Raw genomic sequence first — 288,358 nt, 5'->3', positions numbered from 1 at the left:
TCTCGATGAGCAGCAGCAGCTGGTCAGTGGTCATGGCCACCGGAGCAGAACCAGCGACAGCTTGCGCGTTCTCCATTTGTGCAGGAGCAGCGCCGCGCGGATGAGAGTCCGGCGCAGGCGCGAGCGGCGGCGCCAAGTCCTCAGACTGGGCGGCGGCCGAAGCCGGGCTCGCTGCACGCGATCTCGTTAGAACCATTATTCGGAGCTAACGCGTACACACGTCGAATAAACAATAGTCCACGTTGGTACCGCACCGATAAACACGACGCGAAACAAGTACCAACGACGTACACAAAAGTCTCGTAGGTACCCTAGGTCACCGACAGAACCTGGGTTTTTCCAATGCGAAAAAGTTCACGTTGATACCGCACTAACATACAGCAGTACGAAACAAGTACCAACAAAGTTCCACAAGTACAAACAGTTAGGTACCCTAGGTCACCGGCACTATCTAGGCTTTAAAACGTATTAAAGTTCGCGTCGGCACCGCACTACACACCGCAGTACGAAACAAGTAGGTACCGGAAAAAATACACAAACGTCACTTAGATATCCTAGGTCACCGCACTACCTAGGTCCTAGAATGTACTAAAGTTCGCGTCGGCACCGCACTATACAACGCAGTACGAAGCAAGTACCGGAAAAAAATACACGAACGTTACTTAGATATCCTAGGTCACCGCACTACCTAGGTTCCAGAATGTTCTAAAGTTCACGTCGGCACCGCACTACACATCGCAGTACGAAACAAGTACCGAAAAAGATTGAGTTGAGTCCGCGGAACACACTAACCCGTGTTAACAGTTCGTCACGCAACTTAGCACTCTCTAGTGTTCTCTCGTAAATAATATTGATGCGTCGCGTCGCGTCGATCGAACGCCCAAATCCGTAACCATATATGGTAATGTTTCGAACGCGAAGCACGCTTGGCTCCGCCTAGCCTCCCCCCGCCTCTTCAGCCTCCCCGGCGCACGGCGGTGGTAGCGAATATACCGGACGAACCAAGCCTAGCGAGCGCGTAGAGTACCTACGCGATATTATTTACGACAACTAAAGTTCTTGTTTTTAAACACTGATTTTACCGAATTACACAATATACACATTTAATGTTCCAAAACTGTTATGTAATGCAAAAGTTAACACAAATTAATACTGATTCACTGCGTCACGTTGGGCTGCCAGTTATAGCTCGGGGTACGCGAACTAATGAATAAAACGTTGGAAATGTGTAAAAAGGACGTATAATGAGTAAAATATATAAGTGTAAACAACAATGGGAGGACAAGACAAAACTTAAACATGGAAAACTAGAGCTAAACACGACTTATAGGGTCGGCGCGGCAGCGCGCGCGTGTTGCTGACGGAGCGGGTCGCGGACTAACTAGACTTTTGGACTGGCGGGCGGCGGGGGCGCAGCACCCGCCGCGCACCGGTTTGAAGCGGATCGTGCGCGTCTCTTGCGCGCCGGGCGTCGACGGTTCGATTGGAGCGCGGGGCGAAACCTATGTTTCGAATTTTGACGCGCTATAATTTATCATTTTTTTGACAAAACAATCATAATACCCAATAGCATTTATAAAGATGAGTAAAATGAAGAGAGTAAAACCTCTGCCATCCATGTTAGCCCGTTAAGCAAGCCAGGTGTGTGTAGCGCGTCTCGCGAGAGGCGACGTTTTGTTGCTACGGCGCTACGCTGCTACGGTGCTACGCCGCTACACAGCTACGCCGCTACGCCAGAGGTCGCGATCCGACCGGAGCCGGGCCATTTGTTGCTATTGTGTGCATATTTAAAAATACGCTTCAATGATATACGTTTGTATGTTCTTACAGAGTGTTATAGTGCCGAGGGGAATAGAAATAACTGATGGCGAGACATCTTCGAAAATAGTTCTACACAACATTTTTGTACAGTGAGGCGTTTCAGATACTTTAAACCTACGTTTACGTACGTAAACAACATTAGTTGTTTATTTATAACAAACATGAAATACGCTCCATTATTTAAAGAAATTGTAAAATAATATTGTTTACAATTATACTAATTCATGTTGGTTCCGTAGAAAATCTTGCAATTGTTTATAAGAATAAAGAAAGAAAAAAAAAAAATAAAGTCGTGGTATCCTAGTGGGTAAAGGGCCAACCTCTCAAGTATGAGGGCGCGGGTTCGATCCCAGGTCAGGCAAGTACCAATGCAACTTTTCTAAGTTTGTATGTACTTTCTAAGTATGTCTTAGACACCATTGGCTGTGTTTCGGATGGCACGTTAAACTGTAGGTCCCGGCTGTCATTGAACATCCTTAGCAGTCGTTACGGATAGTCAGAAGCCCGTAAGTCTGACACCAGTCTAACCAAGGGGTATCGGGTTACCCGGGTAACTGGGTTGAGGAGGTCAGATAGGCAGTCGCTCCTTGTAAAACATTGTTACTCAGCTGAATCCGGTTAGACTGGAAGCCGACCCCAACATGATTGGGAACAAGGCTCGGAGGATGGATGTTTATAAGAATAAAATTCGGCTTGCCTTATGATTTTTTTTGCATGAGTTATACATAGCCTCTCGTTGTGGCACCAACTAGTGTCAGTATGTTTTCACTTAAGTCCCGAGTGTCGCTGGCATCATCTACTGATGATGACAGTATTTACATACAAGAAAGAACATCGCTGTTATACTGGTTTTTGTCGGACAGTTTTTTTATGTAAATTATTATTATACTATTAGATATTTCTTAAGTTAGAAGTAGGGTAGGACAATAAATTGCTATATAAGCAGCCAATTACCGCCTCGCCCATTCGTTGATCGTCCGCCGTGCGTGTAAGACGTATTTTGAGGTTATTTACCTATAGAGAGATTGTTATTTTATGTTATCATATTTATTGTTGTAAATTGTGATTTATTTTAACAATTGGTTTAAGAAATTGTAATGTTAGTTTTTCTATACTAATAATATAAAGGGAAAACTTTGTTTGTTTGGTTGTAATAAATAGGCTCAAAAACTACTGGACCGTTTTTTTTTAAACACCATTCGAAAGCTACATTATCCACGAGTAACATAGGCTATATTTTATCCCGGTACGGGCAGTAGTTACGGGACGCGGGTAAAACCGCGGAAAAACGGCTAGTAGGTTATAAAGTTGTATTTTTTTTATTAAATCCGCTTCTGAATTCTAAAAATATAATATTACCTTTCCTTTATGGAAAACTAGTAGAAGTACGATTCTTTTTGTGTAAATCGTAACAAAAATAATATCCTTCCTTTTAACTGCTTCGGCTTGTATCCAATACATCCTATGATAATTAAACTGACATTTCACATTTGAACATCTTACAATAGTTTGACCATAGAATCTGTAGCACATCTTTCTATATCCTTGACCAGCTACACTGATCAGCACTACCCGCCGACATCAATTACACCGCTAAGCCGCTGCAGCGCTGCAGCCGCCGCCCGACAGAGACGGACGCCGCGCTGCAGCGCTGCACCGACACACACCACCTGCACTTCATTACGTGTTGGACTGGGATCCTTAGTCCTTAGTGTTAGATACTACATCACGCGGACCGGAGAACACTTGTATACCTACGCACTCGCTACATTATTTAAAGGTTGTACTTTGGGTAATACTGTGGTCAGGAGATATATATGAGATATACTGTGGTCAAAAATTAATTTTAACTATTTGTTTGTAGAAACACAAATATATTTATTTCTCCTATGCTACCACAAAGATCTGACGTAAAGTGAGTGGAGTCCTGCCGTACTCATAAATAACCATCAGCGACGCTAACATTACAGTTGTTTCATACAAAAAAACAAACCAACTCCAGTGCGTCGCTTGCAACTAGTTCTCGCACAAAATGTTTAATTAGCCGAGCAATAAATAACTGCTTTACATCCAACCTGTTAATGTACATTCATTGCTAGCGTATATTTGCGCTCGAGGTGCGCTTTTAAATGCTAAACGAAATAAACTAGCTCCGAAACTGAGTTTTTGTAAAAACATTTGTTCGAAGTGTTACTGAAACATTTTATCAGAAGGTCAATTATGACAAAACTATAAAATTCTGAATTATTTTAGTAGTGTTAGCTTTACTTTCAGATTATAATAGATTATCTCTAGCACATATAGGAATCTTTTAGCAAGTAACTTTAATTCCTACCTTCTGGTACTCGTATAGAATGTGTGTACAAGTTCTAACTAGTGACAGCAGAGCAACGTCTTTATCTTAGTTCTGTTTAAATCCGCACCGTCATCACACGTAGTGGATTTTCTGTGACAACGTGGAGAGTGAAACACTTAACCCTACGTGTGCCGGCGTGCCTCCCGGTCGCCGCCGTCCCGCCGCCGTCCCGCCGCCGCCGCCGGTCGCGCAACACTCCCGGCTAATGTTTCCGCATCTAGTCGAGCGCCGAACACGACGCGACAAACAAACGAATACTCTAATTACTAACACTACAAATAAAACGGCTTGATGCCTGCATTGTTATAATTGGCTTTGTATGTTTAAAGTTAGCGCCAGTTCGAAACTGCTACATTTTGCCAGCCTTTGAGTTTCTAATTACAATTTTATGTACTAATCAAATATTTATGCACGTTTTGTGATTTTTTACATGATATAACAGAGATCTGACTTGCACTAGCGTAAACTAAAGTAAAGTTTATTTTTCCATGACATTTTTATACCTACTTTAGTAATAGTATTTTACAATGCCCAAATTGACCCTCTGGTTGTAGTCACAGAAGCGCGGAGTAGTGAGGACAAAGTGCACGTAATTTATGGGCCACGCGGGAAATTAGCGGCGCGCGCGCCCCGTTCCGCCCCGCCCGCGCCCCGTCCCGCCCCGTCCCGCCCCGCCCGAGCCGTGCCGCGCCGCGGTCGCACGGAGCGCGCCGGGCCACAATTAGTGACGATCGACGTTGAGGGTTATTAAATTCTTCCGGCGAGGAACGTCTGGATGAGTCGCTGTTCTAATGCCTCATGCTTCCTTGTGTGAGCGCACACAGCAGAGCTTGCTGCGCTGCTGGTTACGTTACAAAACTGATTACAGCGGGAGGTGACGTTAATGGGTTAACAACGTTACATTTATGCTCACCGAGGAATTTATCATTGCTCTCCTTAGCTAATGAATGACTCGCGTGTGCCCGGGCTGAGGTCCGGCACGCGACCTACACAGAATCGAATTAATTTGAACACTAATTTATTATTAATTTATATTATTATAAATAAAGCTCGCAGCTAGAAGGAACGTTGTTTAAGTTCAGTTTAAAATGATTTATAGTGGAGTTCCATTACTGAACAGGCGACATCATAAAACAGGTCACTGTTACCCAGTAAACTCCTTCTTTATCTACAAAACGTTACCGTACTTTATTTAGTTTTATATTTTCTGTTTTAAAACTTTAATAAAAGTACTATTACTTATTATATACTATTTATTGCGATATTCTTAAAAGTTAAATAAGAACTAAAAAAATATTTTGACAAGTAGGTAAAGAAGTAAAAAGTATAGTACTAGCACTTAAATGTGACTTTAAACTGTAGCAGAGAGTGCAGGATTAGTTTTGCGGGAGATTGCCGACTGAAGCTCTTTGAACAAAGAGCTCCTAAATTTTAAAAAGTAAACATCTTTCAGGGAAACAATTGTACGTAGTGTACGGCGCAAGTCAAAACCCGCGGCCGCGCGCTTCGGATTCCACAATAGCAAACGCGCCGGGAAAATACATCGGGATCCCGGCACAATCCCGGCCAGCCCGGGATTCCGGGCGAGCTTCACCCGACGTTGCAATACACCCAATGAATAGCTGATTGTGCTCTTACTGTATTTAGTGGTTTATTAAGCAGTAACTGTCAATACTGCTCTCCGCGCCTTCGTCAAGCGTCGGGAACTTGTGACCGGCTAGTTGTTGCAAGACTGTCAATGTTAAATAAGAACTTATTTATAGAATTACAAAACAAAAAAAGGGGATTTTTTAAATACGGGTTGCTTTTAATTTGAAACTAACGTTAAGCAGCAATGCGCTTACGCTTCGTAACAATTTACGAAGGAATTACAGTAACAAGATATTCATAATGTGGTTCGAGTAAACTTATATTCGATAATAAAACAAAAAAGAAGCGTTAAAAATAAATTGAGCAATTTATTCAGCAATCCAAAACCACGCGATTCGATACGGGTCCTGATCGTTTTATTTCGTTCATTTTTTGTAATGTGTATGTGGCCGGCCGGCGATATATTACGCTGCGTTTGTTAAGGCAAGCAGGTCGGACAGGGGCGCCGGGAAAACATATTAGTTTTCAATATTTAATATGGCGGCGATCCCGCGTCCCGAGTCCCGGCGCGCTGACGCGGCCTGTCGCAGCACTAACCTGTATTGTTTACCGCAGGTGTTGTTATGTAAACTTCTCACCGACTTTATTGTATTCGAATAACATATTTGTTCAGTGTTGCATGCCATTTGTGATGTTTTAACTTATTTTTTTTAAATGAACCGTCATAGTCATGCGTGATTTTTTATAAATTTTTAATTGACTTGTGAGCCTCCTGGCAAAGCATAGCGTCCTATTTATTAAATACGTAAATGACTATGGTTGTCACTTGCTAGTAGCGGAAGATGTTGCAACTCATAACCTGAAAAGTGGCGGTTCTTTGGTACAATATGTGAAAACAATTCTACACATATGTATAAATACACAACTTTTTTGATGGCCTATGTTTTTATCTATTGCATTTATTATATGCAATACTTATCACTTGAAGACCGAAATATTCACAAGAGTCGCATAGATATCGACAGGGTATACAGAATATTGTGAAAGTCATGTAATGCAAACAAACAAATAATCCTCAACTTTAGTTAAGCCACGTAATGAGTTGGATACAGTTTGCAACAAGCATGTATCATAGGTTAGCGCTAGTGCTCACTGCGCACAATATATCGGCTGCTCCCCAGCAGTCGCGCGCAGACGCAATATGTGCAGCCACCGTGTCAGGTACAAAAGTGCATACATTTGACTCCTTACTGCTCCACCATGTTTTAACATTCCGATCCCGTCACACAACTCCAACTTAACTCCGCGAATGTGTAATGCACTCTAAATACTGCACAACATTTGGAATGTACCTCCTTCACTCGATTTAAATCCTTATTGCAACGCATTAAGGACTGTGGGAGCAGTATTGATAGTTTAGCAGATGGCATTCGTAAGGTGAATGCCAGTTTTTCTCAGCGAGCGTACGTACGTGAATGTTTCAGGCGTTTAGGTGGTAGTTTTATATTGTTGTCTATGCCGCGACGTGAAATACAGGTACGTAGCTGTACTTAGCTGAGTGCGCGCACTCCAACAACGTTTGAATCATTTTGGAATTATGTTGCTGAACCCAAAATTAATTGTAGCATTATTTGTGAATACAACGACAATTTTATTGATGACTAGATGACTACTACCAATTGTTACGACAAAACTTTTGCTACAGGACGTTATATAATAAAAAGAATAATGTTTTAACAACCTCTCAACCATTTGGAACATCTTTTGTACAACGTGATTTAATTAAAGGATTTTTCCTCAAAGTGAGTACTCGGTCGCCAAACTTCGGCCTCCCCTATATAAATAACAGTGAAGGGTAGCGACCAATCATTTTAAGAGCAGTTTCCTGTCCCCGTTCGAGTCGCGAGATAAAACAGAGTAATGAACACAAAAATACGTAAAAATAGCGGGAAGTTAATAGAGCAGCGTGTGGTTACAAATGTGTCGGCGCCGTGCCGCAGTCGCTCCGCTGTCGCGCCGCGCGGCCCGCGACGCTTCATTGCTTAACATATCTCGCGCCCTCTGCTAGCATCAGCACACGCGGGGACATATCACGAATAGAAACGCTGCGGTTCATGACATCAACTGTTAGTCTGTTCTAGCCGCTAAAGGGCTGAAGTAAGAGGTTTGAATAGCAATTAATAAAGAAGGTATCCTTTTTAGCCAGTTACAAACACTTGTAGAAGCTGAGCTCATAATGATGCCGAAAGGTTTTTTGTTATGTGAGCGTGTAATTAGTTCAAGCGTTGCCGGTTGTATTGTTTGTCCGTATGTGGTGCGCAGCGTCGTCGCTAAATATTATGACATTTGTCTGTGTCGCGGCGAGGGAAATATCTCGCGATGTTTACTTACACTTATTAGGCATGTTTTCTTATTCCTCGAATACTTTCAGACAATAAACTAATGGCTGTAGCAATGTTTTTAAAACAATAGATAAAAGAGAAAACCTGAAGGAGTTATTGTTGCTGAATGTACTTATCTAAATATATAAAACTCAAAGGTGACTGACTGACTGACTGACATAGTGATCTATCAACGCACAGCTGAAACCACTGGACGGATCGGGCTGAAATTTGGCATGCAGGTAGATGTTATGACGTAGGCATCCGCTAAGAAAGGATTTTGATCAATTCTACCCCCTAGGGGATAAAATAGGGGATGAAAGTTTGTATGAAACTTTGTCAATTTTAAACCGATCGGACTGAGACTTTGCATGCATAAAGCTACTATGGCGTAGGCAACCCTTAAGAAAGGATTTTGATAAATTCCATCCCTAAGGGGATAAAATAGGGGATGAAAGTTTGTATACATCTTCTTAGATTTTATGACGAAGTCCTGATGACGAATCAGAATTTTATGATGACGTTCGCTTAAATACGATATTGATTAATTCAACCCCCATTCAACCCCCTCGGGTGATAAAATAAGGGATGATGAAGGATGTAAAATGTATTAGTTTGAACCTATCAGTACGTAATGCGACTGCTAAGTGCTAATCCTAATTATACTGTCACGTGAAAGAATGCTCCTACGGGATAAGTAGTATTTTGACATTGCCCACGCAGACGAAGTTGCGGGCAACAGCTAGTCTTGTATAAAACAAAATCATTAATTAGCATCTTCTTCGTCGTATCGAGTAAGCTGCAAGTTTAATCATCTAACAAGCTAGATCTGAGAATTGTCGGTGAGTTAATTAGATGTCGATAAATAACATCTGAGCATTTATTCTGTTTTTAAGTATTATATTCTACGTCATATTATCATAAAATCGCATGAATTATGTACTGTAAAAGAAAACAAAGCCAACAATATTATTGTTAACACAAAGCTGGCAAGACATAGCGCAGTGTGGCAACAATTCCGTGTAACGTATGTACCGGCGTCCGGGCGGGTACCGGACAGCCGGCCCCGGACAGCCGGCCCGGACAGCCGCCTCATCCGCGGACAAATGGCGGCGCATTTGACTCCGGCACATGATTAGCCGGACAACGAGCTAATAAAATAACGCTCTTTCTGTCCGTGTTACTGTACACATACTACTTTATAAACTGCCTTCAAATTGGCTTTTGTGTTGTTCTTACGGGAATTACGCACGCTACACAATGTTGTGGAAAATTTTAAAGCTTTTATTTGGTTGTTGTTTAGACTGCGTGCGCATTTGTGTTATTGGAAACGATTAAATAATATGCAGATGTACCTCTACGTAGAATGTTTGTATGTCCATAGATTAAAACATATTAGAGTGAAGTTCCAAAACATACTTTATACTACTTTGCACCGCCTGCTTTTGCCAGCTAAACTCGTGAAAAGTAATAAGATGCACACCGTGTCTCTATAATATATGTAATGTACGCCTTTTTACTAAGAAGCTACTATATAGAAGTGGCAATATTTTGTGCAGTTTTATTTTAGAGAGTTCACATTCCCAGTGTGTACGGATTCAGGGATAATTAAAACGTTACACTCGATATAGTCGGACACAGAGCAGTGTATTGCACGCAGCAGAACATTAATTGTGTCCATTCATCGGTTAGTGCCTAAAGCGGCGACGCCTCACAGAGGATCGGTCTCGCCTCCTCGACGCAACAACTCACCCTTAATGTGCGAGATAGCTAAGACTGGACTTAATCTATGACGGCTTCGCGCTGACAAATAAAATGGCTGCTGACCATTCATTCTCAACAACTATAAATGGATAGTAAGTCTAATATTGTGTTTAAATTGTGGCTTTTGTATTAATATTAAGTGTGACCATGTATTCTTAAAATGTAATAGTGGTGCTAATATGTAAAACTTTTCAACAGTATTCAAGTACACAGACACAGTTGTGAAGTTTATTTGATGAAGTGAATCGTAATGTCGGTACTTGGTCTTATCATCTTGGAGTCGAATCTAATTGGGTTCTAATTACGATCTAATTGAGTCGATCTCGAATCAAACTCGATTAGTTTGTACTCGCAGATATCTCGAGGCTCTAAATGATGGACGCTCCTGATTATACAAATAAACTGACAACAGATCTGCAAGTGTGGGCAGGGTAATTCAGTTCAAATTGGTTTATTGTCAATAATGGGTACCAAGATGAACGAATTATATAGACTGGTTTCATTAAAGAAGTAAGAACAATTCTGTTGCAGTTGTAGGCATATGTAGACAGTCCACAATAAATCACAAAAACAAAATTAAATAACGCGACCGCACGACGCAAAATATAATTAATGGAGTTAAACAAAATATCGGCAACAGTTATTGCATTCATTCTTTGTCCTTCATTTACTTGGATCATTAATTTCCTCTCGTTAATTTGGACTGACCTGGAATCGAATCTCATTTCGCATCGGATATGATGTACGTATATTGCATTAAAGTGCACATTGCTCGTGTGCATGTTGCAACGAAGAAGGACCACTGGTATCAAGAACAGATACATTTTGTTGAGACAATGGCTACAGGAACCAACTTCATTCTGTATCCGAGGTAGGTCTGAGTTATAGCAAGTAAAATATTGAACATGTAGAAGTGGCTACCGATACGCTTGCACGAAACGACCACAGGCTTAGAATAAAATATGATGACATAACTTTGCTCTTGGTCAGTGTCTGACCTCGGCTCGTAGATGATCGGTCTATATCAGTTTCATCCAAAATATGTAGTTTTACTGATGCTTCTGATGATGTGGGCCGGTGGTCTGTGCATTACCCGGTGACGTCACACGTTCGCGTAATGATTAATGAGTGGCATCAGCGCCATCTCTGCGCGGCGCGGCGCAACTCGCGGCGCACTGGCGCACGACTGCGGCCGGGCATTTATCTCACAAATGCACCGTTTAATTCACTACTGGACCGCTAACCGTGTTTAAACCCGATACACGCTTCGGTTAGCCCTCTCCCTCTAATTCCCTACGACAGAGAGGGACACAGTGATTGATAGGATTTAATGAGGTGCGGTGGAGTAACGAGGTGCTATGAATGATTGATTAGAGTATTGAGCAAGTTATACTGTTTTACGTGGAAGGTAATTACGTGGCCACGAGCGATGCATTGTGGAGCCGCTTCTCTAATTAAAGGGCTGAAATAGAACGATTTTGGCACATTTTGAGTTGCGAGTACTCTTTAGTGACTGGAAGAATACATCAGTTGCTCAATCAATAAAGAAACCATTCAATTGCTATTCAGGTTATAAAGATAAACGCTATGATGTAGTGGTATAATGCTGGCCACTTATCTGCGTCAGGTAAAAGAAAGACCACTTCTGACAACTAATGGCGGCGGTCGGTAATCCGCTGCACTATAATGTAGTTAGCGTTTTGTTTTTATTAACTAGAGCTGCTGGCTAGTTGCTAGTACTTATCTCTTAAACTGTTATTATAGGAAAAGTATGTAATATTACATTGATTTATGATAATGTGTTACAGATTTATAAAATAGCTAACCATTAAATTATCTTCAAAATAAAAACAGAATCCTCGTCCTGACTTATTTTGGTAAAAAAAATAAAGAGACTACTCTGCTCCGTTCACTCAGAGAGCCTGGTACTCGCTCTGTTTGACCCTCTCCAACACTACTACTGACCTTTTAGTCTAGATTTTAATAAAGCGAATAGGAAGCAAAACTGAGAGTTAAGACGTATTCAACAATGGCAGCAATACTTAGTGCGGGAACAAATAATATTGATTTATAGAAACGTTGGCGAATGCTTACGGAATGCATCGGGAGCGGTATCGAGGCATTACCAGCTTAGCGGCGGCTCCGAGCGCAATATGACGGAGAAGCACAATAGCCGGCCGAGAGGCCCAGTGCAAACCAAGCGGTTCTCACATACACAGGTACAGGTGAATTTTAGTGCTTTTAATTTAGGTTTAACAACATAACATATCTATATGTATGACCTACATACATATAGATATGTTATGTATTGAAGGTATACGTAACAGCTATATTTCTATTTTGGAATATCGAAAATGTTTGTATAAAAAATAAACCAACTCACCTAAAGTCGTTACCCACGATGTAAATACAAAAGAAAATTCCTCCTCACCACCTCGAAGCAAAACTCAAACCGGCGTGAAAGCCTTCCACTTGAGCGCGAGTAATACTCGGCCATGCTAAGGAGTACAAAAAGTAGCTAATAATCCCGCGCTCCACATAATTGGGTGGCGTGAGGGTATGATGGCGGCGATTTATAAACGGCGTAAATAAAGTGTAGTGCAAATCCAGGCTCCGGTGTAAGTAGATGCAGATTTTACACCGGCTGCCGCTGGCGGGTGATCTATCACTAGCGGCCCGCCTGAACCGAGCGGCAAGGAAACACGCGGGATACACTTGCATTGCTGTACATAGCTAGTCTGCATTCGTTCCTTGATTACAGTTGCTGTTGGCGGATTACCAGGTGAATACTTCTAGTTACACAAAATAACCTCTAATTGGCTACCGAATACAAGCTATAATCATGATGAACATTTTTCTAACGCCACTTTTGTATGTTAAACTTTAGCGATGTTTTGGCGCCCGCCGGTCTCGTGGCCTGCCACTACACGGGAGCTTACCGGGGTTTAATAAATGCCCTGTCTTTGCTTTGCTTTATAATTTCTCTGTGAAAATAAGGTGTCTATAAGACTGAGACACCGGAAATGAAACGGAACGGCCCAATGAAACGGAACTTTTTATTTTACTCATTTTATTTGTTACGTTTAAATAGCTCTGTTATATGAAACTCGAGGTAAATGATACGACGCGTTTAGGGTTCCGCTCGAGAGAAACCTTGTGAACTGCACGCGTCTCATTGAGAACAGGAATATAATACCGTGGAATATTGTTTCACAATTCTCCGTATTAAGAAGTGTATGAAAGGTTGAAAAGGTTCATATTTAAGTTCTTTTTCAAGTTATGAATTTAAAGGTTTATGAGAATAGTCGAATAATAATTTTAATATTTTGATTTATGTTTGCAGAGATTGTAAGATATTATAGCTATTCATAAATATTTAAAATATCATTTTGCAAGACATCATAGATAGGTCGCAATTTATTGATACTTTATCGAGAGCTATAACTAGTAGTAATGAACTGGATGGAATAGTTGTCGAATCAGTCGTCGGTAGTAAAACCTCCATTAGTTAGTAATGTTGATGGAGCATGCGAGTGCTGAATGTTTGAGCGTGTCGCGACCTCGCACCGCCTAATATGATTGTTGTCTTCTCGGAAATAAAATCTCTAGAGATGTATTAAAAATGTAGCCACATTAAAAATTCCTTGTCTTTGGGCTGCGGGTGTGAAGCGGGGTGAGGCGAGGAGGGAGGGGTGAGGGGGGTGCACCTTAAAAAACCGGTTAAATATGAACGCTCTCGCACGCCGGGAAAACATTCAGTGACTTTTCAGCCGACTGAGAAGACAATTGAAGTTTCTTTGAAATTGTGTAGGATGCCGTCGTTTTGTTTACTCTAATTTATTTAGGTTCAAAGCTTCATTTTTGTTTTATGTTTTTTCACTCCGGTAATATTGAAATATTTTTTATTCTATACCTTAAAAAAAATTGCTACCTTTTCATGAAAATTTATGTGTGGCAGTAAGGCATATTAATTTTCATATGTAAATCTACATCAGTATTAGTTAAACATTAAATATATTCACAGATAAATAAAAGAACAAACAAGAAATCATATTGAAGTATTTTTCAATCTACGAAACAATCCATTTCCATAGACTATAACGGGATCGCTATAAAGCAATTGGTATTTAGTGTTGTTGTGTCTGCGTTAGCCGCACTCCCGCAGACGAGTCCGCGGCGCGCGCCACTGCCACCACTGCCGAGCGGCAAGTGAGAGGAAAAAGCTAATTTCCCTTCGCATTATAAATTCATGGACTCTTTGTGTTCCCCAAAATAACTTGTTTGTTTCGACATTCAAGTTTTTTCCGGCGCCCAAAGTCCGACATGTAATTGCTAGGTGGCTGATCCCCGGCCGAATGTACCGGCCGCTCGGATTTATGCGAATATTTAATGAATAGCAGGTTATTAGGTGGCCATCGTGTACTCAGACGACATGTGAAGGGTTATATGATAAAAAGTGCTACGGAAAGTTTTTTAATGGATTCTTGTACAAGTCTTGTTTATTTTAATGTCTGTAATGAAAATCTGTACCCATTGAACAAAAAGTGTTGTACCCCTCATAACCGGCACTTGCGGAGCAGAGCGCACATCGCAACACGAGTAGGCAGTAAGTTATACCGCGGCTCCTCCCGCCGCGACAAGACAATGCTTTTAGCCGGCGCCGCCCACTTGTAGCCGACTTGTCCTCCAATCCACGCCAACAGCTGCTAAGTGGAAAACTGCTTCAACACAGAGTGGCTTACTCGTGTACAATGAGGTCACATCGACGTTTTTATCTCGAGCGACGTAACACGCGACTCACTTTCACTTTAAGTTTTTAAGAACAATGCGCAATAAGGGCAAACTTGGACACAGATAGTTGGAACAGCGGTTAAACTTAAACATCGCTTTTGTCGCAGCTGCAACGCTTTTTATGAGTTTAATGCTTACTCAGTTGTGCAATTACGACGGTTCTTTAGAAAGTTAAAATTATCATGCTAAAAATAATCGCTGTAATGAAAACTCGACGTCGACCAACGACTTACTACGGCGTAGCTCAGGCCTACGCCGTAGCAGAATGGCGTAGCACTAAAAAAGAGCAGTGAGAATCTACCTATTTTCTTTCTCCACACCACCTTAGTACCACTTTTCCTTTGAAAAGCAAACAGAAGTAAAATACAAGTCTCATTAGGTCTCGTCCGGTCCAAATCCTCCATAACGCGGGCTAACTGCCGTGAAATTTGTATAAATTATATAAACTATCTCGCCGGACGCTGTGTCACGCTGTATATCACGACCTTATTCCTTCTGATTTAAGAACTTACTTTAATAGTTGTCGTGACCTTTTGGTTCCAATTGATGTATTGGTTATATTTTTATGTTATTTCGAATTGTGGATAAAAAGGCTTGTTCGGGGAATTTGTTGAAGTGTATATATTATTCACACAGTCTATTATAGGATTAGGATAGGAATCTTACATAAACGAAAGTTATTTGACCTTGAACCAACCCAAAATCACACTTACTTACCACCATTTCTTCCAAAAGACTGTCAAACTAATATTCATTTAAACTTACATAAATATTAATAACAACAAATTGAACATCGCAGTTCGTCTCGCTACTGCATATAAAAGTACACTCCTCTGTTTAGCAGCATCCCACATGCAGATGCGTTGTCTCATCTCGAAGGGATTGCGATTGAGTTACCCGCGTGTGAGCTCCTTCTGCGCCTCTTTGTGCCTCAAACTTGTACCATTTGTAACCAGCAAATGAGATTTAGCTGTGCAATTTATTTTGCTTTAATTAAAAATATCCATTCGACTTTATACTAATATATTATGAATTCGAATGGTAATAATAGGTTCACTAAGTATAATTTCTGAGCATAGAAGTTAAAAAAAAAAAACAGTTACAAAGGTTAGTTACCCGTAGAAGACATGGCTCTTCACTACTGTGCAGCGTGATTGTAGGATTATAATAATTGTTTTGATTGATCCACATACCTCTACATTCGACCGTACATAATTGAGTGTTTAGCTCACCTCGGTAACAAGCTCCATTTCCTGACACCGAGTGCTCCTCATATAAATCAGACAGATATCTGTGCATGTGTGTGTAGCGACACGTGTGTGTGTGTGTGTGTGCGGCTGCGGTATGCAAACCTGTCGTATAACTCCGAAGGACTTTAGAATCACTTGAAATTCTGAAAAGAAAATCGTCAAAGCTTTATATTGCCTCGCTCGATTTGTGGCTCCGACTGCGGAGGGAAATAACTAAGAAATAGCTCTATTGTGGCTTAAATAAATCCGCGTACAATAGTTTTGCTAAAATACTATCTTTCTTAAGATTTATAGTTACGGGTAGAGCGCTTTTGTTTTGGGCGTAACTTCACTTATTTCGGAATCGTACTACCTCATCATTGTAACGTTTATGGATCTACTAAGTGAGTGTGGCACCTTTTGCAGATTAGTGCCTTCTATACTTTAAATCTTCAAATGTCCTTTTAAATGCAAAAAAAAAATGTTAATGTTGTAAGTATGACATTCTTCACAAAATTTTTAGAAGAATTTACATACATATTTTTAACTAGATTCTAATCTCGAGAGATGTTTTCACATACCTAGGGGTACTTATATTTCTCATCTTATATTTCAATAGTTCCAGCCTAACCTATCCCCGCTGCATTCGTGGCTCCATCAAAAAGGCTAGAGCGACGTATGAGTAAGAAATGTTTTATTCATTACGAGTACAGTCGGCGTCTAAACAGCGGCCAAAATATTTCAAATTAAATTTGGCTTGCAAACAAACTGTCGGCCGCTTACCTGCCGCGTGTGATCGCGATCCGGATTAGCTATCACACTGTGATAGTTCAATGAACTATTGTAGAAGCTGATAGACCATAATATAGATCGAGGTCTGGCATTTGCTGAAAATATCTAATCATTATTAATACAGTATTATTTATAGCTCAAGGAAATTCATTAGAAGGTAAAGATGAAGCCTGCTATTTTTGATAACTAATTCGTCATCATTAATTGGACAGTTAGTGAATTTTATATCTCTCAGGGAAGAATACGTTTGTAATTATTTTATTTATTTATTTATTTAAAATACTTCTTGCACAAATAGTACAATGGCGGACTTAACGCCTTAGGCGTTCTCTACCAGTCTACCTTTGGGTGGCGGAGAGAAAGCGTTGGTAGGTGCAAACAAATCCGAAAAACTAGTGTGAAACATATACCTACATATATTACAATACACAAATAAATTAATAATAATATATATGTATATATATAACTATATAAATATGTACACTACAAACAATACTAATAACATATTAAGAAAGTTAATTTGAAACTGACTATTTATGTTTCTGCCAATTTCCCAAGATAGTGGTGACGAACTTTGAGTTTGAAGGTGTGACGGGTATTTACCATCCTGATCTCCAGAGGTAACTCATTCCAGAGAAGAATAGATTTTACAAAGAAGGAAGAGTGTATGATATCAGAACGATGTGTAGGACATTGTAGAAGGCGATTGTTGAAAGAGCGTACATTTTTGTCATGATGTGAGCCAAGATATTTGAAAAGAGAAGTTAAATAAGAAGGTGAAGTAGGAGTGTGAAGAATAGAGAAAAGAGTAGTCAATGCCCTCACCTCACGACGCTGCCTAATAGGTAGCCATCTGAGCTGCGTTCGATACACTGATACATGATCGTACTTGCGAAGATTAAAAACGAATCGAATGCAATTATTGAGAAGCCGGTCAAGTTTGTTGAGCAGATCTGCATTCAGGTCATAGTAGCACACATCACCATAGTCGATTATGGGGAAGATTAAGGTTCGCATAAGCATCGCTTTCACACTGGGCGGGAGCAAATTTTTCAGGCGGTAGAGGAACCGTAGTATGTTAGTGACTTTTTGGCTGACAGCTGCGACTTGTGGTTGCCAATTCAGTGTGGTGTCCATTTGTAAGCCAAGGTTCTTGACGTTGCCACTATAAGGTACTGTCATACCATTGAATATTACTGGCGGCAAGCTGGAAGTATCCACCCTGATAATATTCCTCGAGCCACCAATAATGATGGCTTGGCATTTCCCAGGGTTGACTGCCACTCCAAACCTGTCCGCCCAATTTTTCACAACCGCCAAGTCTGCGTTAACCTTATCGATATCGTTAATTAAATACCGACATCAGAATTCAGAACAAATGCAATAAGTCCCAAAGTAGTAAAATAGAATAAACATAAGTAGTTCACATGTACTGATGTTGTTAGTGGTAAATCTCAGTTCTCGGAGCGAGTTGTGAGTCAGCCGTCATTTCAGGCGAAGCACCGATTTAAGATGCAAGCTGCACACAATGCCTTAAGACGGTTTAATTCTGCTGACGGAATATTTACTTCAATATACAACTATCTTGTTAAATTTACAATTTTACAGGTAGCGCATCGTTTGCTTCGACTGTACAAAGACATCTGGATATATTTTTCATAAACAATAAAGTTATCTTTTTAGTTTTCAGCCGATGCTTTAGATACCGATATTTTTCAACAAAAAGTGTTTGTGCATCGGCATCGTTCGGGTACAAAAATATGTAAAACTCGTACCATCCTCCTGTTCGTCACTCGCGTATCACTTGACTCACGTATTTGTCTCCGCTGTCGCCGATGTTTTATGATGTAGAAACTGATGCACGTGTCAACGAATGTATATTATATAGTCGCTCATAAAACTGTGTGTATGTGTGCGGCGACGAGACATCACTGAAGTAGTGTGCGTGTGTTTTGTGACAAAAACAAACTCGTGTCGTATAAAACATGGAGCGAACTTCATCAAAACGATATCGCTCCGAAAATATTTGGTTTTCCACACACAATATCTATTTATAGAGTCGGATTTCGTGTTTGCGTTAGAGTTGGGGTGCGAGTTGAGTGTGCAAGAGGAAGCGAGTATTTTTCCAATAAGTATTTTAATATGTAAGTAGCATTAGTTTACATAGGGTTCCGATAAAATATTCAGGCTTATTATTTTGCGAGGCTGAAACGCAAGTCAAGTTAGTTCTTGTTATTATAGTAAAAAAAATTGTCTTTTGCGAGATTAAACATTTTTCTACCTTAGCTCAGAAAATTTAAACTATATTCTGTATCTTATACATGACAGAACCCCTTGACCGCCCAAAAAGACGACTATTACGAAGCATAATTCTACATAAAACTTTTTCATATTACCTATTAAAATTCACCCGCTCCGCTCATGGCCAAGCCCGCAGCCCGCCAGCATAGGGTTGGCAATCGTCAAAATTCGGGCAACAACGATCAGGCGAAACGTTTTCTCTTACAACAGGGCGCGTCGCACATGAATCATTTATAAATGCAAATGCCCATTGTTCCCAACTACCCGCGATTATTCACGTTCGGTTATCTTTGACGTATTGAAGCTGGCTTTGTCGCAGCCCTGATTTATTTATACACACACTTTTATTGATGTGTCTATAAATTTTAACAGCTTTATTAATGATTTTATTTATTATTATATTTATGTGTGCGCACGTTTATTTCGCACAAATAGCTCCGGGTGATGTTAATAAATACGTTTTTCGTATGAAAATTATTATTGTTATATTTTGTTGATTATTATATACAGTAGGTCACAGTTTATGTGTTCATAATATTTGCGGGTTTTATGACCAAATACGGCTTAATAACTACTTACATATACATATATTCGTACATTCAACACCGCAGTCTTCTCATTATTTCGTCAAACATTTTTATTAATTGTATGCGATTTATTAGTTTAGGAATATACAAAATAATTACTTTAGAATTCCTATCCAACTATGTAATTTATTTCAAAGGATGACAAAAATCTTACGCAACTAACAAACCTTAAGACCTTGAAGAAACTCACTCTAACCATTATTTATTTATTATGTTATCACTATAATCAGCGGCCAATATACCAGCAGAGCAAACAATTGTTTTGGTTAGACATATATTTTTAGGAGGGCGAGTAAACACATTCTGTCTGTGTGTGAATATGATAATGACGAACAAACAACAACGCGAGCCGCTCATGTATTTACTTATCAATATATATTGTAAACTAGCACCAATTGAGCATTGGAAATCATCCCTTTTGATGGGTTTATTTCGTCATTTTGTAAATACATGGTCACATATTTTAGATTTAATGATAAAGGTTTATTGAAGACATGTAGGTAGCATTATAATAATACTTTCACTACATCAATCTCTACAGACCTACTTTCTTAAGTTACGATACTTTTCAGTTCTATTTTCAGTCTCCAATATTTAATTATAAGCCTAACATCGAAAATAATAACAAGCTCATTATATTACATATCGTGTTCATTATGATTTTCGTATATGAGAAGTTTTTGTCGAGACATTTTCACGTAATTAAATTACAAAAATAAACGTTTCGCGATTTGGCTCATCATTACGGAGGCGCCCACTCTAAGGACTCACTCGACGTATATTAAAAAACTTCTACTTAACTAAACGAAGTCTTATAATTGTAGTCAATAAGCGTCGCTTACTTCATTCACGTTTATTACCGGCGTGAAGTTTGTGCGAATTACTTTCTGTACTGAAATAGCGCATGAATTTATTTTAGAATAGCTCTGCTGGGGATGAAACTAAACGGAGACGTTGCTCATCATTCCCCGAAGTAAGAGTTAACTGGGGAACTGTTGTTTATTATATCGCCCGGCGTTGTTACTCGAATAATTTAGACCAACAGTTTACCTAAAGTTGAAACAGCTCATTTTTAACAGACGCCTTTACTGTCGTTAGTAAGCAGTAGGTTAATAAATAGATCAATGATAATTTCTTGAAAACGTACTACTCGTTTTCTATAGAAACTATTAATAATAACTTAAAACGACTTTACAAACCAGGTTATGAGAAAGACAAATGAGAAAAACACCAACAAAGTTAATTCCTGTTGCTAGAGTTGCGCACTACAATAAAATTGAAGAAAACAAGTTAAATAAGGAGCATTGAGCATCTGAACAATACGCGGCCGACACAATGCATAATATCGTAACTAATTAGCTGCGAGTTGTAACGCCGCGCTCTCGACGCTCTGAGCAAACTTTTCAACAGACAATGCCTAATTTAAAGTGCTATGAACTCAGATAATAACGTTAAGTATAGCTGATACTTTTGTAAGGACGGGGTCTCACGCGGATATTGTCTAGCTTTATTCGGGGATCATTTTCAATATGATTTTCGTGTCATTCTATTCAATTTTGGCTAGACTGAATTTTTTACAAGGTATTAGTTTTTATTGCAGTATTTCATGCCACTTACTCAGTATTTTATAATGCTGAATAAAAAATAATGAATATACACACAGGTAAGGCAAATTTTGTGCTCACTTTTTGTGTTTTAGGAAATGATAATGTATTACAGAACTAGCAAACAAATAAGTAGCCAAAAAGCATTTCGAAACAATATCCGCAAACAAACATCCGCAGCGGTAAATACTCGGATATATCCGACGGGTACAACACTACAGCAGGAAGTTACGTGTGTGCTTAACGAGCTTAAACAAGTTGTTTTGATAATTTTGATCCGCGGGGAGTTGCGCGCGAGGCACGCACGCGAGAAGCGAGAGGACTAGGCTTACTGGCGTGGTATTATGACATTGCTGGTTGATGACACCCTAAGTATCAGCAGTTATTTTACATGATTGTTCAAGTTTTACCTATTTAAAAAAAAAGTTCACTGTTACCGTCTAAAACAAAATATTTTCTAAATTAAACACAATTCAAAACTGTACGTTTTACCATGACAGCAATGTGCAGTTTCTTAGAATATTCTAGACGCTGTGCATTGTCCGGCAGTGTTTACATACCTGAGGTCATTGCACTCCAGTCCGAGGGATGCACTATTTTATGAGATACCGCCACATATTTTATATCGTAACTGATCGTAACCATACGCTACTGTCAATGTTTAGCATATTGGCTTACAACTGCGGCCGTAAACATGTAAACGTGGATACTTTACTACTACTATGAAATTGCTTCTCGACGGATCAAACGGAATAACAAGACCAGTCTAGAAAACAGTAGCTAAATATTTCAGCGAGCCAACCATGCGGGTGAACTGACAAATAACCCTTTTACTGAGGAAAATTGACTGCATAATGTGGGAGTAAGGTATTGATGTAGAGGCGCGTGTTTACAGCAATTCACTAAAACACGTGCACTCAGCCGCCGCGGGATCCGCGCGGGTGATTTACGGCGCGTCGTTCGCTCGGCGCCGCAGAGCGCGGGGCGGAGGCCTGCCCGCGCCCGCACCCGCACATCCTGCCGAGATGTCAACCTTCATAAATATAAACACAATAAGGGCCGGTGTTCTGCTGCGTGTTATTGGTCAGCTATTTTTATAGGTTAGGAGTATTGGTATTTGTGCGGCATATTTTAGTAAAGTAAGGATAAGTTTTTCCGGGCAAGTTGTCTTCAGTCGATGACTTTTGAGACTGGTTGATGGTGTTATAAAATTCAACCATGAGATCTATTTCACCAACAATCACGGGGAAGCATGCTGCCTTTATGTGGATAACCTAAGTGCTGAAAAAGACAATCCAGTTACTTTCCTTAGAGATTATATCGAAACTGAATCACACTTGATCCAATAGACTTGATCTTCAAAACTTTATAATCGGAAGTTCAAAAGGCGAAGTCTTGCGTACTCCCCACACATGATCTGTTAGGCAAAGTTTGCGGGGCACAGGTATTAATTTCCCGGCGGACGCGGGTTCGAACCCCGGCCCGCAAGGAGCAAACAGCCTGTTAACATACGAGCCATGCCTCATTACACGGTTAAATTGAATCTGTCAGCTGATTAGGTTCGCGCGGGGGGAAGGGCGAAGGGCGTGAGTAATGCGTGATGCGGAGTCAAGGACCAGGTGAGGACTTGTTGACTTTATGACCATGAAACAATATCACTATAAGTTATTGTAGCAATTGTGTTATTAAATAGGAATGGAACATAAATATTTTGACAAAGATGCAGTTTTTTTTCAGCAATACAATTATTTATTAGCTATTCCATATAATTAATAAGTGGCTTTGAAAGCGTGTGCTTTAATATTGGAGCACGTTAAGGAACTTCAAGAAAGAGCAGCAAAAAACTGTTGATGCTCTTCAGGCCAAGTTTCATGCTTTAGTAATAGTTTAGTACTTAGGAGTTTGTTAATAGTTACTTGGGTAGTTACAACTTGAAACAAATACTCATGAAAAAAATTAGTTATGCTTTCACCGAGTTTTATGAACGAAATCCTCATATTTAGTGTGCAGTAAAAATGACATTTTGATTTTAAATAGTGCGGCGCAATACGAAGCGTACGTTTTGGTCAATTACCGGCGGCGGACATTTTAATGGTGCTCTACAAAATAACCGGTGACGTCACAGGGGACCCGACAATTGATTGCGCCTGATTGCTGTTGATTTACGTACACGCGCTTAACTTATTATTATTGATAATGAGATTTACTTATTATGTCATTCAATAAGAAAACTGCAACTGTACAAACATATAAATAGCGTTTCTTGCAATGCGTAGTACAGCTTACAATTTACTACTCGATTTCAGTTGGTTTAACGCGTTTGACTTTTATAATATAGACATTACTTGGGTGAATTTCTCAGCAGAAAAACGTCATACCGTGTACAGCAATATATACACGGGGCCTTTTTCTTTGAAGAGAGTGCATAGTATGTGTGTATTGTAATGACCGTGCGTCTCCCCGACAACAAGTTGCTAAGAACAAGTGCAGTTGGCGATGTCGTTAATAGTAATTGCACGGACTGCGCTGCAAGTCGGCTTAGCATACATTACTAGCAGTAGGGAGCTTGTGACGTCACCGTTAAGGGTTTTACACTGCTACGGTAATGGACTGGTAAAATGCAATGTACAAGGAAAGGACCTTAAACACTACAGACATTTGAATAAGGATATTGTAGAATATTATAAGGTTGCCTTACTTTAGATGACATATAGGATATTCCATCTTTTCGGATGCAACATGCAGAAATATACCGAACAAAAACTTCTTACAAAGATTAATTCTCGTAAATGTTTTATATGTATCTTTTTCTATGCACTTACAATGTTAATTATTCCAGTCCAAATCAATCTGATAAATGCAATAAGAGAACTAGTAAGTCATCGCAATGCGTTTAATTTCCAAAAAAAATACCTGTATTAAATTCTTGACCGTTATTTGAAGCTTACTAGTTTGAGATAGGCACCTACGTGTTTTCCGCTTTTATCTCCGTCCTTTTCTACCCCATATCTTGCATCTCTCTCGCACATCGACCAGTTTCACTCCCCACCAGGCAGGAGGCGACGAGTGTTCTCGGCGGCCACAGTTCGTCATTGGCGTCTTGTTTTCCGCCCGAGAAGGTTGGTCTAACCAACCGCTGTAGTATTTCGTTGAAAAATAAACTCAGTGCTCTCGCAGAACACAGGTGAGTTTATAATATTTTATACAATTTGTTAACGGTTTTACCGTTCGATATTCGATTTTGCGAAATCAAGTGTTAATATTTTGTACATCTACCCCTTTTTTGTCACGAGTTTCTTCCGTGTACTTTTTTTTTTTCAGTAATTTGTTTTCAGAATAAGTGACTTATAAAGCAAATACAGATGCGGTAAATAATAAAGCTACCACAGCCCGTGCACGTAGGGCACGCCACCGGACTCACCGGACACGGTTGTTTCGGGAGGTACCTGCACCGCATCGGTCGTGAGGAGGCGCCCGGGTGTCACCATTGTGCGGACAGCCCCGAGGACACGGTGGACCACACAGTCCAGGTGTGCCCCGCATGGGAAGGGCACCGCCGGGTCCTCGTCGAGGCTCTGGGCGGCGGCGACCTCTCGCGTCCGGCCCTGGTTCAGGCCATGGTCCGGGGCGAGAGGGAATGGGATGCCGTCGCCTCCTTCTGCGAAGCGGTCATGCTCGAGAAGGAGGAGGCGGAACGCCAGAGAGTCCGCACCTCTCATCCCGGCCGCCGCGCTGGACCAGGTAGACACCATGGGCGCCGGGTGTCGCGAGATGACTCCCGGCCACCGTAGGCGTGGGTCTGTGGGCGGTGAGTTCGGGTGGCTCATCGTCCCTCTGTCTTCCTAGACGACAGACCCGTGTCGACGGCGCGCGTTGTTCCACGCGCTCCTCAAAGACGTCAGCAACCCCAGCGGGGCCAGCAGGGCCAAGGCCTGCCGGGGCTGCGGGTTGTTCGAAAGAGATACCGCGGCCCTGGTACATAAAAGGCCTATGACGGAACACGACGATTTTAGTCAGTAAGAGTCTGACACTCCCTCACCGCTGCTAACCCACAGCGGGAGGGGTCATTTGATGATTTTACGTCGATAAAAAAAGCCCGTGCACGTGACTATGGAAAAGAAAGCAAGCCCGAAGTTCCTAAGGCACCTGTGGCCCTAGTTCAATCCTGCAAGGCGTTCAACGGTTTGACAAAAAAGAATGGTGTGAGGTGCGGTCCAACCAGCATCTCCTTAGTTCGGACTGATCACTACCGCACTTGAAGAGGGCTGATGGTGTCAAGAAAGCTTTTCGGCCTTGAAAGACTTGGTACGCTCCCCTCGGACTACCAGTAAGTCTGTTAGCCACCCCCCATGGGGGTCGGCTCATTATCACGGCGTGTGATGGTTTTCGGCCTTGAAAGACTTGGTACGCTCCCTTCGGACTGCCAGTAAGTCTGTTAGCCACCCCCCGTAGGGGTCGGCTCATTATCTCGGCGTGTGATGCTTTTCGGCCTTGAAAGACTTGGTACGCTCCGCCTAGGACTGCCAGTAAGTATGTTAGCCACCCCCCGTAGGGGTCGGCTCATTATCTCGGCGTGTGATGCTTTTCGGCCTTGAAAGACTTGGTACGCTCCCCTCGGACTGCCAGTAAGTCTGTTAGCCACCCCCCGTAGGGGTCGGCTCATTATCTCGGCGTGTGATGCTTTTCGGCCTTGAAAGACTTGGTACGCTCCGCCTAGGACTGCCAGTAAGTATGTTAGCCACCCCCCGCAGGGGTTGGCTCATTTTCACGGACCCGCGCAGGGTACCAATCTTGCATGTTGCGAGACGCAGCATCATTACAAAGTGGGGACCAGTAAGTATACTAGCCACCCCCCACAGGGGTCGTTTCATTATCACGGACCCGCGCAGGGTACCAATCTTGCATTTTGCGAGTCGCAGCATCATTACAAAGCAGGGACCAGTAAGTATACTAGCCACCCCCCGCAGGGGTCGGCTCATTATCACGGACCCTCGCAGGGTACCAATCATGCATGTTGCGGGTCGTACCATCATTGCAATCTACCCTCGCAGGGTGGCTATTTGGATCGACTTTCGAAGAGTCGCCATTATAACCTTCCCTCGAAGGGAAATGGTAATCACACTCACGCTGAATGGCGTGTGACGCAAAACTCTAAAGGCTCCTTGGGACATCACGAGTAAATTACAATAAGAACCATGTCCAACAGACGAAACAAAGCGTCCAGGACCGCAGGCGGACTTTGATGCGTCCAACAAGGCACGTAAGTTATGACTTTCGAGGCAGGTTGCCTAACATTATATCAAGACCAATGGAAAGAAATGGGAGCTCCGCCTTTCTTGTCAAAAATAATAACTGGGTATCGGATACCATTGGCCAAAAGCCACCTTTGATAGATAATGCCAGATTTGACCAGAGAGTCCAAAGAGATGGATGTCGTCATATCCCAAATGATAAAACAAAAAATTCTATTGACAGCTGCAAATTCTGCCAGCTTTCTTTCCAATATGTTTCTTGTGCCCGAAAGGCGACGGAAAGAACCGTCCAATACTCAATCTCAAGGTTCTCAACAAGTTCATAATTACGGAACCCTTCAGTTTAATAAATGTTTTCGCGTGCTAAAGTTTCTTCAGAAAGACGAATGACTGTGCAAGTGGATCTCGCCCAGGCTTACTTCTACCTTCCGTTAGCCGAAGGTCACAGACATGTTCTTCGACTAGTATACAGAAGAAGACTGCTTCAGATTACGTGCCTACCATTTGGCTTAAGCACGGCACCCAAGACCTTCGCCACAGTGACCAATTGGGTGGCTCAAACTTTGAAAACTCAAGGGTTACTTATAATTGTGTACCTCGATTTTCTGGTGGCTCACCAAGATATATTCGCCTACTTTGGGATCATTTGCACCACGTTTTGGATGGCAAGTGAATAAATCGCAAGCATTATCAACAAGATAATGACAAAACGCACTACGTGACAAACAGCACGACAAACTTAAAAGACCTGCATAGCTTGATAGGACTTTTAAACTTCGCAAGTTTTTGTTGTCCCATACGGCAGACTGCATTACCGGGCTCTCCTCATTTTCCTCAATGCAGTGTTGAACAGCAATCTATAACTACCCTATTCATGGAACCGTGAGCCAAACGGTGAACAAACCATAAAAAGGGTTCTTATAAGTCACGATTGAAGTAATGATCATATTTTATAAAAATAACTACGAAAGTAATATACTGAGAACATTAGAAATTATATTTTAGAACGATGTCTAATCTTGCAATGCAATCTTTTCAAACTTATTTGAAATCAAATATAATAAATGCCGTAAATTGTTTTCTTAATTTTAATTAAATATGTAGTAAATCGTTTACATGTAAAAGGAACCTAGAAGTCTTGACTGTCATACATAGAACCCTACTTAATTGAAGACCACAGATACTAAGAACATTTTACATAAAAATGTGACGTTTTTGTCATCGGTCGGGTTATACCCACCATTTTGAAAAGTGTCATTCTTTGGTTACATTGTGGGCTCACGGCTCGGTGAATGGAGTATAGCAATGTTGAACCTACCAGCAGATGCCTTAGCAGATCTAAAGTGGTGGCTGGTCAGCTGCCACCAAACCTTGGATATTCATACGCCACTTCCCTGTCACCTTATAACCATGGACGCCTCCGATGTAGGATGGGGGCACAACTGAACGGAACGCCCGTAATGGGTTCATGGAACAAGAGAGAAAAAGGCTTTCACTGCGATCTGAAAGAGATGCTTGCAGTATTAACTGGATAATCACGGCGAGTTGCTAAGGAGATCAACAGCCATTTTTCAATGCAAAAATGGGACTGTAGTGTCATATTTAAGAAATCAAGGTGGCACCCGATCAAGGAGCCTACCGAACTTGACGTACAAAGTATTCAGTTATCTCGAGCTGTATCAAATCTATCACGTCGTGAATCATATACCAGCCCTATTCAACAGTCATGCAGACCATCTCTCCCGACACAAACCTCCACCGGAGGGGCATCTTGTATCAGCAGTGGACCTATTTGCCTCGAAGCGAGCCCAGGGATACATAGTTGTGTACTACGTGCCCCTAGATCTGAAGGACCCGAAAGCGGGGTTCCACGATGCCCTTTTTCTCAAGTTTGGACTTACCCGCTAGCATGGGTATTACCGCCACCTTACCTTATACCGTAGGTCCTCAGTCATCTCAATTCAGGAACGGGAGTTAATCTCATAGTAGTTCCTTCGGTGGCACCAGGTATTTTGGCGAGCAGATTTGAAGTCCCGATCATTAGCAGTACCCTACACACCGATGAACCTCGAGCAGAAACCGATAGACACAGCAACGGGGATACCCCCTGCCAAGGTCAAGGAAATGGGGAGGGGGGGGAGGGACAAGGAGTCTCTCCGACTGAAGTCTTCTTCAATCCACACGCAAGACTTATCAATCAGCTTGGAGTCGATGGTTAAATTGGGGCGAAAAGTATGAAATTGGATCCTATGAATCCTTGAATCCCTATTTGGACCTATACTTACCCAATTTTTTTGCGGACTTACACATAGTAAATAAACTAGCATACAATACTATTTTATTACACAAGTCAGTTATAGCTACACTATGCAATGCAGAAACCACTGGAGAGCTAGGTTCACACGTTCTAGTCGGACACATTTTAAAATCAATAGCGCTGAGCAAACCTGTTCCCCGGGAAGCCGTCCATCTGGAATATTGACCAATTGGTAACCTACTTAAGTGCAGTAAACGTAGACAAGAATAATCCTTTTGCAACTTCCAGGCACACTGCTGCTCTTTCTTTTGCTAGCTTGTTTCGGAAAGGCGAGTCCATGATCTTTCCTTGCTTGCAATAGACCCAGAACATTTCAAAAACAACAAAGATAATTTAATCTTATGGCCAGTCTTTGGCTCTAAGACCGACAGTTCTAGTCATGGGCAGTCGGGTTGTTGTTTGATGGATAATCAGGAAAATATAAATCTAAGTCCAGTGTATTGGGTCAGAAAGACTAAAGCCTTGTTAGAAGATAGACGGACATCGGCTAATTCCTTAAATTTATTTATATCCGTTAGAGGCCAACCAAAGGCAGGCACCCGAACGATGATTGCGGATTATATTATTTGGATTAAGACATTGTTAAAAGAGGCAGGAATAACTACAACCCCAGGAAGCTTCCACTCGGCGGTAGCGTCAAAATCTGTGTTGACAATATACCTTTGGACGATATATTAGCCAAGGGTAATTGGCGATCAGGCAATACATTTGCCCATTTTTACAGAAGAGAAAGATACCCACTAAATAGAAGTAGCAAGTTATCTCGATTATTTAATTAATCCAGCTGATTAATGTCTATATTTTTGTTACTATTGTTATTAAGAAGTATCGCAATATTTTTGTTAATTACTATTAGAAAATGAAATCAATTTTGCTTTTGTTCTTGCATCTCTCTTTTAATTTTTATTACTCATCCTCCGAGCCCCTTTCCCAACTATGTTGGGGTCGGCTTCCAGTCTAACAGGATGTAGCTGAGTACCAGTACCAGTTAACTTTTATTACATTAGTATTCCAGGACGCAATACACATACTTACTGATGTGATTACTCGTGTACCTAAGTACCTATTTACATACACAATTTCATTGTGCTTTTGCTCACATTGGCGTCCACTTCCACCAGGCGATAACAAACACGTCTCAAACTAGTAAGCTTCAAATAACGGTCAAGAATTTAATAGCAGCGTTTTACCTGAAATAAAACGCATATTAAATACTTACCTTATTTGAAGCTTACACTAATTCTGCCTGGTGTTTTCGACTCAATGACGAACTGTGGCCGCCGAGAACACTCGTCGCCTCCTGCCTGGTGGGGTGAAACTGGTCGATGTGCGAGAGATGCAAGATATGGGGTAGAAAAGGACGGAGATAAAAGCGGAAAACACGTAGGTGCCTATCTCAAACTAGTAAGCTTCAAATAAGGTAAGTATTTAATATGCGTTTTATTTCAGGTAAAACGCTGCTATTTTACGCATGTATTTTACTTGCATGCAAATGAATGCATGGTTGTTGTTTATAATATGTTTTAGCAAAAACACGAGTTCTGTGTCCGCTCACATGTTGGGAGTCCCACAGTGTACATTTAGAAGTGGCTCCAAAATGTTTTATTGCGCCCAGTGGGCTCCGGCCGCGCTGACTGCATCGTCTCAAAGCGCGGTTATGCTCATATAACAACTTCTTCAATGAAAATTATTAAGTTCGGCATTTTCTTGTACAATTTTAGGCAGTTGATAAAGTAGGTTAAGCTATAAAACAGTCATGTGAAAATACAAACTGATTTTTTGTGAGTTAATATAGGTATATGCATAATTATATTGTAGTGAAGCGTATTCTGATGTGTGAGTTCTACAAATTGAAAGCCTTGTATGATATGCCGCAACATATAGAAGTACAAAAGTCTAAGTAAACGTCCCAAGTAAGATAAACGTTCATTAAAATACCCCTAACGCTTTACATAGAAGACGTACAATATATGACCGGCGATGTGTTGCGAGAGCTCTGTATTATGCAGCGCAGTGCATAAGATATGAGGACAGCTCGGGAGATGCAAGTCGATGCAAATGTAAGAAAGATCAAACGTCTTGAAGTATTGACGACATAAATAAGACTAGGTGATATGAAAATAGAATATGATATCGAATCTTTTTACATTAAAAAAAACAAGGTAAAGTCACCACTAAATTAAGTGACTGAGATACATATGTACTATGTGGTCCTGAGTATTTAATAACAAAATAATTCATTCAAATGTTAAACCGTTGCGCGTTGCTTCTTGCCTTTGGGTTTCGATCAGGGAGGAAATCGCAATGTTTTTTTTTTGTGTAAACACCCTAAAATTGACAGGTGACGGTTTCAGTATTATTCGATTGGTGTATATGTAGTAAAACTGTATAAACCGATGGCACGCACACAACGACGGTACGCGTATACGTACACAGTATGTATGTGTGTTGGCGTGCACTTCACCCGCGTCACTTCTGATCAGCGCCGATTAGCTTTTATATTGTTTTTTATTTTTTTATTCGGTACAAGTTATACGCCGATCAATTAGCGTTTTTTGGATAAATTCTTGCGTTACATAATTATCCTCCGTCCATTACATATACGTCAATAGAGCATCATTTAGTCTGTGAGTATTATTACAATTGTGTAGGATTAATCAGAAGAAATGAGAAGTAATAAACAAAAGTCCTCTTAATATTGTCCCTAAAAGTTCAGCACAAGTTAAAATAAGCAGTTTTACAGCCAATATGCTTGTGCCTAATAGGAATGACGCTGCATTTGAAAAGAACCTCTTAAAATAGTAGTGCATAGAAGTGCCTAAATTGTAATTATCTAATTAACATAGACACGATTCAGTATAAGAAAAAAAAATGTTACATGAAAGCAACCCGCTCCCGCTGCCGCTCGTGACTCAGTCCCCGCGCGCAGTGGAGGGCGAATGTCTCGCGGCGAGCGGCTGAAGTGGGTCTCAAATTGACGTCCATCTCTCTATTAAACGCGAAGCCTCGCTTTTAATATTTCACAAACGCCCCTTTATATTACTCGCGTGCTAATATTTACACCCGCCACTAGCCTGCACTTTGTTTTTATTCCATCTTTGGGAGTTCACTGTTTAGTTATTCGCCCTGAAGTGTTTGTTGTGGACGTTGTATCTTTTTTATGGACGGATATTTTGGTAACTTGCGTTGAATTACAAATAAAGTGAGCGTTATATATTTTTTTAAGAATGTAACTAGATAAACGAGATCTTAGTAAAATTTGGTTCAAATATACTAATTAACAATTAATTATTTCAGTAAAAATCACTGAATCAATGAAGAAAACAAATGTCTTGGAACTCACAACTACGAAGAAACTATAAATATGTAAGCGCAGTTCCATAAACCAATACAAAGCTACTGTTAACTGCCAACGCAAACAACATTACTGCCAGTCCTCAATAAATAAATTCCATATAACCGATATCCACATCGAATATAAAATAACCCTCGAAGCACTATTACAATAGAAATTCATTCGCATTTTACAGTGCCTAACAAATATTGACGGCGCCCTATAATTATATAGAACAGACGACCCGTTGTTTCCTTTCATAACCACTGAAATACTATGCCAACCTGAGCGTAACATAATCATCGCACAGCTTCGATCGGATCTCTATACATTGCTGTGATTATTCAAGCGTGAATATTACTGCAGAACATTTAGCGCGCAATGTATTAAGCTAGATGATTTCCATCGGCGTGGCGACGCTGTTAGCAGTTCCCTATTACTGGAGTACCGATTGAGACGTACAAATGTTTGGAGTGGGATTACTTTTGAATTGGAACGTGCCTACGAAGACAGCCGCGGATCCAGTTATTTGAGTTTCAATTATCAGCGGACTCAAAGCAAATACTAACCGGATGAGTTACGATATGGATATTAGCGGGCACTGATCTCTTTCGCGATTTGTTCTATAACAAATATTAAGGCGATTTAATTCGGGTCAGGAGAGCGTTCCGACCGACGCGACCGTGTGCAGTAGATCACGCGAGGTGACGGCGATCGACGCGAGCGATGCGACTGAACGTGTGTCATCTGTCTTTTGTTTACTAGTTCGTTGCCGTGTATTTTTTTAGCTTCAGTCAGTAAATAAGTCATAATGATTTTGTTTATCACCACAATTACCTACAAATACAGTCTTCAATTGCAACCATAATATTCCAAGATAAAGTACCTACTTAAGCCAACAAAATGAAAAGCATGATTAATATCTATAGTGGTTAAGCCTTCCTAATAGGTTGCTTAGGTGTTCATTCCCAAGAATGCTTGTCTTGCTGTAAAACAATGCTTCTGCAATGCATATAAAGTAATCAAAATGAATTGAAATACGTCGATATGCGTGAAATGTACGTAATTAAATTGGAGGCATTTTTAATGAGTGATGGAACGATAAATATACCGATGCTCCGGGATTTCGCAGAAGACATCACTCATCGAAATAAACTATTTTTTCTCGTTATTTTCACCGCTTACTAAAATAATTAACATTGTCGTAAATAAAATGAAAATGATGTAATCAGGTTATTCGCACAAACATAATTCTGTTGTCTATATCTCGTAGCTCGTAGCTGCAGCTGACTGCATCAATACTCGTTACAAGATTTGTTCTCCTTTAGCTGAAATTCCTACAAAGCAATTCGCCTAGTCTACCAGCTGACGTAAATGCCAATACTGCAAGCAAACAAACAGTCATCCATGTTCCAACAATACGCGTTATTTTATACTCACCTGTTGTTTACCTGTAGGTATAAGTCAATCGCCTGCTGTCCTACAAACGATAATGTACTCTAAGTGAAGGGGTTAAGGTTGTGAATGCTCTGGGTGTGTGTAACCCTGCGGCTGCCACTACAGTTGCAATAAATAAGTCCATCTGTCGGGGTGCTTAGGGCGGAACGATAGCGCGACTCCTTAAGGCGCGCGTCACATGCAGTGTATCTGAGGCATTCTGTCAGTGCGCGACATTACTGCGCTCCCTGCGGAATGCTCTGTACTTCACAATGTACATTCACGTCACTATTTATATTTGGATGACGTTGTGAAGTATTCTTGGATAGTAGATGTAGGTGTTTTTGGCCTTACTTGAAATAATGCGTCCAAAAATAAAACGCTAGGAAAACATGTATCAATCAATCAATCTTGGACTTGGTTAAAACTATTGTGGAAGAAATATGATTTTCAGTTTTTTATTTTATTATTTACACTCTTCTAAATTCAAATATTTTGAGTACTATTAAATCACAATACCATAGAGTAATATAGAGTGTTATTGCCCAAACGACAGCGATGCGCGTGCTACACGGGAGTATATTTTTATCGCGTCGTTAAAAGCCTGCGCTGACGGCTGTCGACGGCTTTTTGCAGTTCTTCCTTCAGCAGATCGATTTAGAACTACTCTCAATTGATTAAATAGATACCAACTGTCAAACTGTTCCACTGACTTAAATAGAATTGAATTGTCTTTCGCGAGATTTGTGTTGTTCGAAGCTAAAAGAAAAATGCAGAGGCATTTTTAAAGCGAAGCTATTTCTTTTAAAGTTTCTTGAAAACTGGTGGTGCAGTGACAATATACGACCCACTCTTAAATATTTCAGCCGTATATACTCAAAACAGAATCCACACTAATGCTGAAATATTCCACAAATCAACATCGTTGATTGACTTGCTGCAAACCCAATTATTGAAACAAAAATAATAACTTAATTAACAAGACCCCAACGTGTTAAAACGAAACTCACAGACGTCTTACTGCTTACAAATGATACTGAGCCCACGTTAACCCTTAAATATTCGTGTGTCAGAATAAAACCTCGTGTGTATAGGAGGCGGAACGTTGAAACAACAGCCGATCACAAAGGAGCGCGAGCTTGTTCGAACGGGTTTAAAACAACAGCCGTCAGACACTTGATTAAACAACACTCCATTATTATAGGGTTAATTAAACACTTGTCGGATTTCTCGCACATTATTTTTATCGAAGTTGCGAGAACCGGGGAAGCCTTCGTGGAATCATTGTTTTACAAGCATTATAATGTATCAAATGTACAATCTCATACAGGTTATGGTATTTTTCCATTTATTTGGGCTTATTGTGAATTGCTGGGTAATAATATAAAAAAAATATGATCACGATACATGATATGTTGAATGAATTTCAAAGATCGTCTAATCTCAGCCAATAACAACAACAATCTAAGATATTTTTCACAATCTCTTTAAATGATCGAATTAAATAAATGGATAACGTATCAACTCATCCAATAAACATTCCTACTGAGTGCAATTATGCATCTGTATGACTACACTAGTGTCAGTACAAGTGCAGTGTGCAGTAAACTGCTCAACTGCGCTGGTCAGTTTGTTCGCATCGCGGCCACAGGAGCCCCTGACGTGTGGCAGATGCACTGGATTGTTATCTCGTAATACTGCTCGTTTCAATACTCCCATTGAATACCATGACCAAATGATTCCAGGAATTCGTATAAGGTTTTTTGATCGTCAATTTGTAATTGACAAACCTGATAGTTGCCGGAAATGCAATAAAGCAACTGTTTGTGAGTCCAAAGCAGTGTAAGCTTGGTGTATGAGAGGAAGGTAAACATTTCGAGACCTGAGAAAATTTCGTGGAAATGGTTGTTTCATCAATAAATGGCTTACTATTGTTGCTCATATACATAATATAATTTCATCCAATATCGCAAATCCGCACATTCGAAATGACGTTCTTACCAAAAGCTTCCCAAACATCGAGGATATACTTTACTACTAGATGGTGCATCGAGCGCAGTTGATGGAAACACAGCAATTAGTCGCGGCTAAGTCTCGATAGACGCGCGACAGGCACAGATGTCCGTTCATTCTATATTCCAGGACTTAGCGCTGTTGGACGGACAACTTCGTCCTCAGCTTTATGCGCCAGTAGCCGCTTCCAGCGTTAGACTGTTATTAAGCAGTTTATGTAGTAGGTACATGGACATTGAAGGTAGTTGTGTGAAACAGTTCGCTTGAAGATTATCGTACTTCTCTGTTGCTAAATAATAGTGTGTTGCAGTTGGATGTCTACTTATGTATCTCCTTAATAGATGTAATGTAAATAACGGGTGGTGAGACAGATAATATAATTTACACCATTACAATGTAAAGCTGTCGATGACACGTGAGTATGACGAAAAGGGAAGATTGTGTTGTGTTATAAACATTTTATTCTCTCAATTAGTCAATATAACTTTAGATCTATCTGAATTAGAGTACTAGAGTCGTCAGTTATGTATGGCAGCTGGCGGGACACGGCGCGGCGCGTGTCGGCGGCTCGCCGCGGGCCCACACTTGCTGCCGACATACCCCACTGGTACAGTCATTCTCAATACTTATGCCTGTATGTAGCTTCCTACAAATAAAATATGATTTTTTGCACAGTACACATAGCTCTCTTACTAAAAAAAGTTTATTTTAAATACAGAAAAATGTGGAAGTTGTCATGTCTCCTAAATGAAGGTAGGTTATGGGGTGATGTAGCGCTTTTATGAATCAAGCGTACTTATTTCATATATCCGTACCTCTTACGCTCGGAGCGATATAAATCTTACTACGGTAAAAAAGCTTCTCATAAATACATATAACAACCTCTTTATTTATGTCAAACTTATCCAATACTTTCACACAATATCTTTATAATATTTAAAGTCCGCAATCCCTCTTGTCCCGACGTAAGGTCAAACTGATACATTCCTTACGTAAAGGGTACACCCACCAGCGAACATTTTCAGGTCTCAGCGAATACTTCACAATACCTGATCTTACAATATACTCAAAAGGAAAGTTTATCCCAAGAATACGCATTTTTCCAAGAACACGTTATATGTTACGGCGCTGTTGGGTATTAGAAATATCTGAAGCAAGGATTTTTATAACTTAATTTCAGTTGGGCTTACCTTAGACCTACATTATTCAATACTTCAGTAGATAAAAGGTATTGTTTCAGTTGGAACAGGTAGATATCCCTTATCGGGGGTCGCTGGAAGGATGTTGGCTCAGGGATTTGAAAAATACCCTAATGTGCAGTTTTGACCCCGCGTGCCTCGGGACTAAGGATTTGTACTTATCCTGCGCTTTATTGATGTGACTAGCTGGTATGTAAACAAATACTATTAGTAATATATGAAGAGTTTCCATGTCGGTAGACTTCCTTTACCGAGCGTGTTTGTTTGCTATGTGCACACAACGTCCAGGGGAACGTTTTGACTACATTACTCGACGTACATACTGAAAGCTCGCTTCTACATGAACGTGGTTATAACAAAAACTATTGTCATCAAAAATATCTATACCATTTAAATCTTCACATAAACATTAGTGAAACAACCAAAATACACGACAGTTGTGATAATCAAACACCAAATTAATTCCATTCACGCTTTACATTACAAAATTGGTCCAAAAATGATTGTGGACCTGTGTCGGCCCGCGGCCCCGCCCGGGCCCCGTGTTTGTGCCGGCCCTGTATCGGACTGTTGTGACAGCCGCTACCGAACGTTTATTTTACATCTAAACCCATTGTGCCGGAGGACCATCAAATTAAATATAAGCCGCCATGATGAATCGATTGAATACTTAATTTGTTTTGATTTTGATCCGTCACTCCTGGTCCAGTGGTCGAGTGGTCGTGCTGGGCCAAATATTATGATGAAATGGTAGGAAGCCTCAGGTTCATAGGTTATTGTCACGCACGGATAAGATAGGAGCTTGGGGTTTTCTGGCTAGTTTAGTATTTGAATATTTTTCCTAATTTGAGCTTGAGCCTAATTTGAGCTTGAGCCTAATTTGAGCTTGAGCCCGGTAAATTAACTTTACTAATTTAGAAATTCCCTATGTATGGACTTGAGACTTAAAAATAGGTAAGTTAATAGCAAAATGTGACCTGTCACTGTAATGGTTGTTGTTTTAATCTAAATAGTAATATCTATAACTAGATAACTCGTGGAAAGTTGTTATTGTATTTGATAAATAAAAGATATGTTCATAAAATAAAAATATATGTTTGTGTTTTTTGATGAAATCAATGTCTGAAAATTATTTCAAGAAAGAACAACGAGAATAGAAATGGGATAATGTATTCTAAATAATAAATAGCAACCCAATAACTTTAATACGCTCAGTGGGGTACGTCTAACAAAAAGGCTTCGACCGCTAACCGAAATGTCAGACACAAGTGGCACAGACATCCAGGGCTTACGAACTTAATGCGTAAATCTTATTGAACATCATTGTGGAATGTGTAAACAAAAAGTGTCGCGCGCTGACCGCGACCGCAGCGCGGTGTCGACACCGGTGTCAGATGGTAACGACACCGATGACATCGACCGACACCGCACGTGCAATCAGACACACTCGTTTGTTGGCGATCAGCGCGTTAATATGATAACTATTAGGCCATTTTAGGTCTTCATTCTCCTTTATCTAGGACTGTTGAAATAATAATGTATGCCTAACGAAAACCGCATACATTTTATTCTGTTAAGCACTAAGTATAGTATACTATTCTGATAAGTTGAAGAAGATTGTGGGCAGTTCAAGACTGGTATGGTTGGAGGCGTACTGTTGGCATCAATGAGGGCAATTTACTGATGTGATGACGATGACGAAAAAAACTGCAGGAAAACTGCTAAGAGATTGTTAATATGGTTGCTATTGCTGATTCTTCATTTAGGTATATTTAGGTAAACATATTAATGATAAAAGAGTACGTCTTAGGTTGAAAAAGTTTGTGTCACACTAGGTCATATGTTACTTCGTTGCATCGCTCTGTTTGTAGTCCACCGTCGCCGATAGACAATTGCGACTCCTTCGAGCGAAAGTTGTAACTTCTCCTGAGTATAATAACTTTCTGTTACTATACTTGTGGTTATCGTTAAGTATTGTTTTATAATAGTACTATCATACAAAACAAACAAGATGCCAGTCTACCTACACGGGTTCTTTGCAATAGTGCAATCTTCACAAACAGCTGCTTAGATATACGTGGTATCCAAAGGAATAGGTACTTAGAGTAAAAAATGACATTCAAACATTTATGTAATTATTCATTTATATTCTTTTTTCACGATTTATTTTGTTTAAGAACTATATATAATATTTATTTAACATTCAACCCTTGATCCATTCAACAAGAGTGTCTAAGATCATCATTATAGTTATAATTATTAGTTCAACTGCTCGTAATAACTGTACTTATATTAAGCTCCTTAGCTTCATATCTAAACGTGTAATAACCCTTGGAATAAGTTCACAAATATAATTAAAACTCTCAATTGTTCTTCTACTACTTAGAAGAATCAATTATTATTATTTTTGAGTAATTTTCATAACCGACTTGTTTCAAGATTAGCTGCTCCGATAAAACCCTTCGGAGCGACACATGTCTGACGTTAGATAACACGTCTATAGAGGTTCCTAATACTCAAAAAATATCCTCGAAATGTTTATTTGTTGGTGTATCCCTCACAATATTATAACGTAGCGAGCTCCGGTGGATTACAGACATGTCACACCATGACGGGGGCAAAGCTGCGTGAATTCCGTTTTGTGTAATCCCACAAAATTGAAAATACGACATTGTCCTGCTTACGGGTAAAGCGTGCTTACAATGTGTTTTTTCTAAATCATAATTGTTGGCAATTTGTGTGGTTGTTGTGATCCGAGCGTGGTTGTGGGCGCCAGATTATCTCGTAGGTGTGTTTGTGTACTTACGTGTTATCTCGCTGAACAACTTGGCTCCTAGGTTTAATGTTCTGCTATTTTCTTTACGTGTTTCGGTTTGAGCACTAAACTTATACAGTATAAACCACATTATTGTAGAACACACTTGAATAACAATACGAAGATCGAGTATATATGTATCGAGTATATGTGTATTGTGTATATATACAGTTTTGATGTGGAATTATTTCAGAAACAATTTTAATGTACGTGACACAAAAAATAAAACTATATGACAATCCATTGCAGGCGTAATATACCGTAGTAAAAAGTTTAAGTCCGAATATGAAGGACGTTGAAAAATTGCAAAAATATATGATTTCTCAGCTCATTAAAATACAAAAGGCGCGCGTCTGCGACTCAATGAATGACACAAAAAGTGTGTCATGTTTTATGCAACAGGCTCAGGTGTCTAAATTAAATTCGGGCGTGTCGGTGTCAGTCAGCAGTGAGGAGTTACTCTGAGGGCTACCTACACATTATTACAAGCCTTTATCATTGATATAACTCACTCACACTTCATCTTTGAGTATCGCCGTCCTCTTTAAGCAGATTTAAAAATAGTTAAAGTTTGTATCAAAATGAAATATTTATCGCATTTTTATGTAATTAGTCTAAACTATCTATTTGTTTATGACATAAAATTTTTATAGATGTGTAATTACTAATTCGTTAAATGCTAATGGGCATTGCATTTAATTTGCGCAAAAGTTGTTCGGTCACAACTGTCACATCACTGTGAAAGGGATTTATAAGGCTTTTTATATTGACTTTACGTTACAGTAATTATGCCAGGCTTTTATTATTTAGTGTAATTCACATTTAAGTACCTATCTTGAAATGGAACAAAACACTTCTAATTACTACAAGAAGAAGCGCGGCAACCCTGCACGCGACCGCTCAATCTCCGCGTTTTTCATTCCATCTGGAATTTATATATAAACGTTATCGCGAAATTATACCCGCACTTTATTATGTCCCAACAAACGGCTTTCTTTGTGATCAAGCGCACGAATGTAAGGCGCTGATAACGCCTCTGTCTTTACCGCTGACTACTGATAACGATTGTACATCGTTCAGGGGAAATATCATAATGTGCTCAACTGTGTAGGGAGATATTCTGTACATTGTACACGCAACCTTATGTGAAATACACGTTAGGTGTAACATTTAATAAATGTTTTTCATATAGGAAAGTGACACTAGAAACTTTCATTTAGGATTTATTCAGTGGATGCATGTTTGGCGTTTTGCCATTGTAGAGGTACTCGTTGAACATTTCGTTATAAACATTTTAAAAAATCGAATTAATTTTAAACGAGAATATTTAAATGTAAATGAAGGAAGTTTCTAAGAATGTTCCAAAACGAGTGTTAGGGTGCTTGGCAACCTCATAAGAAAATAGACATTCACTAAGTCTATTTTTATGTTTACATACATTCTTTTGTCGTACCAAGATAAAAATAGCAAATATCGAGATTGACGTAATAAAAGGTGCGAAACACACAGATTTAAGTATTATTACTATACAGTGTGATGCTTTTAGAAAGCTAAACATTTTGACATACATTTTGACGAAATTTTAACTACCATTTTGTGGGATGGCAGCATTAGGGAGTGTCAGATTTCTACTGACTAAAATCCTCATGTTCCTTCTGGAGCCTGAAGATTCTATTGATTAATTTCAATCACAAATCTCAAAGTATTTTACCTGGTGTATTGACCATGCAGCGCTGAAGCGGTTACTTTGGCTACATTATCAAGTGCATGTCAACACAGCGCATTACTGGTTGATTAAATTCCCATAGCGGTGCCATCGCTCATGTTCGGAGCTTCGTTTGTGTTATATGAACGTTATTGCTAGTCTAGCAGGTAAGCCTGAAACTATATGTCCATAAAAAACCTCCGTATTTAATATAGTAGTATTTCAAGCCACGTGCATCTCTAATAGAATGTGAAAGGTATTCAATCCTAACACTTAACAATGAGTTTAAAGTATGTACAATTGTACATTTTTTTCTAAGTGTGCCTGAATCATCGGAAATTCGACGTAACTTAAAATATCTTAAATCATTGAATCACATGGTGATTAATGGTAACAACAAAAAGGCCGACAATTGTATGAATTATACAGGTTTCTAAATTGGAGATTAAACTTGTCACAATGTACTCGTATGTTAACTACCCTCATTACTAATGATCCGCTTCAAGTTTATTAATTTAACTTAATGCACATTTTTCGAAAATCTAATTATGTCCAGTATATAAGCACAGGTTGTCGAGGGAAATGGCATCAGTTTGCAACTTGAGCAATACACACCGTGTCTCCACATCGCTTACTTCAATATCACTTATTCAACATGAAATTCGTAAGTTTTTATACAACCGTTATTTGGGTATATTTGCCTATATTGTATCTAATGTGTACTATAAAAATATTCAAACTTATGTTAATCTATACAGCTATTCCAGTATTTTTATAAATGCCTAAAAACACACTTTTGGTTACAGTTTGTGGTAGCGGTATCCCTGTTCGCCGTGGCACTGTCCGCACCGTCCAGTCCTGACGCAGCCCTGGAGGCGCGTCGGAGACTACCAGCTCTGGAACACGAGGAGGTTCACGACGAGTTCGGTCAGTTCGCGCTGCGGTACGTCACGGCCGAGGGTACAGTCGTGTCCGAGAGGGGCCGGCTCGTGCCTGACCACGAGGGCACCGGCTACGTCATGATCATTGAGGGCGAGACCACCTACATCGGCGATGATGGCAAGACCTACGTCACTAAGTACACCGCTGGCCTCGACGGTACCCACGTCGAAGGCAACCACCTCCCAGTGCCCGTCACCCCTGAGCCTGTTCCTGCTGTGGAGCCCATCGTGGCTCCTGAAGCCCAAGTCGTTGCCAAACCAGTAGAGTATGTAATTGAGCCTTTCAACAACGTTGTTACCAAGTTGCATTAAAATAATAAATTTTGTCATAAACTTTACATTTAGTTTTTATTATTTTCCCGTGATATTATAAATAGGGTTTGTAGTCGATGTGATGTAATGCGATCTGAATAACTTAATTCACCTCGAATGGTCTACTTCTATAAATGTTCACAAAGGTACTGGAATTGTAATTCGACTGTGTTGGCGTCTGGATTCACCGCCCACTTGCTGTTCCTAAGGTTTAACACTCATTCAGTCGGGATCACGTTAAACTGTAATATTATTAGTGTCCAGCTAGAACGACGTGGCATATACCTGCCAAATATTGTTCTCATCAATAAAAACAGGCAGATTGATCAAAATTATTAGCACTGTCTTCTTCAGTATGTAAAATATCCATGATTAAAGTGAGAAAAAAATCCTTTTTTGTAACTCGTTTTTTGTATATTCACTAAAACTGTATTTATTTGAGTACTAAAAGCAAAATGCTGATGATTTTTTAACCGAATTCCAAAAAAGGAGGAGGTTCTCAATTCATCGAGATCTTTTTTTTGTTTGCTCTTTTTAGACCATAAAAATTTTTGCTTTTAGTACTCAAATAAATTCTATTTTAGGGAATGTTCAAAAATTGTGTTAAAAACAAGATTTTTGAAATCAATTTAATCAAGGATAATTTACATACTTTGGAAGATAGTGGTAATCATTTTGATCGATCTGCCTATTTTTAACCGACTTCCCAAACGGAAGGAAGTTTTCAATTCGACCGTATTTTTTATGTTTGTTACGCGATCACTGCGCCATTTATTAATCAATTTTGATACTTTCCAAGTGGTGCCATAGTCATCAGGTCAGAATTGGATGATGGAAACCCTGAGAAATCGAGGGCAACATTCAAAAGTCGTAGGCATGCAATGCAAAAACTTTACACTCAGGTGAATGCCTGATAGCATTATACAACATTGAAGGCTTGGAGCTGACCTGATGATGGAGACCAGAGAAGGTTGACTGAACTCGACAACTAAATAATATGTTAATTCCATCGTGTTTGGGCTTTTATTATTCTATGCGTATCAATGAAAAGCTAAAATTATAAATCGTTTCTACAAGAAAAAAGACTAAAATTATATTCCTACTCCTTAAACGGTCATGCTGTTCGATTATGGAATTCCCTTCCCCATGAGATTAGAAAAGCAAAAGAACACTATCTGTCCATTGCATCATAGCTGTTTAATTTATTTATATATGTATCTAGGAATATATTTATTTTTATCTAGGTATATAGTATTAATTTATGGACGTATAATTAATATACAGTACATAGCTGTTTTTTTTCAGTTTATTCTTTTTACACACTGTCTACATCTCTTTTATTCTCATTTTCCTTACTTTGGTAAGCTGGATGAGATTTCTTTAGAAATAAGCATTTACCTATGTAAATTATTTATTTATATTATAAATATGTGTGCGTGAAAATTCGTAAATAAATAAAAAGCAAAAAAATACAATTCTGAGGTGCATTGGCCTAGAAGTCGGTTACAAAATTAACTTAGGGACATCCATTAGACACCGATTTCTACACAACGACTGCCACCTAGAATTAAATTTTTTTTTTGGCTTTTTAGTGTTTTTGGATGTCGAATTTTAATGATGAGAACAATATTTAGCAGGTATATTGGCCACGTCGTTCTAGCTGGACACTAATAATATTACAGTTTAAGGTGATCCCGACTGAATGAGTGTTAAACCTTAGGAACAGCAAGTGGGCGGTGAATCCAGACGCCAACACAGTCGGATTACAATTCCAGTACCTTTGTGAACATTTATAGAAGTAGACCATTCGAGGTGAATTAAGTTATTCAGATCGCATTACATCACATCGACTACAAACCCTATTTATAATATCACGGGAAAATAATAAAAACTAAATGTAAAGTTTATGACAAAATTTATTATTTTAATGCAACTTGGTAACAACGTTGTTGAAAGGCTCAATTACATACTCTACTGGTTTGGCAACGACTTGGGCTTCAGGAGCCACGATGGGCTCCACAGCAGGAACAGGCTCAGGGGTGACGGGCACTGGGAGGTGGTTGCCTTCGACGTGGGTACCGTCGAGGCCAGCGGTGTACTTAGTGACGTAGGTCTTGCCATCATCGCCGATGTAGGTGGTCTCGCCCTCAATGATCATGACGTAGCCGGTGCCCTCGTGGTCAGGCACGAGCCGGCCCCTCTCGGACACGACTGTACCCTCGGCCGTGACGTACCGGAGCGCGAACTGACCGAACTCGTCGTGAACCTCCTCGTGCTCCAGAGCTGGTAGTCTCCGACGCGCCTCGAGCGCTGCGTCAGGACTGGACGGTGCGGACAGTGCCACGGCGAACAGGGATACCGCTACCACAAACTGTAACCAAAAGCAAGTTGTTTTTAGGCATTTATAAAAATGCTGGAATAGCTGTATAGATTAACATAAGTTTGAATATTTTTATAGTACACATTGGATACAATATAGGCAAATATACCCAAATAACGGTTGTATAAAAACTTACGAATTTCATGTTGAATAAGTGATATTGAAGTAAGCGATGAGGAGACACGGTGTGTATTGCTCAAGTTGCAAACTGATGCCATTTCCCTCGACAACCTGTGCTTATATACTGGACGTAATTAGATTTTCGAAAAATGTGCATTAAGTAAAATTAATAAAATTGAACAGCGGATCATTAGTAATGAGGGTAGTTAACATACGAGTACATTGTGACAAGTTTAATCTCCAATTTAGAAACTTGTATAATGAATACCATTGTCGGCCTTTGTGTTGTTATTCATTACCATTTATCACCATGCCTGGTTTAGGTAATGCAACAATTTTAGGTATTTTAGGTTATGTCTTATTTCCGATTATTTAGGCACACTTTGTAAGTATATATGTTTTTAAGTATATATGTACTTAAAACTCAAAAAAATATATACGTGCTGGGATTGAATTCCTTTTGGCGTTCTATTAGAGATGCACATAAGGCTTGAAACACGACTTTATTACATTCATACATCAATATTAAATTATCCGGACACGAAATATGAACCTTTCAGTAATTTATAACTTTAATCTTTACTGGAGTAATACACTACACTCAGATACATTTTCCCCAGAAGTCAATAATACTTTAATGGAAGCCTACCGAGTCCGGCATGTTTCAGCCGAGTCACTCTCTATAGCTTTATAGTACTTAACATTATTAATTCTTTATCCTATCAAGCATAACAGTCCCTTTCAGAATAGTATCTTTGAGATTAATGTCTGACCAGAAAGTATTGAAGAGAAATCTTTATAAAAGTATCCGATGATTAAATTGATAACGTGGTGTTTTTTGTGAAGAGATTGGCCCAAACAAGTCTTATCTGACAAAGCCCTTTTTGGCTCCTATGGGCGGCTTAGACGAACCCTTTCAGAACAGAGATCAATGCGCACACGGCGGCGGCGCGAGTTGTAAGAGATCAGCGGTTTATAGTGATAACTGGGATTTCCGGATATTTTAATCTTTAGTTTATCACTTTATCTAATTTGTGATCATCCTGTTTGTTACAAGTTCACTCTTTGACATAATTATGTAGGTCTAATTTGAGGGTCTACATATCGTACGGTTTTATTTGGTGGAGTTGAAATTCACATGAGCCTTTAGCAAGTTCATTTGTGAGTTCTGTACTAATCTAGTGCCTGTATGTATGTATATTGAGCTATTCCATCATCTCAAATACAACGCAATATAAGACTGTGTATAGTTGAACCCTCCATGCCCGCTACGCTCTCTTACGTGAGGCACGCGACAAGCATCAGATACGACAGTCTCAAATAAAAGTCTGACAAAGTGAAAATCCGCGGCGAGCGCCAACTTTTAATGTTGTGCTCCAACCGCACTCGTTTCATTTGTGACAAGTGTGTCAACTCACTTTGTTCGTATTGTCACAAGTGTTGATGTGTGTCAGTCAAAGACATCTAAATATATAAAACTCAAAGGTGACTGACTGACTGACATAGTGATCTATCAACGCACAGCTGAAACCACTGGACGGATCGGGCTGAAATTTGGCATGCAGGTAGATGTTATGACGTAGGCATCCGCTAAGAAAGGATTTTGATCAATTCTACCCCCAAGGGGATAAAATAGGGGATGAAAGTTTGTATGAAACTTGCCCACGCAGACGAAGTTGCGGGCAACAGCTAGTTTAATATATACTAGTAACGTACACCTTGGTGTGAGGGTTTGTTAAGTCCTATGTACAGCTTGGTTGAGTATGTGTAAGTTATAAGGGTTGGTCTTCAGTCATTCCTAAAAGTAGCCAATTCTGTGAATGGCAGTGACACATAACATCAACCCGTTAGTGACATACAGGTCTACTGCGAAGTAATTTATACGTCGGTTGTTAATCAAAATCCTGAAAACGGTAAGGTTTTCATTTTATCATAACCGGTTATTTATCTTCAGAATGATTTATATCCTCGCGGCGTTTGATTTGTTTACTCTTTTGCTCACTTTACAAACGAGAATATTAACTACCATAAACGAGAACATACCGTATAAATCGCAACACCAAATAAAATCTATCCCAGTTGGTTGTTCCACCGTGTTCTGTTCGAACAAAAACGTCGGTACGTCAACAAACAGAAACGCTACCACAAATAAAACTACACAGCGGAAGTTTTTTTAGCAAGTAAAATAACGATACAACACTCGAAAGTGAATAATCAAAAATATGAACGAACAGTGGCAACTAAAAACGTTACGCTCGGAATTGTAAGCGCAACTAATTTGTTCGCAAACTTTGTTCCCAACTGTTCCTCCGAATGAATATATTTCTGAGTTTCCTTTATTTATATAAAAACTGTTATGTTGTCTGGTAGTACAATGGCTAATAGCATGGTTTCGAATGTGACATAATATTTGTCATATTTACGGTGCGTTTTTTTGTCTCACTGAGGGTTGTTATCCTATTTTTGGATCAAAATAAGAAAGTATGTCACAATATTTTTAGGGCACTCCAAAAAAATTGTAAGTGGCGCTGACCCTTATCCTTCATCCAGAATTCAGTGTAACAAACAAAAATTTACGACATGATCGTAGTTTCCATATGATCTGCGAGAGAGAGGTACGGGCCGCCATCACATTCCAGCGGCGCGCGCGGGTAAATATCCGTGAAACTCATCGTCCCGAGCCGGCCGGTAAATCGCTTTAAATATCCATTACTCACGGACATGCATTTTATAACGGCACGGCATAAAAAATGTTATTGACGTCATAAAGCGATAGTCAATATTGAGTCCAGTGTGGGGCGGCCGGCCCCCGATGTGACAATTTATCGGTGCCTCTCGTCAATCCGTGTTCAACTTTATTTGGTATAAAATCGAGCTTTTCCTTTATGGCTTTGCAGTCCACTGCTGTTTGTTGAGTAGGATACCCGGCGCAGTGCAACGCCGTGTAATGTTGACACAGTCTCATACTGTTTTCATGCAAATATAAAGGCATAAAGTTGTTCGTGAATGCATCTAGCCAAATTTTAATATACAAGGATCGAACGTTTTATCCTAAGTGGCGTTATTTGAGCACAAATTGAGTTTATTTCGTCGGAGGCATAAAGCGAGGAGTGTGTGCCGTAGTTAGCATAATGTAGTAGATAGTCTGCAGTACTGGAGCACAGCTCGCAGTGGAGCGCCGGGAGCGGAGCGGAGTGATGTTACGTATAGTTCTTTAGCTACGGGACACTAATAGACTCTCCATTTGGGTACTCTCCACATAAAAGCTAACAATTTAGTGTGTTTACAAATTGTTTTTGTGTAGCACTAAATCACTAAACCTTTATTCCAAACCCAAGTACTTATGTACAGGCCATATTTTACTCAAATATTTAAAAAAATCGCTATTCGCTCGTATACCCGCCCTTCTGTGCTTAGAACTATAAAAACATCGAGGCTTCGTAGAAAACGACAAGCACTCTAAATGGGCGGTAACGTAACGTAGAAGTGTTATATCTAATGCACTATTGTTGTCGCAATTGGTTATGAAACCACTGGTTAAGCTGCAATCCTGTTGTCACTTCCAATGTTAAATGATTCGTGAATGACTACAGACAAAGGAATTCATACTAAATGTAGGTAGTTAAACCTCGTTGTTAAATTAATAGAAGATCTAAATATAGATGAAAATTAATCAACGCACAAACCATGCCGACTTGCCCTTTGTATATATGATTGCCTTCAATTCAGTATCTAGGCGGAGCGAGCTGTCGGCTATCAGCCTCAGTTTGTAATTACCTGGAAGTCAGTCGGACATTCATCGTGAAATGTACTCAAGTGAACTGACCTGCACACCAGCCTGCTGATGATTACCTTCTCAATAACCCACGCTGTTTTGTTTCATTAATCAAGTACTGCCTACTTTTATTGCTGATTCAATATCAATTCAAACCAAATAGGCAATAAACCTTTACCGCAGCTAATTAAAACAAAAAAATCAATTCCAATAAAATATAACAATGAAAATTGTTCCAAATGAAGCAAAAACACGCTCGTAATAATGAGCTGCCGATCCATTTCCAATTACGGCTGGATCAACAGCGGGCACATTTCAATATGTGCACAAATATCTGGCGGAGAAAGCGTTTCAATTACCTATCACAACTGAGCGCCTGGTACCTTCAACCGCGAATCTTTCTAATTACGAACATCGTCGTTTCGTTAGAAAACCATGTGAAATGTTCATAGATCGTGGATTGGATACTTTTGACACAATTTGTTGAAAGGTCTTCTTAACTTAGGTTTAGAAAATGATCAAGGATTAACTTGAGTTAGGAATCTGTATCAAATCTTATACATTAAGTCATGCAACTGGCAAAGAAATAAAACTGGCTTATTTGGCATCCTTCACAGTATTGAAATAAGATGCATATTAAGTTAATTGCATTTTCGCCATCGACAAAGATGAATGAGTAAAAAAAGTGGACACATTCAATTAGATTCTGTTCATCAAGTATTATCTAACTAGGTGTATTTAATTAAACTGTGTCGCTATACTTAAAGCAGAACGTGTTCCACGAGTAATACATTTTTGACTTAGTACTAAATCGCACTGTCTGAATACTAACAACGTATGAAGGAACAATAAAAAACGCCGTTCTACGTTTGTGCGGCGCATGAATGACTGTAATTTCATTTGGAAGCGGCACAACTTAAATTGAACTCTGTTGCTTTGTATTAACGGTGTTACTGGGTGTATTAGATTATTTTTTGTAACCGTCTCGCCAGTTAAGTAATATAATATCCGAGTGACGTTTTCCATTTGTATGCAAATGCAGCGAGCGAGGAGGCGACGAGCGCGCGACGTCGCCGCGACATCGCCGCGAAATGGATACGTCTTAAGTAATGGCTTTATTAAAATTGTTCTTATTCATGTTTGTTTGTTTTGAACATCCGAGGCTTAACTTACACACTATTATAATATTGTTATTAGTTTCAACTTCACCTTTGGCTTGGATGCTTTTTGGTTGTACACTTAATTTTAGGAGTATGTTTCTGGTTTTAAGACGTCCTCTTATTGTTTTTCGATAAAATGTGTGTCGAAGTTTCTTACTTACTTCAACTTTCAATATCAGTTACTTATCTTTATGACAAAATATTAACGTAAGTACACAACATAAAGTACACAAATATGATAGTAGATAACGGTGCAGCGTGAATTGAATCCCGCGCCCCGGGAGTAAACAAGAATTGATCGCATCATTTATAACGCGCGATTTAGATAGCCGGGAGACGCGCCACCATTACTCAATGCGCTGTGCACACTCACAACAGTAGGACAACAAAGCAAAAACAATATCAGTAACATTTCTGTACGAAGGTTATGACGGTCCGTTTGTTGAAATTTTGAGCCTTCGGGTGCAGTATTTACTGCCGTATTTTTTGATTATGTGGATTAGAGCAGGTAATAAATACAACACAATCAAGAATTATTTATTTATTTATTGGGCTTAGATATTGTCTGAACACATCGTGAATTTATATTTAACTATTTATTTGTGCATTCTACCAAAGCTGTCTTGTAATAGTGTACTTAGACTACTGTGCAAAATCCTTCCTTGTGTCTTTTCCCCCCCGTCAAACGTCTTCCCTCAATTGTTTTTTTTTGATCGTCCTATGTTAGTAGGTGTCTTGATGTGCTGTGATCATAGCCCAATCACTAGTGACGTCACTTTTTGTTTGACGATCACGGACCGCGCTTTTTCAGCTGGACTCTGAAATAAATGATGTGATTTCAAGTTTTGCGGCGTCACGATAAATGGAACAATGTTCAGTAGAACTAGGTTTAGTACCTACATTTTGAATTACATAATTGTAGGTGAGTGCTTTAAGACTGCAATTTCCTACTTTAATAAGGACTGGCTAATTGCCAAGAATACACAAGGAAGCTAAGTATTCCGAATAAATGTCAGGCTAAAGTTACTTCTTCTAATTTAAAGTGACCATCTAAAATGTGGTCACTCGACTTCTGCATTCTAAGTTCGATATTTATACTTTAATAGAAACAGTTACTGATCCACAATAGCTGACGGGTGGAGCGATCTGAAATATCAAAACCCTGATTCGGGAAACTGAAACTATTTTGGGATACTCCGATTATAGAAAACTAAACTGCGCCTCAAACACAATCGATTCAAGTCATACCTTGACCAGAGCACTTCGAATGCCAGTATGATCCAGGACAGCAGGACACAGAGGAGCAGCATCAGGAAGGCCGGAGCTGCCTGGCCGAGGGCGAGCGCTCGAGGTCTGGCTCCTGAACAGGCAGGCATGGTGCCGGCGAAGCGAGCGCGTATGGCCTTCACGTGACCACGTTCTAGGAGACGTAGAAGACTGCAACATGAAACAAAAATCAAATTTAAGTGCAAAGTTTCGATTTTCTTATCGACGTAGTCTACAGATAATAGCTGATATCAGCGTACTGCAGACTGTTATATTTTTAAATAATTCAAAGATTTATAATGAAAGGACAAATCGTGTTTCATTGAAACATACAAGTAAGAACATATTCCCGTTATCTTAGCGGGTGCTTCCCGAGAGGTTTGCCCGAATGTATTGTTATTTACCCCTCATTTTGTGAAGATATTGTCGCACGAGAGAGATCGACCTCGTAACCATTGATCAGAAACAATTTTAGTTACATTGGGATCAGTTTTTTTGTTCCTAATTAAGTCTAATGTTCTCCTGTTGCAATTATGATGAAAGGGGCAGACTCTAGACCCAAGAAACCGGCATAGAAATCAGTGAGAAGTGGTGATGTTTCCTTTTATATAGTCAAAACTCCCTGACCTCCAATCAAAGAACTCCTTGTAAGGGCTTCGCTTCTGTGCCATGATGTAGACATGAGCTGGCAGCATCATCTGCAGTGCTCCAAGGTTGCACAGCTCCTCATCCTCGTACGTCTTGGAGATCACCTGAGCTGCCGTGTACGGCTCCGTGTGGAATGCGTATTCTAGAACATTCCAATAGAAATGTGAACTTGTTATTTTAAATTATAGTTCTTTAAGTAACTGAGATAGTGGTACGTACTGCCAGTTCGCAGTAGTTCGACGCCTGTGTTCACAGTTTGCAGTACTGGGACAGTTCTTTTAGCTTTTGTCACCTTTTTGTCTCTCAGTTCATCTTCTTTCACGTTCTTGAATCCACTGTAGTAAAAGAATCCGGGATTCTGCAAAAGTACAATCAATAAAAAGTTTGAGATCTGTCCAAGCAAAAAGCAACTACATACATCATATGAATACGTACGTCAAGCCAACCCCTTGTGTACCCAATATCCTCAAATATCAATTCGAAGTCGCTATTGATGAGTCCGTCGAGGTTGCCGATGGATGGCGCCGCAGCGTTCAGGAGCCAGGAGACCACGCTACTGGTGTAGTAGTTGTACAGCAACATGCTCGTCAACCCGATCACCAGTAGGGTTAATCTGCGACCTAAACATAATCGTTTGAAGTAGTATTTCTTATGTGATTTTAGCATGTTCTTTCAGAAAAATACCCTTTGGTCCTTTGTCGAAATTCAAACTGTCTCGATACCAGATTGAATAATCATTTTTCGGATGTTGTAGATGGGAAAAAGTAACATGAGTAATAACGCTATTTTGTAACGCACCTTGACTCGAATACGATTCCAACAATTGTACTCCGTCTTCATAACCTGAGTACATAATAAATTATCATTAAAATACGTCGTTAGAATAAATTGCCAAATCCTACTTCAAAGCTCTACCAAAATTATAAATTGTGTTACATGTTTCCAAACGTAGGCTTTATTAGAATCACAACAACATGTTGTTATGTGAACTGAAGGTCGTTGCCATGGAGATTAAGACATACATAGATGAAAGTATTTTATTTTCAAGACTTTTTTGAACTTATCCAAGCCTTGTAGTTTTTCTTTATTTGCCTGCTAATCATCTCTATTATCAAACCTTGTTGACAAACAGCAGCAAATACGCTGAAGAAGGCGTATAGCCCGGGTTTGGGTCTACTCTCCATCCACGCTGCTCCTGTGAGGACCAAGGTACATGCGATGCCAGCGATGAATGCGCAGCCCCACACGCCGTGGGACATGGGCGTGAGGAACCGGTTCTCGTACTGACCCACACCTGTCTCCGGTATCAGGTAGTAGAACTTGGTCCTGGCGGGTAATATAATAAATAATACCCTTACTATCAGACCCCGCTTTGGTTATTTCAAAACGATAATTTTACTCTCTGTTCTTTGCTTGCATATAATTTTGTATTAATACTTACTGAAGGTTGGTGGTAGGAGGGTGGATTATGTCAACCCAGTCCAGCCATTTTGGGAATATTCTAGCACAAGTGCTTGATAGATCCTGCTCTTCCCAAAACAATGCATTGGTCACGGCCTGCAACACATCAATTAAATTGTAAATAAATGACCAACCAAGTGTAATTACTAGTTACTAAATTACCAGTGTAGAATTCCTCTTTGGAGAACCAATCCAACGACCTGCAATGCTATAGTTGAATCTGGAAAAAATAACTTTTTAGGACCAAGGAGGCTTTAAATCGGATATCCCGTTACGCCTGATATGCTAAGACGTGTCGTTACCTGAAGTTGTGTTGTTCCTTGAGGGTGTTGAGCATCTGGGATGTGATCTTCGTCATGGCAGCCACTCCCGCCGTGTACGTCATCTCTGATAGCATCTCTGGGTAGAACATCTCCGGCTGATCCACTATCTGAACATGACGTAAAATTGCTTACCTAGTTATGTCATTGCCAGGAAAATACTCACAGAAATATTAGGAAGTATCAATTTACAAACCACAGATATAGCCCGCAGAGTTAAATTCTGGAAATTCCATCGGTTATAATATTTGTAACCTTTCAATTTTATATCTAAGCCTGCAAGAATCAAACACCAATGCTGTGAGAACATAATTCACCGTGAATCCAAAAGATCTTTTTCTTAGAATTTTATGAACACCATGATTGTGTAATTTTAGAAAAAAGCTGCTGTGTTCTATTTTGTCGGGAAGGAAAGGAAATATGTAGTCAGATAAGCTGATGGTATTAGTTACGCTATGGTACTGTGAATAAAGAGGCAAAGGTTTCTTCCAAAAATAATATTTCAGCACCTCAATATTTTGTTTGTCTAAAAATTCTCCATTCAAGAATAAATTGAGAATAAATAATTCAAATTACGAGTTTTTATACCGAAAAAATAATACTTCACCTGTTTCAGGTCGCCAGCTACCAAGATGATTGACCTCTAAATTATTTCCTTGTATTTTACCAAAATTGTACACGTCTGTCAATGTGTAATTATCACCTATAAAGTCACAAGGAAGCATAAGTAAATTAAAGTGACTCCTTACAATAAATTAATATCTATGCTCAAAGATTTACCGCCATTGTAAGAGGCCACAGCAATATCAGCGTCAACACTTAAGTTTAACTGTTGAAATGATTGTTGAATGTAATCAGTGCAGTTGTCAGCATCTTCAATGTTAGTCAGGATGAGCCAGGGGTGCATTGCATCAAACAGCTTATTTTTAGAAGCCTGCGAAATATAAAATTATTCTCTAAGCACTTCATAATGGTAACTAATCTAAAGTATATTACTTAATGAGTAATGCTTGGAATTCAGTAATCCCAGATATTAATCATTCACTAAGTATGAGGCGCATTTGTATTCTTCTGATCGTTTGGGCTACAAGTTTCCTTAAATTCATATTTGACATTAAAAAGCCTCATTGTCCTTAAAATGATATATCCTTATAATGCTTAGTACCACATTAGGTACATTTCATAATTTAAAAAAGCTTTTACAACTCCAATAGATTCATTGAAGACAGCCGGCACATGTATCCACGCTATGGGTATCACAGCCGAATGGATCCTTTGTGCAACACATCGTATTTCGTATCTGTATGTATAGGACGCCATAAGCTCGGAACAATGTTACCTCGAGCAGCACTAGTGGTGTCCCGCGGCAGTGCGCGTCGAGCAGCAAGCCCACAGCCCCGGTACTCCGGTACGCGGCTCGCACCACGTCTCTGTTCACGCTCTCATCAATGCGCCGGACGGACACACGGACGCTCTGCTTCGTTAATTTGTGTACCAGTATAGTGTTGTCTGGGGGCATTCCAATAGGTTAGGGGTAACGTCCCAAATGTTAGGCTTGAATATTGATTCGGATCGCATGTGAATTCAGTGCTAGAGAATAAATGATGTCCCAAGGCATCATACATACATATTGAAGGTACTATAATAAGTCGCAACTAATTATGAATTTAAAAATACATTTGATTTTTTTTTTCATGAAATGTAGTAATGTTCTGTAATCTAAACAAAGTATACTAGGCTGTGTACATATTAATCAATATACTTACAATATCGACTATGACACGTAAAATAGCAGACGTGTCTCAAATCTTTGTGCTTCACATAATCAGCTGCCAAGTTGGCCACATCCAGGTTGAAGCCGCTTACAGCTTGCATCAAGCCGAACAGAGTGGCTATTAATATCATTTTGCGCAGTCTTGCCTGATGCATCGGCGAATGCGATGTGAACAATTGCCGTTTGAAGGGTATCGCGTTACTATAATGGCCAGCGTTTAGCTGTCCGTCAAAATCAACGTCACTCAAAGCTGATGTAATAGGGCTTTACAAATGTTTAGGTACAGTGTTTTGCAAATGGATTTATGAGCAATAAGATTTTTGGATTAGTGGTCCTTTAATATGGTTAACATGTTATAAAATAATTATTATCTACTACACGTTTGTATAATATTATTGAAAAGATTTATCTTTATTCAATATAACTCTGTTTATTTGAACAAATATTTATATTTATATTAAAGTTATTTACATAGACTTTAGAAACGATATATCGTATTTTATTTGCTCTCAGCAAAACCGTCAGATCTTGTTTCAATATGACAAGCTTGAGGTAAAAGTATTTTATGAGCACCATTTGCAGACAGAATTAAATTGCAGATAATATATAATTTTAAATCCAGCACAAAGAAAACCACGTGAAACAACAAAACCGCAAGCTTCACAACAACCGATGTAATATTAATGTACAGTCAACAGAGCACTCTTGTATTCTGCTGACGTTACCAGATCGACGGTTAAAATCATCGCGGAACAAAAGGCCAATTTGTCTACAAAAGATTTTAACTGTAATTTATTTCAAAACTAGCTTTCGCCGATGATTTCACTCACTTTCCCATATCGTTTACCAATAAATGGCCTATTTGTATGGCACCGAAACAATTATTTTAATCGGTCTAGTGGTTCCTGAGATCCTGAGAAACAAGCATACTATTAAATGTTGTCAATACAGCACAATTAGGCTACAGTATTTTTATAAGCTGTACTTTAAAAGACTCTCATTAACTCGGGAGGCATTTACGTTGGAGTCTGTCGTTTATTATGAGGGTTATCTTAAGCTTTCACAAAGCAGCCCTTAGTTTGGAAGTTGGTGATTGATTCACCTGTGCATCGGAGAGCACGTAAATGTCGGTCCTGCGCCTGATCTCTTTCCGGTCGTATCGGATTGCCGTCCCATCGGGTTATGAGAGTGAAGGAATAGGTAGTGCACCTGTGTCTGCGCAAATGATCGTGCACTATAATATGTCCTGCGCAGCTGGCTGATCTCCTTACATGAGAACAGCCGCCGTGGCCGAAATCGGCCGTGGACGCCATTATTACACGTTACCAATTATAGTTATAGGGTCTCTTAATGGCCGAGATTTAAAAAAAAAAACTGTCGGAAAATTTAATAGATTTTCTCATCTAGTCGCTCTCAGAGCTAAATAAGTCTCCTAACTTTGGTCCTATAATCCGGCCAAAGTGAACCTTAAAATAAATATCTGTTGGGAAGCCTGGATCCGCTCAATGAATTATCTTTATGACAAAATATTAACGTAACTTCACAATTATGATATTGGTGCAGCGTGAATTGAATCCCGCGCCCTGGGAGTAAACAAGAATTTAGATAGCCGGGAGACACGCCACCATTACTCAATGCGCTGTGCACACTCACAACAGTAGGATCATCATCATCATCCTCCTGGCCTTATCCCAATTTTATTTAGGGTCGACGCAGCATGTTTTCTCCTTCCATACTCTTATATCTGCCGTCATCTCACAAGCAACATTCTTTCTTACCATATCTACTTTCACACAATCCATCCATCGTTCCTCTTCCACTATATCCGTCCACATTCATACTCATCATCTTCCTCACAACATGATTCTCATTCCTCCGCATCACATGCCTATACCATGACAGCCGGTTTCCACACAGTTTTTCTGATACCGGCGCTACTTTCAAACTTCCTCTTATATTCTCATTCCTCACTCTATCCATTCGTGTAACGCCACACATACCTCTTAACATTTCCGGTATCTCGGGTCGCTTATTCAGAGCGATGGCGAAATAGATCGGACAGTTACGCACAGAATTAACGCAGGATGGATGAAATGGCTGCAGGTAACGGGAACAGCTTGTGACCCTCGTATTCCCCTTAAACTTAACTGAAAAATTTACAAGAGTATGGTCAGGCCTGTCTTGTATGGATCAGAGTGCTGGCCCACAAAAGCGACGAATGAAAGACAATTGCATGCGGCAAAGATGAGAATAAAAACAGTAGGATAACACGACAAAAACAGTGTCACCACAGTTCCTATAATAGTCACTACTCACTACCATTTCTGTACAAAGGTTCTTTTGGTCCTTTGTACAAATTTTTGGTCCTTCGGGACGCAGTACATTATTGTCGAATTTTTGGATGGCATGGATAGAAGAGGTAATAAACACAACACATAAGCAAGATAATATATTTATTAATTGGGCTTAATCACATTGTGAATTTAAACTACATTTATTTATGCCATCTATCAGAGCTGCTTTGTATTAGTGTCTTAATCTTTCCACGTGGCTCTCCCTAACGCCCCGTTAAACGTCTTCCCTCAATTGTTTTTTTTGATCGTCCTATGTTAGTAGGTGTCCTGATGTGCTGTGATCATAGCCCAATCACTAGTGACGTCACTTTTTGTTTGACGTTCACGGACCGCACTTTTTCAGCTGGACTCTGAAATAAATGATGTGATTTCAAGTTTTGCGGCGTCACGATAAATGGAACAACGTTCAGTAGAACTGGGTTTAGTACCTACATTTTGAATTACATAATTATAGGTGAGTGTTTTAAGACTGCAATTTTCTACTTTAATAAGGACTGGCTAATTGCCAAGAATACACAAGGAAGCTAAGTATTCCGAATAAATGTCAGACTAAAGTTACTTCTTCTAATTTAAAGTGACCATCTAAAATGTGGTCACTCGGCTTCTGCATTCGATAGTTATACATTAATAGAAACAGTTACTGATCCAATATAGCTGACGGGTGGAGCGATCTGAAATATCAAAACCCTGATTCGGGAAACTGAAACTATTTTGGGATAGGTACTCCGATTATAGGAAACTAAACTGCGCTTTAAACACAATCGATTGAAGCCGTACCTTGACCAGAGTACTTCGAATGCCAGTATGATCCAGGACAGCAGGACACAGAGGAGCAGCATCAGGAAGGCCGGAGCTGCCTGGCCGAGGGCGAGCGCTCGAGGTCTGGCTCCTGAACAGGCAGGCATGGTGCCGGCGAAGCGAGCGCGTATGGCCTTCACGTGACCACGTTCTAGGAGACGTAGAAGACTGCAAAATGAAACAAAAATCGTATTTAAGTGCAAAATTTCGATTTTCTTATCGGCATAGTCTACAGATGATAATATCAGATTGCAGACTGTCGAATACTACGTCTACTTATATGTTTAAATAATCAAAAGATTTATAATGAAAGGACAAATCGTGTTTCATTGAAACATACAAGTAAGAACATATTCCCGTTATCTTAGCGGGTGCTTCCCGAGAGGTTTGCCCGAATGTATTGTTATTTACTTCTCATTTTGCGAAGGTATTGTCGCACGAGAGGGATCGACCTCGTAACCATTGATCAGACACAGTTTTAGTTACAGTGCGATCAGTTTTTTGTTCCTAGTTTAGTCTAGTGTTCTCCTGCTGCAATTATGATGAAAAGGGCAGTCTCTAGACCCAAAAAACCGGCATAAAAATCAGTGAAAAGTGGTGATATTTCCTTTTATATGGTCAAAACTCTTTGACCTCCAATCAAAGAACTCCTTGTAAGGGCTTCGCTTCTGCGCCATGATGTAGACGTGAGCTGGCAGCATCATCTGCAGTGCTCCAAGGTTGCACAGCTCTTCATCCTCGTACGTCTTGGAGATCACCTGAGCTGCCGTGTACGGCTCCGTGTGGAATGCGTATTCTAGAATATTCCGATAGATATATGGAACTTTATTAAATTGTACTTTTTAAGTAAGTAAAATAGTGGTACGTACTGCCAGTTCGCAGTAGATCGACACCCGTGTTCACAGTTTGCAGTACTGGGACAGTTCTTTTAGCTTTTGTCACCTTCTTGTCCCTCAGCTCATCTTCTTTCGCGTTGTTGAACCCGCTGTAGTAGTAGAATCCGGGATTCTACAGAATACAGCCCGAAAGGACTATATAAGTGAATGTTTGTTTGGAAATAAATCTATTAAAGCAAAATGAAACTTTAATAAGCACATACGGCAAGCCAACCCCTTGTGTAACCAATATCCTCAAATATCAATTCGAAGTCGCTATTGATGAGTCCGTCGAGGTTGCCGATGGATGGCGCCGCAGCGTTCAGGAGCCAGGAGACCACGCTACTGGTGTAGTAGTTGTACAGTAACATACTCGTCAACCCAATCACCAGTAGAGTTAGTCTGCGTCCTAAAGATAATCAATTGAAGAACTTTGATCAAACGTCGAAACTGAAGCTGTCTCAATACCAGATTAAATAGGTTTTCTGCTGATGTAGATGTGAAAATGTAGTATAAGTAATACCGCTATTACATAACGCACCTTGACTCGAATACGATTCCAACAATTGTACTCCGTCTTCATAACCTGAGTACATAATAAATTATCATTAAAATACGTCGTTAGAATAAATTGCCAAATCCTACTTCAAAGCTCAACCAAAATTATAAATTGTGTTACATGTTTCCAAACGTAGAACGGCTTTATTAGAATCACAACAACATGTTGTTATGTGAACTGAAGGTCGTTGCCATGGAGATTAAGACATACATAGATGAAAGTGTTTTATTTTCAAGACTTCTTTGAACGTATCTAAGTCTTGTAGTTTTTCTTTATTAGCCTGCTAATCATCTCTATTATCAAACCTTGTTGACAAACAGCAGCAAACACGCTGAAGAAGGCGTATAGCCCAGGTTTGGGTCTACTCTCCATCCACGCTGCTCCTGTGAGGACCAAGGTACATGCGATGCCAGCGATGAATGCGCAGCCCCACACGCCGTGGGACATGGGCGTGAGGAACCGGTTCTCGTACTGGCCCACACCTGTCTCCGGTATCAGGTAGTAGAACTTGGTCCTGGTGGATAATATAATAAATAATATACCTACATATCAAACCCTGCTTTGTTTTTTCAAAACGGTAATTTTATTATCTGTTCTTTGCTTGCATGTAGTATTGTATGGATACTTACTGAAGGTTGGTGGTAGGAGGGTGGATTATGTCAACCCAGTCCAGCCATTTTGGGAATATTCTAGCACAAGTGCTGGATAGATCCTGCTCTTCCCAAAACAATGCATTGGTCACAGCCTGCAACATATCAACTAAATTGTTAATAAATGACCAAACTATTGTAATTACTAGTTACTAAATTACCAGGGTAGAATTCCTCTTTGGAGAACCAATCCAACGACCGGCAATACTATAGTTGAATCTGGAAAAAAGTAACTTTTTAGGACCAAGGAGGCTAATCGGACATCACATTGCGCCTGATATGCTAAGACGTGTTGTTACCTGAAGTTGTGTTGTTCCTTGAGGGTGTTGAGCATCTGGGATGTGATCTTCGTCATGGCGGCCACTCCCGCCGTGTACGTCATCTCTGATAGCATCTCCGGGTAGAACATCTCCGGCCGATCCACTATCTGAACATGACGTAAATTGCTTACCTAGTTATGTCATTGCCAGGAAAATACTCACAGAAATATTAGGAAGTATCAATTTACAAACCACAGATATAGCCCGTAGTGTTAAATTCTGGAAATTCCATCGGTTATAATATTTGTAACCTTTCAATTTTATATCTAAGCCTGCAAGAATCAAACAACGCTGTTGAAAAAGAATGCATAGAATTTTTTGGATCATCAAACCGCGATTGTGAAATAATACTTTACCTGTTTCAGGTCGCCAGATACCAAGCTGATTCACCTCTAAATTATTTCCTTGTATTTTGCCGAAATTATACAAGTCTGTCAATGTGTAATTATCACCTATAAATTCATAAATAAGCATGAGTAAACGTGACTGACAACCATTTATAAATTCTTTTTTTTTGTTTTCGTCCGAAGATTTACCGCCATTGTAAGAGGCCACAGCAATATCAGCGTCAACACTTAAGTTTAACTGTTGAAATGATTGTTGAATGTAATCAGTGCAGTTGTCAGCATCTTCAATGTTAGTCAGGATGAGCCAGGGGTGCACTGCATCAAACAGCTTGTTTTCGGAAGCCTGCAAAACATACAATTAATCTCTAAGGGTTACTTATCAATATTACTCAATGAGTAATTCTTGGAAGACAGTAATTCCAGACATTAATAATTCTAGGTAACTGTGGGCTGCAAGTTTTCTTAAATTTGGCTCTGAACATAAAAAGCCTCATAATCCTTAAAATGATGTTATACTTATTATACTTAGCTCAATATTAGGTATATTACATAATTAACAAGAGCTTTTACAACTCCAATTCATTCATTGAAGACAGCCGGCACATGTATCCACGCTATGGGTATCACAGCCGAATGGATCCTTTGTGCAACACATCGTATTTCGTATCTGTATGTATAGGACGCCATAAGCTCGGAACAATGTTACCTCGAGCAGCACTAGTGGTGTCCCGCGGCAGTGCGCGTCGAGCAGCAAGCCCACAGCCCCGGTACTCCGGTACGCGGCACGCACCACGTCTCTGTTCACGCTCTCATCAATGCGCCGGACGGACACACGGACGCTCTGCTTCGTTAATTTGTGTACCAGTATAGTGTTGTCTGGGGGCATTCCAATAGGTTAGGGGTAACGTCCCAAATGTTAGGCTTGAATATTGATTCGGATCGCATGTGAATTCAGTGCTAGAGAATAAATGATGTCCCAAGGCATCATACATACTCGTACATATTGAAGGTACTATAATAAGTCGCGACAAATAAATAATTAAAAATGTATTTTTCAAGAAAAAAATAATGTTCTATAATCTAAACAGAGTATACTATGTATTAAGCAATATACTTACAATATCGACTATGACACGTAAAATAGCAGACGTGTCGCAAATCTTTGTGCTTCACATAATCAGCTGCCAAGTTGGCCACATCCAGGTTGAAACCCTCTATAACTTGCATTAAGCCAAACAGTGCTGTTATTAAAATCATTTTGCATTGCCGATGCATCGGCGAATGTGAGCAATTGCCGTTTGAAGGGTATCGCGTTACTATAATGGCCGGCGTTTAGCTGTCCGTCAAAATCAACGTCACTCACAACTGATGTGATAGGGCTTTGCATATGGGAGTGTTTTGCAAATGGATTTATAAGCGATAAGATTTTTTGATTAGTAGTCCCATAATATGGTTAACATGTTATAAAATAATTTTTGCTCTGTACTCGTATAATATTATTGAAAAGATTTATCTTTATTCAATACAACTCTGTTTATTTGAACAAAATATTTATATTTATATTAAAGTTATTTACATAGACTTTAGAAACGATATTAATACGTAATATCGTATTTTATTTGCTCTCAGCAAAACCTTCAGATCTTGTTTCAATATAACAAGCTTGAGGTAAAAGTATTTTATGAGCACCATTTGCAGACAGAATTAAATTGCAGATAATATATAATTTTAAATCCAGCACAAAGAAAACCACGTGAAACAACAAAACCGCAAGCTTCACAACAACCGATGTAATATTAATGTACAGTCAACAGAGCACTCTTGTATTCTGCTGACGTTACCAGATCGACGGTTAAAATCATCGCGGAACAAAAGGCCAATTTGTCTACCAAAGATTTTAACTGCAATTTATTTCAAAACTTACCCCCACCAGTAGATTCACTCGCTGACTGGTTCACACACTGACAATGGGCTATCTTAGTCTTAAAGAGTTTTTCAAATCGGTCTAGTCTTTCCTAGTATATGTACCTACATAGTATTTAGTAATAGAAGAGAATTATAACTTCAATACGATACAATTAAGCTGGAGTAAGTTTTATAAGCTCTACTCGTGACACGTTCATGAAAAGACTCTCATTAACTCGGAAGGCATTTACGCTGGAGTCTGTCGTTTATTATGAGGGCATGTATTGTCAGTGCTTATCTCACAATTATTACTAACATCTGACCTTCATAGTCAGGTAGCGTGAGTGTTGCGAGTAATCTACTAAATCCTGGATCTGCGGAGATATGGACCACACTTTATATTACCTACAGTAATTCGAGGGTTAAGAACTAGAGTAGCGTAAGGGCAAAAATACAAAAAAATTTTTTTTTCACCATTCGTTTTTTTAATCCCCATATTTTTATGTGCCAAAAAACTGGAACGATGTAGTGAGTTAATTGCTTAGTACAACAATAACGTATAACAAAAAAAGGTATTTGTTTATTGCCAAAATGAAGTGTTTCTACTTACAATAATCTTGACATTATTTTCTCAAAAAAAATTACGAGCTCAACGATCGTAACTCGATTTACAGAGCGAATAAGACACCAAAATATGCCTTCAATGTAATCGCTTAAATAACGTATCTTGTTATACGTTATTAACGCAGAAAGTTTGATTATGTAGGCTTAGTTTGTTTCGTGCCAAATAAACGTAAAGTACCGTTACTGGTTATGGGTCCTTGTTTCGTAAGCTTCCGTAATTTTTCTTCCTGCCAAAAAAACGTAAGGGTGGGATACGCTACTATGGCACTAATTTATGTAACAGCCAAAATGTCGTATGTCAACCAGTTTTTGAAAAATAAATTTTATTAAAATGAAACCGTATTTTGATTGACCAAAAAGTTACATTATTCTGTAGCCGATAAATAAAGTTTTATTATAAGTAAAAATCAGATATCTAACTACTATAGATATGCCACAAAAAGGGCTATAAGATAACAGTAGGTGAATTTGAGTTGTTTTCGGGCTCTCCTGAGAAGTTGTCATTTTGGCCTTACGCTACTCTAGTTCTTAACCCACGAATTTATGTTGATGATATCCTCGTCAATATTCTGTCATTACGCTTATACACGTTACAAATTGTAGTTTAAGGGTCTCTTAATGGCCGAGATTAAAAAAAAAACTGTAGATAATCTATTTATAGATTTTCTCATCTAGTCGCTCTCAGAGCTAAATAATTCTCCTTAATTTAGGTCCTATAATCCGGCCAAAATGAACCTTAAAATAAATATCTGTTGGAAGCCTGGAGCCTCTTAGTATGGCGTACATTGTGCAAACGGCCGTACCCCTGATGTTATTATAGAATTCAGTTTGCGGAACAGTTGCGATTATACAAATTGCCTCAATTACGGCATCGTATGAATATTTAACCCTTTGACCTTTTAACCCTCCCCAGGTAATGGTATGTTTGGTGCTTTAATCTTTTTATATGTTTATTGATAGCCGAATAAAATAATTCTTTATGTAGCACTTTCCCGTAATGGAGTAGCGGATGGTTTCACTCACAATTTGATTCGTATCGAGTAATAATGTTATTCAAGAACTCAGTCTGCTTTTTACATGTTTCAGTAATAAAAGTAATGCAGTAACGCCTTTTATGGAAAACTAGCTTTTGCCCGCAACTTCGTTCGCGTGGAATAGTGACTACCAGCAGATTTTTGATTTGACCAATAGATGGCGCTATATGTCCGGAATAATTTTATTTTTATTTATTTTTGTAATAAAAACTATCCTATGTCCTTTCTCAAGTTTTAAACTATGTCTGTATTAAATTTCACACAAATCGGTTCAGTAGTTTAGGCGTGAAGAAAAGACAGACAGACAGACAGAAAGACAGACAGACAGACAGACAGAGTTACTTTCGCATTTATAATATTAGTTTGGATGTAAAATATTTTCACTGACCGGTATTATTAAATTGATATTAAAATTATGTACAGCAACCGTTGCTTATTAGAAGCATCAAAATTAAATCTTAACGGTACTTAGTAGTAACTATGATGCGGCACCTCAGACAATGGCCACAAACTCTAGGAAGTGTTGGTCGTTTGCGAATTATTCAATAAAAGTTCAAATTGTATTCATTTTTGTTGGAGTGAGCCTCTAAGAGTGTCTTGTTAACTGGCTTAGTTAGGCCATTACCAGGGAATTATTGAAAGAAATTGTTCCCCCCGGGACACGACGCGCTCGCATAGAAAAACCGCTCCGAACGTTCACAAACTTAATACAAATAATGGTGCTTTTCCCTTGACGGTATACTGTGACTTTGGAGAAAAATGATCTGACTTTTTTATGGTTTCAGCCCTTATAATGTACCTCGTGTTGCTCCATTAGCTACTAATTAGGAGCGAACGTATCTTTTGAGTTGCCGCTCGGAAATTCATATTCGGTTTAAATATTTTATACTTAATTCAGATTTATAAGAAGGAAGATGAGCGCTTGTTAACAAGTGATGAAGACTTGTGTGCAAATTGTTTCTTTTTGGTTAACAGCTTGACTTGTAGCTTTGGGTGACGGTCACATTGGATTATGTCTATTGAGTTATATTTTTACATTTAAATGATTAGAGCTAATAATACTTAATTCCATAACGTTATTCAGGTCATGATTAAATACCCAATTCTTTTAGTACTCAAAACACAATGCATGCACATTTCCCTTCTGTGATGTACAAACGAAGTAGTGTCAGTTGTCCAGTGTACAAAAAGACCAATAAAGTCTACACTCGGTGTTTACGCTGCTAACACCGCCGCCGGTAGCCGTAACCCTATTGCTGAAACTGTCGGCCGCAGTCACACCGACGCGTAACCGATGTGTATAGTACACATGTATGTTACAGTGTATATTACAATAGGACAACTAGGTATGCAATAGACAGCTGCAACTCTGAGGTATTCCTTGTACTCAAAAATAATTTAAGGAGTAATTGTGAAAATATATTACATTCTTTTCGAGTTACTTAATATGAAAAAGGTGGGTAAATAATATTAGACAACCTTCTTTTCAGATTTATCCAAACAAAGGTATATAACGTGAATCTAAAAAAGAAACATTTATTTATTCATAGCTTGTAATTACAAAAACGAAACTAATAGTTGACTATTAATTACTTAGACGCTGGTAGATTAAGAAAATATCGAGTTAATTAAATTCAGACAAAGAGCTGCGGAGCGAACGTTTACAATTGGGAATATTAAAATTCATAGAACAATTTATAACACTTAGATATTAAAACAGTAGAAACACATTAAGATGTTGTATGAACGCAATAACGGATAATTGCTGGTTTTTAATTAATATGGTTTGCTTTCGAATTTATTTTTATTACTTGCGCTATGGCTAACGTAGATATTATTATTTCGTGAATAGTTTGTCATTTTGTTTACTCGCAGGAGTTCATGCATCCCGCACCTGTTCTAAGTATTTTGTCTTTTGATTTATTTAATAACTTTCTTTGAATTTGCAGGATTTCATTACTAAGAATTTCAGTCTCTCTCTGACCTTTGATGTCAATGGCAGAAATTGTATACAAGTTCGTCATTCGGTGTGACAGGCGGCCCACATAACAGGTGAAAGCAAAAGGCTTGTTGCGCGCGCGCTTTGCAAGAAGACAATATAAATGCTAATTCGAGGCGCGAGAGACCGCGGCCGGGGCCAGCGAGGGGGACGGCGGGGAGGGAAGGGATGGGGGAGGGGAATACAGGGCCTAGTCGACTAACGAGGTTTTTTAATGAATTTGTTTGTGTATTAATAAGCATTACATCTAAACAAATTGTCAGTATGCGAGTTTGCGTAGATTGCGTCCTTAGATTAGTACTAAATGCCACGTTCTTTGAATTCGTCAGGTTGATCAGTGAAGTGTGTCAGTTGAACCGAGGGCGTGTTACCGGCGGTTTCTTAGGATTAGTCTAGCGCTCGCTCGACTGTATTTCCACCGAGCTCCAGTTATTTGCAGTGTAAAGTTAGACGGCGGTTTGCGTTCTAAAATTAACAGCTAAGTGTGAGTTAGAAATTAGCTTTGCTAACCACATCGGTAGCGAAAATAAACAATACTTTATTACCTACTCCTGAGGATCTTAACACAGATTTTTATATGAAAATTATGAATGAAGTGAAGAACTTTTATGATATTCCACAAAAAACAGTTCGAAGATAGTACTTTGTAAGTTTAAAGAGTGTTATAATTTTATTTAGTTTACTTTTATAACTTCCACTCGTTTCCATTAAAGTCGGAGTAAAATAAGAGTTGCTTAAAGTGTTCTAAGTAGAGGCTTGAAGTTCTGACAAGTGCTTCATTTATTCTAGTTAGCAGTAATTTGTAGGTCGGTTATAAAGACCCGCTTTATTATTCATTATTATCGGAGTTGCGGCTGTCTGCTCTAACTTGATGAGAAACACTATTTTCCTGCTGCATTTGAAGTCAAAAGAATAGCAAAGTACTTCATACTTTTACACAAATTGAGAAAGATCTTCTGCAGTTTTACTTGTAAAGGATTTCAATTTACGATGACTTTTTAAGTTCACGTTTTTACTGTGAATGTTAACCATTTTCTAAATTTTCATATGAAATTCAAAAAATTAATACAGCTTTATATAAAGATATACATCAGAACATTATCAATGCCCAATAACTATTGTTATTGCACTGTTGATATACTACCAATCATAACTCAGCGACCAAATCATCGACGTCACGATAAATCAAACGAGGATCGTCATACAGTGCTGCAAACAGGTTGTACAACATTATACTCGCGTCGTCAAAGCATGGCAAATTGCATTCGCGGACGTCCGTACGTCTCCGCACGCATTGTGCAGGAGCCCCGCAGAGCTAGTAAATAGGGGGTGCAGTATTAAGGGTACGTCCGTAAATAGACCCCCTTTGATAAAAATGTACCGAATGGACTCTGCCTTTTGCAGGCGCTTCATCTCAAATGCATACAAGATGGCACTTTGAATGGCGCACAGTCTTTTTGGTTCACGCTGAGAGGTATCATCGCGTACGACATTTTTGCGCAACTATATTTTTTTAGTGATACTTTTTTATACAGCATTACTGGGTTTTCCTAGATCTTAATAGCCGGAGTTTACTTAAACTACTTATGTTTACACAGAGAAACAACATATGTAACGAAATGTGGGTGTATTTTAAAAGACAAAATTATGCGTAACATATTTTTTTAGCACACACTGAGCTCCTATGTTTTCTAATTATTCTGTGACCTTTACATAGTCTAGAGACTACTATTATTATCTTCATGATGGGTGTTATGAATATGAATAGACCGCTGCGTGGGAGCAGTCGTATTGTTGACGGTGTCAGCACGTTTGAGCAGCATGAGGATTATGGCCAACAACAATAGCAGACCATGCTGATACATGGAATGTCTGCTTTCTATTTTAAGATACATACCTACACATTATATTTTTAACATAACATACTTACACATCATATAAACTTTATTTTTCTATAGAGTATTATTATTTGGATTTTAGTTATCTGGATTATAAATATTTAACATAATTTATATTATATGATCGACCAAATGTGTCTTCTCAATAGCTATTACAAGAGGCTTCGCTTCTAATCACTAGAATACTACACAGCTGGCATTGTTGATTATATTTGTCCCTGGAAATGGTGTACAATTAGAGTAGGTATGTATAAACAGTTGCGTACTTCAGTGGACTACAAAGCAGTTAGTAGTGATTTGCCGCACTTACGTTCGTTTGATGCACGCCGCACGCAATAAATTGACCAACTAAGTGTTAGTCGGCTGGATGCCGCCGTTGCGTTACCGCATGTACAATGCAGTGACGATTCAGCTGGAAATTGTGTGGAGTAGTTTACATTTATAATGCTAGGATTAAAAGTAAAAATGTCATTCAAATCGATTAAAAAAGATTGAAACAATTGACTTCTATCCCATCATCGTCGATTAGTCCTGAATGTAGGCCTCCCTAAATGAACGCCAACGCGGTCTTGACCATTGTATTCCTACAGTATGAAAATGCTCCGGTTCTCTGTCTGTTATTTTGACAGCAAGAACAAATATACCTAGAAGTGAGTCTAAATAATTCCTACAAAGAGTTACGGGAAGCCAGTATTAATTGTGTTATCCTTACATGCGCGAATCAATAGAGAGCTATGCAGGATTCCCGGAATATTTGAGTGCACATACATTATTTTGTGGAACAAAAACAAGAGAACTATGTTATGAACTCGGAACTGCTCGCCAAACTTCACAAAACCAGTTCATATAAAAACATAGTTTATGTTCATCTGTACGAAAATTAAATTGTGAACTCGGTCCTCAGATTTTAATAAAAAATCATGTTCCAAAGCCAGTACACGCGGTTTGGTTCCGGGTTAGAGGCAACTCTTTCATGTTTTTATTTTATTCGCATTTTAAATCATGTTTCTGCCATAGTTAGGTTTTAGAGAAAATATGATTTGTAAAAAATGCACTTCATAATTTCTCGTTTAAATCAGTTTTAAAATTCATTAATTTGCATTAGTAGTCCGTAGCGCGAGTTAATTTAGTGCCTATATTTGAAAGCGAACTCATGAAACAAGAGCTATTCAGATGATCATAAGTTTTGTACGCACAACAGTAGTCGACCCGAACTCGCCGATGATCTTACAATTACCTTTATGGGGATTTACGAGCGTATTACTGAGGGGATTCACCTGGATTATCTGTTAAACTTGCAAACAACCAGAATACGAATGAAGGTCATCGGATTATGTAGTTATCTTTAATCGCATTAACCTAAAAGAAAATGTTTGTAGCCAAAATTCGACTGGAATTGTAAACGAATAGGGAAAGAACACGGGAAATGAATGTGACGAAAAATGAGCACAAAATAAACAAATTGAGAGGCAATACGTGCACCCCACACAAAGTAATGTGCTTACGAAAAACAGCGGATAACATAATTGCTTAACACACTGAATAAAAACGAATTTTCGCGCCATCAATGTAAGAGACGGCACTAAATCAAATAATGTTCAGCTGACAGGGAGTGCTCACACGGAATCCCACGATAATACGCTCAACCTCTGAGAAAATATTATTCGATAATTCGCCGCGAATGGAAGAAAAAGTGTGCTACAATAAACAGCGTGTATTCAAATGAGGAGCCGCGGGGCGGGCGCGGGGTGTGCCTGCCGGGGGAGGGGAAACAGTGATAATATTACAAACTTATTTAGATTGGGGCCACGAGGTGTGACTGACAGCGGATTGGGTGCACTCCAGACTGCAGTTCATTTGAGAAGGGCAGCCATTCCCTTGAAAGTGAAAAACTGTATAGTAACTACTGAATATTTACCTCAGTTACTAATATGTCATAGCACGGAATATCAATACACATATTTGTGAGAATATTATAATCGAATGATAAATAACTTTTTATTTTGCTCAATTGCCGGATAAAAAGTAAAAAAACGTAGACCTTCTTTTGTTTGAGTTCCAAGCAAGCGTAAAGAAAACGCAAAATAAACATGTTTTCCGCGGTATTCCCTCCACATACACACGTATATATTTAAGTCGGATCGCTTACGTGGAAGCGAGCCCTGCGTAACGCGGCCCCAGTGTTTTAGGGACAAGTAAATTCAGAAAAAATTGTGAGCACGACTCTAACCTTGAATATTTACGAGAAGCGAGTCCCGAAAGGGTTGGCTCGAGCGCCGTAGGATAGGTGAAGCTTTATGAAATTTCGTCTTTGTGTCAAAATGTACCGGGAAAATAGGGTCTACCGGCCGCGCGTGAACTTATTACTACGAATTCGTTAAGCCCAGTGCAAAATAATGAGCGTCTCAAAATAATTAATAATTAACCTTTCAGTGTTCCAATAGCCCTGCGCTATGAAACAAGAAATAAAGTTAAAACTTCCATCGTTCAGAAACATGAAACATTTTTCACGCTTCCAGAATTTCGCAATATTCTTGTCGGTATTTAAGCGAACTTTAAGAAAAATAATTTTACAACCGAGACGGATCCCTCTTTTAAACTGGCTGTATACGGAAAGTGTGTAAAAAGTATGAAAGTGAGTTAGTATGACACATTTGGGAGTAATAAAATTATAAGTTGATGTAAAGAGCGGCTATTACTCAATATTGCGTGGAGTAGAGTTGTCAGAAGAGTGAAGACAATCATCACTGGGAGATTACACACGTAACTGAGGAAAAATAGCTGGAAATAATGGAGGAATTTGTTCCGCCGGTCACGTGCCTGACACATTGATCTAGGAATATTGTATGCTCGAGCCGCTCCCACCAGCTTTGTTACCACTCGATATGGAATTCTGTTGAGAAATAGGCTTCGAGATCCCAATATGATTGTATTATCATTGTTTGTACAACAGGCCTTGTTACAATAGTTTCGATTAACCGCCTAGAAGCACAAACTTAGCTGCCTTTATGAAATAATACCATTGTATAATTTATTGTACCACTGAAATAAATAGACTTTTTAGTAAGTTTAACTATACTTAACTCATTAAAGTAATGACAAGCTTCACGTAGTAGAGGTGCGAAGGAAGTTGTCGGTGACCGCACAGTGTGTCGCGCGTCTCGATCTCAGGACAAAATTATACGTCCGCTGGGAAATTAATATCAGGTGTTAGTAGCTGAGCGACCGGTGTTCTGTGTAACGGCTCTGGTATCGCCTTGACGACCGCTCAACTCCTATATGTAATTAGATAAGTGCCGCTTTAAACTTATATACCAGAGAGTATTTTGTTTAACTAATATAAAATGTTAGATGTTGGAATTAACTTTATGCTGACAAATTACCTCCATTTAAAAGATCTATTCGTTTTCTTCTTTCCATTCAATGCAATCGCAGACTTTTAATAATTGAAAATTAAACGTTATTCTTCAGTCATTTCAATGTATATTTCTAATTTTATTTCACAGTCTCTATTTATAATTTCCCTCGAGAAATGTTTTGCAACAAAAATATAGCTTGAAATATAAATTTTAAAGTGGCTGAGAAAATTAAAATTCAGCCGAAGGTTTTGTTAAGCCGTGTCTACGTACTTGTAGTTACAAGGCGTAGGATTGCCCTGTGAGCGGCGCACGTGAAATTGAGGCGAAAGCTTATAAAAGCAGGTGTAAGTAACATTTGGCACACGCGGTATGAATACTTAATTGTAATTCGAGTTACGCGGCAATGTTTGCGTGATAACAAAGTGGATTAAGCTTTCGAAATTCCGTTAACGATATAAAATGTTTTCCAGCAATCTCCGGGTACAATGAACACGCTGTTATAAATATTTAAACTTTGAATTATTTATCGGGGTTTACTCGAATTTACGATGTTTAAATTAACTAAGTGGGTATTTTATGAAGTTGTGTATAAATTGAGTAGAACTATTATTTTGTTTTCGAGTATTCCAATTTAATTTAGAAAATGAATTCTTTTTTGGTTATACTTTTTAAAGGCACGCAGTAATAAGGTTTCCACATAATATAACCGCCAGATTGCATTACAATTATCGTAGCATGACAATGTGAGCGACAAATTATATTTGTGTTGGTTGGGCTGAGGCGGGCCCGCCGCGACGCGCGCCGCCCGGCGGGATTACGCGCCTACACCGAAACAAAGTGACAGCTGCGCCTTTATTCCCGCAAATGATCTGTAATTCAGTTTTGAAATTCGTAAGCAAACAAATCTTCACGCCTCATCCCACGAGAGGGTACAGCTTCAGATAAAGCGGCAAAAATGTTGTTTTAATACAAATTCAATTTTTCTGTTATTGTCCCCTGTGTTGGTGTGAATTATACACTGTGCGGTGATATTCACCTGTATTGATGTTAATTTATGCCTTGAAATTATTGGTTTATTTTTCGGTTGTAAAGCTTGACGCTAGTTTATAAAGATAACACCTATTTCGCTGAGCTAAGTGTAAGAGGAATGCAAAGTGTGTTTAGTGTGTGTTTTCTCGGCTGGTGGGAAGAGTAGCGCAACTGTAGTTAGCAACCTATCGCTACTTTGTACATCATTACAAAGTTTAAACGCGTCTTTGCTAAACGTATCATCTACGATGTAGGTTAAATGCTTTCAGTTAGTTTATCAGGTAATTTCAACTCCTATTAAAAGTTCGTCAGATGGTATTAAAATGTTATAGTTTCTAGAATTTTCTTCAGTTATTTTTGGCTTAAAAAATGAATAGGCCTTAATTTAAAAATATATCTTAGTTAAGAGAGTCCCGGTTACAATTTTATTCTTCCATTTATTAAATTCACCATAAACAAACGACATTCTCACAACCTGAAAATCTATAAAAAAATAAACAATGCTCTGAAGATAACAAACACAAGACAAACTAGCTATCAGTGCAGTAAATCAGCAGAAGCAGTTTAACCTGGAAACTTCGCAATCAGCTAATACCAGGAGATAATAAGTGGCGAGGAGGCAACCAAGTTAAATAATTAGTCGGCGCAAGGCAGCTGCATGATTGACAAAGCGAGCAGCAGACGTAATTAGTTCAATGAATACACTTGATGCGCGGGAACAACTCACACCGACGCGTAACAAACAACAAGTTTATTTTAAAGTCAGTTTGCAAGTTTGAGTTGGTAACAAAATTGCGAAGTCTAATATAAGATGCCATAATAATGTCTGCATAAGATGTTAAAAATAATAATCATGTTTGGTAGTTGATGTTTCTAGTTAGAAACAAGGCATTTTTTACTTTCTGCTCCCATTCATCTCCCCCCATCGTCATTGCTATATTAGTTTCTTGTATGTCTGATGTTAATAATGCAATAAAAGGAAACTAAAAAACAATAGTGTCACTTAGGAAACTTTGATTACTATATTTTTTTGATTTTTGCAAATAATATCGATACAAACGAATAATTTTCATTCACATAACTACTCGGTGTAATCGGGCCCCGTTTACTAGTGTTCGTATTCAACGAGCGCATTACATATACATGTGCTGCGGCATAAATCGCTCGCTTTGCATACATTGCGCGCTCAATGCGGCGCCGTGCTCCCGCCGGCGGGGCGCGCCCTTTAATGCACGCGGTATATGTAGCGCGACTGTATACTTCATTAGTTGGCGAGTAACTTGTGAAGAAGTTACTCAGTGCTTTGTTCACTTGTGACTCTGTAGATAGTAGGGAATGAAGATGGGATTTCATATATTGAGATTTTTTACAACCCCTCCCTATGTTCCTATTCACGCTTTGAAATGCATACAAAGGAGGCCTGTCAATGCTCCATCAACGACTTCTGCATTTCACCTACCTTAAAACAGTGATAAAAATATAGTCGCCCTTAATCAAACAAGATAACCATCATAATTATTAATTAGTTGTATAAAAGCCAAAGCTTCAGAGCACACGTAAGCCACTCATCAAACTTCGACATAATCTAAGTAGTACAATTTGTCAAACTTCATTTTCATTTGCGCACGAGTCTAGTTAGTTATTTTATTTGTGTTCGTAACGAGGAAGTTGCGAGTTCGTCACGAGATGATTAATCAACGTGTGAGGCACAAAGGACCTCCTGAGGTGTTCCGCTCAGGTAATTATTCTATATTAGTTCATTTGAAGATTGTGTGTCATGTGAGTTACGTTATTATATTAGCGTCTGTTTGGATTACGGTCTTGTGCGAATGGGTTGGTATTATGTAATTGGAGCGAGTTTTGTGAGGTTTGTAACTTTGATTACTTGGTTTACCAATGCTATATTTTTACCTACCATAAAATATCCCTAAACATACATAGATATACTATACTTCCCAAAGCAATCTTAAACTGGACCCTTAAAAGGCAAGTTGTCAGTTAGTTGCGGGCACAATCAAAGAACAAGTATCGTCGATACATCAAGCGCGGCTCTCAATGGCCGCACATAAGTGGAGGGGGCTAATGTCTGCCGCCGGATACTTCGCACATCCAAACTGCGAAACGCAACTATTCCCATGTGAGACCCGCTTGGCGGCGGCCACAGTGACAGGCGGCAGCGGGGACACTGACAAGCGGTAGCGGAGATACCACAAGCGGCAGCGGTGCAACTTTGAATATCCTTTTGCTTTAAATTAGCGATGAAGAACGAGTTAGACATTAATAAAACTACTCCGAGTTATATTATTTCATGCTCGTTAGAACTTCATCAATTTACAATTGACTAGCGGCCCAAGATGTGCTTCACTACGTATAATGTGATAAATGAAAAACCGCTGGACCGATTTTGTGCAAACTTCACGTAAAACCATCTACTTAATAGACCGATCAAAGCCTAAACATCATGTTTGGATGGGTCATCCTGTTCTTGAGTTATAAAATTACAACGAAAGGTGACATTAATTTTTACCCACGACGGAACGGAGCAGGTATATGCGTTTAGGGTGAGAGATGTGAGATTAGTGCCAAACAATGTTGCAATATAATCAAAACGTCTGATTACAATTCTGTTTTCATCAGCAATGTGTACGTGCTTAATTATATAGGTACTAAGAAGAAGAAAGTAATTTTTTTTTGCTTGTCTGGAAAAAAATTAAAAACTAAATGTTACTTTAAATAAACCATGCCCCACAAAAAAATTCCCTTAAACCTTACTTTCTCCGCCGCATCTCAGCACTCAAATCCCGCCCTAACCCTAGACAATAAATGAATGGCAATCGCGAAGAGATTATAGCAATTGAGAAGGGCCGAAGTTGTGCGGGCCGCAGCCGACGCGACGGATCGCTCCGTACTCGCTCGCATCGGTCGGACGGTCGGATTACTGACGAGAGAGAGTACCTTGTACAGATGGGCCATGGGAAATATGGTGTTGCTTGTCGAATTCTGATGAAGAGTTTTGTTGGAGTATTTATGGATATCGTTAATTAAGTATTAGCTTTTTAGGTAAGAAAGTATAGGAAAATAAATCTTTTTACTTCAATATAATGAGTAACAATCTTAATTATGACTCGGCAGAAAGTGTACCGTATTTTCATATTTCTTGAAATCCAAGTAGGTGCCACATCTACAAGTTAAGCGCTATTATTAGACATAAATGTAAATGTTAACCGCTGATCATTATGCATAGCAGCACATTGCACCGCGAAGTAAACGCAAGCTTTCCGCAGAAACATCATGCAAATGTGAACGCATCCCTCACCGTAATAACTTCCAAACTTATAAAGCAAAAACTTAAAATGCAATTTCCTTTTATACAATTCGTTCTGCTTGTAACCCAAGAAAATAGTGAGACAATTTCTGAAATTGCGTAATCAGAGTTGTCGGGCGAAAGGACGGTCAGAATGGCCGCTTTTACATAAATACTTATATACTAGTCGTTCTCATCGTTTTGGAGATAACGCAATAACAGACACGCGAAAATAAGGCTTTGGAATGTTCGCATATTGTGGCCCAGCTATATTTTATACGAGATATATCGTCTAGCAATATTGTATTATTTGATACCGTATTAATATGGTGTACTAAAAATAAAATATGAATAGATCTTTTTCAGCGCGTGTTCGTTTAACGTTTTCATTTTATTTACAGCGGAGTAGAGCGTGATTCTGTATGCTTATTTGCTTAATAAGATTCCTGTGCATATTTTGCTAAATATAAGCGTATTTATTTACAGATAAATAGAATAATAAAGAGGAATCATTTTTTTGTTTGTTTGTTTGTATTCTAAAGATTCCGAAACTACAGAACCGATACGAAAACTTCTTTCACTGTTGGGAAGCCACAGTACTCCTGAGTAACATCGGCTATATTTTATCAGGGTACGGGCTGAAATTCCCATAGGACGAGGGTGGGACCGCTTGAAAACCCCAGTATAAAAAATTAAGTTTCAAATATAAAATACTACTAAGTACTACATAAATACAAATATAGGTAAGCAAGTGCATGCAGTTAAACATCAAACCTTCACACATACCCTGACGATTGAGCCCACACGCTCCCCCACTAGCTTCCGAATATAATGTAAATAATAACACCAGCTTAACTAAATAGAGACGACCAAGAAATACTGTCGCCGCAAAAAATACATATCATAGTGTATCCTGGGGATCGTACCCATGTTACTGAGACGGACAGACGGACAGATTAACGTACAGTCGCCGACAATGAGACTCGCGGATGTTTGCCGAGCCAACTCTTTGACCATTACACTTAGTACAGACAGGTGACTTTATGTTTGTGGTTTCTTTGAACTATTTACAACGTGAATAAAATTATGATGTAGTGTACCTAAATTAAAAATATTCGGGTAACAAAAAAAAATTCTTTTTAATTGTATACTTGTCGATTTAATTTGTAATATTAAATATAATACCAATGAAGAAGGAAATAGTACATGGTTGAGTGTTAAAGAAGATAAATAATGTTCCATATAAAACCTTTCATTAATAAAGACCATTACACAACGGTTCGCTAAAGTTTCTTTTATTTAACGCCAACAACTTGTTCGATCGTATTTACTTTTCTAATAGTTTAACACGAAAGAAGTAATTTGTGACGAAAGTACCTGTAGCTTGCCTTTTTATTACTTTAACATTTTTATAATTTTGATTCCTACTTTGATCTAGTGAGGTCCATTCTATTATGTTATAAAGAGTTAAGATTTTGTTTGTTTGTAATGAACAAAATCAAAAACTACTTTACCGATTCTTTAAAAATCTTTCACCATTAGAAAGATACATTATCTGCGAGTAACATAAGTTACATATTTTTATCCCGGTACGGGCGGTAGTTCCTTAGGGACGCGGATGAAACCGCGGGAAAGTGGCTAGTTGACACAATAAAATGTAGCATGGAATCACAGCAGTTGTGGTAGTGTGAGTGCGTCGCCACTCCGTCCCCACGGGAGCGGGCGACGCCGCGATACTCGAGAGCAACCTTATAAATTCATCAAGTATTCCAAATTAAAATAATAACTTCTTCGGAAGTTTATTCTAGAAGAGGTGACCTCACTGACATTGTTTGCTCTCAGTTTCGTCTATGAAAATATTTTTTTGTTATGTTTGGTTCACGTGGTGCAGTATTATACGTATTACGATATTTTTATTAAAATAAGATACTTATAAACATGATTTTGTTTTTTATTTTTTATAATGAAATTATATAATAATATGAACTGAGAAAATAGTCATTTAAAAATGTTACGTGACTTACCTTAGAGGTAAAACTGTGCCATTCGTAGCAAGGAGCAAGGTGAACATAAAAAACCTTATAACAAGTACACATAATATGGTAACCAAAGTACAAGAGTTCAACAAAACAACACAGCAACGGCAGTGTATCGAGTTTATTTATGTAATGTGGTAGTATTAATGAGTAGCACCGCGGGCTCGCGACGTATGCGTTACACTATGTGCAGAGCGCAGTTGACTTGCTCGCAACTTGCAATAAAACTTGCCTCTGGGGAAGGAGCTCTGAGAGACTGTGGTGCAAGTCACGCCTGGAAGCGGGGACTTGTATTGTATGTTCTTTGCAATGCGGATCTAGAGGAAAATTTATTTGGCTATGGTGAACTTTGTCGCTTTTTATGGCTGTGCCACCAAAAATTATAACAATGGTAATCGTCTTTTTGGATAAATCCTAATATCTCTTTACATCCTCCAGGGATGACAATATGATCGAAGCAAATAGATTGCGTTTTAAATACACCCGATCTAATTACGACGGTTACGACATTATCTGTGGCTGTGTAATTCCATCAGGTGGGAACCATTCAATTCAATTCAATAATCCAAAAAAAGTTCAAATGCTTAATGAATCTTTAGGCCTATCTACGCAAGAACAGTCGCGCGCGCCGTTGACTCAGCGCTCACAGGACACATGAACTCAAAAGCGCTGTGTGCTGCACGCCTAACTTCGTGCGGGAAACTTCGCAGTCGCAAGGCACACCTCCCTAATTGGGTAAATATAGCAGCCGAGCAAAGTGCCCAATTCATAGACAACTTGCCGCCTGATCATGCACCTCGTTATAGTGCCCTAAACAATATCATGTACAGATGAAAAAATACATATAATATTCATTTCAAACCAACAACAACAACTAAACAACAACTGAAGGTTGTCTAGCAAATAATAAGAGGTGCTTTATTTATTTTAAACATCGAGTCCATGAAAATTGGGTTGTCAATGAAATATTTTATCTACACAAATCTAAATAGAAATCCGAACTAATACATATGTTTATTTGTAAAGATGACCAATAAATTCCACACCGCAAAAGCCTATTGTATATTAAACAAGTATTTCAGCGTCACAGGTAAACGCCGGAGTCGGGCCCACACTTAAAATTCAAACTCTTGGCTCCGAAACAAATCCTTTGACAACGTTAACTTGCTTAAATTGCATTCGAAACTAGTTCTTAATGCTAAAGTGTTAGAGTTGGCTGCGGTAGTAAAGTGGGCATTTTAAAGTTTTACAAGCGTTTTTAATAATGTGCGGGACATGTAAATTCGGCTGAAGTTTTCCAATAAAAGTTGCAACGCTGTTGGAGTGCGCCGCTCGCGCCGTAGCACATCTGTGTGTAGCTTTCCGCTACGTGTGGCGTAGCAAGCGCTACGATACGTAGCAACTACCATGATTTTAATAAAATTGTAGCTGTGTTGTTATGTGTGACTAATTTGTTCTACAAGCGATATTTTTACTTTCTAATATTGGAGCATAACAGTTATTTTGTGTTATTTAATGAGGTGTCTAATCAAAACGTGTAAACAAATGAGTCGCGAGGCAAAGTGTTCGCTCGCTCAAGTAATGGGTGTTCGCGACGTAAACTTATTTGCATGTTAGAGCCTGTTAGTGCTGCACCTACGTACTCGTCTTTTTGTACTCGTTGTATAGTTTACGAGTTTTCTACTATACTAACACTGTCTTATAATATTATAAAAAGTATAAGATTCAGAACAAAAGTTAACTCTCGTTTTCCCTTTATTAACTGTAATAATATGTTGATTAATCCGAAGATGAGAATTAAAAGTGCAAATTTTTTTTTTCAAAAATTCTTTTCTTTCAATAACAATACTTCCAAAATATTTCGCCTAACGATTTTTTCATCCGCCAATACATACACGGAAGGTTTTCAACAATGAAAATAAAATTTCATTCTGTGTAAGACACATTGCAGTCGGTAAAGAAGTAAGTTCCGCGTTTGCAATGCACGTGCCTACTGCACCGTGCTGCCTTCACACTCACTAGCATTACGAATGTGATAGTAAAAATTATTTTAATAAAAGCTTATGAGTAGCCGTAGTGAGCCGTTAGACAGAGCTTGCTACCAAATATTTGTTACGTACTTTATCAGTTTTTTTTTTCCAGTTTACCATCACCCTTAACTCTTGACATCAGAAACCTGCCTTTATGCCGTATATTAATGTAAAAATAGATTGTTCTACTTTCTTCTCAGAGTAATAACAGTGAGTGACTCACCGTAATTTGATAAATTATTAATCGCTTTATAATTTGAGGAAATTAAAAGTAATGAATTACTTTTTCCTCATTCGTGAGGACCATCATCATTCATTATAACTGACAAATGATTGCCACCATAATTGTTTCTTGCAAAATTTAATCATTACTTTGTTCTCTTGTTATTGTTTGACTAAATTGATTTAATATAAAGTATTAAATATTCGATGCAGTTCCTAACGATGCCTTCGGAGAAAGATGTGGTTTTTAAAATGATGTTAGTCAATGGCTTTATTTGTTAGCGTCGTTTTCGCTGCATATGATGCGAGTGTATCACTCTAGTGTTCTAAGCAAGTGCGTGTGAAGGCAGCACGGCGAGGCGGGCGGGAGCGCGCGGCGGCTGCGTGACCGGAGCCCGTAAGTATTGCTTTGACATAATAGACGTAGATAAAGTGCCTACGTACTTAAATAAACTTGCTCACCACTCATAACTAACCAGAATTGCAGATCTAAGGTAATGCTCCCACAGCCAGGTATCACGTAGCGAACAGAGACTGTCGAATGCGAACATCGGAATATAAACCAGCCACTTAAAATAACAAAAAACCAATATCATGAAAACAAACGTGCAGACGAGATAAGCTCTGTTATAGAACACAAACGTCACTTAACCTCGCGCGGCTCCAATTATGTAGATGAAGCCGAAGCGCACACAGGACGAGGTCGCGCCACTCAATCGGCGATTCCACAAAAACTTGGAAAGTAATCATCATACAAACAGGGCGCGTTATCTCGTCTCGCGGCGACGAGTAATATGGACCGAGACGATACAATTATCCGCCTGGAATTGTCTTTAGTTAGAGCGAATTACTCCGCCCGCCATAAAGATTTAGTATAACGGTGAAAGCAACCGTTTACTTATCTTGCTCAAAAAACAAGATGGATACCGTGTTATGAGAGAACGAATCTTCTAGAAATATATAGATATGTTGTAAGCGAATGCTGTTAAATGAAAACAGGTATATTTCATTTATTGTAAATAGCGGATAAACTTTCAATTTACTTTTATTTCCATACATATTTAAACCTAAGCCAGATTTTAAAACGTCTCCTAGTTGTCTCGTCTACAGTTTTGTGAAAATGTGGGAAATTCCTAGTTCCCGTAGACTGAATAATATATTATATTTTTATTTTTTATCAAACGCTTAAGATAAACCATTTTCTGAGTGTAGACTTGATACTTAAATCCAGTAACGAAATCATTCTGAGGAAACATTCAAAATCTACTACCAATTTATAATGGGATCTTTTTTTACGAAACTCTTGACATTTTTTCTTAATTCCGGCAATTAGTCAAGTGCGAATCTTATGCAAATGAGTTGTTAGCTGTCGAGTTGTACTGTTCATTTAAAGGGTGCTTTAGAAGCTTGTCGCGATGAAAGCTGTCTCCATGACACTAATACTGCTTGCCTATTTATCTTGACGTTTATTAATTGGTAGCTAAGATTTACTTTATATATTTGCTACATAAAGAACTTGTTACATAAATAACTAGTTCAAAGGAACAGCATATTTTCATAATTTATTTTAAGGAAGACTGACTGTCTGCATCAAGGTAGGTCTTGTAAAAATATCTTGGGTCCAGACTCAAAGTAAGCGACGGTTTTTACGATTCCCAGTATAAACAGAGATCCAGGGGCAGCTGAGGCGGGTGTTATTATAATCCGTCCGTCCGTCTGTCGTCCGTGACATGGGTTAAGCTCTGAACAGCTGATGTTTACACCCTAGCGTTTCTTTACTATCATTTATTTTTATTTTCTTCGCTACAATGTAGTTTTTTTTTATTACGACCTCCTTAAGTATTATTATTTAAATATTTTTTTATAGTCAAACTATTTGTTAATATTCTTTGTTGTTATTGTTGCAATATCACGTTGTGTTTATGTATGTACAGAATCAGGCGACTCGGTATAAGTGAATCGATATGAAGGTATCGACACACACCACTAGAGCGTTACAAGCAACACTCTGATAAGAAGCTCGAGCTGATGACGTCACTGCTCAGTTCACTCCAGTAAATAATGTGGCCGCTCACGCACACACTCACCAAACTATATAAACAATCACGATAATGCAGACAAATCTAGTGTTAGTTATTATATTATACACGCATAGTGTTGTCCCTGCACACATTAGCACAAGAGCATATTTCGCCCCGGGCCACTCACCAACACCCAAGAAAACAAACGGTGATCAACAAGACAGTGTAAAAAACAGAAAGTTTTCATACAGCGTTAAACTAATATGTGGAATAGATTCACTCGAAGATGACTACTACGGTTGTCAAGAAGTCCCTGAAATAAGAATTAGTGGTGGCAGTCCAGTTATCAGGGAAATTTTGGCTTTACGGAATCTAGAACCTAAACTAGACAGTAGTGGGTTAACAGTGAGTGAGGCAACGACAGCTGAGAAGCCGACATCTACAACGAAATCGAACACAGTGGTGCTTCAAAGAAAATTCTCTAATACGGTACGTCTTGGCAATAGTGCAACCATAAAAATAAATAAGACAATCAAACCGAGCACGTCACCGATATGGAGCACTTCGACAAAAACCAGCAGGCAAGCCAGGTCCCTCACGACGACAACACGCAGACCTAGCACCTATACAAGCAATACAACTAGCAAACCTTTACCACGCACAACCACGACGACGACAAGGACGACGGCGACAACAAAGACGACAACGACAAAGACGACAAAGATGACAACAACGACAAAGACGACAACAACGACAAAGACGACAACAACGACGACGACGCCGACGCCCAAAACAAAAAGCACTACCACTCCTAGCTATTTCGAAAAAGAAACCCCATCGGATGGAAATCAAACCGCGAGCACTAATATCATATGGATGGATAACACTCGGCCTACTATAAAACGTATGTTTCAATTACAAATGTAGTTTTACATGCGGGCTATTCCAAAATGTATAAAACTCTTTATACTTATATCTAAAAAATAAAAAAACTACAGCTAATTTATAAATAAATAAAATAATTAACAACGATTAATACATAATATAGAATATTTATAATATAAATTATTAATATATAAATAAACGAATATAAATTTAATAAATAATAAATAAGTAAAATGTAAATAAATCTACACAGAAATAATACCTACTCAAATATCTAAATATAAGATTTTCTACATTTAATTCAATATTATTATGTTTAAAAAGCGCTCTTCGTCCTCTCCTCTAAAAACTAACTTTGCTGTGCAAGACAGGGTCCATAATTGTTTCTTTTAATTTTACCCACCAGCCTGTACACATTATGGAATGCAATAAAGTTATTGACTATTGAGTATGTTTTCTGTTGCTTTTGACTTTACCGACATGTAATTCTTTGTCGTAAAGGCAAGATCGAACTAATTTGTCATACATGTTATAAAGTGTGTAATGTTAATTTTATTGTATGGCTTTCGTTTTTCGTTAAAGGGTTTACTTTTAGAGTTAGATTTTAACAATATCATGATTGCAGTTGTGCAGATCTTTGATCTTATTCATGACGTAATCATAAATGGTTTAGGGGCTTTTAAACTAAAGTTGCCTTATGTTGATCATCCTTTAACATAAATGACCAGTGTATTTGATTCGAATGTGTTTGCAATAACAGTGCGCTACGAAACAATATTCATTACTAAATCAAAACAAACTTGATTGCAAGTTAGATTGCTGGCATAGTTCATGTGTGAATTACTTTCATAAAATATGATGTTTTGATAGTGCCTCACATGCTATGTACTGTAGTAATCTTTTTTAATATCATAAATAGCCTGAAGTGATTGTAAATATGCAGGGGAAAATCATACCAGTAATAGAATTGTAACCAAGTAAATAAAGAAGACGTATTAAAGAGTTGAACTGTACCTACATATAACCTCACGACAACGGGTATCAATGAATACTATTCAAGTCTTTACATACGACCCACAAACGTTGTTATATGCCTCCTGCTGAATACAACTCAGAGTACCTAGAACAGCTACAATTCTAAGAGGCTCATCAAAGAAGGTTGAGTTGAGGCAGTATCAAAGTATCCGGCTACATCCATCGTCATTTGTTACTCTGTGGTACGAAGGAGGTCATCTTACGCCCGAGTTCTAGAAGCTGGTTCGAAATTGTGTCACTAATCACAAACCGAATACAGCTAAAGCTTCACATTGCATTTTAAATAAGGAATAAAATACCGAGTAACGCACTGTTTTGATACCAAAAACATAACGTAACTGATGATTTATCGTCAATTGAAGAAAATATAGCGTTTAATAGTAATTTAAATCGAGATAATTGTTGCTCGTGTAAAGGTTCTGTTAGTGGTGTCTAGATGAATTAGTCTTCATGTCAAGGTAAACATCAAGTTTAAACATAAGAAAAAGGATTTGACATCAAAAACATTTCTTATTCTGGATTAAAATCCTCCTTAAAATTATAAATATAAATTGCCAGCCTTCCATAAATATGTAATGTATGTATTATATTTTCAGTGGTTTTCAAAGTTCAAAGCAAAAAAGTATTTTATCAGTGTTATTATGCAAGATTAAAAAATAATATTTCCTGCTGTATTTTATTGTAGTACCTTTATTAGGAGTTAGTTAATTACCTCCACCATACAAGACCGCGATTTGATTATAAAAGAAAATTGACAAATATAAAGTGCACCTTTGCAGAATTAGTATTCTGCATAGGTGCACTTTATATTGTATAGTTACTTAGAATGACGAAATACGAGTATTTTATGTGACATAAAGTTGGCTGGATAATAGAAAATGCCTTGTTAAAACATTGAACTGTACCCTCTATGGTATTTATAAAGCCTATGTATTTTTATAATCCTCTAATGTAAATTTTGGTGTTTAGATTACATCGTTGTTATATTTTCGAACATCATAACGATTTGTGTCACAATAGTAACCCACAGGCCCCTGAAATAAAATAATTTAGAAGAATCTTCTCTAACTCCACATCTGTCAGCAACATGGAACATAGTATGGTAACAAACTCCTGTAATATGCGCGTGTACTACTGTGGTTCTTATCAAATATACTAAAAATGTTTGCACCAAAACACAACATTTAATCAATTTTCGTTCGTCCGTATTATCCGTTTTATTAGTTTTCCTGTAATGTGAAAATATGTTGAGTGCTAGTTACTTGATACGGAATGCGGTACATTCTAGTGCAGTCTGCAGTTCTGCTGGACATATTGTACTGTGTGACGTCACAAGATTTACACTTCCGCCCTGTCCTAATGATGGAAGATCTACACAGGAAGAAGATAACGCGGGGCCACGTGACAACGCGCGCGCCGGCGCGGGCGGGGCTCGACTCATACGCCTTCAGTAACAACGAGCTGGATGACATCGCACGGATAGTCGGCCTCTCGAAGCCAGCTTACTCCCCAGTGTCGACACCCAAGTACCGACCAGTTCAAACAGCAGTCGACTCACAGGACTTGGTGTGGTTGGAAGCTCTAGAACAGCAAAATGAATTGCAAGGGCAGGAAACATCAAGTACGATGGTGCCGATGCATGTTACGACAGTGGAAGAGCAAATGAATTGTGTCCAATGGGCAAACTGCAAGAAGAAAGTATGGAGGGGTGGCTTGAGGCAAGGCTATACAAACCACCATCTATTTAAACGAAGATAAAATTGTATCATGGGAGCGCATATATGTACATTATAAAATTAGGATCATGTAGAATCAGTAGAATAAACTTCTTTTGAAAGATATTGTTTCAAGGGCAGTCTTAACATAAGGACTCGCTCGCTAGTTATAAATATTTAGTTAAATAATCAATATTTAGTTCATCGTTCATCGTGATTAACAGCAACTGATAATAATTAATATTTGTTTATAATTAACGTAAAATATGGGTATTTTAATTCTTCTGTACGTGTGTTTGTCCCCAGTCTTGTCATATCCTGATAAATGGCGCTGCTTTTTTCTGTCATAGGCTATATTTTGTCCGGGTACGGGAAGTTTGTAAAATAATATTCTAAGTAGAAACAAAAGAATTGCAATGAAAGGAATACTGCGTTTTTAAATAACTTGAAACCCTGACACAGTCACGTCGCGGCGTCGGAGAAATTAACAATACAATTTTTTTTTATGTTAGTAAGAAACTACGCTCTGTTTCTTAGTATATATATTGAACAACAATGACTGATAAAGGCGCTGACAACAGCCAAAACAAATTATGTAAGAAAGAGAAGCCTGATAACATTAAAATAAGTTGAATTCAACTAAGTTCTGTATTCACATATGGATAAGTTAGTTATAAATTTTATCAATGTACCTAGATAAGTAATAAATATATTTTTGTTGAAAGATCATTTTAAGAAGTTAGTTTATAATTACACATTTTGTAACGAGAAAACTGTTCAAAAACGTGTTTTGGATTTTACAAGGTTTTTGGAAATATTTTGAATACATATAAATATTTTTGAGACAAGCCAATTTGGTTGTTGTCAGCGTCTTATAGATGAAGGAAACCTCGAACATAAAGTCTGCAATCATCAACCCGCAGTTAGCCAGCTTGGCGGTCCATTCTTCTCAGTGTTAGAGAAGGCCTGTGCCCAGCAGTGGGACGATAAAGCTCATGCTGACGAGACTCTGTTTTGAACAAGTATACCATCGTCTTGAAGCAAAGTCAACCATCTCACAAGTAACACTCTTTGCAATAATATCGTGTTCCACCAACGTATCGTGTGTACCAAGCCATCCATTGCTTCTTTGCTCGAATTCTTTCTTCGAGCACTATTTCTCTGTCCCAGTGATAAAACATCAGTAAAATTGAACCAATACTGGAAAACTTAAAAAAGTAAAAACAGATGATAAATCGGCATAACAGTTAACTCAATAGCTATATATTGGCTTAATATTAAAAATCCAGTACGTCTTTACAAGATATCCTAGGCTCCATAAATTACTATTTACTGCAGCTACTTGGACATAATTCAGCGATTATGGTATCTATGCCATGTAATTTCAGTATCGCCGTCTTCAAATGTATTTTCCATATCATCAATATTTATCGTTATGAATACAACTGGAGATTGAAAAGGTTGTGCTATAGTTTTGAAACAATTTCATAGCAAAACACAACAATTTTACACAAAGTTCAAAATAAAATTTAATTTATTAGATATTCTTCAACATGTGCTCTGGAAGTGAATTCTGAAGTGATGTTGTACGCAACATTCTACTATTGTTTAATCGTTAGGCACTTAGTGACATCAAATGGGCCTCAGTTCCCTGCTAAGATTAAAATTTCAGACCTGTATAAAGCAATGATGTTTAAAAGTAATTTATTTCAATCACAGGTTGAAAATCAAGAGCCTTTTGTTCCGTACCCACCTGAAACGAAGCCCACATGTGGTTTTGGAGCGCCTTCAGACTTCAACTGTGAAAAGCAAACCACTTGTTCGATCCAAAAAGGCCAATATTTCATATCCGGAAAATTGAGAGAAAATCGAATTGTGTGTGGAGTTGAGGAACCACAACATCTGACATCAACCACGTACGTCAAGTACCGCGACTTACATCCAACAACCCAGACAACAACAAGGGAACGATATCCCAGACTTAATCAACAGCAGAATCTGCCGCCGATGCCGATTATTTCGAATAACAGAAACACACCAGTAAAACCGTTGCTACAGTCCTACCAATCGTTATGGACACTGCCATCGTGGCCGAAATATGAACAGGATTTGAAATATCGACAGGATTCTAAATATCAACAGTATTCAAAATATGAACAAGATGCAAAATATCAACAGGATGCAAAATATCGACAGGATGAAAAATATCAACAGGATGCAAAATATCAACAGGATGCAAAATATCAACAGGATGCAAAATATCGACAGGATGAAAAATATCAACAGGATGCAAAATATCAACAGGATGCAAAATATCAACAGGATGCAAAATATCGACAGGATGAAAAATATCAACAGGATGCAAAATATCAACAGGATGCAAAATATCAACAGGATGCAAAATATCAAGAGCATTCGAAATATGAACAGGATTCGAAATTTTTGACAGGGACGACTAAAGGAAGACCTACTAAAGTTGTTATGCAGAGAGTATCTTCCAGCACCCGACCACCCTACCCTGACGGCATCATTCCAGAAACTGAATCGGTTTCTGGTGACTATGAGATGTGTGATGGACTTGCTATGTGCCATAAGTACGTTTGGACTCCTAGGACTACAAGGAAACCCAAGAGAAGACATATCGTAATTTTAAAATCTATTCTAATATGAATTCTTGTACTGCTGTTAACCAGCTGTTCCTCGCAGCCGGATAAAAGTAACCTATCCTTTCTCAGGATGTAGACTATCTGCGTACCCGTTTAAATCGGTTCAGAATCTTTGAAGTGAAAGCGTGGATGAGGGACAGAAGTATTATAATATGTATATGTAAGGATGTATAAATGTAACGTCTAATATTAAATTGTACTTTATGGTTCATTTTTGTGATAAATTTTTACTATCACGTTATAACTGCATCGATGGTCTAGCTGTCGCAAGTATGGCTACTGAGCGCGAGGTCTCGGGTTCGAATCCCGAGTCGGGCCGAAATTGCTTTGTGGGTTTTAGAAGACTTTCACAAAGCAGCCCGGGGCCTGGAAGTTGGTGATTGATACACCCGTGCATCGTGGAGCACGTAAATGTCAGTCCTGCGCCTGATATCTCTCCGGTCGTGTCGGATTGCGGTCCCATCGGGCTATGAGAGTGAAGGAATAGTGAGTGCACCTGTGTCTGCGTAAATGTTTGTGCACTATAATATCTCCTACGTAGTTGGCTAATCTCCTTGCAAGAGAACAGCCGCCGTAGCCGATAATCGGCTAGGAGGACATCAAATTATTACTACTGCTTTTAAAAATTAACAACAGTTTTCTTTTTAACCATTGACACCTGGACAGCTTGCTATTGTATGATGTATTCAGCAGCCTTTTCACATTGGCGGATTTTCCACTTGGTTGTGCGTTTTTTATCGGCAGTTGACCGACGTTACGCGCGATGCCGCCATCGAGCGTAGAGTACCTGTACAATGCAGACAGAAAAAAAAACTTCTACTACTGTCTAGTAGTACTACCAGGTAGTACTACCAGGTAGTTCTTTTTTTGTAAGAAAATCGTTATTTTTTTAGTTGTTCTGATACCGTCGTAATGCCGGATAGTGGTTCATACCGACCAATCTGTCGGCCAACTAAATCTATAATATAATATATAATCTGCAGTGTGCGGGTACTCTATGTGTTTTCATACGTGTCTATAAATCTGTATGCAGCATTATAGATGACTCACGAATTCACAGTCAAGTGTGTTCTTATCTATATATCCTTACTATTTTTTACTTTTGAAATGTTCGCTTTAGTTTTTTGTGGACTTTTTAATGCCATACCTGTATTAGTAATGAATAATGTAAATTATTTGGATATGGACATTAATCAACACATACGGCCAATGGCCAGTATTTTTTTGTTTAGATTTAAAAGCATTCACACGTTTTATAAACTTATATACTTGAAAAGCAGAGTATATCTACAGTATGTACATACATCAAGAGTGTTTAGGGGCAAGCACTTTTTTGGGTGTTCTAGAGATTGGGATTTGGGTTTGTAATAAATCTAATTTATATACTTATCCCTTTTGAAAATTAAATTAACTTATAATTGAAAACAGGAAGAAATCAATAAAAGTAAATCAATCAGAAAAAAAAAACATTAAAGATTATTTATTAGCGCTACTATTTTCCTACTTCTGATTAAAACCAATTCAAGTGAACGTTGAAGACATGATCAGAAAGTGGGAATGATAGAAGCTGGTTCCCGGCAACGCTCTGTGGCTGTAGCTCTGAATACAACTCATAGTGCTGTTAGTCGACGTTACCAAAGCTGTGGTAGGATACCTATCTATATTTTTATAAGAAAAATAAATACATTTATGCTTTTTACACACATTTAGGTATAATACACTCTTTAGCAAAAAAAGCGGGCACCTATGCGAAATCTTAGTTTTAAGGAGTTAACGTGTATTTCAAAGGGTTTTAATGATTGTAGTATATTTCTAGCATCAAAAGGGCTAGCCAAGCATGCGTGAGAGTGTATTCTAAATTTTAATTTTGTACAATTGCCAAGAAATTGGGTAAACCTAGTTTTGGACTAATTGCTGGCAGAAAGTTCGTCGGTGTTTTGCCGACCCTTTAAAATACAGGTAAAGTCCTTAAAACTGAGATTTAGCATAGGTGCCCGCTTTTTTTGTACAAGAGTTTATATACGAAAAGCTTAGTTGGAACGATGATGAGATTGATATTATTGATTACTCTAAGTTACTGAAAAAATGTTGAACCTTTCCAATGTCACGTGGCTCAGTTTTAAATTCATGTGATGATGTACTTAACGATGTTTTGAAATTAATTTCATACCAAATCACAACTGTTCGTAAAGCAAGCCTCAGTTCTATAGTTACAACGGAGGTGCCATCGTCCGTTTGATTGTTGGATATGAGCTCTGGAAGCTAATTATTTATTTGTAAGTGATGCGGTACGCGACACTCTACTACTGTATAATCATCAGGCATTTCGTGATTTTAAACAGACCTCAATTACGCCCCGTGATACAAATTTCGGACTTGAATAGGATAATGATGATGAGAAATCAGTTTAAATCACAAATGTCTGAAAGAAAACAATTGAGTAACCTTTCAACGAGGTCAAAGCCTATTCATGGTTTTGGTACCCCCCTGCCTCCAGTATTCAGCTATGATCAATCAACCACTCATTCAGCTAAAGAACATTTTTTCAGTCCAGGACCATCATATCAAAGTAAAATTGTGGACAGTGAGATAGAACTTCAGCGTTCCCTTCCAATAGTTTCAACCTTTCAGCCAAAACCAATTTTACGTCAGGCCGAAGACATGGAAGTGTATCAACAGATGTATTCGATAAACAATCGAAGACCAATAAAAGAGCTACCTGACATTCTCAAAACCAACAACAACAACCCCAGCGGGCTACCACAAGACATTGTCAATGAACCCAACAACCCCAACGAGCAACCAAAAGATATTGTCAATGAACCCAACAACCCCAACGAGCAACCAAAAGATATTGTCAATGAACCCAGCAACCCCAACGAGCAACCAAAAGATATTGTCAATGAACCCAACAACCCCAACGAGCAACCACAAGATATTGTCACTGAACCCACCGACCCCACCATGCAACCACAAGGCATTGTCAATGAACCCACCGACCCCACCACGCAACCACAAGAAAACTCGACTAGCCCAGGGGAGACAAAACCAACGAAAAAGATGGCAATGACTGTTGATGTTACTTCGAGTACCCATCCGCCGTACCCTGACGGCATAAAACCTGACTCTATAGAATATTCTGGTGACTACCCAATGTGCGATGAACGCGCAATCTGTCACAAGTATGTTTGGACATCCAAGCAGCCCAAGACTTTGAGACGACATTTCAAAACGGTGAAATCTTTTATAGTGTGATGTAACTATGTTTAATTGTATAAGTTGAGCCGGTTTATATAGGGTTAAGTCATTGTTAAGGTCTAATTTAATAAAGTAGTGACACAATATGAATAAAATATGTTCCAACATGAGGTAGCTGCTATCAATATTTAATTGCTATGCCTAAAGTTGCAGTCGTAATATAATTTTACAGCCAAACGATCCCGCTCCCTCGTAGTCAGTTAGCCAGTTACATATATCTCTATCTGTGTATAATAAAATAAATAAATCAAACCCTCAATTTATTTTTTTTTGTTCGCAATTTCATTTCATCACCAGTTCCTGATTAATTGTAAATGATATATGTATATACCACCTCAGTAGCATACCTTCTCACATAAAAAAAACGTCCAGGCATTGATTGCTGTCGCCAAAATTTTCTAAAATGTATAAAATGAACTTAAGTATATTATATTTAATGTAATTAAAATGAAATTATTTGCAATGACTTGATTAAAAGTTTTTATGTCGATGAGAACGAACATTCACAACGTGCATTATTATATCTGGATTCGTCTTGCATCGGCACCAAAAGAAAGGAGTTTTAATAAATAACACAATTATTAATTTCAAAGCCAAAACAAAACATTCTGACGAAAGACTAGTTTCTTTTGTAGTTATCGTCAGTTGTAACGGTTATTTGCAGATATGGACATTTAGTTTATTAGTGATGTGGTACGCAATTTTTTATTATTTTATTATTATCAAGCACCTGGTTATTTCTGGTGCGCCTCAGTTCCGGCCAGTAATACGAATGTCAGAGCTTCAGAAACCCAAAGTTATAAACAGTCCAATTCAACAACCTGCCGCACCAGCTTATCCACCTTTTCAGGCGAAAGCCTTTATACCACGGTCGCCATATATGCAACCGTTAAACCGGCCACCGTTTCCTTCAATGAACAACGGACCTCCGATGCAGATGCCGATGCCAGGCCGCTATGCGCGACCACCAGTGCAAACCCCGATGCCGCTGCAAGGCGACTCGGTGTCTCCGGCACATAGCACTAAAAGAAAACGGAGATCAAAGCCGCCTCGTACTACGTCTGCTATTCTCGGAGGAAAAAATAAAATTGTCATGATCAGAATATCTTCGAGTACCCGACCACCTTACCCCGGCGGCATAAGGCCTGAAACTGAAGAAATTTCGGGAGATTACAGAATGTGTGATGGAAATGCTATTTGTCACAAGTATGTGTGGCAAACCAAAAAATCTTTAAGGAGGAGTCTAATAACTAGGAAATCTTTGATCGTGTGATGACACATATCGGCTGCTACAACTTCTAAGAAGGTAGCAAAGACTCGCTACATAAAGCATGCAACTTAATTTACACAAATCCTGAAAATGTGTAGTTTGTTTTGAATGGTTTACTGAATTGATTTATATAATTTTTAATATAGGTAATTTTTTATCCCAAAATAATTAAAACTAGTGAAATTATTGTCATAATTATTAACCCAATACAGTCAAAACAAATGAAAAAATGGACCGTAAGTTCCATAAAGGCAAGATAACTGCTTGTGCGACTGCGTGCGTCGCGTGCCTAGTTGCATGGCCACGAAGTTCTCCAGGAATTAGTATAACTAATTTAATAAATAATGCATACACATGTTTAGTAAAACAATCAGTCAGTATATTATGATATGATATTACATAATATTCTAATTGGGGTGTTTGCGGGTTGATTACGTTACACGTTTGTACATTGTTAAAACAGAGTCCATCTTAGATCCAATAAGTAAACTTCGAGGGCTATAAAGTATCGATTATGTAATTTCTCACAATTAAATAATCAATTTAATATTTTAATTTTATTAGATGTATTTGCAATTAATCAATCAATTTATTTAACAGTTTATGTACACTTAAAAACAAAGACAACAATATATAATAGAAAAAATGTGTATTTTTGTGTACAAATAAAATAAATGCACTAGAAAAGGAATAATAAGAATAAATATGCAGTGAAAAACATATTAAAGATCGCTGTCAGCGGTGATCGTGCATAAAAGGTTGGATTGGCTGAATTGCCATCACGGTGGTGCTCATGTCTAACAGGTAAGGTTGCTGATCTCGTATCTATCAATTATTATAATATATGTTACAGTTATAGTGATTAAATAGATATATAATGACTGGTCATTATAATAATACCCCAATTGAATAGACAATGTGATAAATTAATCACTTTATACTTGAAATTATTCATAATAGCTAGTCAAAGTTAGCCAAAGTAATAAACATGGTTTAACCAACTTACTACTGACTAATTCTTAAAAACGACTCAAGTTATTACCGACTTTTTTATGATAAATCACGAATGACTCCTCCCGCTGTGGGTTAGCAGCACGAGGAAGTATCAGACTGTTAGCGGCTTAAACGGCTTAAACCCACTGGGGTTTGCTGAATATCTTCGATTAGCGCGTGGAACAACGCGCGCTGCCGAGACGGGCCAGAAACTAACCGCTCCCAGACTCACGCCTACGGTGGCTGGGAGTTGTCTCTCGACACCCATGGTTGGTGTCTTCCACGTCTATGGCAGCTGCTGGGATGAAAGGTGTGAACTTCTCTAGCATGTTTGCTTCGCAAAAGGAGACAGTGGCCCGAGCCACTCTTCAACGAGGGAACTTTTCGCCATTATTGTGTGTAATTAGCCCTATTCGAATTATGTTAAGGTCGGCTACCAGACACTTTAGTTTATGTTTGTTTTATTTATTACATTGCCCTTATCTTATTTATTATATTATATATAGCATTAGTCTTTGAAGATATTATATAAAATTGCTAGTTAATGTGATTAATAAATTCTGTATCAATTTTCACTATCTAAATTGAGTAGAAATTATAAATAATGGCTAGATAATACATATAATATCCAGATTTACTACTTGGACTGTAACATATTTACATATAAAAACAAACCCACTAAAAAAGAAACTAAAAAGCGTCAAAATACTCATCCCCATCGCTGTCGACTGGGAGCGTACCCAAGAGGTTGGCAACATTACCTCGTTGGATAGCTATGCTGATCCTTTGTCCGAGGTAATAGCCAGCCCTTTGGTCACGAGAAGCGTCAACCAGCCGCCTAGAAAGATCTTTAAATAGGGTGTGGGCATTCGGACCCCATGACCCGAGAGTTTCAAACCCAAACGGTTCGAAAATATAGTTTCCGACAAGGTCACTATACTTTCGCCCCTTGAGGTTCTCCGCAGCCGCAGCGGCAGCAGCAGCACAGCACGCAGAACTTGCAAGGTGTGATGGCGCAAGAGTATCGACACAGGTTGCGTCCCATACTAAAGGCATACCCATCTTTCAAGGGAATAACGACATGCCATCTGGTCTCTTACCGTCGTCGCGTGCCAAGTCATTTGGTTCTAGTACACACCGACGGCAACGAGAGCTCGTCGTATAATGTCGTTGATGTTTGCGTGTCGCGCAATACGCCCCGCACTACGGCTGCACGACAGGCCGTGGTGTCCGAGGCTGGTGACAGCCTCTCCACGGTGGCAGCGATGCGGAGAACACCACGGTGCTCCTAAACGTAAGCAGTTAGCGAGGCAGAAAGTAGCCAAAGTCCGGAGTCCCATCGATCCACAGCCAGTAGGTGAGCTTGCTCCGCAGCAGTACTTGCAGTTTCAAGTAAGTTATTCCGCGTTACGTTGTAAAGTGGCTCATCCCACATACTCTGGGAAGATGGGTTGCCGGGTAAATCTAAATTCGGACAAGTAATCTTCCAAGCATCTATAGCCTCGGCTATATACGGTACCTCCTGCCTAGCCAGTGTAGGAGCAAGAATATTACTGACTAACTTCTCGGTAGATACCGTAAATCGAACCGAGAACAGCCACCGTAGCCGATAATCAGCTGGGAGGACATAATGATCATCATATTATCAAGTATTTATTGATATCGTTACATTATCAGCTTATAGAAACTATTTACTAGTTTGAAGAAATTCCTTTGAACTGAAAGATTTCTCAATTAGTTAACCTTTGAAGCTATTATTCGGGATGTAGTAATTGACGCGTGTGGCATCATACCTACTGAACGAACAAAATGCCGTCAGCTCTACATATTTCGCTTCATATGTGCTGGCTGTTATTTTTTTGAAGATGAACCAGTACCAATACCGCAAAACTATGTAAAAAGTTGCCTGGATAAAATTGAAATAATAATAAAATGCAATCGAAATCACAACATTTTAATTAAAATTTTTATTACTCGATTGCTAAACACTCGCGAGTTCTGTCTTCTGATTTTAGTTAATATGGTAATCCGATCCTAATATTACGTAATGAATTTTTATATCGTGGTTCTTAGCATGTTGTACTTAGCGGATTCGGCACCGTTTGGCTTTGAGTCAGATTTTGGACCATTGTCGCTCAAGGGCAGCGTGGGAAGTCATGTAAATGAAAGAAGAGCTTCACCAATTACACGAACGAAACCTACTTGTGGTCCAGTTTTATTTCCGGAATATAGTTGCGAAGAGCCCACTATCCCCAATCAGAAATTCGTTAAAAAGTCAACTCCTTTTAATTTATTTTCAAATTCTGTTGTTAAACAAGATATGACATCACTTAACATTGAATCTACAACATGGAAACCCGAAGAGGGCATATTTATGCATCCTACAGCTCGAAAGCTTATGAAGACATTTGAAAGAGACACGACAACCTGGAAGTCTAAATTATTTGGTCACCCCGCTAGAGGAAAACTTATAGGGTCTTTATTTGACTTAAAATCAAACAGTGAAGATACAGCATTTGAAGTGGAATCTCAAAATAATCAACAAACAACACATCAACCCATGTACTCTGTTAGAAAAAAAACTCAAATACAACAAAATACTTTTAAGAATAAACGGATTTCACAACTAACGCAACCAAGAGCTGAAATATCTCTGAACATGATGCTTCACAATAAGACCGAAAGAAAACCCGTTCTTGGAATATCACAATATAGAACGAGGGGAAGAATGGCTCCACAAAAAATAAAGTCTCAAAGTGTTAGTGTTCAAAATGTGATTTCAAATTCCAGACTGGCAGGAAATACTCCTGGTAATGTGGCATTTGGACGTATGCTGTCACAGAATTTGCACCCACAAGTTGAGCCATTGCAAATGATGAAAGAGTCTCAGGCATCCCAAGATGTTGTTTCTCTAAGTAAGATACTTGACTATAATTTTACGCAAGCTGAGTCTATTACATTACCGCGTTCACACGATTTTTTGACCCAGGATCTATCGGCGGCATTTCCAAAAAGTGGTGTGAAGAGTCAGAGTGAAACTACTGGATTTAACACATTGCAAGATGAATTGATCAAAAAAGAGCAAAACTTTCAAATTATTACAACAGAAAAAACAATTGTTAACTTACGCAATCAAGGAACAAACAAAACGTTAATGTCGACACAAAGTTCACTTCACAATGTTAACCTAGATAAAATGGTTGAAAAGTCAATGTCAGATTTGACTGCTCATGACGTTAGTTCCTCTTCTCATTATACAGCAACGGAGACTACATCACCCCAAGGTGAGACTTTGAAACAACTGATTTTTCGCAGTAAACTAGTTGAAGATCCGAACATCGACGTGTCTCCAGGTGCGGCTGTAGACAGATTGCCATCACAAGGTTACACAAAATACAAAGCAAATTTTAGAACAGGTAAGGTGGACCATCAGGAGATATCTGTCAATAGATCAACTGAACGTCTGCCGGAACAAATAGGAATGCTTAAAAAAATAATCTTTGTTGGTGAGACAATGAATAAAACAATGGACGTACCTCGTTACGAAACTATTGATCAATTTTTAGCAGAGAATATTAATAATCAACTAAAGGCTCTACATATACTAAATGATACAAGAAGTGAGAAAACTCAACACATCGTAACAGAAGAAATTCCGACACAAGCTTATTTTCATAGTGAGATAAAAGAAAAACTATTGAATAATAATAGTATACCGCAAATTCAAACTGGAGAAACGGCAACATCACGTATTGAGGTGTACAAAAACGTTAATTTGAAAATTAGACCAACAATAGCGTCGGGTGGCAAAATTGATCACACTAACAGGCCCCCTACAAAATATGTAACTGATAATTCTCAAAGAGATATGGCTTACAGTAGTCCAGTGGAAATAGCTCAAAATAAATTCTTATCCAATGATAAAGTTACTGAAACTATATCGACACGCAGTACTATGCAGCAAAGAATTTATTTTCGTGGTTTAACAGAAGGTATGAAACAAAAAATAGTGACTCCAGCAGTAATGCCTAAAATAATTTTAACTCGAAAACCAGGGTATTACGATGGTAAATTACGAACGGTGACAGAGGTTCAATCACACGGTTTTATGCCGCAGGGCTTAGAATTTCAGAATCTTATGTCTGGACTTGCGAGATATGTTATTCCCCACAATGTGGCGTCTGGATATGAAATGCCATCTTTTCAAGGCTCGACTTCTCCACCTGAGCCCGGAAGTATGACATCATGACGGATGTATTTAAATTTGAAGTGATTGTATAATATTGTGATTTAATTTATGCATTGGACCATTGAAATATACTTTTGTGAATAATTTGTTTGTAGTCGTAGAATAAAATAATTTTGAATATAATTCCAAAATAAATCGTTTGTTTCATTAGGGAAGGTATTTTGAAAACATTAATAACAATATACACTCTTTTGCAAAAAAAACGGGCATCTATGCGAAATCTTAGTTTTAAGGACTTTACGTGTATTTCAAAGGGTTTTAATGATTGTAGTATGTTTCTAGCATCAAAAGAGTTAGCCGAGCATGCGTGAGAGTGTATTCTAAATTTCAATTTTGTACAATTGCTAAGAAATTGGTTAAACCTTTTTTTGGACTAATTGCTGGCAGAAAGTTCGTCAGTGTTTTGAAAAGTTTTTGAAGTGATTTTCAGAAAAATGATAATGCGGTTTTAATTAATGATTAATGTACTTTTTTGTTAGATTAAAACATTTTTGAAAAGCTATGCGTATTTGATAAAATTTTCACCTGCACTAAATGGGCTATACTGATGATTGATGGCAATGTTAAGAGTTTCGGTATTTTAGTGTAAAGCGTTCTATTGTTTAGATATTGTACCCACGTGTTTTAAAATATCGCTTTTTCATAAATAAACACAATTTAGAAGAGTATCAGTACCTTTGGCTGCGATAAAACCGATTTAAAGTAAGCAGTGCCCATCACAACTCGTCTCCTATAGGACTTTGACAGCATATTGTTATCAGACGTACACCTCATTGTCAAGTTTTTAACCTATGCATGCCTACAACTTTCGAAAGTTGCCTTCGATTTCTCAAGGTTATCACCAAACAGAAAAAGAATTTTGCAAATCGGTCCAGGCGTCTTAAAAAAAAAGATCCCGACAAATTGAGAACCTCCTCCTTTTTGGGAAGTCGGTTAATCAAAAAGACTTTCATTTTATTTAATGTTGGCGTAGGTACAATGTATGTATATGTATTTTCATATTACGATTGGAGGCAGTCAGTCTCTTGTCATCAGCCTTCCTTTCTTAGGTTTCCTTAGTAAACTAGGACCTAGACCCCTTACAGGTCTGCCATGTCTGTCTGACCTTGTAAAATATCGTTGATAATTTCGGAAATGTGGCAATTAATGACCTATAACTTAAAAGAATATGAAAGAAAAAACCGGCCAAGTGCGAGTCGGACTCGCGCACGAAGGGTTCCGTACCATCCAATATATAAAAATGAAACCCGCTTTCCGGTGTCACAACATAACATGAAAACGGCTTGACCGATTTGGCTGAAAATTAGAGGGGAGGTAACTTAGACCCGGGAGGAGGTTTTAGGATAGTTTTTGTCACCATCCGGCAACGGGACGCGGGTGAAACCGCGGGCGAAAGCTAGTATTCTATATATATTTATGGATATCGAGCAAAAATGAGCAAAAAATCACGTTTGTTGTATGGGAGCCCCCAACTATTATTTTTTTCTAGTTTTACAACAGAAATACATCATCTGTGAAAATTTCAACTCTCTAGCTATCAAGATTCATGAGATACAGTCTGGTGACAGACGGACGGTCGGACGGACAGAGGAGCGAAAACAGTAGGGTCACGTTTTACCCTTTGGGTACGGAACCCTAAACAGATCATATTTAGAACATTACAAAGACTTTTCAGAAAAAAAGAACTTTACAAAGGACTTTCTTGTGAACTTGATTGGATGAACAGTTTTAAAAAATTAATATTCGGAACCAAGTTTCAAACATAACCATAGTTGAAGTCATTTTTTAAAACAATGTTTACATATTTTACAACCCAGAATGTAACTTCTTCTTCGTAAAACACAACCGTTGCTTTCGTAAAACGGAGGAAATCATTAGACAAGATCTGCACTCATCCACGGACGGTCTGTAGCTACGAGGCACGGTCGGCGGCTTTTTCTCTACTAAGAATTAAAATAATTTAGCGTCGTATTTAATAATACGCTTCAGATGTTATCAGAACCAAAACAAAGCAGTGTGTAGGTTTTAACTAGAAATAATTTAATTTAAAAAATATCTCATCGTCTCTTCTTGTACGTGTGATCAATGAGTTTTATCCAGTACGTAATGAGCTTTGATTTTAATTTGATTCTCTTTTGCATCATATTTTTGAGTCCATTGCATTTGGTGTATTTGGCCACGCTGAAGACGCAATCTGTTTCAAATCTGACGCCTAGAAACTCACCAATTGCTTCTACACAGGCGAAAGTGTATAGAAAAATGAAGCCTGTGTGCGGTTCCGTAAAATTTCCTGATTATAGCTGCCAAGAATTACATGCATTACAAACAAAGCAGACGTCATTCGAAGACACTTCTTTGCTGGAACTTGAAGAATCCACCTTGCGCCCAATATATGGGCTATCTGAACATGTATCTCAAAGCTCGCTTTTATCTTCGGATGGTCCTCCACATGTACTTCAGGACGTTACTGATGTTCCTCCAGCATATGGGAAAAAAACTGTTTCGGCGGCAGTTCCACATGAATCATCTTGGTCTTTTGAAGCATTCGTAACAGAAAGTTTGCCTAGTTCATTTGATAAAATATCGAAAGTTGCATCCGTTCAAAATACTGGATCAAAAACTCAAGCCCTAGGACGTGTTACAACTCAAAATATAGTGCATGAAACAAAAGATCCTTCATATTATAGTTCGACATGGAAACCTGTTCATGGTCGAAGTGCATTAAGAGAAAACAAAGTTGTTATTCTTCAAAAAGTGATAGTAACCAAAAGCACCTACCCATTCTATCCAGATGGCACTACTCCAGAAAAAGTCCCTGAGGGTGTAAAAGTTGACATTTGTCATTTAGCCAAATGCATGAAAATGGACTGGAAGGATCCTACAGAAAAAAAAACTGATCAAAAACCTAATAATCCTGTTAGACCGGGGCGCCCTAGTAAAGAGAAACTTCAACTGATCCAGTTTCGAGGAGTTTCAACAGGCACGACAAAGAAGACAGAGACAGGAGTGGAAAGTCCTCCATTACAATACGCAGATGATGCATATTACTTCGAGGAAGGTCTGTTGTAAATTGTGTTACAGCGTATTTAGAAGAAAATCAATGTTATTGCAGCTGTATATTAATTGATTAATTAACCCGCCAAATGTATAGCCTAGGTAGAGCTGCAAAGAGTAGTGAGGATAAGGCTCACAACTACACTCGAATAAGATTTTATACTTAAGTGTCAAATATTAGATAATAAATATATGTAGATTATAATATATTATTCGTTTTATTACAATAAAGTTTTACAGGTGTATAAAAAAACAGAAAAAAAAATAGTTACTTACCTATCAATCTACGTAAGTGGTCACGGTCATATTAGGCTAAAATAAAAACACACTTGGTCGTTTTCAGATTTTTACTTTATTTTGACTAAATAGAAACCTTTGTAACGAATTTCAGATCGGTACGACCATGCGAAGATATATTATATAAATATAGAAAAATTTAGTTCGTTTTAGTTCCTTAGGGGTGTAAATTTACATCTTCATTATTTTGAAACTGACTCACATTTGGCCATTTTCAGATTTTTCCCTTTACCTTGTCATAAAGACCTACCTCCATGCCAAATTTCAAGTCAATACGACTATTGGAAGTGGTTTAGGTTTTTGATGAGTGAGTCAGTCAGTGAGTGTATAGTAAAAATAGCGATTTTCTGACGTCAATATCTCAAAACCTACAATAGGTATATTAATGAAATTTTATATTTTAGATAAGTGGGGGAGTTTCAACAGATACTATAAATTTGATATGCGTAAATAAAATAGATTTTGAGTTTTAGGGGGGTCTAATTTGGCCCGAAGTGGTTCGTATACTATAACCCACGGCCGGTGTGTCGCTTTTTTTTGCTCGAACTTGGCGGACACACTGCCGTGTGTCTAGAATTAATTGAATACTTGAAAACCGTTACAATTATTTTCCCCACTTTGTGCAATGGTGTACAAAGAGTAGGCTGGGGCTCCATACATTTTGAATCTTTCAGATCAATCTGACAACAGGAAGGTACTTAAATAGCAATTTCTAATTTTGACCAAAACAAATAAATACCGTACGGGTCAAGCTAAATAAAACGTCCGTCTATGTGTCAGACGGATAAACAGAAGACTGTCGCGAGCTGAAGTTGTGTGTTTTTACTAAACGGTTTTTTAATAAACTGGTTATTGTTATTTTAATACCTGAACTATGTCAAACATTTACATTTTATTGTAGGTTATTTATTATTACTTTAGTTATTTATTTTCCCTGTGCTTTAAGAAATATATTTGATAGACAGACATTCTTCATGAATATAAAATATGTATTTCTTCCTGGTGGCTGTATTTCTAAGCTTCAAGTACACCCTGACGAAACTATATTTTTTTGATGGACCAAACTATATCTTGCATAGTTTCAGTTTCAAAATTTCCAAAAAAAAACAATATGAACAAAAAAAATTACTAAAAATGTTGAAAGATCGTTTCATTGTGAAAAAGACGTATGAGTAGTATACACAAACAATTTGAACGAAAATGCAACACGAAGATCAATATGCGATGCGAGCTTATTGTTAAGGTTTCTTGCTCAGAAAGGAAAGATGAAAGATGTGCATTTATCTATAACTCCCTTATTTTTAGAAACGTCTACAAAAATTAAGTGAGTGTTGGATTTGTACCTACACGGAGGAAAGCAAGATAGCCGAGTTGCCGTAAGGAAGATAGGTCACATTTTGTTCTCCATGTACATTGTACACATTCAAAGATTAAACCTTTATTCGGCTACACCGTCAAATTATATGGGCGTTTATGACATAGTTCTCACGCATAGAAATACAGAAGAATATCTTTTGTTTGATCTGTTTGGAAAATATCAAATTTCAAATTATTAAGGTAAACCTTCTGAATTATGTTCTCCGTTTACTACTTATTTTTTTCGAGTAATTTAAAACCATCAAATGATCAGTCTTTATGGGTGGGGTGGAAAAAAGTGTCAGACTCTTACTGACCAATTAATACATTCTACTCGTCTCCTGCTATCTCTTTGAGTTCAAGAAATAACACTTTTGAACCATGTACCTTTGACCTGTTAAAGCCAACGCATTATTCCATTTTTACTACAGTTAGATTGAAAACACATAAAAATGCTGATAAAGTTTATGCTATCAATAGCTCTGAAATAAAAACCGGACCAAATCAAAATAGTACAAATTAAAATTCTATTACATACTCAATCCTTGTTAGTTAAACTTCTTTATTGTTATAAACATGGTCAACGACTATAAACTGATACGTGATGTGCATAATATTTTACTTTTACATTGTCATAATATTCGTAGAACTGCAGTTAGTGAACTCAGCTCCTTTTCATAATCAATCAAATAATTCCGTGTCGAATATTGGCGACTTAAAACCATTGTGGTTGCAACTGTCTGAGTCGACACATACAGACAGTATAAACAGTACAAACAAGATAAAACAAATCAATTCTAAAGGATCTTCCACAAACAGTAGTTGTGAGGAACACGACTATGAAAAGAATTTATCCAAAGAAGTAACTTTGAAAAATTTGGACGAAGACCTAACAGATCCCCCGTCTAATTTAAAATCTAAAACCATACGGGGTTCCGTAAAAGATAAAACCAAAGAAATAATCATTGATGCTGTGCACGCATTAGTTTTAATGCAAACGACAGGATACGAGACAAATGAGTCTCAAATCAGTGCTCCAATTCACAGTACTGATTCTTCTACGCGATCTAATGTAATAATGGAAAGTGTACAATTGAGTAATTTGAGTTTTGTAAATCATTTGTCTCATAAGCTCACTCAAAATGTAATGAAACAAGAAAATGCCTCATTTGTGGTTTTGTCGTCTTCAACCAAAGAACCTACGATTAAAAATAACCAATCGTCAAGTTCAATGATATCGCCTACTTATAAAACAACGATGTCAAAACAACAGGAGAATGTGAAAATTGTGAGTAAGAATGTGCGTCGGACCGATCCATTACAGAGTTCGCGAAAGGCGGCACATGGCCAGGCCGCTCGTCGTCCCAATATTCATGTACTGCAGAGAATAATTCACACCATAAGCACTCGTCCATTCTATCCAGGAGGAATCACACCAAAGGGGCCTAAAGTACCCGTAGTAATCCTCAAGTGCGGTAAAGCAAGGTGCTTAGAATTAGAGTGGTCGGATCACGAAGAAACTGTAGTCAAGCCACCAAAGGAGGATAAAAATGATAAAAACAAGATAGACCCAAAAGACAAGGTGCAGTTTAGGGTATCGCACGCAACGGGGTATACAATCAGTCCAAATGAACTCTTGACAGACGATGTGCTAGAATCAAAAAGTTTAATACTTGACATGTAAGATAACAGTGCTGTTTGCACTGGCTGTTTGTGATTTCACAGACTGATATTAGATAATGAAAAGATTGATTCTTATTTTTCATTTATGATAGCGGTCTCCGAACCGATATAGTGCAGAGTATAGGCCAATTTAAGGAGAACGGTCTAAGAGATCGCCGTTGTAGATATTTAGACTATTCTTAAAAACCAGAAGCAGGTTTGTTTAACGAGAAAATAACAAGAAGTAGTTTTAACATGAAAATCAACGACGATTCATCAAAAACGCGGCAAAATCGTATTCCTGTCAAACTATAAATGTCTTGTCACAATGACGTTCGAAAAAAGAATCCTCCAAGCAGAGATACACGGCTGAATGGCGAGGTGTCTATGGTCGCTCGTCTCTGCTGCCCTCTATGTAACCACTGGCAGCTAACACGGCCTCTCCTGACACCCTGACGTCCTCGGCAGGATTTGGATGAGCCTGGTTGAGTCTCGGAACACCTGCACAAACTGCACAACAATAAGCGAGTTGGATCTGGCTCAATTTCGTCGTATTTAAATTGGGTATCGTGGACGTCATCGTTTTTTCTGGACACACGGTTCTTTCAGAAAAAAACATTATTCGAGGTTTTACAAACCTCGGACAACGTACCTACTAATCCATTTATTTTTTTATTTTATTTTTATTTATTTGTTTACATCAGGCAACTAGGGCCCATAGAAAGTACAATACATACATAATTATTCATATTGCAATACTTATAAACTAATACATATAAAATAACATTAATACCAAAACAATTTCTATTTATTAACACGAATAGGCGGTGTCGTGTTGCACTGCGTGGTGTCGCGTAGCCTCCCGCGGAATCGCCGGAAAACGACACCTTTCGGCCAAAACGGTTCTTGGAACATGTCGAGATGCTGAGTTGGCACACGTACCACAAACGATTTGAAATTTGTGTTGTGTCTCGGCTCCAACTTCTCGACTCTTAAGGTCCAGTTCGTCTTGATTCTTATATACTCCATGATCTCCTCGAACTTCGTGGAGTGATGAAGGCGCGACACATACAGCTGCGTCGTAGGTATTGCGGGACGCAGCAGCATGTTTGGACCAGTCAACGCAGTTCCGCATTGATTTCGACTAGATGGCTTCTTCTTCCTTCTCTCCACCTTGACGAAACCATCTGCATCAGCTGTCCCTTTACATGGTACAGATTCGGGCTGTTTTTGTATTGCCACAGTAGCTTTAGGTGGCTGTTGGATGGGATCTCGCTTTACGGCATCCGAGTAAACATGTCCAAGCCTAGACGTGCTTATATTCGTCGGCGTCCCGAAGGCAGGGACGCCGCAGGCGGGGAGGGCGGGGCACGGTGACGCATCACTAGTAGTGGCGACGGCAGGCGACGAGTGCAATTTTGCTGTCTCGGCGCACTGCGGCGATGCGTTGACCTGTCCGTGGCGTGTGTTGTCGCTGTTGGTATGCGCGTGTGACCTACATACAGAGTTTCGCAATTCTGCTACCTCACTACGTAGATCACAGATGGTGGATTGCGATGCCTCCAGCTTCAATTGCAGCTCGACCAGGCTGGACCTCATACTCGTGATGTCCTTTAACAGCCTGGTGACGTCGACGTGATCGAAAGGGACCGGGGGCAGCTTCCGCAAGTCCTTTGCCACGAACGTTGGCACGTCGTCCGGGTCGGTCTCCTTTAACAGCCTTATGGTGTCTTGAAGACTTCTCTCTCCCTTTTCATCTCGCCTGCGGGTCGGCATTCGGTCTGCCATTTGCAGCGACTCGTACAACAGCTTCTTTTCGCTGCGTATCTCCTCCTCGGTAAAGTTCGAGGTGCATATTTGGGTCACACTGACCTCATCCATGACGTCCAGCTGGTACTGCAGGAACGCCAGGACCTCGTTCGCCACGAGTTCTTCCGAACGCATGGTATCAAAATAAGCGGCGGCTGACGCCGCGCTCGGCACGAAATTAAAATAATTTCTGCGAACAGTGCAAACGCGTCCGATGTCAACGAATTAAAAATATTAAAAAATTAAAAACATCAACTTTAAATCAAATAACAGGAATTCTATTTAAAGATCTCTCTAGGCGGCTGGTTGACGCTTCTCGTGACCAGAAGGCTGGCTATTACCTCGGACAAAGAATCAGCATGGCGATCCAACGAGGTAATGCTGCCAGCCTCTTGGGCACGCTCCCAGTTGACAGCGATGGGGACGAATTTTTTGACGCTTTTTAGTTGTTTGTTTTACTAGGATAGTTTTTGATATTTATTGTAAATATCTATGTAAATAAAAAATCCTTTGCATATAGTGATAGAGTCAAAAAAAAAAAATAACAGGAACAAAATAAATAACAAAACACTGTTGTACCACCCAGCGTCTCGCATAGCAGGCATAGAATCAAAATTTTGCATATTGCACAACAAGCACTGACGACATACATTTCGTTCGGCCACTTCTGTCCATCAAAATGTGGAAAGCTTTACACTCTCAAAGAAACAAATTCAAGGCATAACTTTGACAAATAAATTCAACTTTGAAACTATGTCTCAGAAATATCATTATTACTAATCATGTGTCAGCAATGCTCAAAACACAACTACCATTACGGTTTGATAAGTTACGTGTAGTTAACTTCACTTCAGCTTTTGCTACACAGAATACCCATAGGTGACAATACCAATGGTTGGTACATTATTACACATTTTTCCACTTAATATAGCTAAGAGCAAAATTACTTCTGATGTGTAATAAAAAAAAATAGAACAGATCACCTGACCTCAATGCATGATATACTAGGTCTAGTATCCACTGGCTTTCATTACCAGAGTACGCCAAACGAGATACTGGCCGTCAGCACTCCGTACAGCATGCAAAGCTTGTGTAGCAGCACAGTGCCTGAGGAGCATGAAGTGTCACAGCGCTCGTAGTATGTACAAGTGGCACAGCAGCTGGGGCGCTTACACCATCACAAAAGCAGTAAACTTTTATTTCTGTGTACTTGTTGAAACTCTCTGATAAGCAGAAAGATTAGAAATAAACATTATTGAGCTCATTTACATAGTAAGCCTGTTAGTTATCCAATTTCATGGGACAAAAACATTTCAAATGCAACCAAAAGATGCACATTATTGTTCCAGCTTGTATAATACTTTGTTCAAGCTTTAAAACATTTATCTAACCTTTTGTATAAAAAGTACCCGTTGGTCATTCAGAAATTGACAGAAAGATTATCAGAATCCTATGACAACACATTATATCAAATCAAATATTTTTATTTTCAGGCAAAATCAAAAAAATATTTTATGCTGCAAAACAGCACTTTTCGAACGTCAAAAACAAAAGACAGCCCCCAAAACGACCACCCTTCACCACTTCCTACATGTTCCTACTGGGAAGAAGAAGTGGCGCAACAAACTCCCCAGCAACAAAGAGATCCGATAGACACAGGCCCATAGATATGTACCTTAAAGACTAAAATACATATTATTCTATACGAAAATTGTTGGTATATAAAAAACTTAAATCTATGTTAGTAACACTTCAGTATGCACTATGTCACTGTGCGGTCCTGTGGCACTTGTCCGCAGAACCGCCGAAACACCACGTCCTGTGGCCAGAAGTTGTCGTCCAACACGAAGTGCAGGAAACACGTCGGCACGCGCACCACGAACGCCTTAAGAGGGCTATCACAAATTTTCGCGAATTTAAACGTTTTATACGAGTTTTGATGCTTTGGATATAGTCACAATAAAAAAACAAAAATAAGATTCAGAAAGTTTGATCATTTATCTTGAAAGTGTATTAAATAAATATTTTAATTTGTCCACGTACATCAGTAAAATCTTTGTCTCTGCAAAGGATGTTTCATAAAATGTTGCTTTTGGGTATCTTTTGATGCTTCGGTACTCCGAGGATATAGCAATTTAACCATTTATAAAAATGTTCAAGATACGACTATATCTTGTACTTGGAAGTGCTTAAATCAATTTATTACAATTCATACAGTATTACACCAAAAATAATTCTGTAAAACTGAGAGTTACTGACAATTTTCCGTACGAAACTATATTTTTTATCTATGAAAGTATAATCCAAATTCAAATAAAAAACATTTAATAATTAAGGTGGTATTGTTATAAAGCTTGAAAAAAAAAATTGGTCTATTTAAAAGTAAAACAATATTTTAAAATAATTTTTGTTTGCAATGCAAAAATCAATATAAATCTTGTGACGCGCGGTGTTCAACTTTAGTCAGCGCCAGGCGCTTACCGAGGAGGGACGTATCGCTCGCTGTTGCGCCGCGTAAACTCGCCGGAGTTCGAAAAATATAGCGCAATCTACGCATCTAACACGTTTTGATACTAGTGAGTTTTATTTTATTTATTAGTTATAATGATCTGATTGAAATGTAATATACATAAGTATTAGGCCATGATATTCTAATTCGAAAATGTTATAGATTGGGTTCTCTTTTTTTGATGTTGGTTATAAAGAAATATGTACGTAAATGTCATCGTCGTTAGTTTCGCTGTTGCATAATAATGTAATTGGACTTCTTTGATTCTTGCAGGATAATGAAAGCATATTTAATTCAGACTATCAGACTCAATTGAATACCAGTACAAATAATATGGTAAGTATTTTTTGTCACCCGCAAAAGTTATACGTGACATATTTGTTTTAATAAACTATCTACATTCCTAGTTTTCATTGTTGCAGGAAAATGAAGATACAATACATGGAAGACGAATTATAGATTTTAGTTTTTTTATAAATCAATTACTTATAATTGATAAACATGGTGAAAAGTTTGGTTGTCGATTAAATAATTTAAAAATTGTAAACGATTACTTGTTTATTGTAACTCAATCGAGCTATTCTAGGTTATAAAATTCATCGGTACAAATAATATTTCATAAACTATAAAAACAATAAATAGTTTCGGAAAAAAGTGGCAAAGTCTCAAGTTTGTTTGTGCCGCGTGGCGGTCCGCAGGTGTGCGTTGCGTATTTCACTAGACGCACACATGCGCAAGTGCTGCCGGCTATCGTCTAATTTACCTACAACTGAGCAATTCGATTTTGTAATAGCGCTCTTAACGTTGGCGTTATGGCGCGACTACAGCAGCTGCACTCTCGGGGCGTACTTCAGCTTCTGACGCACGTACTCCACGATGTCCTCCGCCTTAGTGGTGTAGTGTAGGCGGGAGATGTACACCGGGGTGTTCAGCTTGGCGGTACGGATTTTTGTGTTTGACTTCACAGCGGTTTGTTGGTTCGCTGACGGCGCTTCCTCCTTTGCACCACGAACCCATCATCATCAGCCCTTAAAGGGCACGGGCTTCATTTTAACACCAGTTAAAATTAGTATAAACAGATTTTTATTCTTTGTAATTTGTAAAGTTGTATAGTCTCCTTGATGCGACGCTTGCATATTCTCGACGAACACCGTCAGGTTTCGAGCTTAGTTAGGTCCTTCGCCACAACGTCGTAAGTAGCGTGATGATGCCTTGTATTATCTTCTCCCGTCACACCGGCGGGACACCATCTGGTCGCTCTTGTTGAATTATAACCCCCCGCCGCCACAACGGCCACAGAATAATATCATTCTGACTCTTTCTGCAAAGAATTGGAAATCCGCGAATGAAATAATATTTAGTCTAGGATATTTTGCACTTGGCGGAAAACGTTGGGGGAGTTTTAATAATCAACCAACTGGGTATAATGAAATATAGACAGATGGTAACAAATACATGCCCATTTCATATTTTTTGAACCCACGTGACTCGTTCTTTACAATTTTTTACATGCAAAACACTTTTCTGACGAAAATTGTCGAAAGTTTTGAAAACGTTTTGAACTAATTTAGTTCAAAATAATCTTACAGCAATTGGTTCCACACCGAATCATAACAAATGATTACAAGATTATACACATGCTCACCAATCCTTATCCAATATGGTTGGGCGTTGAATACGTGATGCTGAGCGTGATCCTGTTGTCTGCGGTAATCGTCAACTGCCTGCCATCGGTGACACCGGCATCGCTGCGACGCCGGCCTCAGATACCTCTCGCAATCTACCAACAGAGTGCCGAAGCCAAGGCAGCCAGCGAACCCATTCAAACAGAGTTTCAAAAAGAAAAGCCTATATGTGGTCCAGTGCCATTTGCGGATTTGAGTTGCGAGATGCCGACTAGTTGTTCAACGAAGTTTTATCCTCCATACCTACAGATATTGCATAAAAGTCAGATTCCTGAGGTGTTGTGCAACACTATGACGTTACCAACTCGTGTTGGGTCTGGAGTCCAGAGGGCTGGTCGAGAGTCCAGGTTCGAGCAGAACAATCTACACCCTACGCGTACGCCGAGTGCAAGTGCTGCTGTGCAGGATGCAAAGCATTTTATCTAGTTTTCCTGATACTGATGGGTGGCAGCACTACGAGTATATTTGATTATTTGAATGAATGATAGATTCTTAAGCCTAACTGTAATGATCTTGTAATTTAAGTTGTATTTTGATTATTTCAATATTATCTGAATAAATTAAATGCATTAAAAGTACCCTTTATATACTTTAGTTCAGTTATCAATACATAAACGTTTTATCTTTTCTGCTTTTATACAAGTTCTAACTAATATAATATACAGAGGGTTTACTATCATAAATCCTCTCAATGTTAAAACCAACTGTCCTTAGTCCAACAAGATGCAGTCCAGATGTACAGTCAACTTCAGGTCAGTGGTAACAGTTTTGTAGGAAAATCGTACTTATTACTATTGAGTTAACGTGTATGACAGTTACCACTGATGTGCAGTCTACTGTACACGTAGCAATTGCCTCTCTGACCACCTCAAGGTTACTATATGTACAGTCAAACATGTTCAAATCAATGTGCTTATTAGGGTAGTTATTATAATAATATAGATAAATGTTAATAATATCAGTTACGCAGACGACATGGTTCTGCTGAGTGGGTCAATCTGTGGCCTGAGGAAACTTGTGTCTTTTTGTGAGGAGTACGCCAAATCCCATGGGTTGGTGTATAATTGTAAAAAGTCTGAGATCATGGTTTTTGAGACTAGGGGTAGGACACATGATAATATACCACCTCTAATACTCAATGGAACAGCATTGAGAAGAGTATTCAAATTTAAATATCTTGGTCATGTGTTAACGCCTAGTCTCAAGGACGATGAAGACATTGAGCGAGAGCGGAGAGCGTTGTCAGTTCGAGCAAACATGATAGCTCGCAGGTTTGCACGGTGCTCACTTAAGGTCAAGCTCACTCTCTTTAGAGCTTACTGCACCAATTTCTACACATGTAGCCTGTGGGCAGGATATACGCAAAGAACATACAACGCTCTCCGTGTCCAGTATAATAATGCGTTTAGAGTAATGGTGGGGCTGCCTCGCTTTTGTAGCGCGTCGGGGATGTTTGCAGATGCACAAATAGATTGTTTTTATGCAACAATGCGTAAGAGGTGCGCATCCCTGGTGAACAGAGTGCGGGCCAGCAGGCAGCGGGCCAGCAAGCAGGCTTGACTGTGTGTACTTGGGTCGCTGCTGTGCCATTTCTTACGGGCTGTCATGGCATACACAGATCTAAGCCCAAAATGTAACTACTAACATAGGTGTAAGTGTTACTAACAAGTTTTTGTGTTTTATGTTTTTGTGTTTACTGGTATTTTTTGTATATTATGAGTCAAAGTTACTTGAAATAAATAAATTATTATATTATTATTATTACAACCGTTATACAAAGTCTTTAAAATGTAAGTATTAATTCAAATGAAACTATTTGAATATTTGTTAAATTATCAGCTAAGCTACGCAAGCCTTTGAAATGGGAAGTACTCTCCTTCCTGGCTCAAGTATCAAATATTTAACGGGACATAAGATAAAATAAAAAGCAGGCAGTTGAGTCATGGCCAAATTAGCCAATTAGCCCTATTCAAGACGCTTGAGTTGTTATTTCTATTTAAAACTTGTAAACATTGTCCAAATTCGACATGCACAGTGGTATATTATATTTATTGTAACGGACAGACATAAAAACCGTCAGGCGTACGAAACGTGCGCGGGAATATGAAGAAAGGGGATTTACCCTTGTCAGCCGTGAGACGGGATCCGTAATAACCGTGAGCAACCCAGATAAAAGGAACTCAATAACAACGTCTTGATACAATGCTGATGCTGTGGGAGCCTCTTCTAGCCTTCTTACCTTCAAGATGCAATCATCTTAATGAAAACATTATGTTTAGCGGCCATTTCCAACAAGAATAAAGAAACAGAAAAAAGTGGTATATTTACAAAGTATTTGATTTCTAACATAATCGACTATATCTAAAATTGCGAGTTTTTATAGAGGTATAAGTTCAAGAAGTAAATTACACCATTGGAACCTAACTGCGTCTATCTGCGGTTTGTATAAACGAGATTACCTACATTTGTTTTCCTGACGAATGGCGGATATCTGGCGTATATGTTATTAGGCTTATATTTAAAAAATTAGAATATAAAGACAGCATCTCTTTAAAATATTAACTCTTTGATTAATGCATATTCGGCCAATGGAATCTCTTGTATTTTGTTCTACTTCAAAAGAAACAATAAAATTGTACCAGAATTTGGTTAAAACAATAACACTATGATTATTTCCATACCAAAACACAACATGCACCAATCTGATTATAATCTGAAATGTTTACATAGTAACCGCTAGGTGGTCGTGTACCGCAGGTTTTTAAAATAATTATGGTAATTGAGAGTTACTGATAAGTGATGTGGTACATTATACTCTACTATATAGTCATTTTGAAGCTCCCAGTGTCTGCAAATAAAATTTCTTACCGTTCACTGGTAGATATGTCAAATATTTATAGAACAAACATGATGCGACCTGTGGCCATGCGATACCCTTCTCAGCCAGGACTGGTGCCTCGTCAGCAGAATCGCAAACCCCTGTGTGGTCCTGTGCCCGTCCCCGGAGTCAGCTGCGAACAACCAACCACTTGCGTTAACAATAATGGACAAGGCGCATTGCACGGGAATCAACAAAGAGTATGCTACACGATTCCAAGGTGGCCGGATCCAAGATACCAGATTACCCAAGCCTCGCAAATACAACGATACCCCCAAACGATAGCTAATCCTAAACTGCGACAAATGATGCCAGGTGGTATGGTGTCGCCTGGCAGACCAGCCGCTGCTATGGTGACGATTCGAACAGGGACTCCGCAACCCCCTAGGGGGCCACTGATGAGGACTCCGCAAGGATGGACACCACAAAGGATGGTACAGAAACAGCATCGCAATCAGCCTCCTCAGAATGCGACCATGAAGGCACACCTGATAATGAACCAACAGCCACCGCTAAGAGTAGATCAGTTCGTGACCGGATACAATGGTGCACAATCATCTTATTACTACCCTCGAGTTGATTACCCATATTTCCAGAACCAGCAGTTTATCCAGTTCCAACAGGGAGGAGCAGGAGGGCCGGCGGGAGAGTCGACGAGCACGGCGCCGCCGTCCACGCCGCCGCCCGAGACCACGACCAGCACCATGCCGCCGTACCCGGGCGGCGTGAAGCCCGACTCCGATGAGAACTCCGGCTCGTTCCTGCTGTGCGGCAACAAAGCTAAATGCAACAAATACGTCTGGACCACCAAAAAGAAAAGTCCTACCAAGAAAAAAAAGGAAGAAGAATTAGTGTTGTGGTAAACTTGAAGATCAGCTGTTACGGGATCATCATGTGTCATGTTGACGATTTTTTTTTCTATTATTGAGGCAATGTGAACTTTGAAAACGATATATTGTTGAAATACCTTAATATTTAAACTTTATGTTTATGTTGAAATACCTACTTAGATATAAGCCTTATAAAGCTTGGTACATTGAGCGTTATCAAAACTAAATAGTTTACTTGTATTATTACAAACATGTTCCTAACTCTGTCCCTACCTTCTACAAATGTTTAGAACGTTTTTCCGTGGTCTCTAGTTTGCAGATGATTCATACACACCACCGCGTACCACGGCGGACAGCAATGGTGGTCAAGTGACGGAGCACTACTCGACCGCGCGGTCCGGCGGACTTCGTATAATGTGTCAGCACATTACACAGACGCCAATACAACAGGAGATTCACTATACCATCAGCTGTAGTGTAGAAGCATAAGTGCTGAAATATAATATACCTTTAGCATTTACTTAATTTATCACTGAAACAAATTATGTGTACCAACCCGCTACAGGAGCGGGCAATATTCGTCTACCAGTACAATAGAAGACTCTATTGGACTTCAATACAGATATATGTATAACGTGCGCTACAACACTAAACAAAAAGACATACTCGTAAAAGTAACAAGCCGCCCGAAGGGAAAAATATGATATTGCTTTTAAATATGAAATATTACGCCCAAAGTGTTCTTGTATTATGAAGAAAAAGGGTTGGGAACGTGACGGCTAGGCCGCGGAGGGCTGCCGCTATGCCTCTATTGTACAAACAATGAATTGATATAGCCCGCATCGTTATTTTATTGTGCCTACTTGCCACTCTTATCTTTTATGGCAGTATGTATGAAAATAAATGGATTCACTGGCCATTTTTTGGTATCTAATTTTCGGTACAGCCCATGTTATATCTATAAAAGACTATTTACCAGAAATTAACTTTTTATAAACTGGAATAGGAATACCTTAATTATGATTTTGAAAAAAGAAACATATATTCTTTTTACTTGCACTGTTGTTACTTTTTGACTGGTCAAACTAAGCTGAAGAATTTTCTATTTATTTTTCATTGATTTAGTAGACCCACAAGAAACAATAGGACGGTGTTAAGTAAACCAGATCACAAAGATCTACAAATCAATGACAAATGAACAGCAACGGGTAACCGCGGCCGTGCGACATCTACGACTAGTTACATCTCAAATCGTCGCTGTATTTACTCGATGCGATCACGATACGACACCGGTACCATGCCAGTCTACAAAAACTTCTATGAAATGGCTGACAACATATAATATACGAATAAAAGTCAGTTATGTTCAAAATAAATACCGAATAGGTACTTTTGTTTAATAGAAATATATGTCTGTATTTTCAAAACAAGTAAAAAGTGCCGACTTGGAAAAACGAGTGGGTACATTAGAAATGATTTTGTATTTGCCATGCGATCTCGCCTAAAAGGCCAAAAATTATGGCAGGGCACTGTATTGTTCGAAATATATTACTTAGAAGAAAAGGAAATCTTCTAGACTTAACAATTGCAAATCGTGAAGGATAAATATCCCAGCCTGCGGTTTCGAATCTGTGAGTACTTCTGAGTAAATCAATCTGAGCAAGCAGTCGACACTATTCCGTCTTGACGTAGTTCAATAATACCTACTAATGATTTATTTTCCAAACACATTGTTGCTTTATTGTAGTGTATAATACAAATACAATACAAAGTACGGACCACAAAAATGTGTTTAATCCTACAATCATGAAATCACACAAGACACGTAGGTATTAATATTAAAACTCTAAACAGTAATTTCATTCGTGATGCCAGATATCAGACGTGCGGCCCACCAACCACACCACTTACATTACATTTAAGTTCATTCGCACGAAAAATAGTATTTCATAAAAATATGTATTTTACTAGAATTGTAAGTTATACCCCGTTTATCCCAAGGCGAGATAAGGCGACCAACGAAGCGCGAAATTTTACAAGTGTCGACGGACCCAGCCGAGCCAAACCTTACCGCCCGTGCATTATACGGGATGGGACACACTTAGATAATTTTAGCTTCGAGCTTGCCTTGTCTCTGGATTGGATATTTGTTTCAATCTTCTGTTTTGCGATAAGTTATCCTTCATCCAATTTAATAAGATGTTCAGTAAACCTTTTCAATGTAACAATTAAGCCGCACGTGAAACACGAAGAGCGACCCAACTTAGTATGTGATGTAACTAAGTGATAAATTCCAGTTACAACGTCAGCTGATAACTTGGGTTCCGCAGTAAATTTGGCGTTGCTCGGGCCGCCGGCAAAACCGCGCGGCAAGGCACAACTTTAATTGACACAAGGAACCGCAGCCTCGCTTCGCCTATACTTTGAATATCGACTATTGTTTCAGTTTGTGAACTAATTTTGATGACCAGACTCTTGTTTATTGAGATTTTAGTAAAACTGTGTTTCTGTTTTGTTTTGATGATGGAGATTTTATGTAGGTAGAAGAATATTTTTGAAGTAAGTAATTAAAACCACAGTTCATAGTCCAGAACTTAGCAAAAATAATGATACCAAGATCTGATGGAACCTAATTCTGTGCACAACGACCATTATTATCATATTATATTAAACATTTAAATTGTATCCCCCACAGTATCACAAAGGGCTAAACAAAACAACACATAAGAACCGCTTGCCGATACACGCAGTACTTCTATCAACATTAGCGATATATTTGTATCGTTAGCTCCGCCAACTCCGAATCCTCGAGCCATTAAGGCGTCTATTTTAACGCCACTTGTTTTTCCAACTGCCACGAGCCACTTTAACAAACAGTATTTATTTTCTGCTTCCCATCGGCGCGATTTTTCAAGAAAAATTCGTTAGCTCCCTCCTACTTCGGCTGAATTTCGATTAGAAAAAGACAAAGAGCCGATTGTAGAGCTATTGGGCGTGGGGAATCAATTAAAGCGAGCCATAGATCCGGCCGGCGATAACGTCTGTCAGTGAGTGAGGGCGCCGATAAGATTGTCTGCGCGCGACCCGCCCCAGCACTTTTAATTATTTCAAACGTTTATCGCTATCACGTGTCGCCGTGTAATGGCCGCTGCAGCCGTCGCCGCTTTTTGCTTCACTTTTTAAATAGAAATTGATACGATCGCAATGAAGCTGCTCTCTCTGCGAGTAGTCTTTGCGGCTTCCTACACTAAAGCTGTGTGAATGGACAGAAATTGTTGAATAATAAATACATATCGACATAATTTTATACTAATTTATTATAATGTATTTATTTACATTTTCAAAATCACACAATCTGTACAATAAAAGTATGCATTTAACCTAGTGATATATTATCTCTTATTTTCAATAAAAGATATATAATTTAGGCGATTATCACACTGCCCCGCATGATGCAGCGTAGTGCGTGGATGCGTTTTTTTCCGTTGTATGGAAATATCTCCGTTTGTATGGAAAACACGCATAGTCCAACACACTGAAAATGCATCCACGCGCGTTCATGCGGATCACGCACATACATGCGGAGAAACACGCACCCCCGCGCGTAGGTGCGGGGCGAAACGCAAGGTATGGCACACTGATCCCGCAGTGACGCGCGTGATTTTGAATGGGCGTGACGTGTATATTTGAAAATGGAACTCGATGAGAGCCGCTGTGCGTGAATTTACAAAACGCACCTACGCGCGTGAGTGCGCGAAAAACCCGCACGATGATGCAGATCTGCACTCCCGCAGGAACGCGCGTAGGTGCGTCGACACGCAAGATGCAGCGTGATGCGGGGCAGTGTGAAGATCACCTTATACATTAACATATATCTATATTAGGTCGAATTAACAAATAATATTCAGATACGAAGATAATATTACGTTTAAAATTTTATTTTATTATTTACTGTGCATTAATTTTTATATTTACATTTTGACAAGCGTGAGTAGCAAGCTTGGTTATACTATTACTTAGACAAACAATATCTATAACGTTGACCATAAAATTGTTAATGACACAACAAAATGAACAGGTAAAGTCTACGTTCTATGTAAAATGAATAATATAAGTTATATAAATAACTGTGGAGATGCTTATCTTTGGCACAATTCATTAGGATTATTCTAGGCGAAGCACTGAATCACAAATATTCGTATGACGCTAGAGTAGTCGCCTGCGGAAGGACAATGCACGTATAATACGTAATGTATAATTTAAAATGGAAATGGGAGTAGGAAATACCGAGTAGGTTAACGAGGTTCATGAATAATTACTTGGAACTATTGTGAACATCCACGTGCCACCTGATGACGAATCTCAAATACTCTATTATTTGATGAGAAACGTTTCTGAGGAGAACTTTCATTCTGAATGTTCCGCAAATTCGGAATTCCTCACACCAGCGACTGGAAAGATTGAAAGAATGCTTGTTGTTACAAATATTTTGAGTATCAAATTTTAACAATAGTTTGCACATTTTTAATGATTGACGCTGCATATTAAATGCTGCCCATTTAAAAATCATCAGGATTCTTAAAGCTACACCTTAAAATTGGGACTTGAACTGAATATCACTCGTACAATAATTATAAAATTCATTCACACACATTCGTCGCTCGGGATATGAGATCACAATTTAGTGATGATATGTTTCAACGTTACATATAATTTAATTTAAAAATAAAAATCACATTTATAGGAAGACGAATCTAAATAAATATTTTGGTCACAATAATTTCTGTGTGTTGAGGAGTAAAACAGGTGAACTGATAAATGTAGGTCTGTAAATAAAGCTAGTTATACAATGAGGTCCACTTGTACTAGAACAATGATAGCCAGGAACGATTGCCGCCAACAATGGATCCGTTTTGTTCCTGAAACAAATGAAATTAATCACTTTAACGTGTTGTTCTACTGAAGAATATTTTGGTTATAAAACTAAACTGGATTTAGCTTAATGAGTAATTTAGCTGTAATGTAGGTTGATACGGTTATCCATGAGGTTTAGAATAATTTGCTAGCACGTATCTAGTTATTAAACAATTTAAATGATACCTCCTTAGGTTAATTTATGTAGCAAGTCATTTAGATTCTAATAAAAACACATCCAGTACCTTGAGGTACTTTTTTATAAAGAGAACAATAAAGATGTCAAGCATTTAAAACCAATCTATGTATATGTATAGGTGTACTTTATTATTCGAACCATTAGCTACAAAAATCCGAGTATTCACAGGTAGCTTGGCGCTTTATTTATTTGTCAGGTATATTCACTGGTTGTCGCATTGTCGGTATTTTTGTTCGTCGCGACAGCCGTGTCTCCACAGCTTAGGGTGTGCCTCCAAGCTTCGCAAACAATGGGATTTGTCTTGTTTACAAGTCTGATGTGTTTCAATTCATGCGTTATTTATTTTACATTGATATCACATATGTAAATGGTATAATGTTTGTTACACACAATTATGCGCTAAAATAAGCGTTCCGATTAAGACGTTAATTAATTGAAGTAAAATTAGAATGGTATTGTTAGCAGTGGATATCCTAAAACCTGATGCAATATTAAGTCCTCGTTCAAAGATCGCAGGGCTTCGTCCGTATATATCGGCATATGTATCGGCAATATTCTCACACAACAAAGCGTACAAGAGGTAACATTAAATAAACCCAATTCAAGATAAAGATATTCAAGTTTCATATTCCCAATATTTATTCAAACGTTAGGCGTCTCTATTTGATATCATATTATTCGGCTGTTCAAACACTTTTTCGTAGAGGGCGAGAGCTGCAAGAATTGATTGTACGCGGTCTGCACTGAATATTTATGAGGGTTAAGTGTGTATGCGAACTCGTTGAATGTTTAATCTCTATTTGGGTGTACGGGAAAGCGACCCGGGTGGATCTCAACCGCAATAGTCAAGACTGCGCGTTAGGGCGGCGACACACCGACAGCGCTGCGGCGTGCACACACACGCGCGCGTTATATACGATGCGCACTTATTTATTGCAGCTGTGTGTGTTAACCGCAGCGCCCGGCTCGGACTGCGATTGTTACAATAATAATGTGCCCTGAAATGTTGCTGGCACACTATCCCTATGTAAACTCCACGCGGAATTTAAAACTATTTCTTTGTGATCGACCCAAAACTTTGTCGTCTACTGAGAAAATCGACGAGCTGTCAGTTACATTTGTTTGTGCTATTACAGAACTTGGATGTTGTAGTTTTTAGAGAAATCGCCTTTCTTTAGATTTTTTGGAAGTAGGTATTTGAAATTGTTTCTTTTTCACGGAACTTAAGAAACATATTTTTACGCTTAGCCGTGAATCGAATCGAAACTATTTACAACAGCATATTTATAGGTAAGATGACACTTCGTAACCAAGAACATAAGTTTCCAATATAGCTGTAGCAGTAAACAAATAAAGACGTACGCCAGTCGGGTAATACCTCTGACTCCAGAATATTCAGCAAAGATAAAAGCCCGAAATGCTCTTAGCATTTGGAGTCATTCAAACAATTGCGACGTTCAGGCCTCGTAACGTATTCCTCAACCCGCCGCGACGTCTCCGGCCACATTTATTTTTTACCATGAGACGGAAAAGAGACGTTTTTAATAATGCAGTATATTGTAACAAAGAATACAAAGAGGTAAGTAAAGCCTCCTGTGGCTCGACTCGCTTTGAACACGCTATTATATTAAAGGCTTTACGTATTAAGTTTTGGTTGTTTGATGGTTGTATTAGTCAGCGGAATAGTAGAAACGTATCAAAAAGAAAATGTTTATATAGGAGTCTATCGATACACATAGAAAACTGTAAGTAGTAGCATACTACATAAGCTGGGAGACATAAAATAAAAATTATTACAAGAATTCGATCCAGTTCAAAGTCAATCTGATCACCGCCATAACAAATCTGTGCACGAACACCATGCGACATGTATCCGAAATCCGTGTAAGTAATATGATTTTCCTGTTCGGAGTTTGCGATAAAATAAACATAACAATGTACGATGATGCGTAAAATGGTGCGTACGGTGCGACATAAGTTGCGGACTCAACAATGCGTAAAGTTGGGGTTTGATCGTTAGCGGGCCGAGAGGTTAATAAACAGGCCTCGTGAGTCACGGAGCCTCGTATGGGGGTCTCGCTTTCAATATCTTAACGTTGCGTAAAATCGCTGAGTTTTCCCTGTGACTTGACTGTGGTGATATGTGTGATTTCGTTAACTCTCAATGAGATGGGAGTGATTTGAAGCTACCCTTGTCTATGATCTGATAGTATTTAATAAAATTCTCATAATAATATTATCTTAGGTACATCTGAAGCAATCAAAGCAAAAAGGCAGAGAATCAAACAAAAATATGAAAACTTCAATGGTCAATTTGCAGCATATTAATCATTAAACAAGCGATTATCATACGGCACCGTACACCACAGCGGAGTACTCTGGTGCCAAACTAAAGCAAACTGCTTGATCATGCGGTGCCATTTGTCACTAACCAATCAAAGTAAACAAACAATGAACGCAACAAAAGCGACAGCATCACATGAACAGCATCCACTGCAAGTTGACATAGCATTACCTGAGACGTGCTGCGTGTGAGGCGGGCGATAGACGTGGTGCGCGGCGTCGCGGTCGGGCGCGCGGTCGAGTTGGGCGCGCACCACGCTGGGCCGCTCCGTGCCCGGGTCGGCGCGGGACACCGACCGACTCACGTTCACGCGCCTCACGCCTGCAATACGCCTCGGATTAACATGCAGCTACGATGAAATGATCAACAAATATACTAAATAACTTATTTCATTGAAATCGTTTTGAAAGTCATGAAAATATAAAAATCTCGTCAAGATTCATAATAGTCTCAATTTTAAGACCTTTTGAAGAGAATTAAAAACTAAAAATAAATGCATCACATTAAGAAAACTTGTATAAGGCCCTTTCAAATTTTTAAGCAATAAACTCCCTTTTTTACAACCCTTGCAAGCAATGAAAGTAGCATGAAATGGTCTGAGACTCTTAATGCATGATTCATTACACGTATCAATTATGGTAACAACTCGTGAGAAAATGAAGGTAAATCTAACTTAGTTAACCATTGGAATCAAAAATGTGAGCACAGATTAACAAAAATGAATCTCAAAAGAAATCTGCCTGTTGCTAAATCAATCCTTCCGCAAATTTTTATCGGCTTGTAAACGTCACAGTTGTGTCCGATATTGTCGCGTGCATTTTTCCGCAACATGTCCCAGAAAAAAAGTCGTGGTGGCCTAGTGGGCAAAGAACCAACCTCTCGAGTATGAGGGCGCGGGTTCGAATCCAGGCCAGGCAAGTACCAATGCAACTTTTCTAAGTTTGTATGTACTTTCTAAGTATATCTTAGACACCAATGGCTGATAAAAAGGTGAAGGAAAACATCTTGAGGAAACCTGGACTATATAGTCTGAAATCACCAACCCGCATTGAGCAAGCGTGGTGATTAATGCTCAATCCTTCTCCGTGTGTGAGGAGGCCTGTGCCCAGCAGTGGGACAATAAATAGGCTGTAACTATGTCCCAGCCCTATCATAGTGGGTATGTGTGCGCCGAGCATTAAGCTGCGTTGAGCTGCTCCCCGTTGGGAATCCAAGTTTAATGTTTTCATGCTGCTTCTTTTTTCAGTTCGCGTGTGTATATTAATCTTGAAAAACTTAAAGCTGTATTTTTAGTGAGGTCGTATTGAAAAATGAACGTGAAAAAAATAAAGTGAAAAAGTTTACGAGAATTTTACATGAAGTAAGTCTAATAATAAATGACTTGGTTTTCGTCTAAAATAAAAGTACATGTTGCATGTAAGTGTTTACTTTGTACAAGCAATTGCAATGAAATGATCACGAAATAGTTGATCTTAAGTACGAATTATTTCTGAGAAATAATAATAATTGAAAGATTTATATTAAACTAATTTAATAACATTTTAGAGGTACTTCTTTGAACAGTTTGATTATATAGACTACTTCTAAATAAAGTTCTTAGTAAATATAAAACTAAATTTCAATAATATTTTTTGGCAAAAATCTGTAGATTTTATTTAGTGAAGATAATATTCCACATTGATGTACGTAATTACGGGACCTATCGTAAAACAAGTCATTAAAATGTTAATTAGAGCGATAGTTTACCGAGCGCCGATGAACGTATTAAAATGACCCACAATGATTAAACCTTTGCAATTTGGCGATAATACCGACTGCGAACGTGGCGCACGTTGTTACACATTCATTTTTGTAATTAGCTTGGTGACGTAAGCTAAATTATTAGCTTATTAAATAACGCACCATAGCCACGAATATTTAGATTATTATTATACTGCAGCTGATACTGCTGAACAGACAACGCAATATAAATTTCAATATTCTGAGGAATAAAAATATTTGAGACGTAATATTTTTCTTCTGACTGTAATATGTTTTATTTCGGAGATTGTGCGAGTAAAGAAATTCACGATTCACATTAAAGTAATGTCGATATTATTCAATGATAAGTACTTTCACTTGAACTTCATACTTTATGAGGATCGTGTTTTTTATGAGACGGCTTTGCTGCGAGAATTTCTGCTCGAATTTTATTTCCATGAATAAATAAACAAAAGTAAACGCTCTAGCTTAGTGTGAAAATAATATTAATTTAAGTATACACACGTGTTTAGGTTCGCACCTTTAGTTTTAAACTTAATTGTTTTCAGAAGATTCTAGAAGCGACTTGTCACCTGCCGCCTAAACGTAACGTAACGTAACGAGTTGAATACACATAAATAGCTTTTACTATGTTTAATAATTTATAATATGCATCTTTTTCGCATATGACTCAGTAACGATGGCTTTTTAACATACATTCTTAAATTCGATGAAAGCATCCTTGAAAATGTTTTAAAGCTTTTGTATGGGAATGATTTTAACTAACTAAAGCTTGAATTTTTCTGGATTTGGTGGCTAAAGTTTCTCCAGCTTATTATCACGCTAGCAATCTTACAAGGCAACATTTAGGTGACGCTTGTACTATGGGTTTGCCTTGTAGAACCAACATTATCTTACACTTTAAACACAAGAATAAGATACCTACTAGGTACATAGATATATTCAAAGCCAACACATTTGCCGTGGCGTATGAATGCAAGTATACAAGACAGGAGTCAACACAGAACTTAAATGAGTCATTACTACATGTTTACAGTGGCGAAGTCGCGGCTCGGAAACTTTGTAAATCAGACTGTTGTATGCAGTGGTGGTAACCAACAAATTATACCGGCTTATGTATTTACATTTATTTATATATTGTTACGAAGTTTTACGAGCGAAGAGCATAGCTGTAGTACTTTTTTTGCTTTCTCTTTTGTATTCTTTTTTATTATTTTCGTGTAACCAGATAATATTAGATTGTATTCAATGACACAGAGGACGTTTATTTTTATTAGTCACAAACAAATCGGTAACTCACTGAAATATTGTTTAGTCTAGTTTCGAAATTTTGTGTTTGACAGCGTGTGTTGTAACTTATTCAGTTTATAGTATGAACTTACTCTCTTTGTTGGCATTGCTTTTCATTTCCGTGGCCTTTGGCGACGTCGACGGCATCGGGATTTCTACGAAATAAATGGTTCTGAATTAAATAACCGTCATTTCGTTAGATTAAGTTGAATGTAAAACAGAATATGTGTTTCATGACTAGTGCACTAAATGAAATCGTATAAAACATAAAGCTTTGCTACCAATTACACAGAATTAAATAAGTACATCTAATTATAACTCTCAGTCACATCAAAATAAACTTCGTCTGACATTTGAAAGTCACAAAGTGTCTCAAATTGGCAGCAAAAGTACACATGTAAGGTATCTTGTGACGGCCAAAGCGTAATTACAATGAGAATACGTAATGCCTTGAGTTTCACTTACCGTACAGTCGGATAGAGCCCTCCGTCTCCCCGAGGGAATTTTTCGAGATGCACCTGTAGTTGCCGAAATCTCCCGTCTGTAGGTTCCGAACTGTTAGCTTCATGTGCGCTCTGTCAAACAAATAACCTTGTTAGCTAAACTTGTGTGTGTTTGTAGATAGGTAAATATGACGAATATAATTTTGCTATTAGTCAACTATGTATGTGTTGAACATGTTATGCTAGTAGGGGTTGACAATTCGAACACAAAATCTAATATCTAGCTAGAATAACAATATGTGCGCCCTAATTTTCCCATAACCTACACTTAATGATAGCTTCGAAAAATCCTAAATACAAAACATAAATACCTACGCTGTTTATCAAAAATCCAGCTCATTCTCCCCAATGCCGTAAGCTTAAACAAGATTATAATAACAAGCAATAATGGATATGTAATATTCAAATTTATTACCGTGGGGCTTCGAGAACAAGGGACCTCTGCAAATGGGCCGGGTAATTTCCTTGTTTGTGCTACACTACGCTAGCCCGCGGCTCCGGCTAGTTCGCCCGGATCAACTTGTTCCTTTAATATTTAATACGGCTTCATTCCGTTGTGAGATTTGTTAAGAGCTATGGTACATGTTACGTCTTTATTTGTTGTCAGGGTTACAGTTTATGTTTGAATACGAAAATCTGTATGGTTTAACTAGCTTACTCAACTCACTGAAGATTGATTTGGTCATAATATAGACATGGATGATGAAGCAATTGCCAGTAACAATTTATTAATCGCTACGATAAAGATTATTATAACAGAGTAAGCACACAGTTTCGCAGTTTTTCGGGCACATCGCCAAGTGAATTATTCACAAGAAGAGCTGACTGGATATTAATATGACGTGACGGGCTCAGTAAATCCCGCGCGTCGATAAATACATTTTCGCGCATATCTCCCGGCAATTTAATTTTAATTTTAAAATTCACAAAAGGTCTCAATGAAAAATCATTTACACCTACGTTAATTAATATTTATTTAATATATGTATTTATGCGTGCTGGAATGTTTGATTGAAAAACAACGATATTTTTTTTAACTGGCCGTTTTGATTAACTCGATGGTATCCCGCAAGTGTGGAGTGGTTCTATATTTTTTAGGAAAAAGGAAATGCTGGATTTATTATAATGCATACAAGTGAAGTTATTTTATAGAATAAGAGCTAGCCTAAACATTTTTTTGCTTAGCCATAATTATGTATTTTGTTTACCTTTTTTATAACTTTGCTAAAGACTTGTAAAAAATTGAATATACTTAAATCTGCAGTTAGCATAAAGTGGCTATACAGGTACATATTACGACAGATGATGATAGAATATGACAATCTGTTTTTCAATTTCGCTAATTCTTATGTTATCACCCGAGGCTCAAGTTCAGCGATGCATATTCGTACGACAATCTTGACTAGAATAATTATAAATGTGAATGCCTGTGTGTGACAAATTAAACCAGGGAAGCGATATTAATGAGATTTCCGATGAAAATAATTCTACGAAAGATATTGGATTCCTTTCATCGGGATATTTGAAGTATTTCTCTAAGATGCAAGTGAAATCGATGATATATAGGATGCAATTCCGTATTATTAAATGGGAGCGATTGCTTGCGGCTTTGCGCAATATAAAGTATACAAATAATATCGTTGCTGAAGCAGATCCTCTTCAATATGAACTTTCAATATACATATAATCATCATTACTAGCTACAATGATACGGCACATAAACAATCTCAACTTCTTAAATATTTCTGTACTTAATAGATAGCACCTGTGCTGTAGAAGAGTATAAACTAATATGTACTAATATCAACCCTTGACACACATATTATATCCCTCTATTAATGAATCGCATGAACATTCGTTCAGTGTTTTTAGACATAAAGATTTTGTATAAAACCAAGTATAAAAGGGTAAATAAACACAGCAGCAACCTACTTAGATACCAACTCCTAGAGATAAGTCTCAACGATTTTTTTTTTGCGTTTTTGAAAGTAAGTTTTATTTATAAAAAAAAAACAATATAATAATAAAACCCTCACCTATAGGAGTTCTCCTCAGTATTGATGGCATACTTCTTAGTAGGCAGCACCATGACGTTGTCGTACACCCAGTAGGAGATGGCGCGAGGATGTGCCTCCGTGTGGCAGTCCACCGTCACGTCCGTCCCGGCTGGTGCACCCACCAGCTGGTTCGGTACCCAGATCATCGGCGAGACTGGAACAAAGACAGTTATGCTTGAAATCAGTTCTGGAGCTGGTGGTTTTAATGTAACATAGGTAGGGTTTGTTGGGGTCCGGCAGGAGATAGGCGCCATTTTCTGATATACCAAGGATTTTCAGTGTTTGACTTAGATTATTTTCGTAAATGATACCATTCAATAATAATAAATCCATTTGCTTAGAAGATAGTGCAAAAATGTAGACCCATTGAGCTATATTTATTAATCCTACTCATCAAACACATTGAGCTTGCAATGGAAATATCTATATCATCAGCTGTCTGCGGCTTAGAATAGATCAGAGTATCTGCACCAAAACCTCACTTGCAGCGTTTCCGCAAGAATTATTCAGAATCTTATTAATAGGCATAATCTCAAACTTACGAGTAAATCCCAAGAGAATACTTAGATAACTTAACCAATAACAATCGGTTTAACAATTAGAAAAAGAATGAACCAAGTTCCGTTCTATCTCAAATCCCAATAGGTTATTTGTACGAGTAGTTGGTATGTGCTTTATTTGAAACTTCGTCCTTTTAATAAATCTAAAGTTGGATAATACTTTAGGTTTTAACTGCAGGTCGGTCTTTATTTATCGACCTTACGATAATGTTAATGATATTTTAGCACTATAAACGACAAAAATATTGCGTTCGTATAAATACTTGCTGTTGTGTTTTAAATAATATCGTTAAACTAAATTTGACAGTTAAAGTCCACAAAGTTTTCTATCAAGTTTATGCAAAATATCATCTTCATTTCTGCAAGATATTCCTAAGCTTTCTTTTAAATATTGTATCATCCGAGCACTCTAAAAGTGATTTATCTAAAAGAAAATCAAAGTGAAGAGTTAAAATGACAAGAATAATACGGTGAACATTAAAATTCCTAGTATAAAGTTTTATTGCGGCGCCCCTCGCCCCTCGCCCCTCGCCGCGAGATCACTCGTGCCGTCATAGTTCTAGTGTTTTGTGCAAACAGATCTAATCTAAGTGTTGTTTTAACTTATGCTTGTCTGCTCTATGCGTTTTGTGATTGTTACTCGAATGCTATAATAAAACGAATCGTATTTTTTATTAGTGGAACTTTTGGTGTTCAGTAACAGAACACACAATGAACATTTATATTTCTTCAAGATCTTTGAAAAGACATTTCAAAATTGTAGTGACAAATCTTCACAATTAACACTCGCATTGATCTATTTTTGAACAGGACGTATACCACTGTTCACTAAACGCAACTAAACTGAATTTCGATTACTTTACTTACATAAACCCACATACATATATAACGTGACATTTTGAACACAATCTATCGGCGATAAGGTCCGTCGTGTCTCCGACACAGTGTGAACGTGCATGCTTTGATTCTGATGGATACATACATGATACACTCTGCAGACTACAGGTTAGGCGATACCGGTGTGTGAACTAGGGAGGCACGTTAGTATACTGCTTATATGTGTGTAAAATTAAGGGATTTATATGTTAGAGAGTCTACTTATTCTTCTAGATTGTAATGTGTATGTTTATAGTGGTGGCTTGGCCGAATGACATATGTATTTGGAAATAGTTTTAGATATCATAACAGTGAGGAATCTTAATGCAAGTTTAAATTACATCGTCATAAACGAATTATTCATAACATAGTAATCATGATTATAACTCTCAAGCCAAGTCAAAACATTAATAAATCTAAAGCTTAACAGAAAAATAATCACGAAAAATATAAAGCTATCTACTAGTATTTCACAAAGTGTATTTCACAGAGACGCTGCCAGGCGAAGGCTGTGCTAAGATAATTTGACTTAAAACGCTTTCGGAACGGACGAATGGCATCCGTGAAGCAGATTACACAAATATGAATTTCGTATCAAAATCTTCCACCAAGTTGTAAGTTTTAATCCAGCTAAAATGTTGCTAAGTTGTATCGAGCGCGAACTATGTTAATAAACTTATTGGAAGCAATGTTGAAAATGAGCACAGTGTTACAATTAAATTACGTCTTCGAAGATTAATTGTCTAGAAGTATAAGGTTTACGCTTAACACTTTTTTAAGAAAGTAGACGTGGTAAGACTTCTTACTGTATTTTCGACTCAAATTCATCAGATAGTAAACTGAACACATATATCAGTACTAACCACATAATTTCAGATAATTTCCAAACCATTTTAGCGTATAAATTCCACTAGCATTGAAGCGTATACAAACACTGATAACATCATAGATTATCAGACAACAATGCAGTAAGATTGCCTGCAGGGCCGCATTGATAGGCCGTCAGCAACAAAAGGCCTGCAACGTAGGCAGCATGAAGATATTACCTGCCTATGATGTTCGGCTCGTGTAAACAGGCTCCAGTGATTAGTAGCTGCTGGCAGATGAACTCAATTGCGAGAAACGGACTAATGCGTACCCGGGACATGGTGTAATTTACTCGTATGCCTGTAGCTTAGGAGACTCACTACTGGAAGATGTTCATTTGAAGTGAGTGATGGTGACAGAAGTTTTGGATTGAGACTAGGAGGAGGTGTTGGTGTGTGATAAAATAGGGATAAAGTAAGCTACTGTCCTGGAAGCTGTGTACTGTAGTGCAATGCATGTTTGAAATAATAATAAATGAAAATGGCACAGAATGAAATGCTAACGCGAAACAGATTCCTAGTTACACAAGTTGTTTCCTCGAAACAAACAAGCCTGTAATATACCCTATAAGTTATCAATTGAAGCAGCACTACTGGCGCTGCAAGTACATACAAACTTGAAGGAAGCAATTTATAAACTTTCAATAATGATGGATCGGCCCGAAGTTTGCCGAGCGCGCCCGAACACCGCCCGACGATTTTTCACATAACGCCCAGATAATAAAATCCACACTTTGAAAACGTAATTCACTACGCTCGAGTTTATGGTGGCAATTTTCGCGAAGTATAATACTCGCTTCAGTAATACACTTTAATATTCTACGACGTTTTAAAATATTTATAAAGTTTGCGTTTTTTTATGTTCCAACGACTTCATTATCACGTTGTGTGTTGACTGGCTGTGACAATAAATTAACACTGAATTTATGTAGATGTTACTTTCCATAAATTTTACATCAAGTAAATGTATTTCATAAAATTACGACTAAAGAGTTTCCTATACTGTTAAACTTTATTTATTTCTCACTAGAACGTTTTATGGAAATATAGATATTCATTCATGCTATGTATGTATCGCTCATGTTTTATGCGAAGTGAGCGGAATTTTAAACGATATCAACTTGAGAAGGTATTTCCAAGTTGTGAAGAGCGTTAGATATTCTGTCTGGAAATTGTCATACTGTAACAAAATTTCTTCAAGAGAAATATTGTATTTTTCGAAATTCAATTTATTTTACAGCATATTTTATTTTGCTGTTTCATGCATATTGACGATTCACTTATTCCTCTGACCGTTAAAATTTTTCACAGAAATTAACTGTCACACGTTACCGTCCTTTCATAACCAGATACGTGAAAAAACTTGCCCCATTACACGTACATCGGACTAAATATTTAAACAAAAATCTTTTCTGCTGCTTTTAAAATCATTGAAAAATAACTCTTTTTTCTCCGAACTCTGCCGAAGAAATCTTGAGTACGTTTTAGCGTTTCAAAAGCGATTAATCGCAAACTACATTTCATTTTGCAAACATTTCAAAGGCTTTTCTTGAGCAGAAATGATCTGCAGGCACAATCATGTCAGAGCGTGCACCGCGAAAAAATATTATCTTTCAATTATTGCGGAACATCGTCGTCTATTTAGTCAGCCGCAATTTGTTATAAGAATTGAAAATAAAGGGGAACCACGCTCCGAATTCCCATTGAATCTTAAGATTTCTCTCTTTTATTCATTTTGAACATCGAATGAAGGATTTTTTATTCTTAAAATATTTTTCAGCTTAAAGAAAATGCCGTAGACGATGAAAAACGTGGAATAACATAGTGAATGCGAGACATAAAACTAGTGATAAAATATGCAGTGATATAAGGAAATAGGTCATGTGTGCATCAGGAGGCGTGCGGCCATTCTTACCCGGTCACCCGGAAGACGTCCCTTTTGAGCGTAGGCTCACCTTGGAAGCTCATGCATTATTACTGAGCGAAACTACTGCACATTGTTCTACCTATAATAATATTTTGCTTAAATTGAATAACGTGAATTATATTACTTATATTGTTGAAATTCTATGCATAATTAGTTAATGATTGATTACTACACGCAACTGCATTTATTTAAGATTTTATTACTATAACCATAAAGGAATGATGATACCATAAAATCGGTATTCAACAGCTCAAACGAATATAGCTTTTGTTAGTTTGTCTGTCTGTGGAATAAATTCAGACAGATGGTTTCCTGGAATATCAAGCTTAGAAAAAGTCTACAGTTCAAAAACCCTGCCGTAGTTTTTCTCTGTGTTTCATAGTCGAATATTGACTTTTGATACAAAAGTGCATTACTGGGTATCTGTCTCAGGGGATATTAAAACAATGAATACCGGAGTTCCGCGAAGATTGATGGTAAAACTTTGTTGTGTAGTCGTAAGAAACGTTCATACATTTCTTTGTAACTAACTTCAGAATAACAATAATCAACTTTTACATAATATTTATTTTATGGGAAGAAGATACTTAAATGGATTCTGGGAGAAGCATATAAAAGAATAAGATTTTAATCCTTGGAAAAAATCTTAAGTGCAATACTTTTACTTTGTGTCTTGTTTATTAATGTAACAAGTTATTTGATTCAAAAATAATTGCCCAAAAATTTTTAAACGATCTGTCAGTAGACTAAAACTAAAGCTACTACTTATTTTTATGTAGTACAACCAAGTAGATCAAAGCTAGTCTAGGCTGTCGTGAAGAGTGCAAGGCAGTGATGTCGCCTGACAGAACCTGAACTGCAGCCAAGAGTTTAAACAGGTTTATGTAGATTGAGGGAAATGAATCAATAATAGAAAACATGACTTTACGGACTGATTGATAGGAACAGAAATAAAGATGTTTTTTTTTGTTTTGTAAGCGTTGGGTCGATTTGATGCTCATTAATCAAGGAAGGCAACTAGATATTTTTTTATCTGGATATGCGATATAGTTCCCATGGAATGCGGATGAAACGACAAGAAATGGTGACCCACAATATATTCATTTATTTATTTATTTAACAGTTTATGTACACACACAGAATACAGAGAAGAAGAAAAATAGAACAGATAGTACAAAGGCACAGCTTATTTCATTAGAAATCTCTTCCAGCTGGCCCGTTATGAGAGAGTTAGAATAGAAAGAGATGCAGATAGAGTGCGTAAAAAGAAAAGAAGCTATAACTAACATAAAATAATCACTAACTTAACCTAAATAAGTATATATAAAATATATATCAATATATATATATATATGTATAAAAATATATAAATACACTAAATACTATAAGCATCTATGATGACAAGGAAAGATAGTGTTCCTTCAACTTGCGTTTAAATACTAGACAGATTTCATCATAGCAAGTGCATAAATTACAGGTTCCTACATATCTGCATCAATATCGTCCAAATCAAGACAGTTTGTGTTCGCTCAAACAGGTCAGGTTCGTAACGATAATGCATTGAAATCTTCGCAATTGGGAGCCATCTCAGCCCTGCTGCCGGCTGGTCGAAATCAATAATGACATAACAATACAGTGAGTGTGTAATGCGCCTATAGTACGTGGGTTTATAAAGGATTAAACAAACATTTCTTACATATAGTCATTTGTTTTTGTACCTATATTTCTGAATTATTGAATAAGTGGTTACCTCAAGTATGATTCCCGGACAAATAAGTGCCAATGTTACTTTTATTAGTCATCAACATGATTGCATTTTCTAAGTGCATCTTGAATACTGACTGACTAAAGGTGAGGAAAACATATTGAGAAAAACAGGACTTTAAAGTCTGAAGTCGCAAATCCGCCTTGAGCAAGGCATGGTGATTAACGTTCATTCCTGTTCTGTAAGAGGTCAATAACCTACGGTGGGAAGCATATATACCTTGTTTCTACCAAGCAAATATACCTTATTTCTACCTAATAAAATTGGTTAAGTGTAGCAACAGTGACGTCATAACCAGCAATCCAGTCCACATTGTCACCGCTGCAAATTCGCTCAGTCCATAATGGAAAACGAGCAAGAAGCTGTAATCTAGTAATACGCCAGTGTACGTGAGACAATTGTGGATTACGGCGAATCCCCAGTGATTTTACACGCAATTGCTCCGATTGAATCCGACTGAGCAATATCTTGTGCTGGACAATCAACCAGAACTGGCCATGTTATGGTCTAATTCTTCCAGTTACTGTAGATATTGATAGCTATTGCTAATCTGCTGTAACCTACTCGACCACTGGGTAGCTATTTTTCCAAAAGAATGTATCTGGATAAAACTAAAAGTGAAATTATTTTAATTTTTGACACCCATTTTTTTGGGTAATTTCTTAAAATGGCAACATCAAATAAAATATAGCCACGCTGTTCTGAATAAATTACTCCGTGGGTCTATTCTGAGGTCTGTACTGATAACCGTAGCTGATTTTCGAAATTAAACAGATGTGAGAATAACGGCTTAAACTGTTTTGAGAACAATACCCGGTTCACGTGGTTTATGTCTGACAACGACGTGGTTCACGGACCGCAGAAAGCTTAACTTTGTCATGATTTACATACTCCGCCTTGCAGCTGTTACCGAGTAGTCGAGTCAACATAACATCACTCGGAGAAAACACTTTAGTCATAGTAATCCATATTTCCATAGTTGAAGATTACTTACTTAATACTCTCGCATAGAATTAAGCAGAATTTCTTTTACAGCTAAAAAAATAAATCTATTCGAGATTTTTACTCATTATATCGGGCGACGAAAAACCGAACGCACGTTTTCACGTGTCATCGTTTGAACCGGCTGCAATTTTCAATTATTGGCTGTTCGAGCTGAAAATCCGCTAGTGTAAAAAAAGTAATCAATACTCACATTCAACATCAACAATGATTCTCTTGGAAACGGAAGGCGGCACCGCGTTAGTGGCGATGCACAGGTACGCCCCCATCTCCGTGCGGCTGATGCGTTGTAGGCTCAGAGTGTCGCCTTCATACACCGTCACTAGAACAAACAGTACTGTTAGATGAGGTAGTAAGAGACACAGGGTGCGCTGTTGGAAAACGTGTTAGAGTGCTCGTGTTAAATGAAAAATTTGTGATTTTTTTTACTCCCTATTTTGATGTTACCAAGGTGAAAGACATTTCTGAATAAGGATACTTAATATTTTTTCGTTATATTTTTATTGTAATTGAATAATATTTGTTAATTCGTTAATCGCTTGGATCAAAATGAAAACATTACTATTTATACAATATAGAAGCTTCATTATATAAAACATTAAAATATAGTCTATCCGTTATGCAACTTTTTCAAGTTGCACATATAATTCCAGACCAATTTGCTGTAAAAGTTGTGTCCTAAAGCGAAAAGTTCAGCGATTTCTATAATTAAGTCTCATTGAAGTTACCTAACAGATATATAAAATGCAACGCTGTATATACACATAGCAGAATTGAAATAAAGAAATCGCTTTATTATATACTGATGACTAATAGACAATCATTTTCCAGGTCATGACTAAAACCTTCCTCATCCGTGCTCCCAAACTAGCAAAATTGAGGTCATTTAAAACTATCTAGAGGTGGAGGTATAAAAATTAAAAATTCGTGGCTCGTAGCGGCCGGGTCGGCGGCCATCAAGTGGCCAAATGAGTTTGCCTCTATTTACAATTACGTACCGTGCACCTCGCAATGAATGTAATGAGAGAACGCTCTCGCTCGCTACTTGAATACATTAAGCAATTAGTGCTTCACCCTGCACCCTCTACTTGTTTTTAATGTTTATTTTATTGTTTACATTGTTTATTATACAGCCGGTTAGGTTTGGCAATCGGCTGGCGCGCTATTTAGTTCCAACTGTTCAGACTCGTGTTAATGGCCACAATAAAAATGCGATATTGAATAATCTGCTCTGTTTGTGATTAGTTTATTTGTCGATGATATTGTTGCTGGAAAGTGATTGGAATATCCAATTGAATCATATTATTATTGTTGAATTTGTATATAAATCAGGCCGTACATAATCAATTTGAAATACTAATTATGCTAAAGTGCCATTCAAAATGTACAAGTCCCTAACACAAAGCGCTCCTAAAGCGGAGCGTTTAGCACATAAATAATTGAGTAACAATGTCACAGCTCCACAAAATTAAAATTGAGCTCGTCTAGTCACCCTTTCATTATACAACGAGCTAGCTAGAGTAGTTAACTAAGTGAGACGATTACAGCTTGCTCAGCCAGATGACAGCTGTTCCCTCCTTTTACTTTTATATTCCAATCTAGGAGGCAAAAATGAACTTACATTTTCTTAAATTGCAATGCATTTTAGAATTTTAAAAAGATTCTGGAGCTAAAAATGTTGTTTCTTCTTTCCCATTTGCTACATTATTGAGGCAAGGAATAAAGTACAGCCGCCGCCGAGTTCCGCGCTTCACTCTTCAGCGTCAAATCTAAATGTTTTCAGAAAAAACTTGGCATAACAAGTTTTATTCATCAGCGCGGGGTACTCGAGTCCTCCCATTCAGCGCGAGCAGAAAGGGTACACCGCGACCGTATTAATTCAAACAAAAGATTAACACGTATAGAATCGAATACGGGAGTTTTTCGATGGCGGCCGTAATTAAAACATCCGTCGGCACAAACATACATGGGAATGACAGCAGGGGAGAGGGTCACACACAATTAGCGACGAGCACCTCTCCACACCACACGTTAATTTTACTCTGTACAAGGAAATCGCTCTTGAAATTAAACTCAATTTTTGGACGCCTTTGTCGGCGCGCGTCGGGTACTCTCAACCGGTTTAATTTGGTGGCACAACTCAGCTTTTCCGTGCCTTAATTATCTATAAAGAGGTTTTTTCTTTCTCGAAATTAGGCTTAATCCTGGTGCTGAAGTGGGGGCCATGTTGGACGCGGGGTAAAGATGGCGCGAAGTGGTTTTGTTATCATAACTGCAGCGTGGTAGCACGGGTGTACTCAAGTGCACGTAATTGGGTGTTGTGTTTATGGCACAGCAAGAGAAGAGCTCGTGTTCTGTTTTTTTTTTAATTAAACTCGTTGTAAAGTGCAATGAGCTGTCGAGTAAGTACCTATTTGTGTTAAATTACGACGTACCTAGTATTCAATTATTAGTAATACCTATTCCTGATCAATTCCAAAGAATATCGTGTGGGTCAACAACCATATAACAAAATTTTTGAAGCATGTTTTACTAATGTAATTTCATAACCTACTTCATAACTCCTAATACACGACAAAGTTCCAAAATATAAAAATAAAAGACTATCCGTAGATAGTAATAAAAGCCAGCAAGGTCCACGGATGCTGGCTCCACTTTATTCTCTATTAGTTAATGGTTCGGGAACGTTGCAATAGTATTAGCTACACGGCCATCGCCGGCCATTACAGCCGCATTAGGAAATGCAAACAAAACCAACTTTATGGGAAAAGGGGAGGAAACAATTGCATAAGTAGCGATAAAACGCCAAATGTTGGTGCGGTATGGCCGTAATGATTTCCTTAGTGGAATCAGAATTCTGATCGGATTCCGCGAAGGGAAACTAACATGGCTTGGGGTACTAATAGGCGGCATTAGCATACATAATACTCCTATACAATAAGGGGTTAAGCTGCACTCAAAAATCTTGCTGAAGTTATTTCTCAAAGGAAATATCCTACTTCATAGTTTTAACTAGCGGTTTCACGCGTATCCCATGGGAACTACTCTACGTTCCCTATTGAAAAGGTGCTGAAGAATTGACTATCTAAAACGATCTATAGGTGTGTTGAGTAGTCCAGGAGATTATAGCGTTTAAACTAAGGGTTCAACCTTTTAATATTAGTTTAGACAGATGAATTTACAAAAAGCAACACTTTTGTAAATTCGTCCGTGTCAAGACCTATATCAGCCAATAGGAAACCAAACCCATTTTCTATTTAAGCTTACAACATTTTTATTCCGACTTTAATTAAGTTTAATTTAGTGTTTCAGCAGTAGCAGCCCTAAGATCTGTAGTTGGCAGCAACAGCTGCGCTCTGCGGGTTGTACAAATATATTATATCGCGCAGCAAACATGCTCCCACGTAGTGCACCGAGCAATGTTCACTGCGACTCGTGGATGTTTAGTACAGACAATGTTGGTAAGGAGAGGGTTAAGAGTCAATTGAGGAAGAGTAGTTGAAAGTAAGAAAAAAATCTTAATACATATATGTGGGTATTGTTCTTATGGAAAAGTGCTTACTATAATGACAAAGAATCTGGACCTCACAAGCTCAAACAATCCATTTTACCTTCAGTTTCCTACATCCAATGTAACATTGTATCACTTATAAAAAAATCAAACTAATAAACTGCTATTCAGGTATATTTTACAGTACCGGCGAGAGAATTGTACAAAATTGTACCAACTTAACTCCCGAAGACTTTGTATCGAAAAATGAGGATAAAGATATTGTAGAGACAGTTCGTTTTTATGACAAAATTAAAACTAACTGGGTATTATTTCACGTTTATTGCGAGCGCCGTGCAGAAGTCGCGACGGCACAATCAGAAGAAATGTGCCCAATAAAAACTAAATGAACCGTTTTCATAGTTTTATTGATATCTATACTTATACAAAATAGTATTTACCTGTCCTAGTAATTACTTTACTACCTCTTTGTTGATGCACTCTCTAAGGATTCTCCAATTACTGACAATGCTCATTTAATACCATTTGTAGGTACAGTAGTAGGTATGCAAGTGAAGGTTCTTAGAAACTTTACTATCAAACAAAGGCATATTCTAGAAAACCTAGAGCTATCTGTTTTGGGGGAAAACTTTTGTTGTTTCAATATTGTAATTGTTAGTGTTCTTGAGGAGGATCAACTATAATAAAATATGATGAAGTTGTTCCAAATAAGATAAATTCTATAAAGTCGTAGATATAGCTAAATTATATCAAAGTTATGACGTTAAAACAGTGTTAAATAATTATAAATACCTAACAAAATACCTCAAAACAAAGTTTGGCTCATTACAACATTCAACAAAAAATAAATATTCACAACCCTAAAAATTCTCTTGAAAATAACGAGAAGATGAATTGCATTTTAACAGCAATTGGCAGTGGGCTATCAGTACGGTGTGCAGTGTAGATAAATCGAGTGGCGCATTCGCTACTAATTGACACGCAATTAAACAACTTTGCTGACGCTACTGAACTTTGGTTGCTTGCCTTCAAATGCGCTTTTACTTTGTGTCTTGTGGGAGCCGAGTTTTGTAAGTTTTCGCAATTATGACCTAAGTTTTTTAGGTAACTGGAGCAATCGTCAACTAATGTGTCACACTTCACTATTAGTTGAGTTGGTATTGAAAATCATTTCTTTGATGAGAAGGCTTTCCACGCTCAAAAACTTTTGTAGGTTATTGCTATATTATCTGTAGATTTAATCAATTTAATAGCTTCCTGGCATCTTAGAATATTAGTGCAAGGATTTTATATTAAGCGTTAATTTTAAAAGTTCATGAAATAAGTGCACCATCCATTTTATTCCTCGTTGCTTACCTTTCTTCCTCCTATCCACAGAGATGGGTTGTCCGTCCTCCCGTCGCCACATGATCTTGGGCGTGGGGAAGCCATCAGCCTTGCACACCAGACTGATGTTCTGGTTCTCACGCACGGCTACTGCTGACTGTGTGCTCTCCTCATCCAGGATGTTGGGGGGCACTGGTGAGGAAGACAGTGTTATTAAGTAAATTAAAGGCTTCATCTATTCAATGACACAAAAATAATAGCTGAGTAAGTAAATAACAAAATCCTCTGGTACCAACTGTAAATAAAATTTTTATTGCTGAAAAGCTCACAACAATGTGAAACATTTTCCGTTCTTTCGTTTGATAAACCATCCCTAAAAATAAAAGATGTAGATTTAGAACACGTAAGCGGCCACAAGTTGTGCCCTAAAGCAATAAAAACAAGATAAAAACTACGTGGCACGTTTAAAATGCAAACACGAGAAAAAACCACCGCTTTATTTCCACTTAAAAGTTTGTAGGAAACGGCCATATAAAAGACTAAGTGTTACCCGTATCGGTGATTTGGGAGCGAACCACGCCTACGCCATTTTATATATCTAACATTTCCACTGGGCACCAGATAGGAATGTTATCTCCACTGAATTGTAACTGAGACTTTGGCTACGTTCCATATTTGCTGATTTTCGGCTGGGAGCGCTAAAATTATTTGTTAATAACGACAAATTTAGTTGTGCAGCACTGGAGTAAATACATGCTGGGACGTAAACAATGGCAGCTGTACAAGCAGGGAATGCCAAGAACAGGTAAATTATTGATAGTGCAGATTAGTAAGATGACAGTTATATTGCTCTCGTAAACAACAATTTATGCTTAGATGATATGGTATCGCCGACGTACAATTATGTTCTATCATCCACACGTCCGCTCCTCTCCCAAAATTGTAATTGAGTACGCAATAATGATGTCGAAGTCTTGTTACGCGTGCTTCCACACCAAACAAAAGGCGAGCGTAATCATTTTCGCTACATCACTGGATAATTTACATAGACAGTATGAAACAACAATTAAATTTCGCCAAAGAGTTTATTTCACAAAGCGATAAGAACCAAAAGAAGAAGCTATTACCCCTTTCAAAATGCTAAAGGAAAGTAATTAAAAGTTTCTTCGCTGAGCAGGATCAGCGGTAAACAGGGCCCGTCGATATTTTCCCATTCCTGATTAATAAGTTTCTATTATATTTCCAAAATAGCTTCAGTTGTGAATGAGAACATATAATTACGTGCTAATGGATTCTGCGAAAATGTTCTATAAGTATCGGAATTCAAAAAAATAATTTTCTTGTAAAACATTATATGGGGCTTGATTTTTGAGAACAAATTGGTCGTTAAAAATGGATCGTACTTTTACACCCATGAATATAATATTTTTTGTCAAAAATACTTTACAATCTATTTTTGGTTTACCAACCAAATAACCGTTCACAGGTCACAAACATTTGTAGTAGATCGTAACCAGTTATAGAGCGAGGCATCCATCGCAGTTAATCGTGCGCGTTGCCGTATATCGACGAACTCTAAACTCTAGCTGGCGCGTCCCCCAGGACTCAGCGTTTGATCACGACAGGCGAAAAGTTCAACGCTCCGTGCTATCACGGACAGTTGGATTCACTGACTAATGTTGGGAGGACACTAGTCTATAGAAAGTTGTTATTTTTTTGACCATGTACCTGAGGATGTACCCATCTTTTGGGTATGGTACAAGTTCACTGAGTCTGGATACTTATTAGACTGTTATTTTTTTTTTGTGTGCAAAGAATAACTAAAAGATTGTGCCTCCCCTTTTTCTTTAAGGAGTCTATGAAACTTTTTAGACTGTTCCAATTTTTTTAAGTTATGAAGAATAGTTGAAAGACTGGAACTTCTTTTCTGAAGAAAACAAAGACTTTGCTACTCATTGAAGACACCATCATCATCATCCTCCGAGCCTTTTCCCAATCATGTTGGGGTCGGCTTCCAGTCTAACCGGATTCAGCTGAGTACCAGTGCTTTACAAGAAGCGACTGCCTATCTGACCTCCTCAACCCAGTTACCCGGGCAACCCGATACCCCTTGGTTAGACTGGTGTCAGACTTACTGGCTTCTGACTACCCGTAACGACTGCCAAGGATGTTCAATGACACCCGGGACCTACAGTTTAACGTGCCATCCGAAACACAGCCAATGGTGTCTAAGATATACTTAGAAAGTACATACAAACTTAGAAAAGTTGCATTGGTACTTTCCTGACTTGGGATCGAACCCGCGCCCTCACACTCGAGAGGTTGGTCCTTTACCCACAAGGCCACCACGATTGAAGACACCATCAGTGATACACAAAAAAACACACTCACCAACAACCTGCAGATATCCCACTTGGCTGATCATGGGGTTGGTGTTGACCTGACACATGTAGTAGCCGCGGTCCTCCTGCTGGACTTGGCTGACGTGCAGCAGCCACGTCATGGCATTGTCGTGCGAGACGCTGAACCGCGCCAGCCGGGTGATCACGTGCCGGTGGATCGTGAGGATCATCTGACGGTCGATGTGGATCCACGCCACCTGGGGATAAAGAGAACGGTTTGTCTATAAAGGTATGTAGAGTATATCTGAAATGAAGAAGATAGGTGGTGTCATATTGACATGCCATGATCACAGGGTTATAAACTAAAGAATTCTTGGAGTTGAATTTTCCTCAAGATGCAAGATGACATGGGAAAAATACATTCTCTCACTTTTACTAAGTATATAGGAAGTAAGACCACCTCATTCATAAAGGTAGACCAGGCACATAGCTTCAATGAATTTGAGTAGGATTTAAAATACAACCATACTTCACTATATTCTACAATTGTGTTTTAATCCAAAATGTCTCCATTCGAAATTCTGAATTCAACCAAAAAGTAGAAAGGAGTCCAAAAAGCTCTAATCCATGAACTGAGAACACTAAATATCCCACAAAAGTTGTGCCATCAAAGGAACGAGTTATCATTTGTCCGTCGGACCAGTTGATATATCGAGGCAAGCCACTCGTACTACAAATTCGCTACCTGAGTAATAAAACTAAAATAGAAAGTTTATTGCGGCTGCTTTTACTATATCCTCGTGAAATTTATGCCGCTCTGAAGTCACGTTATTGGTCGGGAATGGATTGAACTGTAGTATAAATTCACTTCTAACTCGATCGGAAATTGAATTCAAACATACCGCCGTCCTATTATGTAGTATCTAAACTGATTGTTCTCTTTGTGCATTATATTTTCATTTTAGTGGGTACATTCGTTTAAGTTCATTTGTTTTGGTTATTGCGTTTTTGTTATTTAATTTTCAAAGTTAGCAGCAAACTAGGCACTTATTACTCCCACGTACCTAATTCTATTTTAATAATACAATTTGTATACTTTTGAATTTGAAAGCATTCGCAGAAATATTTGTATGTATATCAAGACCTATTTATATATCTTACCCCAAAACCACCCCAAGTAATTTTAGGAAGTGGTGTAAAACATACACCTTCCACTAGTAGTTGAGTGGTGAGGAAGAAGGCGCTCCTTATGTTTTATAGCCGTTTTAAACTTCCCAGTTTACGGCCACACGTGACTAGAGTGACACTGACGAACTACTGACATACGGATATACATACATAGCCAAATATCTGGGATAGTGCAAAATTATTGCTAAAGTTTCTACTTCAAAATAATATGTCACAAGATGAACAAAACTTACTTTTAAAAACATACAAATGCTATTTTTAAAAGCTTATCGTATTATAAGATTTTATAAACACCCTTTGTATTGAACTATAGACTATTGAGAAATATAATCCATAAAGCAAAGATCCAAAACACCCAAACAAAAGATAAATAAAAGCCGCCTCAGATCGGAACTCCTAAAGCTCCAAATCTGTTTCTATAATTCTATCTTCGGCGAGATAGACAAACAGATAAGACCACCAACAATCCTAAAACCAAACGACAAACTGCGAAACTGGCTTACCCACGCGGCGTTGTTTACTTTCCCGAAGTGTGGCGGCCGGCGGGACTCACAGCTGCCGCACTGCGCAACACTCGATACAGTGCATATTTCACGAGACCTGACTCGGATACCCCAGACTCGCGATACAATCGGAATTTTAGTTCCTTCACTTACTTATTTATCCTAATTATCAGACCGGGAACGTTTGTGAGGCGACGATTGCGGAGAACACTGCTGCAATAGCGTACTGAATTATATATCTCTATTCATGAGATCGGAGATTTTCTACCCTTTTGTTCCTGATCCCGTAGCAAGAAGTTTAAATTCTGAATTTAATGGCTTGAATTATTCCTGATTTTTACGGTATGATAAACAAATCATGCATTATAAATAATGGTTGATTACTCCCAGAGAGCGCGGAGCATTTGAGGGCAGACAAAAAAATGTACTTTTTCAGTTCCCCTTCAGACAAAGAGTGATGATACATTATTTATTCAACAGCGAGACTTTCGATAAAACCCATCTTGTTTTGTTTATCTGACTCCAGAAAGACTTCAATGTCTGTAAGAATAAAAAGTACAGTAGTATTTACTTAAGCCATACATGATACATAATAGGCTTGGTAGGAAGATTATATACATATGCAAAAGTACCTACTGTTTTGTTCACCACAAACCAAAATAAGTTTAAAACTCTTTTAATTTTCCAGACGAAAAGCCCGTTTAATAACAGACACAATTTCAATATTTTATTTGTCGTGGTCCCGATCTGCGCCCCCGATTCTAAGCTCATGAACAATTTAACGAACCCACTCTTTGCTCATTGATAATACAGAAGACTCAATTTGGAAACTTAACGGTTGAATTTCGATCACAAAGCGCCACACTGGGATAATTCTCGGTCGAATTAGTCGTTATTATAAATCAATGCTTTTCGACCTCTGCTGCTATTAAGAGCAATGGCGGATTTGTGATTAAGTGACGTCATAATTTATCTGGCAGAGTTCCTGGTATTAATAAAGTGGCGCCGGCTGCGAGTCCTACTCACCTTCACTCTATTAGCTTTCAACGAGATGAGTTATAGTCTATTGAATATCAGTTACAATGTTCTGGTTTTGTGCGCTAGTTCAAAGTTTGTTCGTAAGTAGGTGCTCCCACTTCACTACGGTATAAATTAAACTTGTTCTAAGAAAAGGTTGGGATGGTTATTAAGTTTGCTTAGAAATTAACAGCTTTTGACGTATTAATCGGTTATGATAGTTTAAATATAGAAAGCTTGGGATCAGTCAGAATTTTTTAATTTAAAATAGTCAGAAGTTAAGTTTCGTTAATATTGGCGCCCACCGTGGGACTGGTGACAGTATGCATCTTGAAGAGAGTAACGTGCTACATTGTCACCGTAACGTGTGCCATGTAATTGCATTACGCCAGAGTTTGCGCTGCATGCAAAATATTGAAATTGTCGGCTAATATTCCTTTGAGCATAAAGTGTTGAAAGATATTTTAATGAGTTTCTTGTTAAATAAACTCTTGGCATTTTAAGTTTAGGTGAGAAACTTGTACCAGCGCCGAACAAATTGCGTTAAAATAACCTTTTGTAGATTACCTATGTTAAAAATATATTTACATTTATTTTGGTGGAGTAATTTTATTTACTTGTTTTGTTTATACCACAAATAAAACAATAAACCTCAATCATAATCAAAAAATGTAATGAAATACAAATATCGGTAGGACATGAATATCCGATATTTTATTTGGGACTTCAGTAAATCATACATTTTACTACCTACCTTGCTATATGTATACCTTTTCAGTTCAAATACAAACTGAACAACTATTACAAAGACAATAACATAAAAACCTAAACAGACGAACACAACAACGAAAAAACAAGAAAGTATATAGGAGCACAATTAAGCTGTCATATTACAGAGACCACGTCGTTTCTTCTGAAACTTTATCACACAAAATCCACCACTTAATCACATAGGAAATGGCACGTGAACAAACAAGCTGTAAGGGCATAACTCCGTGAAAACTTGGCACTCGCGAGCCGCGCAAAGCCCTTTAAGCCTCTTTGCCCCCTTTTTATATCCCCACCACATACTTAACGGCAATTTCAAGCGTGCCTTCATCCAATGGTACTTTGGCCCGTTTGAGCTCCGCGCTCCAATGTTTTGAATTCCGAATTCGAAACTATTGACTTTTGAAATATTAGTTTTGTTTTGTTCGGTGACGGCGCTAAAAGTTTTCGATCCGGTGTCAATGTATTGTATATTGTTTTCTTTATCAATACTTTTTGTGATAGAAGTTTTTGATACAATATTTTGAGCGTTTTTGGAATTACGGAAAGTTTTTTTTAAGTTTTTGTAACTTTCGATTAAAAGTAGTTTTCATGTAACAACAAGACATTAGGTACCTTTATCAGAGATCATGAGATTCATTTACTTCACCACAGTGTAAGTCTAAGCTTAGTAAAGTTTAAATATTTTACACATTTTTAAGACATAATAAAATGATTACCTTTAAAATAAATGAACAAAAAAACCCTCACAAAACGCCTAATATAATCCAAATGATCGTATTTTCCCTACACCCACATAGCGTCGGTCCATTTATTAGGTGCAGTCCACACGAGTGAGCAAACATGTTTGCTCGACAAGTATTTGTTCGGCCCCGTGTTTGTGTTGTGTTATCTGTGACGCCACAACTGCCATCCTTGTTCCAGACTTATGTACGGGATTAACTGAACTTAGTCTCCAGATTATTTTAAGTCAAGACTGGGATCAGCTGCGTTGTAAGGTTAAGATTTTGGTACAATTTCAAGTTTTTTTTTCTTTGTAAATATGAAATAGGAGGTGGTCCTAAAATTGTAAAGCAAAGGTACTCAGCTACATCCGGTTAGACTGGAAGCCGACTCCAACATAGTTGGAAAAAAGGCTTGGAGAATGATGAGGATGAGGTTGTTCTAAAATTGTAATGACGAATGCAATAATAAGTCGAGTAGTTAGTTATGTAGCCTTCAGTTAATTTTAATATTAAGCCTACAAAAAAGTATCATGAAATTTTATAAGTGAACGACTCAGAATAGAATCTCCGTTATTATAAGACCACTACCTACAACTACTTTAATAAGCAAAATAATAATATTTTCCAGTAGATAGGTACTCGCTTTGCACATAAAATCGTTTATGACACCTTGAACAAGTGTACGGAGAGAAAACGTTATAAAAATGACTATTTTTATTACCGAACACCAACGCTGACTTTATTTTGATATTTTCGTAGTAGCAACCTCGCAAAAAAGGTCTCTCTATAAATATAAAACTATATATATTTTTCCATGGAAGCTATCATTACATCGATATAGTTCTGGAGTTTGGAACATGAAATTGGTCGCAGGTGCGATCAAGGAGAAGAATAAAAGTATTTCCAAAAATCACTTAAGGTCCCAACATAATCCGTGCAGGTTATAAACTTGGGTTCGCAGTCGGCCCCGCCTAAGGTATATTTGATTAGGGTCCCTTGGGCTCTCTGCTCATACTGCTATTTTTATTTGGTTCGTATTAAATTGTTTTCAAACGATACCTTTTGTTCAATTTATTCGAATCCTACATAATAATATTATGAGAGCTTATTTGGTTTTAATTTGGATGTCGTAATGATAATATTTTGGTTTACATTCTGTGGGTTTGTGCATTTAATGTGAAGGACCTTTTTTTGGCTCAAAATAAACATGGAAAATCACACACTCATACTGAAACGCCATTCAATTTTAAAGACGGCTCAAATCATTCTTTTACTTTCCCACTTACGTTAATTACTTCGACAGAAATACTTTTGAGTAAGATTTAAAGTGGCATACAGTATGACTACATCGAGGTAATTTTTATTTTCTGACCTTGACTCGACCTTACTAATTTCAAAAAATATCCATCTTTCAAATACTACACCGAGTACATTTGCACGTCTGTTATAAAATGAAGTGTTTGTTTAACTTCGATATGAAAACCAATAATCGTGGCGAATGTCCGGCTAATTGGATAGTATTCAGTGTTAGCACACCTCGCTGTTTTATAAACACACCGACAATCAAATTAACAAAATTGATGTTTGCTCTGAGCCGCCAGTCATTGATATTCATGGAACTATTAACGAATTATGAACTAATTGATATTGCATCATTGTTAGACTGACGTTGCCTATATTTTTCAACTAATTATATTTCATGTGGTAAGCCCATAATATTTATTGTTAGCCCGTATTTTACGTCTTAAAGATAACTTAGGGTAGGCAAGTACATCGTATAAAAGACTATATTAATAGCGTATTTAAAAACAATTTCAGCATAAATCCACAAAAGATGAACCATTAAACAAAACAGCAGAAGATTAAACAAATAAACTTGAGCTAAACGACTCGAAAGCCAACATACATCAAGTCATCTACATCTACTGATATTCGAAATAAACCTTCTTTGAAATTGCCTCAAAATTCAAAATTGCCTTCTACCAAGTATTTACGAGGAGAACGTTACAGGATAATAGGGATCGTAAAATAAAATAAATAATTAGGACTGAAGCACATTCATGAATAAGTTAATTGTTGCAAGGGCTCCTTCACTTAATTACTGTTGGGGAAATATGACAGTGGCAAGTTATTGGCTGAAGGATTGTGAGCTAAACTTGTTTGTAGAGGACGCTAAACGTACAGGGTTGTGGTGTCGTGGATTTAATGAGAGGTGACACCTTTACCTAAACGATTAGGGTGATTTTTTATTAATAACTCGGAATTTTAAGATAAAAAAATTGAACGATGTTGTCTGTGTTTGACTATGAAAGGATTAAATTGAAATGATTCCAAAAAATATTTTATTGTTCGGAAGCGTCACTATTCCCAGGTACCATAGGCTATTCATTTATTAGTTTTATCAGCGAAAAAAAGCTGGTCTGTAGTAAATAACTTTAAATATATCGGGGGCTATGTATGTATAACTACTACTATGCATAATTTAATACAAACAGACACTAACACAAATTATAATTACAATTATCACCATACCTACCTCTATATACCAACCAACTGACCTACAATATACCTACCTATATATAAGTACAGGCAGGTGTCCCGAGCACATAATTGTCGCCGAGCAGTTAGCTTGCACATCCATTGTGGCGAACAAGACAATGTACTTAATGAGAGACGCCAAACCAAATTAAATTGATATACTGACGTGATAATGTGCACATTATTGTGTTTTAGATTAGATAAAATATTAAGGACTTATTAACCTAAGTAATCACTAAGGTGCAAGTTTACTGGCTGGCGGCTATGCTTTCAGTTTCAGCTAAACTGATTCTGATGTTGAAAACTAAACTTCAGTAAAACTACGTAACTTTTTGTTATCTACATGTGTGAAAGAGGTTTTCTTAGGATATGTGTGAAACCGTAACAAATAAAGTGTAAGTAACTTCGTCTGTCTGTCGCGCTTTCATACCAAAACTACTGGCTCGATTTAAATGAAATTTGGTAAACAGGAAGTCTAGAGTTTGAAAAAAGATATAGACAAGACACGACAAGACAAGAAGTAGTTCCTTTGGGAAACAAAATTGATAGACCCTATCAATTTTGTTTAACTTTATCAATTTTGTTTGCCTTTTACCAGGTAGCGACAAAAGGAAGGTTATGGTTTTTCGTTAAGCAATCCACAGATAATACATTCTATTATTTTCCTCTTACATTCCTTAAATCCCATCGACATACGTATAAAGATTTACCCTAATCCGTTACAGACACGTGAGAAAATATTCCCTAAGTCGTGAGCCATAAGCCCCTTGAGGAGACGCGTCGCAACGTGCAGTTCGGATGCAATGTGGCAGAAATGCATTACTTGTGACGAGGGTAAGTGGTTAACTAAGACTAGCTGGATGCTTATGTGTTTTATGTCAGTCTGCACTTGAGTCAAACTTACTGTCTGTGTGTACTAAAAGGTAAAATAAATGTGAAAATTTTTGTATATATCTGATTTCATTTTCAGTATAAATGCTGAATTTGCATCCGAATATTATTTTTGTGTTCCATAACAAGACACATAAAGCTACGTATCAAATGGCAATGTATATAACCCGCTGACAGTCATCATCATAATGTAGGTACAATTAAACTTCGTAAGTAACGTCGCAAGTTATCAAACAGAATCCACGTAAAACTGTTGACGAACTTACAGCACCAAGTTCTTTGTTCAAACGGAGTTGTAAAGGCGAGTGTACACGGCACAGCTCGCGCGATAATTAGTGAAATGGTCTGGGCGTACATTATATCTAAATGTTGCGCTCATATGCGCCGTTCATGAATAAGTTAATTGGTTCACTGCAACTGTTAGCGTTAGGCGGGGTGCACACGAGGTGACGTCATAAAAATTGTGTAGCATCTGCCTTTTTTGAGAGTAAATATGTCAAGCGGTTTGCAAAAAAAGAAAGTGAGATGTTGTGGAATTTTTATGTTTGTCAATTTTATGTAGTCATTTAGTGAAATCGTCTTTTTATCTTGTTGTAAACTTGATGTAGGTACATAAATGTACAAAAGCGATTTGGTAATGGTACATAAAATTAAACCCAAGATATTCTCAAAAAAAATTTTGAACAATATAAAATAGAGCAACCTTTGACTGGCTAATCACGGAATGTTTAGGAATATTATGAATGCAAAAGTACCTATATCAGACCATATGTTCAGCGTTCACGCCAAAACGTCTAAAACCTGAAATAGGCTACTTTTATGTGGCTACGTAAAGCAGGGGAACACCTAGTTTACAATATTCTCTTTAATCATTAAACGTAGCATTAACCCGGCAGTTGGTAATCGCACTTTATGTAAGTACATACATTGTATAGTTTCACAGTATAACTGCGACTCATCTAAAAAAGGATTACGTAGTGCGATATACACAAAGGTTAACGTGGATCTAACCGCGCGTTTGGCCGTGTTAGTTACACATACCGCACGCCGTTAACCGCGGCATAACCGCAACATAACGTTTAGTCTTACTCGGTAACTGTCTATCCCTATCCCACTAACAATGAACTTTATTCTGTTTGTACTTTCAAAAATATGAATATAAAATAAGCTCGCCAAACCCAATAAAAAATACAAAACCCTTTTTGCAGATTATGAAACAAAATTTATTATATCAATATTTGATAAATCTTTAATGCGTGCCTCATAAAATATTTGATTCGAAAAATAGAGATGAATATAGAATCGGATTTGAAAGCTAAATCCAGTATTTGTCTTAGATCTGCAGCGAGCCTAACGGCATTGTACGGCGGTACACTTAGCTACCTTTGTACCCGCTATGACGTTGAACTTAATGAATAACCGTGGCGCGACTGAAATACAGCCTGAAATTACTGCATTAATTCCTTCAGCGATATTTATTATAGCGTAATAATTAGTGGAGGAGACAGGGGCTCCGGAACAAAGGGGCGTGTCGCGGAACCCTAGACCTATCTTTTTATTAAAATGTGTAAAGACGTTAAATTATACAATTAATTAGGATGATTAATGCTTCTAAGGAGGGAAGATGAGAAAAACAGTGTAAGAAAAGGTGGATAAGATACTCTTGTTTTAATTAAGTTATTATTCTCACGGCGCTTGATTTTGCAAACTAGACCCTATAAAGCTTACGTAAGGAAAGTTAGATATTGATGCTGTAACATCATTTAAAATTAAATGAACAGATTAAAAAATTACATTGCTTTTAGTATCTATCAATCAAAATGACGATGACGTATCTACCATTAGGTGAAATGACACAAAAAATAGTGACATTTACCCAATACCTATTACAAAATCGTTTTAATTCAACTACTTACAAATTATAATTCACCCCAACACTTATAATTTAAAGACAGCATTAAACTACATTATAAATACTTAAGCATAAAACTTGGCAGAATTAATTCTAGGAATTACGAAATTGGCTTAATAATGGTTGGTACAGCCGCGTATAATATAGCTGGAACGAGTCCTGACGAGATAATTACGTTATATTTCATTGAGTCGAAGGCCGAATGCCGGCGGATCTGTACTGAGCCCATTAACATTTTAAAATATTATAAGTTCACTAGCAGATAGGGTTACAAAGCTCTTATTGTTCCGTTTTACGGAGGGTTATTGAAAATTATGTTCAAAATTTTTTGTGCCCAATTTGGGAAGGAATTTGGAGCTCGGGTGTAGCTAGTTACGTAATGATGTGATTATATTTTATTAAAATTTGTATTTTTGGACGGTGTTTGTCTCGTGTGTGGCTTAACTTTGACAGGTTTTGAATTTTTCAGAATTTAAATAGCTTTTACATTACGTGTATTATTTTCAATAGTTTCCATTTGATTAAGGTGAAATGGATACTGGTTCTTTAATTAAAATTGTATAGTATATTTTAGTTGTAACAGTCATCGGTTTGATCAGTTAACACTGCTTTCCCTAACACAGAAAATATTTGCCGGTTGGTTGCTGAAATTTCTGCTGGTTGGTTGCAGCTGAAATTCTTTCGAAAACGTACTTTTCTCAAATTTCCTTTACTACTACATTCTTCAAATACCTGCAGCAATTTGCCAGCAATGTTGTAATGAAGTCTTACCTTATAAGTGCCAAGGTGTTCGACGACGCAGGGCAGGCTGGCGTCCCTGCCGAGCGCCACCGTCACGTTGGGGATCGGCTCCGCGAATCGAGGCTCCTCCGTCAGAACTGAACAATGGAAAAACATTCTTAGAAAATAAAATTATGAATTTAATTTTATTCACGGAATAGATAATATTATATGCCTAACCGCTATAAAAACCGTAAAAGTAGTTGGTTGCACGGTAATTTTCATACTCATAATTTGTTATATTGGTAATTTCACTGGTGCTTGCAATCCTATTCCCTTCCCTTTCCCGCACATACCTCAACGCATTCGTTGGAGCGAGAGGCGACACTAGCGCCCTTGAGTAGTGTGTGCAACATAACAAACAAAAAAATGGCTGACAACGCGCGCGAGAGCTCACGTCTCTCTCCGATACAAAAATCGATATTGAGTGGAAAATTGGTGTGATTTGTGTTGAACTTTATTTGTGGCAGTGCTCCTCGTACAAGAAATCGCCGTAGAAGACAACAGGTACTGTGCTCCTTTCCTTTAAGCATACTTTCTTGTTTTGTGTCGCCCGCAGTATGCCGATTTTCCCGTCGCATTTGCAATCACCAGGTTTTCAAATTTTTCGCATCTTTACGAACCATATTGCGTTTCCCGCGTAACCAGCAGTTGTATTTAAATGGCTTAGGCGTGCGTAAGTGTCAGAAATCAATATAAATTATGAACTTTGTATGAAGATTTGTTGTATGGTGTTTAAGGCACAATCCTTCTCTTTCTCCGAGAGAAGACCTGTGCCCAGCGGGACGATAAAAAAGCTGTAACTGTATGAAGATTTGAAAAATAATGGGTTGATTATATGGCCATTGTCGGTTATATAAAAATATTTAATCGAATCATAATTTGAAATATTATGCTTAACAACGAGTTCCGTATAGCACAAGATAGAAACTGGAAAATAATGAATATTTTTTTACAAAACTATCATCAGCTAAATGCCTTTTCTTTCGTTTATTGAATATAATTCATAGCAAAAGTTCATCTGAAAAATGAAACGTTAAAACGAAATATTCATTCATATCGAACAAAATAGAATTTAAGCACTATTCATTTGTTTAACAATGGCTATTCAAATAATGTTGCGATCAAATCCAATAAATGGATGCATCGGCTGACGTTTACAACATCGCACGGTACATTTACTTCATAATATCCTTTCCATAAACTACGCAAATGAACATTTTCCATTTTGCACAATTTCATGTGATTCCGAAATGTATTCGCTCTTAATGTCCTTTTGGTTAATTGAGTAGACAGTGTCTCGTTCGTAATTAGTTTTTAAAAGCGAAGGTTTGAAGCCACCTCTGGAGTATATCGCGCAGTATAAAGTAGCTCATTATCCTCTATGAAATTTGTATTCGGTTCGCGTCTCGGGACAGTCTCCCGTTAATAACTGGAGGTTTAATTACAGCAAACATCCTCAAAATATCAGACGTTCGCAACATCATAAATCCAACAAAATTATCTTTTAAAGCAGTTTGTAAAACCAAAGATATCAACCCTCGCATAAATCACGACAAACGACATATTTTTACAACCGAACGAGTAATATTTGAGATTAAAATTACGAACAAGCACTTGAGGGACAAGTAATATTTTAGAGCGATTCGCAAAGTTCATAGTAACGAGCTATGAATATAACCTTCAGACTTACGACCTTTTTAATGTGGCACGAAAGTGTAACTTTGATAAAATAACGAACAGGCATTTGCCTGGAGTAGAATGTAAAAGCGCTTAGATTGATATTTTTAATCAACCGCGAAGTTAGGAAGGCGGGAGTTGTCGGCTCGTTATGACAAGCAAAATATTGTTTATTACGGAACTTTGGCAAATTTCTCCCCATTCCGGATCGCGGCGGTGATAACGATGAGCTTGTAAAGGGTACGAACAACTTCGCCTGTGAACACACTCACGGACCACGACCAATTTTAGACTTTTTACCTTCTAGGCATTCTATTAAACTGCAGATGTTCATATTTTTACTGAAAGTTCAGAGTGCCTTCATATATTTTATTTTAATTCACTGCTGAAGCCATTTATATGACTTTAGGCCATCAATTACTTGTCTGGCAGTTTTATAGGTATTCGTGGTATTTTTCAAATGTAAGTCAGTGCACCTTTTAACTTAAGTTTTAATAAGCTCTCTATAAAAGTTTTGTGACCAATTATGTGTTGAACAAAATATTTTTTAATAAATTCTATTGTGTGTTGTACATCTTCAAAACTTTCAAGTTAGTTAGTTAAATGAATATAAAATAGATGTTACAAAGTTGTACTGCTTTTTAAATTAAGATGATATAAATGAAGAAATTACATAAATGTTAACATAATACGAGATCGTTATCTATTGTAGATTAAAACATTAACCATGCATGAAAGGCCTAAATCTCATCTAACGTTTATAACCGGATAATACCGGTTCGATAAGGATTAACGTTAACTTTATTACAACATTCAATACCTTAACGGCCCTGTAAACTCTGATCTAATATTTACTTTGAAACCGTTAACATTTACTCTGTACCGTCATTATACGGAAGACAAAATACAGCAAACGAGGAATTACTGCACGTCTTTATAAAAGGGAAAGCAAAACTAAGCGGAATTTGTTCGCCACTCATCGCTGGAAATCGCGACGTTGTGCACACAGCCTAATGATTCATACTTCGCCGAGTATGGTAATTAAAAGTAGCTTGTAAACTCCAGATGTATACATTTCCAAGCAAAAAAGCGACTTTATATACACAAGTACATCGCTAGTAAATGTTCTACCATTTTCCTTTTAGAGAACGACGATAATTTTTTATCAATAGATATTTTTGTGTATCAATGGCACGATATTATTTTGCTCTCGGTCGCAATGATTACTTTCTCAGAATTCAGATTTTTATTTGCGTATTAATATTACAAAGACATCTCGATGAAAAACATGATTTCCTTGTCAGCGTTTATGTTCTATTTTAAAATCTTCTTTATAATTTTTCAATCGGTATTTTTAAGAAAAAAATATCTTTTAATATAAGTACTTGGGACAGATTATTTTGAAGAGACTGATTATAATTTGGCATACCTGAGCAACATCATTATAATAACTTATGCCTTTACGAGTGTGCGGGTATTATGAATTTCAGCACATCGCCATAATATTCCGGTGTAACGTACTATCGTAACATTATGTAGGATCCATCACAAAGGATATAAAACACAGTTTTGCTCTCTCCTCGTCAGCCGTTAATTAACTTACTTGTTCATGAGGCACATTCTTCGACGCACAAGTCTTACTTTAAAATTACTCTTACATTTCGCGTTACTTTAAGCATGGATAAAATATTAATTTTCTAACGCTGGTGTTATGAACTCATTAAATGATTGCACGATATTGTGAAATACCAGCACATTTCATACAATAGGTTATCATAACGATAGCTGAACATATCAAACATTGGAATGCTAGACTAACTCGCCGCAATATTTACCGAGTCTATCGCTTTACCAAAATTCACCGCTGTCCGACACCCCGATAGCTTTCTCTTTGAATAATTTGCAAGTCGAAATGGCAATAAATTTTATATTTTAGACGGAGTTCGTTTCAAAGAAAAAGTAATATTGTTTCTTGACTGTGACATTTTTCAACTTGTTTACCGTAGCGAAACCAACATCTGCGTATCTTGGCATTTATAAAACACCGCTAAATTGAGTGTGCGCTTCACGCGTTCTATAAACGTATTTCGTGAAAGCCTTTTCGAATTTGGTGTGTATATCTTCTAGCAAATTAGGTAGTTTAGTCGCTTCAGGGTTTGGTTTTTATACGAACACGTTTGTTTTAGAGGCACTGGTTTATCGGGGTTTATACTCCGCTTTGTGCTGCCTTCCTAACGCTTTTGTTTTGACTTCTTTATTCTACATTCAACACAATCGGTCTTTTACGTCATCACACAGCATTCATGTGTTCACGCTGTACGTTATTTTTCATAGTTTTGGAAGAAAACTGGAGTCGTTTCCCGGTAGTTTTATTCTCTTTAGTATCCTATGTTGTGGTATATATATACTCTAAATCAACCACATTTGAACCTAAAACTACAGTGAAACCGCGGAAACAAATTGATCGACACCACGACTAATTTGATAAGCAATTACTCTGTCTATACAATATTCGTACTACTGGTAGATATGAGCCGCGAGATTTAATTACTGGAGTTGAGAGCCCCTCAAAATATTGTCTTCATTAAGGGCCGCTCCCTTTGTGTCGCGTTTTATTCGAAAAGTTCGCGTGTAATTTCGGAAAACTTAGTTAGGTGGCCTGTTAACGTTCGCGTTCCTGATTCTCATCATATTTAAATGTGTTGATGTTTTTTAGGGTTCCGTAGCCAAAATGGCAAAAACGGAACCCTTATAGTTTCGTCATGTCCGTCTGTCCGTCTGTCCGTCTGTCCGTCTGTCCGTCTGTCACAGCCGATTTACTCGGAAACTATAAGTACTACAGTGATGAAATTTGATGGGAATATGTGTTGTATGAACCGCTACAAAAATATGACACTAAATAGTAAAAAAAAGAATTAGGGGTGGGGCCCCCCATACATGTAACTGAGGGATGAAATTTTTTTTTTCGATGTACATACCCGTGTGGGGTATCAATGGAAAGGTCTTTTAAAATGATATAAAGTTTTCTAAAAAACATTTTTCTTAAAGTGAACGGTTTTTGAGATATCAGCTCTCAAAGTCGTAAAAAGTATGTCCCCCCCCTCTATTTTTATAACTACGGGGTATAAAATTCTAAAAAAAATAGAGGTGATGCATGCTAATTAACTCTTTCAACGATTTTTGGTTTGATCAAAGTATCTCTTATAGTTTTTGAGATAGGTTGATTTAACTGTAATTTACGGAACCCTTCGTGCACGAGTCCGACTCGCACTTGGCCGGTTTTTTTGAATTGTTTTTGGGTTATTAGGTAGCGGCGATAAGGCTTCCTTTGTTTTCTGAATTATGTCTTACAATAAGTTTACTTTTTACGCTATGTAACTTACATGTTTTGAAAAATCATTACTCTACTTGCGTTTAGAGTAACTTCAGGATTAGCTAAGCATCTTTTTATTCGTAATAAAGTTTCTAGAACTAATACTAATGACTGTGACATAGAAAAATGGTTCAACCAAGACTTGTTCTTATTTTATGAAGTCTTACGGAAGATGAACGCAAAGAATGTCTTCTGTGGAAACCAATATATTTTTATATGTATCGTTCATTATTTTACGACTTGATCTGAAACGCAGTGGACCGTATTTATAGAATTTGCGAGTTCTATGAAGTAGAATATACATCCTCATCTAAATTCCTTTCTGAAGGAAAAGTAAGAAATATAAGTATGTATTTATCATTTATTGAAAAAGATGTGTTTCTTAATAGAATAAAGCTGAGGTGAAAAGATTCAGTGATCTTGATTTCTTGTGATCTGAGACGTATTTATACATGAATGATTCTTCGATATGTTGTTATTCATTCCGATAACTTGCTGTTACCCGGTGTAAATTCAGTAGATATACCGACCTACCTGAGATGAAACCAAGTTATAGTGATATTTATTGATCTAGCAATTTTTGAATCTATCGTATAGTCGTGTAATATTAAATTGTCATGTATCTATAGCTTCAGCACTCATTTTAATCACTTTAATTTACTTAGTTGTTCAGTCTACTTCATAACTTTCTCCAATTTTCATTGTATTTTCGTTGCTGATAATTAGATAACACAGCAGTGTGTTCTCAGATTATTAGCATTAATGTCAGTACTTTGTTTACTTCCGCCGGTTTCCTGAGAAATCTAGTTCTTAAAAAGAAGCTTATATTACTCTTATGTGATAGCAATGCTACTGCTAAGTTTCATTAAAATCCGTTCAGTAGATTTAGTTAAAAAAATTGGATAAGGGTGGGAGGTTGATATTGATGATGATCTTTACGTTCATACATACAAACGTTAATGTTTATATCAGTAGATTATGCTACACTATAGCTTACCTTGACATATGATAGTGATGATCTGTATGACGCTGATGGCGAAGCTCCGGCATGGCTCTCTTCGGGTCATGGTGCGTCAGGTTCGCATCTCGTCACGGTTCAACCTCTTGTGGCCAGTCCACGGGAGTTTCGCGTCACCATCTGGGACAAAGAATGTGTTAGAAATAAGCAAGTCGTCTAGGTAAACCAATCAGTTATACAATCATGAATAACTTTTGATGAAATAGGTAAAATAAAAATTGTATAATTTAAACAAAATGAACACAATATTGTAACTCATTCTTACAAGTCATAAACTGAAAATTATTATGGAAACTATTATAACGTTGATTTGCTGATAACCCACAGATAGAGCAAGACTACTACTATTTTTGGATTACCATATTTTGAGGATAAGATTTCGCGGAGGAAACATGTCGAAATGCTTCCCCACAAAAGGCTTCAATCCATGATAATAATTTATGAAGGGGGTCTAATATTATTATATTCACCCTATAAGGATAGAAGGTAAATACGGCCATACCCTTCATATAATACCTCTGTCCCCCTCTCACGATACCCATGGGAAATGATGGGGTAATATAAATTGTAACTGAGAACATAACGGAACAAGTTTAAGCTCATTTGGTTGAAAATTCGTTTTACCATAGTTATTGCTTCATATTTATTCATTCAAATTAAACTGCTAGCAATTTGATATAAAACTCTTTCTGTGAGTTCCTGGCTAATTTTACAAATGTGATCGCTAGTATGTATTGGCAACCTATTATTCCCCTATGTCAAAACACCATGTTATCAAACCGAGCGATAAGTTTTGTATTGTCAGTGGCGATACAAATTGATTAATGAGTGGGTTTGCCGGTAATTAATCACACACCCACGGTATTTTAATGTTTATCACGTATTGTGAATAAATTGTCAATGAAATGATAACGATTGAGAATTATTATCGTTTTAATGCTTTGTGGGATGTGGTGATATACGCTGATGATTAATACTTTGTTTATATCCAAGTTGTAACGTGCATGAATATAATTCAGCGTCAGAACAAAATAGTCTTACGCATCAGGTGAATATAAAAAGCGTTTCAATACCGCATAAAAAGCGTATGAAAATGTTATTACGTTACTTTTTCCAGAGAATTAATTTAACAAATTATTGCGGAAAATATTTTAACAATATTTTTGCTGAAATTAAAACATAAAACGCAAACATCAGAAGTGAAACCATTTTCCATACTGACTTTGACTTTGAAAACGATACATTGAAAAAGAAATGCAAATTAGATGAAATGGTGAAAATCGACATGTCAGTGTAGCGAGCTAAGCCGGCACAGAGATCTAAATCTGTCGGCCGACTGAGCTCAATCGATATGCTGGAACAAACGGCTACCTCATCAGAATTTAGAATAACTGATATTGCTCAATGAAAAGGGTTAAATTGACACGAATTTGTGATATTTGTGGCTTCAAACGATCGTTTAAAACAAGATTAGGTATTTCATCGATCTGCCATACCAAAATTTAATTTAAGATACTGTTAAGTTATATTAATTATATCTATATTAAGGATGTAAGATGATCTTAACAAAACCGACAAATCACTCGCCCACCAACTCTCGGACGTAACTCAACACCATTTCATTACTTATAACGCCATTAACGAAGATAAACAAACCAAACAAAAGACAGTAGCAACAAAATATTCTGTTAAGCCGTCAGTCGATTTGCATTAGAGCACAAATGAAGTAAGAATTGAGAAGGCGTCTCGTTAAGTAGCCTCAAACGAGTGATCTGAGGTCGACTCAGCGCTCGAGACAAAGGTTTTGAAAGAACGACTTAAGTTAGTGAAGAGGAGCGGAAAGTACTGCTAGAGGAAAGATTTATGATATGATTTGAAGATAACGTTCTGTTTAGAAGTAGCTTGAATAGAGTATAGTCATGGCTACTTGGAAAAATAACTTGGCTATACTTAGATACTCAATATAGCATTCACTTGATCATCAAAAACAAAATACCTCCGAAAAAATTGACAATCCAATAAATCTATGTTCGAATTTCCTCAAGTATTTCAATTTGCTCTCACAATGAATATTGATTTAAACAATTCGGCAAACCACAGTAATCCTGAAATACAGCCACCATTGCAACTCACTCCTATTTTAACGTAGCTGCGGCTTCGCTGAAATAGAAATAGTCCTTCTACTGGTAACATTCGGCTCCATTATACACTGTCATTGCTTCGACCACAGCCGACGGCTTCAGCGGAAGTCACCGGCGCTCGTGCTCAGAAACTTGATTTATCCCGCGATCAAATTCAATTGTGTCAAACGAGAAATTGACTAAAAATTCTACTGTCGCACCGACGACGTTCCCTAGTCACGTTACATTTTTAAAACATTTAATATTTTGATTTTAATTCTGTGCGATGGATTCTTTGGCTTTTTGCGTAAAAAAATATTGAGAATATTATCGTATCGGATGGTAGTTTTTTGATTTTTAAAAAAGGTTCTCTTTATGAGAGTGCATTAATTACAATTGCTACTAACAAGCGTTACCCTTTATAACTTTTGCTTCTATGTTTAGTTTCTTGTATCCTTTGATGCGCTTTAAAATTGAGCCTTACGGTTTAACCTTACTTAATATAGCTTTATACAAATCTAATTTACATATTCGCATTGTTTCTAGTAAAAAGCATATCGTTGGCGAGTTGCCAGTCCCTTGTTTATGAGCCCCAGTGCGTTCTTCTTCTGCTAATATTATACGTGACTGCCAGCACTAAGTCATGTCGTGCTGTATCAATATGAATTCTATGCACCGCTTTATTTGTTGCACATAATGCTGCAAGGATATTTATAAACAGTGTGCTATGTGTTTATGTTAGTATATCTTATACCTACCTACATATATATCTTAAGCTTTTGTTGTTATTAGGTACCCGATGTAGCGTTTAAACATCCCAACTGAAACAAACGTTGCTAGATAAGCAGTGGACGAGGCACTGAAAATTTAATGATTTATCACACATTCGAAATAGATTAAAACTACCTTAAAACATCCGTAAATCATAGAAAGTTTATAAAAATACAAAATGTAGCCATCCAAAAATAACATAAAAATTAATGTGGACAAAAATTCCGGGCGATCCCAAAAGTTAGGCGAACGAATACGCGGCAAAACGCCAACAATACATCATTAACTTCGGTGTTATTTGTTGTGAATCCGTTGCTCACTGGCCGACATCATCATCTCTCCATTACAACCAAATATTACTGATAAAAAGGCCAAAAGGCCGTGTAATGAAAAAATAACAACGTTTAATGCTGCCCTCATCGGCTAATACCCGTATAAATATCCCACTACCGTACCATAATCACCGATAAAAGTGTTGAGCCGTCAACATTATCGCAAATTTTCGCATCCAATACCTGTTTTGTTCGTCGGAAATCAATCGGTGGCGCTTTTGTAATAGAATTGTGAATTGAAACTGGATCGATGGTAGGGTCGTCGTGGAATCGCTGCGGGCGGACATCGTCTGGTTGTGATTCATCTTTACGTCGGCGTCGCGCCGAAGGTTTATGCAGGGTTGTCGCTCCACACTTTTATTTCGTTTTTTTATTAGTTAGATAAGCGAGTTACGATTTAAAGAATTTATTACAGGCATCTGTTCTCCTTAAAAAATGCCAGGTTTATGAGTAAGTTTTGCACTGGGAAGTACCTATATAAAAGTATTTTATGCAGCAAACATTTTATAGATGAAACCGTCTGAGTTAAGTAGGTACGCTAAGGGTGGTTGGAATTTTGTAGGTCTTATGTGATTTCGTGCAGTATTTTTAGTTTTTTTGTGGTCGAAATAATAAAGTAACATACATATAACGTTTATGACTATATTTTTTTGCAATTTTCAATTTCCAGAAAAATCTCCAACAAGACAAGAGCAAAATTGGGCTTTAGTTAATTGCTTCCGAGTAAAAGTATCGAATTATTATTCCATTAGCTATAACCGCCTGTAAAGGTTAAATTATTACCAATATTTAGTAGGAAAATCTTTTCTTCTCAATTTTGAAGGCTTCCTCGGTTTAGCCGGCTAATTATATGTTTTTTTTGCGGAAATCTATACTCGTTCTATAAAGAAAGCTTGTACTATAATAAGTTAATTAGGTATCTAAAAAATCGAAGAGAACTTATAAAAAACAAGCAGTGACTGTTTACTTTTTTGTTAGTAAAAATATACGAGTATTTACCTACTGTAAAAGTCCGAATGGACCAAGTTTGTTTCAACTCACAGTTTCCCTAGCGTGGATTGGAAAACAATAAATCTAGTATAACTAGTATTCAAAGTCATTAATATCAAACTAAGCTCATTATAACAGTTACTCGTAATGGCTGTAAGTGTCAGAACAATCACACATGACTTTGAATCTATTCAGCAGTTATTTGCTGTATTTTATTCGCTTACAAAATGAATATTTAATATGTGAGACGTAACGTTGACACTTATGAGTGAAATAATTTACTAACATTTGCTACACGTGGACTGCTTTCAGATATTATAAGGTGTTTTTAGGATATTTTTCCATGGTTGTAAAACAGGTACTTATTACTAAGACTTTACTGTCCGTTCATCTGTCAACTGACTGTTTCTCATGAACTGTTTTAGTTAGGCTGCAGCTTTTTTTTATATATGATGTATTTCTATTATCACTACCTACAAGAAAAAAAAACTGAAAACTAGAATAAACTATTTTATAAGGAGGCTACCGTATATAATATTTTTTTTGTCGATAATGGTAGATACTGAACCCGGATTTGCATTTGCCAAATTATATTATTTTGCGTTAGAAGAAGCTAATAAATATTTTAACATTGCAACACGACAAATCACTCCTAAGTTAATTTATTTAAGTTTTACTTTTCTAAAGAATAATTTATTCTATTTAACAGAAATTAACGTTAATCCCCATATAGTGCAAGCCCTACTACCGCCGGGAGCTATCCAGCCCCTCGGCTGAAGTACTCGCGCTCATTTCGTTAAGCCTCGCAATGTTTTGTCGACGACACCCTTGTTTGTGTTCAACTTCATCAGGTCAGCTCTGTCATTACAGGTAATACCTTCTATTAGCTTTGTTTTTGTTTTATTGTTTTAGATTTTCTTTGAATATTTTATGACTTTTAATTCTACATATAATCTACAGATATACAACTTATCTACATAATCTTAAGATTATTATTTAATCTTCTGTGTAATACTGGGTTTGATCCTCAGGCATTTTTCCATGGCAAGTCTTCTAGCTAGTTGATTTCTTATATAAAAGCTATTCTATCAACCAGTCACTTGTAACCAGACACTTTAGTCTTCTTTAGGATTCATAATTCAAAATTTGACACCAACAGACTAAAACGGGAACGCTTAGAGAATATGACGCATAGTTTCACATTTTGTTCCGTAACGATTCTTTAAAGGCAAGCGGGCCATCTAACATAGGTTTAATAATTTGTTGGCGCTGCTACAACGCTATTACCGGGAACAAAGTAGAAATTCACTGGCTAAAAGCTTGGAACCGAAAGTCGCTGTTGTTACTGTATTTTGTGATTTAGCCATTTTCCCAACTATTTTAGTCGCATGATGGAACTCAGTTTCGTGTTTGAGTCCGTCAGTGTTGTGTTAAGGAATTTCACTTTAGTGGATAGTGTCACTTTTGTTAATGCAAGAGTTTTAGTAGTTGATCTTTTGAAAATAAAGTACGTTAACTAGCCACACATAATGTTAACACGTTCGCGTGAGCAATCTCATTTTTAAATGTTGGTACTGTGGCGCACCTTTTTCGCACACAAAATTAAACCAAGTCTTAAGACGTCCCGCCGTTATACGTAGTCTTATAATCTGTGTTATGTGGCGCAACGTTATTTCACGTCCGACGTCTATAAACGTTGTCGCCACCACATAGGTCTGACATGGTCCGTCAAAATAAATATGACAATCTAGAGGCCGTCGTACGACGTTGGGCCTTTTCATACTTATATCAATACGACGTTGTAAGACGTTGCTTACGCGAACGTGTTAATAGTAAAGTGCCTTTATATAGCTTAATAGCTGTGGGAACTTATCGGCACCTTGGAATAAACAGTAGCTTATTTATTAGCTTTCCTCGATTAATGGGCAATATAACACTGAAATAATGTTCAAATCGGTTTAGTAGTTTCTCAGTTAATAATGCAATAATGTTAGGTACTATAGATTTTCTCAAAAATAATAAACTACACGACATAATTTTTCACGAACAATAACCACATTTCTAAATTGACATAATACTGTCCTCTATCACGCTACCATTACATGACCGACTGATGTATTATGATAAAATTTCCCAGTAGGTCCTCAGTGCGGCCAGGCGATAGTCGGTTTAGCCGAGAGGGTTCCGTAGCGATTAATCTTCTAGAACGTGTGAACCTTAGCCTGTGCCCGAAATGGGATTTAGATTGTTGCTCCTACGTTTATTAGCTTTAACTCCAATAGTTTTAGTTGGGTGTCGGTCTTATGGTAATGTGTTCAATGATTGGTATTTCCTTCTGAAGAGGAAGAAGATATTATAGTTCGACTGATTACGTATCCCATACCTACAAAATAACCGATTGATTACCACAATCATGACACACATTTTGCTTAATAATCGTTATTTACCTAGCTTGAAAAATCTTTTTTTTAAGATCCTACAAGTCTTGGCATATTGGCTATTAATGATAAAATAACAAAGGAAGTTACAAGTAGAAGCTTTCTGAAAGGATAGAAAAACACAGAGTTATTCAGACGTGAATTAAACAGGGAACAGTGTAGTCACAATGCCGCGAACTCATTAATAAATGAGTAAAGACGTTGAAATAAATACAGCCATCGAGTTCTTGCTAATGATTATATCTATGATCTTATGGTAAGTCTGGAAAATTACCCTGATTGGATATTCAAATAAGCATTTTCAATGTGTGGTTTACTTTAAGACCTACAACTGAGTTATTTACAGTAAAGTTAAAAGTTCTAATAAGCTTATATTTAGAGGACACCAAGTATATCCAAACAGAAATTTAATTAAATATCAAACCGACCACATTAGCCGATCATTTTTCATCATCCCAAATTCTTTCACGGGCATCTATTGAAAAATTCTAAATCGGAATATCCGACGATGCGCCGATAATTTTTTGCTCCAATATTTCCAAGGGTTACAGTATGTATAATGCGATTAAATTGAAAATGTTAAACCTTTGGCCCCGGTAATAAGGAGCGTGACTATCAACATTTTTCCACCGTCTTATATTGAACGGTATTAAGAGGCCCGCAAATGAGTTTGAGAGTTTTATTATGGCCGATGTCACGATTGGAGGGAAATAAAAGTATAATAAGGGATTGAAATGTTTGCCTTCATAAATTGAATTTCTGCTTGGACTGCATTTTTGCTTTTTAATACCCACTTAGGGCGAAGAAATTTCAGTTAGAAAAGTTACGGTATTATCTACGGGCACAGCTACAATTTTCATCATTGTTATTGAATTGGAAACAATTTCGGTATTGATGAAATACGGTTTCAACGTAGTTAATTAACCTAAAAAATATGTGTTGCCTTTATTCAATCTAGGTACGTTAAATTAAAATCCAGCCGCAAAATACGTTACAAGAATTTCTTTCTCGTGATCACTATAATAGGGAGCTCAGGTTTCAGAACAAAGCCCTGTCTTAATTAACTGCGTGTATAGGTTTCATAGTTAAAAGGGAAAAGTAACGAGGAAGAGCTACTACTGAGCCACTTCACGACATTTTATAAGTAGAAAATAAGTATTTTAAGATGTTCTTGTTGTAAGTATGGTATGGATAGATTGAGAGCTTTAGTAACTGAAAATATTGCTTGACAATACTTTTTATTCAATGTGTGAGCACATCATCCTCCGAGCCTTTTCCCAATCATGTTGGGGTCGGCTTCCAGTCTAACCGGATTCAGCTGAGTATCAGTGCTTTACAAGAAGCGACTGCCTATCTGACCTCCTCAACCCAGTTACCCGGGCACAATGTGTGAGCACAAAAAACAATTTAATATATATACAGACTAAATTGTCTCTTGCGTGTACCTGCAAACGACTTAGAGACACATCCATCCAACTTCATCCCAGTACTACCAAGACAATTACTTTCCAAGTGTATTATTCTTTCATAGCAAGAGACAGAGACTGATACATATTTTAATAAAACTTTTGTCAGGATGAAAAACATGGGACACACGGGCGCACGTAATCCACATTATTTCCGCGCAGCATTTAAAGTTTCATTCCCAGTGTCACAGGCAGAGGCCGCAGCTCCCCAAACACAGGGAGACGAGGACAGATGAAATATAGGCGGCCGCGAGCGCCGTGGAGCGTTTTTATTGCCGCTATGTGTAAAGCTTGTAGAAAAAAATTACTCTCAACTGAGTTTTTTATTCGGGTAACACAGGGACGTCTGAAGTTCGGTTACCGGCGAAGATTCAGTGCACAAGTATTCTCGTTATAAACACCTGCGTGGCGATGATTGATCGCGGACTACTGACTTTTTTGCTCTTAAAGACGCGAAGAAAGGTGTGACTTTGGAAAGTTTTTTGTTGAAAGTTTACGACCTTAAAACTATTTAATAGAATATTAAATTACTAGAGAAAAGCCAAAATCCTAAACAGTGAATGCACAAAATTTTGCCTATATCTTTATTTCAAGACACAACTCCCCAAAATAATCGTCCACAACTCGAACAAGGCGTATCGCTTCCCCTGCACCCTCGTGCACGAGTCCACATCTGTAGGTTCCTCCCTACGAGGTGATGATAATTTTTTCTTCCGCCGCTCCTCGGATATTGCTCTCCAAACGTCTTTATTTGCAGCCGCGCGTAATTGTCGAAAAGCGAAATAATGGCGGGCTTACAACCGCGCCGGGCTCCGTTCCCCACCTTAATATAACTTTTTAAGGTATCTCGGAATTTCTGCTCTTGAAAGGTGAATTGAAATGATCATTGTATTTTTATGTCAGTGTTTGTTGTTCTTTGTAGAAGTGTGATGAGAGATTAAATGAATTATGCAACAGTTGCGCTGTTTATTTTTAAACTTTAGAAGCCTTTAAATTGAGTTTTTTTCCCGTCAATATTTAATAGAGAGCACACTAGCAGATGTTTCAGTAAAACAATAGAAAAGCTCTATTTGTGACTACAGATGTTTCGAGATTTAAGTACGAGACATCATATAATATATGTAGCTCCTTAATTGCCTGGAAACACAAAAGCAACATAACATCAAAAAAACACCTTTCAACATCACAACACTTCTAGGAAAACATAATACAGTACTCGATATACGTTCACAAAAAACATCTTAAAATGGCACACATTTACATAGATATAATTTATGCTTGTATATGATAAGGTGAGGTAAAATTCAAGGGTGCTGGAGTTTAATCAAGGCTCGTGGCTCGTGGCTAATAAGTCGACCCGGGGCGACGCTAACAAGGGCTTATGTATGTACCACGTATGAACATTTGAATTACTCGAGATGTGTTGCTGTGGAATAAAAATTAGTACGGTAGGCTCGGAGACTTAGTAATATAGTAAAGAATTTAGGTAACATTGGACGATGACTAGTCAGATGTAGTATTTTCTTTTCTTTTCCTAATATAATAGAAATAGTGAATTTGTTTGTCTGCTTTTTGTTTGGCAAAAACGGCTTAACCGGTTAACATGGTCTTTAAATTGAAGGGAAAGGAAGGTGGGACAGTTTTATAAGTGTTTGGGGAAATTGGGAAATTTTGCTGCATGGAAATCTTGTGTAAATATTTTAAAAATCCAACTAACGTTATTGATAGCAACGTGAGTTTATTTGCCTGTTAAACAACTTCAGTTAAAGTTTTGCAGATTGATGATAGGCGAATGTTTATCCACGTGCAATTACTGAAGTATACGGAAAAATGTTTTAAAGCAACTGAAGCAAGGGAGAGGGAAAACTGCTTTAAATAAAACATTACTTTCATTTTCTTCCTTCAAGTTGAACATAGAATAAAAACATAAACTGTTACAAGAAAGTACATGAGAATATTGTCAGCCAGTGTTATTACTTCCTATCTACTCGACCTTTCAAACTTGTGTGGGCGAAATAATTGATATTCTTTAAAACTTTGAAAAAATCCGTAAAAAGAAACGAATCTAATCTTAAAACTGATTGAGTAGAACTATTGATTTAATAGCCGAAGCTAAATTTATACCGCATTTCAATATTTTTAAGTGGACTGAAGGTTTTTATTATCCTTTAAATATTTTTAGTTAAGGCCCAGGCTACACTAAACTGAAGCGGAGCGGAGAAATTTTAAACAACCAATAAAATTTCTCTTCTAAAATATTCTATTGGGTTGTCTAAAAAACTTTCTTATTTTTTAGTTCATACATATTTAAAAAAAACTTCCAGGGCTACAGCTAAGGAATAGCTTCACATAATAACTGGCTTAATAAACATAGGTAATAGAACTACTATGTTTGTAATGAACTAAATCTGAATCAGTTCGTCTGCCTTACCAATTGAACATAGAAAACAAGATCAGCAGATCTCGGAGCGCGCGCTCCCAAACCGCTGCGTACGGAATCTCATTCATTTGCTAATCTATTCAGATACATTAATGATCGCGGATTCCACATCTCATTAATATACAATCATATTTAAACCTCACGTAACTCGAACACAGTGTTTTATTCAAATTGGCTAAAGACAAACACTGAGATAGTTGAACCGGTTATAAATCAGAATCAACTTGGCGACCCACTTTGGCGCGACTCTCGTCCATAATGCGAAGATATTAAAGTCGGATATTGTGTGAGTTGAATAAATTAAAAGAAGTTCTCCCGGTTCCAGTGTAATTTCCTTACAAGATGGCGTAAGGCAGGAGATGTCGCGGCGCTAATTTTTAGAAGACGATTAATATTTTATGGTCTGAGCTAGTGGAGTTGTTTGTAAACTTGACACCGAGAAACTTTAGGACTTATTTCGAAGAGTTAGTGTGGAAAGGAAATTAAAATAATTTTCTAGTGGTTAAATTTTCCTTGACTTGGAAGAGGGCAATAAACGGAAAACACGAGTCCTACCATTTTAACAAGAAATACAACATAAAGTCTATTAAAGAAAATGAAAGTTACGGACGAACATCAGTCGTTTTTCTTGTATCCCAAAAAACACGAACCTATCCCACGCAGTAATCTGGCTAGATATAATAAAAAATATTTCAGAGAAAATGTAAATCCGAGGTAAAGAAAATATTTGAAGGTATTCCTCACAATAAGGAGTATTAAAACTACACCCTTATCAAATGAAGAAAACAGTCAATGGCTGATTTCCCCACGGGCCGGGGTTCAAACGGAATTACCTCCGCGCAACATCAGGAACTCTGTAGCCTGGGTAACAATAAACCTAGACAAAGATTAGCTGCTATCTGATCATAGGAATCGGCAAACGAAATGACGCTGCACTGGAAAATAGCAATGAGTACCAAATTGTGATATTGGCTGTTCCTTGGAAGATTGAAAAAAATAGACATACTTACTAGGCTTTTTATGTAACAATTCCCGTACAAAAATAGTGAAAATACGGAACGTTTGTAATATTATGCAAAAAATTTAATGCAAACTAGTATACTCAGAATTTTATCGACGGTACATAGAAGCTTTTAATAGATAGTGATACATAGACAAAAATACATAATTCAATTCACACAAATCTTTATTTTTATTAGGTTTCAACCTTTTCTTGACATCATTGATATTTAAACCAATATTTATCGAACACAGTGACAATGCCAACCCGCGTGTCTCTTACACCAGCACCACATTCGATCCAGTCCACACTCCACTGGCTTGAGAGTTGCGAAGTTTCTCCCCTTTTGTTACTTTTTCATAACAATAACTAATTTCGTTGGTTAATTAAGCAACTGAGAAATGTTTGCAGCGCTGAAAATTTTAATGTTTCAATACAGGTCTGCGGATTACGCGAGTCAAAGTTTTCTAGTTAGCTAAGTTGTGTTGCTCTCACTTTTGTTGCTATACTTAACGCCATTGGGGTTTGGTTTATACATGTTTCGTACTTGTGTTCTGTATCTGTTTTGTTTTAGCTCCGCTGATCCGACACGGCTAATTAATTACAGTTATGTTGCGGTTTTCAATACGTGTGCCAATTTCACTGAGATTTTGTTTGTTATAAGTAAATTGTATTTTGTAATGTTATTTATTTTGACTTGGAGCTTATGTATCTTAATCAAAATTGATAAGTTTGCTAAAGGAAAAGCTATCCTGTTGTGCTATAAACTGAAAGTTCTTAATAATTTATAGACAATGGTTTGCCATTTATATGAGACTCCTTAACTGGCTTATAATAATCACTACAACCTAAAGAATAAAAATCAATCAAGCAAGATTAATTAGAAGTGAACCAGAGAAAATAATTAGAAGATGGCGTATTGCAGGCAGTAAGAAGATTAATCTATTATTTTCCACCCCTTTCAATACCGTATCGATAATATTTGAATAGTCGAGTTAACTCGTTATCCATGACGGATGCTGAAATGTGAGTTCCAAGTAGAAGTGTTGCATTAAGTGATATTGCTTCGAGTTCTATTCACTCGAGCGCAAAGATAAGTGCTATTTATATCTTCGCGGAAACGAAACTGGAAAGTGAATAAGTAGACGTATATTACTCCGTTGCCATGGTAACGGGCCTGCAAAGTGTTTATGAATAGGGCTTGAATACTGATGGCAGCGTGTGCGAGATTGGTTTACCTGAAAACGTTGCGAGGAAATTGAATAAGTAATATGTAATAATCTGGCTGCAATTTTCACGCTCAGATCAAGAAACTACTTTATTTGTAAGAGGAAACGTATTCGAAGAAATAGCGGAACGTGTTTTACATTAAGCATAGAAACCATATTCTCAGTAGTGTCAAACCATCTTTAAATCGCACAACTCCTTTGAGTCACCCCAGAAAAGTTTCGAAGTAAACAAAAGAAAAAGTAACCAGGGAACTTACCCTTTAAAAATCAATGAATAAATAATGAAGAAGGACCAATACGGATAATACTGAAACAAAAACAATCAACAACAAACTAGCCAATCAGCGGGCGACAGGTACCGAACAACTAACAACCTGTTTTTATCTAAACAGTGGAAAAATCACGGTACTCGCGCCAAGTGTGAGGCCCGGGGTCCCGAGCGGCCGTGTCGCGCAAATTCCCCCGCTTTGTGCCCAAATAGGGCCAGTCCCCGAGCACGGGACCCCTGGGACATTCTCCTGTATTGAAAATGTCGGGTCAACCCTCCAACAAACCGGGTAGTTTTATTTTATTGAAAAGGCCTCGTGTTACGTTACTGCACCGGCGCGATGAATTTTCGTCTACTTTTTCCGTTGTTATGTTGGCGCTTTTGTTTTATGTAATTGTTGCCTAAATATTTGCGATGCAGTTTTCGATTCGTGGTTGTTGGCTACAATTTTCGTTCTAGTCTTTCATTTCGTTATTCGCGGAAATTTGATATTGCTAGTCCGACTGTTGATTTTTCGTGAAAAAATGTATCCTGAAAACTGTGTTACTAGAGGCTTAGGTACTGTTGCCAATATAAATACATTTTGAAGTTAAGTGATGATTAATCTACTGTGGTAATATAGTCACTATAGTATAGTCTAGTCAATATAGTAATATAGGCACCAGATATATAATTTGGAAATATACCATGATATAAGTAACGCTATATGTGTATACTATGTGTTGTGCTAATTTTATCATAATTATTTGCCTGAAGCAAAAACCGATAATTTCCGTGGGTGTAAGTAACCTTTTGTCTTGAACGACATATTTATGGACTAATTATTGCGTAAATAATTATAGAAATACAGATGATGAAATATTTCACTTATAGCGAAGTCTTAAAAGTTAATTGCAGATCCGAGTATAAAGCTTAAATTACCTTGAAAACTAGTCAACCAAACGTACTTAAATACCATGCATAGTGGAACGCATATTCAGAAATACGTTACAACAGAATCTGACACAACAAAATAACCAAAAAAATTAAAGATGAAATTCAAATAGTTAGACACACCTGGTTAATTAACAGATTCTGAAGAATTAGTCCAATTGGAATCCTACAGTTAAAATGGAAGCGGGGCCTTATCTAGCTGTTCATAATCGTTCGGAGCACGTAGAAGACTATTTTTAATTAACTTTTCTTATTAGACGCTACAGTTGATCAAATTATATGTCGGCTTCTTTTTATTCTGTTGAATTTTATAGCAGAGGGAATGAAAGATTTGTAGTTTTTGAGGAAGGTTGGCGACTAGCTTCTGCCCACGACTTCACCCGCGTTCCAGGTGAGTATAGTAGTTTACTCTCCCATTGTCGTTTTAGCATGATTATGTAACTTACAGACAAAGTTATTCGTATTTATTATACTAGAAAGGATAAACAAAAGTGGTTTTACTGTCAATGATGATAATCATGAAATCGTCATTTGCTTATAGGTATCTATTATTTTATAATCAAAATTTTAAACGTTTTCATACATGACCCACTAAATTAAACTGTCTGTTATAAAAAAATATACATATTTGCTGCAGTGACAACTACAACAACGCAATTTTTATCGTTCATGAACATTTTTAATATTTTGTACACCTTTTATGCGAATGGCTTAATAGTTTAATATTGTACAGTTAAAGTATTTTGTTATGGGATTTATTGCACTTTTAATTAACTTACTTTATCAGTTTTCATGATACTGCCGCCATGAAATGGCGTATTTTCGTCATACATTATCATCTAACTTTTTTCCGTCTACGTCATCATACTGTCATCACACTTAAACTATTTATAGTATACTTACTAAAACATTAAAGGGGAGAATATAAGCATTAAACCGCCTCGAGTGAGAAAATATTAATGATCAAATTAGCCAACACCGTCGCTGCCCACCTGCTCCCAGGCAAATTTTCCACGACATTACATATTATCTGTTTGCCGCGGTTTTGCTCGCAAACTGGGGAAACTACTTCACGCACTGCGGTGAAAAAATACCTTGTTCTATCTGAACTTCTAGGCTGTTTTTGTAGCGAGTTTTAGCACAATTGGCTCAGTAGTTTTTTCGTGAAAGGACGCTAAAGATAGCTTCAACATTTGTTAAGTAAATAATGCCTGTAGTATAGCGTGCTACTGTCTATTCTTCAGACTGTATTCAAGCAGTTATTTAGCATTCTGCTGAAGCTCTTACCTTGCTGATCACGATATAAACGGCATTTTATTTTATAACGCGCTGCACGAACAATGTTTGTTTGTCCTCGACGGCGTCAAATATTGACCCGCGCTGAGCACTTTAGATTTAAACTTAATTAATTTTGTTAAACTTGATATTACCGGAAATATTTGCAGCAATATTGTTTATTCGGCGCCGGAGTAATTAATACTGTAGATTAAGTGCGAATTTTAATGGTATCTGAATAAGAATTGATTGATGAAGTAATTAACTCAGTAAATTGGTGTTGCAATTTTTTTTAAAACAGGATTTTTGTGGTTGGCTACATTTTCTGTTGCTTAAGAAACCTTTAGTGCTTTTAGCAATATATGTAGATAATGGTTCGGCAGTTTTAGAGATAACTTATTTCAAACAAATATAACGTTTTCATTTTATTATTACTACTCAAGAAAAGATATCTGGCAAATTGAACAAATACGAATATTCCAAAAGCATAAATAAACAATTTCACTTTAGCACAAGCGTATTACAAAGCTGCCAAATAATTGCACCTCGGCAGTGTCAGCTAGCAATTTCACTTCAATTATACATCTGAAGCTGCCTGGAGTCTGGCAATCTCAGCTCCGAGCCTCGGGTGTTCGCCATCTTGGAAACCTGACCTTTACTGTTCTTACTGTGGGTACTCCCAAATGTTACTCAAAGACGTATTATAAAGACACCCACAGACCTACAAAGCTGGGGATGTTGAAACCCACTCGCTTTCTCGGAAAAGATACCAACGTCCCAAGTGGGAATATTGTGTGAGTGTTTTGTAACAAAAGGTGTACTTCCTATATGTGAGTATTAGTATAAACTAGTTCATGCTCTTTAGAAGATTTTATAATAAGGGGTATCTCCGTATTGTATCGTTTTGATAAAGAAAACATTGATCTACCTATTTGTAGAATCGTACACTACTGATTTTTGACCTAATTATGTTATGTTCTCATTCTGAATTCGTGATTTTTTTTTTATTTATTTAGATACACATACATAGGCATTTCATTAAAAGTGTAAAGTTATCTATGATTTTTTTAAAGTTTTTACTTACTTTTTATTGTAGAATGACTATTCTACCGTTAAGATTTTGACACACAAACAGTTATTTATGTATGTATAGGTAATATCCGTAATATCCTAGCACCAAGAAGGGTTATGTTTTTGATTCATGAGGTTTTGGGAATATAGGTTTCATTCTCAGAAATAATGCTTATATAGCCTTTTGATATACTCCTCCACGGCCCAAGTCTACTTGATTTTATTTATGAATGTATTTAATGTATTAAAGGTTTCCAAGAATAATTTGTTTAATGTATTTTAAGAAAATATTTTCATGAATGGATATATGAAATCTTAAAATATAATTCAATTAAATGCAGTTGATAGTTGATATTTTTACAAATAAATAACGTCATCTTTTTCATCGAATTCTTTTTATATCAGGAAAAAAGTAGGTTTGCAGTCATATGTATACCAAGAAGTACACAATATAAATAATGTTTGATTTTTGATTATTGACAATGAATACATGGAGTTGCAGGAATTTAGATAATACGCATTGTTATAACAACTCGAGCTTTTCGACTGAATTCTGCCACTTTTAAACAAATAAAGCTATATTATTTATTCACTAACCAGGTATAAAATAATTCTGTAATATATTTAATTTTACAAGTGACGTACGTCGTACAAACTACTGTTATAAAAGAAACAGAAACTTAATTAATGAATACTCTCTTATTTAATAGAAATATCGTTGCTAATTAAAATGAAACAAAATAATAACAAGTGCTCACTTTTCTCGACATTTGTATAGTATTTGCAGTATGTAAACAAGTTAAAAATGTTAAAGCATCCGTGAAATAAATACGTGTATGAGTTACGTGAGCAACGTCGCGGAACACTCGACTGTTGGGACTTTGTTTTATATTAACATGACTTATTTTTATAATGTTATTTTATTTTGTGGTTAGAATTATTGGCAAGACTTGGAAAATGCAGTTTTAGAAGCATTTTATTAAGGCTTGGTTTTTTTTAAAGAGAATATTTGTGCTGCTTATATAAATTTAGTTTAAACTGTAACTTTAAATCACCATTACTCACCCGTAGAACCAACAGTATTCATCAAACACAAATAACATCTCATATTAGGTCCCATTGTCTTGCTTGTTCCGCGACCTGCAACTGACATGTATACAAGTCTCCCTTCTTAATTCCCACAAGCCAATCTAAACCATACCCTAATGCAATAGAGTTCAAAATCAACTCGAAAGTGTCCGGATAATAATAAGAAAAGGGGAGGATTTTTTGTTTAGATTATAATTATTCATTTCGGTTAGCGTTGTTGAGAGGGATAAGGAGCTGCCGAGTTAATCATGATCCCTCACTTAATTAACTAAAGCTTGTTATGTTAGTTAATAGAACTCTGAGCTTGTAATATTACGTGCAATAGCGCTTCGAAGTTTGCTACGCCTGCTACGGCGTAGCGACCGTAGCGAACGTAGCCGGCGTAGTATCTACGGTGCTGTGCTACGGCGATTATAGGGTTAGCCGAGCAAATAACTATTACATTGGAAGATTTTATTATCCTGTGTAAGTTACTTCGAGAATTTCATTTTAATATCATAAGAAGTAAATCAACTTCGATAAATATACATATGTATGTTTATAAAGTAAGCCACATTTGTATTGTGGTTGGGCCAAAAGTTGTTGTAAGTAAGAACTCCATTGAATGACGCCAATATTGTGGAGAGCAAAGTTCCTGGTCCTTTGTTAGGAATTCACGTGGAAACGACTTAGTGGCTCGGTGGAGAACTCCAAATAAAGATTTGGATCATTCCGCGAGTTAGATATTGATACATTTTGTTTATGTTTATGTAAATTGTCGTTGTAACTTGAAATTTGATTTGTTTAAGAGAACTGACTCTTTTAAGTAATCGCTTCATTGACCAAAAAGTTTATGAATTCATTTTAGATGGGCTATAAATCTCTTCTTTAAAAACTAACACTGAGTTAACCCAACCATGACTTTGACATTAATTGAGATACAAAGCCCTTCTTTGCTAATCTTATTTATATTTCATGGTTTTACATCTTTTCTTACCAATGCCTTTAAACCCATTTAATCTTACTATTATATAAAGAAGTTTTTACCATTTTATATGGCATTTCCACTGGGCAATTAATTCTTGAATAAATTCATACTTAAATCAGTCACATAACAACTTCAAAACTATCATTTTTCAGCCTTAAAACTTAGACATTTCAGCCTACCTTAGAAAAATAATATCACCTATTCAACTATCCTGTTTGCAATATCCCTCGCAACAAACAGTCTATCCTGTCAGTACTCATAAACTATATTGCAGCCGCCATTGTGTGCGTGCATCTGACAGGTGAGCGGTGACGTCACGGCTCTGACAACCTGCTTCAATTTAAGAAGAACTTATTTATATACTGTATGAAATATAGTTGTTGGGGGTTATTTGTGTGACAGTGTGCGTGGGATATTAGATGGGTTGTTGATGATAGGAACTTGTTATTTTGTTATGTTTTTTAATGTTTTAGAAAGGTTAAGAAAAGGAAAGGTTAAAAAGAGTTACTGTTGCTACATAAAGTACTATGTAGGGTTCGATTTTTATGTTATTTTAGGTTCGTATCTTATAGTATTTGCTACATTTTTATTATAAAGAAATAGAGGAAGGAATTACCAAATTATTTAATGTTTTATGGACTATATACATAAAATAAGATTGCCCGGGTAACTGGGTTGAGGAGGTCAGATAGGCAGTCGCTTCTTGTAAAGCACTGGTACTCAGCTGAATCCGGTTAAACTGGAAGCCGACCCCAACATGATTGGGAAAAGGCTCGGAGGATGATGATGATACATAAAATAAAATATGGTTGGAAATAATTTTACCTGTGTAAAGAACTATGGAAGAACAGACGCTTCTCAAAAACAAAATATAAAATGGGATAAAAGCACGAACTTGAAGATTTTTTTTTAATACAGCGCAGTAATTATATTGTATTTCATATCAAAATTGACTTTGATCCTTGAATTCCGATACAAATTTCTTCAGAAAGAGAAGTTAGGTTATTCGTAGTTGATATGTAAGTACGCTATGGCAGGTGAAACACAGCGGATGCTGCAACATCTCGCCCTCGGGGATTGCTGAAGCTTTGCCGAACAAATAGGTTCATGCACTATGTATGTGCTGCAGTTGACTCAAGTAAATAGCGTGAAATAGTCTCTTTATGATGAGTGGTTTCAATTAATGTGCGGTTGCAATGGTATATATTTTGTATGTATTAAATGATGCTGATATAATAGATAAAGATGCCATCTAAGCCACGGCTTAAAAATGCTCCTTTATAGTGTGGTTCCCGACGGCAATAAGTTCCATAGAATTTATAAGTCTAATATAGACCTTTGTTCAATTGCCTGTTTATGAGATTCAGGTATACCTATACCAACCTTTATGGTGCTCTTATGGATGGATGATGAATGAAAAAATATAGTCAAACAACCTCACAGAAAAGACCACAGGTATTTCGTGGTGATTAATGCTCAATCCTTCACCGTAAGATAGGAGGCCTGTGCCCAGCAGTGGGACGATAAAAAGGTTGTAATAGTAACAGGTATTTCATCGGCTACTGTAGTGTCGGATTGGCGTACCTTTGAACTATGACCTGTATCAACGCGAATGCTTGTGCACTATATGTCTTGCGCATCTAGCTTATCTCCTTAGAGAGAATAGCTGCCGTGGCCGATAATCTGTCTGGATGGCATTAATTGACTGCATGCAATTTGACTGGAGGCTGATCTGTAGATACCTACATCCCCTAGCCCCGTCGGCAGCCGAAATATGTCTCTGTTAGGCGATTAGCTCGCTAAACAGCAATTTTATGGTTCGTTAACAGAAAAGTTCTATGCATAAAATATATGTATGTAAAGGTGAGACGTTAAAATACTGACAACTTTGCCAACATTTGAATATAATATTAGCATACATAACTTGAAACTTTGTATAAACTTATACTTTGAAAATACAACTGAAGTTATGCCATTCTACAATAATATTCAACAATGTTCTATTGCATTAAATCCAGGTTCTCTTTAAAATATAGTTTTTCATACATAAAGATCGAAAACTTGGCAGAACTATTATTCAGCTTTATAACGGCATTGTTTACAGAAGTTTTCAAGCTCAAGCGGCTTTGCCTCGTGACACGAAACTTTCATTATCCTATTGTTAAATACAGTCCCGACAGGCGAAGGATTTTAAACTAAGTTCGTTAATCCTCTCGGCTCGCGGTTCCTGTCAACTGAGATGCTGTCATGTATTGTTACTGATTGATGTTTGACGTTTCAGCTTTATGTAATTTTTATCAATATTTAAAATATTCAAATGTATGTTTTAATTTGTTTTGAAAAAACTTTTAAAAGTAATGCCGCTTCCAGTTTAAATATTTCAAATGGATGACGTTTTAATTCATCATGAATTATTCAGAATTTTCGCACTGAAATATTTTTTTAAAAGTGCTTTCCCCAAAACTTACCGTCCCATAATTCCCGTGAAACACAATAAAAATCTCCAGAAACACGGTTCAATAATCCTTTTGCACAAAACAACTGTTAATACAACTGCAACTCAACACTTTCAACGTCCGACGGAAACTTGAAAAACTTTTGTCGGGCGGAAAAAATCCGGGTGCGGGGATAGCACGCGCGCTGCCGACGACGGCCGGCGGAACACTGAGGCTGGCGGGCTCGCCTCCTCCCGCAGCGAACGCACCACCAAAACGATCCACTCAGTTACATAGTAAGATCGAAATTTGATCGCAGTTAGAACGCGCACTAAGACGGCCCGTTGGCTATTTAGACCGAAAAAGGTGTTTTATACGCATGCGCGCGGTCGTTCAACCCTTGCAGTGATGCTGCAGGCCTGATGAGCCACATTAAGCTGGGTTACGTGGCACGAGTTGTAATGCCGGGTTACCTGTGCTGCGGTGCCGAGACTGGCGGCTGCAGGGGGTTAAGTGCCGTGTTAGTGGTTCAAGAGACAAAAAATATTCATTGTAGTTGTGTGAAATTAATAGGTACCATGCTCTACTATTTTTAAGTAATTTTGATTCAGGTATAAAGGAAGACAAATACATCTTTAATGAGTTTAATTTTGCTCACACAACATAAAAGTACTCACTTTCACTTTCTGTACCAATTGTTTTATGCATCTTAACCCATTGTCAACTGAATGTTATTTATTTCTCAAGAACCCAAGTATTATTTGTAAAATAACTGTTTCAAAATATTGTCGCTAATCTTAAAACATTTCCAGCTTCCGTTCCAAGACACTTTCTTCCAAGAAGACTACAATAGCTTAAAACTGCATATTATCTATCCGTCTACCTCCGAGCTATCCAAGACTCATTTAGTAAACAAAAACAAAACACTAACTCTTTGCATAACAAGTCACAGTTTATTAACACGGCAGAGATCGCCTAGGTACTAGCAGCCAGTAGCTAGGGGCGAGTGCCACGGGCCAGTAGCAAGGCAAGTTACTGGAAGAGAGTAATGCAACGCCTTTTAGAGCCGGATTTATGTCCAGTTTAGTTGATAGGGCTTTGCAGATGTTAATGAAGTTTCGTGTAGCAAGGACATCTTGAATGGCTTCTGTTTCTTATGCTAATTAATTGAAGAAAGGATATTTAAGCGCTTTTTTATCTATTTTTATACCTATTTATCTACGTCATATTGAATAGAGCTAAAAGGGAGTCTTTTGATATTGATTTTATTTGCATTATTTTCTATGGCCCGTCAGGGCAAATAAGTGTAGAATGCAGTTAGTTAAAAGTATGTGCTATATATTTGTTTTGTTTTTGCAGGTACCTATTACCCTAGATTTAAGAAAATTCAATAACATTAAATAATAACACGATCAGTCCGTAGACATATTAAAAAGTGCAAACCACCGCATATCATACCGCCTTTCATTATTTGAATATCACCTAATTTTACAAAACCGAAGTAAGATCTTAAATTATCCAGTTTTTCATACTAATAACTAAAAACACATTATTACGGATAAAAACGTGTAAAAAATATCTATAGCCCTTAGCAGTGTCGCCGGCGGCGATGCCTGCAAGGACTAAGTGACCCGCTAACTGAACCTAGCTTTAAATATCCGCTGCCATAAATAAAATATAAGATAAACAGGTTTATCGGCTTCCTGGTAAATAATCTAGGTAAACTAAGTTCATCCTTACTAATATTATAAATACTTTCACACCGAATTTTGTGAAATGTACACAGATTATCTAGATTCTGAGAAAGGACATTGGCTTTTATTCTGCGTGAGGGAAGAAGTTCCCTTGGGATGCAAGTGAAATTACATTCAAACTCTATAGAGGTATTTTTAGTATTTGTTGCCATAGTGGCCTAAGGTAAAGACAGACGGACGGATTTCGTCTCTTTAGTTAGTAGAAGATGGCAAGAATATACTTCACGACCTTCTTACATAATCCGAGTAACATCAAGCAAAACATTTTGAAAGTCACTCAATCAATTAATATCTCAAAGCGCTTACCAAGAAACTATGAAAAACTACTAAATAAACCACGCGCAAGACGATTGATGTATAAATCGAATCAGGTGTATTGTGAGGCCCAGGAGATGAATAAATCTGTGAGTAGCCCGAAGTGTATCCAGCGATATTACCGTTTTGACATTAATTGCTTCTGATTTAGACGCCGCGCCGCTAAAATGTACCCCCGGGACTGACTGCTGTTATTGTATGGGATTCGGTTGGTTTGCTTCCATGATGGATTTCGATGAGAAATGTACCTAATATATTATTATATAAACACATTATTTGTAATGAGGTACTGTGTGTTAATGAATCCTAAGAATTATATTTTCTAATCATCAAGGTACTGCGTATCTTTTTCCTCTTTAACAGTTTAAGTGATGTAAGGGTAGGTACTTTTAATATAACGATGACTCACATGATAAATCATTATTTAGACAACATACCAATATCTAGAAGCGTTTTATCAATAATCTTGCGAAATAATTATTTCGCAGCTTTATGTACATACCTCAAGGTAATACTCACTCAAACCCCAGTAATACCTACCTCCAAGTCCCTCAGTCTCGCCACACTAGTACCAATTCCATCTATTTCAATTTATTCGCCAGCGAGCGCCATTTTAGCCACCTCCGTCTAGTAATCGGCGTCTGCTACTGACTTTCATTGACAAATTAGATTGATTCTGTATTAATGTAGCGACTAAAATTACCGCGTCCGAACCGTCAAATGTTACCGGTTTGATACTCGACCAGTTATTTAATATACGGATGATTGAAATTTGATTGGAACTGGCCCACAGAATGCGCTATGTATTTAGGTTGCCACTGTCAGATTCGTTGAGCGCGGTTTGTTCCAATGTATCTGAATATCGAATTTTCTGGAATTGGTAGATAATAATGATATTGTTTTGTTTATTTGTCTTGTTCGGGTTTGAATATTCCTTGAATTGCTGCTGGAAATGACCATTATCTCGTTAATACAGGGTTTGTTAGTTGTGAGAGTGATTATTAAATTACTGCATTTGAAGTCACAGGTACCAAATAATGTTTATTAGCTGTCAAAGTAAAGTTTTTAAGTCTGTCGTATAATTACTTGGAAGGTTTGAAAGTCTTATACCTGCCTATATCTTTGAGCCATATAAAAGTTATATTCTTAAAGAAAAAAATACTTAACATTTTAAATGTTATAACTACACATCAGTCACTAGTTCTAATAAACTTGAAACAAATTCCTACAACGGAAAATACTCTCAACGTTTAGTATCATAGTAGACTGAAAGATTGCAATAATGTTGAAAAGTAACTATCGCATCGGTTACAAGTAGTTCGAGGAAACCGTTTCTTCGCGTAACTTCTACAACATTATCGAAGTAATTATAATAAGCGTTGCGAGAGACTAACGATTCAATGTAACTAGATTTATTTTTCCTAGAATATGGGTGTGGTTTGTTTAAGCACTTAAGTCCTGACAGTGTCTTTAAAGGTATCCTTTTGTCACGGGCGTCAGACGTCAGCGCATCCATTCACATATTGTGATTATTGACGCATTAGTCGCGTGTGTCTGTCACGAGATGTTGATCCTCAGCCGCACGCGACTGATATCTGTATTGGAAATGTACCTTAATAGTCGACAGTCAATAAAAAATAGTAAAGGTTCCTGCTTATATTTTTCAAAGTCAGTGAGTAAAAGTCACCTCTGAAAATCTCATCAAGTGTGTACAGCTACTCTCTTTTGTTTTTCCTTTTTATGACTCACAAATTCTAGCCAGTACTAAACTTGGTACGAGTACTTACATAATACCATGACTTAAAAGAGCTGATTTCCAAAAATTTCAAAGCACATTTCTTTACTTATCTAGGACAGCTTCATAAAGGTAATATGTATTTAATTCAAAGGATCACATAAACTATATTTAACCTTTTTAAAAGCTCAGGTATTATGCGTAGAGCCTCCAGGCCTTTGGGCTCATTCATTGAACCTTTAAAAAGGCTGAATTGGCTAGTCATCGTGAACACGTGGCGTATAGAGATGTTTTCTAGTAAAAAGATATATGGTTTGGTAACTAATAGGAAAAATAGTAGTTTGTACCGTTTTATGAATATTGAACGGTAAAAAATGACACTTATTTTTTTCTCAGAATTCAAAAAAAGATGCTACATCTACACTAGATAGGGATATAAGTACCAAGGTAAATAATAAATTGTAATAAAATGGTGTGGTCATTTTATTAATAAAATGACTTAATTCTGAAATCAGTTTGATCTTAATTGAATTAAAAAATAAAGGCTTAACTGGCTAACCAACAACTAACAGTTCCGACCACAAATAAATTACTGTTCGGATTTAAACGTTACGTCAATGGTTCATGGTTGATCCGCCGGTTGTAAACCCACAATTGATTCAATACTTCATTATTTTGCCATTGAGTATAATTTTGTACAAATATATTTTTCGTATTATCTATTATTTTCACGTACTATTGACAATTATTTAGGAGACTGGCACTGAGTAAGAAATCATAATACATAATATCAATCGGGTTTACAATCTACATACATAATTATTGAATTTCTCTGTTAAGTTCACAAAGTACGAGCGAAGCCGCGGCAAATAAGTAAACTTACCTCTTTATTCTATGACCCACAGGTAACCGCCGATAAGCGTCCCAATACACGAATAGATTAACATGTGTGTTAGTCAAATAGCTATGTTTTATCCTATGGTGTTACTTGTGTTTCAAACTACATTTTATTTTTATTTTATACAAATTTCTAAAGTACTAAAACTTTATGAGAAACACTTCTATACCTGCTGTAAAAATTGGTGAGATGTTGAAGGTATAAATGATCTGTTTAACAAATAAAGAAATAGGTTATACACTCAAAATGAACCACATAGAAACTAGACTATTTACTTAGATATATCTGGTGACCAGCTTAAACTTAGTTCAAAATTCAAGTAAAAAGGCGCAGTTAAGTCGGCGAGCTAAGTGTAACATTTTCTTAAGTCGCGAGTTGAGGGTGAATTTGTCAAGTTTCCCGATTGCACATCGAGTAGTTTGACTTACTTATGTTTGGACTCAGTTTGTCAGCAACTTGTGAGAAGCCAACGGAAATTGGTTTAAAGATGGACTGGCTGATCTAAACGTTAAAGCCTTAGAGGTTTAACTGACTTTGAAGTGCCTGAATTAATGATTGACTGTTCGGTTGACTTAGTGGATGTCATTCGTTAGTGTTTGCTACAAATATTGGTATTGCAAGTAGTTTAATCGCGGGGTCAGTTTTTTTCCAATGCATCAATTTTTCCAGTAGGTATATTGTTAGAGTTCTGAAATAAATCGTTGAACAGATAAATAGTATGCTACGTCTCATTTATAACATTTTGTGAATTTGAATACGTTGTTTGAGCTAAAGGTCATGAGAAATAATTACTTGGACTACAAAACTGCTTAATGAAATGAAAGCTTAGCAACTACATCAACAACTACCTATATGAGTATCTACAGTATCAGGTAACAAAATAACATCTAGAAATCTACACAAAAAACGCAGCTATTGCACTTCATCCTGTGTTCAAAGAAAAACACGACCACCATTGTTAAAGACAAAGAATATTTTAGATTTCAAAGCTTATTGTCTCAGCTGTTATCGAACCAGATAGTAAGAAAGTTCGCCGCGTTGCACGTTGGAACAAGTTTTACTCTCACAACGTTTCTTCAGTGCTGTTGCGAGTAGCAAACAGAACTTCAAACTGCGTGAGTTCTCCGCCTTTTTGCCAACGCCCGGGTTTAGCTTAAACACTTTAAAATACTAAAACTAAATAAATAAAGCTGTTTCTTTCCTGTTTTCTTCAGGTGAAATGGAAACAAGTTACAACAGATCTTTTTTAAACTCGGGTTAAAATTTAAAAACTCCGAAAATAAATGAAATTATTTTTATGCTGTGGTCTACTGCTTCAGCAGTATTCTTATAAAAATAATATTCACCTTAAAAATTTAAGTACTTTGAAAAATATAACCTTAATATAAAACAGATAGATGAATAAAAGCTTACTAAATTATTTATTAATAAACGTTTTATTGTAAATCAAGAGTCATATTCAACATCAAAGAAAAGCCAGCTAAAAATATTCTATCCCTTACAAAAGACAAATAAATTTTACCACCATACATACAGACAGTAAACACATACACTAACCATATTAGTGAACTAATGACACAACATATCGTTGACTAGTCGTTAGCGTGAGATAAGACGACCAGCCCTCCCGTCAATAGTAATGACCGGCTTCTTTGAACACAGGTGAAAAGGGTAACTTTACATTCAAAATCATGTTTTCAATGGCTATTTAGAGTGTTTTTCATAGTCATAACGACATATTTCGAGATGGATGTTCACTTGTCTAGCTTTGAACAGCATGTATATCAAGTAAGGACATGTATAATTTATGTCCCCGTACAATATCAAGTCGAACGACCACGCAGATAATTTGATTACACAAACAAACAATACCCGATCAGATCAAGTAAACAGATAAACTTTCCCATCAGTTCCAATGATTAATCCCGTGTAACCGGTAACCAAACATAATTTATATCTCAAGACAAAAAACACCACAAACTTTGATGAGTGAACTCAACCCTTCTGCCCGTGACGCTGAAAATTCCTCAAATACACCACATTCAGCACAACTGCATTCAAACTTTCAATCTTATAGCAAAGTACATAAAACTTTATTTCCCTTGCACATTTTTGGCTCAGCGATTCATATGCTGGTGTGAAACAAAAAACTTTACAACACGAGACGTTTTAAACTTTAACTGCATTAGAATAAGGCTACATTTTACTTGAAGTGACTCGTAGTGTTGTTCGGCGCCGGGATTGCAAACTTCTTGCTTAGCACACTTTTGTTTCGCTGATAGTGGATAAATATTATTCGGAACTAGTTTCGGCCAGTTGATTCCAGTTTCAAACAGTTGGTTTTGATTAAAAGTCATTCAGGATGTTTTTAAATTTGTGTTTCCGCGCTTGCAGGATAAAATTAGTTTGGAAATATACGAAGTAGTTTTATATTAATATTTTGGTTTATGAACATGCAGTTGTTGTTTTCAGTTCCAAAGTTCATATAATGGTACATTGTGCGTATTAAATTCTCATAAGCTTCTTGTGTTTTGGAAATTAAAATTATGTTGAAATGTTCAATTTAATGATTATAATGTTAATTCGGGTTTATCGTTCGTTGAATCGTGACAATAGCTAGCTAATAAAATACATGAAGCACTCAGCCTATCAGCGAACAACACCGCAATTAATATCACTCAACACAAACTACATAATCCGCATTGTTTACGTCCAAACAATTATAATCTATAGCAACTAGATGCAATAAACTGCTAAAATGGCCGCCACAATAACAATTGAATCGTAAAGCTGATTATCTAACAGGGTTTGCGGCAGTAAATATTGTTATAATGCACGCTCTATTCCCGGCTTGCATACAATATCCCGGTGACGGGAACAATGCAGTCCCCCGGGATCCCGGTAACGCGGGATGTGGGTATAACTTACTGTTATTAATACGTAACTGAGATTATAAAGATGCCAATTTTGGTGTATGCGGCGCTGTGAGCGCGACACAATATATTGGAGCATTTGTTAGTTGTGCCTGGAGAATCCTTTGTTGTAACTTTTTCATATTACACTTTGTACCTTATGTTTCATAAAATAATGAGAGAAATATAACTAAAACATGTTTGTGTCAAAATACAGTAACATTTTCCTGGAAATTCGTAAAATAATATTATTTTGTAGTCACGTCTTCAGCATTTGTGTAGAGAGACAAATATCATAGCAATCTGTCAATAAATAAATATGATATTATTAGTATAAAACAAATGAAAAACGTCTCTGAGACTAAAACAAAGAGATTTGTATAATTTTATTTATCGAATGTTTTACGATATTCAAAGTTTTATTTTTACGAAGATCTGAAACAAATAAATCCGAGTTATCATGGCTACTATAGAAGATACCTATGAATTGATAATTCCCAGACAACCGTGGGAATGAAACAGATTATTTTATAGAAATAAAATAACAACACAAAAGCTCTTCTCGGTATTATACCTAGATGAAAAATAAAGATAGACCATTCAATGGAAATCTTTTGGACTGCTATTTTAGTTCTTTTTTTATTATTTTCGATGTTTAAACCTTCTTGTCTATTGAAAAGCTGGATTCCTTTGATGATCGAAAGATATGGTCGAAAGAAAAGTCTTAGAAGAATGTACCGCTGTTGGTTATCTTTTTATGGGTATCTTCTTAAAATACTATAAATTCAATGTGACTATGGTTTTTCTTTGAGGGTTAAAAATACGAAGGGATAACGAAAAAGTATTTTATGGTTTTTGAAATATCGTTTGTGGTACCTATTCAGGCTTTATTATTATAAAAGAACTCAATTATTGTTCTTGGGGTTAAGAAATATAATCCAGAAACATGACAGTCTTATTTATTCAGACAGGTTATTGTGAAAATAAAACTAACTTAAAAATAAAAAAAGTTAATCATAAAAACCCCTAACAAAAATTGCATTTCAACATTATAACTTTTATACCACATCAACATTTAAGTTAATTTAGCAAAAAAAGGGTTTAAAATAATATAATATTTAATCATCATAACCAATACCATAACTACTTTCAACATAACACCAAAACTTTCACAATTTCGAAAGTAAAAAGTATAAACTCAGTGAGTGCAGTCCCCAGTTTACAAAGCCGTTGCAAAGGTCCCCACCGGGGCAAGTTCTAAAGCGCGTCGCGAAGGTGCGCGATACCGATCGCTTGTCGAAACCTGCGGAGTTACGTCCTCCGCACTCCTGAGGAAGGAATGGGAGTTCAGTTTGTTGGGACAAAGTGGCTTATTGTTCTACATGTTTTTAAGCTAGGTGTTATTTGTGACTAGATAGGCAAAATAAAGAAATGGTTTAATGGTGTAGAATATAAACAGAATTCTTTGGTCGATCGGTGGAGAAAAAAACTTTGAAAATGTATGTAGCCTTAAATACACTTTGTCCATATGTTTGCCAGTTTATTCAGAAATATTTTACATGAACCTGATAACGAACAATTATACTATTTATAAATATATAAATATCGCTTGTACAACACTTATGCCTTCGACTTAAAAATTCAACAGAAACTAAAAAATACAAAAGCACCGACCCACGCCGCACAAACAAAATTGCTTACAAAATTTAACTAAAAGTGCATAAAATAACCTGACTACAAACTGAAGACACAGATATGCTAAACTGTACAACGTTATTTACATAATCTATGGCAAGAAGGCGACCGTCGACGTGTGCCCCTTGTAAATAGAATAAAACCCATTTATCCTGGGGCTAAACTGTGCCCCGATGGATAAGGCTGGAATTACGCCGACCTGGGTTCTGGTTTCGGCCTAAATATGGTTTCGGCTGAAATTCTAACATCATTTCAGCTCAATTTGTACTAATAATTTTATAAGTAAAGCCAGTTCAAAGTTATGATTACATACATATGTATAGGTATGTATCGCTGTCTGTCTTTATGATGTTAAGACTACAAGTCGCTTGTATTTTGTTTGTTTGTAACCATGTAACATAATATTATTACCTATAGTTAAACATGTCAAAACTTCAACAGTACCTACTGAATATGAGAATATTCTGATTCAGTAAGAGTTTATTATAACCCCGTGTGTTTTCTCAGATACACAATCATCCACAGCAGCTTTCATTCGGTTTCGGCTTTCGGCCTACACACACGTCTTCACTACACAGAATCACTATGATGCAAGTTTTTAGGCGCGAACACACTTGCACATTGTTGTCACGCGCACTCGTCTGCACTCGCTGCCCTGTTTATAATACAAAAAACTCCATGAACATGATCTTTTACATTTTGAATTAAATATGAAATTGTGTGCCTGAGAATGAAGGGAGAAATGTGAGATTTTTGTTGGAAGTTCTTTGCGTGAGTTCATTAGGAATAGTTTTTAAATGATACCGCTTTATCGTGCTTTGTTTAAGGACAAATATTGTTATTTGAAACATCGTGAAATGTATAAAAGTAGAGAAGATGTTTATTTTTCAGGAAGCAGTGTCATCTTTTGGATAGCTGCAAATTTTTAAAATTGACTGATAAATTGCGAATTACATTATTCTCGCAATCCCTACATTATGTTCAAAATCAAAAGGGTTATAATTTGGTTTATAAGATTTCAATGAAAATTTAAATCTAGAGGTAGAAGGTACTCGTTATATCTACAAGCACAGTCCGCACTAATTTCTCAAGAGTCTTGCGTTTTAGGCATAAACTACCTGAGCCATAAAACACTGCGAGCTTAGCCACTAAGTAGTATTTCTTAGAAGAAAATGATACTAAGGTAGATAAATCTCTAAGAAAATTTTGCTTGAAATTGATAAAAGTGCTTTTGCATAGCCGAATTATCTCATTTGAAGATTTAGTATGAAAAATTGACATAAATTTTAGGCGAAAACCTGACTAAAGTTTAGTTGAATAGACATAAAAACTGTTTGAACGCCTACCGAGGTGTAACAGGTCTTACATTTCAAATACCTCTTTTTTGGAACTACAGTACCCCTTGAAAGGTACCACGCGATGTCGCAAATAGCCAGTACACTCGAGCACACAAGTATCTTTACATAAGCTACAACGAGTAGCGAGGCTGGAGCCCAGCGAATTCAATTCCGCGCTAAAATTCAATAATATTGCCAATCGGTGGCTACAACAGGCCATTGTGTTTCCGAAACGTTTTTGTTGTGCGCCGACGGAACGCCGATGACTCTAAACTACGGAACCACTTTCGTGTCGCGAATTTTTGACGGTCCGAAAAATTTCGCCTGAATTTTTTGCCTTTTGTTTTTTGACAAAATGTGAAAATATTTTGATGTGAAGTTTTCTAAGGTATTTGATAGGATCATATCCATTTTTTATGACATCAAACCAAATACTGAATGATCAATTTGTGCAAAAATACATTCATAAGGTTAGATTTTAGGCTAGATTTATTTTCTTAAATCTTTAAAAGCTTTTACTATTTACCCTTCACCTAGCCTACCTGTCCAAAGCCTAACATTTATAAATAAATCTCATTCATTTCGTAAGCCAATCAGTTTACTTTTCTATACGTGATAGCTCGCTATTTGAAAACTATAATTATGTATTTACCGATTCTATCGTACACTGTACTTGATTGATAGCCGCATAGACTTTATAACTTTTAGACTTGTCATTGGTATTTATATTTATTCACTTATTGTAGCTACTAATTATTGAAATGCATTAGCAAAAAATATAATTGTTGAGTTTTCAGAAGGCTATTTGAGCCCAGCTGGCTCTTTTTGCAAGCGTTAGTGTTATCTTATATCAAAACTCTTAAAAAACGAGAACTTCGGGAACAGGACATTCAGAAAGACACGATATTGCTTAAATAAACACCAATAAAAGGAAACGGTTTTTATATTTAATCGAAATTCTTTTAAAATATAATTACACACTTAATTCATAACAATTTTTCTTCGCAAAAATATGACACATTACCACATAAAATATTCGCCAATAAATCTCTCTTATCACTTGAACTTAAATTATCTCCAACCCGAACATCACAAAAACTTGAAATTCTGTCCTGTCTAGACGTTATGTGGTCTACATTTCACAGGAGCGTAATTAAGCGACTGGATTAGTTCGCGCGAGATTAATCTAACGATTTTAGATAGTAAATCACTTAGCATGATTGAGACGACTTGATTAATATTGAACTTATACAACTATGTATACTATTTGCTTATTTGTATGTTGCTTCAGGTGTGTTTCAGATTCACTGTTTACACTTATCTATTTGTGTACCTTTAGATAGGTATTGGTTTCATAATTTCCTGGAATAAGATTCAGAATTATAATTCAGAACTCAACTGATTGTCGATATTTTATTTCATGATAATGGGTAAGGTATGCTTGTGTGTGTAAATATACATGCATTTTGTCTGTATATACGTAAGCTCGGGAGCTCTCAGTAGTGACTAAATTGCCGAACTATCAAGGACAATATCATGTCAGGTCATATGACATTTAAATTTATTTTTAAACATTAAACTTATATGTCCTTTACCTCTATTGAAAATATGACTTTGACATATAGTATATCAAGATCATTTTTATAATTACAAGTTTAATTTCAATTACCAGTATCAAACAAACAAGCAGTGATTACGTCATTAGTTAAAATTGCCCACCAGCAATTACTAATAACAATTACGTGTTTCAAGGTTAAAATTAAATTTAACTTGAGTGTGGGCGTTATATTTGGAGCAGAGAAACCAATCATGTTTCATATTACCGTTGTTTCGCTAACGATGTTATGACTTAACTTGTAATTTTGTGGGCCAAATCGTGTGTGAACGTTGATTTGTTCGCTATAGTTTATTTTTTTATGGGTTAATTAGTTAACAATATAGGTCCATGAGTGGCCCATTAAAGGCGGGTATTTATAGCTGTTTAATTTAAAGCCTTATTATAACATACTAGTTTGTACCAGCAGTTTTACCCCTGTTACCTATAACTTACCTATGTTAATCAGGCATAGTGTTGATCCTCATCAGTGAAAGATTTTTTTCAAATCGGTTCAGTAGCATTTAGGGTACAAACAGACAGTCAAATGTTTCCTGTTTATTATGTAAGTATATACAGATATAGATATAGATTAGGAGAAGATACATACATAGATAAAGGAAGAATAAAATTGAAGTCAGATTAGATGACTTTGGTTTGGTTTGGTTTTTAGGTTGATAAAAATTTATAAAGATCCCACATAATCAGGTGGTCAAACACTTCCGATTACTATCCTCCGATGCAGCCATATGTCTGACAAAGTAAGTGGGGGTAATAATGAGCCGACGAGGCAGGTCAGGGGTGCCAAACATTAGCTCAGGTTAACTGCACGGCGCATGCGCGGTCATCGCATTCTCTTAAACTCCTATTCGTTGAGTTATGGGTGATTAGTTCGTGATATACTGGTGATTTTGTAAGAAGTTTTTTTTTATATAATTATGCAGGTTGTAGACTTAGGAAAGTATTTAGAAAAGACAAATAATTATGCTAATTGTTATGTACCAAAAGAGAACCAAGAATAATCTGCTGTTACTATAAATAATATAAAATTTGTGTCACCATTCCATCAAAGTTGTCCCAAAAGGGCTTCAGCGTGTAGGCTTCGCTCCCACGTTCGCCTCCCAAAAATTCGGGACTCTATAGTCCCGTGGTCTGGTGGAGACATACATATAAATAAATATTAAAATATTTGTACTGTACATTATTTGGCTGTATATTTTCACACTAAGTATCCTGATACGTTTGACACAAGCGTTGATATAACATCATGTCCTAACTAGAGGTAAATTAACTCTATGCCATTATTTACAAATCTGTCTTACAAGCAAACCCTGAAAGCAAACTAGTCCAGTATAACCTAACATATCGAGTGTAACGATCTCGGTATCAAAAGCCTTCGTCCTGTCAGCCATCGCAAATACAGCCTCCCTATATTTGAAAGGCACAGGACTGGAAACTTCGCTTATATAGGTACTGTGTGTTCCCGTAAATCCAATATTATCTCAAATAGGAGTTTGGAATTTGAGTTTGTTTATGAACAAAAGAACTGAACCAGTTATGAGGAAATTTTAAAAGGAAATAAGTAGGTCATCATCCTCCAAGCCTTTTCCCAACTATGTTGGGGTCGGCTTCCAGTCTAACCGGATTCAGCTGAGTACCAGTGCTTTACAAGAAGCGACTGCCTACCTGACCTCCTCAACCCGATACCCCTTGGTTAGACTGGTGTCAGACTTACTGTTATGAAAAGAAATAAGTAGGTTAGGTCGAAAAAGATTTTGAACGAATATCGGTAAACTACCTAGGTTTTATATACCTACCAGTATTTAATATGATATCAATGGCATTTTTCAGCACATGGAATTATGAGACCTAGGGTATAATTAAATGGTATATAATTGCCAAATATAAATGCTATCAAAACCATTGAGTGTCCATGTCCATTCGCAATCACAAATCTTATGTTAACTAGGTAGCAGAGATAATTAAGCGAAGTCCAATTACGCTGCGTACCTAAATCATATGAAGCAGACGGTAATTATCAAATTTTCGCTAAACCCAAACAGATTAGTGTGGCCATAATCACGACACACTGAATTCGCATGATACTGCCACATTTATTATATCCTGGAATAATGACTGCGGTATTTATGTGTTTATTGGGACTAATACTTAAAATTATTATAATCTCATAGGTCTTAGCTGGTTAATATTAGTTGGTACTAATATTATTAATATTGCAAGTGGTGGTCCACTTGCAATATTTATTGTACTTGCACTATCTACACAAAAGAAAACAATTGATCTCGAGAGATCACACTAATGTCGACTCTTTAAAACAAGAAATCTTTGAGTATCGTATAGATTCGGGACTTTTGAAAATGCATAGGTAATATAATTTAAAAATCCTGAATTCGTCGATCTACTTCCCTGCGCATACATTAATCATACAACTTTTTAACCCAAATAGCTTATTTTCAAGTGCACAAAAATTGAATGATAATAAAAATTACTGTAATTATAGGAAACATAATTCTTATTTCCTTAAATATCATCAACTGAATCACATACAAACCAACAATCCAAGTTAAAGCCATTGACAAAAGATTATCCCCCATCTCTGGTCCATGGTGTAATAACGAGAGGTATCAAACGCTGCCGTTTTCCGATATTGATGAGTCGAGAGCTGCCGTCCACCGCGCTATGAATCACTGGCATTACCTGATGCCGGTACTATGAGATGTGAGATAATCGACTGATAGAACGGTTGGAATACATTGCTTGGTCAACGGGTCAATTAATGGTACGTATAAAAGTTACGTCGTTAATCAATGTGTATTTTTTTGTATAGTGATTGCCGCTGATTTTGTGTTCAATATAAATAGAAAAAAAGAACTAAATTGAATAACTAAAACTGAAGTATTTATGATAATAAACTACTCAGTTCACTGGCTAGTGAGCACGTCATTTTTTCTGTAATATATTTGTAAGAGTAAAGTCATTCAAAACCTGCAGGACGATCATTTAATCAACATGTTAAGTTTTCTTCTTAAGAACATATTGGTCATTAAAGCCAACATAATATGTACAAAAAGACACAAAAACACCCTAACTCCTTTAGTAAAATCACCACCAAACTCAACACGCAATGTACTTCATCCACCTCTACACAACCGGCAGTTGTTATCGCTTTACCGAGCAGTATTGGTGCAACGCATCAGGCGAAACAGCGTGATGTATGCAGCCGCTGCAGCGTTTAAATTTAATGCTTAATGAGCTCGAAACATGCTGCTCCAGGATTAACAAGAACAAACCGATTTAGTAGACGCTGTAGCTTGATTGTGGTCGACCGTTTTGGGGCTATCACTCAGTTTTGTACGAACAAAGTAATAATTGCTTATTGGAAGTTCGACTTTTTTGCCAATAACTATAGGATCGGACCCGATCGGACTGAGGTACTAACTTTGAGTTAAAAGTTTATTATCAAAGCTGGCGTAAAAGTGAATAGTAAAATAATGTAACAAAAAGTTAATTCAAAACCATGACACTGAAACATAAGACTAGAAATACAATTTAAAAAGTATTAATCACAGCACCTAGTTCAACGTTCCAGAAAAGTCGTCCGCAACAAAAAACAAATGAGGCATTAGCATTTTTCTTAAAAACAAAAGAACTCATAGTGTCAGCTGTTCATTTTCCCGCGCAGATTGTAAACGCCATTGAGAAATAACGGCTATCAATTGAACAAGGCTTTGTGTATTCTTGCAATAAAACAAACTATTCCCTGACTCTGTAAGCAATGCATTTTTATTCAGCAAATTTTTATAATAAGGAACTTTTATCAGAGCACTCATTTTTACTTTAAAAAGTTATAAAAAGATGTGGAATCATTTCCAATAACTAGACGTTTTATAAAAGGTTTTTGAAGTATTTTTCTGTGGACGTTAATTGGATACTGAAATAATTCTTTCGTCTAGTCTCGGAGTATCATACTGTTACAGCCTTTTTTACCGTCCCACTGCTGGGCACAGGCCTCCACATGGAGAAGGTTTGAGCATTAATCACCACGCTTGCTCAATGCGGGTTGGTGATTTCAGACTTTATAGTCCAGGTTTCCTCAAGATGTTTTCCTTCACCTTTTTATCAGCCATTGGTGTCTAAGTATACTTAGAAAGTACATACAAACTTAGAAAAGTTGCATTGGTACTTGCCTGACCCTGGAATCGAACCCACACCCTCATACTCGAAAGGTTGGTCCTTTACCCACTAGGCCACCACGACTGACGGAGTATCATACATGAAATAAAATTTTAATTATCTGTTACGATTTCTTCGATATTGTTTCACGACTTTCTCGTACGTTAATTTTCTCATAATTTCAACGCCGACGATAAATTAATTTTGGAATTTACAAACAATACAATACAAATAGGATAACAGACACAAAGCCGTATTTAGCCGCTACAATCAATACGTCCAAGCCGAGCACAATACTAGTTAACCCCGCTGTCAAAGTTGCTAACAGTCGGTTAAACCATCTCTAAACATTAGCGAAACAGAACTAAGTTTACGATGATGCTGCCCCAACTGCAGTAATTCCATCGACTCGCCGACTGCATAATGCATCTCTGCACTTACACTGTGCACCTCTCACGATGGCCCGCCGTCAGGCGATCCGTGCGCTTCATTTAACACGACCATTCCACTTGCACGACCATCCATTGCTGCTTTTGTACGGTCCACAATTTTAGCTGTTCCATATTCAAGCAGTAATGTATGTTGAATTTTTATGATAAAAGTTAGTGTTGGTAAAAATGACGGTATATTCTAGTAGAGGTTTTGGGAAGCGCTCGTTGCAAAAGCAATAACTCGAGTGTGCATTGACGAACGCGTTTCGAGTGTCGGCCTCTTAACTAAGACGGAGATCGGTTTGAATGCCTCTTTGTTGTCGGGACGTTACGTTACTGTTTCTTCTATCGGATCCAGCCATTGTGGATTCATGGGTTTACTGTCGGCGTCAAATTAGACCGTTTTTGTGTTTCAGTTAAGAGCAAGCTGTGAGTTTCAGTTGTGAATGGTTGTGCTTTTGTTGCAATTTGTTTTTGGTTGCGTAGGATGACTTATGTTTTGAGAATTTTATAAATATTGCATTATTGTTGCTTAGTTTGTTTGCCGTTTATTTGGAAAAGGTGCATTTAACCTAAACCAAATGTAAACAATTACCGTTTGCCTTTCAATTTTGTATAATTGTTATAGACTACAGAAGTTTATTTTTATTACTTAATTAATAATACTTTCAAAGAAATTGACACAATTAACTTTATTAACTTCATATGATTTCCGAACAATTTCTTTCGATATCCCAAAACTGAGATCCCAAGATCAAAGTGGATCTTATCAAATGAGTCCACTCTCACACTTAAGACGAATGCAAATTGAAGAATTGGATTAGCAAAGATTCCATTAAGGCTTGCTTCGTCACAATTATCAGGCAAGTTCAATTGATTTAGGCTAAGCTATTAGCCGGGGGCACTCGGACCTGACCCAATTATATCACGTAATTGCCAGCCGACCTTACAAATTCCATACATTATTAAACGTTTTATTACAATTTATGGCAATAACCGGACCGTTAAGTGTGTTTATATTTGAGGTTAATAAGGGATGTGAAATTGTAATTGGAAATTAATTATTTATTGACCATTATGGATTTTAGGTTATCAGTTTCGTGGTTGTTAATGTATATACGTGCTGTTGACGTGTGGATTGATTTAAATTAAACATATTTACATAAAAATTCTAAAATTGTTTTTTCTAACAGAACATTGCATTAGTTTTTGGCCTATGTAATATTCTGTCTATTGATAGCTATTAAAAGAGATTGGAACCAGCAATTGCTTTTTCAAAAAACTCTTCTAGGGAACAAGCAATCCAGCTAATAATTAATTTCAGTTGCGTCCGCGAGCGCCCACTGAACGATGTGAAATCGCCCCGCTACGTACAGAATTTTGATTGCTACGTACATGCTACGCGGCTACGCCGTAGCGCTACGGCCTACGAGCTATTTCGTGCATACCGTAGTATGAATAATGCGATCGTTGGGTTTCAACGATCGATATTTTGAACATTAAAATGGGTTAATCAGGTGAATTACGTCATAAGCGATATTTTATTTGAACTGATATTCACGTTACTATATTTTAATTTTTCAATAAATCTTCACAAATAATTTGCAAAATATTTGATATTCATTACCGATGCAATATTTTACAATAATATCGTACATTGCGTGACTAATGAATATGAAATCGTTTTGTTCATTTTACATTTTGATACGATACTCGAGTGTAATAAACTGTAATAAATTGCAATCAGCTACTTATTACCCGTTGATGCTGAGTTGATGATGATGGAAGTTTCAATATTAATTACATACATACTTTAAAATAATGATCACCTCAACGATCAGTATTTCATTGTGTAATGGCTGTCTTTATGAAAAATACATTAAAAAGAACTGAAAATTCTATATTACCTTCCTTTACGCTTTTCATTTTCAGACAATGTTTCACCCAAAACATGACATTCAAACCAAAAATATAAATTCAGAATATTATCCGGCTCAGTATTTGTAACAGAATTTCTATAGCTACTATAGCCAACAAGAATTACAAAAATACCAATAAAAAACACTTTAATACAAGAAATAAAAATAAAATTATGAATCCTTTTCCCAGCCCCAATGGAAGTAATTCTAAAGAACTATGTAATTAACCAAGCGAAGTACTTCTCGTACAAAAATCCTTCGACTTCGAATTGCAAATTAATCGTCTCACTTGGCGCGGTATCTTTCGTTGCGCGCTTAGTTAGATTTATGGCAAACGCCTGCCACGGTTAAGCAGCAATGGATACTGAATATTCTGAATATTGCACTTTTATGCATATGTGGAACTGTATGTATTCATAAGCCGATTGCAGGAGAATTGTGGATTTTATTCTTAACAGAACTATAAAGTAAAAATCAAAGGTGCATTTTGACGAACCAACGACCATATAACGAGGCTCTTGAAAGGCGATATCGTACGAGATTCTGAGCGCTTATCATACTAAAGGACCAAGTATAGCAATAGGACCAATTTTTTGGTTAAAAAACAAAGAAGGTAATAGACCATTTATGTTGTTGCCTCTACTGCAGTTTATTAGTTTTAAGTATTTTATTAGAGTAGGAGGTGTTTCAATATGATTGTAAAAACAAAAGCTTTAAATTCTTTTTGAGATTCTCTGGGTAAGTCTATGACTGGAGGAGTACACTCTGATAGCACTTAAGTATTAGCTATCTTTTGAAGGTCATTCCCAATTTAATTATATAAGACCAGAGTATTTAAATTTCACCATCTGCCGAAAAGTACATTAACATAAACACAGTCCCCCAAAAAAGTAAAGTCCATCTATTATTTAAATATCTTAATCCGTGCAGCGATTAAAACAGCTGCAAGGTTGAGAGCAAGTTAAACGAGTTTTAGGAAACAGCCGATTGATTTATGAAGTTAACTTTGAGATAGTTTAGCGGTTCGTATTTCCTCGATTACCTTACTGAGATTTGGGTCTCGGTTATCTGCATGACCTGTGTCTGAGATAAAGTGGTAATAGGAAAAGTAGTTCACGACTTTCTTGAGCAACTTATTTTAAATGGAAAATGGGGTGGTCGCGGAATGTTTGGTGAACGGTTGCAGGTGGCTTTTAGTGATTTTTGACTAGATCATCTAATAAATTTATTAACAGGCGTTAAGGTGCCTAATGAGGATTTTGTCTCTACTCTCTAGGTTTTGTTTTCATGATTGCTTTGCCGACTCATTAATGCAATTATGATCATTGATGAATGATTGATGAATCGATGATGATGATCATCCTAATATCTCATCAAAATACCTATTGATAACTATATTTTCCTGATCAAATGTCAAACTACAGCAGGAAATCCCCTAATAAATAATTGTATCACGATCTAATTCCGTCATTACATTCATCAAAAGGGCCGTCTTACTAGCGCCGGTGGACAGCGCCATCTATCGGCGCGCGGCGGCAGTTAATCTCGTCTCGGCCATTTGCCGGGACAAATCACCTCCCGCTCTGCACTCTAAAACTTCGTAACGTATTGCTTTCAATTTTACTGACTGTACGTTTCTTTGTATGCCAGATTACGTTAATGATTCATGGTAGCGATTTGTTATAGTGTACGTGATAAATCGATTTATTGATATCGATTACTTGTTAGTTTAGATTTGTGAAGTTGAAGATAAATAGTTATAATACTTTTCTGATATGCTGTTTAAGAATTGGTTTAACGTTTCCAGAAGTGTTAACTTGGCTGTGAATTCCTTATTCGGGTGACTGGCCGGATTTACGGAAACTTAACTTTTACAATTTTTCCAACGTATGAAGTACATATTTTCAGCATTAAAATTACACTTACATCAAAATTACAACTAAAGCTCCACTTCACTATAAAACTTAACAAAATCATGTACAAATACTACGAACATTTTATAACACAAAAATGAAATACGAAACTCCGCTACATAGCGTATTTATCCATCCTTTAATTCTTTCAACTATTCCGCAGAAGAAAATGTAGGAAACTGTAGGTACACGGCTTTTACAGTTAATGTAAACACTAGCAACTAATTACTGCTTTTACACGCTCACTTTGACTTTAAATAGTATTAGCAGCAGCAGTTACTGCTATAAATTGCAGTTCTTTAAAATGTGAGCGAAATAAAATAGGTATTTATGGAAGAAAAGGTGTATGCGCGTTGAGTAACCGGTGACGCTCAACTGTGAACGGTCTCGTGTTCTTTTGTTAAGACTTTGTGTCATAGTAGTGGTTAGTGCTGGACGTTTTCTAAACTGTTTGTTTGTTTTGTAAAAATCAAGCAGTGTTTTAATTTCTTTATTTACGTACGTTTTACGTTTTAGTCCCGGTTGTATGTAAGTGTGATGAATATCTAACATTTTGTACTCCAGCAAACTTCCAACATTGCAGGTTTTAATCTGGGGTTTCATTTTGGCATTTTAATATTAATTTTTTTTATACTGCTGAAAAGAGTTTCAAAGGCAGGTATAATAATAATTTCCCAAGCATCAAAAATGATAGAACTATGATTGAAATGAAACTCAAATCACTCTTTCGTAATACTCAAAAATCAATAAAGATCGCAGAATAGAACAAATCCACTTCAAAAATAAATTCTAAGAAACTTTATCACTCTTCGTTCGGTACAAAAGAACCCTCAAATAATACTGTAACAATAAAACTGGACCAGGAACTATTTCTCCACATAAAACTGATTGAAAAGAACAAAGGTCCTCACAACGACAAGTCTCTACGAACAATAATTTAATATAGACGAAGAATCATAAAGTATAATTAAAAATTCTTCCGATAAAAAGTCTTTAAAGAATCTCACAAATTGGAAAGTTATTAAATCAAACTATCGAGCTGTAACATCCGCTATACCAACGTACCGCCCCGTAGATTTCATTAGACTTAATTGAAAAATAAAAAGAATTCCTTTACTTACATCGCATTCAGTCTTGCCTGCCATCCCGCAGTTTAGTCTACAAATGCTATCGTCTCTTCCTCATCCTGACCGAATATAAACTCTTCTATTTTACTTAAAACCGCAAACCTATCATCTTACACATAAGTTTTATTTTCGTTTATCATCGAATCAGATCTTACGACCTTTTCTCCAGAAGTCACTTAAACAGTGAGATCAAAATCTTCAATACGATTATAGACTTTAGATTTCAGTAATAAAATTCTTTTCTGTTTGCGCGTTGGTTTTATAAAAAGATCTTCTAATACCGAGGGGAAAGTTGCCAGTACTAAGTGCATCGAGATCGGTGTACGTGCATCCGCCGACGATGTCAGTTGGAAATTTCTCGTTACCGCAATAATCCACCATCGGGTATAGCGTTTTGCAATATTTTACAATTTCACGTGAGCGCTCAGAAGCGGCCGGCTCGCAAAGGAAATACTTTCATACAATTTCTTTGAGCTGGTATATTGTGGCCGGTAACAAAGAAGATTCTTAGCACTTGTCCGTCGTAATGCTGTCGAACTGAGTGCAGACTCACGTGCATTGTTGCTGACGTCACGAATGCTCAACTTAATTTGAAATCAATGATAGTAGAAATACGTGTGTTATAAGTTTTAGCGATAATTCTATGTAAAAAAATATAGAATGATATAGTTTTCTAGCAAAGCACTTAAAATTTGATGGAAGTAGCTTGAAGGATATAAAAATACTCGTACATAAAGCCAAGAAGGTAATAAAGAAATCAGCTCGTGTAGGTAGGAGGCACATACGTAAGGCACATACACATAAATACTTAGAAGTGGGAGGTGCAGTTTAAATATTAGCAGAGCAGAGACGTTACGCCCGGTGCGTGCGCGAATACGGAATGAAGGGCCCGTTTGAACTGGCGCAGACTTTGCTCACTTTTACCTTACCTTTTTGTAAGTTCGAGCAGTATCACAAATAGAAAAAAAATGTACGTTACAATTTTGTTGAAACTAAGGAGACGGTGAAATGATATTTTTAACGAAGTTTTGAACCAGTATTTTTTCATGTGCATTTTAATGATGGTGTACATTATAAAACAAAGAAACAAACTGTACTGCTGTAGTTCAAAGTTGAAAAGGATAATGTAGTACAGAAATAAAATAAAAAGGCCAGACATAAACAACCTAAGAAGCTCAAGAACTCAAGGTCAAACCGCACGATCAACTAAAACAAGCAAACTCAATAAGCTGACACCCAAAGGACCAGTTTCAAGAAATAACATAATCTCAAGTCATAAGCAATAATAATAGACAAGCAATAAATAAAGTTTTGATGACAAATCCCGTGTTTACGGCGCCCTCGCTCCGAACACAATATAATACTAATCCCCGAACGACTTCGCGATATGTTTACACACGACTTATGATACTATAAACTGATGCCTTGTATTACAACGAATATTATAAGCAAAATCTTTATTGTTTCTAGACATTTGTTTAACTTTTTTTGTGATTCAGATTGCTTGTTTTGAATTAGATGTGATCGTGATTTTTAATTTTATTGACAGTTTGAGTGTTTTTAAGTGATTGAAGTTATGTTCAGAACTTGTTAGCATTATGGCCAATGTTTATTAAAAAATAAACATTGGCTAAGATTTTGTTTCAGTATTTTTTTGCTTTTTGAGTTTACACTTACCTAACACAGATTGGAGTGTTTGATTTTGTCTGCCAGAATTATCTATAAATAGGACAATTCCGCATTATTCTAATTACTTAACGTAAACCAAAACGTACAAAATAAACAAGACAAGAAAAGAAACCGCTATTGACAAAATAAATGACAAAACAACTCAAATTTCCCGTACAAAAGGGACCAAAAAATACATTTTCCCATAATTACATATACGGGTAAATATGGGCTGCCACACAAGGAGGCTTCGTCTCGTTTCATATCACAAGACCCTCCCGGCTGTTACTGAAAAGCGATATTGAAATCCCTGGAGGCTGCGAGTGCCGTCGAAACATTGTTTCAGATTCAGGTGTCAAATTTTCCATTGTCTTGTCAGGAAACATGAAATAAGCTCCGGCGGGTTGCTTCTTTTTGAGGTAGGTTCGGTTTTTTTAGTTTGGGCTCATTTTTTTGGTTGGGCTGTGCTTTTTTTATTTTATCCAGTGCTTTCGATACGCAAGTGAAAGCTAAACAAGTGTGGATACTTCTAGCTAAATGTTAAAAAAAATAAACTAAAATGGAGTTTGTTGGCATATTTTAGGTACTCAGCAGAAGTTTCGCTATAATGTGTCTAGTTGTTTTCTTGCAATTGAATCAATTTTAACGTCACCCCTAAAGTTTCTTCTTTAAAAGCCATATTATTTTACTGAACTCAGAGGGACATTATTTCATTGCAAAATACATTCGTTCGAACGTAAATTGAAACAAATATCACATAACACTTACATTTCACATAAGAACGAGAAATATGAGTCTCCCTGGAGGTGGAAAAAAAGTAGCGTTGCGAGCTCTATGTCTACGGCTTTAAAAATGCCTTATGTTTAACGCTTCATTATTCTAGAATATTCCAATACCACAAGATCCGCCTTAAGGCAGCTGAAATTACACGGGATTGCAACTCGCGGGATCAGCTTTGAAACCTTCCAGCTAACGTCAAAAAGAGCACTACGTAGGTATTTGAAAAAATCCCCGGTCGAGACAAAGACGCACTACACATTCGCGCACCCCTCCCCCACTCAATTGTCCTTACATCTTACATTTCTGCATCATATTCCGTCGCAATGAAAAGTAAAAACATTGCAGATAGAATTTGTGTAGTTGTAATTTGTACCTTATGGTGATGGGTTAGAATTGAATTTGGTTTGCGGTTGTAATTCAGTAAATTCAGATGCAGGGAAAGACGAGAGTGGCTGAATTGAGGTGGAAGCCAAAGTGCGGAATAAAAGTGACGAGCTCGACTCGAATGGAATAAAGTGAGCGCTGTTGGCGAATTGGCGGCGACTCGTTTCACTGCGCTGTTGATTGTAACATCGATTATAACGTTCATATTTTATTTGATCAAGTAAATTAAGCTTTTTGACTTATATGGTTGAGAGATTTTATTTAGTTGCTATTTTCTTTTAACTGTTGACTTATTTTTCAATTGTTTATTTTATTCATTTATTGTTTACAATTTATTAAGTTGTTTTTTAAAGTCAGAAAACTCCAGGTAACTTTTGACGATTGGATATTATGTTATGACTTTTTTCTGTTTTCTGGGCAAAAATGCTTGTACTACAATCACCTCCGGATAGCGTTTTTGATTGTTCTAAGGTTTTCTGAATATATTCGAAATATGAATTTATAATAATTACATTACGATTGGGAAATGCAAATATAAAATATTAATTGTAACACATTTTGTGTGAATTTGAATTATGATCCGTATCCACCAAATGATTATCTGCATACAACATAACGAAATATAGCACAAAGCTTGGTTTATTATCATCTGCAATAACATAAGCATGCTTAATCACACTATAAGCATACTGAACAGGGATTATAATTGTTAATGCCGTAGTTCCACTGGTCCTTAATGCACGCGCGCCACAATCCTCATTACCGGCAATCCGGTTATATTCCCGGGCAATGTGTTCCCGTGAAAATATGAACAATTTGTCCCCAGGCGATTACTGTAATGTTCAACACTATATTCCTATTTAAACAATTGGTTCAACTTGTTATTGATACTATTTGTTTTGGCTTTGTTTTGGTGCGTGGGTTTCTAGTCTAAATTGATTGTATTTCACTTGCTTTTGGTTGGCTTCTACGCTTTGTATCTAAGGCAAATTTTTCAAGCCAAATAATAAAGAACCAAATCAAGGTATCAAAATCGATTAAAATCCCGAAAAAATCGGGATCAAATCAAACAAAACAGCACATATGCGAACACGTAAACACAATGAAACATTAAAATTCTCAACAAGAAAATGAGCGCGGCCCAGCGGTAACCGGCCCACTTTATATTCAACAGAATCGATTGCTGCTGTAAAAGACTCTTTGAGTATTGAACAGAATTAGAATTTAAAATATATTGATTCCCTCATGAAATGCTTGGAGCTCCGATGAAATATTAAATGACTTGGTTTTTTTGCAATTGGCCGCGAGACCAGCTGAGGCGGCAGTAAAACGAATACGTGACTGGTAGAGAACTGCTCCAGTCTTATGGTATTAGGAAGCTAGCTTGATTGTGTAACACGGAACTTGCTGTTACGTGCTGTTTAGGATTTTTGAAACAGTCTGTTTTTGTGTGAAAAGCTTAGCTTGTTTTGTTAGGTAATTTCAGTGTTTATTTTTGAAATAACTGCTTTTTATCCGGCTACTCGCAGGTCGTTAAATAGTATTTTTAACCCCCGACGCAAAAACGACGGGGTGTTATAAGTTTGACGTGTCTGTGTGTGTGTGTGTGTGTGTGTGTGTGTGTGTGTGTATGTGGCATCGTAGCTCCCAAACGGATGATCCGATTGTAATGCGGTTTTTTTTGTTTAAAAGGTATGTCAGTCGGGAGTGTTCTTAGCTATGTTTGGTGGAAATCGGTTCAGGTCTTCAAGGTCATCAGCTCGTTTGCTAGATGTCATAGGAATGTTACACGCTCAGTTTACTTGCAAGTATATGTGGGATCTGAAATTTGAAACACTAATGTCTTTTGGAACCACTGAGCTGGTCTGCTGTTAGGGCACGAAGGTAGGAGACGTAACCCTGAACTGCCTTTTAGTAAACCCATCGAGTTTGGGCTCGTTGAATTTGTCTTGACGAGTTCTCTTCATGTTTCTGATTGACGAGAACCTAATGCTGCATATGGGATGTGGCGGATGAAACCCTGGAATGCCGGAATGAAACGGATAAACCGATTTATATTTTTGCTGAAAATCTAGAATGTCCAAAGGTTAATCTTTATTGTTTCTCAATCTGTTCAATTCTCCCAGAGCCAGTTTGTCATGAGGATTGTTAAACAGCTTTCTTTGGCCGAGATCGCATATAGCGACCTCATCTTAAGATAAAATAAATTAAATAAAAGAAGGAAAAATTAAGGAGCTCCTTTAAAAAGCATGAAATAAAATTAAATTATAAATTTAAAAAAACCCCCGACCCAAAAAAGTATGCAATAATTATGACAAAAGGTTAAAACGCTAAACCCTATAAAAGCAAAAATAACTTTTAACACTACGTAAACTAAATTTTGACGTGTCGGGGGACCGCTTTTTACCTTCATGAATACTTACATAAATCAAATGATACCTACCTAATTACAACATTAGTTTAAAAAAAAAAAACACGTATCTAAAGTAATGAATTAGAGCGGTCCCCCGACACGACAAAATTTAGTTTACGTAGTGTTAAAAGTTATTTTTTGCTTTTTATAGGGTTTAGCGTTTTTAACCTTTTGTCATAATTATTGCATACTTTTTTGGGTCGGGGGTTTTTTTAAATTTTCTTATCTTGACCCAACCTATTATTTTAAAACTGTATCCTACCTTTTTCAAATACATTTTTTAAAGAAGATTAGGACTATAAAATATACCTTTCTCTCTGTTCCTATATTTTTGGTGTGCATTGAAATGGCTATGACATTTTACAAAGTACATATCTGAAAAAGTACTTCGGCTAAACTAATTTACTTCATCTTTAGCAAAAGTGAAATATCACGGCTTAGCTAAAACTTCAGCTGTTTTAGGCACACATTTTCCATTGTGAATTAAAAATAAGCCAAATACGAGATAAACTTTAGAAGCAACATAAGTTATTCAAAGCCGCACAGAGCGTCGCGGCAAAGTGTCGGTTTGCAAGGCCTAAGTTCTAAAGTAGTTGCTAAGTTCCTCTAGCGCCAACCCTTCTGACTAATAGGTATTTAGATGTAATATGCAAGACTTTATACCTAAGGATGCGTCTCACATCATGGTGTTACGTAATAGGTTAATATGCGTTAGCTAATGCTTGTAGGTGAAACTTTGAAGTCTGTGCTGGTAAACAAATGAAAATCACGCAGTATTTACCTAACAATAAATGTAGTCAAAGTCAATTGAAAAGTATTCCTTTGAAGTTAAATTTAATAATTTACTTTTTTAAAGAAGTACCTACCCAGTAAAAAGGCTCGGAGGATGATGACCTACCCAGTACCTATACCTGTACGTAAACGTAAACTAAGTATATTCGGACAAGAAGTGAAGGAGTATTATAACTGTTGATGTGTATAGTTCTTACCAATGATACTGCTTTACTCAAGGACATGTGAGTGGGTGGAGACGAGATGTATGAAAAACGAAATTCAATAGGATGTGTAAAAAACTTCACTTCGCTCCACTTTGATGGACCTAAAGTCCATAAGCAGTACATCAATGTATGCTACCCAAACATCTCTCATAACTCGACATCACGTTCCCAGACACTAAACATTTGGTACATCCAGTACCTGTCTGACTTGAGAATATTAGTCAGCAGTCCAGCGAGCAATTACTGGGCGTTAACGAGCGTTTGATTGCGTCCTAATGTCGCCGCATCCGACTACAACCCTACTTTGTTCGTGTCACCAAGACGCGACTTTAGAACTTGCTAAGTTACTATACTTCTTGTTAATTGTTGATAATTATTATAGTTTAGTTGTGCTCGTGGCTAAGTTAAGAACGAGTCGAGCGATCGTAAAATTCAACGCTTAGTGTGACCAGTGCGTAAATGAATGACCGTCTATGTCATAACGAGTGCATTATAAGAGTGAGCGAAAATCTGATGTTGATGATTATATTTAAAGCTCATCAGTGGCCTACCAAGCTACTGTAAACCACATCCTCCATATTTAAATGACAAAACTCCACATCGTTTCTTAATCAAAACAAACTACGATCAAAAAGTATGTTAATCACCTCCCAACTACGGAGTACCGTGCGAAACTCATCACGTATAGGTAACGAACGCATGGCCCCGCGTATAAACAACATGAATATTTTAGGGAGTGTATCAAAGTGGCCGATAAACGTCGGGATCCAATATCGGGCCCAAACAAAGGCTTACAAGAGTTTAGGGTACGCCCAGTGCACTGCATATTCAACGGGGCCAGAGTCAACACGTTAGCGCGGGAGCTCGACTGCTGGACAGTGGATGGCATTTTGCCTTTGATAGTTTTTGGGTACAGGTAGGCATGTTTTAAGCCTAAGATTACCACATAATGTTTATAATAATTCATTAAAAAAGGTAAAACTGTCTTTTTGTCATTTCCCAAAAATATTTTGACGGATGTATGTATCAATAAATTAAATAAATGTACACAGTCATTACTTACACGTACTCCAAAGTAGATAACACCCGCGATTCCATCTCAGGTCCCACACCCGGAAAAGAAGTAACTTTATATCTCTGACTCAGGGGAACCACCTATGTCCATGCCATTGCTAAGCCGTTTTAGCGTGAAAGCAATACAATCAAACTCACTTTTGCATATACAATATGTGTAAAAAGAGGGCCAAAAGTTAGTTAGTTAGTTCTTTACTGTAATAACAATTTTTTTCACAAATTATTCGTGTGTATGTAACTTAAATTATATCCACGAAGTATTTATCTGTCACCACATAAGTTATAAAGCTACATTATGCACAAACTTAAATAGAAGAACGAACTATGTCGGCGGCTTCTTATCCGTAAGTTGGCGGAGTAAGTGAAATTAATGATCTTTGTAAATAGCGGAGTCGTAACAGACTGATACTTAGTTCTGCGGTCGAACAGCTGGCTTGCTTAACTTAACTTTTCTGTCTAACTGGAACTGGCTACAGACGTTATTTACAGTTGAATTTTAGTATTTATGTTTTTGAATTTTGAAATGTAGATTCAACTTATTTTAATGCGTTCCTTTTGACTCGGAGGTCCAGTAAAACTATGTACCTTTATTTACTGACGTACGAATTACTTTTATTTAAAAGAGTCCATTAATTAATTATTGGCAATGGTCTTAAGAACCCTTTCGCAGCTTGTTGTCTCGCTTCCACTTTCTGAATACCGTCAGACCTTTGCAGAGTTTAATTTTTGCGATTTTTCATACGATGAAAACATAAAGTTAACTCCCCAGCTCCCGGCCTACACACACGCATCGCTGCCCCGTGACCAATATGTGAGCGTAGTCCCATATACCTTGCATTTGCATACTTTACACGCACTCATTAAACGCTGCCATATTGTTATTTATTGGAATTTTAATCAGCCAACTCATTAATAACGTTTTATCTGGGAAATATCCTGCATTATTGATGAATCACGTGCAATGCGTACCTAATTAAAAAAATCTCTTTCATTTTATGAATTCTTTTAAATAGTGTTATTTAATTAACTGTATTTTGAACACAAACAACCTTCGACCTTACTATCCATTACTGCTCATCAAAATTATCATCAACTAATAAAATTACAATTATGAATTGCATCATTTATTTAACAAAATCTTTCCACATTCAGTATTAATCTCGCCGATGCCATCAACCTCAAGATATACACTTATACAAATATCTGCACGAGGTAGTTGAGTCCGACTCCCTTCTCGCTCTTGAAGCGCACGTTGACGAAGGAAGAGCCGACGCCTCCCGCGGTCACCGCGGGCTTGGTCTTCGACTTGTCGATGTCGATCGCTGATATAGCCTGGAATTACGATTAATGAGAAATGAATATTGGGTTTTTACTACGCAATAGAGACATCGTAAGTTGCGGAAGTTGAGCATTCTCTGGTTAGATGTATTAATGTGCCATTCATTGAGTATAATATCCTACAGAAAATAGGTAATGCATATCTATGACATAATCAGAGGGTAAAGTATTAAAGAAAGAGACTATGATAACTAACTATTCATTTATAAGTGTAGATAACGGTCTTATTTACTACCTTATTGTCACTATATAATTTTTGGGTTGATTATACGAACCAATAAATAACACCTGATTTAACTGGCCAATAAAATCAGAAACAAAATACATGAGATAAAAAAAAAATACTCACCTTAATAATCCTAGTGTTATTCGAATTATAGAACACGTTCTTGGTTCTCGTCTTGAGAGGAACAGATCCTAGCTTGACAGTCTCCTGGTATCCCAACTGTGCATTGGCACTAGACCCCAACAAAAGGTCTTCAGCCTTATAAAGCGCGACACACAACACCAAAAGTAGCAAAACATGTGAAATTACCGACATTTTGGAAATTTTCAAAAACAACTTGTTCAAACAAAGGTTTAATAAGACTATGTTGTTCAAGATTTTTTCTGAAGAATTTATATTTCTTGTTCTATTGCACAATTGAGATAAAATGATACCGGAGATAAGTTTGTGAATCATTTTATCAGACAGATAGGTTGCATCTTATCGATCAGGTATTAGATAAGGAAGAGTTGACATTGTGGTATGGAATGTATGTACTCAAATCTCTCTGTTATTATTATGAAGTATGGGTTGTTTCTTCTCACTGAAGAAAGAAAGAAGAAATTTTAGAGCTCGGCTTATGAATGTAAATTTGTCCTGGAGTTCCAATAATCGACGCCCATTGCGCTATTTAATTAACGTAACATCTTCTATATCATAATAAGTAACAGTTTTATAAAAATATGTTTATAAATAATTAACGCAGTACTTGTATTTGCTATTATGATGATGAAAATCGTTGATTTATTCCGCCGAAACTGTGTCGTTCAAAAACAGGATTTGCTTATCTCTGTGGTGTTATCTTACAGACTTGTCAGTCGTTGTTTGTATTCATCATCAGTGTTATTCCAGTGGGATTACCCGGCAGTGTATTATTGACATTATAATGTCCCATGAGTTCAGTGACTTTTTATATCAATTGTGTAATGAAAAACACAACATCGCTTATTTAATTCAGACAGCAAACTATTAATTGTCGTTTAGTTTCAAAGCACACTAAAAACCAAAAATAACAAGTATATTTAAAAGCTCAATTTATGACGTACTAAATAACCTCAAAAGCTAGTTTTGGAGCGTAAAACATCACTTAGCAGTTGGAACATGAGAAAGTGATTCAACGTACCCAATCCGTCGGCTTCTACGGCTTTATCAAAACTTGGACACATTAGTACCAGATGCGGCGATGTGGAACGACTTCAACTTATTTTTTATCCCGTTCGCATTTGAGGGTTATGACGCCATCTATTACTGGTCGCCCCTTATTCGTCAGGTCACTTTCGAAAGGTTTTCTCTTTTTGTGCTAATTGATTGAAGGGTTGTCGTAGGTTCTAGTTTAAAATATGGCCTTTAAAATGCACCTACATATTTTTTGTTATACTTTAAAATAAATATTAGGTCAATAAATATCATTACTGGAATTTATTAGTGTTGAAAATACAAAGGTATTTTCCTTATTGATTAGCATAGGTAATAGGAGAGATAATCCATAATTCTAGAAAATATGCGTCATTGCCACTTAAAAACTCTCGAGATAAATATGTATTTGGGTATATTTTACTTATCTTCATAAGTATTTCCTCTTCTTTTACGTACGCATGTACTAAGAAGTAATTGCTTAAACTATTTTTATTTGATGAATATTATCCCATTTAACTTTTAAAAATTGTTTCTTCAGCTTTTCATTAGGATTGAATACACACAAACCCACGCCTAAATTTTGTGTGTAGGTCGACACTAGCAAAACGATTAACATTTGAAGTTTAAATGATACCATTTCAAAATGTCACAGAGCCAACTAACAGTATTTGTACAAAGTCAATATAAGTAAATAAAAAAAGATTTCTATCAAAGTTGTAGGTAGTAGTCACGCGATAGTTCGCCATTGTTCCGAGTCGCGCGATTGGTTCCGTATCGCGCTATTGGTTCGACAAAACAATGACAAATAGAACTTTGTGTTATTACCGTTTATTTATGGCGTTGTGAATCGTTCCGATGTACGCTTGATAAGCCATTGTGAAGTTCATGGTGACATGTCATTGTGGAATATTGAATACTGTGACTGTTATGCTATTTGTAGCCTTTATGAGCTTAATTAGAATCAAGTTGAGAATAAATAGAAAAAATGCTTTTTGGGCGCCATTGTTTTCTCATTTGACATTGTTTTGAATTCGATAACAGTGAATCAATATGCTATTAATAGCCGATATTTGAAAACAACCGAGAATTGATTGTGGAAAAGTTTCCAGACATACTTATAAATAGCTAATTTCCATAAAGTACTTAGCCAAATAATCTCAAATGTAACATTTCAATACCACAGACATATTCAAATAGTAACGCGTAGTTACGTACAGCGGGCAACGCAGCTTGGTCATTACTTTTATTTTACGACGTGATAACACCGCACACTTGTTTGTTACACAACTTTTGGGGACGGGTGTACGCTTTAAGCCGTACTGTGGGGAAATTAAGTTTCATGGTTTATTTGTAGGTTCGCCTGTTTTACAGGAGTGTTTATTGTGAATATTAAACGGTTAGGTACTTAATAGGCACATATAATTTCTAAAATTTGAAAGACCTAATTATTTTATTAGCAACTTTAAGTAGTTTGGGTGGAAAAGAAGTCGTGGTGGCCTAGTGGGTAAAGAACCAACCTCTCAAGTAGAGGGCGCGGGTTCGATTCCAGGGCAGGTAAGTACCAATGCAACTTTTCTAAGTTCCGCGGTATCTCTTTCGTGTATGTACTTTCTAAGTTTATCTAAGACATCAATGACTGTATTTCAGATGGCACGTTAAACTGTAGGTCCCGGCTGTCATTGAACATCCTTGACCGTCGTTACGGGTTATAATAGTGTCCACGGCCGATTTTGGCCAAGGCGGCTGTTCTCATTTAAGGAGATCAGCCAGCTGCGCAGGACATATTATAGTGCACGAGCATTTGCGCAGACACAGGTGCACTCCCTATTCCTTCACTCTCATAACCCGATGGGACGGCAATCCGACACGACCGGAAAGTGATCAGGCGCACGACCGACATTTACGTGCTCTCCGATGCACGGGTGAATCAATCACCAACTTCCAGACTACGGGCTGTTTTGTGAAAGTTTAAGAAAACCCACAGAGCGATTTCGGCCGGACCCGGGAATCGAACCCGAGACCTCGAGGACAGCAGCCGCACTTGCGACCACTAGACCAACGAGGCAGTCACGGGTAGTCAGAAGCCAGCAAGTCTGACACCAGTCTAGCCAAGGGGTATTGGGTTGCCTGGGTAACTGGGTTGAGGAGGTCAGATAGGCAGTCGCTTCTTGTACAGCACTGGTAGTCAGCTGAATCCGGTTAGACTGGAAGCCGACCCCAACATAGTTGGGAGAAGGCTCGGAGGATGATGATGATGAAGTAGTTTGGGTGTGGTCGCTACCAGTGTGTTACCATGATTGTAATGTGGTATTTAGGTAAGGAGATAGAAAAAAGTAGCCAACTCACGTGAGACAGCATATAATATCCAATACACCAAGTAGACGGCACAGTAAGGAAGTAAGATTAGCACAAACACATAGCGTCATAAAAGTTCAAGGAATGCGTGTTAAAAATAGAAATCATTTATTTGCTAATCATTTAAACGGTTGATTAAGCGTTTTCGAGATATGGGCGACAGGCGTGCACTCCGCGTCGAGGTCTGATCCTGACTGGTATCCTCTTTGCTGGTATCCTTTGTACGGCAACTACATGCGCTCGCGCACCGAGCTTGCAGAAGATGGCGCTGTCGCTCATAGTGCTGAGGTCAAGGTCGATAAAATCGCGACCATAGACTATCGATAATTTTACCCGACCAAACTATGTGTTAAGATAGTATGCATGTTAGTGTAGTGATTTGGTTTATGTAAATAGACAATGGTATATGTGTATATAAATTGTAAGTATCTTTGTTTGTGTAGTTTTTTTAGGTATACGTAAATAAATTAAATATTTTGTGAAGTAAGCTACAAATTCAGTGTACATGTTAGAAAAATACCCTACATACTTAGGGTTTCACATACCTAGTATATTTTTTCCAGTTCTATATAAAAAAATCCTTTCACCACAGCCAGTAAAAGTTCTCATACAATATTCAAATAGAATTTTATTTTTCCCTTTATCTTACCTAAAAGCGTGATCCTAACATTACCTCAAAACAGTTGTTACAAAGTACGTACATAAGGAAACTGAAATGGGCCGCCGAAGAATTATGCCGTTATCATATAAATAAGGATCTAAAGCCTTCTTCAGGAGTGGAGTGGGCACAGCTCACCGCATTATTTACCTGCAATTTGTTTTGTTTTTATTACCTCTGAAAACCTCTGAAAATCCTTTTATAACAGCAGTTTAAGCTGCGCAGTCGAATTTATTGTTTTGAAGAAATATATGATGTATTACAGGATAACAAGAATAAAAACAATCATTTAATGGTACCTACCTATAGAAATGTTACATTTTCTGCGCACTGACTCGAGTGCTAAGAGTGGCATGTGAACTGGGCAAAGAACTTTGCAACCCATGATAAATTAGACGAACAATTACGTGCTTAATGCTCTTAAAAGCCAACTCAAAATAATATAAAATATAATTCAGACCTTAAAATATATACACCCCAACAAAACCTCAACATAGTCCTTCAATAATTTCGTAAAAGAAAACCACCCTAATATTAATAACTTCAAATTACCTTACTTACCGATGTTCACACTTTGAGGGTACTTGGGAGTGTAATGACAATTCATTGCGGGGGAAGAAGGGGCGTGTCGACAAAACAAAAACATGAAGTAATCGCTAAGTTGGGCTCTTTCGCACGACGCCCGAGTTCCGCATAATTAAATAGTGATTAAGGCACCCGTTTTGTGTTCAGACTGGAGGATTGGGTGCGAAGGTATTCGGGAAGAAATGGAGTTGATTTTTATTGGTGATGATGCTGGTTAAAAGAAGAAACATTGAAAGTCTAAGGTAAATATTAATTTTATCAAAAAAGCTTATTATTAAATGAAAAAAACTCAATTCTAAGACCTAGCTTTGCTAATCACCAGTGTCTAAGCACTGATGATAAACAGTATCAGCAGAGATATCGCCCCCCAAAATTGCGAATAAATAAATTCGTAGTCCAGAAAGTTTCTACCGAAGAAAATACCATTCATGTTCCTATTAGTATACTTCGAATTTCTCGATCATGGTCACTCCATTTATCTGCAATTTTTTTTTGTCTTTCTATACCTACCACTATTACTTTCAAACCCTAATAATCTTCAGGGTATCACAATCCGAGCTCATAATTCTCTTTACCAGGTAACTCGGTGAATGATTCGCCCCCGCCTCACGCACAGCCGATGTTCGTTAACCTTATTAATTAATTACACCTTCCGACAACACGGCCGATTTGACACCGTAACGTTACCTTTGATAAGGTCGACTCGTTGATTCACTTAATGACTTTCTGTTATTTTTGTTTATTTTTGGAGACGTATTGTGTTTGATTTATTTATGTCACTTGAAGGTCCTTCACATCTTCTAGTTCAAACCTTGACATTCATTTTGGTTTAGTATTTGTATCTTTGTTCATCCGTCAGATTATGATGTCGATAATTTGTCATGAGATTGGAATGATGACAAATAAAATACGGTTACATGACATACTGATATTTTTTAAATATCTACATGATTTTATTTGTACATTACGCCAAGCAAAAGCAAAGAAACTCTAAAAGTACTAACTACCACAAACTATTATTAGCTTTTCCCACGACCTCCTAAACAGTTACTCCACTAACAAAGGCTATTTACATGAAAAAACACCACAACAACATGTAAACCCCATCTATTAGGCGAGCACCCTCAACTAGAGTGAGTACTCTCGAGTCGAGGGCGTTCAAGACGCCATTGTTCCGCTGTCCGTAACGACTACTACTAATATTGGTAACAAGTTATTGTGTTTTTGGAGATCGGCCTCATATTATGGCCAATAATATCGGTTACTGATAAAGGTATCAGGAACTTATATGACGGATAAAGTATAACTCTTGGTTTCACAGGCCTTGGATACCAATATCTAGCAGAAATTATAAGCAGCATTTATCTGGCAGATAGCATTAACTATTAGGTTATCATCATCATCTTATTTGTCACAAAGGTCGCAAACTCTTGTAGTTAATGGTTACGAATCTTATGCATATTACGCCGACTCAGGGGTTCCCCAGGGTTCCCATCTTGCACCGGTTTTGTTTTTATTATTTATCAACGACATCGGAGCCCAAATCCGTCATTGCAAATATCTAATGTTTGCTGATGACCTCAAAATATATAAAGTTGTTACTTCAAATGAAGACACTACCCTAATTCAGGAGGATATAAATAGAATAGAACACTGGTGCAAACTTAATCACATGAAACTTAACGTACATAAATGTAGCCATATACGGTTCACAAGGAAAAAGCAGTCTAACATTGTATCATATAATATAAATGGAGCCTTATTAGAAACTGTAAATGAGGTTCGCGATCTCGGCATCACTATGGACAGTAAAGTCAACTTCATAAGCCATATCGATAACATCGTTACAAAATCGGCACGACTACTTTCAAAAAAAGTTAATATTAACACATTGGTGACAGCATATCACGGCTTAGTTGCTTCCTCACTTAGATATGGTGTTATATTTTGGGGAAACTGTAGTGAGAAGGAAAGAATATTTAGAGCCCAAAAACGCTGTCTTCGATCAATGACAGGACTTAAATCTACAGAAAGTTGTCAACCTGTTTTTAAATCACTTAAGATACTTACATTACCTTCGTTATATCTACTAGAAGTTGCCCTATTTGTAAAGACAAACCAGCGCTTGTTCCCATCACTAGTTGATAAAAGACAACGTTCAGGACCCATTAGGTCTCAATATAAAAAACAACTGTACACAGGTGGTTACCAAACGTCTTTACTTAAAAATAATATTTTAACCATGGGTCCTCTTGTATATAATAAACTACCTTTGTATTTAAAAGATTTACCTACCTCAGTATTTAAAAAAAAGTTGACAAAACTACTCCTGGATAAGTGTTACTACTCAATTAAAGATTTTTTTAGTGACAAAGATTTATTGTAATAATATATTATAATGTTCAAATTTTGCAATACTTATATTTTTTTTTTGTCTATAGTAATAGAATTCTTAATATGTATAATCTTGTTGACATTCGTATAGGATTTAATTTGTTTGATTTGTTGAAATATGTACCTATAGTCTAATTTTTGTTTTAATTATTTATTTTTTTGTATTGTTTGAGCAATTTTGTATGTTTAGAATTGTAAACAAATTGTACAATGTAAACAAATTTGCACGCCGTAAGGCAAAATGTATCGGGACTGTTGTAAAATATTATTTCCAGCTAATTTGTATACCTACATTTGGCAAATAAATGATTCTTATTCTTATTCTTATACTAGGATTTCTTAAAAGAAGCACTAAAGGATTCAAGCTAGTAAGAACGAAAATTGTGTTGTATAACGCCTTAGTCCGCAGCCACCTTGAATTTGCCAGCGTAGTGTGGAATCCGCACTACGCAGTACACTCGCAAAGACTAGAGAGTATTCAAAGGGCCTTCACAAAACACCTGGCGTATACCTTCGGTGGTGTATCTCCTCGGTGTCCATACGAACAACGAATACGTCACTACAAAATGATCACACTGCGCGACCGTCGACTGGTACAGGATCTTATGTTTTTCTACAAATTAGTCAACAATAAATTAGATTGCGTAAAGTTGATTGAACAAATAGGATTAAAAGTCCCCTATAGAATACCCAGATATCCCATTACCAATTTATTCCACACTAAAACTTCCAACACAAATTTAGGAGAAAATTCCCCTCTCAATAGGCTTAGTAAAGTGATGAATAGTCATGCAAAATCAAACCCAGATGTTGACATATACCAGAACTCTATGACAATCTTTAAAGCCCACATTTTAAATCATAAAATCCCAAAAGATTAACTGTATCAACTGTGTTATATATATATGTACCATGCAACCACTTTCTCTGTAATTTTGATAGTCTTTAAGATTGAGTCAAAAATTTGATCTCATTTTTTTTCCTTACCATGTTTATTAGTTTTTTCTTTCCATTTTTTGATTGTTTTTTTTGTATAATTTAATTTTATACAAAATAGTTTGTTTCATGTTTTGATTATCTACATAGTTTAAGTTACCACTTAAGTATGTGAATGTTGGTTCACCTGTAATTGGCGACTGTGTAAGCCTTTTACTACTTAAAACCTCCCTTTGTTAATTTTTACACAGAAGCTGTTGGTGTCCCTTTAAATAAATAAATAAAAATAAATCATTATTAACTGGCACTTCACTTTAACCAGAAAAACCGGGCCTTACTTTAGTTTAAGTCTCGGTAAAAAGCGAGTTTTTTAAAACGGGCTTTCCCTTCTACTAAATGAAGCTTATCTTGGTATTCAAGCTGCCAATGATCACAACAGAAACTCAAAGCACCCCTAAACGTTTTTCCTCGTTGTCAACCAACAGCTACATCAAAAGATGTACATCTGTTTAGGCGAAACTCCTCAACTCCAGCGGAGAGCCCTCGACGCGAGGACTTTACCGAGCCTCTTCATTGTTGCTTCATCGATACACTGCCGGGTAGGGAAATGACTTGAGATTTTGTAGTTGAGTTAACTTTTACGTGGTTGTGGTGGTAAAAAACTTGAACGTTTGGTAAATTGAACTATAAATAGATTTTCTTTACTTATTTCTGTTACTTACAAATGAGTAACTATTCAATAACAAAAATCCGTCAAAAAGAAAATAATGCACATAATTTTATCTAAGTAGGTAATTCTTTTTTTGACGAACTTTTATCCTTTCCAATTTATCCTTTTAATATCTGGTTATGGCTATTTTACAACTACACATTAACCTTCACAAATTCAGTAGCGGTAATACCCAATGAGGCTTTATATTAATTCTTTTCTAAAACTGAACTATTTCTTCTCTAAACATGACATCAAACAAAACAGCAACAAGGAATCAATACCGTAATACAATGCGACAGTTACAAAAACAATCTAACAAAGTTTATCAGTTAACTAAACTAGGACGGCAGCCAGCCTTGAAATAAAATAAACTGTACCTTGTAATTCCTTCCTTGATGCGGAATGAAAGAAAAATATCCTCTAGTATCAGCTTATCGTGCGAGTTAGTGAACGAAATGGGTTATTTAATAGGGTTCAGGTCCGATAAGGCGGCGACCTAACGTTAGTTATGCACCAGTTCCTTAAACCTGCTCGAATGACTCCCATTTTTATTTGGTGCCACTCCGATACGTGGCTGGTTTTGAATTTAAGTTGGAACGTGGTTTTTCAATGTGGAAAATGCTGTTTTTGTAGTTCATCTAAATGAAAAAAAGAATTTAAGCAAAACTGTTCGGAAAGTAACATTGAACTAGTTCCTGGAATTCCTTATTAAATTGAAGTATCAAAAGAGACCATTACAATGTCTCTAAAAACTCAAGAAAAAAAAACAAAACAAAACATTCGTAATTTAAACAAACAAGAAAAAAACTTAAACTAAAACAATCTGCCAATCACACAAAACAGGCAAAAACTGCTCCAGTTAAATTAAGAGAACAGTTGCCGAGTAACTTAATACAGAGGTGGAATGGCGAAAAATAAAATCACCAAGATCCTTCGAGATAGAAGACTAAATAAGATGGCTTATTAAAAAAAGTGGACAGGCAGGTAAGCGAGTAAAAGTAAACACACACCGCAGACTAAACAGTTGGGCGACAGTTGACCTAAAGGTTGGTCAATTGGTAATTTGATTCCAATCAAACTTTTCAGTCAGTTACCGGCTAAATACCTACCTGATCTTTGTAATATGCGTACTACCATTCATCTTCATACTGATTTATGGGCCCAAACAAAATGTCGGCCGACTAAAAGTTTACAGTGTGGTACTCTAATGGTTGATAAGTATCTTGTTTGAAACAAAAGAGGCAGGACGAGGAGACAACAAAAGAGGCGTGTCGTTGTTTTTGAATCCCTCAGAGCGTGAAAGGCACGAGGCTTGGACTTCTGAGGTGACACAATACTTAGTTGGATTAAGGCTAATGAAAATACTATTGATTAGGCTAAATAGTTACTTCTATATTGGTATTATAATTTAGTTTTTTTTTCTCCGAAACTACTGAACCGATTTTCAAAAATATTTCACTGTTAGAAACTAGGAAGCTACACCGCTTTCAGAGGAAATGGTCTATGTTTTGCCCGGGATGTGGGTGAAACATTTAGTGTTAAATAAATGTGTTATTTTGATATTGAACTTTTATTTTCCTAGAAATTTAAGCGCCACATTTATATCAGATTAATGTTTTTCGAGCTTTTCGGATCACTGAAATACTCGGAATTGAATATTGTATACTTACGTAAATCGATACATCTGTATATACTCGTAATACTTGATATTTTTAACCATGGTAACTGAAAGTTCTGGCCACCTTTTATACATTTCTTAGGTATTTACAAGCAAAACAATCTCAATTTTACAATGGAAATTGATGATTCTAATTGTGGTTTTTTGACATTTCCGCCTGTAGTCGCCAGTAAAGAGCTTATCACCGATTTTGGCACATGTAGCGCTACCTACGTTTTGAATTTTACATACACATTTTACTGAAACTTTAAACCAAGAAATACTTATAATATTTTATATTTATATTGCCAAAACGATGCACATGGCATGAATGATATTAATTCACTGATCTTCCTGACTTTCCCCTCAACAATAATACCAGTAGCATAAACTGCAAAACTACAAAAACAAAACATACTTAGTACAAAAAAGCCACAGAGTATAAAATATCAGTGTACTGACAATGTCACCGAGTGTGCGGCGGGCCTACAATACGGCTGTCGGCTCCAGGCGCGTCTTAAAACAATAATACCTTTGCACAACTGATTGTCTACTGTAGACGTTTTAGCTAAATTATATTGTTGGATCTTTTAGTTTGTTTGTTTGTTTGGAATTTTTAGTTCTGTATTGTTAGACAGCTTTAGTGTAAAATTAAGATTACCTTAGATGTTATGAATGATACTGTAGTGATAAAAGAAATCAAAGTTTCAATTACTGTCTAGAGAATATGAGAATATGTCTTACTCATTCATACTGGTCACTTTCAGAGAGTTGTTAAAATGTTTTATCGTATAAACAAACTTAGCTTCATTTAATGTTTTCAGGCAATTTCTTAGCTTGAACATAGACAATTACTAAACATCGCTTAAACTGGACAGACGGTGTTCAAACTGGCTGGCTGTCTAACTTAACGAGAAAACACTAGTCGAGTCCAGACCGTTCGCAATGTAAACTGTAATAAAACTCGCTCAGCGGAGCGAACCGCAATGAATAATTCCTTACATATTTGATGTTTGTACAAAAAGAGGGGGAGCGTCTGTCAGTTTGACAAACGCCGTCTCAGGTGTCGCTCGTGTGCTCCAATCATGGAATGGAAATTATTCCCGACCCTACCGAGCTGAATCGAAGCTGCTCATTACAACCACAGCCTAGAAAACACCCAAACAACTTTTTTATCGTTGACAAATGCGAAAATGTTGCCGCTTGAAACATTCTGCTCTGTACCATTACATTGGTAGTAACTTTTGCGTTTAGTTGTTTAACAAATCAGTAGGGATGACGAAACAAATCCCACAATTTGTATTTTCGCTTTGGCATTGTTCGCCGTTCGGTTGTTTTTGTTGAATCTGCTGATTGACGAGCCCGACGAGTTGGGATTGCTCTGTCGTTCAACTTGTTATAGGCTTTTTATAGCTTCGTCTGGCCAAAAAGTTTTGTTGCTTTAATTGTGTATTTTGTATCACATTTATAACTCAAAGGTGGCATTGATATGTTTGGAAATATTGGTGGAATTTGTTTTACAGGTTCGTTATTTATTCTGTTAAGTGAAGGTCTTTCTCTAGCGCATTCCAGCATCTTTTACGAGCGTGAGGCAGCGCAATTCATTGGTAGGTACGTTGAGATATTTACAGCGGCATCTGACCAATGTATTGGCGGACGATACTCGTAGTTCTGTTGATCGTGGATTCGTGACTCGGTTACATGTGGCTACCTCCCGTGTTGTCTGCCGTAACTGGCTTTTAAGTGTTCTAGTTTTGTACTCTATCTCGGTTATTATTATATCGAAAGCAAATATATATACATATAGATATCTGCTCGAGACTTGTATAGTTTTTGCTACAGTTACACTCTGGGACCGCCAATGATGATGTTCTGGGCAAAAGAAGACAATTTTTATTACAATAAATGCATTTATTCCAAGACAAATCTTGTTTACTGACAGCACTTTTGATCAATATTTAATGAGCTTTGTCTAATGCCACATTACTTTCAAGTGGTCAAAGTTCTTAGTACCTACGTTACCACCAGCTACAGATCTTCAAAAGACTTCCGACCACAATCTAAAATGACCATCTTAGTACCCAAAGATAATTTCCAGATTAAATATTAAAATAGGCACTTACTTCGAAGCCCTTCCCAGCACTTAAAACCTGCATAAACTTTTACATCATAATCAAAAGCGAAATTAACAAAGTCTTGAATTGGAATAAAGGCAAAGGGTTCCCGGTGGGCAGACGTCGGTTACGACAATCGACAAGTTATTTAGCAACAGAGAAACATAAACAGATGTAAATGACCGAAAGACCGACAAATACCGATACAGTCGATGTTGTAAATATTGGGGCTGTTGCACACTGTCAGCGAGTGAACGCCTCGGGTTAATAGAATGTATCTCTAATGTCCACAGTCATGGATCATATTAGTACTTTGCAGGTTTAAATGACAAGAATATAAGATGATGAATTTTCTTTTCGTTTTCAATATTGGAAATTCAGCAAAGTTTTTACAGCGCGTCTTTTAAAAAACAATTACTTTTGTGGATGGATCAATATCGGTTTCAGAACAGTAACGTATTATTCCATAACATATCTAAATCTCACGTGTCATATTTGGCAACATCCATCCATCGATGCTTATATTCGAGTTCGTGGCATTTAATCGACTCGAGTGCTCGCTCGCACCGCGCGACATTTGTGACAGCTATATGTCAAATGTTTCTCAATTTGTTGCTATTTTCAGATCATTTTGGTGAAAGTTGTTACAGTGGAAATGTAGTTTAATTTGTGTTACGAAAATGGAATGACGTATTTCAATTAAAAGTTTGTTTTACGCTAATAAGCAGGTCGAACAAGGAACTCGTTGTGTGCAAAGTGCGGAGTCAGCGCTACGCTATAGAGTGCGGTGTGCGACAAACTTTAACTCCACCGACTCCCTGAGAGTATCCGCTCAATAATAAATGAGACGAGCCAACTTCACGCCTGTGCCAACACTCTAGCTATCCCATGAAAAACTTCGAAATGATCCCATCTGAAAACTTCGGCCAAACTAAAAACAACTTTAAATTTGACAGCGTAAAGTTTAATTTTAATTACTGTTTGTGTAAAGGCCTGTGTACACGTTTCCCTGAATTAGACATGTGTTAAAAGCTTAATGCATTTAATAGGTAAGTAACGTTGCATACTTAGTTGGTGTAATATTTTCTCTTCGACAGTATGTTTGTTGTTATGAAAAATCTTTGGGAAGTTTTTCAGTGTATACGCAAGATTTTGCTTCATATTTAGAATCTTTTGTTTGCTTTAAGTTAACCTAGCAAGCTTACGTTCAAGTCAATTTCTTGCTAAGATAATGTTATTCAAGAAATGAGTTTTCTCAAAAAACTCTATACTTAGAGAATTTAACTTTAACTAAAGAAAACAAAATGTATTCTCTTCTAATATTCTTGAATCAAAAATTCTAAAATAAACTTTAATTCACGGAACCGCAAGCAACCAAAACAATAAAAGAACTTCCCTTTTTAAATCCACAAACCCAAAATCTGCACAAACAAACCGCTATCTAGTACCGATCCTAACATAATACAGTAAAAAGAAAACTAAGAAGGTTCATTTCAGAACGATGTCGAAAAAAGACGAATTACTGCAGACATGCGATCGGTACATTCAGGATTGTTTATTTGTATCACTCAAAATACAACAAGGAACCACTGAACTTTTCAATGCAGTAGATGTAAGGCTTCATTAGTTATTTAACATGATTCAAAATAATAATAATTAGATTATTATGTTCTAAATTTTTATGGACCAATCAAATGCGTCAACGTCAAGGACTATTTTGCAGCAGCTTAAAATAAAGATAAATGTTAAGAGCATCCACATTATTCGAAAATATCAGCTTCTAAAATACGTCACTCAATTAAAGAGTGTACTTTTCTCATCATTACCAAATAGTGGGCCTTTGCTATAATTTATCGCATGTACCATCACTCAAAAAAGGCCTCGTAAGGCCGACCACGTGTCTGTGGCCGCTATATTGCTCTTTTGATGTGAGGCCAGGCTTCAGTTTTACACCGTTGAATTTTCCCCTTTCATAATTATTCAGTAGATTCTCGTTATAAGTCAGCTTGCTAATTAGTAGGCTAGTTGTAATTTTATGTTCCACTAGCTTTTGTGAGCGTTTGTTGGAATTCCAGGATCCTAGCGAATATTGTGGGGATGAGTGTTTTCTGCGTGTAGGCAGGATGCGAAGTGCTTTTTGAGTACACGTATTATTTTTGTTATGGGAGTTTTATAATGAAATTATTTAGACAACAGCTTTTTGTTTTACCTGCGTGGCTACGTCCCAAGGGAATATGGTCCAGATAAGATATAGCCTTTGTCACTTACAAGCTTTCTATTGGTATAAGAATTATTAAAATATGTTCATTAGATCAAGATACTACTTCCAATAACTTCATAAACTCTCAATTCAAAAACTTGCTCATAATAATGTCTGTCTAACCACATTATTATGAGCCTAGCTAGGGCATTAATATAAAATGAACTATTCACTAAACATTGAAATGAACCAAATGAAATATTTACACACCAAAATAAATCCCCAAAAAACCTGCTGAAATCACAATTGAAACAAACGTGATTACTATAAAGCTCTATTACACAATAGAACATGATAAGCCTGTAGTGATAAAACACGTATTATTATCGCAACCACGAGCAATTTCATTTAATTGCCGGATCACATGTCGCGGCTGTGCCCGGCTTACCCAGATTATACCAATATTTAGTACAACACTACTGTTGTGGAGGTATTTACTGTTTTGACTTTTTGTTGGCCTTGTTGAAAATACCATTACTCATTTGTTTATAACTTTCTAGGGAGTAGTAATATTATCCTCTTCGCCGGGTGAAGGTACGTTTATTGGCCAATCATCAGTAAGTACCTGATCATTTGCTTGCCCCAGGCTTCCGTACTATGTGTCCTTTTGCATAAAAAAGTCAACAGTTCAACACTTCACTCAATTAAAAAATGTATCTAACATGATATCATGATATCCTACACATTACGCAGCAAAAACAATCAAAACAAAAGCAATCACACAACCAAGAAACAAAACACACACAAGAATTAACATAACAAAAATAAAACCTTCACACAATAGCTGACGGCATTACAATACAAGAACAACTGCAACCGCTTAAACAATTACAGCTAATTCCCGTTTGAAGTCACATCGCACCCGGCTTAGAGAAGCTTACACGCGCCACTTAGGGAGAGAATAATTACCGCGTTACTACCAAACGAGGAGTGGTACCTATAGCCACACTTTTAGTGGAACTGCAAAGGGTTGCTGACGAGGGTCGCGCGGTAATTGCGCAACTGTTGTCGTTTTATTATTGCGTAATGATGGACGCGTTTAATGTGTTAAGTTTGGAATCGTTTAGAGAATAGTTAGTTTGGTAGTGTGTAGGAGCTTTTTAAAGGACCTTTTGTATATGATCGTGTTCCCAAAAATAAGAGATAATTTTGCACGGATCTATCAAGAACAATACAAACTATTCTTTACTTACTAGAACCTTTAATCTTCGTTACTGCGATGCATCTATCTTTACTTTTTCGGTTCCCCATTCAACCTACTCTGAGGCTAAGGGTGCTTTCAACTTATGCGTTTGTTGATGTAATGTGCCGAAGCGGTGCATTAGACGTACGGCGTACGGACGATCCTCTTTTTTATACAAAACGCACGATGCGGCAACAGTGATCAGTGAGTGACAGTGAGTGAGCAGATTTGACGCGGCAGCTGGCCGTCAAAGAAATACATAAGTTGAAAGCGCCCTAAAAAGGCACACGATTATACCAACTCAAATAAATTACCAGGAAGCACCAACAACAAACAAATAAACACATCTACCCATCTAGGCCACAAAACATTATAATCGCTCGCGAGTCACGGACCCTAGCTTATAAAGATTATTAGGGTCCGCTTAGAATATCGCCCTGTTAATGTACCTCGCTTAAGTGTTCGCTAACGTTCATGTGATTATGAGTTATGTGAAACGTGCGGCTAACTTCATGTTACCCCTTTTGTTAAACAAATGAACTAGGTATTTTTAAGCATGGTTTTTATAACAACTACTTCCATGTTTGGACAATACTGCATGTTCTTAAATACCACAACCATATTGATTTATATTCGTCATCAGAATGATAGAGCTGAGAGAATATGTAAAAAACATATAAATTAGCTTTCGTCATTGTCCTCAAGACTTTTCTTCAATCTTCTCCGGGATTTTCAAATTTTTCCTAAAACAGTCACAAATTAAATTACGTTTATATTCATAAAACTCTAAATAACAACTAAAATAGTATCATACAACTTGATAAAAAAAAACAACAACCAATTAGTCTAAAACCAGTCTACCACCAAAACATGGAACAAACTTATCCTTTTTAATTTACCTATTCGTCCAACTTCCAAGGGATGACAAAACAACGAGTTCCAAAGAATAAATTAAAAGTAAACTAAACAATAGAACAACGTTTAGCGAACTAAAAAACAACGTCCAAGTTTATATACGTGAAGCTAAATAACTTCAGTTATTATCTTTGGATTGCAGACAAAAAATAACTTTTTAACTCTTTGCCTTTTTTGAGGAAGCAAACTTTTGATATTTCCTCCTTTATTTTTGGGAATGTTTCAACACCAGCTGCTTTTAATATCTCACTATCAGGATTCAAAATTTTAACTTTCCGTGAAATTTTAATCCTCATATAAATGCATTGAGAAGGCACTTGTGTATGTGCTAAATACCATCTCCAAAGACGGATGGCAAAGTGAGGTATGTAGGTTAAATACGAATAATTCTATGTTCCAGAATGAGACGGCATTTTCATATAAATACAACGAGTTTGCATGTTACAAGATATCAGCGATTGTAAGTGTGACTGGTGGTAATTTTTGGCTCCTATATGATTTTTTTTTTTTTTGGTTTTTGCTTCAATGAACTCTTTCAGTATTGTATAAGACTACTGTAGTTATACTCGAAATACTGTACTTCACTCGTAACCTATTTTCAATTTAAGAAAAAAAATATCTTGGCTATGTATTTACTGTCAAAGACGCCAGCAACAGTCCTTAATTATAAATCTTTAAAAGTTTATTAACCGTGACGAAAATTGAAGCCTAGAGCAATACCACTTGTAACGTGAAATAAAATCACCAATCTCCTCTAACTTGTAGCACACCAGGTAGACGTCGCGGTTTAAAGCCTATTCTTGAAGATGACAATATAATTTACATAAGCCAGGGCTTCTGAGACGAGCACTCGAGGAACACGTCATTAGGCTAGTAGCGACCTGTCTAATTATACTACAAATGATTTGCATTATTATATACAGTTTGTGTCTGTAGAGCCATGGAGCACTGTCTAAAAACAAAAGAATTCCTGCTACGATCTTATAAAATTTAGCCAATATTTTTTGGTGCAAAGTCCAGCGGTATTCACTTTATATTTATAGTAGTCAATTGCCAATGAAAGTTCACCAGTCAAGCCTTTGCTATATAGATCTCAACAGTAGCTTCAATATCATTGACATTTGGAAGTCAGATGCTACTTCTAACGCCAATACACTAACAAGCATACTCCACAAAGGAAATTAGGACGGTCAGATCACATGACAAATTGCAGCTACTTAAACATCCGATAGCAATTTCCGATAGAATCCAGCAGCGTTCGAGACGTGGCCATTTCTCATCAGCTCACTGATTACGTAGATCGCTGAACACCTGGGCAATGCCACGATGGAAAAATATGGATTTGCTAATGAAACGCTTAGTTGGTTTGCATCTGTCGCAATTTTGATTGATGCTGAATAAATTTTCGAAGTAAAGACGCCCTGTAATGAGTTTGAAGAAGTTCGACAAATGAATTTACAGATGAATAACGGTTTTTATATCGGAGACTTTCCGAATTATATTTGGGGCGCCGAAAATGTTGGTGCGAGAAAAAATAAAGATCAATCGAAATCATGAGAAGCGGATTCAAATATTCATGTTGCTAAAGAGAAATACGTGAAGGCTTAAAAATTGCTTTGTTGTAATTCTCTTTTTTCTTCTATAAATATTTTAATATTATTATTCTTTAACTTATTTACTCTTAACTAGTATTTAGAGTAGGTAACACGCATCTTAAAATAGATGTCGTTTTCAATTAACATAGCTTTAGTTGTCGAGATAATTAACACGTTGAATAGTACGCAAAGCAGTTTGCTTGTGTGTGGAATAATCTATTAATTCGTACAAAAGGTGGCGAGCCTGTCTAGGTGTAGTACAATTAAACAGACACCTGTTTCTATTAACCGACTCCCCAGGCTCAAGGCTTAGATCCTCAGCTATTCGTTTGCAACTGTTTTCGCATGTACTACTCTATTTGCTTCTTTAGCAACTCAACAATTATTTTTGTTGTTACATTTAGTTTTAGTTTTGGATCTATATTTAAACTTATACTACTACTACTTATGGTTAATCCCTTTAATGGTTAATTTACAATTTACTGTTGTAAAATTATACCTTATATCAGTAAGCAATTCCTTTGCAATTGTTAACCACTCTGTCAGTTAATTTGTTTCTTTAACACCATTTGTATTGTTTGTATTTGTATCCATTATCTGTTTTATACCAAAATTAAAATGCAAAACCGAAACAAAATTAACAAAACATCCTATTCGAAAATTAGCATCTTCCCCTCCATATTTAACAGCTCAAATCAAGTCAAGATCCAAATTGAGGACAAAATACGAACCAATAATTTAAATGAGGGTTGGCAATATGCTGTTGTTTAGAGCTACAAAATTGTAAAGCTGAGGACGAAGCCGGAGGCCGACGGCCCACGTAATCACCAAGTGTATAGACAATAATACTTCGTTAATGAATACAGATGTTCGGTGCTTATTTATGTTTTAGTAGTTTCGTTTCCTATTAACAAGTTTTTAGTGGTTTAATTGGCCATCATTTCCTGTTAAGTTGTGTAAGCTGTTTAAAGTTGCTGGTGGTATTCCTATTTTCATCGTGCGATATTGGATGTTTTGCGCGCTTTCGTAAAATATTTTATCTCAAGCATGTGTAGTAAAGAAGTAGTAAATAAGTACATCAATGGTATAGCTGAGTTTTACCATACAATCAGGCCAACTCATGTTAGTCGGGACAGGAATTTTATATCTTAACTTTTTCTATATTTTAAATTACCTATTTTGTGCAAACCTCAGCAAAACTTTAACCTTTTAATTCGTAATAATTAGTTTGGGTGTGACATTTTAAAGTCCAGTTTTATGAAGGTATTATGCAAATTGAGCGTGCTAATTACAAACAATGTGAAATTATACTCAACATCATAAAAATTAATACAGATGAACATTACAGCTAACAAACACATGTTCGAATATATTAATTTAGCTTGTATAATTATGTCAATTGCATAAACGTAAACAATAATTCAATCATAGACGTTTGATGCATCAAGTGGACTATTGGGAAATTGCGAAATTACTATCAGTGGCATTAGATTAATAGGATGATGATGGCAATTATGATTCAAGATGACCCAGCTACGTTTATAGGAAAAGCACTTACGTATTTCTTTTTTAATTCATCATAATTATGTGTTTCATTTCCATAAATAAAGCAATCTATGATAAGTACGCGTTTGATTTATTCATAATTTGGTTAAACATGGTGAACTTTTGCCAAGAACTAACTCTAACAAAATTAATAATCATAGATTGTAGGTAATTATCAGAAAACGAATTTTGGCAGGGAATTTTACTAAAGGGAATATTATATTCAGGGAATGAGAACCCATAACGTATTGTTGCGTGGTTTTTATTATTTTTACAAAATGGCCTCCGTATTCATTCTATGGTGCTTTTCACAATCACCAGAACTTGATACCACATTATCCAAGTTCAAATAGCAGTACCTACTTTTACTGATATTTCCCTTATAAACGCGACAGAGATATGGCGAGCGACTGATAAGCGATTGTTTGTTGTTTATCGTTAACGGTTCGCGCTTCCACGGCCGCTGCGGGCTTCGGCCTTTTTGTTATTCATTCCGAATTTTTGGTAGGCCTGCGACTTTCTGTCTAGGTGCTGTAGAAGTTAGACAATATAAAATGTTGGTTTCTCCTGTGGCTGAACACGTGTTTTGTTCTTATGTAGCAGAAAAAGCTAAGTAAACGATGGCTGGCTGCTATCCAATAATTATCTTGATCTATCACGGTGTGCTACAAATTAAATAGTTAATTTTATTGACTTATTTTAAGTCAAAGAGTCTTTCATCAATAATACTCTGATAACAATGTTACTTCTCTTCTCTCATCGGTCTAGTTTATGAAGAACTTTCTTTCATAAACATTCCATAATTTTCTTTATATTGCAAAACTACAAACCTGTAAAAAGCGTTCCGTCTGCACACCCCTTTTCAAAATCCAGAAATTGTCTTACAATCTTTTTCAAATCAAACCTCCGTCGAATTTCAAGCTCTGTTACCTAAATTGAAGGTTCATTTTCTGTTGGCAAAGTAACGTGTTGAAACGGACATTTTACATGGAAAAATAAAAATGTCTGCGTGTTTTATCTAAAGCGCAATGAATGGCAAATGCAGCGCCGGATTATTTTACATACAAGATAGCTGCGGTGCGCCCGCTACTATTATTTCGATTCGATTTCGGAAAATCTGTGTTTGGATTCCTTTAATAATGGAGTCATTTTTACATAAACAAGGCTCTGTAACAGTGATATCACGAATAATTGGAAGCGAAAAGTTTTCCCTTTATTTTCTTGTAATTTTCGACACGGAATGTTTTGTGTGTGGATTTGATACTACATTTCACGTGAAAAACTTTGTTGTTTTTATTTCATAAGTAACTATGATTTTCGCATAAGTATGTAGGTAATTAAATAAAAATTGCAACAACTTTAAGTAAATTGCGGAAGATAACATTATTTCTCCAATTTTATAGGACGACACAATATAAAAGTGAAACTCTAGGCTCAAGAAAGTATAACGTGTTCAAAGCACAACCAAGTTTAACCAAAAACTAATTAAAACTTGATACAAATAAAATTTTAATAAACGCCAAAAATATAAATATTAAACCGCAACATTATGAATAGAAAGTCCGAAGTTGCGATAAATAACGCCTTTACTCGTCCCGGGGTTATCTTTTTAAGCGCACAGGCGTTGTTAAGGAGCGTCGTAAATTTAATTTTATTGCTTAAATACTTATAAAATTTTGCAATTGTACCTACAGAGGGGCGTAATGAAAACATAGCTAGATAAAGGCTGGGTTATGTCTGGTTAAAATTCGTGCCGTGTGCTGTGGGACCTACTTTTTGGGACACAAATGTAAATATGACAGGGTTCATGCTAATTGGACTGTAATTATAACCTACGGAAGGTTTTTCTCCAATTTATGAGATAGTTCTAATAATAATAGAAATTGTTAGACAAAACAAGACTTTTTCTACGTAGAATTGTGTATTGTATTCAACTCGTTCCAGTCGTAGTTGTTAAAAATACGCAAACAATACTAGAAAAATAGGTTGCAAAGAGCATTCAATCAGTTAAAGGTCAACAATGAATTACGAGAGTAGTGTATGGTTTTACTGTGACTTGCAGGAGCTTAGGTCTGGATTTTGTAGACCCAGAATTCTCCTTTAAAATAATTGGAAAAAGACTTGGCAGCTGTTGAATCTCAACCTTGAACAGTATTAAAGTGAGACAAGATACAAAAGTGTCGCAAACGCAGTGTCCTCTTATCCAAACTAATATTATAAATGCGAAAGTAACTCTGTCTGTCTGTCTGTCTGTCTTTCTGTCTGTCTGTCTGTCTTTTCTTCACGCCTAAACTACTGAACCGATTTGTGTGAAATTTGGTACAGACATAGTTTGAAACTTGAGAAAGGACATAGGATAGTTTTTATTACAAAAAAAAAAAAATTATTTCGGACATATAGCGCCATCTATTGGTCAAATCAAAAATCTGCTGGTAGTCACTATTCCACGCGAACGAAGTTGCGGGTAAAAGCTAGTAATATTCATAACTTCCATTGTAGTGCAAAGCTGCAGTACTTTGAAATAAAATTGTTAAGTGTAAGCGTAGGTAGAATATAATATCTTGAACTTAACTTATTTTTATCTAAAGTACCTAATTAATATACATTTGTCCATTCTCAGCATTCCAGTCGCAAATAAAAATATGTTTTACCCCGTTAATACCTTTAATTCTTTACCAGTATTCAATAAGTCCACCTTAAGCCACTTTAATTCTTCGATGTTTCTCAATAATATCTTTCCAAAGATGATACGCTTCAGGATTGGGTACTCCTATCATCTTCAGTTCATCACCTATGTTCAAAAAGTTTAGCTTATCTTTGCTGTGTGGTATCCATCTGACTGGTGAATCATTTGGCGTGGGATTTCTGAAACAATAAGTTTACAAGATTAAATCACATTTATTGGCAAAGCAAATGTTTGGTATTTCAGAAAAAATAATCAAAACTGACAGCTTCACTTACCCATACTTTGCAAAATTAGTCAACAATGTTGTAATCCACTCTATAACTCTCTGGTCTTTGTCTTCAATTCTATATGGGCATATAGAACCTTTGAATATGTACATAAGATCATCTCCATGACTTGCGCCTATTTCATTCACAAATCTAGTCCTTGATTTCACGAAATTCCTTTTACCAGAATGGGTAAAATAAAAGCTATATACAGGAGCATCAGAGGTTTTCACCATCAATTCAAGTTCTAAAATTATAGGCATCTCAAAGTACAAATGAGTGTATAAGTCTGACAGTTGAAGTATTGTTTTCTCACTGACTGCTTCCTTCCCAAAATAATGTTGCTTTACTTTAAGGGCTAGTGCATTTTCCTCTTTTTTCGATTTAAAAACTAGATCTTCTTCAAATGGACTGTTTTGGTCTTTAATTTCAAGTGTATCTTTGGTCTCTTCATCAGCGAAAAACCATCCTTCTTTATCCGTAGAAGAGTACATTAGCGAAATATTTTTAATAGGCTTTTTAGTGATCAGGTTAGATGGTAAATCGTTAAGAACAGATTCTACACCTATGAAATTCTTTTCAACACAGGGCAAAAGTAAAAGTTGTTTGTGCACAAGGTGTGTAATTGGAATGTTTGCTGTTGCTAATACCAAATCTTTGTATGACAATTCTGAATATATTTCATAAAGTTTTTGTGGATCTTTTGTATCATAACCTAGCCTACTAACAATTGTACTTGCTACTCCTATTGGATCTATGTTAATTGCCCAGTTTGCTAAAGATGAGCCACTGTGCACAATAGCACGTTGAAATAAACCGTTAGTGGCTGGACTAGCAACGAGCAAAGAAACCGATGTTCCACCAGCACTTGTCCCAAAAATAGTAACGTTATCTGGATCTCCTCCAAATGCTGCGATATTTTTTTTAACCCATCGTAAAGCAGCTATTTGGTCCTTTAGTCCAGCCACAGTACCAGGTGCTTCTTCGATACCCAGACATAGAAAGCCTAGTGCTCCCAATCTATAATTAAATGAAACTAATATGACATCTTGTTTTACTAGGAAGTCTGGTCCTACAATCATCTTTCCTCCATTCCCTAATATGAAGCCACCTCCGTGTATATAAACCATGACGGGCAATGGCCCTTTGGTTTCAGATGGAACGTATACATTTATTTTCAAACAGTCTTCTGTGCCTACAACTCCAAAAGGAGTATGTTGTGGGCACTGGTACATTTCGTCCACTGCTTTATATACGCCTTTCCATTTCGGAGGGGGCAGTGGTGCCTGGAAAGTTATAAAACTATGTAAATAAAAAAGTGAATAGTCACAATGTGCTATGGGCACCATGAACGAAATGGATTTGGTTTGCGTAGTATAAGAAATCCTTATAATATTTGTAAGTCACCATCTAGGGGTATTATTATATATTTTGTGTTATTGTTTTTACCAATTCTAAATGTCGTCTAAATAAGAATACAAATGGGAGTGTGGAACTAAATTACATGTTACTTCTTAGTTAAAATTATCTCACTGCTCTGACAGAGAATACACAATGCTCTGAAGAAGTTTTGTATAAAAAATATTTTATGAACTTAAAAAACAAACAAACTTCTTCAACTAAGACCATAAAATAGTCGTTTTAGTTTAAAGTCACGTATTTCAATCAATTGTTAAGCTTCTAGGTATTCGTTATTTTACTAAGATTGTTTTCTTATTTGCATTAAATATAAGGGATGTCATGAAAAACTATCGTATAAGATTACTTGTAGTAAAATACGAGCCAAAAAAAAATAAAATTATTATTGAATGCTCTTCTAGAGGTATTTAAGCATTAACATAATGCGGTATTGAAAACATCCTTATTACCCTCGCAATTATGTTTAATTGTGAAATTCTTACTACTACAAATTAAAACAAACTGTCATTTCGACAAATAACGTTTACTTTTTATATCACATTTGAAAGAAATAATCTCATGTATTAAAAAATTTCAATTTGGTCCCTCCACCATCAAAAATATTTTCTATATTTTTTCATAATAACAGTGTTATTTGAACAACTATAATAATACTGATATCTTAGTAATTAATTTTGGTTCTTCGATATTTATAAATTTCTTTCCAAAGCTGATAATCCTCAGGGTTTGGCACTGGTATCATCTTCAGCACCTTGTCTATCTTCAAGAAGTTCATCTGGTCCCTGCTATGTGGAACCCATTTTACGGGTAAATCATTTGGAGTGGGATTTCTGAAAGAAAAACACGATGTTAATGACAAAGCTTGTGAACATAGCTGTCTTATTTACGGGAGTTTATGAAGAAATCTATTAAAATCTACTTAAATATCTAAAAAAATAAGTTGTATGGATACCTATATAACTTCATAGCTTCTAGCTTCGTTATGGTTAAAAAATCACTAACATTGATTGTAATTATATCATTTAATTTTGTGTAACAATGTAAATAGGACGATAAATATCTTTTACATTTTAGATAGCGGATTATTTACTGTTTAAACTCACCCATATTTAGCAAAATTAGTCAACATTGTTGTCATCCAGTCAATTATTGTTTGATCCTCCTTAGAAATTCTGTACGGGATTATAAAGCCTTTAAATATGTACAGAATATCATCTCCGTGGCACGCACCTACTTCATTGGCATATCTGGTCATGTATTTCACAAAATTTCTATTACCAGAATAAGCGAAATAGAAACTGTACACGGGAGCATCAGACGTTTGCGTCATCAATTCAGCTTCCAGTGTAGAAGGCATTTCAAAGTACAAATGACCCAATAAGTCTGTGACATTCGCAATACTTTCTTCACTAATATTCTTGTCCCCAAAATAATGTTTCTTTAATTTGAGGGCTACCTCCTTCTCCTCTTGTTTAGACTTGAATTCCAAATCATTAGCAAACAAGTTGCGTTTATTATATGCTTCAAGAGTTTCTTCTGTGTCAGAATTTGACAAAAACAATCCCTCTTTGTCCGTAAAAGAGTACATCAGAGGAATATTTTTGGGCTTTTTGGTTATTAAGTTAAATGGCATATCACTAATGACCTGTTCTACTCCATCAAACTTTTTTTCCACGCAGGGTACTAGCAAAAGATTTTTATTTAGAAGATGTGGGATAGGTATATGAGCTGTCGCTGATACCAGTTCTTCATCAGATAATTTAGAATATATTTTGTAAAGTTCTTCTGGTTCTTTTGCGTCGTATCCTAGCTCCTTCAAAATAACACTAGCTACTCCTATTGGATCATGATTTATAGCCCAAGCAGCTAAAGACGAGCCACTGTGCGATATGGCTCGTTTAAACAAGCCTTTTGTAGCTTCACTGGCAATTAGCAAAGATACTGAAGCTGAACCGGCACTTGTACCAAAAATAGTAACGTTATCTGGATCCCCTCCAAATGCTGCAATGTTTTTCTTCACCCATCGTAAGGCAGCTAGTTGATCTTTAAGGCCAGCATTGCCAGGTGCTTCTTTAATTCCTAGACATAGAAAGCCTAGTGCTCCTAGTCGATAGTTGAATGATACCATGATAACATCATGTTTAACCAAGAAATCAGGTCCTAATATCATTTTTCCTCCATCTCCGCCAATAAAGGCACCTCCATGAATATATACCATAACGGGTAGTGGTATTTTAGCTTTGGCTGGAACATACACATTGATCTTCAAGCAGTCTTGGGTTCCAACCACCACTTCGCTCATACTTTGTGTGCATCGCGAGTTCTCATCAACTGCTTTAAAGACTCCACTCCATTTTGGCGGGGGTAGTGGTGCCTGAAAATAAATAATTTAATGTAGAGTAGAGTTGTATTAATACTTGTACTACCTACATGTGCCTATATGTAATATTAGATGGTACCAAGGATCTAGTCATAGCAGAAATATAAGGTGATGTAGATACGCGGTGAAGCAAGCCGTATGTTGCTCTAGATTCCCTAAAATCCATTCGAACCTTTCAAATGAACATCATCCGACAAATTCAGAAGATCAAAGTAAATAAATATTATGTATGTTTATTTATATTTGCAACCTTATCAGTCAAATGGTCTCACTCAGACTTTTTTTAGTATTTACACATACAAGAGGTATTTGTTAGTTTCATTCATAAACACTCCAATTAGAATGTTTTTCAGCTCGTAATCATATTCTTATCTACCTGATAAGAAAGCTGACCTCGACTATAATTATTTTAGTGTAATGTGGTTTAACCTCGTTATCAATAGTAATAACAGTTTCTTAATTATACGATATAGTGGCTCTTTATTATTTTGTATTATGTAATAGTCATGATCACCTAGTGGTTAAAGCATCTACTCCATAAGTACTTATATTGTACGTATGCGGATACGATTTCAGATCAAGCAATTACCATCGTATTTATTCTATAGTTATTTTGTGCTTTCTAAGGAAGTTTTTAAGCGTAACTTAGTGACAATTGACTACTGATGAAACAAAATATCGTTGAGGAAACTCACACTTTCAAAACTTGGACAGCCAATAAGGCTACAATAGTAACAGCAAAAACTTTGGCAACGAACAAAACATTATCAGTCTCGTGCGTAAGCTCCTGCCGCGCGGATGTCCTTATCGCAATTACGTGCATCGTGTCGAGAGTTAAATAATTGCAGTGTGTTTTGCCGATAGGTCATTGGTCAGGTGGTAAAATGGTGCAGTGTAAGTTGTGCAAATTATCTCTTGCTCGTGCGAAGAGTGATAGCACTACGAGATGCAATGGGATATGTGAGGGTATATTCCACAAAAAATGTGCAGTGAAAATCAAGGCGTTCAGCGAAACTGGTTTATGTGATGAATGCCAGATATCACCATCAATAGGGTCATCTATCACGGTGGATATATCAAAAGGTAGGTAGGAGAAAATACTGGCAGAAGTAAACGAGAAACTGTCCATTGTCTTCACCATGAAGAAAACACTCGAATCAATGTCAAATGATATTAGTTTTTACGCCGAGAAGTATCAAGAACTCGTAGAAGAAAAAGAAAAATCTGATAAGAAGATCAAGGCGCTGGAACACAAAAACGTTCACCTTGAAACTACCAACAAGGCCTTGGAGGAAAGGGTAGCGTATCTTGAGATCAAAGAGAAAGAGAAGAACGTGGAAATTATAGGTTTAGAAGAACAAGGAATGGAAAAATTAGATAATACTGTTAAATTGCTGGCTAATAAATTGGGTATGGATACCAAGACAATTTGTGAAATAAAGAGGGTAGGCGAAGAAAAAAGGAACACATCGCCAGGCGAGCCGCAGCGTGAGATAAAACCAAGACCGGTTGTAGTAACCATGACCACACGTACAGCGCGTGATCAGTGGCTGGCTACAAGAAAAACAATTAGGCTAACAAACAATGATTTGTACGAGAGTGGAAACAAAAACCGGATTTATATAAATGAAGATCTAACCAAGAACATGCGTAATATATTCTGGACTGCAAAGATTGAACTCAAACCCCTATACAAATACATATGGACACAAGCTGGCAAAGTGCTCATTAAGAAAGATGATCCCAAAGACACAAAGATCAGAGCTATCCGTACACTATCTGACATAGATAAGTACGTGAACAACTAAGCCTGTTTACTTTCATATCCATGATTATATTACGCACTACACAGATTATTTTTATCTTTCATAATTCGATCGATATAACTTAGAAATAGAACCAAAAACTAAGTATAAAAAATACTCAGACTTAAATAGCTGGCATATAGATTTAAAACATCAACAACCAAGTTTTAATATCATACACCTAAATATTCGTTCTTTAAGAAAGAAATTCAATGAATTTCAAGCGATGATACATGATAGTATAGATAAATTAGACTGTATTGTGCTCACTGAAATTAACATTAAAAAGCATGAGTTATATTTGTACGAGTTGGAAGGGTTTGAGATGTGTGTGAACACAAGGGAAAGTTCTAGAGGAGGTGGAATTTTGATATATGTGAAAAATGTTTACAACTTTACCGCTGACACATTAAACCTTAATCATTCCGAAGTAATTAAGTGCGAATTGTTGCGCCCAGGTAAACGACCAATGCATATTGTGTGTGTATACAGACCACCCAAAACTAACAAATATGGTTTCATAAAAGAATTGCACCAGCTATTATCCAGTGCTCCGAGGGACTACGAGATAGTAACTATTGGAGATACAAACATTGACCTCATGACCAGTACCTGCAATTCAGCGAATATTTATAAAACCGATATGTGTGAACTAGGATTAGAGTGCGGGGTTATTGACATTACGCGTGAAGAGGTATATGGAGGTATAGTTACGAAGACGTGTATCGATCATGTGTGGGTGCGATCCTCAATGAAGACTACGGCGTATGTGCTAACTAGCAAGTTATCTGACCATTATTTGGTAGGTCTGTGTATCGGGTGTGACGTAAATAATTCGGTGACGAATAATAGAGGTGAGGTAACAAATATTTGTGATAAAAAAGTGTGTGAACTACTCGAAGCTGTTTCTTGGACTGAATTAATGGACTGTAAGTGCCCTTTACGTTTATACGATAAATTATGTTCAATTTTTTCTGATGTTTATACCCGGTCTCAGAAGACAATTTGTATAAGTAAAAAACGGAAACCAAAACCATGGATTACTAAAAGATTAAAAAATATGATTATGACTAGAGACAAACTATTTAAATATTGGAAGCAAAAACCTAACGATATGAATTTGAGAAGTCAGTATAATAAATACAGAAATAGACTAAATAAAGAAATAAATAAAGCAAAAAATAGCTTCCGTAAGGAAGAAATATTAAAATGTAAAAATAACCTTAAAAAAGTATGGGCTAAAATAAACAATTGGACAGGACAGAACAAAAAAAGTTTAGATAATATTATATTAAAATACCTAGGCAGATCCACTTCCTTATTAGATGTGTGTAACAATTTTTCACGTACTTTTACCCAAGAAATTACGAATATCAAGCATGTGTGTGACTGTAAGTTTCTCGATAGGTCGACATATGTAAAGGACAATTTGGTGTCATTAAGATTTCAAAAAGCAACTCCTATGGATGTTGAAAAGATAATAAATAATCTAAGCTGTGATAAGTCACCAGGAATAGACAAAATACGAGTAAAAGAAATTAAATTATTAAAAACTAAGATAAGTCCAATTTTAGCGTTATTTATAAATTTATGTGTAGAAAAGGGTATATATCCGGAGAAATTGAAAACCGCATTGATACGGCCTATTTACAAGCAAGGTTCGCACACAGATTATGCGAACTATAGGCCTATAGCCATATTATCCGTTATCAATAAAATTGTAGAAAAGTTCATAGTCAGACAAATAAGTAACTTCCTAGAAAAACATAGTATACTGGCAAACGCACAACACGGTTTTAGACGCGGTCGTAGCACGGAAACGCTGTTGGCACGTTTCACGGATGAAATAAATGAAGCCTTAGACCTGAGGAAGCAGGTGGTGGTGGTCTATATCGACTTCAAAAAAGCATTTGATACTCTGGAACACCACCAGCTGCTTCAAGCTATGCAGGAATGTGGAGTCGCAGGACCCTTGAATACCTGGCTCGCGGCGTATCTGAGTGATAGAATGATGATAACATCAGTGAGCGGGACTATCGGTGACCGGGCGAAAATCAGCTGTGGCGTCCCAACCGGTTCCGTGTACGGCCCCGTCGGTTATATTATGCATGTGAATACTATGTGCAATGTTGTCAACAATTGTAGTATATATACCTACGCGGACGATACCTGTTTGGTATATGCAGATAAGGAAATCAGTGTAATAGAAAATAAAATTCAACAGGATTTCACTAATATTGTACGCTGGGCGCATGACAACGGAATATTGATCAATATACAAAAAACTAAATGTATGTACATACGCTCACCATACAATAGGAGTGTAATTATCGTGCCGAAAATATTAGGACATACCTATGAGTGTCTACATCAAGCAAATCTAAGCTGCAATTGTGCACCTATTGAAGTAGTAAATGAATATAAATACCTAGGTTTAACCATAGATCAGAATTTCTCATGGAGAATTCACATTAACAACTTATGTGACAAACTAAGGATGGTACTTACCAAATTCTATAACTTAAGTTTTATATTAGATAGACCAACTATGTACACTGTTTACTACGCGCTTGTGGACTCGTTACTTTGTTATGGACTGACCAGCTACGGACGCACGTTTAAGACATATTTGGACAAAATAAAATTAATACAGACCAGGTTCTTAAAACTACTTGTGAACAAAAAAGTAAAAAAGAAATGTAAAGCCAGTGATTATGAGGAATTGTTTATTGAGTGTAAAATGCTGCCAGTTCATGACAGGGTAACCCTGTTGATGGCTGTTCAGCAATTCTGCAGCGACGAATTCAAAATTTGTATTAATAAACCTATAGGGCGTAGAATACATAGCCACAAAAGATATGAAATACCTACCTATAGCAATTATTATGGACAACGTAAAAGAAAGTATATGGTGCCTAAAATGTTTAATGATTTGCCATTAGCATTGCGAAGCAATAATTTAACTAAGAGATCGTTTAAAAACAAATTAAAAAAGAAACTTCATAGTGATCTCAAAGAAAAGATTACATGCTTATATAATATCCAACTTTAATTGTCCACACGCAGCACATCAGTAGATATGATATTAAAAATTATGTACCTATAATAATATGCTTAGGATGGGGCAGGAGTTCCAGAGTATTGGAATTCTTGCCTCATCCTGACCAAAGTTATTTGTTGTTTACTGTTTATAATAACTACATAGTGATAAGTAAATAAGCACGAAAAATGTAATAACAGAGTAAACGAGGAGCTACATTTGCCAACAAACTGTTTTGCAGTTTGGCAAAAGTATTAGTAAAAATGTTTGTAGAATTTATTCGGAATAAACGTTTATTTATTTTTTTTATTTTTTTTATTTATGTCTGTACTGTATGAGAAGAGGCATATATGCCTTGCAGTGGGAAAATAAAAAGGCTGATGATATGATTTTATTTAGAAACATGTACGAAATAAATAAGTACTTGGTTTTCTATAATGTTATTTACGAATTAAGGTAAATGAAACAGAGTTAGTCAAAGTTCATGCAAAGCTTTATGACAACTTCATGACGTACAAAATATTTATATAATTCTGGGTTAGTACAAAAATAAATAAATGATAGGTTTGACTCATTTAAAACCCCTGAACTAACCTGGAGGTACATGTTTCCAAGATTATCAATCCAATAAATGAAAACTAATATATTTTATCTTCCGAAATCGTTAACTTTATTAGTTTTTCGGTATTTATTATAAATACCCTTCCATAATCGATAGGGATCCGGGTTAGGAATAGGACCCATTTTCAATTCATCGTCTATGTACAAGAAAGTCATGTTGTCTTTGGAGCTCGGATTCCATCTTACTGGTAAATCATTCGCAGTTGGAGTGGGGTCTCTGAAACATACAGAAAAAAGATGAGCTTGAACCACATCATCACATGAAATCAAATAAATCTTCATTAGTAAAAATACAATCAATACTATTGGTATGAATAAAGGTATTAATACGTACCCATATTTGGCAAAGTTGGTCCACATTCTAGTCATCCAATTAATCAACTTCCGATCATTCTTGCTAACTATAAAAGGCCATACTTGTCCATTAAATAAGTACATGATTTCATCACCGTGACATGCTCCCGGCTCATTACCATATCCAGCTACATATTTTAGAAAATTCCTCCCTCCAGAATAGTTAAAATAATAGTGGTATATAGGAGCACTTGTCTTATTGATAACCATTTCAGATTCCAGTAAACTAGGTACTTCAAAATATAAATGTGTATTGAGATCTAGCAACGCATTGTAGTCTTCAAAACTAATATTTTTCGGACCAAAGTAATATTTTTTAACTGCACTTGATAGATTTGCAGCTTCGTCTTCAGTAGGGAATTTCAAGTCAGGAGCAAATATATATTTTGAATCTCTTTCTTTTAGTGTATCTTCTGTCTCATCGGGTAACAATATCACTCCTTCTTTACTAGTTGTGCCGTATATCACTGATATATTCTTGGAGTTTTTCTTAAACAAATTATAAGGTAAATCTGTTAGAACCGCCTCCTCGCCCTCAATAACATTTTCTATGCAAGGATAGTGTATCAACTGAAAATCAAAGTATTTCCCAATCGGTTTCTTAGGTTTAGCTGCAACTAAATCTCTGTATGATATCTTAGAGAATATATGATATATTTCTTTCGGATCGCTAGTTTCATAACCAAGTTCTTTTGCTACTAGACTAGCAGTAAATAGAGGTTGCCGGTTTAATGCCCAACTAGAGGTAGACACACCGCTTTGTAAGATAGCTCTTTGAAATAGTCCTTTCGTTGCATCACTGGCTATCAACATTGACACAGACGTTGCTCCAGCACTGAGTCCAAAAAGTGTCACATTGTCAGGATCGCCACCAAACGCTGCTATATTCTTCTTCACCCATCTCAAAGCAGCTATTTGGTCCTTAAGACCAGCATTCCCTGGCGCTTCTTTAATACCAAGGCAAAGAAATCCTAAAGCTCCCAGTCTATAATTAAATGTGACCAGTATAACATTTTGTTTAACTAGAAAATCAGGCCCATACAAAAGTTTTCCTCCATTTCCAATTATATAAGTACCACCATGAATATAGACCATTACAGGATATTGTTTCTGGTTTTTGATTGGGACATAAACATTGATCTTCAAGCAATCTTCGGTGCCAATAACTCCAGCAAAAGAAGGTTGTGGACATTGATAATTTTCATCTACTGCTCTGTATATTCCTTCCCAAGATGGTGGTGGCAAGGGAGCCTGAGGGAAAGGAATAAAGCAGTTAATATTTTGGAAAACGAGTTGTTCGATCTAATTTTCCACTTTAATTTACTGAACTAGGTTACCCGAACTTATCTTTAGAAAATTGACCGTAAAATATTGTGCAAATACAAATACGAACGCTTACCTGGAACCTCGTACTGCTATTAGTAGAAGCATAAGGTATGCCGAGGTATTCAAAAAACGACCCATCTGCGCTGACTTTACCGCTCAATTTTCCTTGCTCTATCTTCACTTCGGGCGCTGGCTGCTCCACCAAGTTCATTGCGAATAATGTAAATAAAACTAGTCTTTTCCCACTTTTCATATTTGATAGTTTAACTTTCACTCTTACAAAGCACGTTAAGTTTGTCGCTAAGGTTTTTACACTTAATATTTTTAAACTTTTAAAACAAAATAAAATTCGAAAAGAAGATGCTTCGAGATGTACGTGTTTACTTATAAAGCATGTGAATGTTTGTGATAAAGATGAAACACCGTTGTTTATGAGTTTCCTGTTTCAATCAATAAATGAAGTTTTATCATAATGGAGTGATTATAAGTTCAAAGTTTTCAAGGCGAGTATTATGTACCGTATCCGTGGGCCTACTAATAATTATGAGCGATTATCAATATTTTATTACAAAAGCTATTGATAACAGTACTTTCAGAGGTCATATTGAATATTATGGAAAAATACTTTTATGCTAGACGATAAAGGGAGAGTATCTATGAATAATTATCTATCTCCGTTTTAAGTCGAGACATTGAAAAGAAAACTTCAGGTTGGGTTTCAAGAATCCAGATTTTATTTTTGAAAGTCATTCGGTGTATGTTTTTTACGATACTTTTCGTATATATTTTTCCATAATTGATAAGCGTCTTGATTAGGAATAGGTCCCATTTTTAAATCTTCATCAATGTAAAGGAATTTCATTTGATCTTTGGTGCTGGGTTCCCATTTGGCTAGCAAGTCGTTTGTAGGCGTTGGATCACTGCAAAGATAAAATGATTGAAATGATTTTTCTAATGATACACATCAAGGCAAAAATAATTACGTCAAACTAGAATACAAACCCATATTTCGCAAAATTACTCCACATTTTAGTCATCTTTTCTATAACTTTCTTATCATTATTGTTTATGGGGAAAGGCCAAATATTTCCCTTGAAGACATATAATATTTCGTCGCTATGATAAGCTCCTGGTTCATTTCTAAATCCAGCTATAAACTTCAAAAAGTTTCTTCCACCAGCGTAATTAAAATAGTAATTATACATGTTTGCTTTGTTATTCTTAATTAAAGTTTCCGACTCTAAAATGGCAGGTACTTCAAAATATAATTGTGTGTTGAGATCTATTATAATACTGTGTACTTCAAAGCTGATATTCTTTTCTTTGAAGTAGAATTCTCTCGCCATTTTTGAAACTTTAGATGCCTCTTCTTCTGAAGGGAATTCGAGATCTGATGCAAATATGTATCGTGCATTTCTTGCCGCCAATGATTCTTCAGTATCATCAGGTAATAAGAATATTCCTTCTCTACTGGTTGTTCCATAAATAACAGGTATATTTTTAGGATTACTTTCAAAAATATTGAAAGGATAATCTGTTATAACAGCTTCTTCCCCTTCAATTTCTTGTTCGACACATGGATAGTTCAGCAATTGAGTATCAAAATACATACCAAGTGGCTTTTTAGGCTTAGCTTTTATTAATTTTTAGGGTTCCGTACCTCGAAAGGAAAAAACGGAACCCTTATAGGATCACTTTGTTGTCCGTCTGTCTGTCTGTCTGTCTGTCTGTCTGTCTGTCTGTCTGTCAAGACCCTTTATCTCAAGAACACGTGGACGCATCAAGCTGAAATTCACATGAAATACTCAGGTCTGTTGTCCCTTTAAGCTGTGAAAATATCAAACTTCTAAGCCAAGCCAATCAAAAGATACAACCGATTATGTCGATATTTTCAACAAATTTTCGACACTCGCAAAGGAATCAAAACCTACAGGGTACTTCCCGTAAACTCAGAATCTTGAAATTTGGCATGAAGCATTGTCATATAATGCAAATATAGGAAAAATTGCGAAAATCAATTTTTTTTAGTTAAATAATATTAATAAAAATATTTTAATAAAATGAAACTTACTACCTTATTTCTCACGAACGAATAAAGGTACCAAATTGAAATTTATACCAAATACCTAGGTCTATTGTCCCTTTAAGCAATGAAAAAATCAAACTTCTAAGTTAAACCGATCAAAAGATACAGCAGTTTTACCGACACCTTAGACGAATTTCCGTCACACGCTAGGGAATCAAAACCTACAAGGTACTTCCCGTGAACTCAGAAACTTGAAATTCGGCACGAAGCAACGTTATATAGTACAGATAAAGGAAAAATTGCGAAAATGATAAATTTGAAGTTACATAAAATATTAAAATATTATTTTTGCTTACATGACATAAAATATTTTTTTAATGATTATAAACTTACTACCTACCCTTTTTCACATGAACGCGAAGAGATATTAAAGTTTTGAATAAAAAGTGAAATTCATATCAAACACTTCTTAAATATAATTGCCTCTAAACTGTGAAAAATTTTAAATCATTCAAAGGTCATTGGGCACCTTAGTATGGAAACCATACCCACGGCGGACACGAACGAAATATAGCACAGTATAATGATATAAGGCTCTGATTTACTATGGCATTAGTCGCATCAATGTGAACCATGGGAATCTAGAGCAAATCAGGTGTAAACATCAAATATTTTCCTCATTTCAATGGGGAATTTAAACGACCACGTTTGACGGATTTGAGAAATCATTTCTTTGTAGTGAAAGAGTATACTCACCGTTTATTTCCATTGTCATCAGGTCAGGATCTGATGATGGAAATCCTGAGAAATCGAGGGCAACTATCAGAAATTGTAGGCATGCATAGGATTAAAACTTGATTCTCAGATGTATGTCTGGTGATACTATCAAACAGTGAAGGTTTAGAACTTACCTGATGATGGAGACGTGAGAAAGTCGAGAGAACTCCTTAACGGTATGTTTTAGTTACGTCGTGTTTGGGCTTATATTATTCGTATTGACGAGAACTTTTCACAAAAGTTAAAAATAAAAACTTTTTACAAAAAAAAACAACTTCTAAAAACAACAAGAAAACTGTTTATATGCATCGGTCTAGATCTCGGTGGTAAATATAGATGCATCCTCTAGACACCGACTTCTAGACCGATGCACCTAACATCTTTTTAATTTCTTTCTTGCTTTTGTTTTCTTGTTGCTTTTTTATATGTTTGAAGTTGGATTTGTGTGTAAAATGCTACAAAATAAAATAAAGCCGACTTTATAAAACAAAGAAAGGGACAGAATTACACTTTTGTCAAGGCTCTAGAAACGTAAAGCCAGCAGCCCCGAATCCTGCTCTCTAGAAGTCGTTGTTACAATTCGACAGCTACAAGTCGTCAGGCGGTTTCGAAAAAAACCTGAAACTGGGACTCGTTAGGTGATTAATCCCTCAAAAATAAAAGCAATGGCTGCTTTAACCCAAGTTAGTAGTGAATTCTCATCACCTAAAATAAAATAAGCTCCAATACAAGGTTACGTTATAAATTGTAAATGAGTTCCCATAACTATATCTGATCTTTGCTATCGATCTCACAATGGCAGTCAAACCTATCTATGTGGAATGTCTTCGCCAATACGAATAAAATAAGCCCAAGCACGTGGTAGTTGCAACATACCGTTCAGGAGTTCCCTCGACTCTCTGTAGTCTCCATAATGAAATCAGCTCCAAACCTTCACCGTTTACCAGTACCCTCAAAAATACACTCACATGTCTGGTTATGACTCGATGCGTGCCTACAATATTCAAGACTTAACCTCTAAGAGTTGACCTCGATTTCTCAGGGTTTCCAGATTCTCATCAGATCCTGGTCAACCGAATTGGCATCTTCCTTCTTTATGAAAAGTCTTTAACAATAAAAACAAGCATTGCAACCTGTACAATCCTCTGAAACTGCTTGTCTTTTATATTTTTCAATCGATCCTGGACATTCGTCTCAATGGAATTTTAATAAAATATTTGTATTCAAAGAAACGTCATACCATTCTCCACGATTTAAAACTACTTTGATTCATGTCCGCCACTTTTTACAAAGCGGGTCAGATATGCCCAATGACCTTTAAGACATAATTAGTTATTTTCAATCAAATTTCTGAATGATGACTATAAAATGTTGTATATAAATAACTTTTACAAGGTACTGGCCTACTATTTTAGTTATATTATAAAAAAAAAATATTAACTATTTTGACTCTCACGAAATTACCATAACTATGATTGTTCTAAACTAAACGGTTGGCGCGAGACTCACTTTTTATCTGTACAGGATTTGTACGGAACCCTCGGTGCGCGAGTCCGACTCGCACTTGGCCGGTTTTATTCATACGGTAATTTGGAAAATATTTCATATATTTCTTTTGGGTCCTTAGTATTATAGCCTAGTTCTTTAGCTATTAGACTGGCAACCCATAATGGTTGTCGGTTAATTGCCCAACTTGATATAGACGAGCCACTCTGTATGATTACTTTGTGAAATAGTCCTTCAGTTGCTTTACTAGCTAGAAGTAAAGACGCGGATGTGGCTCCAGCACTTTGTCCAAAAAGTGTCACATTATCAGGATCTCCACCAAACGCTGCTATATTTTTCTTCACCCATCTCAAAGCAGCAATTTGGTCTTTAATACCAGCATTTCCAGGAGCTTCTTTGATACCCAAACAAAGGAATCCCAACGCTCCAAGCCTATAGTTAAATGTCACTACTATGACATCTTGATTGACTAGAAAATCAGGTGCATATATAAATTTACCACCGCTTCCTAGCAAGAATGCTCCTCCATGGATATAAACCATGACTGGTAATGGTGTTTTAGCCATTGAAGGTACATAGACGTTGATTTTAAGACAGTCTTCAGTTCCTACAATCCCTATTAACGAAGATTGTGGACACTGGTATATCTCATCAACTGCTTTGTATACTCCGTTCCAAGATGGCGGTGGGAATGGGGCCTAGGAAAGAAAACACTACTGGATAATTTGTACTTTTTTGAACAACTGCGATGAAACTCAAAAAATGATTTTTACCAGAATTTGGTACAATAGAACCTACAATTTTGGGTTAGATATTAAATCTCCGGATTCTTTCTTGCTTTTCTAAAAATCAAAATAGAATATAGTTACAGAAAAAAAAAAAGAATAATGTTATTCATTGTTTAATGATTAGCATCATTATAATTGAATGTTGTAATACGAGGTAACTACATAAATATAGCGACCTCCGCACCTGACCTCAGATAATACAAAGTATCGACGACCTATATTTTTGTCTTATCTTGCCGACTGTTACTACATGCATTGATAAGCCAGGATTTCTTATACTACGAAACCGAATCTATTTATACAAACAAACTTTACACACACTATATGCATTACTAAAAACTATTCTAATATTAATAGAAGACTTGTTAAGTAAATAATGATAATATCGATCACGCTTACCTTGAACCTTGTGCTGCTGTTAGTAGTAGCGTAGGGGATTCCGACGTATTCGAAAAACGACCCATCGGTACTGATTTTACCGCTCAAAGTCCCTTGCTCGATGGTCACTTCGGGTGCCGGCTGATCTACTAAATTCATCGCGAATAACGTAAATAAAACTATTCTTTTGCCGCACTTCATTTTGATGTGTTCGACTCTAATAACTGGGTGTTAAAGCTCAATTTTGCTTGTCAGTTTGCTTGAACCATCCGGTTGAGGTTATGTCATAGCTTGATTAGTAACACTGAGGGAATTAGAACTTCTGAACCACAAAATATTGTTGTTACACAGCACTCATTTTGGTAAAGTTTCTAGTCATATTTTTAAGTTTATAAAACAAAACACAGTAGCACCTTAATGTGTTCACCTAACGAGTGTTTATAATATTTGACAGTTCACCGGTTGGCCTCGCGTGACGCACACTGCGCACGCGCGCTGATACCGTGAACGCGTTAAAAAGAGATAGTGAATATTATTAGTACGGGTACACGTGTTCTAGGAACGGAACGCGGCTGTTAACAGAATAAAAACCGGCTAAGTGCGAGTCGGAATCGCGCACGAAGAGTTCTGTACCATTATTTAGAAAACTAGCAAAAAAATCATGTTTGCTGTATGGGAGCCCCGATTGTATTCTAGTTTTCAGTATTTGTTGTTGCGGCAACAGAAATACATCATCTGTGTGAATTTCAACTCTCTAACTATCATGGTTCAAGAGATACAGCCATAGACGGACGGTGACAGACGGACGGACGGACTGACAGAGGAGCGAAAACAATAGGATCCCGTTTTACCTTTTGGGTACGGAACCCTAAAAATTGGAATATAAGTTATTTTATATGCAGAAGACCACTAAGAACTGAGAATTGTGCTTTTTCTTTTATAGATTAAGGTGGATAGGATAGTCTGATGTAATTTTGCAGTTTACGTGCTCACACTATACACTATCATTGAAAGATTAGATAATTGCCGACGTGACATAGGCAGGGCAAATTACGCAAAGATTATCTTGTTCCGCCTAGTTTCTCGAACTATTTAATACATGCGTCATTCTTCTTCAGACTTGTTTAATACCTACACTTTTGCCATTTGTTGGTTGATTATTTAATTGTATAGAGGTATCTAAAGGGAACAAAAATGTATCTTACAATTTTGATTATAATTTAAAAGCTAAATCTTAAACGGCTAAACGGTAGAATGTTGATTATTTACTTGCTTGTAAAACTACTATTCTATACATAGCAATAGAGTTCTAGTTACAAATTAATTGGCGAATTCAGACAATTATACAAAATAATCACCAGAAACACTTGAAACATCACAAATAAATTCAAATTAGGTTCGTTCAGTTCCTCCATAGCAGACCAAATTACTGTTTATAAATAAAGATGTGTTGATCTTCCATTAGTACGCTTATAATGACCGTACAATTTAAATACAAAACGGCTTCTGACGTGCCTAAACAGGCCATTTTCTCGTCGCGTCGCATGTCCAAAATTTATTTGAATAAATTAGGGAAAAGGCGAAAACTGTTGAATTTTAACCCGATCCCGCACGTGACCGACGGACGGCGTCTCGTTGAATTTTAAATATTTTCCTACACTTAAATTATTATAATGCCATTAGGATATAATGACTCAAAGGCCCTTTGAAAAGGTTACAGACAAATGTGTTTGACAAATATTTAAAGTTGTTAGTCCTATAAATATTGTGCTCATATTTTTAGGTATCCAAATAATACGTAAATCTCGTACTTCTATAATTATTTAGTACTATCTAGTCTTCCACAATCACAAAAAAATCGAGACTCTTCATGCAAAATCTGTTAACATTGGGTTAATTAAGTTGGTTTGTATTTTTTTTTAATTTTCATATCTTATAATTTATCTTATTATATGGTTTCTTAGAAAACTGCAGTTTCATATAGGTATTATAATTTCATTCCATCAAAATCATTGATAAATAAGGATTTAGTATTACCCTAATCTTAAAATCGGAGTATTGGCAGATCCTGCTTCGAGGAATTAAGATCCGTACAGCAAGATCTACCTTTACATTACCCAAAGCTTTGATCAAACTGCACCTAACGTTGATACCGTTTGCAATTCAAGCCACCTAAAGGGAAATACCCTTTTAAAAGAAGTTATTCGCCGGCTTCCAAGTAATAACAAGTTATTTGACAAACCAGAAGACCCGCAAAAACTTTTCCATCTCGCGCTTATGAATTCAAAAGTGTTAAATTCTCCGAGTACCGATTGGCGGGAGCAAAATCGATTTGCGATTTGCATCGAAGACGGGGAGCGACTCGGCTATTACTGATGACTCCGAAACTAATCTTCAAAGACTTCGTGAAGGTGCTGCTTGAATATATTTTAATGATACTTCATTATCATCTCAAACGGTATGCGCTTTTTGGCGGTCTGACATTTTTTGGAAATACAAGTACCTAGTCGTCTGCATGCGAGTGCATTATACAGTTTGTGCATCTGAAGCATGAGAGATGGCAAGCGAAATATTTCACAGTTATCCTGTGGAATTCTGCAAGCTAGAATGTTTCCGCAGAATGTACGACTAATGCAAAGAATTTCAGAAATAAACGTAAAACGCTAGCTGTTCCTCATACGAGGAGTCACGCTATTTTCTCATGAGTGCGGTAAAAAGTACAAAGCGCGTGCTTGTGTAGATATACATTTGTCGATTGTCAGGTGAGCGTGGTTAAAGAACTGTCGGCGCTACATCCATCACTTGTCGTATATAAAAACCGCTAAAGAACGTTGACTGACAAAAACGATGAACAAAACCGGCACACATGCAATCCGTGGTCGCTTAAATCAGGAGCTCGGCATTATTACGCAGAAACAATACAGTGGCACAGTCGACCACTTCAACACGCGCGGGACTTTTTGCAGTTTTTACTACCGCCCAAATTTCGTTTCATTTCAACGTTCTGATTTAAAGCTGAGCGTTCAACGTGGCTTTTATATCGTAAACTAGTAAATTGACAGAATTTCCTAGAAATTTTTAACACCAAAAATGTACTGAGAATGATGACGTAAAGTCTTTTGGAATTGAATTTTTGCAGCTTGCTGAAATGGGGAAAATACTTCTTATTAAGGTTTTTGAAATTTTTATCGGAAAGGTGTCTGAGTGAGAGGTTCCTAATTATACTGCAAAGCAGTTATTCTATTATTTTTTACAACCTAAGCAGAATAAAATTCTTAACCAAGCAGGCTCGATACCCAAACCGCATACTCCTAGGTACTTCTACCTCCTCACAAAGACTATACATTTCCACAGTCTTTTCTACCAATTCCTTGAATCCCATAGTGAAGACCTAGCCTTCATCAGAAGCCTGGCCCTGCCGGCGGCCCGCCAAGTGGTAATATTCGCACAATTAAAGCGCACACCAGTCGACTCCGGATTGTTTCGCCCACTGTACGGTGTACGAATTGTGGAATATTAAAAGGACAATATTAAAATGGCATTAAAAAGCATGATTTTGGACTTGTTGCTTTATTTAATAAAATTAAACCATTAGTTTTGTGATTTTTGGCGCCCAAAGTCAGAAATTTTATATATGTCTCGAAAGCGGGTGAGCTATATTTTGAGCTGTAAATATGGACATACACATTGTTTTTATATGGGTAAGTTCAGGAGCCCTCAGTATTAGCCGAGTAGCTGAGTCTTTCAAAGACAGTGGGCATATTATTTACATACACAGGTATGATTCATCCACTTTCATGAAATAAAACACTTCTATCACTTTCAATTTTGCTTAAATTGCTGTTGGTGACCTAAATACAGAGATGCCAAAATGTAACCTAATGAAACATAGAGAGCGATGCCTTCCTCAAACAATAACACTATGTAAATACGTATATGACATCTCCTTCATAATAACCACAATAAATCAACCGTCGTGAACCTTTAAGAACGCATGACACACTTCAGTTAACCTAAGACAATAATAAATCTAATTTGGGTGACATAATTTTATCTTGAGGAGACGTTGATAGATCATCTGAAGACTTTCACATAACATTCATTTATAAAGGGGCGTTAAAACTCGACTGTTTTTGTAGTTCATTAATAATGAAGTATTGTGGGTATTAAGCGGATTGTTAAGGGTGAATGTTTGCGGGAGTGATACTGTGTGTTTAGGTTGAATCAGGTCATGATGTGCAAAATCGGAATTTGTCTTATTCGCCGTGGAAAATGAGCATTATATTAAGGGTTGTTAAAAATAAGATTTACATGTTCAAAATGAACAGTGAAGTTGGTTTTGATTAATGGTTGTAGCTCTAATTTTGAAAATCTAATGACTATTGCCATGTTGGGAAATTTTCAGGAACAGCTCTTATAATTTTTCCCAATTTCTTCATAACTACATAATCAATAATCTACAGCTATTTATAAACAGCTTCCAAAGCACCCTAAAATTTCATCCTACAACCGATAAACAATTTGGTTCTCCCAGCGACAAAATAAACGAACACCGTAAGATAAAGCCATTAAATAAAGCTGGCGGGGCTTTAAATAATCGAGTTAAGTGTGTGGCAATACCTTAGCGCGATCAATTCAAACTGGATCATACAAAACGGTATTTATCATAATATCATGTCACGTTGACTTACGTTGACGCCACGGGAATATGTGTTTTTGGAAATGTTAGGAAAAGCTTTTAATGTCTTATTGTTTTTGTGCTATACAATTTGTTTATTTAATTTATTAAGGATAGTATTGAGGACCATAAGTGCCGCAAGCGTGTTTTGTTTGGTGTAAGAAGTTCACCGTGGTATGTATTTAGATAAAAGAACAACCATTAATTTCTGGACTCACAAAAGTAGATAATAGTATATGTTACTTTCAGGATTTGAGATTTACCCTACTGCAAAGAAGTGTTATGTTTTTGTACACAATAAAATGTCTATAATGTGAACCAGCTTTTATTAAACAGGTTTTTAACTTACTAACCGCTAATCTTAACATGTTTATTTATAAGTCGTTTTTCTAAAACCGCACGTAGTAGTAATAGATGTCCATAAACGAGCTTAGGTTAAGTTCATTACAAAAAGGACCTTCTAACCTTTAATAGCGTAGCGATTTAACCGCGACCGTTAACCGTCAAGTAACGTGTTTACCTTCTCGTTGTAAACTAACTTGTTTAACCTACTTACTCTTAAAATCTGCGGTTAAACACGTTACACTGTTTATGACATGGTGCGGTTTTACACATTAGAACTAACTTTAAGAATATACAGCAAGAATATGTTTAATTAAGAAGGAGGAAGAAGTAAAATCTGCTGTATCTGCCTAGCCGTTTCTTATCTACATTAATTTTTAGTTTGCAAAGAGGCCAATTGATATCAGTTTTTCCGAGAGCTGACTGCATTTCTTATCTTCACAATCTGTTACTGAGTATTTCATCAGCAATGACTTTCAAGTAAGGCTGGTAGTCTATTTTTCGACAAATTACTTCATATGGGTATGACTTCATAAATTTTATATTTCTTAAAAGTAACATCAAAAATAAAAAGTCTCCTATTCATGGATACACCCATCAAAACCTAGTTTACCTTGGTCATCCACTAACAGGTCAACAGCCTAGGGCGATAAAAAATGGCTATAAAAATGCAGATTGACGACCAAACTTTACTAATTTAAACTAAAATAAGTAGTGCTGTCATTTTAGTTTCATTAGACAATCCTCTCAGTTTTTACACAATATTGTACCTACACTAACACTGCTATAGAAGAAAAGTAAAACTTCCAGAACAACAGTACGGTACCATACAAACTGCGAGGCTGCAACGTCATCATTACGCGAGTGACGTCACGCGCGCCATGATTAATGTTAATGAGCGTCAGCTGTCTCAAGTACAATGACATAAGAAATGGTATGGTTAAGCCCTTTCGTGGGGGAGAATCTTATGTGTGTAGCGATTAAATACTTATTCTTGTAAGCTTGCGCTTTATAAGGGAACTCTTCTCGCACCCAGAAACATGTTGAACTTATATTTATCTATAGTTAAATAAAACGGTGCAACACTAATTACAATGACTTAACAAAGAAACAGTTATCAAAAATATAATATGTAGGTACAGTCGACAACATAAACAAACTTAAAACTAGCATGAAACAGTGGACATTAATATAACCAATACTTGTAAAATAGCTTACATTCTTTGATAAAGGTTTACAAAATAGGCCTACTACCTATTCAGCCATTTTTTGTATGAAAAAATAAAATACATCATGCATTAGTTAAACCGTCCACTTGTTTATCCAAACAAGTTTTTATTTATTTTTCAGGCGACCTCATATTGCCTATCATAACTTCAACCAAACTAAAACAGTAAAGGTACGTCCCAGTGCACATAAATAAACAAACTACTAGTTGCCGCCGTGAAATGGCAAGGAAAAAAGTTTTTTTCTTTATTTTTGTTAACAAGTCACATCCTTTTATGTCGAGCGAAAAGCGTTGAATAAAGCTCTCTTATTTGGCGTAAAAATAATGAATACGGGGACTTCTGCTTTCTGCAAAATGTGTTTTGATTATTTAAATTTTAATGGGTTTCTGAAAATGATGTTATTTTTAACGTGGAGGTGCCATGGGTGTCCTTAATTTATTTGTTTATTTTAATTAGACCTACCTACTACACGTATTGACCAAGCTAAATCAAATTCAGCAAAATAGTGACAGTTACTGTTACTTTTTTTAATTGACCCGATTCTAAGTACCTACATAAGTTACTATATACCTACATCACTATAATATTCTCGGTCATTAGCCAATGATCGTTAACCCTTCAATAACCTGCACCAGACAGCATAATATAAAAGTCCCCACATCACAGCGATAGAATATTGAAAATTCTCCAAGACCAGCAACCAAGAGGTTCCTCGAGTGAACTAGACTTGTTTAAGGATTTAAGATTTGGCTTCCTTGGCGCTCAGCCAGCGACTTGTCACTGAAAACTGGATGTTGCTTTTTAAAGTCCAATACAATCAAATTGTGTTAGACTTTTTTCTCTTGCTTCGGAAATTGTCGCAGTTACATTTTAAATGGTACAAGAAATAAACTAGTTAATGCTGTTCCCATGCCTTATTTAAAGGAGTCATTAAAATTATTATAACAGTTTATATTGTGCTATTTTAAAACATAAACATATTTTTAGAATAGATGTAGTTCAATTAGTATCAGCAAAAACAAGAGTTAACATAAATGATTCAATAGAGCTTAACCTTTTTTCTCAAAACTTAAAAAATAAATTCGGTGAACATTCTAACCCCTTTAAAGGCATAAAACAGACAAATTCTTAATTAACCTTACTTTATGCTAACTTCATTTACAACTAATAAGTACGAGACGCTCTTATTTTCCATAAAAAAGTTTAATTATTCAAGAAAGGCTACTGTTGCTGAATATTAATTTCGAAGGCTGTTTTATTATGAAGGACGCAAAGGTATTATGTTGCAGGCCAGCAATTTGTGACGCGACAAAACGTTGTTAGTTCAAGCGAAGTGTCGAGTCTACGACGTTCCATTACTCGGTGATTTCGTGAAAATATTTAAATGAATGGACGCTTTGACTTGCTCAAATATTGGCTTATATTTTGTTAATTGTGGATTTTGTTGTGAATTATAAATTATTTGATTTGTTAATGCTTTTGTGGTAAATGTCACTAAGGCTGAGCATCATTGGTATGAGTAGAAAATTATGAAAATCGAATTCTACTTTGCATTCTATAGCATATTGTTAGCTACCCTTTGAACCTTACTGATAAATGATTATCGAGTTTTTGTGTGAAAAACTTACAAAACGATCACAAAGCCACGAACTTTCACATTCATATTAGTAACATTTAACGTCATAATTCCCATTGCCCACCCATGGCATGGCAGGCCACAAAACCCGCGACCCTTTAAAGCCTGTTTTTGCGCCATCAGCCAATACGAAATGACGTCACAACCATAGACAAACGGGATCGCGTTAACCCTCCTTTGTGTAACACAAAGCCTGCAGGTATTAAGGAAACGTGTGAATTGTGCACCTTACTCGATGCTGTAGATTGTAGATTCTACACGGCTATGTTCCGTAATATTCATAAATACCTGTATGATTGTATGAACTACTGATAGAATCATAATTTCTATGTGGAAGTTTGTTTATTTTGCGCTTCCACGGTTATGGAACATCAATGGGTATTTGTTTCGGATGTGGTTTAGATGATATTTTGGACATAGTTTCAGATGTAACCAGTAAACATTCCAAAATGTGGGTGACATCGTGGAAATAAATATGTGTTCTGCGGCATACTGTCCTATTCCACTTGCATGGAAGTACACTTCGTCACTTTTTTAATCTTCCCATTCTCAAAAATCATAGTTACAGAAAAAATTGGGGTGCTTGTCATCCTAGATAGTTTTGTAAACATATTTTTAATTCAAGTATTCAGACCCAAATTGGAATGTCATCCCGGCAAAATTTGTCCTGCCATATTTTTGTAGACAACGGAAAATCTCACGTTACCCATTCCGATGGTTTTATCTGCTCTCAGGAATTTTACACATTTTTGAACAGATTTCTCTCGAATCGACTAATTGGAAGTGTGCACCTAAATTCGACATTCTTCCACGGATGTGAAGATCGGAAATATGGATAAATCATGATTGAAAATGTACCATATTTCTAACAAACATCACAATGACTGCAATAAGCATTTAATTCTTGAATTTGGAGATATGAGTTGAGTACGAGTTTTTTTTTTTAATATATTCTCTAATCTATTTCAATCGTTTGCTACGCTTTCACGTAAAACTTTTAAACTGACACGTAGGACGATAGATAAGATGTAGGCAATAAACTGAAATTGCGATAAATTCTTCTATAAAAAACATAAATGCTTTCATATATTTATATCTATTTCAGTTTCATATCAACTTCATCCACTAACAAGACACTGGATAGATTAAATATTTATAATACGTTACAGTCGCCGTCACTCACTCGAGACGTTTACAAAGAAAATCCATTGGTATGAAAATTGCGTATAAAGCATGGCACAAATTACCTAACACTTGAAAAATAAACTAACATAAATGCAGGCTTAAATTTTCCGCGACAGCGTCTCAAGGAAACCTTACTTTTTCACCTTATGTTGTGGTACAAGTTATAAGCTGTTGCGATAATCTTAGAAAAGTAACTGGTACAACACATTTTTGAAGCATTACAAATGGTTATACTAGCACTAAAATAATAACAAACAAGTATTTGTTTATAAGAAGATATAATAATTCAAAACGTTAATTAATTTTAATTAACATTTATACAAGCATAACCAAATATTGTTACTTCTCAACTAAAATATAATTGTCATCATCATATCAACTCTCAAACATTAAAATACCTCAGAGAGCACTAGATATTGACTTACTGGATAACACAAATTATTCCTGCCTTCAATCAACGCTTCTAACAAAATAAACTCTGCTATCAAAAAACTGTTGCACCATTTACTTGTACCACCGCCCAACCTCAAGCACGGCGCACCTCTTGCACCACATGGAGGGCCTCGGCAAAAAACCACTGCGACTAGGGCCCTTAAAATGTGGTAATTAAGATTTATATTCGCTTGGCAAATCACAAGAGGCAGCATCACCGCATCGGAGCATCCCTCGCAGAGAATATTTCTTTAGCGCTGCAACTTGTTTCTCGGAATTAAATTAAAAAGGAAAGTTATGAGGTTTATAATATTAATGTAGTTTTTCCTAGAATCCGATAAATATAATTAATTTGCGATAGATACTTTCAAATGCAGTTTTAATAATAAATGCAATCTGCATTAAAATCTGTGAATATTCTTGCAAAAAACAGCAACAAAATGTAATTTAAATCAAGTGTGGTTTAAAGTGCATACTCCTAGGAAAACGTGTTGTATATAAAGGGATTATTCAAAGGTTGTTATAGCTTATTATATCTATTAAGCCCATAACATTCAGTATCAACACCTCTTTATCACGCGCCATGATCAGCCAAAGCTACCACTTCCAGGAGTCATAACTTAACATTTGCGACCACACCTCATAAACATATTCAATAAGCCACAAAATAAAAGTTACATTATGCAAAGTTGGTGCTTCCAGCGTGATTTTTACAACGTATATCACTTTTATCGCCTGTCATGCTGCGTTATCGCCATGTTTTATTTGTATCTCGTAGCAAAAACCCGCTGATTCTATGGTGTTATGGCTGTAATATATTTTTTATAGTTCCGAAGTGCGAGCGATAAAGCGTTGATGTGCGATTGAAATTATCAGTGTACCTATAAAATTGGTGAGTGAAGTCTGTTGTTGAAACAACTGTTAATATTTAATGGTTGACGCCATCAAGTATCTAGCTTCTCTGCTATATTTAGGTCAAATTGTACTGTTTATAAATGAGCAGCACACCATTATTTTTAGTTTACATGTAAATTCATAATAACTTCCTGGTATTGGCATCATTTATTATTCAGGGTCCGTTTCTTTTGTTAAGTATGAAGTAAACAACCTTTAACGTTAGCAAAAGGAGTATGATTCCTACTAAAATTAGGGAAGTAAGTATATGATATTTCAAACGTCTCTTTGAAGAGCTGCAGCGTACATTTGCCATTTTACTAGCAATTTAATTCGCAGAATTTTACCGTCCAATAAAGTTTGCACACGTTACAGTCATACTAGTTTTTGAAACACATAACTCCGCAGCACCGGTTATTTGCTATCCATGAAAATATTTAATAAAATACCAATCCTACCCTATCCCATATAATAAAAAAAAAATAACAAAAAATTCACTAGCATTTCCTGTAAATTTTTTGTACAATTTTATTTACGATCTAACCCCGAAGTATATTCTTAAATCGTTATATTGGTATTGCATTAATGCACCGCACCACGAACACAATACTGCCGGGAAAAATAAAATAGTGCTCTCACAGATCATTATTTCCAATTTGGCGCGGTAGTCGGTTGCATATTAAAGTTTAAATTGAACGAACACTGCGGCTCTGTGTAAGTCTGCATTAGGAGTCCCGCGGGTATACGAGTATTGGGATGATAGCTTAGTGCTGCCTCTGTACCGTGGGTAAGGACTCTTATGTTTTTAGGTTATTGAGAGTGTGTAGTGGAAATTGGGTCAAATGTCATTTTTAGGATAGGTAGTGGTAGTTTCGTTACGGACAGCTCTTGTATTTTTTGTGTTTTTTCTGTCTCCTTGGCACTTAACGATAGGCTGTTGACTTGACATATATTTATTACGATTTTTGCACTAAACACGACAAATTCATAACGATTGCAAGGTACCACTATTCGCTTGGTACCATTCCCCGCTCCCGCTCAGCTTATCAGCAAAACCCCGGCCAATCCTCGAGGGTGCAGAACAAAGTATCGCAGTTGTGTGCATAATTCACTTTATTGCATCTCCTGGTTCCGTAAGGCGGTCGTCATAACTCTCGATAGTGCGCCCCGCGAATACTAATCAGATGGTCAGCGCCAGATATCTGGCTTAATCCTCTAATGGAGGATTCCTTTGGATTTGTAGTTTTGCTGCATACAGGTAAATCATGTATTTATGTATAAATTATGTACCTAAGTGTCCTCTCCTTAATATGGAGGCAATACATCATTTAAATCGTTAAGGAAGTTTTTTGCCATTTTAACTTTTGTGTGGTTCCATTGATTTATCCGAATTACCTTGTAAATAATGCAAGAAACGATGCTCAAATTATTTTGAATTATTTTCAAATTTCTGATGCACTGAAAACCTTTTTTTTCAGGAAAATCTTCTATTCCCTTTCGCCAGTTCTATCATTGAAATAAAGCTAGTCTCACAAGGCCGGTCTGTGTGACCAGTGCATTAATTAGTCCGACGTAAGGCTTCGCTCATCGGGGTTTAGAGCCTCGAATACTAAAACTGTGAAGAATGGAACCATTGTGAATGCAGCCTTTTGGGATCTGGTGAATTAGAAGAAATCTCATGGGTATAGATAGAATTTAGTTTTTGAATTAACGTGGATGATTCGTCAATTGATATCAGTACTGCGATTCTATAAAACTCGATCAACAACTCGCATTTCACTTCGATTCGTAATGTCATTTCATACTTTAGGGGAGGTAGGGGAGGGATGGGCACTTTTTCACAATTTATTGCATAAAAAATCAGATTTTACAGATCATTATCAACTTTTATTGCCATTTCTTATATTCGGCTAGATATAATGAAAGAGCTTTCCTAAAAATTACAATCAGTTTCAACATTACGAGATATTTAAACGGTTTAAATAAAACCGTCGACACGTCAAAATTTTGTTTAGTCTGACATGCTTTAGTTGGTACTTACGTAGTGTTTAAAGTTACTTTTTGCTTTTTATAGGGTTTATCGTTTATAACATTTTGTCATAATAATTGCGTACTTTTTTGGGTCGGGGGTTTTTTTAAATTTATAATTTTATTTTCTTTCATGGTTTTTTAAAGGAGCTCCTTAATTTTTCCTTCTTTTTATGGTGGGTTCGCTATAATATGCGATCTCAGCCAAAGGAAGCTGTTTAACAATCCTCATGACAAACTGGCTCTGGGAGAATTGCACAGATTGAGAAACAATAAAGATGGACCATTGTTGATCCAGGGTTATATACCATTCTAGGGTTTCATCCGCCACATCCCATTTCCAGCATTAGGTACTCGTCAATTAGAAACATGAAGAAAACTAGTCAAGACAAATTAAACGAGCCCAAACTTGATGGGTTTACTAAAAGGCAGTTCAGGGTTACGTCTCCTATCTTCGTGTCCTAACAGCAGACCAGCTCAGTGGTTCCAGAAGACATTAGTATTTCAAATTTTAGATCCCACATATGCTTGCAAGTAAACTGAGCGTGTAACATTCCTATCACACCTAACAAACGAGCTGATGACCTTGAAGACCTGAACCGATTTCCACCAAACATAGCTAAGAACACTCCCGAATGACATTCCTTTTAAACAAAAAAAACCGCATTACAATCGGATCATCCGTTTGGGAGCTACGATGCCACATACACACACACAGACACGTCAAACTTATAACACCCCGTCGTTTTTGCGTCGGGGGTTAAAAAGAATGGTTTGCGACGGGAAATTCCTAAAGATTTAATATAACGAGCAATACAAGAGGTATCAAAAGGTTAAAAAATAAAATTAACAGCTGATAAATATGGAGTCCCTAGATCAAGTTGGCAACGGTACCTGAAACAAGATTCTAATAAAGGATTTTTAGCGCAGATTTATAACCTCACAAATTTTCACTGAAGAAGAAGAACAAAAATTTACAAATTATACATTACATGGTATGTCCAAGCCTCCCTACCATAGGGAGCATTGGACACTTTTGACTTAAACTAAACTCAAAAAAAATCGGTAAAAAAACTTAAGTAAAACGGTTTTATCTTATGTGCACTGAAAACTAGAAAATAAAAAATAGTTACTTACCTGTCAACCTACGTAGGTGGTCCCGGTCATATTAGACTAAAATAAAAACGTGGGGCCCATAAACTATTGCTGTAGTACCTCTTATAGAGGTATAATAGGTGTGGATTGCATCGACTTACTATAATCGTAACTGGAGATTTTGACAATCAATCATTAATAATAGAAAATACACATACCTTTCATTAGTTTTCTCTTTATAACAATCCGAAACCGCAACAAAATATTTAAGTACTTTTACGAGTGTTTGTTCTTGACAACTCACAGAAATGACAGATAGTCTATGGATGAACACCGTTACCAGTCGGTAACGTAAACTACCCAATAAAAAAAAAACAAAACTATGATCAGAAATCAGAATAAAAGGACCCCCCTTTTATTCTGATTTGATCATGTCTCCCAACTGCCCATCTCTCCCCTACCTCCCCTATAGATAGACAGATTTTGACAGATCTGTCAAAATCTCGACTTTAATTTAGTTCAACTTGTCAACACGCTCGATAGTGTAGCGCTAGTGTAGTTTGACAATGTCAATCACGGTAATTAAGGTAGAATTCCGTGGGTCGCGATTGTCGCAGCCGCGCGCGACAAAAGTCAACCTATGAAAATGTATGGCACCGCTGCCGAGGGCCGCGACAGTCGCGCGCGGACGACGAATTTCGTGAGCCGCTCGCGGCCGTACGCTTCTCAACATGGTCTAGCGCTTAATAACATCTATAGAATTTTAGTAAAACCAGAATTAAATTGTTGACAATGCCGCGAGTAGCTTACGAAATTCGTCGGCCGCGCGCGACTGTCACGGGCCTCGGCAACGGTGCCATACATTTTCATAGGTTGACTATTGTCGCGTCCACGGAATTCTACCTTTAGATCGAAGTCGAAGTGAGAGTGATGTCGAAGTGAGTTGTGATATTTTATAGAATCGACATGCTGGTTATTTTTGGGTAAATTTTTACGATGATAAACAGTGTTAATAAACTTTTAACATAAAAATGAAATTGGTAATTTTAATCAACCATACGATTCTGAGAACTACGATTAATAAAGGCGTACCTAGCAATCAAACCCCACTAGACAGACAGCAAATAAAATGGACATCTATATTTGTCGAAAACTTATCCGAACATAAAGATAATACACGATCTATTTGAAAACAGTTACAGAACAGAACAAGCTCGTATCACAAAACGAAGTCGTATACACACGAGAAAGGTATTTCTCATTCTTTTCTCGCCAAGTTTTTCACTGTTGTAACAAAGCGGGGGGCACAATAGCGGACTATGTTGTAAATCGCACAGTCGCGCGACTCGGAATGATTGTAAATAGGCAATAAATAGCTTACAACACGAGTTTTGCTCAGCAACACACTGGTTATTAGCAGCCGATTGGGAAAACACGCGGGGAGTTGTTTAGAACGTTTATGTTGCGGCAGAAATAATAACAATCAGAAATTTTAAAACGCAAATAATGTGTGCTACAAATAAAGTTTTTTATAATTCGTTCTTCGGTAGGTATATTTCATTTCAATCCTAAATATATAAATTGCAAATATCATTCTTACTCCAGGTAGTGTAAACCATACATAAAGAACTATTCATTTGACTCCAAAAGTTAAAGTATTCAGAATCGTCAACAAAAAAATACTAACAAAATTATCCTGATCCCAATTCAAACAAATAAAAACCCAACCACAACAACCAACTTTTAAAATACAAATTCGAAATTCGAGCCACGTTACCTGACAAACTATAGCCCCGTATAATCCCGAACGTATCGGCAGTTAGTTGCAATTCGCGCCACGGGCGGGTCATAAAATGTGTCGCTAGCGTCGCAGGTGGCGCGTGCAACGCCGACATTATGCACCCGCCTTTATGATACATTATTTTGCTATCGGCATTTCGTGAGGCGGTGGTTAATTTTCGGGTGAACACGACATGAAAAATAATAGTATAGGTATCTGTATAAAACTGCGAAGTTTCTGTTTGTTTTTTTTTTTTGTAGAAATTCATACTATTGGGGTTTTTCATGACCAGAAAGACAGAGATGGGATGGACTTTTTTTTTTAACGATTGGCAAGAACTATTTTAGAAAATAACTGAACTGGTTTAGTCCAAAGCAATGCGCGTAGTAGTAAAAGGTCAGAATCGCTGCTGCTTATGAAGTATACACACGGTCGCACAGGTGAATTTATAACTTTTATTAAGTCACAAATTAAAGTCAAATAATAAGTATCGTACAAAATCGTAGCTCTGCTGAAAATGAGCGTGATATTTGCTAATGAGCAAACAAAGAGCAAAATATCCAGACTACATAAAAAAGGTTACAGAAAGGCAACGTAGGTGATCCTAGAAAATGATTCGAAATCACTTCTTTTTGTAAAATTGAAAATATTCTCTCGTAAATAATATTTTCTCCCATACACCCACGTTTGGCTGATGCCAAACTTTCGCTGTATAAGTAGTACATCTGCACACGATTTTTTCATACATTTGCGCGTGCCATACATTAAAGAAGCCAATTTTGGGGATTTCGCGTGGCTAACAAAACGTGCAGGTCGTAACATGTGAAATCGGGGTTTTTCATCAACTCGCGTATTTCGTAATTTCAGTAGATGGTAGCTGCGGTTTTGGTATTATAGTTCTCATTGCTGTTTAATTTAATGATATGAAAATGGAGAGTTTGATATTGATACTGGTTTTGCGTACCTATCTGAGATTCTAGTCATTTATAGGATCCTCAGCATCTAGATTAGCTATTTATGGTAAGGTCTAAGAACCGGCTTCTCAGTTTAGTATTCTCTTACCCAACAGTCACCACTTATCCCCTTAGTTCTAGACTGTATACTTAAAGAACAATCTTGAGGAAAACCCTCGTCCTTATAAAATATTACACACAGTCTCCCGTCAAAACCAGCTTAAATTTCATCAAGTGGGAGCGAAAAAAATAATAATTCCTTGACCTTTTTTCGAGTAAATTCCTTTATTAGAGAGTATGCCGTGAGGGATGGTCGGCGGGGTCATAAATCAGAAGTTAGCACAAAAACTAACTAAAAGTTTCGCCACGCGAAAATGATGAAACGCTCCAGAGTTTTATTCAGTTAGAGCCCAAGATAACGAAGTAATTGGTTGGGGGTATTCTTGCATTTTTTTCTGAGGTATAAATAAATTTGTTTGAATTAAATTTGTTTTTCCTGGTAGCCGAAGCTAAGTGGGTGTTGAGATGGTAACATTTTCATTGTTTTGGGAGGACTTAATCGTGTTAAGTGGTATTAGTTGTGATTGGTAATTTAATCCTTAGTTATTTTTCTGGCATATAATCAGAACCACCTGTAGGGTATCTGCAACAGAGTAAGCTTATTCAATGTGATCACAGGATCTTGCAACGAATCCCCAATGCATTTAAGATCATTCTTGATATTTTCCAGTTCAAATATACGAGTAATTCGTACATATGTATATGAAGATACCGACCTTCAATCTCACGATGGATGGTGATGACCGCTCCTCTCTTAAACATTCATGCAGCAGGTTCAATCTAAGTAATCGACGCGATCAATTTTGTTGAATCAGTACCCAATAGAGCTATATTTCGTTATAAAATACTTGAACAGGCTTAAAGGATAGGCTGAGCTAAGATAGAAAGATTAACTTGCATAAGAAATTTTATTGGAACACAAAATTCCCATCAATAAAATTTTCTATCAATTCTTTTGCAAAATAAATACATAAGCATGAATTCCGGTAACAGGTGCGCAGATCGCTCCACCAAAAAACTATACAACCAAGTTTTTGTTGAACACCACACAAACATCTTCAAGTTTCGTTTCACATTTCCTGGTCACTTCCACGGGAAAAGTTAATACCGTTGCCAGCATTCCGTCTGGTAGACAGCACTGGGTTTTATTTCTCCCCCTAGCTGTGAATATTTTACAAGACGCTACGTGCACCCACTACGTCTGGCGACTCCACATATTTACAACCCACTGCCGAATAGAAATGGTTTTATGTGAATATCTGATAAGGCATGTTTGGCTATGTGGGAATTTTTAATTTTGTGTGCCTAAGTGCTTTTGGGAGAGCTGAAGTAGGCATTCGATAAATATCGTATTAATATGAGACTACTACTAATGTATAAAACTCTATAACAAAATAATGAAACAGATAACATACGGGTAAGGAAGATAGGGATATAAATTGATCAAGTATGTCAAACTCCAACTATTTACACGTTCAAACTACCACAATAATATCACAACTACAACAATAACGTATTCAGCTCAATTTCAGAAACGCTAAAAGCACACAAACAGACCAACTGTGAGCATAAACAACCTAACTAATTTAGCTGGCTGACTCCACCGAACTGTAACTAGAGTTAACTAACAAATACTAGTAATATCATTGCAAGGCGTTTCTTAATCTCCCCGGGTTAGATGGCAAAGGTAACTTTTGATCAAAGTGTGGTGTTTGAGTGAGTTCGTGTAAATATTGTATGTGCGGTCGTTCTCCGCAAGTTATGGCGGTACACTTGACCCGGCTTAGTTATTGCCGGGGCCCGCTTACTTGGATTGTTGGGAATTAATCGCAGTTAGTGTTATGGGGTCACCGGGCCAGACAGCGGTGTTCTGTCGACGTCTGTTACGAAGGCTGTTAATCACGAGCCTATCGGTAGAGGTGTTCCTGTATGATTGTTCACTTGGTCGAGTCTATTTGTATTAGTCACTTATGATTGTGTACCGAGGTACTTATATATAGTAGTAGTTAAACATAGTTAAAATATTAGTGAAAAAAAATCTACTAATTAATATACTTTCTGAGAGCCTTTTAAGGCCATATTAAAATCTTAATTCTAAGCACTGTCATTTATTAAAGCTCAGATATAGCAAACCTCTGATATAGCAAAAACAGGCACGCCATATTTTTTTCTAAAAACACGTGATAGTTTTCAAAACAACCTGCCATATTTCCCCCTGCAACAAAAAGACCACGAACGTTGAACACACATCCATAAATTGAATGCACCGTCTCTTACTTGAATTGAATGCAATTTTTCAAACAATTAGGCGCCGAGCGGATGCAGTTCGTCAGGTGTCGCCGTAATCAGGGACGCGGGGCGCGACAACCTGCCGCGGAGGTACAGAGGAGTGGAGGTGGCAAATTGAGAAAAAATTATGATGTTTTTTTTAGTGTCACCAAGAAACTGGCAATATTTTTGAACGCATGGTTTTCTAAAAAATCTTAATTATTCAATCAACATTTACATTTCACCTTCTCAAGTTTAAGAGGCAATTTTTTTTTTCTTAATTACCAATGCAACCAGTATATAAATAAAAGCGAGAATATTACCTATTTACTTTAAGGTAAGATAAGTGGTATGTATAAGTTTTTAGAAAAGTTAGCCAAGTATTAAGAGAAGGGATGTAGTTTTACTCCATAATACACTTGTCTAATGCAAGTTCTAAGACGTCTTATAAGGACACTCAATTTTACAAAATACCACCTCCACAGCACACACATCCCCACCATTTACTTCGTTACCGTGTTTACATAATCTGTTAACAGCGAGCGAGCTTTTCGTTCGCGTTTCTTAATTTGTTACAGCTACTTAATTGAGCGAAATAACGCGCCTAATTGCTACTCTGTTTGTTCCCTTTCATTATAGACGATACCTTGTTTTGAGATGTGAGCTTTTGGGAATTTTGGCATTTTTGATTTTGCTTTTTTTGAATCATGTGAAATTACTTTGTCAATTTATGACAAACCCGGTCTATTTTTCTTTGCCATGAATTTCAATAAAGACATGATGATATCAGCATACAGACATGTAAAGGAATGTGTAAGGGTGTTAGTCCATTTAGCGCCTCCTTAAAGCACGGATTTGTAATCGAGCTGTGTGCAGGTATGTATGTATATCGTAATCTTGTAATTACCAAGCGATCTGCTCATAGGCAAAATAATTTCACCTAATACCTTTAAGCTTATTTACTTTATTATTTTCGCTCAATAGTATTGACAGGCGATGCTTTTTTATTTAAATCAGCAATAAAATATAGGTATATAATAATGCAAAATCCCCTTTGCATATGAACTCCACATATAGTACGCTTGCTCCCTACATACATATTATATAGTGGAGTTCAAATCAAATATCGCGCTGCCCGATCCACATTTTATGATCAGATCGTGATCCGAAAACTCATCGAGTTTTCTACATTTTTAATAGACAGAATGGTTAGTTTTTTCTGTGGCTGTTTTCAGGGTAAGTGTATTAAGTAATATGGTCTATTTTCAGATTGTACTTATGGAACCTATTACGACCAAAGACCAAAATTCAGATTCACCCTTATCTAATCACATATTACCCAATCTGAGAGTCAAACTTAGGCACTAAATCTCATGGATTGCTGACAAATCCATTCATTTTTTCTTGGTTGCTTTTTAGACAAATGGTAATAGATTTACTTTTTTACACCCTTCAAATATGAAAACAATCCCACGCTATGTACTGGTGACCATACGGCGAAAAGGTGTAACGTATTGAGAAGATAAAGAAAACGTAACGTGGTGTAACTTGTAATGGCGCGATTACGTTTAGATTTGATAGCAATAGGACATAGCTGATTCTTTTTCATGAGTTTGTTAGTATGCTTAGTGAATTGGGTGTTATGAAGCTCAGCTTGTTACAAGTTGACTAGGTAAAAACTATGTACCAAAGTAAACTAAGATAGGAACGGAATTTTTCGTCTCTGGCAATATTTTTTGGAACCAAGAAACTTGGATAAAAATGTTATTTTTTCGGGAACGTTTCTCTCACAGCAATAAATAAAGGGAAGTAATAATATGGATCCGTCGTTCACGTCATAATATTTGAAATACAAGCCCTGAGACACATGAGCGAATATTCTTCAAATCTTAACACGAAGAAGCGACACCTCGTCCATAATGTATAACCGTGAGTACAAGCAAAATGTACAAAATATCGCATTTTGACTAGCGCCGTGTATCGAGGAGCCTATCGACAAAAAACACTAGTATTTTATATTTCTGATCACGACTTAATCGTAAATATGAAGGGTTCGAGAGCACCTTCTGGTAGCTATTGCAAAAAGAACGTTGCGCTCTCCATAAAATATATTGTGGGGGGAGCGAGGGAACGGCTATTTTCACATCTCCCAAAATTTCGATTCGACTGTATCTTTTCATCCCTTTCTTCACACTAAGTTAGGAAAGAGTCAGGTGTAGTGAAACCCATTTTGAAGTCGAGCCTTGAATGACAGTACACGAGTATAGCGTTACATATTTATATATATTGTAGCCAGTTGCTGGCATATGTTTCTGGGTGTTTTATTCGTGAGAATAAAGTGCGTCTCCAACGAAAGGTTTTTTTTCGTTATTTTTTCTTCGTTTTTTTCTCGTGTTATTATTATCTGATACATAATTCGGCAAAACGTTCGTACGTGCAGGTATTTATGAGGTAAATAACGCTTTTGTTCAACTGCTGCTACGGAGACATATTGCTGTTTTATTTATTGTGCTTCGAGAAAAAATACAACATTATGTGCGTCGCACAAGTTACGATTTTTCCTTTTTTTATTGTAAAACATTGTGATCCTACGCACCTTTTTGAATCGTAAACAAGAACAACATCAGGTCGAATAGTGAAATAACTGCTTCAATTTCTACTCAATTCTTGTTTCAACATTACTTTTGATCTCGAGTTGTACCTGAGTCACATTTAAGTCACAGCACTAACAATTGTATAGAATATTTTTAAGAACTTTCAGAAAATATCTTCTTAAAAAGAGCAAGCCTATTAAGCTTCAATTCTAAATCTCAGTGCGGCCACATTACTTTCTCCGTCTGGAACATTCGAGCAAACAGCAAATGGTCCAATTAACATTTGGCAGTTGTTGTCATAATCGGGCCGTCATCACGGCTGGAGCGATAAATTCGACGCCAGACACAATGCTCTCTCCCCTTAACTTTTCGCCCGCGAATAACGAGTTTTTAACTTTGTGGAAAAGCGAAAAATGTCTCTATCTCCTTTTGGCGGTGGTTCAAGTTGGGAGATGTAGCGTGTGTTTATTTGTGTTAATAGGGGATATGAGACTAATATTTTACATTCTGATGTAGTCCTACATTTCATGATCTGGTAGATTTGGAAGAAAGCCACAGTTAAGTCAGTAAATTTCCAATATCACTTTGGAGAATATAAATGCAGATAGTTATAGGTTGTGTTATACTTACTACAGTTACAACTATAAAAGTTGTCACAAATACCTTAAATAAAGAAAAACCTGAATGCCTAAATATGTATTTCATTCACCCAGTATTCAAAAAGAAGTTGATAAAATTCCACCAATTTAGAGACATAAAATAATCAAAAACAAATAAAGGATTTCAGTCCGCTCTACGTTTATCTCTTGGACCACAAAACAAGGGTATCCCGAGAAAATTACAGAAGGCAAACGGCCCTACTTTCAATAAAAGTGTCGTCTTTATTTAACAGGGCAAAAGTTATCTTGGGGGCCTCGTGCGTCCGCGACACACGGTTTTTTGGACCTCCGGTAATGCGCCCGTTTTAGGGCTTAGCTTAAATGAAAAGTATAGCACTTCATGTGACCTTTGGCTTGATTGTTATACCAACTTTGTATGATATTGGTTTGTGAACGTTTTTTTTTTTGTAAAATGTAGGAAGCTGAGGTGCGTAGTACCTAACATTTGTGTCGTAGGCAGACTGTGGTGGGCCAATTGGTGACACAAAGACAGGTATTATTTTTATATCTATGGCAATAATTGTGGATTATTATGGTACATCATTTTTTACAAAAATTATTACGATAAAACTGTTTTGTAAGTAAGTTTATTGTGCGTATCGTTGTTGCTGGGCTTAAAAAGCTTTGTCCCTTTTAAAAGAGGTACATCAAATTTATTTGTCTAGGTGTCCCCAATAGGCTTACTTTTGCCATTGATAAGTCGTGTATATTATGTGGTGTAGCAGCCACATCGATACCTAATATGGTAAACCGGGTGCTGTGGTCTTGGATACCTTCAGAATACGATAACTATCTATTTGTAATTCAAAACGTAATTTAAAGCATCCTACAGACGTTTGAAGTGAACAAGAAATTCTTAAACTCAGCAAACAAAACTCAAGGTGTTATTATTGAATTTTAATTGCACAATACCGGCTCCCTTTCAAATATTTAACTAAATAATACTGCGTGAAACAGTGGGCCAAGTTGCCTGCAAAGTTGAGGCGGCTAAATTAAGGAGGTGAGAAGTCCAAAAGTTTTTATTGTTATGACCCGAGGAATTTATCCCGGGGCCATCGTTGCGCAGATGGTTAAAATTTTACTTTTCATTACAAAGGTAGCCTGTTTTGTGTATTGTGCTCTTTTATTTTCGGGGGTTGTGTATATTTTTGAGTATGGTTCTCGCGGTCTTACCTTATATAATTTTTGGTAATGGGTAAAAAATATCTTGTCTGATGGATTTTAAACTATCCACAGTTGGTAACAACCGTTAACGTTATTGACATGGTGATCCAAACCATGACTGCAATGTCTTTTCTCAAGCAGGTAACTCAGGTAATTAATTAACGTCATTGAAATATTGCTCCAACCGCAAAAAGCGTACACATTTTCTCATAAAACAAAAAACATTGAAAAGAAAATAGCACAAAAGTTTAAAAATCCACATACAATTGAATTACAAAAAAATAATTACGGCGGGAATATTTGAGCGACATGCATGCTAAGCGTTGCCGCGGAGCCGTGAAGCGGCTGAAGCGCCCTCGAGCGCGACTCGAGCGGAACGGGGTCACAGAGAGCAACTGAGCGAGCGAAGCGCTACTGGCTTGCGTCCCCTTTACAAAAATATATATCGTGTTCTTTTTTTGAGTAATGAGTTAGTTTGAGTGGCAATGGCGGTTTTAATTAGGATTTTTTTTTCTCGTTTTAATTTGATCTGTCTGGTTTTGTGGTGGGAAGTTGGAACGTTCTATTCCTGATTTTTTTGTAGTCGCTAGTTGATTAGGTGGTCTCAAACTATGCGTAAAATAATTGTTATTGCCTGTAGCTGAGTCTTTAGGGTTTATTCATTAACTAATGAAAATTCAAGCTATCTGTTAAAACTTTTTTTTTAATTATCAAAATCGGCTTAGCCGATTTACCGTCAAACTTTTATAGACAAGCGTATGAACAACCTTAGTTCCTTTTTATTTATTTAAAATAAATATAAAAAGTATTATATCCATCAGATTACATTCAAGCATTATTTGAAAAGCCTCAAACCACTCCAGAAAGAATCGTAAAATAAACCCCACAATACACCAGCTCTACACAAAAACCCAGGAAATTAATATTTGAATAAATTAACAGATGAAAACATAATTTTAATTCGTCTGAAACGGCCGTACTCACGTGTCACGGTACAACTGCGTTTTACACGCTTGATTAAAATAACCAGGTACAAAATGTACGTATTATATTACGTACTGTTAAATTGAAAATTATTTTATTTACTTTTAATTGGATACCGTTCATTATGTTGATATTAATACTGAGTTTGTTTAATTTTATTATTTTTGATGAGTAAATAAATCAAAGTTGTGTTTTGATGGTACAGTTCCTAGTAACCAGTTAGTTTATTAAGTAAGATAAGCATTTTAAAATAATCCTAATACAAGTACAACACAATAACCAAAGCAACGAAACGTTCAAAATATAATTTCTCTACATATTGTAAAGGAACGAACTCTGTATCAAACTATAAAGTTTCGGAAACTCAAGTCAACCCACGTAAAAATAGTTAAAAACTACCCCAAAGTTAGGCTAGTATCAGTTTCCCGGTGAATATTAAAACGGCGATGAATAGATTGAACTTGTTACAGCTCAACTTTGATGGCGGGAGGCTGACGTGGTTAAAACTGCTGAAAATAACGCTAACTTGTTAACCTTCGAGAACAGCAAAACGGTAACAATGTTCTGGGAATGAATAAAGTTTTGGTATAAAAAGCAATTTAATTTGTTTAACTGCACTTATTAAACTATATACAGAGTATAGTATGTAGAATTAAATTAGAACTAGGTACTTATGCTACTTATTATTTAAGACAGCAGACAATATTAAAGAAGATCAGGTTTTAAAAGTGCAACGTCATAAAGTAAAAAGCAATAGAAACAAAAACAAAATAAAACCGACCCACATCCGAAAATACTCCACGATAAAAATCAAACACCATACAAAAAATACAAGTGTGAACCGCCCGACAATTCACCGCCACTAAACACAATAAGTGCGTATAAATAAACCGTGGCGCACAAAATTTTTCACAAATAACACCAAATTTACGACCATGTTTATAGCTTTCTTCCCCTTAGATAAAGGACATTGAAATTCCGAATGAATACAGCCATCTCTTCCGTTCTTCGCGATACCTTACCGGTATTCTGGGAACGCGAATGTCACTATAGAGAACTGATACCGATCTTCCAAGTTGTTTTGTTTTATTTTAATTTATTTTAGTGGTTCGTGGTTTTAATGGTGGTTGGGTCTTTTTGATCTGTGGGAATTTTTGATAAATACTTAATTGTAATTTTGAATGTGCACTTTTAAAATTGTTGCTGGTGTGATCTGAATCTAGGTGGTGACATAATTATGGGCTATTTTTTGAATACTTACAAATAATATCAGAGATAAATGTGAAAAAAAGAGAGAAGAGAATAAATATGTAAGAGTATAAGAGAAGAAGAAATAAAGAGAGTAAGAAAGCCGATCACTTAAGAAGATACATCACGTAAAAAATAGAATAGCTCTTTCGTCTACCAGTCTCTCAGAGTGAACCAGGACTTTTATTACAAACACATAAAAATCTAGTGCACGTTTATTACGGAGCGTTTATGTGCCTAATAATATTCCATGTTTACTGATAGCGACTGTTATTTTATCTGTTTTTGAGTGCCCTCCTTCCCGGAAACGTTTTTTTTCGGTGAATTACGCCCTGTGGTAGTCGCGGTTTGATGCGGCGGGAATTAAGGCGCCGTGTTTTGTTTTGTTTAGTACCAAAACACGAATTTATTGGTAACACGTGACTTATAGGTACTGTAAATACTTTTTCAGCGTTACTACAAAAACTTTAACATCTGTTGAACACTTGTCTAAAAAAAGCGTAGCTGCAGAACGGGCCTTATTTCAATGTCATAAACTGTAATTTTTTTGACAAGTGTTCAACAGACGTTTAAAGGTTTTAGTGGTACGACGGTTTGTGTTTGCATGTTTTGTGATAGCAAGCTATATGGGTCATGTAAAGAGTCACTTACGAAGTACCGCTCCTGAGGCAGTAAATAAAATTCAAAAGGAATACTGAAATGCGTTCGCAATAAAAAGTACGTCTAGGCTAGTTTATGGATTGAAAGTGGCCCACGTAATTCTATCCTTTCTAACATTATAAATACGAATGTGCAAATGTTTATTTGTGTGTGTTTGATGTGTTGGCATGTTTATTTAGGTACCTATTTATTTACTTTTTACATTGAATGCGGTAAAATGGGTGAATCGTCGAATAATTTTGTGAAAAGAAATAGAGTCTTGGAAATGGTTCGAGACTATTTTCATTGGACTAACTAAATGTAATTGAAATCGCGAAAAAGAAACAGTTATCCAATGCTCACTAAAAGCCTTTCTTAATAACTAATCAAAAATCGACTAAACAAGTCACACAAACAAGCATTTTGTTAAAACAATATTGACGCATGCAAATAAGTACAGTCGGTATCGTCGACAAGCGGCAATAAAACCAATCGCCTTCGGAACGCGAGTCACGCGTCCAATACTCCGATTGGCTCCGAATCGCTATCAATTTTTCTTGAGAACAGACCAGATTTAATTATTCAATGCCTGTTGGCCTGATGGCGAGGACGTGCGCTACTTTAAATTTAGATATAAATACTGAATAAGAGAGATGTGTGTTGTCGTAAGATTTATTGGCTGTCAAAATGGTATCAATATTTTATGTGGTGTAGCTAAAATATGATTGTAAATCTTATCTGAGAATTTGTGTATAAAAAATGAAAGGAATTTATTTGAATAGGGTATTTTTTCCAATAGGTACGTAATTCATTCCTAAGTTTTAAGACTATAAGACAACTTAAATTATCAATCACTTATATTTTACTTCCATTACCAACTATTTCGCAAGACCTTTGATTTTCAGAACATGTTTAATATTGAATGTCAAGTTCGGGTTACTGATTGACAGCAGATTGAAAGCATTTACGTGCTAATTGTGTTATCGAATGTCCATCATCGTCATTGCACATTAAAGTGTCAATTGATTACTCTTTTATTTTATTAAATCATGTAAACAGCACTTAAACTTGAACGTACAATAAACTATAATATTGTAGCACTTGATAACATATTTTTCAACCATTAATATAACTATGAAGGTATTTCTAACTTTGCGAAACCTAATCTCATTATTTATTACCGCAAATTCCATTGCAAAAGCGCCACACATAAATTAACAAATACTTTATTCTCTAAATAAAATTATACAAAAAAAAATACATTAGCTGACTTTATCTCACATTAGGCATTTACTGTTATATATGCAAGCGTGCTTTCAAGATGGCGTCTATAAATTTCAACTTGTAGTAGAAAGTGACCGTAGGAATTAAGACGTATAGCTACAGTTGTCACGCGACGTGTGTCACGCACACATCTGTAACACGGCGCGTGAAAATTTAATTCGAATGGCCGCAAACACGCGTCACGCCGGTCCACGGGACGTGAGCCGTGGCTACGTGATTTGTTCCCTGGCAGTACCGTTAGATATTTTGAAATATATGATATATGGTATATGCGTGATCTTTATATTTAAATAAAATATAAATAAATAAATAGTTATCTTTACAGAAAATTAAATAAAATACTGGTACTAAGCTGACGAAGCCGCCCCAACATAGTTGGGAAAAGCCTAGGCAGATGATGATCTCTTTACACATAGCTAAGTATTTTGCAAAAAGCCTTCAGCTGCATTTTACAGTCAATTTGCTTGTGTTTCATTCAAAGCTAAGATAATCAGTCACTGTAATATGCAGACGTAATTACAATATTAAATTCACTAATATTGTTATGTTAGGTAAATCATACGTTAATTAATAGGTTTAACATTAACTAGGTCACAAGAAACTAATATCACAAAATATTATGTTTTAACTTTGAACAGTATCCGAAGGCTCTGCTTACGCCTCCCACTTGCTCACTAATAATAAACAAACTATATGTATGTAGGTGTAAACGTACAATAATTAAACATTACTAGAAGTGACCTATATTGAATATGAATTACAGTCATGTTCAGTTAAGTTTTGTTTAGCTATTTTGGTAGTCATGATCAGGCTACTTATATTTCTCGGCAATTGATAAGATACAATAAAACACTTTCGTAGTTAATAACACAACCTGCCTTCCTCTAGTAAAGCCTGAAAATCTGAAAGCTCTGATTCCTAGTATACAAACAAATGAAAACACATAGTACAAATCTCAAACAAATTTTCTCATGACTTGGGCCTAGAAAATGCAGTATGAAATAATTTGAAAGTTTTTAGCCCTATCTAGGAAATTTTCTATAGACCTTTGTCTAGCAAGTTTTCTCGATAGGTCGAATTTAACGTGGCGTAACGTGCACCGTATGCAGGCGGTAAGTTGTGCGGGTTCTTTCTTAAACTCTAGTTATATTGTGCATGTTTAGGTCATCAGGTTGTATCTAGTTACTTGAACAGTTTAGTTTAGTTAACCTCACGTTTAGCAGGTTCTGTTTAGGAGTAGATTGGTGTGAACGTTAACCATAACAGTGGAATTAGGTTACATGAGATTCAAAGAGTCTATAAACTACAAATATTGGTAAATGACCGACGACACGATTATTCATTTCAAAGAACTAAACCACTGAAATAAAAAAACATTGTTCCTAGGTCGATGTTTATCCCTGCCATTGTTAACTAATTTTAAAAACTAAGCACTGGCACTCAGCTACATCCGGTTAGACTGGAAGTCGACCCCAACATAGCTTGGGAAAAAGGCTCGGTGGATATAATATTTTATGTAATAAAATATTCTATTCATGTCGCTACCGTCTACCATATTTATTTAATTTTGTACGTTCTTTAAAATGGCAGAAAATACATAGCTCCTACGTTCACGTAGGTTAAGTTCATAAGACACTTTTACATAAATCGTAACCCTTAACGCCATCTGCAGTCAGTTACCAAAACATTGAATACAGCGCAGGCAACTGGTGCCATCTAGGGACTACTCAACAGCTTACCCTGTCTTCTATCTACGTAGTTTTACACTTAGAAGCTTTGGACTGTTCGTTCAGTTTTCAGCAATGACAGCGCCATCTCGGTAAGTATAGAGTATAAGTTAACCTTTCAAATGGACGGCGTATAACTGGTGACTGAGCACAGATGTCGCTAGTAGTATAAAAGTGTGTTACTCTTCCTTAAATGCGGATGTTATAGGTGTAGGCTTTTCAGGCACATATATAAATATTGTTGTTAACCAAATGACATGGACAGAATGTAAAAGGGGAAATATATAAAGTTTCATAACATATTATTCAATTAATAGAGCGTGTAAGTAAACATTTCCACATTTGGCAGCATGTTTCAAAACAAAGCAGTTATAGAAAGTTTCTAAGTTACTCATGCTAGGCTAGGTAAGTTTATTTGTTTACCTAGCCTTACTTTACTCATCACATTATCATATAACAAGCTTCAATAAGCACAAGTGTTAGTTCACAAACATGAAGAGAAACATTTAGGGCCTTACTACAAAAACTTTAAACCCTGTTTTACACTTGTCTAATAAAATTTTGGTTGCAAAATGAACCATATGTCAATGTCATAATTTGACATTTTTTTAGACAAGGCATAAACTGACGTTTAAAAGTTTTTGTGGTAAGACGGTATGAAGTTAAAATCAAATTGCCGCAATATGATAATTAAATGAAATATTAAAGACCTTTCCTGAAACTAGCATTGGCATGTCTTTAAATTTAATGTGTAAAATATAGAAGAATCTAACTCGAAGTTCACTCTATTTGTCTGTTATCAAACACAATATGAAAGCGTGTTCAGTACTTTTTGAGTTCATCACAACACGACTCACTATCAGAAGTACATAGAATAAGGAGACTGTTGATGGCTAGCAAAAGGGCGAAGTGAATAATAATATAAACAACAATCAAATGAGCACCTCAATATGTTTGCTTCCTATCCAGACGTTTATTTAACACGCCTATCATACCTTTATCATGCATTTTATTAAGCAGTTCTAGTCTAGGTTAAAATACGGAATCAACTAAAATGAGCTAGGTAAAAATACTATATGAATCGGATCACACGGACAGATAAAAAAGCGATAATTTTAGGTATATTTTTTCACATGTGAAATAGGATTCCAGATAGAAAAAACATTCCAAAAAACTGACCAGTAATAAAAATAAAACGTGAATTGAACCATGTAGGTTTGTTCCAGGAATGACACGAATCGCAATCTAGACAATTGTTCAGTCACAGCGTCAACGTGCTGTCACGAAAATAAACCCATTTATCTAAAGGCCAAATGTTATACTTCAAAGAATCACGATACAAAAAATGTGAGGAAAATCTCTTATCAACACCGTCAAACGGCGCAATATAACTTCATTACGCTCGTAAAAATGTATAAAGTACAATACTAATGATGAAGGCGTTTGAGTTGGAGAAAAAATCTCAAAAATTTTCATGAAACATTTTGTAGACTGTGAGTTACTTGTCTTTAGGTACCAAATGAAAAAAGGTACAGATGTAATAAGTGAACGTTTTTCTCACGTAGGTACCTGCTAAAGAGATCATTTTGCAAAATTAGAGAACCCAGGAACTCGGAACTGACTTGAAAAAATCTCTTAATATTATAAGCTTTTAAGTTTATATTTTGGTTCGCAGTAGTTCCTATGGGATGTGGTTGAAACGATTTAAATGTTCTTTAATCTAGTTCTGGGACATATATGTAATAGAAAAAAAATTAGCTTGCTCATTATGTCAGTAAACATACTTTACAGTATAAAGGTGCATTTGCCTTGCATTTTCCCAGCTAAGCAGCAGCCACACGGTTCGATCAATCAAGGCTAAACTGCGCTTGTCGCGGTAAGGCCTTGAATTAATGACCACCTATGTCATTCTAAAACTCCTTTGTGACTTGAATAGCACTTTAAGCCATACCCATCTGGTACTTGTATATCCATAGCAGTTGTTATTTGGTCAGTTACAATAACTGCTTAATGTATTTATTTGTACCTTTCCGTAGCTATTAAATTAATGGCTAATTTATCTGATTGGGCATTGAATTGTTAGATCAAATAACAGATGTCCAACAAGAGGACAGTAATACGGAATTGACCCCCACGCAATACCATAATGATGATTATGATGGATTTCGATATCTTGATAAAGGAGGATTGAACCCTCGGGATAGTAATGACCTCAGCACATGTTTTTCAACGAAAACCTTGTTGACGCAATGGTCAATATCAATGGTCTCGGGTTCGACTCAATGTATGGTCTATGTGTGATCAACATGCTTGTAAGCTATGGTCTAGGTGCTATAATATGTACTTATATGTAAAGTATATTATGTAGTTTATCTGTTGTGTTAGCATCCATAGCACAAGCGAATAAGTAGCTTACCATGGGGCTAACTGACCGTGTGTGAAGATGTCACGTTATTTAGTTATTTATTATTTTAGCCCAAACATTTTACTACAACCAACTAAACATTCAAGCTAATCTAATTATGTTAAGACCATTTCTGAAAGCCGGACTTACCTTCATTGGACTAAATGAAGGGCATTTAGTCCTCCCTTGTCTTTATACAAGGGTCAGGTAATATCTGTCCGTGACAGCGGGGTCACTCGTCTGTATGAGAGTCCTTTGGGCAAATACTAAAACCCCAGTTTGAAATTAAAATTTAACTAAAAAATATTTTGAAAGGACGCTAGTGACTATAACAACTGATTGTTATAGGTATAGTGGTTAATTTCAGCGGCGAGGGAGTGTCAGACTCTTACTGACTAAAAACCGTCGTGTTCTGTCGTAGGCCTTTTACGTACCAGGGTCGCGGTAACTCTTTCGGACAATCCCGCTCCGCAGTAGGGCTCTACTATTCCTATATGTTCCTCTGAGTTTTATACGGAATATAAAACTCATATATTTACTTCAATTTACTATTATATAAGTTCAGATTTCTGAAGCGGAAATAAAGACTTCTAGGTAATTAATTGCTCTTGAGAACTGAAATAGGTATCTACGAGAACTGCAATATTGCTTCTGGCTAGGAATGCTCTTATTGATCAAATATCCCTTTGTCAGAAATTGATTAAAATTATGTTGATTAAAACTCAGCTACAGATAGTATTTAAATATAGCGTTCTAAGTAAGGGACTAAAAATAAGCTGTGCACAAATAATACCTAGACAACCGGATAGACATGACAAAAATATTGCATGCAAATAAAAATCTTTTGAAGTAACTGAAAAACACTTCTATTTTTGAAGTGATTTAAAAATATAAAACTGCTTTGTAACAGTATGCAACGTAAATACCATATTTTCGAAGCGACATTCAAGTTTGCTTTGACTGTTCCGCCAAATTACGGTATGCCTACAGTAACGGCAAAAGCATACCGGGTCCAATTCATAACTTTCGACGGAACCCAACCAAATAAATTGATTGTCCAACCCTCTGGACGCAGGCTGCAATTTGTAACAGCGTCATTATCTAACCCTGTGGGACATCTATGCAAATAAAACGGGTCTTTTTGCTACCAACTACATTTTTTTAACGGCTAACCCACATTTCAACGTTATGTCCTAAGGTCCCTGAAGCTGAAGGAAAGGATAAATGTTTTCATGAATTATTGAAATGGAAAGGATAGTTTTGTTTGGTGGGTGAATAAACCAAAAATTCCTAATAGCACTTCCACACTAGCGGATTTTCTGATCTGTTTCGAGTAAATCATACGGACGCCGGTTAACGATGTTACGTAAATTACGCGAAAGACTTTTTGTTGCTCAGAATTTTTCGCGTAGTTTTTACGCGGGACACATTCTGAGCAACTGCTGGTATGTAAGCACTGTAATATGAGATACCTTTATACTTTTATATTTTTCATAAAACCCATTATAGTTTCCTTTAAGCCTTTTAGGTTTCAAAGCGAGCCAAAGAAATATACATGCACTCAAAAAAACATAACGTTCCCTCAGGCGCAGACAGGAAATAAAGCATCGAAGACTCAAAACCAATAAATAATTATTTTCTTTGTTTATAAGCTTATCCATTATCATCATCATCAATATCTTTCACACCAAAAAATATTAACGAAAAATTTCCCCATCGACGTTATCTCGAAGAGGGCCGTAGCCGAGAGGAATAAATTTGCATACAAGGGAGTCATTAAGTTTAATCATTTTGAGCTGAGTCGGCTCACCGGGGCATGCAAATAAGCCTTCAATGAGCCGTTGCTACGGACATTTCATTCGCGATGTTTATCCACTCTTCAGCAGTAATTTTAAGTGAGTTTTCGAGTTTTTTGGCGGTCTTTTTGGGGGACTGATTGGAGGAAATTCCGCCTTAGGGTTTTTGTAACTTACTGATGAGTTTTGATCATTATGACCCTGCAGGTTTGTAAAGATAACTGGAATTGCTGCATTGTTTGTTTAATATATTTATTTAACGCAAGTTTATGAGTAGGAACCTGGCACCAAAGATGTAGGTAATGTTGTTAACGAATTCCATGTTTGAACTATTAATAATTAAGACGTGAAGGCCTTTACAAAACTAAAAAAGTACTAACCGTACTTTATTTATCGGTAAAAAATATATCTTTTTCTGTAAAATGTTACGTTGTTATTACTAGATTTATCAAAGTTATAGTTATATGAAAACAAAGCACACAATTTTAAGAAAAAAGTTTTATGTGACATATAAGACATACCTAATAAGAGGAAATGTTTCTCAAATTGATTCCTGAGCCACAATTACTTGCAAGCTTTGGCGTGGGATTAACCGCGACACAAAGAGAAATGGCCCGAATACGTATCTACTCATTATTGTTGTAATATAACAACATATTTGTAGTGGGATTAGTATTGTTTGTCTATTTATTTATAGAGCATAGATGCATGCAAAAATATAACATAGCTTTTCTTTTATGCTAAATCTTTCTCAGGGTCATTTTTTGAAAGTTGTAGGTATTATTTGCTTTTAGAAATTAGATAATAACAGTTATATTCTATCTGAAACCCCAAAAAGTCTACAAAAGCTATTTTGAAACATCAAGTTATTCTTAAAATCTGAACTAAGTTCTAACTGACATCGAGGATAAAATATGGACATCTTTGTGTTACCATGTCCGTAAATCTTCTTTCTACAAATTGTTTTACTTTGCCAAAAGCGTTCCTTGTATCTAAAGCCAAGCTTAAATCCTTCTTCCTTCTATAAATGGAACACGGAAGACAACAAAATAAAAATACCTTACCTTTTTATACATGTAAGTAAGGGTCTTCATACGGTATATAAGATTTAATACATGTCATTTTGTACGTCGTTTCTACTGTACAGGTAAAATATATTTTAAGTCGACTTGGTCTTGTATTTTTGTTTGTAAACATACCTACAGACAAAACAGTTTATTTTCGTGACGGGTGGAAAAAAATTGCTCCCCTTTTATCATTCAGGAAAAGTAGGCATGTAGAGATGTAGACGTCTCCTATTATATAAGTACATGTCTGATTTTATAAGTTCTAGTTTTAGAGAACTCAAACTCAGTTCTACTTAATGTCTGGAAAATTACAATGGGTAGATAAGAACTTCGTATGGAGAGAATATAACGTCAATGGTTCTGAGATTGTGAAATAGAAACGTTCTACTTCACTTTATACATATATTATACCTGATCAGTATCTATTTAAAATAAAGGCTAAGTCTTTCGTAATTTTTGGACTTTTTCAGCAAAACGACTTTACTTACATAATGGCTTTTCTTGTAAGTAATAAGTGTAACTTAATTTTACTTCACAAAAACGAAAAACTTTCTCATTTAACAACTGAAATTACATAAATAAATATACAGATTGTTATGCTACAACATATTGCTTGAAGTTTTTATTGGCTTTCATATATACACGATTCTCCTTACTTTTATATCGCATGAGAAAAGTTTGATAATATTTTACGTTACTATTACAAACGTTTTGAAGTCAACAGAACTTACTTAGTTTATTTTATTTAGTTTTTTTTGAGTCACCAAAACTTTTCTTTGTGTGAATCGGATAAGCACTTTAAATTCAGCATTTGGTTGTACCTACTAACATACGAACCTAAATGTAACTACAATGAAAACAAAAGAAAATACAGATTGAAAATAAAAAAGCAAATGAAAAAACAGCAATTACTGGCCACCCTATAAAAGGAACTGAGGTTTGTGAAACAATGTTTCAAAACAAAAGAAAACATAATTAATATTAGCTGTTGCTGATGTTTATGGTTTTTTTTCTTTACAGTGTAAATATTATGTCGTCAGCTTCAAAAATCTTAACATTTATCTAAGTTGTATGCTGGCACACTTTCTCTCAAATATTTTCAAATACATGAATAAGCTGATATTTATTTAACAATTACTTAATTTTATTTCTGTTCATACACGTAACAATAATTATACCACGCCATGAAAGATTCAAGCACACGCATTATGTAGGCAGCATGAAGTAAATAACATATATGTGTATACATTTTCTCAGTCATAAGCTTGAAACAAGTGGTTTCATTACCTCAGGGATGTAGGTAACAAAATGAACAAGATTTTACGCTGCAAGACATTTCATATCCTGAAATAACAAAGTTGCAACCTTCTCAGACTTGAATGAATAATATTTCTAGACTGCATCGAAGCGAAAACTTTGCTATCGAGAAAATTGTTTGATTAAATAAATATTATCTCGTTCAGATGAAAACTGACGGAGATTTTTCTTACTTCTTTAAAGGAAACTTTAAGGCAAGTTCGAATGGTGATCTGCAAAAGGCTTGGCACAGGCTTAAACTACTAACTAACTAGCTACAGTTTTCGTAAAATACATAGGTATTTAATGATTTTGATACAATGTTTTAATTAAGGAAATACTTAAAGTGACTGATAAAAAGTCCATACGGTTTCATTTGTAAAAAAATCCCGTTATTCAAAAATATGAGTAAGTAGCTTACGTATTTTATAGTGCTGCGACCGGGACGCTACAATATGCGCGACCATAATAATATAGAGAAAAAAACGTCCTACATATAAGTAAAGTGGGTCATTGTTTGTTCATATAAGAGTTATGTTAATAAAGAAACCCTTGATATAGGATACATTGTTCCCTTTTTTTTTGAAAAAATATAGGTATCGTTATTAAAACCTTTGTCAACGTTGGTGTTTATTTTAGTCGTGAGCACCACCGAGCACAACGTAGTTTGTTTATATTGAGACCAGCTGCTAATTAATTGAGCATATATGACCCTTCATTAATTTCTTCAATAATTACCAGAATTTGTTTGCTTGGTTTTAAAGTGTATTTTATTTGTATACCAACTTTATAATAGTTAACGTAGATGAAGCCACAATTTGACGAAACTTACAATTGCATTTGAGTACCTCCTTTAATGTTGTCTTTTCAAACTTATAAACAGACCCTCATGCAACAATAATATTGTCTTTGAATTAAAAAATGAAGGTTCATTTTAAATTTTAAAAACGAAATAAGACAAGAAAAGAAAACGCGACAATATGAGAAGCCACGAGGGTTTGACGTAGTTTAATATAACGAAAGGATAAAAGCCCCTGCACACAGACTAAGCTGTCGGCGCATACTTAGTTGGTCCTTAGTTGGCTGCCACATTTATTTTATTTTTTTAATCCAAACTTTAGTCAGTCTGAAAATACCGGCCGGATCAACCGATCGTCGTAATGTGCAAGCTACTATTCATTTTCATACTGATTTATAAACCCGTGAAGAAACCCGTAGAAGTCGTGGTGGCCTAGTGGGTAAAGAACCAACCTCAAGTATGAGGGCGCGGGGTCGATCCCAGGTCAGGCAAGTACCAATGCAACTTTTCTAAGTTTGTATGTACTTTCTAAGTATATCTTAGACACCATTGACTGTGTTTCGGATGGCACGTTAAACTGTAGGTCCCGGCTGTCAGTGAACATCCTTGGCAGTCGTTACGGGTAGTCAGAAGCCAGAAAGTCTGACACCAGTCTAACCAAGGGGTATCGGGTTGCCCGGGTTACTGGGTTGAGGAGGTCAGATAGGCAGTCGCTTCTTGTAAAGCACTGGTACTCAGCTGAATCCGGTTAGACTGGAAGCCGACCCCAACGTGATTGGGAAAAGGCTCGGAGGATGATGAGGATGATGACTGATTTATAAACCCACTAGCTTTTGCCCGCGACTTCGTTTGCGTGGAATGGTGACTTCCGGCAGATTTTTGGTTTGACCAATAGATGGCGCTATATGTCTGGAATAAATTTTATTTTTATATTTTTTTGCAATAAAAACTATTCTATGTCCTTTCTCAAGTCCCAAACTATGTCTGTACCAAATTTCACACAAATTGGTTCAGTAGGTAGTTTAGGCGTGAAGAAAAGACAGACAGACAGACAGAGTTACTTTCACATTTATAATATTAGTTAGGATTAAAACTGTCGGACAACTAAAAGTTTCTCTAAGTGCAATGACCCCGACCTTCAGGGATGTACCTACAACGTAAGAGACAATATTGAGATGAAATTATAATAGTGTCTACTCCTACATAGAGAATTGAATTACTATATTATTCAATTGTTGAATGTTCGTTTGGAGTGTCTTGTTAATTGCATATATTATTCATGTTTTATTAAATAAACTCATGTTTCATAGTTATTGTAGGGTTAGATTCAAATATTTTATTTAATTCACATTCAGGTAAACTTTTAATCTTAGTATCAGGTACTGGAAAAGCAGAAAATTAAGTTTTCTCGACGCAGGCATGCAACTTCTAGTGGTTGTTTACGGTTTTTGAACCAAAATTATTAAAACAATTTTCACACTGAAATAAAATCTTTGACTTTCAAAATTATTGGTTTCATTGCAGTTGGAATTTATACGGTTTTCTAACTAATATACGGTAACTAATATGTTGACTACTGGATTTTGATTGCCACTGAATTAATCTGAGATTGGTGGTGCAATATTTTGGATTATTTTAAGATGAAGAACGCATTTTTAAACACGTTATTCATTGCCTTCAAATAATGTTCAGTTCAGTAGTACTTACCGCAAAAAAATCTAGCATTCATAAAATGGTATTCAGGACAAACCTATACTGAAAGGATAAGTCATGCCAAAATGCACCTTAAGCAATCAGCGTCAAGGCTATTATGAATTGAAGACATCATGCGTAGAACATCGCCTCATGCATTCGATCCAAACCTGTGTGTATTCTTTCATGCAGATAGGTACGTTTCCTTGATATACTCGTGATGCGCTACTCTATGCCTTGAGACTAATGATATAAGGTTGGTTATCGCTTGACAATGTAACACAGATAATACTCAAAGACCAGGGTTTCCGATAGATTGACAGTCGCGTCACGTTCAATGGCTTAGTGCGCAGTTTCGGGATAAAGTGTGATAGTGAGATATTGATTCAATTTAGTATACCTTTACCAAAAAAAAACTATATTAAAAACGTACACAAGATATGGCAGAATGTAAATGATGCTCCTCCCTATCATCATCACAACTGCCTAGCCTTTTTCCAAATATTTTGGGTTCGGTTTCCAGTCTAACCAGATGAAACTAAATACCAGTACTTTTTAAGGAGCGACTTTATTGAAATTACTTCCTAAACGGGGTGAATAAAAACATATAGTATTCAATATAGTTTATTTTATACATATGCGAAGGATCTGAAATGTCACAATAGTATATCTACATACAATACTAGGTATCAATTCAAAACTTGAATACATGTTAAGTTTGTATGTCCTATTAGAAACTATATTAGGACTGATCCGAGAAATCCATTAACTCAATAACAATAAGAATCTTCACACAATGTTATCCTTAACCTAATTATTTATTACAACACGCACAAGCATGTG

General features: G+C 36.8%; 9 protein-coding genes across 14 annotated transcripts; 2 read left to right on the top strand and 7 right to left on the bottom strand.

Annotated features, from left to right (window-relative positions):
• Positions 1-41,943: 41,943 nt before the first annotated feature.
• Positions 41,944-42,567, top strand: LOC135116787 (flexible cuticle protein 12-like). The gene is made up of 2 exons (XM_064034355.1): positions 41,944-41,952; positions 42,095-42,567. The coding sequence occupies exons 1-2, from the start codon at positions 41,944-41,946 to the stop codon at positions 42,539-42,541; spliced, it is 456 nt and encodes a 151-aa protein (XP_063890425.1). The 3' UTR covers positions 42,542-42,567.
• A 1,872-nt stretch (positions 42,568-44,439) lies between these two features.
• LOC135116786 (flexible cuticle protein 12-like) lies at positions 44,440-45,066 on the bottom strand. The gene is made up of 2 exons (XM_064034354.1): positions 45,058-45,066; positions 44,440-44,912 (listed from the first exon to the last, which is right to left on the bottom strand). Exons 1-2 carry the CDS (start codon positions 45,064-45,066, stop codon positions 44,466-44,468), a joined length of 456 nt encoding a protein of 151 aa, XP_063890424.1. The 3' UTR covers positions 44,440-44,465.
• A 5,508-nt stretch (positions 45,067-50,574) lies between these two features.
• Positions 50,575-55,691, bottom strand: LOC135116871 (ionotropic receptor 75a-like). The gene is made up of 15 exons (XM_064034497.1): positions 55,438-55,691; positions 55,011-55,180; positions 54,452-54,605; positions 54,279-54,374; positions 53,868-53,947; positions 53,654-53,781; positions 53,514-53,571; positions 53,332-53,447; positions 53,008-53,216; positions 52,689-52,733; positions 52,326-52,510; positions 52,110-52,248; positions 51,870-52,032; positions 51,225-51,413; positions 50,575-50,794 (listed from the first exon to the last, which is right to left on the bottom strand). The coding sequence occupies exons 1-15, from the start codon at positions 55,598-55,600 to the stop codon at positions 50,767-50,769; spliced, it is 1,923 nt and encodes a 640-aa protein (XP_063890567.1). The 5' UTR covers positions 55,601-55,691; the 3' UTR covers positions 50,575-50,766.
• A 2,178-nt stretch (positions 55,692-57,869) lies between these two features.
• On the bottom strand, positions 57,870-62,438 carry LOC135116889 (ionotropic receptor 75a-like). Its single transcript, XM_064034540.1, has 13 exons — positions 62,055-62,438; positions 61,358-61,691; positions 61,194-61,273; positions 60,981-61,108; positions 60,843-60,900; positions 60,661-60,776; positions 60,337-60,545; positions 60,014-60,058; positions 59,697-59,881; positions 59,467-59,605; positions 59,231-59,393; positions 58,577-58,765; positions 57,870-58,149 (listed from the first exon to the last, which is right to left on the bottom strand). Exons 1-13 carry the CDS (start codon positions 62,232-62,234, stop codon positions 58,122-58,124), a joined length of 1,854 nt encoding a protein of 617 aa, XP_063890610.1. The 5' UTR covers positions 62,235-62,438; the 3' UTR covers positions 57,870-58,121.
• Positions 62,439-82,899: 20,461 nt separating this feature from the next.
• On the top strand, positions 82,900-83,624 carry LOC135116785 (uncharacterized). The gene is made up of 2 exons (XM_064034353.1): positions 82,900-83,298; positions 83,454-83,624. The coding sequence occupies exons 1-2, from the start codon at positions 82,900-82,902 to the stop codon at positions 83,622-83,624; spliced, it is 570 nt and encodes a 189-aa protein (XP_063890423.1).
• Positions 83,625-118,823: 35,199 nt separating this feature from the next.
• On the bottom strand, positions 118,824-213,864 carry LOC135116764 (lachesin-like). 3 transcript variants are annotated; one of them, XM_064034318.1, is made up of 11 exons: positions 213,648-213,864; positions 158,576-158,716; positions 152,517-152,623; positions 142,253-142,460; positions 139,892-140,053; positions 135,218-135,346; positions 128,008-128,182; positions 125,934-126,043; positions 125,561-125,623; positions 122,589-122,738; positions 118,824-119,879 (listed from the first exon to the last, which is right to left on the bottom strand). In XM_064034318.1, the coding sequence occupies exons 2-11, from the start codon at positions 158,643-158,645 to the stop codon at positions 119,803-119,805; spliced, it is 1,251 nt and encodes a 416-aa protein (XP_063890388.1). In that variant the 5' UTR covers positions 158,646-158,716; positions 213,648-213,864; the 3' UTR covers positions 118,824-119,802. The 3 variants fall into 3 exon arrangements, with proteins under 3 accessions (XP_063890388.1, XP_063890387.1, XP_063890389.1); XM_064034317.1 differs by lacking the exon at positions 213,648-213,864 and adding an exon at positions 179,454-179,698; XM_064034319.1 differs by lacking the exons at positions 122,589-122,738; positions 213,648-213,864 and adding an exon at positions 179,454-179,702.
• Positions 209,670-210,523, bottom strand: LOC135116765 (uncharacterized). Its single transcript, XM_064034320.1, has 2 exons — positions 210,249-210,523; positions 209,670-209,893 (listed from the first exon to the last, which is right to left on the bottom strand). Exons 1-2 carry the CDS (start codon positions 210,438-210,440, stop codon positions 209,753-209,755), a joined length of 333 nt encoding a protein of 110 aa, XP_063890390.1. The 5' UTR covers positions 210,441-210,523; the 3' UTR covers positions 209,670-209,752.
• A 19,015-nt stretch (positions 213,865-232,879) lies between the features above and the next one.
• Positions 232,880-250,274, bottom strand: LOC135116762 (bile salt-activated lipase-like). 4 transcript variants are annotated; one of them, XR_010276401.1, is made up of 4 exons: positions 244,181-244,745; positions 242,762-244,032; positions 242,401-242,644; positions 236,817-236,955 (listed from the first exon to the last, which is right to left on the bottom strand). XR_010276401.1 is itself a non-coding variant. In XM_064034311.1 (3 exons), the coding sequence occupies exons 1-3, from the start codon at positions 249,781-249,783 to the stop codon at positions 232,907-232,909; spliced, it is 1,626 nt and encodes a 541-aa protein (XP_063890381.1). In that variant the 5' UTR covers positions 249,784-250,274; the 3' UTR covers positions 232,880-232,906. The 4 variants fall into 4 exon arrangements, 3 of the variants coding, with proteins under 3 accessions (XP_063890381.1, XP_063890382.1, XP_063890383.1); XM_064034311.1 differs by lacking the exons at positions 236,817-236,955; positions 242,401-242,644; positions 242,762-244,032; positions 244,181-244,745 and adding exons at positions 232,880-233,075; positions 233,172-234,448; positions 249,604-250,274; XM_064034312.1 differs by lacking the exons at positions 242,401-242,644; positions 242,762-244,032; positions 244,181-244,745 and adding exons at positions 235,143-235,411; positions 249,604-250,109 and having other exon boundaries at positions 235,685-236,955.
• Positions 244,819-245,774, bottom strand: LOC135116763 (carboxylesterase 5A-like). The gene is made up of 2 exons (XM_064034314.1): positions 245,110-245,774; positions 244,819-245,027 (listed from the first exon to the last, which is right to left on the bottom strand). The coding sequence occupies exons 1-2, from the start codon at positions 245,715-245,717 to the stop codon at positions 244,841-244,843; spliced, it is 795 nt and encodes a 264-aa protein (XP_063890384.1). The 5' UTR covers positions 245,718-245,774; the 3' UTR covers positions 244,819-244,840.
• Positions 250,275-288,358: the final 38,084 nt, after the last annotated feature.

This window comes from Helicoverpa armigera, chromosome 4 (assembly GCF_030705265.1).
Source record: "Helicoverpa armigera isolate CAAS_96S chromosome 4, ASM3070526v1, whole genome shotgun sequence".
NCBI classification, from domain to species: domain Eukaryota; kingdom Metazoa; phylum Arthropoda; class Insecta; order Lepidoptera; family Noctuidae; genus Helicoverpa; species Helicoverpa armigera.
The sequence above is the reverse complement of the archived record's forward strand: the minus strand, read 5'-3'. Positions and strand labels throughout refer to the sequence as shown.

Coding starts and splice junctions, on each gene's coding strand:
- LOC135116763 (XM_064034314.1), bottom strand. CDS start 245,717: ATGTATTTTGATACTCAATTGCTGAACTATCCATGTGTCGAACAAGAA. Junction 245,028..245,109: donor AGTAATTTTGCGAAATATGG/GTTTGTATTCTA, acceptor TTATCTTTGCAG/TGATCCAACGCCTACAAACG.
- LOC135116762 (XM_064034311.1), bottom strand. CDS start 249,783: ATGAAGTGCGGCAAAAGAATAGTTTTATTTACGTTATTCGCGATGAAT. Junction 234,449..249,603: donor ACAGCAGCACAAGGTTCAAG/GTAAGCGTGATC, acceptor ATAACTTTCCAG/GCACCACTGCCCCCTCCGAA. Junction 233,076..233,171: donor ACTAATTTTGCAAAGTATGG/GTAAGTGAAGCT, acceptor TTATTGTTTCAG/AAATCCCACGCCAAATGATT.
- LOC135116871 (XM_064034497.1), bottom strand. CDS start 55,600: ATGCATCAGGCAAGACTGCGCAAAATGATATTAATAGCCACTCTGTTC. Junction 55,181..55,437: donor TACGTGTCATAGTCGATATT/GTAAGTATATTG, acceptor GAATGCCCCCAG/ACAACACTATACTGGTACAC. Junction 52,734..53,007: donor TGCTGCTGTTTGTCAACAAG/GTTTGATAATAG, acceptor TTATGTACTCAG/GTTATGAAGACGGAGTACAA.
- LOC135116889 (XM_064034540.1), bottom strand. CDS start 62,234: ATGCCCCCAGACAACACTATACTGGTACACAAATTAACGAAGCAGAGC. Junction 60,777..60,842: donor CAAAGAGGAATTCTACCCTG/GTAATTTAGTAA, acceptor GATATGTTGCAG/GCTGTGACCAATGCATTGTT. Junction 60,546..60,660: donor CCTCCTACCACCAACCTTCA/GTAAGTATCCAT, acceptor ATTATCCACCAG/GACCAAGTTCTACTACCTGA.
- LOC135116764 (XM_064034318.1), bottom strand. CDS start 158,645: ATGACCCGAAGAGAGCCATGCCGGAGCTTCGCCATCAGCGTCATACAG. Junction 126,044..128,007: donor ACTGAGGAGAACTCCTATAG/GTGAGGGTTTTA, acceptor TTTGTTTGACAG/AGCGCACATGAAGCTAACAG. Junction 125,624..125,933: donor GGGCTCTATCCGACTGTACG/GTAAGTGAAACT, acceptor TTTATTTCGTAG/AAATCCCGATGCCGTCGACG.
- LOC135116785 (XM_064034353.1), top strand. CDS start 82,900: ATGCAGACAAATCTAGTGTTAGTTATTATATTATACACGCATAGTGTT. Junction 83,299..83,453: donor AAAGAAAATTCTCTAATACG/GTACGTCTTGGC, acceptor CAATACAACTAG/CAAACCTTTACCACGCACAA.
- LOC135116765 (XM_064034320.1), bottom strand. CDS start 210,440: ATGTCGGTAATTTCACATGTTTTGCTACTTTTGGTGTTGTGTGTCGCG. Junction 209,894..210,248: donor ATAACACTAGGATTATTAAG/GTGAGTATTTTT, acceptor TCGTAATTCCAG/GCTATATCAGCGATCGACAT.